The sequence below is a fragment of the Chiloscyllium plagiosum genome, unplaced genomic scaffold (assembly GCF_037043375.1).
Source record: "Chiloscyllium plagiosum isolate Xiang-an unplaced genomic scaffold, Cpla_swu_hap1 HiC_scaffold_10, whole genome shotgun sequence".
NCBI classification, from domain to species: Eukaryota; Metazoa; Chordata; class Chondrichthyes; order Orectolobiformes; family Hemiscylliidae; genus Chiloscyllium; species Chiloscyllium plagiosum.
The window spans coordinates 5329226-5587934 of record NW_028270148.1 but is presented as its reverse complement, the minus strand read 5'-3'; the positions used below and the strand labels follow the sequence as shown (position 1 = coordinate 5587934).

The following is a 258709-nucleotide window of genomic DNA, read 5'->3' as shown; positions in this document are numbered from 1 at the left end:
AAAACATTTATGGAAATGCACATATTCAGCCTTTTTAGTGCAATATACTTTGAATGGTGCAGCAAAACTAAAGACATATGCACAGGCAGGGAATAGTGGGTTATGGAGCACGTGCAGGCAGATGAGAATGGTTCAGAATAGCATCATGGTCAGCACAGACATGATGGGCCAAAGGGCCTGTTCCTGTGCTATACTGTCCTTTATGTTCAACATGAAATTACTTCTCAGCAACCTGTGGGGGTGTGCTGTACCACAGGGTGAGATTTGATCTCTGACCTTGTGTTCTACAGTTAAGGACATTGCCAGCGTGCCACAGCCCCCTGACCCTGACATTGATTACACGTCTCAAGGACAGCAGCTTCCCTCAAACAAATGGCTTGGACCATTTGTTATTTCTGTTTCTGTTCATTCCAAGGCATTTTTTGATAACACATCAATACACAGTGGGTTAGGGTGATGTGGGAGGTGTAAACTTTGTCACAAATCCAATTGGGAATTGTGAAGAAACCTCTTTCCCAAGAGAGACTGTTGAGAAAGTGGAATTAATTATCCCAGGGAGTGATTGAAGTGAATAAGACAGGTTCAATTTAGGGGAAATTGGGAAATTAAATAAAAGGGAAGAGTGATACTTATCTGCAGAAGGATGGTCACATGGTCAAGTACAGCACAAACACCAACATCAACTGATTGGGCTGAATGGCCTGTGTCTGGATCTCACCTTTTATTTAATTCAATGACCTCGTGCACACACAGTGCTCAGTTAGAAAGGGTTTCTTTATTGTTGTATTCCAAACCCCCTTGTAATGAAAACCTCTCTCAGAAGGATATCATTTCAGTTGATAACCTTCTGTTGTGTGACTTAGCAGGCCAGGGCAGGGCAGAGGAAGTGGGTTTATTGACTGCATCAAAAGTACTTGTGTCTGAGAAGACAATCTTTTGATCGGTCTGATTACATTGTGGAACAATTTGGTAGAACGCTTGAATCATAAGGAAACCATTGATGGGACAGTCTGCACCTGAACCAGAATGGGACCAACACCATTGTGTGGGTGGGTTTGCTCCTGCTCTTGGTAGGAATTTAAAATAGTTCCCCAGAGGGAGGGGATGTAGTGTGTTAGTGTGTAGGGATACAGCCTACTTTAGTGAAGGAACAAAGCCAGGTCAAGTTCAGCCATGTTGAGTTTCAAGGGAGGAAGACAGGCTGAATGGCCTGTAAATTTATGCTGGGTGTATAATGGGTTATCAGAAAGATGGGTTAAGGGCATGGATTGACACCTGGAATTGGATGTTGTTGCAATCACAGGGACATGGTTCAGGGAGGGACAGGGCTGACAACTCAACATTTTGGGGCAGGACAGGGGAAGGTGCCAAAGAAAAGCTGGCATGTTATTTATCAAGGAGTCCGTTACTGCAGTAGGGAGGGACAATATCTTTGAAGGGGTTTTAAATGAGGCTTTGTGGGTAGAGTTTAGGAACAGTCACACAATGGGAGAGTATTGTCAATGCCCAACAGTCAGCAAACAATAGAACAGCTGATATTTACACAATTCACTGAGGTGTGTAACAAATGGATAATTATATCAGGGAATTTCAACTTCCTCAGCATTGATTAGGATAACAATAGTGTAAAAGTTTCAGAGGAGCAGATTTCTTAAACTGTTTACAGGAGAGCTTTTTATATTGAAGTGTAAAAGGTCCAACATGGGAAGGTGCAGTGTTGGACCTAATCTGGTGAAACGAAGATGGACAGATGTTTGAGATGACAGTGGGGGAGCATTTTCATGAAATGAACTACAATACCAAATGTTTTCAGTTTGTTCTGGGAACAGAAGAGATGGTCTGCAAAAACAGGTTCTGGATTGAGGTGTTGTCCGTGCTTTGACTCATTTCTGTTCAAAAAACATTTTGCCCAAATGCTCTTGTTGGTGAAGCGGACAAACGGGATACAGAAACCAGTTTGTGGTTCAACTCAATTTCAATCACAAACTGCTCCTTATTAAAACACTTTGCCCCTGACATTCCAAACTTTTCTGTAGCCTTTCACCATTGGGGTCATACACTGGGTTTAAATCATCCAATGAGATTGTGTCAACACCTTCACTGTTGCTGCGCTGTGCACACACTTAGGCACTCCTCACTTTCTCTACACACTCAGGCAGTCAAGTTGCCAGAGTCTGATCGATACTCCTCCAATACACACCTCTTGGTCTGGTTGTAACTGGTTCCTCTTGAGCCTTTGTGACTGGTTAGACTTTGGCTTCCGCTATTCTCCAAAGCCATCAACTACTGGATGCTCTTTAAGTTAATTTGGCCACTTTTCTGTCAGGCCTGATTTCTTGGACTGTGGGTCAATTGAGAATGTCCAAGTTTGGGCTCATGTTTGCTTGACCACAGGGTTATGGTAGGTTTTTTTTTCAAGAAATATATCAGAATCTGGCCAAAGTAAACTGGGAGCAGCTTGCTGAGGGTGAGTCTACAGCAGGACAGTAGGCGATGTTCAAAGAAAGGTGAGTCAAGGTCCAACATGTTCCCTTTTGGATGAAATGTTGGAGCAACAAGCAATCTGGACTTTAATTTCAGTAAATGACTAACATGCTAAATAAAACACACCAAAACAAAAACAATCATGACAGACTTCATTATGTATCGGACTTGAGCAGGAAAAACATCAGCTGGGATCAGAACACTCAACAGGAGCTGAAATTATAATAAAAAAAAGTGGACCACAGCTTTTCTATATCTCAAAGTCATTAAATTAAAGTTTAACTTGGGCTCCAGTGTAACTCAATAAGATGTGAGCAACATATTCAGGAAATTTCAAACTCTCAGCTCTTGAGTCTTTGTTCATCATTTTCCAGAACCCTGTGCAGCTCCTGTTCTGCTCAATGACACTCCCACCTCCACCTCAAACAGAATATTGAACATTGAACATCGAATATAGAATAATTGCGCGCAGTACAGGTCCTTCAGCCCTCGATATTGCGCCGACCTGAGAAACCGATCTGAAGCCCATCTATCCTGTACTATTCTATTATCATCCATTTATTTATTCAATGACCATTTAGATGCCCTTAAAGTTAATGAGTCTACTACTGTTGCAAGCAGGACATTCCACGCCTTTACTGCTCTCTGAGTAAAGAACCTACCTCTGACATCCGTCCTATATCTATCATCCCTCAATTTAAAGCGATGTCCCCTTGTCCTAGCCATCACCATCCAAGGAAAAAACCTTTCACTGTCCACCCCATCTAATCTAATCATCTTGTAGGCTTCTGTTAAGTCACCTCTTAACCTTCTTCTCTCGAATGAAAACAGCCTCAAGTGCCTCAGACTTTCCTCATATGACCTTCCCTCCAAGTCAGGTAACATCTGATAACTGTCCTCTTCACCATTTCCAATACTTCCACATCATTCCTGTAATGCAGCAACCAGAACTGTACGTAACACTCCAAGTGTGGCTGCATCAGAGTTTTGAACAGCTGCAACATGACCTCATGGTTCCGAAACTCAATCGCTCTCCCAATAAAACTAACACACCGTATGCCTTCTCAGCTTGTGTGGCAACTTTCAGAATCTATGTAGAAGGACACCGAGATCTCTCTGCTCATCCACGCTACCAAGAATCTTGCCATTAGCCTGGTACTCTTTATTCCATTGGTCTTTCCAAAATTAATCACCTCACATTTCTGCATAAAACTCCATTTGCCACCTCTCAGCCCAGCTCTGCAGCTTATTTAAGTCCCTCTGCAACCTGAAACATCCTTCTGCACTGTCCACAACTCCACAGACTTTCTTGTCATTTGCAAATTTACTACCCATCCTTCTACATCCTCGTCCGCGTCATTTATAAAAATGACAAATGGCAGTGGCCACAAAACAGATCCTTGTGGTACACCATGAGTAATTGAACTCCAGTTTGAACATTTCCCACCAACCACCACCCTCTGTCTTCTTTCAGCTAGCCAACTTCTGATCCAAACTGCCAAATCACCTTCAAATCCATGCCTCCGTATGTTTTGCAATAGCCTACTGTTGGGAACATTATCAAATGCTTTACTGAAATCCGTATACAGCACTTTACCCTCATCCACCTGTTTAGTCACCTTCTCAAAGAGGTCAATAAGGTTTGTGAGGCATGACCTACCCTTCACAAAACCATGTTGACTATCTCTAATCCAATTATTCCTCTCCAGATGATGATAAATCCTATATTTTATAATCCTTTCCAACACTTAACTGACAAATGAAGTAAGGCTCATTGGTCTATAATTGCCAGGGTTGTCTCTACTCCCCTGCTTGAACAAGGTGACAACATTTGTTATCCTTCAGACTTCTGGCACTTTTCCTGTAGACAATGACAATGTAAAGATAAAAGCCAAAGGCTCTGCAACCTCGTCCCTAGCTTCCCAGCGAATCCTAGGGTAAATCCCATCCAGCCCCGGGGATTTATCTATTTTCACACTTTCTGGAATTTCTAACACCACCTCCTGGCAAACCTCAATCCTATGTAGACTAATACCCTGTAACTCAGTATTCTCCTCGACAACATTGTCTTTTTCCTGATTTGGAGATGCAACTGTTGGTCTGGGGTGTACAAAGTTAATAATCACACAACACCAGGTTATAGTCCAACAGGTTTATTTGAAGGCACTAGCTTTCAGAACGCTGCCTAACCATCTGATGAAGGAGCAGTGCTCCGAAAACTAATGCTGTCAAATGAACCTGTTGGATTATAACCTAATCTTTTTCCTGTGTGGTTACTGATGAAAAATATTGATTTAGCACCTCTCCTGTCTCTTCAGACTCCAGGCACAAATTCTGTCGTTGACAGGTGCTAATTTTACTCTAATCATTCTTTTATTCCTGACATAGCTTTAGAAAGCTTCAGGGTTTTCCTTGATCCTACCTGCCAAAGAATTCTCATGTCCTCTCATGACTCTTCTTAGCTCTCTGTTTCAGTCCTTCCTGGCTAACCTGTAACACTCAAGTGCCCTAACTGAGGCTTTACATCTCATCTTTATGTAAGCCACCTTCTTCCTGTTGACAAGAAATTAAACTTCTTTAGTAAACTACAGTTTCCTCGCTCAACTACTTCCTGCCTGCCTGACAGGTATATACTTACCAAAGACTTGCAGTGGGTGTACCTTGAATCAGCTCCACATTTCAATTGTGCCCATCCCCTGCAGTTACCTTCCCCATTCTCTGCATCCTAAATTTTGCTTAATTACATTGTAATCCCAGGGATTACTCTGCTGACCCTCCATACAACTCCCTCGATGGTAAGTCTGTGCTTCCTTACACTCAGGGACAAACTGTCCACAATCCAGGTGTGGTCTCCCCAATACTTTGCCCAACTGCAGCAAGACATCCTCACCCCTGGACTCAACTACCTTGTGGTGAAGACCAACATTTGCCTTCCTTAGTGACTGGTGCAGCCTCATGCTGACTTTTACTGAGTCATGAACACAGAAACCCAGGTCCCTTTGGACACCAACAATTTCCAAACTCTTACTATTTAAAAATCTTCTGCCTTTCTGTTCCCTTTTGTAAAGAAGCTATCTTCACATTTATTCATATTATATTTCACCTGTCTTATCTTTCCCATTCACTGAGCCTGGCCACCTGATGCATCCTTGCATCTTTCTCACAGCATCCAATCTTACCTACAGTTATGCCTTCAGAAAATTTGGAACCATTCCAACTGGGCCCCACATTCAAACCATTTCTCCAGCTGTTGAACACTGTGAGCCTTGCACTGAGCCATGCAGTAGGCCACTTGGAACAGTCTGTCTTCATGTGAGACACCCTTTTAGTCCTCCTCTTTGCTTTTGCTCACCTTCCTTCTTTTTTTTAATTCATTTGTAGGATGTGGGCATCGCTGGCTGGGCCAGTGTTGATAGCCAATCCCTATTTTCACTTGAGAAGGTGGTGATAAGCTGCCTTCTTGAATCGCTGCAGTACACTTGCTGTGGGTTGATCCACAATCCTGGTAGGGAGGGAATTCCAGGGTTTTGACCCAACAACTGTGAAGGAATGGCAATATATTTCCAAGTCAAGGTGGTGAGTGGCTTGGAGGGGAACTTGCAGGTGGTGGTCTTCCCAAGTACCTGCTGCCCTTTTCCTTCTGGGTGGAAGTAGTTGTGGGTTTGGAAGATGCTGTTCAAGGATCTTTGGTGATTTTTTGCTGTGCATCTTGTAGATAGTACACATTGCTGCTACTGAGTGGGCGGCACGGTGGCACAGTGGTTAGCACTGCTGCCTCACAGCGCCAGAGACCCGGGTTCAAGTCCCGCCTCAGGTGACTGACTGTGTGGAGTTTGCACGTTCTCCCCGTGTCTGCGTGGGTTTCCTCCAGGTGCTCCAGTTTCCTCCCACAGTCCAAAGATGTGCAGGTCAGGTGAATTGGCCATGCTAAATTGCCCGTAGTGTTAGGTAAGGGGTAAATGTAGGGGTATGGGTGGGTTGCGCTTTGGCGGGTCAGTGTGGACATGTTGGGCCGAAGGGCCTGTTTCCACACTGTAATGTAATCTAATCTAATCTGAGTGGTGGGTGGTGGAGGAATTGAATATTTGTAGATATAATGCCAGTCAAGCTGGTTGCTTTGTCCTGGATGGTGCGAAACTTCTTGAGTATTGTTGGAGCTGCATCCATCCAGGCAAGTGGGGAGTGTTCCATCACACTCCTGACTTGTGCCTTGTAGATGGTGGATAGGCTTTGGAGTGTCAGGAGGTGAGCTACTCGTCGCAGTATCCCCAGTCTCTGACCTGCTCTTGTAGCCACTGTATTTATGTAGTGAGTCCAGTTGAGTTTCTGGTCAATGGTATCCCCAAGGATGTTCCCATTATTCTTTATCCGTCATGCAGTTGCCCACTCAAACAGCCTGTCCAAATCACACTGTAGCATCTCTACGTTTTCCTCATACTCACCCTCCCACTCAGCTTTCTGTCACCTGCAAACTTGGGGACGTTCAATTCAGTTCACTTTTGTGAATAGCTAGAGTGCAAGCACTAATCCCTGTGGTACCCCACTAATTGCGATCAGTCACTCAGAAAATGACCCGTTTATTTTGATTCTTTGTTACCTGTTTGCCAATCGGTTCTTAATCCCTTTCATTGCAATATCCCAATCTCAATGGCTTTAATTTTTCATGTTAATCTCTTCTTTGGCTCCTTCTCAAAAGTCTTCTCAATGTAACTTAAGGTTCACAGTAAAAACACCAAATCTGAATTGAAATGATGAGAAGTCAAGCAACTCATTGAATTCCTGGTCCATATTGATGCGATTGCACAGCGTTTCTCTGATGTTTTTAACCTTTTTCTTCCGTTAGCAGCCATGTCTCATCTGTCTTCTGTGATTGCCTTCAATGGACAGACAATATGTGAACAAACTGGGGATTTCACCATCTATGTAATTAAGACAGAGGACAACTGCAGGAAATGTGGTTTTGACAATTTGCCTGAGATAAGGTTATCATTTCTGAACAACAGCAGCAAGCTTTAGATTAAATTACTTACATTGTGGAAACAGGCCCTTCGACCCAACAAGTCCACACCGACCTACCGAAGCACAATTTACCCAGACCTATTCCCCTACATTTATCCCTGCCCCTAACACTACGGGCAATTTAACATGGGCAATTCACCTAACCTGCACATTTTTGGACTGCGGGACAAAACTGGGTCTCTGGCGCTGTGAGGCAGCAGTGCTAATCATTGTGCCACCGTGCCGCCCACAAGCTGAGTGGAAAGAGAAAAGGGGAAGCAACATTTACTGCACAGAGTTGAATCTCACTGTCCCCAAAACCCCAGGAATATTCTGAGCACTTGAACTTAGTGTCAATGTTTGCCTTTTCCCCTTCACCCTACACAGTGTATATGTTTAAACAACCATCCAATAGCCTGTTAAATGCCACAGCTGGACCTTAAGACCAGAGGATATAGCAGCAGAATTAGGCCATTCAGCTCATCGGGTTGGTTCTCCCATTCAGTGAGATCATGGCTGCCCTGATAGTCCCCATCTCTACTTTCCTGCCTTTTCCCCAAAACCCTGGACTCCATTCCTGATTAAAAATCTTTCAGTATCAAACTCATAGTTCCTTCAAGACTGAGTCTCAACAGCCCTCTATGGTAAAGAATTCCTCAGATTCACTTCCTCTGAGAGATGAAATTCCTCCTCATCTCCATCTTAAATCACAGACCCATTCCTATGAGCTTTTGCCCTCTGGTCCCAGACTCTTCCACAAAGGGAAACAACCTCCTCTCCATATTCACCCTGTCAAGGCCTAAAGAAACTGAGATGCTTCAAACCTTCTTTTCATTCCAACCTCCAATCAGGACAAGCCCCTCCTCTCGGAGGGAGAAAAAAATCATGTTAATATGTCAAGGAAAAATTAGCAGAACATTTGGAAAATCATAATCTAATCACGCAGAGTCAGTGTGGCTTCATGAAAAGGAAATCATGGCTGACTAATTTATTTAAGTATTTTGAGAAAGTCTCAGCCAGAGTGGAGAGAGGGGCATCAGTAAATATGTGTTGTTTGGACTTCCAGGAGGAATTTGTTGAGGTATCTCACAAAAGATTAATTCATTTGACAAGCGCCCACAATATTGGAGGGAGCACGTTATTGTGGCCAGAGAAATGGCTCATGGACAAGAAACAATGAAAAGGGATAAGGGGTTTATTTTCAGGTTGTGAATTGTGACCAGTGGGGTTCCAGAGGGATTAGTGCTGGGACTACAACTGCTTACAATTTATATTAATGACTGGGAGAAAGGAAATTTATATTAGTAACTGTGAGAAAATATTTGCAGTTGACAGAAAAATATGTGAAAAGGCAGTTTGTGAGAGAGACGCAAACAATTTACAGAGATATTGAACATTTAAGATAGTGTGCAAAAAGCTGGCAAATGGACTATAATGAGCAAAAATTTGAAGTTTTTCATTTTGGGAGGGAGAAGAAAAGAACAAAATATTATTTAAATAGAGAGAAATTGCAGAAAACTGCAACACAAAGGAACTTGTGCAAACCTGTGCACAAAACTCAGAAAGTTAGCACACAGGGTTCACAGGTAATCAGGAAGGTTCAAGGAATGTTGGCCCTTATTTAGAGTATAAGTGTTTGCAAGTCTTACTGCAACTGTACAAGGTGCTGGTGAGACGATACTTGGTGTATGATCAGCAGTTTTGGTTTACCTTATTTAAAGAAAGATTTATTTCATTGGAGGCAGTTCAGAGAAGGTTCACAAGGATGATCCCAGGTATGGAGGGTTTGTCTTCTAGCAAAGGCTGAACAGGTTGGGACTCCACTCACGTGAGTTTAGAAGAATGAGTGGTGATCCCTTTGAAGCGTACAGGATTGTTAAGGGGCTTGACAGAGTAAATGCTGAGATGATGTTTCCTCTCATGGGAGAGTCTCAGACCAGAGGCCATAGTCTCAGAACTAAGGGACACCAGTTTAAGACTGAGATGAGGAAGAATGTCTTCTCTAACAGAATTGTGAGCCTTTGAGCTGCTTGCTCCAGAGAGCTGTGGGAGCAGAGTCCTTGTGTATCTTTTTGACAGCTTTATGAACAGCTTCCAAGAAAGAGGAGGAAAGTGGATGTGAGGAATGTTTGTTCAGCTGAGGAGCTCGGGGTACTGGTGCATAATTCTTTGAAGTTTGCGTCACATGGTGATGGCAGGGTGGAAAAAGAAGACATTTCACAATTGCCTTTATTGCTTAGTCCTTTGATTAAAGGAGTTGGGACAACAGTGATGTTGAGGTTGTATAGGATATTGGTGAGGCCTCTTCTGGAATACAGTGTCCAGTTCTGGTCACCCAGTTATAGGAAGGATATTGTTAAACAGGAGGTGGTTCTGAAGTGATTTACCAGGATGTTGATGCCTATGGAAGAGTTGTGTTATAAAGAAAATCTGAATAAGCTGCGACTTTTCTCACTGGAACAAGAGAGGTTGAGAGGCTACGTGATAGAAGTTTATTAAGTAAAGAGAGATATAGAAAATCTGAATAAGCTGGGACTTTTCTCACTGGAGCATAAGAAGTTGAGAGGCAAACTGATAGAAGTTTATTAAATAAAGAGAAATAGAAATAGGGTTAACGGGAGTTGTCTTTTCCCAAGGATGAGGGATCTCTAGACGAAGGAGCCCACCTTTAAGGTGAGTAGACAGATTTAAAAATATGAAAGGCAATGTTTTTTACACAGCAGTTAGTTCAAGGATGGATTGAATTACCTGAGGAAGTGGTGGATGTGGGAACAATTGCAGTGTTTAAAAGAGATTTGGATAAGTATCTGAATAGGAAAGGTTTGGAGGAATATTAGCAGGAGCAAGCAGTTGTGACTAGTTTAATTTGGGATTATGTTCACCACAGGCTGTTTGGACTGAAGGGTCTGATTCTGTACTGTATGACGTTGTGACTCGATGAGTCCACTGAATGGTGGAAGAGGCTCTTGGGACTGAATGGCCTATTCCTGTTCTAATTCTTCTGATCAAACTACTCAAAATTTTCGACACTTCACAAAGCAATGAACAATATTGCATTTTACAATATTATATAGAACATAGAACATTACAGCGCAGTACAGGCCCTTCGGCCCACAATGTTGCGCTGAGCTGTCATACCAATCTGAAGATCATCTAACCTACCCTATTCCATGTACATCCATATGCTTGTCCAATGATGACTTAAATGTACTTAAGGTTGGTGACTCTACTACCGTAGCAGACAAAGCATTTCATACTCTTACTAATCTCTGAGTAAAAAAACTACCTCTGACATCTATCCGATATCTATCACCCTCAATTGAAAGCTATGCCCCATTTTGCTCGCCATCACCATACTTGGAAAAAGGCTCTCCCTGTCCACCCTATCTAACCCTCTGCTTATCTTGTATGTCTCTATTAAGTCATCTCTCAACCTTCTTCTCTCCAACTAAAACAGCCTCAAGTTCCTCAGCTTTTCCTCGTAAGACCTTCTCTCCATACCAGGCAACATTCTAGTAAATCCCCTCTGCACACCATCCAAAGCTTCCACATCCTTCTTATAATGCGGTGACCAGAACTGTACACAATACTCCAAGTGCAGCTGCACCATAGTTTTGTACAGCTGTGGCATAACCTCATGGTTCCGGAACTCGATCCCTCTATTAATAAAAGATAAAACACTGTATGCCTTCTTAACAACCCAGTCCACCTGGGTGACAACTTTCAAGGATCTGTGTACCTGGACACTGAGCTCTTTCAGCTCATCTACACTACCAAGAATCTTATCGTTGGCCCAGTACTTTGCATTACAGTTACTCCAACCAAAGTGAATCATCTCACACTTGTCCGCATTAAACTCCATTTGCCACCTCTCAGCCCAGCTCTGCAGCTTATCTATGTCTCTCTGTAACCTACAACATCCTTCGTCACTATCCACAACTCCACCGACCTTAGTGTCGTCTGCAAATTTACTAACCCATCCTTCTATGCCCTCATCTAGGTGATTTATATAAATGACAAACAACAGTGGACCAAAACCAGAACCTTGCAGTTTACCACCAGTAACTGGACTCCAGGATGAACATTTCCCATCAACCACCACCCTCTGACTTCTTTCAGCAAATCAATTACTGATCCAAACTGCTATATCTCCCACAATCCCATTCCTCTGCATTTTGTACAATAGCCTACTGTGAGGAACCTTATCAAATGCTTTGCTGAAATCCATGTACACCACAGCAACCAGTTTACTCTCATCTACCTGTTTGGTCACCTTCTCAAAGAACTCAATAAGGTTTGTGAGGCACAACCTACGTTTCACAAAACCGTGCTGACTATCCCTGATCAAATTATTCTTTTCTAGATGATTATAAATCCCATCTCTTATAACCTTTTCCAACACTTTACGAACAACTGAAGTAAGGTTCACTGGTCTGTAATTACCAGGATTGTCTCTACTCCACTTCTTGAACAGGGGAACCACATTTGCTATCCTCCAGTCTTCGGGCACTATTCCTGTAGACAATGAAGATTTAAAGATCAATGCCAAAGGCTCGGCAATCTCCTCCATGGCTTCCCAGAGGATCCTAGGATAAATCCCATCCAGCCCAGGGGACTTATTTATATTCATACTTCTTCCTTGTGAACTTCAATCCCACCTCATCTAGTAGCCTGTATCTCAGTATTTGACTCGACAACATTGTCGTTTTCTAGAGTGAGTACTGTTGAAAAATATTCATTTAGTGCTTCCCCTATCTCCTCTGACTCCACACACAACTTCCCACTACCATCCTTGATTGGCCCTAATCTTACTCTCATCATTCTTTTATTCCTTAAATACCTATAGAAAGCCTTAGGGTTTACCCTGATCCTATCCACCAACAACTTCTCATGTCTCCTCCTGGCTCTTCTGAGCTCTCTCTTTCAGTCATTCCTGGCTACCTTGTAACCCTCAAGCGCCCTAACTGAGCCTTCACATCTCATCCTAACATAAGCCGCCTTCTTCCTCTTGACCAGAGATTCCACTTCCTTCATAAACCACGGCTCCTGCGCTCTACAGATTCCTCCCTGCCTGACAGGTACATACTTATCTAGGACACACAGGAGCTTTCCTTGAATAAGCTCCACATTTCTAATGTACCCATCCCTGCAGTTTCCTTCCCCATCCTATGCTTCCTAAATCTTGCCTAATCGCATCGTAATTGCCTTTCCCCCAGATGTAACTCTGGACCAGTGGTATACACCTATCCCTTTCTATCACTAAAGTAAACATGACAGAATTATGATCACTATCACCAAAGTGCTCACCTACTTCCAAGTTTAACATCTGGCCGGGCTCATTACCCAGTACCAAATCTAATGTGGCTTCGCCCCTTGTTGGCCTGTCTACATACTGTGTCAGGAAGCCCTCCTGCACACACTGGACAAAAACTGACCCATCTATAGTACTCATACTATAGTGTTCCCAGTCAATATTTGGAAAGTTGAAGTCCCCTGTCAACTACCCTGTCTGTCTCACTCCTATCAAGAATCATCTTTGCTATTCTTTCCTCTACATCTCTGGAACTATTCGGAGGCCTATAGAAAACAACCAACAGAGTGACCTCTCCTTTCCTGTTTCTAACCTCAGCCCATACTACCTCAGCTGATGAGTCCCCAAACATCCTTTCTGCAATGCTAATACTGTCCTTGGCCAACAATGCCACACCTCCCCCCTCTTTTACCATCTTCTCTGTTCTTACTGAAACATCTAAATCCTGGAACCTGCAACAACCATTCCTGTCCCTGCTCTATCCATGTCTCTGAAATGGCCACAACATTGAAGTCCCAGGTACCAACCCATGCTGCAAGTTCACCCACCTTATTCCGGATGCTCCTGGCGTTGAAGTAGATACACTTCAAACCAACTTCTTGCTTGCCGGTGCCATCTTGCATCCCTGAAACTTGATTTTGGACCACCCCACTCTCAACCTTTTCTATACGCAAACTACAATTTTGTTTCCCATCCCCCTGCTGGGTTAGTTTAAACCCACTTCACTAGCTTTAGTGAACATCCCCCCCAGGATATTGGTACCCCTCTGGTTCAGATGAAGACCATCCTGCTTGTAGAGATCTCACCTAGCCTAGAAAGAGCCCCAATAATCCAAGAATCCAAAACCCACCCTCCTGCACCATCCCTGTCGCCACGTGTTCAACTCCTCTCTCACCCTATTCCTTGCCTCACTAGCACGTGGCACAGGCAACAAACCAGAGATAACAACTCTGTTTGTCCTAGCTCTAAGCTTCCATCCTAGCTCCCTGAATTTCTGCCTTAAATCCCCATCTTTCTTCCTATCTATGTCGTTGATGCCTATGTGGACCATGACTTGGGGCTGCTCCCCTTCCACCTTAAGGATCCCAAAAACATGATCAGAGACATCACGAACACTGGTAACTGGAAGGCAACAAACCAACCGTGAGTCTCTCTCGTCCCCATAGAACCTCCTATCTGTCACCCTAACTATGGAGTCCCCAATGACTACTGCTCTGCTCCTCTTCCCTCTTCCCTTCTGAGCAGCAGGGACAGATTCTGTGTCAGAGCCCTGTGCCCCACTGCTTTCCCTTGGTAAGTCGTTCACCCCCAACAGTATCCAAAGCGGTATACTTACTGTTGAGGTGAATGGCCACAGGGGATTCCTGCGCTGCCTGCCGGTTCCCTTTCTGTCCCCTGACTGTAACCCATCTGCCTTTTTCTTGTACCTGAGGAGTGACTACCTCCCTGTAACTCCTCTCAATAACCCTCTCTACCTCCTGAATGATCCGAAGTTCATCCAGCTCCAGCTCCAGTTCCCTAACACGGTTTTCGAGGAGCTGGAGTTGGGTGTACTTCCCTCAGATGTAGTCAGCAGGGACACTAGTGGTGACCTTTACCTCCCACATTCTGCAGGAGGAACATTCAAATGCCCTCACCTCCATTCCCACAATTTTAAATTCCCAAAGAGACTGTTGAAAAATAAGGAATATAAAATAAACTCGTTACCTTCCAAACCGGCGCACAGAACTTTTTTTTTGGTTAGAGGAGGAGGATTGGTGGGAGACATTACCCGAGTAGTGATTTGGGTAACGCAACCACACAAATATATGACTTCCCAGAAGTCCTTTGCTCCTCCCTCCCACCTCTCAGCAAATGGAGGCCCGACTCCCGAGTTAAGTCCCTTTGAATTCAGGAAAACTCACCCTCTCGGCAGCCCTCACTTCACCATTCCTTCTCTCCTCGCCATTCTGGCGAAATATTCAATTTGCCACATTTTGCCCAATCATTTCACTCTCTCTCTCTCTCTCTCTCTCTCTCTCTGTGCAAGCCCTCCATCTCCTCTTAACACCTCACTTTCCTCCTTATCTTGGTCTCATCACCAAGTTGATCTTACATCCAGAATCAGAGATTGCTGTTGCTCGAGTCTCTCATTTTTCACCCATAATGGTGTTCCTTCAAAACCCCTGCATCTCCTCCTCCATCTCCCATGAAGTGGGATGGAATATTGCTGGACAAGGGGAAACAACCTTCCAGTGGGACCCACCCTGACTCACTAACTGAGCTGAAGTTCCCTCGGCCTGATCGTGGGACCATCACTGGCTCAATGCCCTCTACCCGGAGCTGGAGGGGCACACCTTGTGACCCTCACATTTGTCTCCAATCTGCCCCTGTTTATCCCATTTCTCTCAGCCACCCTGTAGTTGTGGGAAAGACCAAACAATCAGACTCTGGTTCATTTATTGGCATTAGTTTTATTTTTAGGGTGCAAATGTCCCAGTCATTCTCCAGTCTCCGATCCTGGAATGGGTCACCATGGGTCACATTGCCCGACTACAGTGCATTATGAGGAACGCTGCAGTGACACACATCGATGTTTACTGATATTGGTTGGAAAGACGGATTAAGGTGATCCAGATTTTAACACATGGTGTGAGAAACATCACAGAATGGTACCCAGGATTCACTGAGCAATTCCAGTCTTCCAAATAGCCCTTCAATAACAACTTCATTCTGATCATCACAAATGTGCAGCCCAATGACACTGCAGACTATTACTGCTCAGTCTGGGGTATCTTCTATGGGAGAGGAAGGCAGATCATTGTAAACAATAAGTAGCATTTACATGACAACCTCCTGCTGCAATGATTCGGAGATGCCGATGTTGGACTGGGGTGTACAAAGTTAAAAATTACACAACACCAGGTTGTAGTCCAACACGTTTAATTGGAAGCTAGTGTGCTTCCAATTAAACCTGTTGGACTATAACCTGGTGTTGTGTGATTTTTAACTTTGTCCTCCTGCAATAGCCTCCTGCTCAATGAATGAATTGCGGATTGATTTGTGATCAAGAAGAATAAGGAGGTGATGGAGACTGATCGTGGGGATAGACTCACTGTTGGGAAGAAGCTGAGCTCAGATGTAACAATTAAGTTAATTGTTTTGTGAGATGTAGTTGTCACTGGCTGGGCCAACATTTATTGCTCATCCTTAATTGTCCTTGAAAAGGTGGTGCTGAGCTGCCTTCTTGAACCACTGCATCGACCCATTGGTTGACATTCCTGGGTTTAGGTCGGGCTCCTACACAATCTATTAAGACCCTGGTAAACGGTTCTTCAAAAGTTGTGATCAGGATTAAAGGTGAAGCCTTAATTGAGGGTTGGGGATTCACCCAGTCCTGATATGAATCAACAAGTCTGTTAAAATATAACATCTTGATATAATCCTGACCAATATAAATGTTTTACTATATTAGACTGTGTTATCCTCATCCATGAATGACCTGCCATTGGAATTTCATGAGCCAATGCGTGAGGTTTCATTTGGGTTCTCAGATGGAGTGACTACCTGATGCACCACGGTCCATTCCTCAGCGCCTGGTATTTGGGGCAGAATCTATTTCCTCATTAATACTTTGTCTTTCAAGTAAGAACACTCAAGGATTGTTTCTGATTCCATTTCTGATTAGGCTGCTGGATAAAACTCTCTCTCTGTTCAGGTCCATTTGTTGTATTTCTGCTAAGAAATATGTTCTGAAAACTATCAGCTGAATTCTCTTTAATTTCATCTTTTCAGTTACAGTTTTGAAAATCGAATCTGATAACTGAAAATCCAAATCAACTCTTTGTTTCATAGATTGCTTTTTCCATGGATCTAACTCTGTAAACCTGAGATCTAGTCACAACACAGGATGTTCCTCTTTTAACATTTCAGCGTATTTCATCTTTACTGATTTTTTCCAGTACTCTTAGTGAGATTAGTTTTCTATAAACTGCCTGATCGTTCCCCAAAGGAATGTATTACACTCCTCCCACTACTACATTTCCATTGACCAAGTCACTTGATAATTCACTTCTGTGTGATTAAGCTGGTTCGTATTCTCTATGAATGCCTCCATTTACAATTTTCTCCTTCATTAACTTCTCTGGAAGTCAACCATAACTGTCAGACAGATTCAGTGACTGACATATCCAATCGCCTCTCAAGATATTTGTTTGTTTATCTCCTTGCTTTGAAGCAGAAATACGCCCCTTTGAGATACAATACTCAGACCCTCCAATGGTCTCACTCTTCTTGATAATATTCAAAGACAATTTCTCAGAACTGTCCTGAGCTCCTTGTCCCTCATTCATACATTCAAAGAATCATGTTTTCTCTGTCCTGCCCTATCATAACAGTGATTCATTTTGTAATGCCTCCTTCTCTGAAGATTTATTCAATATTGCTCTGATTGCAAACAGTTTTCCATTTACCTTCTAGCAATTGATACAATAGCAGCATTCAAGAAACACCCGGGTGAATACATGAATAGGAAGGGAATAGAGGGATACAGATCCTGAAAGTGAAGACAGTTTTAGTATGGAAGGGTGAATGTGTTGGTGCAGGTTGGAGGGCCAAAGGGCCTGTTCCTGTGCTGTGTTGTTCTCTGTTCTTGATATGTCTCTTATCATTACAGTTGAAACATGCTCCTTTCTGTGGTTGCAGTCTTGTTCCGTTATGGTGATAATATCTTTCTGGCTTTCCAGATGACTATTTCCCCATCCTCACTGCCTGTGTGAGACATGTAAGGGATCTGCCTGAACTCCTGCCTTGCTCATCCTGAATGCTTCATCATCATCGAAACAAGCCTTTCAGTTCTCTGAATTCTCCCATGATTTCATTCTCACTAATCCCACTGTAGCAGCATGATCTGAATCCCTGATCCTACCTCCTTGCTTTCTCCTACACTAATATCCAGGTCAGTTTCTTTCTTGTAGTACCAATTTTCAACTGTTAGATGTGACTTGATGGATCCATTTATCATTATTTTTATTTGATGAGGTGGTCTTTCACTGTAACAAACACACAAGGCTGCAGATTTGGTATTAACAGTGAAACAAATGTTTTTTACATCTCAGAGATTCAGATAAAATAGAATAAACCAAACAATTTGCATATGAACTAATTCAATGAAATTTGAAAGCACGTGGACACAATAAAATCCCATTTATTCTAACACCATCACTTTGCATTACTCACTTCCCAGGGAATATCCTTTTCCATCACGTTGATCTAGTTGACTTAACTCTTTCTGTATTCAGAGGCTTGAGCCTCTTCAAGGGTATCCCTTGATTATTCACATAAATGAGCTGAAGGAGAAAGTCAGGACTGCAGATGCTGGGGATCAGAGTCAAGAGTCTGAGAGAGAGTTGTCGAACAAAGGGACCTTGGCATACAGGTTCATAGCTCCTTGAAAGTGGAGTCACAGGTAGATGGGATAGTGAAGAAGGCGTTTACTATGCTCGCCTTTATTTGTCAGAGTATTGAGTACAGGAGTTGAGAGGTCGTGTCATGGCTGTACAGGACATTGGTTACGCCACTGTTGGAATATTGCGTGCAGTTCTGGTTTCCTTCCTATTGGAAAGATGTTGTGAAACTTGAAAGTCTTCAGAAAAGATTTACAAGGGTGTTACCAGGATTGGTGGATTTGACCTAGAGGCGGAGGTTGGGTAGCATGGAGTGTCAGTGGTTAGCACTGCTGCCTCACAGCACTAGGGTCCCAGTGCTACCCAGCCTTGGGTGACTGTCTGTGTGGAGTTTATACATTCTCCCTGTTGGTGTGGGTTTCCTCAAGGTGTTCCGGTTTCCTCCCACATTCCAAAGATGTGCAGGTTAGGTGAATTGGCCGTGCTAAATTGCCCATAACGTTAGGTGCATTAGTCAGAGGGAAGTGGGTCTGGATGGGTTAATCTTTGGAGGTTTGGGTTGGGCTGAAGGGCTTATTCCACGCTGCAAGGAATTTAATCAGAGTAGGCTACGGCTGTTTTCCCTGGAGTGTCAGAGGTTAACGGGTGATCTTGTAGAGGTTTATAAAATCATGAGGAGCATGGATAGGATAAATAGACAAAGTATTTTCCATGGGCTGGGGGATTCCAGAACTAGAGGGCATAGATTTAGGGTGAGAGGGGAAAGTTATAAAAGAGACCTAAGGGGCAACTTTTTCACTCAGAGAGTGGTACGTGTATGGAATGAGCTGCCAGAGGAGGCTAGTACAATTGCAACATTTAAGAGACATTTGGATGGGTATATGAATAGGAAGGTTTTGGAGGGATATGGTCCAGGTGCTGGCAGGTGGGACTAGATTGGGTTGGGATGTCTGGTCACCATGGACGAGTTGCATCGAAGGGTTTGTTTCCGTGCAGTACATCTCTATGACTTGATGACTCTACAAGAGTGTGATGCTAGAAAAGCGTCGCCGATTAGACAGCATCCAAGGAACAGAAGAATCGATGTTTCAGAGAAATGAGCTGAAACTTTATTAGTTATAAGCAAATCCTTTGGACAAAAACATTACTTTAGACATTGTGACATTACTCCGAACCCACCCAATTGCTTATGACTTTGTACTTTCAAGCTGTCTGTGTCTGTGAACCTTGAGACTCCTCTCTGACATTTCCTTCTGGTGCCCAGAGCCCTGCCAAGTTAATTTATTCCCAGCCCCCACCAATACCACTCAGGCATCAGCTCACAAAATCTGGCTCTTGTTAGCTGCGATCTTTCTGTCCTCTCCATTGATCATTTTCTCATGATTCCCCAGGATCATTGTTGCGGAAATTTCACATCCTCCTCCCTCTTGCACCATCTCTCCAGCCACCCATCCATCTGCCCCATCCTTCTGTTGATCTACTCACTTATCCGTGGTACTGTGAGGAATTGCTGATTCCTTTCCTAACTTCCTAAACTCTGACTGCTTGAGCACAGTCCTCTTTCTGCTTGTGTCATTGGGATATATGTGGAGTGTGACTGCTGACTGTTCAAACTCTCACCCCCTCCAGTCACTCGATAACTTGATTGACAGTGGGATCAGACAGACAGCACCATAAATGGATTCCTTCCTGTGGGTGCAGCAACACCTATCTATTCCTCTGAATATTGAATCCATTGTCATGTTTTTTTCCAATGAACATCATAAGCCCCTGATGTAGCTGGGGTTCCCATGGTAATATTGACGCATCTTTCTAGGTGGAATCATCATTCACACAGTCCCCAAAGCAAAATACTGACTGGAGAGTGAGTTACACTCAGTGTGGCATTGTATACGTGGCACTGGGAGGATTGTGAAGAGTCTGGTTCAGGGAAAGGCGATCATTCTGAGGAAAACAGTGAACAGAATGGGAGGAAAGAGGGAGCTTCCCAGAAGAGGCTGCAGATCCTGAGCAATAGGTACCAGACGGGGCTGGGATCAAGGAGAAGGGAACAGGATGTATGAGGAGTTCAGAGAATCTGGTGGAGAGAGGGAGTAAGGAGAATCTGAAGCTGGGAGCTGTAATAAGGAACGACCCTTTATTCAGCAAAAGTCACTCTACACTCTGACCCAGCTGTTCCTCTTTAAATATTTACAGTAATAGTCATTAAAGATATTTAATTACTCAAATATGGTTTGTTTGATCTGCTTCAACTCCACTGGTTGAACCTTAAACTACTTCCCTATTTAACACAGAATGTGTTCCACCTGAACTGTTTCTTTGAACAACTGGCAACACACTCTAACCCAGAGAATTGATTCGGAAATTTTCAATATTTTCTTCCCTAAAGGTACAAATCTTCCAGTCCTTCCAGTCCAGTCGTGGGCGGCACAGTGGCACAGTGGTTAGCACTGCTGCCTCACAGCGCCAGAGACCCGGGTTCAATTCCCGACTCAGGCGACTGACTGTGTGGAGTTTGCACGTTCTCCCCGTGTCTGCGTGGGTTTCCTCCGGGTGCTCCGGTTTCCTCCCACAATCCAAAAATGTGCGGGTCAGGTGAATTGGCCATGCTAAATTGCCCGTAGTGTTAGGTTAAAGGGGTAAATGTAGGAGTATGGGTGGGTTGCGCTTCGGCGGGTCGGTGTGGACTTGTTGGGCCGAAGGGCCTGTTTCCACACTGTAAGTAATCTAATCTAATCTTCTCCAGTCTCCGAGCATGGAACGGGTCACTGAGGGTCACACTGCCTGGTTAAAGTGCACCATGAGGAACGCCACAGTGACAGACGCCATTGTTAAATGGTACCATCAAAAACCAGGGTGTCATAAGATGCGAATTTTAACACATGGGAAATATGTCTCTCACACAATGGAGCCCAGGATTCACTGAGCGATTCCAGTCTTCCAGAGACCTCCCCAATAACAGTTTCATTCTGATCATCACAAATGTGCAGCCCAGAGATACTGGGGTCTATTACTGTAAAGTGTGGGGAGAAAGATCTATGGGAGAGGAAGCCAGCTCAATGTCACCAGTAAGTACAGTTCTTCCTGAACTGTAACCTTTTGCTCAGTGAATGAATTGAAACTCAGTTTGTGATTTTCTTGAATTCCCTGCATTTTTGTAATCTCTAGAAATCCTGCAGTTGGGATTTTATTGAAACGATTTGTGAAATTTCATTCTGGAAGTTAGGTGGAGTGACCACCGAATGGACCTCTGTCCATTCCCCATCGTCTGGTACTTGGGCTAAACACTATTTCCTCATTAATACTTTGTTGCTCAAGTCATAACACTAATGATTTTGTGATTCCATTTCTGAGGAGGCTGTTTGATAAAACTCTCTGAATTCAGGATCCATTTGTTAAATTTCTGCTGAAGAAGATATTCTGAACCAATCAGCCTCATTCTGTTCACCTTCATTGTATTCAATTAATCTTTTGAAAATTGATACTGAGAACTGAAATTCCAAATCAACATGCTCATAGACTATAATTCTATTGTTCTAAATCTATAAACCTGAGATTTAGTCACAATACAGTGATGATAAAATCCAGGATGTTCCTCATGTTACATTTCAGTTTATTTCATCTCCACTGGTTGTTCCATGACCCATGGTGAGGCTAATATTCTTGAACCTGTGAGGTCATTCACTAAAACAGAATAAAATCCTTCTGTCAGAGTGTGTTTTACTCCTCTCACTGCAACCTCACCTCTGCAATTAACAAGTCACTTTGTAATCCAACTCTGCATACAGTTCCTGAACACACCCAATTAATATCTATTCGAACATTAATATCGCTGGAAGACAATAAGACCATAAGACATAGGAGTGGAAGTAAGGCCATTCGGCCCATCGAGTCAACTCCGCCATTTAATCATGGCTAACGGGCATTTCAACTCCACTTACCAGAATTCTCTCCGTAGCCCTTAATTCCTTGTGACATCAAGAATTTATCAATCTCTGCCTTGAAGCCATTTAGCGTCCCGGCCTCCACAGCACTCCGCGGCAATGAATTCCACAGGCCCACCACTCTCTGGCTGAAGAAATGTCCCCGCATTTCTGTTCTGAATTTACCCCCTCTAATTCTAAGGCTGTGCCCACAGGTCCTAGTCTCCTCTCCTAACGGAAACAATTTCTTAGCGTCTACCCTTTCTAAGACATGTATTATCTTGTGGGTTTCTATTAGATCTCCCCTTAACCTTCTGAACTCCAATGAATACAATCCCAGGATCCTCAGCCGTTCCTCGTATGTTAAACCTGCCATTCCAAAGATCATCCGTGTGAATCTCCACTGGACACGCTCCAGTGCCAGTATGTCCCTCTTGAGGTGTGGGGCCCAAACCTGGACACAATACTCCAAATGGGGCCTAACTAGAGCTGTTTAAAGGCTCAGTAGCACATCGCTGCTTTTATATTCCAAACCTCTTGAGATAAATGACAACATTGCATTCGCTTTCTTAAATCACGGATTCAACCTGCATGTTTACATTTAGAGAATCCTCGACTAGCACTCCCAGATCCCTTTGTACTTTGGCTTTATGAATTTTCTCACCGTTTAGAAAGTAATCCATGCTTGTATTCTTTTTTCCAAAGTGCAAGACCTCACATTTGCCCACGTTAGTGCAAGATAGGATTATTAGGCAGAGTCAGGGATTGACTTGACTCAGTGTCTCTCAAGATCTTTCTTGGTTTACCTCATTGCTTTGAAGCTGAAGGAAATACTCCCCTCAAAACTGAGACCCTCCAGTGGTCTCACTCTCCTTGTTCATATTTAAAGACAAATTCTCTGGACTGTTCTGGTTTCCCTCTCCCTCATTAGTGCATTCAAAGCATTCATATTTTATCTGTCCTACATTATAGTTAAAATAATTATTTACATTTGTGATGTATCTTTTCCTGAAAATTCTATTGATGTTCCTCTGATTCTCATCAGTCTCCCATTGAATTGGCTTTGGTATGTTCTGTCTTACGAAAATGGGAAAATGTCAACTTCTGTCAATTGCTTTTTTGGTTCCAGTCTTTCTCCTTTGTTACTTGAAACTCTTTCTGTCCATTCTAGAATATAAGACTATATGACTATATGATTAGGCAAAATGGGAGGATATTTAATTGGGGAAGAGGAAACTATTATGCGAGTAGACATGAGTTAGGAAGCATGGACTGGGAGCAATTGTTCCATGGTAAAGGCACTATAGACATGTGGACACTGTTTCAGGAACAGTTGTTGCGAGTGATGAATAAATATGTCCCTCTGAGACAGGCAAGAAGGGGTAAGATAAAGGAACCTTGGATGATGAGAGGGGTGGAGCTTCTCGTCAAAAGGAAGAAGGTAGCTTACATAAGGTGGAGGAAGGTAGGGTCAAGCTCAGCTCTGGAGAATTACAGGCAGGCAAGGAAGGACCTCAAAAATGGTCTGAGGAGAGCCAGGAAGGGGGCACGAGAAAGACTTGGCAGAACGGAGTAGGGAGAAAACAAAGGCATTTTACACTTATGTGAGGAATAAGAGAATGGTCAAAGAAAGAGTAGGGCCGATCAGGGATAGCATAGGGAACTTGTGTGTGGAGTCTGAGGAGGTAGGGGAAGCCCGAAATGAGCTTTTTGCTTCTGTCTTTATGAAAGAAACAAACTTTGTAGTGAATTAAATCTTTGAAGAGCAGGTGTGCATGCTGGAATGGATAGAGGCAGAGGAAGCTGATGTGCTGAAAATTTTGTCAAACATTAAGATTGACAAGTCGCCACGCCCAGACCAGATTTGTCCTCGGCTGCTTTGGGAAGTGAGAAATGTAATTGCTTCGCCACTTGCGAAGATCTTTGCATCCTTGCTCTCCACTGGAGTCGTACCTGAGGACTGGAGAGAGGCAAATGTAATTCCTCTCTTTAAGAAAGGAAATAGGGAAATCCCTGGCAATTACAGACCAGTCAGTCTCACGTCTGTCATCCGCAGGATGTTAGAAAGGATTCTGAGGGATAGGATTTATGACCATCTGGAAGAGCATGGTTTGATTAAATGCAGTCAGCACGGCTTTGTGATGGGCAGGTCATGCCTCACAAACCTTATGGAGTTCTTTGAGGATGTGACTAGAAAAGTTGATGAGGGTCGAGCTGTGGATGTGGTGTATATGGACTTCAGCAAGGCATTTGATAAGGTTCCCCATAGTAGGCTCATTCAGAAGGTCAGGACGAATGGGATACAGGGGACGTAGCTGTCTGGATACAGAATTGGCTGGCCAACAGAAGACAGCGAGTGGTAGTAGAAGGAAAATATTCTGCCTGGAAGTCTGTGGTGAGTGGTGTTCCACAGGGCTCTGTCCTTGGGTCTCTACTGTTTGTAATTTTTATTAATGACTTGGATGAGGGGATTGAAGGATGGGTCAGCAAGTTTGCAGACGACACAAAGGTTGGAGGTGTCATTGACAGTATAGAGGGCTGTTGTAGGCTGCAGCGGGACATTGACAGGATGCAGAGATGGGCTGAGAGGTGGCAGATGGAGTTCAACCTAGATAAATGCGAGGTGATGCATTTTGGAATGTCGAATTTGAAAGCTGAGTACAGGATTAAGGATAGGATTCTTGGCAGTGTGGAGGAACAGAGGGATCTTGGTGTGCAGGTACATAGATCCTTTAAAATGGCCACCCAAGTGGACAGGGTTGTTAAAAAGCATATGATGTTTTGGCTTTCATTAACAGGGGGATTGAGTTTAAGAGTCGTGAGATCTTGTTGCAGCTCTATAAACATTTTGGTTAGACTGCACTTGGAATACTGCGTCCAGTTCTGGTCGCCCTATTATAGGAAAGATGTTGATGCTTTAGAGAGGGTTCCGAGGAGGTTTATCAGGATGTTGCCTGGACTGGAGAGTTTATCTTATGAAGAGATGTTGACTGAGCTCGGACTTTTTTCATTGGAGAAAAGGAGGAGGAAAGGGAACCTAATTGAGGTATACAAGATAATGAGAGGCATAGATAGAGTCGACAGTCAGACACTATTTCCCAGGGCAGAAATGGCTAACACGAGGGTTCATAGTTTAAACTGGTTGGAGGAAAGTATAGAGGGGATGTCAGAGGTGGATTCTTTACACAGGGGGTTGTGAGAGCATGGAATGCGTTGCCAGCAGCAGTTGTGGAAGCAAGGTCATTGGGGACATTTAAGAGACTGCTGGACATGCATATGGTCACAGAAATTTGAGGGTGCATACATGAGGATCAATGGTTGGCACAACGTCGTGGGCTGAAGGGCCTGTTCTGTGCTGAACTGTTCTATGTTCTATGACGATATGAAATAGGAACAGGAGTAGGCCATTCTGCTCCTCGAGCCTCCTCCACCCTTCAATCAGGTCATGGCTGCTCCAATATTTCCACATCCACTTTCCTGCATTTCCCACATAATCCTAGAATCCCTGACTGATCAAAAACCTGTCTGTCCATGGTCCTGCCTGTTCCTGATAGCTCATTAAGAATCTATCGATCTCAGCCTTAAATGGACAAGGATTCTGCCCCCACAGGTCTTTGTGGTAAGGAGTTCCAAAGTCTCACAATCCTCTGAGAGAAGAATTTCCTCCTCATCTCAATCTTAAACTGGTACTCCTTTATTCTGAGTTAAGAGTGTGGTGCTGGAAAAGCACAGCAGGTCAGGCAGCATCCGAGGAGCAGGATAATCGATGTTTCAGGCATAAGCCCTTCATCCTCAGTGTGAAACTTCTTCCCAGGATGCCTACCTTGAAGAAGCTCTCCCCCGCTAAATAAACTCATTCCTGATGAAGGGCTTATTCCCGAAACATTGATTCTCCTGCTCCTCAGATGATGCCTGACCTGCTGTGTTTTTCCAGCACCACACTCTTGACTCTGATCTCCAGCATCTGCAGTCCTCGCTTTCTCCTAGCTTCTTTATTCTGAGACAAAGCCCTCTGACACTAGACCGTCCATGAGGGGAAACATCCTCTCACCATTCACCTGTCAAGCCCCTTCATAATCTGATAGGGTTCAATGCGATCACCTCTAATTCCTAATCCCCAGTGAATAGAGTCCCAACCTGTTTAGCCTTTGTTCAAAAGACAATTCCTTCAGCCCAAGGATTATCACAGTGAGCCTTCTCTGAACTTTCTGCAATGAAATGATAACTTTGTTTAATAACAGTCCAAAACTGCTGACAGTGCTCCAAATGTGGTTTCCCCAACCCCTTGTACAGTTGCAGTAAAAGTTCCCTCCTCTTACACTCCAACATTCCTTCTGTTTTCCTGACTACCTGCTGTCCCTGTTTGCTAGCTTCCAGAGTTTCATGGACAGATAACCCCAAGCCCCATTGTGTTTCAGCTTACTGCAGATTTTCTCCATTAAAATAATTCCCTGTTCCATGATTCGCCCTTCCAAACTGGACAGCTACAGGTTTTCCCCATGTTATACTCCCAATACAATCCCCACATCCTAAGTTATCGATATTTCTCTGTAAAGTCTTTGTATCCCTCTTGTTTGGAAAACTGCAAACAATGCAATTGCTATTTCTATAGCCCCCTCTTTTAGGATCCAATGATTCAAGCCCTCAGGGCCATGGTACACATTTTGCTTTTTACCCCTTTATTTCGTCAAACACTTCTTCTTTATTGATGATGATGGTATTTAATTGATCACCCTATATTCTTTAGTATTACTGGGACATTTAATACACTGTAAAGAATGATGCAAAATATCTGTTTAACTCCTCAACCATTCCCAGATCCATCTTTGCAGTTTCATTTTCTAAGTGGCCACGATACAATTTGACTGGTCTCAACATTTTTATATATTTAATGAAGCTCCTATTGTCAGTTTTTATGTTAATCATTGGTTAACCCTCCATTCATTTTATTTTATTTGCTCTGCCATTTTTTTTTTTTGTTCAAAAAAGGGCATCAGTTTAGTTCAGTTGGCTGGATTGTTGGTTTAGAGAGCAGTGTGATACCAACAGCATGGGTTCAATACCCATCACTGGTTTGAGTTTACCAGGAAAGACTCTCCTTCTCAACCTCTTCCCTCACCTGAGATCTAGTGGCCCCCAGGTTAAATCACCAGCAGTCACTTTTATGAGAGAAGCCCCAGTGGTCTCATAAGACTGTGGCGACAAAACAACAAGTTTGGAAAAATACAGAACATGAGATTCCTCTTTGATACCTCTTCCCAACAATTACCTTCCCCTTTCTTTAACCCAACTCCCACAAACTAGGCCATGTCATCACATGGGCCGCTACCAAACACAACCCATTATCACCCACTAACTGTCCCCATTAGCAATGATTCATTCTCCCAGGCTGCCCTTCCTGTACTGGGGTCAGTTTGCTCATCTTCCAGATAGCCCCCAGTCTCATCTACACAGGGAACAAGAATCTCAAATGTGTTAGACAGCTCAAGGGCCAAGGCTTCTTCAGCATGACCTCCTTGATCCCGCTACCTCCCTCACTCAGAATCACACCATCTTTTCCCTGACAATTGATTGATTCCAAGGTATGACTGCCTCCTGAATCAGTGTCCAGGTAACTTGCGCCCCCTCCCTGATGAGTTAGTGTTTGAAGCTCTGACCCTACCTCAGCAACTCTGAGCCAGAGTTCATCAAGAACCAACACTTGCTCCAGCTGTGCTACACTATGAACCACAATGGGGTCCATCATCTTCCACATCATGTAATTATAGCACATCACCTGGTCCTTCACCTGTTAGTACATAGTTTTTCTTAAATTTTCTATATGTCGTTTGGTTTGTAATCTGTCAAATATTTCTCATATTGACCTTTAATCTAAAATCAACTTCTAATAGATAGACAAATAGATAGTACCAACCGATGACCTGCATGTTTTCCTGTGACATCACTCTTTGTTTTGTGCTGGGTCTCTGACGCTGAGCTTCAATTTATCCTGTTAAACAAAACTTGACAAACTATCACTCAAACAGCAAGTGAAAGCACCTCTTCCCCTTGGCACTGAATTCTCACACTGCTCCAAAACCCCAGACCTGTGTATTCACTCTGTTGTGCCTCACTCTGGATGTGATCTCTTCTTCCTGATCATGTGAAATATTCATCTTCCATGATGCTAATTTCTCTTACATTCACATTTATTTTCTGTATCTAAGTGATGGAAATCCCCGATCCTTGCTTTCTCCCTTGCCAATTCTACAAATGTCCCATTTGGTTTCTTCCTTGTCGTGTTAATTTTCAAATGAAAGATCCAGCTTGATGGATCCAAGTTTCATTATTTTATTTAATGAGGTGGTCTTTCACTGCAACATAAGCAGGTAAGGCTGCAGCTTGGCTTATAACAAGAAAAAGAAGTTTATTACATGACAGATATTAAGGAAAAAATAGAATAAAACAAATTATTTATTTGTGATACAATTCAATAAAATTTAAAAAGCACATGGAAACAATAAAATTACCAGCACCATCCCTTCACAGTGTTCATCTGGAACTCAATGTATTGGTCACACTGGAGTTTCAATTTCAGATGGACAAAGGGAAGTCAGAACAGTTTGTACCATTTCCAAGTTTCACTAGTTTTACTTTTGAACTCACGTTTAAACATTTATTAATGATTAATGCTTTATTTTTGAGAACTCACTTTAAAATGTCTTGTTTTATTGAAATAATTAATCCCACTGTTACACTCCTACAATCTGTCCTTTCTACTTAAGTATGATTCGGAGGACATCAGAAATTTCAAACAAGTTTTAATTTATTCAGACCTTTTCTTCAAAAGATGCAAATCCCCCAGCCCATCTCCAGTCTCCAATCCTGGAACATGTCACCGAGGGTCACACTGCCCGGTTACAGTGCACCATGAGGAACGCTGCAGTGACACACACCGATGGTCCCTAGGACCAGGAGAAACCAGGGAATAACACAGAGTCGATTTTAACACATGACTTGGGACATCACAGAATGGAGCCCAGGATTCCCTGAGCGATTCCAGTCTTCCAGATACACGTCCAATAACAATTTCATTCTGACCATTACTAATGTGCAGCCCAGTGATAAGGGTGTCTATTACTGTAAAGTGTGGGGAGATATCAGTGGGACAGGAACCCAGCTGACTGTAATGGGTAAGTCCTGTTTATCTGACAATAGTCTGACACAGCAAACATTTCCACATGGATTTATTGGAGAGGGGAATGTGTTCCATTCCTCTGGTAGGGAGAAAGCAGCGAGTTTGATCTGGAAATGGAATTCAAACTCTGTGTGTCTGTTTTACTTTCCTGTAAATAACCTCAGTCACTGCTGACTGTGTCCTGGGGTTTTACAGTCATCAGTGAGATTAATATGATTTTGATCAAGTCCAAGGTAACAGTCAAGATGTTTGTAAGAAAGGTATTCCTGCTGTTTTATGATCACAATTGGCCTTGATGTGTTTCTTGGTCTTAAACTGATTTCATACATCATCAAATCTTGTTTTACTCACAGACAGAATAAACTGTTTCTCCTCTTGGACCAGTTCTTCAATCTCACATTCTTTATCTTCTCTCTGCCTTTCTGCTTCTCCATCTTGTTTGTTCTCAGCATTATATTTAGCATTTGCCTGTCTCCACCTTATTTTGTTTCATTCAGTCTTGGGATGTGACCATCACTGGCTGGGCCAGCACTTGTTGTCCATCTTGAATGGCCCTTTGAGAAGGAATGGCTTCACCCAGAGAGTGGTGACAATGAAGACTGTGACAATAAAGCTAATTCAATTCAATACTGGCTCCTCATGCGCCACTGCTGTCCACTTCCCTTTATCCTCACTGCCATCTCAATCATGCAAAGATAAACTAGTAAGTTATGAGCTACCTTTCCTGCATTATGCCTCTGGAGTACATTAATTTCAATTGATCAAATTTGTGACATCAATCTTTGTGAAATATCACACTTACTGGGTTCCTTCATTAGCTTTGTGCTTTGTTGTCTATTGTATTCACAGTCTACACAGACTAACAAAACCCACAAAAGGGTTGTATTTAGTGAACCCTTCAGCAAAAACCTCCGAAAGAGCAACTTCAGTGCAATTCTGCTCTAACCTGCTCTTAGATTTGACTGTACTGTGTCTCCCATGTTGATTGTAAAACTACCTTTATAGCAAAGCTTAAATAATCATAAAAATGTTTTTTTTATTGTAAGCTCATTATTACATGGGAAATATTGAAAACTATGCTGAAGGATGACAATTTCTACAACAGCCATCAGGACTGTCAGAAGGTTTCCCCAGTATCCCTGAGTGTGTTACAGTCTCTCAGACTCTCCTGGATTCTAATCTGGGATTTATGCATTTGCTTTAAGGAGTGCAGAATCTATCAGTCTGGGCTGTTAGACAAGGGGGAGACAAAACATGATTCCTGACAACTTTCCCTCACTTTGTTCTTGTACCTCAATCAGATCTCAGAACTTTTTAAATTCAAACTCTGTGTGTCTGTTTTACTTTCCTGTAAATAACCTCAGTCACTGCTGACTGTGTCCTGGGGTTTTACAGTCATCAGTGAGATTAATATGATTTTGATCAAGTCCAAGGTAACAGTCAAGATGTTTGTAAGAAAGGTATTCCTGCTGTTTTATGATCACAATTGGCCTTGATGTGTTTCTTGGTCTTAAACTGATTTCATACATCATCAAATCGAACTGTAAAGAGGTGAATGATGAACACATTCTCTTTGACTGAAGGGCTCAAGGTATAAATATTTGGGTTTTTAATTGTCCAGTTAACATTACACATTATTTGACCAATATTTATCAATTAGCAGAAACTTTATGCCTCCCCTTTTTTCATAATTTGAGCTCTTACCAGGGTCAACAATGCGTTTGGTGCCTCTGCAAAGTATCATTTTTTCATAGCCTCCAGAAAACACACAGTAACATAGCCCTTGAGGAGAATTGATGGGTGTTCTGATTTCCAATGCCCTCCTGCTAGCAGACTATTTTCATTGTCATCGCAGTGATGGGAAATCATCGAGCAATTTAATTCTCATATTTTCTGCACTGTTCTTGAAAAGATTTGAATTTTCTCCAATCAGATTTGTGACTCTATTCTCTCAACAAAGTACAACATTTATTGGGTTTCATTATTAGTTTTGTGCTAAAAACCAGGCTGTATTTCCTGCTCCACACACAGCCAGATATTGCCTGACAAACAACCAGTCACAGTGAAGAAAGAATCTTTACCTTCAAAGTTTGGGAGAAGATTTGTAGCTCGGGTGCTCGTTGTTGTGGTTCTGTTCGCCGAGCTGGGAATTTGTCTTGCAAACATTTCGTCCCCTGTCTAGGTGACATTCTCAGTGCTTGGGAGCCTCCTGTGAAGCGCTTCTGTGATGTTTCCTCTGGCATTTATAGTGGCCTGTCTCTGCCGCTTCCAGTTGTCAGTTCCAGCTGTCCGTTGTAGTGGCCGGTATATTGGGTCCAGGTCGATGTGTTTGTTGATAGAGTCTGTGGATGAGTGCCATGCCTCTAGGAATTCCCTGGTTGTTCTCTGTTTGGCTTGCCCTATAATGGTAGTGTTGTCCCGGTCGAATTCATGTTGCTTGTCATCTGCGTGTGTGGCTACTAAGGATAGCTGGTCGTGTCGTTTCGTGGCTAGTTGGTGTTCATGGATACGGATCGTTAGCTGTCTTCCTGTTTGTCCTATGTAGTGATTTGTGCAGTCCTTGCATGGGATTTTGTACACTACATTGGTTTTGTTCATGTTGGGTATCGGGTCCTTCGTTCTGGTGAGTTGTTGTCTGAGAGTGGCTGTTGGTTTGTGTGCTGTTATGAGTCCTAGTGGTCGCAGTAGTCTGGCTGTCAGTTCGGAAATGCTCCTGATGTATGGTAGTGTGGCTAGTCCTTTGGGTTGCGGCATGTCCTCGTTCCGTTGTCTTTCCCTTAGGCATCTGTTGATGAAATTGCGAGGGTATCCGTTTTTGGCGAATACCTTGTATAGGTGTTCCTCTTCTTCTTTTTGCAGTTCTGGTGTGCTGCAGTGTGTTGTGGCCCTTTTGAATAGTGTCTTGATGCAACTTCGTTTGTGTGTGTTGGGGTGGTTGCTTTCATAGTTTAGGGCTTGGTCTGTGTGTGTGGCTTTCCTGTAAACCTTTGTGGTGAATTCTCCGTTCGGTGTTCTCTGTACCATCACATCGAGGAATGGGAGTTGGTTGTCCTTTTCTTCCTCTCTAGTGAATCGGATTCCTGTGAGTGTGGCGTTGATGATCTGGTATGTGTTCTCTATTTCTGCGTTTTTAATTATTTCAAAGGTGTCGTCAACATATCTGAACCAGAGTTTGGATTGAATTTGCGGTAAGACTGTTCGTTCTAACCTTTGCATTACTGCTTCTGCTATGAGTCCAGAGATCGGTGAGCCCATGGGTGTTCCTTTGATTTGTTCGTATATCTGGTTGTTGAATGTGAAGTGTGTTGTGAGGCACAAGTCCAGTAGTTTAAGAACGAAGGACCCAATACCCAACATGAGCAAAACCAATGTAGTGTACAAAATCCCATGCAAGGACTGCACAAAACACTACATAGGACAAACAGGAAGACAGCTAACGATCCGTATCCATGAACACCAACTAGCCACGAAACGACACGACCAGCTATCCTTAGTAGCCACACACGCAGATGACAAGCAACATGAATTCGACTGGGACAACACTACCATTATAGGGCAAGCCAAACAGAGAACAGCCAGGGAGTTCCTAGAGGCATGGCACTCATCCACAGACTCTATCAACAAACACATCGACCTGAACCCAATATACCGGTCACTACAACGGACAGTTGGAACTGACAACCGGAAGCGGCAGAGACAGGCCACTATAAATGCCGGAGGAATCATCACAGAAGCGCTTCACAGGAGGCTCCCAAGCACTGAGGATGTCACCTAGACAGGGGACGAAACGTTTGCAAGACAAATTCCCAGCTCGGCGAATAGAACCACAACAGAATCTTTACCTGTCGTAACAATGTAATTTTAAGTGAATGGGTGCACATTCTACCTGAGGAAGAAAGGGAATGTATTATCTGCTGGCCTCTCAATTCACTCATCTTGACCCTGTGTCTTCATTGCATTTTGTACATCTCTCTGACTGCCAGGAGATGAGGCAAGAATAACCAGGTGCAGTACAGACTGAAACATTTACACCTACACACACACACATTAACAACACATACCTATCCAAATACACAATGCACATAGCATCTCACATACAACCCACAAATATCCATGCACACAAATAGCCTCATTCATGTACACACATGCTAGTTGACACACTAAACATACACATTCATGCACATAAACTCACTCTCTCACAGACACTCATGTACTAAAATACATATAGAACATACACATACTCTGTCTCACATATACATACATAGACAAAAATACAGACACTGAATGGTCATCCGTTTGTCTCATGAAACCATGGATCTGTACCTAGGAAGCCTTGTTTCAATCTTTGTTGGGAGGGCAGTGTCTATTGGAGCTGTAGAAGCCCACATGAGAGTGACAGCCTCGGCTGGAGTGATTGCACATGAAGGTGCTGTCCCACCCCGGGTTGTCTTGTTGCTGTTTTCTCGGTGGGTGCGCTTTTCTTCAGCAGCAAGCCTCAGATTCTCTTCTCCTGTTTTTATATCTGTGCGTAATTCCAGCCTCCACTAACAGTGATCGCTTGCAATGTCCTCCCACCTCTTGACATCAATGTTCAGTGACTTCATGTCTCTCTTGCAGACATCTTTGTAAGGAAGGTTAGACATACGTACACTCAAAACACACAAATACACTTGTGTAAACACATATATACATGCATTGAGAAAGAGACACACAAACCCTCAGACTTACAAATACACACACATACACTCTCACACATCTACATGCACACACTAAATGGTAAGAATTGAGGATGCTCAGAGTAACTGAGGGGTGTAGTGATTGGATATATAGATTTGTTGTCAGGTGCTGATTACTGCCTGACCTTAGTGTTTTTAAAGTGATCTTTATTTTCCATTTCTAGGTACTGTTATGAATCCAGTAATAGTACAGTTTTCAACAGTTCAGAGTGTCAGAAAAGGTCAGACAGTGAGAATGACAGGACACCATGAAGAACACCAAGCTGCAAGAAGTGATCATTCATTAGTAACAACAACTCTCCAGGAAAAGAAAGGACAAGATAATAGCTCATTCCAGACATAATTCACCAGGAAATTCCCCCAGTTTTCCTGCTTCATTTCAACCTTCCAGAGAACCCTCCAAGAACATATTTATTCTGGCCATTACAAACGTACAGCCCAGTTACACTGCCGAGTCTACCTGCAATGTGTGGGGCTTTACCTATTCAATTACCCTCCCTCAGTCTCGTATATAAGACTATAAGATATAGGAACAGAATGACACTATTTGGCCCATTGAGTCTGCTCTGCCATTCAATCATTACTGATATGTTTTTGAAACTCATTTTTCTGGCCATTCCCAATAACCTTTGACCCCCTTACTGATCCAGCATCTATCTATCTTGGTCTTAAATACACTCAATGACTTGGCCTCTACAGCCCTCTATGTATTGAGTTCCACAGATTCATCACCCTCTAGCTGATGAAATTCCTCCTCATCTCAGCTGCCGTTGTGGAATGTCACCCAGACTAATATCACCCCATGTGACTCCATGTGAGAAAGCCTGGAAAGTTTTCCTGTGTTAAAGGCACTGTAAAACTACAAGCTGTTGTTTTTAATCAGGTTTAATCACATCAGCTTCTACATTTTGACATAGGTTTCAAATATACGCTTCAAATATTGCAGTTAGAGACTGACAAATGACATCGTGAACAACAGTTGCTGCCTGTGGTTTGGGTGCGTTTTCTTCTTGTTTATATCTTTGTCAATCATCACTGACAGAGTGAGTTCAGCAGATATTTTAAATTATGCTCAATTTCACAGATATAACCTATTTATCTGACCATTAAACTGTATGTCTGTGTTCTTGAGCTAATTAATTGAAAAGTCTAACCAGGAGCTGCTGACAACTTGTGCACATTTGAGGTGACAAAGTTTTCACCCCCCACATCACCCAAACCCACTGTGTGTTCACGTATTATCAACAACTGCCTTGGAATGAACAGCAACAGAAATGACAAATGGTTCGAGCCATTTGTTTGAGAGAAGCTGCTGCCCTTGAGACGTGTAACCAATGTCAGGGTCAGGGGGCTGTGACATGCTGGCAGTGTCCCTAACAGTAGACCACAAGGTCAGGGATCAAATTCCATTCTGTGGTACAGCACACCCCCACAGGTTGCTGAGAAATAATTTCAATGGATCAGGGTTGGTTCCGCATTTAACTTATGCTGCGATCTGCTGAGTGATCTCCGCTGAGACTACAATGATTCGCCATGGGTTAATCACACACTGTGATCCCTGGATCTATTTTTGGGGATTCACCAGTTTAAGCTATCTCATTTCTCCACTGTCCTTTTCCCTTTCAGACTCTGCTTCAGACCGAACCATTTGATCAAATTTCTGAAACAATGTCACACTGGACTGGAAACATTAACTCTGTTTCCCCACAGATGCTGCCAGACCTGCTGAGGTTCTCCAGCAATTTCAGTTTTTTGATCAAATGCTTTGGTTTAGTGTCTTGCAATCACGTCTTCAATTGATAATAAAGTTTGTTAATTTCCTCACTTTTGAAAAGTTTTGCCATCATTTTACTGAGTACACACTGCTACATAAATGGCAGTTATTATAAAGAGGAGGGGTTTGGACCCAGTGGGATTTTTTAATAAGTGCTTTGACCATTCACAGGGTTGCAGCAAATGCGTGAATTCTCGATGTTTAGATGACTGATTGTGAGGAACTTGTATTGAATAAGAAATTATCGTCATTCCTGAAATAAACTTCATGAAGCCACATTTAGAAAATCCAGCCAGCAATATGCTCTCTCAGAAGACAGCAGCCATTCATTTATTGTCTATGCTTCTCCTTTACTGACACTTTAACTTCTTTACTCCTGAGAAACGAGACATTAAGGAAGTTGCAATTGGCTGGGAGATTTTGTGTTTCAATTTATTAACTGGACATACAATAAACTGTGTGGAGAAACAGGGTTGTCACTCTGTTAAGATGATCAGTGGGACTCCAGTTGCTGTGATGCTGTCGTTCTGTGTTGCTTTGGCTAAGTGTTTGCTTTGGAGAACATGATGTGGTGGAGCCAGTGTTGGACCGGAATGGACAGGCAGTCAATCCATGTAATAGTTTATAAACTCTACTTTGGAAATAGAACCAGTTTGACTCAGGATTGGGATACAGACAGACTTTAACCTCACACCTATGATGCATTGTCTGAGCTGAGATGTCACCTTTTTTTAATAAAACCTTAAGTTATCTCAAGAAAGTGACTTAAAAGAAGTTCTGGGATTTACATATTCATGAACTGAAACCTGCAATCCATTCTGAGAGATGAAGGACTTAATGGCTATCCCATATTCCCAATTCCTTCGTCTCCGCCGCATCTGCTCCCAGGAGGACCAGTTCCAATACCGTACAACCCAGATGACCTCCTTCTTCAAAGACCACAATTTCTCCCCAGACATGATCGACAATGCACTCCACCGCATCTCCTCCACTTCCAGCTCCTCCGCTCTTGAGCTCCGCCCCTCCAATTGCCACCAGGGACAGAACCCCACTGGTCCTCACCTACCACCCCACCAATCTCCATATACATCGTATCATCCATCGTCATTTCCGCCACCTCCAAACGGACCCCACCACCAGGGATATATTTCCCTGCCCTCCCCTATCAGCATTCTGAAAAGACCACTCCCTCTGTGACTCCTTGTCAGGTCCACACCCCCCACCAACCCAATCTCCACTCCTGGCACCGTCCCCTGCAACCGCAAGAAATGCAAAACGTGTGCCCACACCTCCCCCCTTACTTCCCTCCAAGGCCCCAAGGGATCCTTCCATATCCACCACAAATTCACCTGCACCTCCACACACATCATTTACTGCATCCGCTGCACCCGGTGTGGCCTCCTCTATATTGGGGAGACAGGCCACCTACTTGCGGAACATTTCAGAGAACACTTCTGGGACACGCAGACCAACCAACCCAACCACCCCATGGCTCAACACTTCAACTCCCCCTCCCAGTCCACCAAGGCAATGCAGGTCCTTGGACTCCTCCATTGCCAGACCATAGCAACACGACGGCTGGAGGAAAAGCGCCTCATCTTCTGCCTAGGAACCCTCCAACCACAAGGGATGAACTAAGATTTCTCCAGTTTCCTCATTTCCCCTCCCCCCACCTTGTCTCAGTCAAATCCCTCGAACTCAGCACCGCCTTCCTAAGCTACAATCTTCTTCCTGACCTCTCCGCCCCCACCCCCACTCCGGCCTATCATCCTCACCTTGACCCCGTTCCACCTATCGTATTTCCAACACCCCTCCCCCAAGTCCCTCCTCCCTACCTTTTATCTTAGCCTGCTGGACACACTTTCCTCATTCCTGAAGAAGAGCTCATGCCCGAAACATCGATTCTCCTGCTCCTTGGATGCTGCCTGACCTGCTGCGCTTTTCCAGCAACATATTATCAGCTCTGATCGACAGCATTTGCAGTCCTCACTTTCTCCTTAACAGCTATCTAGGCTTGTTCAATATATCATTTCAGTTGCATGACACTGTAATCTTTTAGGGGTAAAAACAATGACTGCGGATGTTGGAAACCAGATTCTGGATTAGTGGTGCTGGAAGAGCACAGCAGTTCAGGCAGCATCCAAGGAGCAGCGAAATCGACATTTCGGGCAAAAGCCCTTCATCAGGAATGTAATCTTGTGCTATACATTCTGCGTCTTATGGTCCTGCTCCACAGCTACCTGATGAAGGAGCAGCACTCTGAAAGCTAGTGCTTCCAAATAAACCTGTTGTACTACAATCTGGTGTTGTGTGATTTTTTAACTTTTCTTTGGAGGAGCTTAACTTGTTATAAATGACTTTTCTATGGTTTGTGCTGCTGTGGAGTTAGTGTGAATTCTGTAAATTTGAACATTGAGAACTGGAGAGAAGTGTCACAAGGAGAATTTATCACTGTCTGGGGATTGTTTGGTTCAGCTGACACAGAACTCCACAGGCTGGGAACACAGACCAGAAAACTGAGCGTAAATAATTATTTCCTGAAGAAGGGCTAATGCCCGAAACGTCGATTCTCCTGTTCCCTAGATGCTGCCTGACCTGCTGCGCTTTTCCAGCAACACATTTCCATCTCTGATCTCCAGCATCTGCAGACCTCACTTTCTCCGTAAATAATTATGGCCCAGCACTGACCCTGTGACACTCCAATGACAGGTTGCCATCCTGAAAATGCCCCCTTATCCTCACTCTGTCTTTTATTAGTTATGATCTAGAGGTGCTAGTGTTGAACTGGGATGGACAAAGTTCAAAATCACACAACACCAAGTTGCAGTCCCAACAGGTTTATTTGGAAGTGCACATTTTCAAAGCATTTCTCCTTCATCAGGTAGCTAGTGGTGCAGGATCATAGGACACAGAATTTATTGTAAATTTACTTTCAATTCCGTCCAACAAGTCTATACTGACCCTCCAAAGAGTAACCCACCCAGACCTGTCCCCCTACCTTGTTATATTACATTTACCAATGCACATAATCTACACACCCCTGAACACTATGGGCAGTTTAGCATGGCCAATTCATCTAACCTGCACATCTTTGGATTGTGGGAAGAAACCAGAACACATCCACTCAGACACAGTGGACTTCAGCAAGGAATTTGATAAGGTTCCCCATGGTAGGCTCATTCAGAATGTCAGGAGGAATGGGATACAGGGGAACTTAGCTGTCTGGATACAGAATTGGCTGGTCAACAGAAGATAGTGAGTGGTAGTAGAAGGAAAATATTCTGCCTGGAAGTCTGTGGTGAGTGGTGTTCCACAGGGCTCTGTCCTTGGGTTTGTAATTTTTATTAATGACTTTGATAAGGGGATTGAAGGATGGGTCAGCAAGTTTGCAGACGCCACAAAGGGGGTTGGAGGTGTCGTTGACAGTATAGAGGGCTGTTGTAGGCTGCAGCGGGACATTGACAGGATGCAGAGATGGGCTGAGAGGTGGCAGATGAAGTTCAACCTGGATAAATGCGAGATGATGCATTTTGGAAGGTCGAATTTGAAAGCTGAGTACAGGATTATGGATAGGATTCTTGTGGAGGAACAGAGGGATCTTGGTACATAGATCCCTTAAAATTGCCATCCAAGTGGACAGGGTTGTTAAGAAAACATATGGTGTTTTGGCTTTCATTGACAGGGGGATTGAGTTTAAGAGTCGTGAGACCTTGTTGCAGCTCTATAAAACTTTGGTTAGACTGCACTTGGAATACGGCGTCCAGTTCTGGTCGCCCTATTATAGGAAAGATGTTGATGCTTTGGAGAGGTTTCAGAGGAGGTTTACCAGGATGCTGCCTGGACTGGAGGGCTTATCTTATGAAGAGAGGTTGACTGAGCTCAGACTTTTTTCATTGGAGAAGAGGAGGAGGAGAGGGGACGTAATTGAGGTATACAAGATAATGAGAGGCATAGATAGTGTCGATAGCCGGAGACTATTTCCCAGGGCAGAAATGACTAACACGAGGGGTCATAGTTTTAAGCTGGTTGGAGGAAAGTACAGAGGGGATGTCAGAGGTGGGTTCTTTACACAGAGAGTTGTGAGAGCATGGAATGCGTTGCCAGCAGCAGTTGTGGAAGCTAGGACATTGGGGACACTTAAGAGACTGCTGGACATGCATATGGTCACAGATATTTGAGGGTGCATACATGAGGAACAGTGGTCGGCACAACATCGTGGGCTGAAGGGCCTGTTCTGTGCTGTACTGTTCTATGTTGTATGTTCTAGACACAGAGAGAACATGCAAACTCCAGAAATTGCGTTGGACAAGGCTGGAATCAAACCTGGTTCGCCGGTTCTGTGAGGCAGCAGCGCTAACCACTGTGCCACTCTGTCATCGGGAGAGTGTCTGCTTGCTTGTGTGCAAGCTGGGAAAAGTGTGTTTATGTGTGTGTTTGGGTATAAGCCTGTGAGAGAGTGCGTATGTGGGTGTGAGTGTGGGGGGTGTATGTGTGTGCATGAGAGAGAGAGCTTGCGTATGAGAAAGAGTCTGCATGAGTGTGAGGGTATGTAAGAGAGTGTGTGTGCGCGTGTGTAAGACACAGAGAGAGAGAGAGAGAGAGAGATCGTAGAGTGCAATGGGGTCATCTGTCATGTGACATGAACCTAAGGTCCCAGTTGAGGCCATCCTCACAGGTACAGAACTTGGCTATCAGCATCTGCTCAGCCACCTTGTGTTGTCTGTCCCGAAGTCCACCTTGGAAAATGGTCACTCGAAGGTCCAAGGCCAAATGTCTCTAATGTTGAAGTGATACCCGAATGGGAGGGAACACTCCTGCCGGGTGATTGTTGTGCAGTGTCCATTCATCTGTTGCCATAGCGTCTGCTCAGTCTCACCAATGTAGCATGCTTCAGGGCATTGTTGCCTGCAGCATATGAGATCGACAATGTAGGCTAATTCACATGAATACCTGCCGCGTACATGGTGGGTGGTGCCCCTACATGTAATAGTGGTGTCCGTGTCAATACTCTGACATGTCTTGTAGTGACCTTCCCTATTTCTTGAGCGTTTCCAGACTTCCAGAGAGCCCTCCAGCAACAGCTTCATTCTGACCATCACAAACATGCAGTCCAATGACACTGAGGTCTATTACTGCTCAGTCTGAGAAGTGTCCTTGGTGAAGGAAGCCAGCTCACTGTAAACAGTAAGTGGAGATAATATGACAATCACCTCTAGTAAAAGCCTCGTGTCCAATGAATGAATTGGAGGTCATCTTGTGATCAAGATGATTGAGGAGGTGATGGAGAGTGATCTTGGGGATGGATTCACTATGGGGAGGAAGCTGAGCTCAGGTTCAATGTTGGTGGTATGTTTGGGAAAAAGGGTATTTTTTTGTGACAATGGGAGGAGAATGAGTGATACTAATTCCATTCGACTCACAAGAGTGTCAGTGCCATCGGGCTGGATGTGCAGAGTCAGGGAGATTGCTCTGTGAGGTGCCACATCTGCAGGGGAACCTCCCAGGGATTGGGAATGAACCACAGAGCAAATAGGGACACACACATCTCTCTCCATTCCAGAGAGACAATTGTTTTGATCCAGGTTAAAGGGAACCACTCCACATTGAGAACAGGGCAAGGGGAGGGGCTCGGTCTCCATGAGCTCTCATAGCTGAGACTGGGATTAAAGCTGAGATGTTGTCATTATTCTACATTATGCTCCAGCCATCCGAGCCACCTGACTAGGGAAGAGTGATCATAATATTCTGCGAGTTCCCAACATATTTACCTGGAGATTTGAGTTGAATGTTGCTGAAAGCCTGGCTTCAGACCCCATCCTGGCTCAGGTGGGTCCTGGGGCTTTCTTTTCCACTTGTCCTATTGTGAGGGTGTGGGCAACCAATAGCAGATCAGATGTAACACAGAGAGATGTGAGGATACTCAGATTGGATGGAGAAATAAGAGAAGTGGAGACAATTTTATTTAAAACAGCAATTCTAACAGATGTGCAGGAGCAGTCAGAGCTGAGAGTATACTCTTTTGTTGAAAAAAAAGTCATGAAATATATAAGGGAACATCAGAACCACCCTTTCAAGCTCTGTTGCAAAAAGAAAACACTGATCAGAAACCCCTATTAGGATGACATGAGGTCTATGAGAAGCTGGAATGTGGAACTGTTTGGGTATTTAAGGAGAACAGCAGAAGCAAAATTGTCAAGCTGATGAAAAGCAGCGAAAAAAGACCCCTCTCTATTGGTAAAAAGAGAAGAAATCTTCGAGCAGGACCAGCTGCACAATTTCTCCCTCTCAGTCAGTAAAAGACAAGGGAAATGCTGATAAAATCACTTCATGAAGTATTTGCAAAGATAAAGTTTCCAATATCAGGGTTTCAAACAATTACCCACTGGAGTCTGAATTATGGTCAGAAGATCTTCCATCAATGTTTCATTTTCAGGAATCAGTCTCATTGACAAAAAAATTGAAGGAACTCTGAGAATTTAACGCATTCGATCTTCTGGGAGGATTTCCTTGCCCCACTAGGATGGTCTTTCTTTCAGTCATTTTTTTTAACAACATCCCAAACTATTTCTGCAGAGCCGTGTTGCCTTGGCTGTGAATGAATGTACGTTTTGTACATCAGGATTTGATGTTTGTTGATATCTGTCTCCCTCTCTTTCTTTAGGTGTTTTCCACTTCCTTGTAGGAAACACAAAATGACTAGTTTACAAATTTTGGTTAAAAGCAACAGCATACAGCATCTTGTAAGGGAAAATAAACTGGCTTTCTTTGGGCAGTAGTTAGCTTTTATTGCAGAAAAATGCCTCCACCTTAATTTCCAGAGATCCGATAGCTTCTGGCTATAACCATTCACATTCACAAGCAGTTCAGCCAGCAATAATGTGGAGGTGCTAGTGTTGGACTGGGGTGGACATAGTCAGAAGTCAGGTAGGAGAATGTGAGGACTGCAGATGCTGGAGATCAAAGTCGAGAGTGTGTGATACTGGAAAAGTGCAGCAGGTCATGCAGCATCTGAGGAGTAGGAGAATTGACGTTGTGGGCAGGAGCCCTTCAGCAGGATTTCTGGTGAAGGGCTCCTGCCCGAAACATCAATTCTCCTGTCCTCGGATGCTGCATGACCTGCTGTGCTTTTCCAGCATCACACACTCTCGACATAGTCAGCAGTCAGATGACATCAAACTATAGTCCAACAGGTTTATTTGAAACACAAGTTTTTGAAGCTCTGCTCCTTCATCAGGTGTAGTGCGAGCAATCACATAGTTATTGTCAGGCATAAGTGGGGAGATGCTGGCCTAATGGTATTATTGCGGGACTGTTAATCCAGAGACCCAGGTCATGTTCTGGGAACCTGGGTTTGAATCCCATCACAGCAGATGGTGGAATTTGATTTCAACAAGAGTTTAATGATGTCCATGAATTCACTGCCAATTGTAGGAAATACCCATCTGGGTCACTCATGTCCTTCAGGGAAAGAAGCTGCCATCTTTACCTAGTCATGTGACTCCAGACGCACAGCAATGTGGTTGACTCTTAACTGCCCTCTGGGGAATGAGGGATGAGCAATAAATGCTGGCTTAGCCAGTGACATCCTCATCCCATGAATGAATAAAGAAAAAGAAAAGAAGGCTTTTGTCACTGGTCACCACTCCTCAGATCAGTTATAGAGTCATAGAGTCATAGAGATGTACAGCATGGAAACAGACCCTTCGGTCCAACCCGCCCATGCCGACCAGATATCCCAACCCAATCTAGTCTCACCTGCCAGCACCCGGCCCATATCCCTCCAAACCCTTCCTATTCATATACCCATCCAAATGCCTCTTAAATGTTGCAATTGTACCAGCCTCCACCACATCCTCTGGCAGCTCATTCCATACACGTACCACCCTCTGCATGAAAACGTTGCCCCTGAGGTCTCTTTTATATCTTTCCCCTCTCACCCTAAACCTATGCCCTCTAGTTCTGGACTCCCCAACCCCAGGGAAAATACTTTGCCTATTTATCCTATCCATGCCCCTCATAATTTTGTAAACCTCTATAATTTTGTAAACCCCTCAGCCTCCGACGCTCCAGGGAAAATAGCCCCAGCCTGTTCAGCCTCTCCCTGTAGCTCAGATCCTCCAATCCTGGCAACATCCTTATAAATCTTTTCTGAACCCTTTCAAGTTTCACAACATCTTTCCGATAGGAAGGAGATCAGAATTGCACGCAATATTCCAACAGTGGCCTAACCAATGTCCTGTACAGCCGCAATATGACCTCCCAACTCCTGTACTCAATACTCTGACCAATAAAGGAAAGCATACCAAACGCCTTCTTCACTATCCTATCTACCTGCGACTCCACTTTCAAGGTGCTATGAACCTGCACTCCAAGGTCTCTTTGTTCAGCAACACTCCCTGGGACCTTACCATTAAGTGTATAAGTCCTGCTAAGGTTTGCTTTCCCAAAATGCAGCACCTCGCATTTATCTGAATTAAATTCCATCTGCCACTTGTCAGCCCATTGACCCATCTGGTCAAGATCCTGTTGCAATCTGAGGTAACCCTCTTCGCTGTCCACTACACCTCCAATTTTGGTGTCATCTGCAAACTTACTCACTGTACCTCTTATGCGCGCATTCAAATCATTTATGTAAATGACAAAAAGTAGAGGGCCCAGCACCGGTCCTTGTGGCACTCCACTGGTCACAGGCCTCCAGTCTGAAAAACAACCCTCCACCACCACCCTCTGTCTTTTACCTTTGAGCCAGTTCTGTATCCAAATGGCTAGCTCTCCCTGTATTCCATGAGATCTAACCTTGCTAATCAGTCTCCCATGGGGAACCTTGTCGAATGCCTTACTGAAGTCCGTATAGATCACATCTACTGCTCTGCCCTCATCAATCTTCTTTGATACTTCATCAAAAAATCAATCAAGTTTGTGAGATATGATTTCCCACGCTCAAAACCATGTTGGCTATCCCGAATCAGTCCTTGCCTTTCCAAATACATGTACATCCTGTCCCTCAGGATTTCCTCCAACAACTTGCCCACCACCGAGGTCAGGCTCACTGGTCTATAGTTCCCTGGCTTGTTGTTACCACCCTTCTTAAACAGTGGCACCACGTTTGCCAACCTCCAGTCTTCCAGCACATCACCTGTGACTATTGATGATACAAATATCTCAGCAAGAGGCCCAGCAATCACTTCTCTAGCTTCCCACAGAGTTCTCGGGTACACCTGATCAGGTCCTGGGGATTTATCCACTTTTATCCGTTTCAAAACATCCAGCACTTCCTCCTCTGTAATCTGGACATTTTGCAAGATGTCACCATCTATTTCCCGACAGTCTATATCTTCCATATCCTTTTCCACAGTAAATACTGATGCAAAATATTCATTTAGTATCTCCCCCATTTTCTGTGGCTCCACACAAAGGCCACCTTGCTGATCTTTGAGGGGCCCTATTCTGTCCCTAGTTACCCTTTTGTCCTTAATATATTTGTAAAAACACTTTGGATTTCCTTAATTCTATTTGCCAAAGCTATCTCATGTCCCCGTTTTGCCCTCCTGATTTCCCTCTTAAGTATATTCCTACTTTCTTTATACTCTTCTAATGATTCACTCGATCTATCCTATCTATACCTGACATAGGAGAAAGTGAGGACTGCCAATGCTGGAGATCAGAGCTGAAGATTCTTGAAAAAGGGCTTATGCCCGAAACATCGATTCTCCTGCTCCTTTGATGCTGCCTGACCTGCTGGGCCTTTCCAGCAACAGATTTTATACCTGACATATGCTTCCTTCTTTTTCTTAACCAAACCCTCAATTTCTTTAGTCATCCAGCATTCCCTATACCTACCAGCCTTCCCTTTCACCCTGACAGGAATATACTTTCTCTGGATTCTTGTTATCTCATTTCTGAAGGCTTCCAATTTTCCAGCCGTCCCTTTACCTGCGAACATCTGCCTCCAATCAGCTTTTGAGAAGTTCTTGCCTAATACCATCAAAATTGGCCTTTCTCCAACTTAGAACTTCAACTTTTAGATCTGGTCAATCCTTTTCCATCACTATTTTAAAACAAATAGAATTATGGTCGCTGGCCCCAAAGTGGTCCCCCACTGACACCTCAGTCACCTGCCCTGCCTTATTTCCCAAGAGCAGGTCAAGTTTTGCACCTTCTCTAGTAGGTACATCCACATACTGAATCAGAAAATTGTCTTGTACACACTTAAGCAGTCCCAATTGATGTTTGGAAAGTTAAAATCCCCTACCATAACCACCATATTATTCTTACAGATAGCTGAGATCTCCTTACAAGTTTGTTTCTCAATTTCCCTCTGACTATTGGGGGGTCTATAATACAATCCCAATAAGGTGATCATCCCTTTCTTATTTCTCAGTTCCACCCAAATAACTTCCCTCAATGTATCTCCGGGAATATCCTCCCTTAACACAGCTGTAATGCTATCCCTTATCAAAAATGCCACTCCCCCTCCTCTTTTGCCTCCCTTTCTATCCTTCCTGTAGCATTTGTATCCTAGAACATTCAGCTGCCAGTTCTACCCATCCCTGAGCCATGTTTCTGTAATTGCTATGATATCCCAGTCCCATGTTCCTAACCATGCCGTGAGTTCATCTGCCTTTTCTGTTAAGCCCCTTGCATTGAAATAAATGCCATTTATTAGTCCTACCTTGTCCCTGCCTGCCCTGACTGTTTGACTCACTTCTGTTCTCAGCTGTACCCATCTCAAATCGATCTCTTTCCTCACTATCTCCCTGGGTCCCACCCCCCCACCTTACTCGTTTAAATCCTCCCAAGCAGTTCTAGCAAATTTTCCTGCCAGTATATTAGTCCCCTTCCAATTTAGGTGCAGTCCACCCTTCTTGTACAGGTCACTTCTATCCCAAAAGAGATTCCAATGATCCAAAAATGTGAATCCTTCTCCCATACACCAGCTCTCCAGCCATGCATTCATCTGCTCTATCCTCCTATTCCTGCCCTCACTAGCTCATAGCACTGGGAGTAATCCAGATATTACTACCCTTGAGAACCTCCTTTTTAAATTTCTACCTAACTCTCTGTAATCTCCCTTCAGAGTCTCAACCTTTTCCCTTCCAATGTCATTGGTTCCAATGTGGACAATGACCTCTTGCTGGCCCCTCCCTCCTGTGAGAACATTCTGCACCCTCTCTGAGACATCCTTGATCCTGGCGCTAGGGAAACAACACACCATTCTGCTTTTTCTCTGCTGGCCACAGAAACGTCTGTTTGTACCTCTGACTACAGAATCCCCTAACACAATTGATCTTTTGGAAGCCAATGTACCCCTCGTTGCATTAGAGCCAGTCTCAATACCAGAAACTTGGCTGTTTGTGCTACGTTCCCCTGAGAATCCATCACCCCCTACATTTTCCAAAACAGCATACCTGTTTGAAATGAGTATATCCACAAAAGACTCCTGCTCTAGTTGCCTACCTTTCTTACCCTTCCTGGTGTTAACCCATCTATGTGAGTGTATCTGAGACTTTCCCCCCTTTCTATAACTGCCATCCATCACATACTGTTGCTGTTGCAAATTCCTCATTGCTTCTATTTGTTTCTCCAACTGATCCACTTGATCTGATAAGATTCGCATCCAACAGCATTAATGGCAGATATAATCCACAGTAAACCTTAAACTCTCTTTAAACTCCCACATCTGACAAGAAGTACATATCACTGTAAAGGCCATTTTTCCTCCTTCACAATCTACAAACCCAGAAAATAACACTGTCTTATTTCTCTACAAACACTGCCACAGGTTAAATTAATAGCTATGGCTTATTTTTTAAGTTTAATCAAGAGACTTATCTCCAAAAACATATAATCAAGAAAGAATCCACTGTACCCACTACTGCAGCCTTTCTCTAGGACAGACTTAAAACAACAATTAACTTATCTGATTCTGTGCTGTGAACTTCGCCCAACAGTTCCTCCAAGATTAGTTGTGAATTTCACTGTTTGTTAATTTTCCCAAATGCACTCCAATGTCCAGCAATACACGAAATCAAACAGCAAAGGCAGTAACTGTGCAAGTTTTCTCTCTCTCCTGCACTGTCCTCACCATGTGCTTCCTTTGTCTGCTCTTGTCCCTTTTAAACTGCTGTTGTTTTGACTTTTTTTTCCCAAAGTTCCAAAACAATGCAACAGCATATAAAACAGTAATTGCTGCTCCTGGAATTCGAGGAAATCACCTCCCACACCTAAAATACCTCAAAAAAAGGAGCAGCTCTTACAGCCAGAAATTTTTTCCGTCCTCCATCTTGGATTACCCAGTCTACTTGTTGCATCCCCTACCCTCCCCACACTGCCACTTTGTCTACAATAAACAGCACCAACCCTCAGACTGGGCCTCTTCTGGAGTAGTGTGTGGTCCTGGTCACCCTGCTATAGGAAGGACACTATTAAATTTGCGAGGGGTCAGAAACCATTTCCAGGATCTTTTCAAGATTAGAGGATTTGAGTTATAAAAATAGGCTGGAATTTTTTCCACTAGTGTACTGGAAGTTGAGGTATGACTGTATAGAGGTTTTTAAAATCATGAGGGTCATAGATAAGGAGAATAGCACATCCCTTGAACGGGGTGTTCAAAACTAGAAGGACTGTTTTTCAGATGAGACGAGAAAGATTTAAAAAGGATATGAGAGAAAATGTTTTTTTGCACAGAGAGTGGTTTGAGCTATGAATGACCTGCCAAAGTAAGTACTTTATTACTTTAGAATACACTTCATTGTCACATTTACAGTGAAAAGATTTTATCATGGCTGCCTTTTACTGTACAAGCACCTCGACACAGATCTTACTGAGTAAAAAAATCGCACATACAGAATTTGAAGGGGAGCAGAAGCATTACCTACAATGAATAAAAATGAGGTAAGTACAAAATTATGAAGAGGACTGATATTGCAGTCCAGGAAAGAAACAGCAGAGGCTCCACACGTAGCACTAGGTCCAAGTAAACTAATTGTCCTGACTCCAGCATTCAGCAGCATCAAGACAAGTCCGTGTCGCGTGTGCGCATTACAAAATCCTCGGCTAGCAGGAAACGGATTTCATTAACCGCGGGGACTACTGGCGCCATTGACATACATATGGTCTGGTTGTAATTGTCTTCCTGTTATGGTACTGCATAGTGAAATAATTACCCAGCGAAATAACTTACTGTGAAGATCATCTCAAACTGATGTGACAATTCAGCATACAGCTTCCTCCAGTTGAAAATTTCCAGCAGTTTCACAACACAATTGTAGCTGAAGACACGGTGACAAAGCAGATAATAAGTTGTTCAGAATTGATGAGAAGTTATTGGACAAGTTATCATTTCTCCAAGTTGAGAAGATACCAGGACCAGATGAGTTGTCACCAATGATTCTCAATGAAGCAAAAGAGGGTGTGTATGTGTGTGTGTGTAATGGCACAGTGGCTCAGTGGTTAGCACTGCTGTGTCACACTGTCAGGGACCTAGGTTCAATTCCACTCTCAGTAAACTGTGTGCAGTTTGTACATTCTCCCCATATCTGCATCGGTTTCCTTTGGGTGCTTCAGTTTCCTCCCACAGTCCAAAGACACGCAGGTCAAGTTGGTAAACTAAATTGCCCATGGTGTCCTGGCATAATCCTGTATTTCCCATGTTCAGGCTATGTGAATGAGACATGGAAAATGTAGGATTACAGGAATAGGTAGGGGATGCATCTGAGTGGAATGCTTTTCAGAGGGTCAGTGTGGACTCAATGGGACAAATGGCCTGCTTCCACACTGCAGGAATTCTGAATGTGTGCGAGATTGTGTGCACACGATTTGTGTATTTATGTGTGTGTAGATATTGGACAGTCTGTGTGTGTGTGTATTTGTGTATCTGAGAGTTTGTGTGTGTGTTTCTCAGAGTATATATGTATGTATATTTATATGAACACATTTGTGTGTTTTGAGCATCTGTATGCATCTGTCTGTCTTTCTGTGTGAATACATATGAAAGAAAGTAAGCGTACATGTGAGTGTGTGCTGGGCTGTGCAAAAGTTGTGTATGTGTGTGTGTGAGAAAGTTTGTATGTACACAAGTGTGTATGCTGTGTGTGTGTGAGTAGATGAGTATATGCGTGCATATATGTGAGTGAAGATATGTGTGTGTGTGTGTATATATACATTAATGTTTGTGTATTTTATTTGTGAGATTGTGTGTATTGTGCATGTGGATGAGTGTATTTTGTTGCATGTATTGTTTGCATGTGTGCGTGTTTTTGTAAATGAGTGTGTGTATTCCTTGTGCAGGGATGAGTGTGTGCATTGTGTGGGTTGGCTGGGTGGTTGGTGTGGGTATATATGGGTCTCTCTGGACTACACCTAACTATCCTTGCTTCTTCTGATTGCATGCAGGGAGATGGACAAAATAAAATAAAATAAAATGAAAGCTGAGTACACGATTAAGGATAGGATTCTTGGCAGTGTGGAGGAACAGAGGGATCTTGGTGTGCAGGTACATAGATCCCTTAAAATTGCCACCCAAATGGACAGGGTTGTTAAGAAAGCATAAGGTGTTTTGGCTTTCATTAACAGGGGGATTGAGTTTAAGAGTCGTGAGATCTTGTTGCAGCTCTATAAAAATTTTGGTTAGAACGCACTTGGAATACTGCATCCAGTTCTGGTCACCCTATTATAGGAAAGATGTGGATGCTTTGGAGAGGGTTCAGAGGAGGTTTACCAGGATGCTGCCTGGACTGGAGGGCTTATCTTATGAAGAGAGGTTGACTGAGCTCGGACCTTTTTCATTGGAGAAGAGGAGGAGGAGAGGGGACCTAATTGAGGTATACAAGATAATGAGAGGCATAGATATTGTCAATAGCCAGAGACTATTTCCCAGGGCAGAAATGGCTAACACAAGGGGTCATAGTTTTAAGCTGGTTGGAGGAAAGTATAGAGGGAATGTCAGAGGCGGGTTCTTTACACAGAGAGTTGTGAGAGCATGGAATGCGTTGCCAGCAGCAGTTGTGGAAGCAAGGTCATTGGGGACACTTAAGAGACTGCTGGACATGCATATGGTCAATGAAATTTGAGGGTGCATACATGAGGATCAATGGTTGGCACAACATTGTGGGCTGAAGGGCCTGTTCTGTGCTGTACTGTTCTATGTTCTATGTTCTATGACACAGGACTAAGGTAACTCAACTGAGAGACCACCAGGCAATGTACTTCATTTTCCTTCTCACGTAGAATGTGCTCTCATTCACTTAAAATGCATCTTTCTGAGAGGCAGATTGCTTATTCACTGTGACAGGTTTTTGAAAGGCAGTAACAGACTGTGTGTTGCATGGGAAATACAGGCTCATTTTCGACAGGAAACTAATTGTGGTATCCAACAAATGTTATAATTTAAGAGAATAGTGGCATAAATTTAATTAAAGCAAATTCAAATCTTTCTAGGAACAGGGCAGTAAGTATGAGAATTAAATTGCCCGCTAATTTTCCATCGGTGAAATGACAATGAGAATAGACTGCTGGCAGGAGTGCATTGGAAATCAGGACACCCCTCAGTTCTCATTTAGGGCTATGTTACTGTGTGCATTCTGGAGGCTATGGAAAAAGTGATGTTTGGAAGAAGATTGTTGACCCTGTTAAGAGCTCAAACTATTAAGAAGGACGAGGTATAAAATTGCTGACAATTGATAAATATCACTCAAATAATGTGCCACGTTAACTGGCCATTTAAAAACTCAAAGGTTTCAACTTTATTTCTTTTAGTCAGAGAGAGTGTGTTCAAGATTTACCTCTTTATGGCTATGTTTGATGTTGTATGAAATCAGTTAAACCCCAAAAAACATATCAAGGCACTTTGTGATCATAGCATAGCAGGATCCATGATTGATCCATTCAAAGCTTCCTGACTCTCACCCGAAGATACCAGTGGCCTGGCAGTGGAGGATGTGTGATACCAGAGATGGAAGAAGCTAGCAGTGATTGAGCATCTGGATGTGTGGGATGGTCTCAACAGTCACTGACCCACCATTTACAATGGATCTGTACGCTCCAATGGGAATATCAGCACTCACTGAAAACAATCACCCCCAATGTCGAAAATAATAACAGTGCAGTGACAGAATCAAACCCAAGATGAAATGGGATTTACCCTTGTGTGGAGTCCTTTACTGATGAACACAGCCTTTGTTTATGAAGGAAAAATGTGAGCAGGACAATGCAGATCAAGACAGCGAAGCCCAGAATGGTGCCAATGATTAAAATGGGATCTGAAGTCTGGGGAATACCATGGGAAGATCTTTTGTAAAATATCAAAATGTTACTTCTGTTATCAGTTGCTTCAGTCTGAACAATGTTCAAAATTGTCAACAACTTTAATTTTGAACTCCTCAGGATAGTAACTCCCCTTCTGACTCCCCAAAACCTGCCTATTATCTACAATGGTCAAGAGTGTGGTGCTGGAAAAGCACAACAGGTCAGGCAGCATCTGAGGACAAGGAGAATTGACGTTTCATGCAAGAGTCCTTCATCAGGAATGAGGCTGGCAGTAACCTGAGTGGATAGATAAATGGGAGGAGGGTGGGTCTGGGGGGAAGGTAGCTGAGAGTACAGTAGGTAGATGAAGGTGGAGCTAATGATGATAGTTCAGAGAGGAGAGTGGAGCAGATAGGTGGGAAAGAAGATGGATAGGTAGGACAGGTCATGAGGGCAGTTCCAAGTTGGAAGGTGGTAACTGGCTTGAGGTGGGGAGAAGGGAAATGAGGAAACTAGTGAAACTGACATCGATCCCATGTGGTTGGAGTGATATGGAGTGAGGTGGAAGATGAGGCATTCTTCCTCCAGGCTTTGGGTGGTGAGGGAGTGGTGATAGAGGCGGCCCAGGAACTGATGTCTTTGGTGGCATGGGAGGAAGAATTGAAGTGTTCGACCACAGGGTGGTGGGGTTGGTTGGTGTGGGTGTCCTGGAGATATTGTCTGAAGTACTCTTCAAGTAAGCATCCTGTCTCCCCAATGTAGAGGACACCACATTGGGAACAACAGATACAGTAAAAGACATGTGTGGAAGTGAAGGTAAAACTCTGATGGATATGGAAGGCTCCTTTGGGGCTTTGGATGGATATGGGGAGGATGGTGTGGGTGCAGGTTTTGCAATTCCTGTCGTGTCAGGAGAAGGTGACAGGAGGGGAAAGTGGGTTCGTGGGGGAGCATGGACCTGACAAGAGAGTCACAGAAGGAATGGTCTTTACGGAAAGCGGATTGGAGAGTGGAGGGAAATATACTTCTGGTGGTGGGGTCCATTTGTAGGTGGTGGAAATGGCTGAGGATGATGCGGTGTACACAGAGGTTGGTGGGGTGAAAGGTTAGAACTGGGGGGTCTGTCCTTGTTGCAGTTGGAGTGGTGGGGTTCGAGGGTGAAGGTGCGGGAAATAGATGAGATACACTGGAGGACATCATCGACCATGTGGGATGGGAAATTGGGGTCTTTTAAGAAGGAGGCCATCTGGTATGTTCTGTGGTGAAACTGGTCCTCCTGCGAGCAGATGAGGCAGAGGAATTGGGAATAAGAGATAGCGTTTTTACAGGAGGCAGGGTGGGCAGAGGTATAGTCCAGATAGCTGTGGGAGTCAGTGGGTTTTGTAAAAGATGCTTGTGTTGAGTCGATCACCGGAAATGGATTTGGAGAGGTCCAGGAAGAGGAGGGAGGTGGTTAAGATGGTCCAGGTGAACTTAAGTTCGGGCTGGAATATGCTAATGATGAACTGTTAACTCATACTAATGGGAGCACAAGGTGGCGCTGATACAGTCATCAGTATAGTGGAGGAAAAGTTGGGGAATGTGCTGGTGTAGCTATGGAAGATGGACTGTTCCACATACCCTACAAGGAGACAGGCATAGCCGAGGCCCATGTGGGTGCCCAGGCTACCCATTTTGTCTGGAGGAAGTGGAAGGATTCAGGAGAAATTATTGAGGGAAAGGACCAGTTCAACCAAACAAATGAGTGTCAGTGCAAGGGTACTAGTGTAGATGCCAGGAGAGGAAGAAATAGAGGGCTTGGAGGTCTTCTTCATGGAGCATAGAGGTGTGTAGGGACTCATTTCCTCCTCATTTCCCCTCCCCCAACTTTATCCCAGTTACAACCTTCTAACTCCGTACTGCTCTCATGACCTGTCCAACCTGTCCATCTTCCTTCCCATCTATCCGCTCCACCCTCCTCTCTGAACATTACCCCCATCTCCATTCACCTATCGCACTCTCAGCTACCTTGCTTCCAGTCCCAACCCCCTCCCTTTAATCTCTCCACTCCCTTGGCTCACAAAGCTCAATCCTGATGAAGGGCTCTTGTCTGAAAGATCGATTCTCCTGCTTCTCGGATATTTCCTGACCTGCTGTACTTTTCCAGCACGATACTTTCGACTCTGATCTCTAGCAACTGCAGTCTTCACTTTCTCCCACTATCTACAAGGCACAAGTCAGGAGTGTGCTGGAATATTCCCCACTTGCCTGGATGGGTGCAGCTCCAACAACACTCAAGAAGCTTAACACCATCCAAGACAAAGCAGCCCACTTGACTGGCAACACATCGACAACCATCCACTCCCTCCACCACTGCCTCCCTACCGTGCACTACCTACAAGATACACTGCAAAAATTCGCCAAAGATCCTTGGATAGCACAATCCAAATCCACAACCTTCTATATCTAGAAGGACAAGTGCAGCAGATACATGGGAACACCACCCCCTGCAAGTTCCCCTCCAAGTGACTCCCCATCCAGCCTTGGGAATACCTGGCCTTGATGACTGTTCTGCTCTTCCACTGATGAAGCACAGCAGCCGGGTGCTCCCTTTCTGTTCACACCAATGTTCCCTCCCATTGACTTACCAGTTACATTGAGCTGGCTCCCTGCTCCATAGATTTAGCTCCACACACCGCAGCTGTACACAGTAGTATCATTGAGAGTCACATTGACAAGGCTCAGAATGTAACTGTTCCTGCTGACATTCCTGGAAAGCTGAACACGATCATGGAAACCCTGGGTCTTGGTGAGGGTGCCATTCACAAAGTGGCTTACCACCCACTCCCTGTTGCTGCCAGGTCGCTGGTAGTGCCAGTGGACATCAGTGTCAATCACACTGGCATTGCACATGGCACACTGGAACTCAGCAATTTCACTCTCTGCTACCTTGCTGACCACTGGATCGTGAATGAGGACTGGATCAGCCAATGGGTGTGTTCATTCGAAGAGAAAAAAATAAAGTAACTGGAATTGAAACATTTTATAACATCTCCTTCTGGTTAAATGATGATTTGCAGAAGATGAACTGAAGCTTCCAGTCTGGATATTGCTGTTTGTAATTTGAGGGGGAATGATTTGAAGCATATCCATCAGTTGAATGCTTTCCAATTTGTTGCTGTGATTCATTTTGTGAATAAACTATCAAGAGGAGAATTTCACAATGCTCACAGCTGATGGATTGGAACAGACTGAGCTGCCATTTAAAAAGGTTCATTTTCACCAAAAAGCAATCGATGGTCCCTGAGCACACGCTCTCTGATTCATTATTGCTCCATCTGATTCTGTATCCTAACAGTGTACAGGGCTGTGGGGAGAGAGCAGGACATTGGCAGTCGAGTATGATGCTCATTTGAAGGGCCAGTACAAAATAACTGTCTCCATTCTGCCTGCCACAGTAGAATGGTACTGTCGTACCGTATCCCAGTTCCCAATACCGTAAAGTGCATGTAGGTCTACACATACCAGATATACTCAAGTCATAGTTGAATTTTTTTGACTACTTTTTAAGGTTACATTTATGGGGGTGACTATTACAGGGATACCACATTTGAGGGGATGAAATTCATGCCGGTCAATATTCATACTGTGTCGTTGCAGAAGCAAAATTAAAGGCAAAATAAATAAAGAAAAACAAAGATTACAGTAATTCTGAAAATCTGGATCAGAGCATGACGGCTGGTGGACTGGAAGACCCAGAATGGAATGGTACGGCCAGCAGACTGGAAAGCCAGAGTGGAGTGCAGTGGAATGGGCAGGCACACTGACTCATCAATGTTGATCTGTTAACAGTGAAGAACCAGTGTTGAGTTTTACATGAGATATATGGAAAATTCCAAATTTTTAGACAAAAAGTAGGTGTTACTTTTTCATGAGATTGACTTTTACTCAGATATATACAGTGTATCATCACCATCTTTCCTTCAGTGTCACTGAGTCCAGTGTCCCAACACCAAGGGGACCACAACAGCTCAGGAAGGCAGCTCACCATCGCCTTCTCAAAACATACAAAATCGGACCTGGAGTAGGCCATTCAGTACTGCATTTCAACATAATCATGGATGATCATCCAACTCAGTCCCTTGTTCCCACGTTCTCCCCTTACCCTTTGAACCCTTTAGTCCTCAGAACCATATCTAACTCTTCCTTGAAGACATTCAATGTTTTGGCCTCAGCTGCTTCCTGTCGCAGAGAAGACATTTCTTCTCAAGGGTTGTTCACGATGGACAACAAGTACCAGCCCAGTCAGTGATGGCCCCATCCCAAGAGTGAATGAAACAAAACCAGACAGAGACAGGAGAATGTTAAATCCAACACTGAGGACAAACGAGATGGAGAAGCAGAAAGACAGAGAGGAGAGAAAGTGTTTGAGATTGAGGAACTGGTCCAAGAGGAGAAACAGTTTATTCTATCTGTGAGTAAAAGCCGAGAATTGTTCTATGTTTATATCGAGCTCTCTGCTTTCTCTTTACCAGACGAATTTAACAAATTCTCCTCTCCAATAAATCCATGTGAAAATGGTTACTGTGTTAGATTATTCTAAGAATTCCAGCCTTGGGCAACTGTTTGTGTGGAGTTTGCACATTTTCCCATTGTCTGTGTGGGTTCCCTCTGGCTGCTCCGGTTTCCTCACACAGTCCAAAGATGGGCAGGTCAGTTGAATTGGCCATGCTAAATTGCCATAGTGTTAGGTGCATTAGTCAGACGGAAATGGGACTGGATGGATTACTTTTCGGAGGGTTGGTGTGGGCTTGTTGGACCAAAGGGCCTGTTTCCACACTGTAGGGAATCTAATCTAAAAAAAAGTTAAACAGGACTTACCTATTAGTCAGCCGGGTTCCATGCCCACTGATATCTCCCCACACTTTACAGTAATAGATCCCAGCGTCACTGGGCTGCACGTTTGTGATGGTCAGAATGAAGCTGTTATTGGAGGGATCTCTGGAAGGCTAGAATCGCTGAGTGAATCCTGGACTCCATTGTGTGGCATTCTTCATGCCATGTGTAAAACCCACTCCAAGCTATTCCCTAGTTTATTTCCCGGTCCCAGTGAACATCAGTGTGTGTCACTGCAGAATTCCTCATGGTGTACTGTAACTGGGCAGTGTGACCCTTGGTGACATGTCCCAAGCTCGGAGACTGGAGAAGGACTGGGACATTTGCACCTTTAAGAGAAAACGTATGAATAAATTAAAACTTGTCTGAACAACTCCAATTTAGAGTTAACGAGAAAGGACAGATGGTCAGAGTATCAGAGTGAACCAGTGGAGTTAATTATTCAAACTAACCATGACATTATAGACCATAAGGCCATAGGATATAGGAGCAGAATTAGGCCATTCAGTCCATCAGGTCTGCTCTACCATTCGATCATGTTTCAAACCCATTCTCCTGATATGTTTTAATCTCATTCTCTTGCTCTCTCCCCATAGCCCTTGATCTATTTGCTCATAGGAACTTATCTATCTCTTTCTTAAATATACTCAATGACTTGGCCTCTACAGCTCTCTGCAGCAATGAGTTCCACAGATTTACCACCTTGTGTCTGAATAAATCCCTCTTCATCTCAGCTGTAATTGATTGTCATTCATTTTAAGGCTATGCCCTGGATCCTACTCTCTCCAACAAACATCTTGTCCACGTTCACTCTATCCAGGCCTCTGAGTATTCTGTGATGAGACAAACTGTATTCACTGCTCATAATGTGGTCTCCTTTCATTTGGGAAATGAAGCACAGACTGGGTGACCCCTTCTCAGAACACCTGCATTCTGTCTGCAAAAATGGCACTAATCTCCCAGTTGCTTGCGAGTCCAACACATCATTGTGTTCCCTGGCCAACATCTGTCTCAGTCTTGCTACAGTGCTCTCGTGAAGCTCAGAGCAAGCTGGAACAACAGCACCTCATTTTCCACTTGGTTACCCTGCAGCTTTCTGGAATTAATATCGAGTTCAACAATTTTAGAGACTGAGCACTTTCCCCATGCTTTTCCCCTCCCCCACACACCAGGCCTTGTCATTACACAGTCAGCTACAGCACACTACCCATTTTCAGCCACTAACTAGCCCCGTCAGCAGCTGCTCATTCCCCCAGATCAACCATAACCCACTCCTTTGCCTGTCAACAGTTTTTTCCCTCACACTGGGCTCTATGTCCATCTATCATTTACCATCCTACTCCTCCCCACTCCATCTTCTGTATAAAAAAACATCATTTTCCTCATTGCCATTAGTTCTGTACAAGGGTCAATGGACCCGCCAAATTGATTCTGATTTCTCTCCACAGATGCTGAGATTTTCCAGCAATTTCTGTTTTTATCCTCAGAAATAGAATCATAACGTCTCTGAGTGTTATTGTTTGAAAGACAAAGTATTAATAAGGAAATAGAGACCATGCCAAATACCAGGTGCTAAGGAATGGACAGTGGTCCATCAGGTAGGCACTCCATCTGAGGACTAGAATGAAACTTTACAAACTAGCTTGTGAAATTCTAATGGCAGGTCATTTATGGATGAGGAACATACAGTCCAATATATTAAACATTTTTATTGGTCAGGGTTACACAAAGAAGTTAAATTTTGTTGTGGTTCTGTTTGCCGAGCTGGAAGTTTTTGTTGCAATCGTTTCGTCCCCTAGCTAGGCGACATCATCAGTGCTTGGGAGCCTCTTGCGAAGTGCTTCTTTGATGTTTTCTCCGGTGTTTATAGTGGTCTGTCCCTGCCGCTTTCGGTTGTCAGTTTCAGCTGTCCGCTGTAGTGGTTGGTATATTGGGTCCAGGTCGATGTGTTTGTTGATGGAGTTTGTGGATGAATGCCATGCCTCAACAGAACCACAACAACGAGCACCCGAGCTACAAATCTTCGCACAAACTTTGAATGTTAAATTTTACCAAACAATCTGGTCCACATCATGACTTGGGGAATCTCCAACCCTCAATTAAAGCTTCACCTTTAATTCCGATCGTAGTTTATGAAGAACCGTTTAGCAGGGTCTTAATAGATTGTGTAGGAGCCCGACCACAACCCAGAAATGGATCTCTGCAGTGGTTCAAGGTGGCAGCTCAGCACCACCTTCTTCAGGGCAATTAAGGATGGGCAATAAATGCTGGCCCCGCCAGTGACACCCACATCTCACAAAACAATTAAATAAATTGCTGCACCTGAGCTCAGCTTCCTTCCAACAGAGAATCCATCCCCGAGATCACTGTCCATCACCTCCCCAATCTTCTTGATAACATACTGATCTCCAATTCATTCATTTGATCAGAGGTTATTGCTGGAGGAGATTGTCATGTCAACTCTACGTACTGGTGATATTGAGCTGGCTTCCTCTCCCATAGATCCTTCCCCAGATTGAGCAGTAATAGACCCCAGTGTCATTGGGCTGCACGTTTGTGATGGTCAGAATGAAACTGTTACTGGAGGTATCTATGGAAGGCTGGAAATGCTCAGTGAATCCTGGGTTCCATTCTGTGGAGCCACTTTCTGAATGTATTAAAACCCACTCCATAATTTCTTCTGTGGAGAGTCGGTACCAGTGAACATCGGTATGTGTCACTGTGGTGTTCCTCATGGTGCAGTGGAACCGGGCAGTGTGATCCTGGGTGACATGTTCCAGGCTTGGAGACTGGAGAATGACTGGACTACTGATGCCTTTAAAGAAACAGATAACAATCAGTTTATTCCCACAAGAGCAGATTCTCTGTACTGCCGTATTGAAAGGATCTGACAGGATGGTAGGAGTTTTGAGTTAAACAGAGAGAGCACATTATTACACTAAATGATTGAGATGCATCTGTGACTGATTCAGATAAAAAAAATCCATCAACACGAATAGAAATAATTGAATAAGCAGTCTGTTAAATAATATTTCCCAACTCTCGTCAGAATCTGATCAACAGTTTGGATGCACCAATTGTTTTTCTGCAACAGATTCAAAACTCACATTCACTTCCATCGAGAAGGACAAGGGCAGCAGATAAAGAGGAACACCACCCCCTGCAAGTCTCCCTCCAAACCACTCATCATCCTCTCTTGGAATATATCATTGTTTCTTTGTAGTGACTGTAATGTGGTCAGTTAGGTGGACCTCATAGAACATGAGTTCCCTGTTTGGGGCTGTTAACATGGTCTAGTCAGGGAGACTTGGCTGACAAATATAAAAAAGAAGTGTCAGAGGTTCTGCTTGTTATGTACCAGGCTAGACTACCCACTGGCAGTATGACTTGATGAACTTCTTCCCATTTCTCATCTGCCTGAATATGTGATGGTCTCCATATCCCTATTAAGACATCATTTTAAAGATAATAACATTCAGGGATACTTTCAGATTCTTTTTCTGCGTATGCCTTTCGATACGATTACTTTCAATTTTCATCTTTCTGCAGTAATTCTGTTAATTTATCTGAGCTAAAGATGTTTGCTTTGTCATCTATTTGTTCCTAGTTTATGCTAACCATCTGATCAAACAGGGTATCTGCTAATTCCACTTCAATTTTCTTATTCGTACTCTTTGATCTCTCTATTTCAACTGGTGACTTTGTAGCCTCATTGCCACACAGTCAGGAAAAATCCCAGAATATGTGTCCTGCAATGACTCAGTTGCCTGAGTTTCCACTGGCTGTCCAATCACCACTGATCACACTCCCACCTGTGACCCAGCTATATCATTACCAAGGACAAATTGTATTCTTAGTGCTGAGAGTTTGTCCAGTCCTCCTACCATGACTTTTCTATTCTTCACTAGACACTCTGAGCTCACTTTATATAACTGGCCATTTCCTGCCTCACCTTGAATTCCTAGTACTAGCACCTTTTCTGGCAATAGTCCGTCAGAAGTACATCTCTCTTCATTTTTCAGCATCACAGATTGAGAGGATACCGTATCTCTTAATATCCTAACTTCTTTACCTGCTATCCAGGTAAACTTTACCATTGCAGGTATATGGTTTAAGATCTGGCACTTGCTCCAAAACCAACCTCTGACTAACTTGTACATTCTGGTGCAGCTTTCTAGACTCCACTGTGTTTTCCATTACCACTCCAACAAAAGTCACTGGCTTAGCCTGTTTCCTATATCTGGCTTCCCAGTGTTTTTACTAACCCACCAACACTGTGATTTCATGTGGCCTACTTTATTGCAGTAAAAACACGAAAGCTTTTTAACTTCCTTTCCTCTTCAAGAATTCTTTTTTAACATGTGGCATGTTGTCCTTAGATTAGATTACATTACAGTGTGGAAACAGGCCATTCGGCCCAACAAGTCCACACTGACCCGCCGAAGCGCAACCCACCCATACCCCTACATTTACCCCTTACCTAACACTACGGGCAATTTAGCATGGCCAATTCACCTTACCTGCACATCTTTGGACTATGGGAGGAAACCGGAGCACCTGGAGGAAACCCACGCAGACACGGGGAGAACGTGTAAACTCCACACAGTCGCCTGAGGCGGGAATTGAACCCGGGTCTCTGGCACTGTGAGGCAACAGTGCTAACCACTGTACCACCGTGCCGTCCTTATGATCATCACTGAGATCTACCCTTCCCTTTCCATGCAAGAATTTCTATTTTCCCCAATTTCCATCTCCCATGGATTGAAATTGATTTTGGAAGCTAAACTTTGATTTATGGGCTAACTCATAACCATCAGCCATTTCAGCAGCTAATCTTGCTGTTTTAACTTTCTGCTCTTCCACATGAGTTCTTACTACTTCAGGAAGTGAATTTTTAAACTCCCCCAAAATAATAATCTCTCATAAGGAGTCAAGTTTTGCTCTGTTTTTAATGCCCGTATCCACCTATCCAAATTCCTTTATTTGTAGATTTGATCAGGGTCCCTCCTTACATTCCTGAAACATTGCCTATAGGCTTCTGGCACAATCACATCTGCACAGAAGATGGTTTTCTTCAGTTCCTCTTATGCCCCAGACAGCTCCTCTGATAGTGATGCGAATACCTGACTAGCTCTACCTACAAGTTTTATTTGGATCGACAAAACCCACATGGTCACTGGCCATTACATTTGTTTAGCCACCTTTTCAAATGAGATGAAAAAGGCTTCCACATCCTCCTCATCAAATTTGGGCAATGCTTGAATATATTTAAACAGTTTCTCATCAGGCCTTTAGCTACCATGGGTTTGCTCATCCTCACTCTGTTCCTCACTCAGCTTACCTTCAGCTCCATCCTTTTCAGCTGACTTTCCAGGCTAAGTGCCAATTTCTGAAGTTCAAGCTCTCTCTCTTTCTTCCTTTCCTCTTTCTCCTTTCCTCTCTCTTCTCTCTCTCTCTTTCTTTCACTTTTTCTTGCTGTTCTCTCTCTCTTTCTTGATTCTTTTCTCTCTTTTTTTCTTTTTGTTCTGCTAAAGCCATTCATTTTATTTTCCTTTCTTCTGCTTTTAATCGTAATACAAACTGTTTCATTTTCAATGATGTTTTAGCCATCTCTAAGGATTCTGATGGCATTTCCAGCAAATGTAAATGCTGAGCTATCACTGTAATTATCTCTCCTTTCCTCACGGAAGGAGGCAGCTCCAACCTCAGCTTGTCTGCTAATTCCAGCCGCTTGGCCTTAACCACCTCTTGTAAAACCCCCAAGGTCACTTCTTCCACCCCCAGAAAATTCTTAGTGACTGAAAGAGCCATTGCTATCCCAAGTAACACCTGTAACAAAAGACACTAACACCTACCACTCGCTGCCTTCGAGTCCAACAACACTAATACCAAATCAGAAGGAAAGAACAAATCCCACACATAGCCCCAATCTGCTATGGACCAGGCCAGACCCCCTCAAAACATTTCAGAAAGTGGACCAGACTCTAGCTTTGATAGCTGTTTTAGTATATGTAATGTGGATATTCCAGGACATATGCAGTTTGTCAACCCACGTAGTTTTAAACAAAACAGAATTTATTTTCAAGATTAAGCACAAACAAAAGAGAACAGAATATGGATGTAGGTTTGCTCGCTGAGATGGAAGGTTCATTTTCAGATAATAATGATGATAATAGTGATGATGATGATGATGATGGTGGTATAGGCAGAACATGTAGAAATATCTGGTATGACTCAGCAGAGCCAATATAGTGCCATGAAGGATAAATAATGCCAGACAAATTTATTGGAACACTTTGATGAGGTAAGAAGCAGGATAGATAAAGGGGATCCAGTTGATAATGTATTTAAATTTAAATAAGGTACCACACGTTAAGCTACTTAATGCAATGAGAGTCCTTAACGTTGTAGGTAATAAGGACAGAGGATTTACTGACTAACCAATGGCAAGGAGTTGGGGATAAATGTGGCATTTTCAGGGTGGCAATTCTCAAAATAAACTGCTTACCCTGAGGTCCCCTATTTCTATTCAAAAATGTTACCATTCATCAAGAGGAAATGCTTTAAATATTTAAGCAAATTTTGGGTGGCATGGTGGCTTAGTGGTTAGCACTGCTGCCTCACAGTGCCAGGAACCTGGGTTCGATTCCAGCCTCGGATGACTGTCTGTATGGAGGTTGTACATTCTCCCTGTGTCTGCGGGGGATTCCTCCGGGTGCTCCAGTTTCCTCCCACAATCCAAAGATGTGCAGGTTAGGTGAATTGACCATGCTAAATTGCCCATAGTGTTAGGTGCATTAGTCAGAGGGAAATGGGTCTGGGGTAAATATAGGGGAGGGGAATGGGTCTCAGTGGGTTACTGTTTGGAGGATCAGTGTGGACTTGTTGGACCAAATGACCTGTTTTCATACTGTAGGGAATCTAATCTAATCTAATTACCCACCAGGATTCTGTGAATTAGAAAAAACAGACTTTCCAAGTAATAGGTGCCTCTTTGAACTGAAAAACAATCCAATTCCATCAACCTGCAAGCAACCTAATGATTTCACAGTTTACTTTGTCTGCTCATAAAATCTCTCCCAAAGCAAAAAAATTCCCATTCACACTCCAAGAACTGTTTCTGTCAGATTGATTTCTTTTTTAAAAAATGAATCATCGCTGCAGAAATATTGTCATTTTAATCTTTAAATCCTCTCATACACACAAAGACCAAAACCATAAGTCACTCATTCAGAATTCAAACTCCATGCAAAATGACATTAAAATTATACAGAAACCATCCACCTCACATCAGTATTTAAACTCTAATGAGGGGAGTGCATGGGTAATCAAGCCCCAGTTAACCACAAGCCATACTAAATGTGCCACTGAATCAACAGCCATTTTATCTATTTTCTGTCCTCCAAGTTAAAAAAGCAGGTTGATTAATGACCTCAAACATGACATTTATGATCAGCAAGACTGATTCTTGAAACAAGCAGAAAATGTGATCTACAACTGTATTTCTATTTGAGATTAAACCATATCTCATTAATTTCAAACTTATATTCATTCACAGACAGGCTAACACGGCTCTGCAGAAGTAGTTCCTACTATATGTTGAAAAAATGCCTGAATGAAAGACCATTCCAGTACAGCAAGGACATCACATTAGATGATATCTCAGAATTTTTTCAATTTCATGTGAATTGGGTGAAACCAGTGCTTTCATTTTGCTACAGAACTTTAAACAGTGGTTCTTATACATTTCATGAATTATTTCAATGAAAGAATATACTCCCAGCTCTGTCTGCTCCTGCACACCCATTAGAATTGCACTTTTAAATAAAATTGTCTCCACTGCTCTTACTTTTCCATCGAATCTGAGTATCCTTACTTCTCTCTGCATTACATCTGATCTGCTATTGGCTGCCCAGTCCCCCAAAATGGGAGAAGTAGAAGAGAAAGCCCCAGGAACTACTTGAGCCAGGATGGGGACTGGAGCCAGAATCTCAGCAACATTCAACATGAAGCTGCAGCTAAATATGTTGGAAATTCCCAGAATACTATACTCCCAGAATCTTCCCTAATCAGATGACTCAGTTGGCTGTAGTATAATGTAGAATAATGACAACATCTCAGCTTCAATCCCAGTCTCAGCTGTGGGACTTCATGGAGAACAAGCCCCTCCTCTTGCCCTATGCTCAATGTAGAGTGGTTCCCTTTATCCTGATTGAAATGTCTCTGGAATGGAGAGACACGGTGTGCCCCTTTGCACTCAGTGTTTCATTCCCAATCCCTGAGAGATTCCCCTGCAGATGTGACACCTCATAGAGCAATCTTCCTGACTCTGCTCACCCAGTCCAATGGTACTGACACTCTTGTGAGTCGCATGGATTTAATATCATTCATTCTCGAGGATAAAGCTTCACATTTCCCACAGGTTATTGTTGGAGGTGATTGTCATGCAAACTCTACTTACTGTTGACAATAAGTTGGCTTCCTCTCCCATAGATCATTCTCCAGACTGAGCAGTAATATACCCCAGTGTCACTGGGCTGCACGTTTGTGATGGTCAGAATGAAGCTGTTACAGGAAGGGTCTCTGAAATGCTGGAATCGCTCAGTGAAACCTGGGCTCCATTGCGTGGAGGATGTGTTAAAACCTGCTCCATAATTTGTTCTGTGGACAGTCTGTACCAGTAAACATCAGTGTGTGTCACTGCGGTGTTCCTCATGGTGTAACCAGTCAGTGTGACCCTCGGTGACACGTTCCAGGCTCGGAGACTGGAGAAGTACTGGACCAGTGATAACTTTAAAGAAAAAGATAACAGTACTTTTATTCTCACAAGAGCAGATTCTCTGTACTGCCGTATTGAAAGGATCTGACAGGATGGAAGGAGTCTTGAATTAAACAGAGAGAACAGGAGAGAACACGGAATCATTGAGCTGCAGTTGTAACCGATTCAGATCAAACAAAATCCATCAACAGAAACAGGAATAATTAAATATATAGAGTGTTAAATAATATTTGTCAACTCTGTTGAAAATCTCATTGACATTTTGGCCATGACAATTTCTTCTGCAGCATGATCAAACCTACATTCACTTCCATCTGGAATTACAAACGCAGCAAGATCCCCTCCAAGCCACTCACCATTCTGATTTGAAAATATATCGCTGTTCATTGAGTATTGGTGGATCAAAATTCTGGAATTCTCTTCCTGAGAGCATTGTGAGTCTACTTGCAGGACATGGACTGCAATGGTTCAAGAAGGCAGCTCACCCCCAGCAATAGCAATAATGATAGTGATGATGGTGATGCTAATGGTATCGGCAGAACATTTAGAAATGTATAACATCAATCAGCAGAGTCAGCATGGCATCACAAAGGATAAATAATGCCAGGCAACTTTACTGGAACTCTTTGATGAGGTATGAACCAGGATAAATAAAAGGAATCCAGTCGTTGTCATGTATTTGGATTTTCAAAACACTTTTGATAAGGTACCCCACATGAGGCTACTTAAAAAGCTGAGAGTCCTTGGTGTTGTAAGTAGTATGGACAGAGGATTGGTTAACTAAACAATGGCAGTAGTTGGAATAAAGGCAACATTTTCAGAGTAACAACCTGTAATTTGTGAAATGTCACAGGGCTCAGTGTGAGGGCCACAATTAATGACAATCGATATTAATGACTAGATGAGGAAAGTGAATCGACTGCAGCAAAATTTGTGGATGGCACAAAAATAAATGGGAAGCTAAGTGGTAAGAATGATATAAAAAGTCTGCACAGGGATATAGACAGGTTCAGTAAGTGGGCACAATGTTGGCACATGAAATGTATTGTGGGGAATACAAGGTCATGTACTTCAACATGAAGAATATGATTTTATTTCTTCATTCAAGATGTGAACATTGCTGGCTAAGCCAGCATTTATTACCCATCCGTAATTGCTCAGGGTGCAGTTAAGAATCTGTGGGTTCTTTGCTGTGGGTCTGGAGTCACATGTAGGCTAACCCAGTAAGGATGGCAGTAAACCAGATGGGTGTTTCCCTCACACTCATTTCATGGTCATCATCAGAGGTTTGATTCCAGGTTTTTTAAGGAGTTCAAATTCCAACATTTTCCATGGAGGGATTTGAATATGGAGTCTCAGAACATGCCCTATGTGTGTGTTAATAATCTAGTGATGATGCCACTTGGTCATTGCCTCCCATGAAGGGAAAGATTGCTGGATAGCCCAGCACAGAGGGACTGGGAGGGTTGGAGAGTATGTGTGAATCACTGAGAGCTAGCATCCAAGATCATCAGGGAGTAAGGAGGGAAGATGAATGTTGGCCTATATCTTTAAAAATAGGGAGACTTTGCTACAACTATACAAGGCACTAGTTAGACCAGAGCTGGAATAATGTGGGCTGTTGTGGGTCCCTTATCTGTGGGAAAATACACTGACATTGGAGGCAGTCCAGAGAAGGTTCACTCGGTTGATACTGAGTGTGGAGGTATATTCTTATGAAGAGATAGTGAGTTGGTTGAGTCTGTACTCATCTGGATTTAGCAGAATGTGAGAAGAACTTAGTGAGACATATAAGATATTGAAGAAGTGATACAGGGTCGAAGGTCTACTTTTGGAAACAGTAGAGACTGATGACACTGCCAGTTCGCAAGGCGGTCAGATCTGTCAATCAAAAGTTGGCGCAGAGGCAGAGCGGAAGAGTCGGACATCGCATAGAGCCGTGGTAATAGGGGCCTCCATCGTGAGAGGAACTGACCGGGGTTTTTGTGGCAGCAGACGGGATTTAAGGATAGTGTGTTGCCTTCCTGGTGCCAGGGTGAAAGACATCGCGGACAGAGTGCAGGAAATCCTCAAGGACGAGGGTGAAGAGCCAGAGGTGGTGGTACATGTCAGCACAAATGATGTCGGGAAGAAGAGGAGGAACATACTACAGCGGGACTTCGGACAACTAGGAAGAAGGCTGAAAAGCAGGACGTCCAAGGTGGTTATCTCCGGTTTGTTTCCAGTTCCTCGGGCTGGTGTGGCCAGAAACAGGGAGATAAAGAACTTGAACGTGTGGTTGGGGAACTGGTGCAGGAATCAAGGATTTAAGTTCTTGGATCACTGGGGTATATTTTGTGGTAAGCATAAATTCTACAAGAGAGACGGTTTGCACCTTAATAGGTTAGGGACCAGCATTCTGGCAGGCAGTTTTTCTACTGCAACACAGCTAAGTTTAAACTAAGTGGCGGGGGGGGGGAGGGGACAAACTGGATGTTTAAAAAGGAAATTGAAGGGAAAGTTAGAACAAGAGAAGTCAAGAAAGACAACTATATCAATGAGGCAGAAAACTCGGAAAGGGATCATGCTGTAAAGTTGAGTGAAATAGGGGTTGATGGGAAGGGTGAGAGGGACTATACATGAATGCACGAAGCATTAGACATAAGATGGATGAGCTTGAGGCTCTTTTGGAAATTGGCAGATACCATATTGTGGGGATAACTGAGACATGGCTTCAAGTGGACAGGGCCTGGGAAATGAATATTCAAGGCTACACGTGCTATCGTAAGGACAGACTGACGGGCAGAGGGGGTGGGGTGGCCTTGTTGGTAAGGGAGGATATCAGTCCCTTGCACGGGGGGACCTAGAGTCAGGGGACGTAGAGTCAGTGTGGATAGAGCTGCGAAATACTAAGGGTTAAAAGACCCTCTTGGGAGTCATCTACAGGCCCCCAAACAATAGTCTGGATGTCGGATGTAAGTTGAATCAGGAGCTAAAATTGGCCTGTCGCAAAGATGTTACTACAGTTGTTATGGGGGATTTTAACATGCAGGTAGACTGGGAGAATCAGGATGGTATTGGACCTCAAGAAAGAGACTTTGTGGAGTGCCTCAGAGATGGATTCTTAGAGCAGCTGGTGCAGGAGCCGACCAGGGAGAAGGCAATTCTGGATCTGGTATTGTGTAACGAACCAGAATTGGTCAGAGACCTCGAAGTGAAGGAGCCATTGGGAAGTAGTGACCAAAATACATTAAGCTTCAATCTGCAATTTTAGAGGGAGAGGGTACAGTCGGAAGTGACAGTACTTCTGTTGAATAAAGGGAACTATGGAGCTATGAGGGAGGAGCTGGCCAAAGTTCAACCGTGCAATACCTTAGCAGGGATGACAGTGGAGGAACAATGGCGGATATTTCTGTGTATAATGCAGAAGTTGCAGGATCAGTTCATTCCTAAAAGGAAGAAAGATCCGAGGAGGAGGCATGGGCGGCCGTGGCTGATGAGGGAAGTTAAGAAACATATAAAGTTAAAAGAGAAAAAGTATAACATATCAAAGATAAGTGGGAAAACTGAGGACTGGGAAGCTTTTAAAGAGCAACAGAGGATTACTAAGAAGGAAATAAGCAGAGGAAAAATGAGGCACGAAGGTAAACTGGCCAATAATATAAAGGAGGATAATAAAAGCTTTTTTAAGTATGTGCAAGGCAAAAAAATGGTTAGGACTAAAATTGGGCCCTTGAAGACAGAAACAGGGGAATATATTATGGGAAACAAAGAAATGGCAGAAGAATTAAATGGGTACTTCAGATCTGTGTTCACTGGGGAAGACACAAGCAATCTCCCTGAGGTAATAGTGGCTGAAGGACCTGAACTTAAGGGAATTTATATTTGCCAGGATTTGGTGTTGGAGAGACTGTTAGGCCTGAAGGTTAATAAGTCTCCAGGGCCTGATGGTCTACATCCCAGGGTACTGAAGGAGGTGGCTCGGGAAATCATAGATGCGTTGGTGATTATTTTCCAGAGTTCGATAGATTCGGGGTCGCTTCCTGAGGATTGGAGGGTGGCTAATGTTATACCACTTTTTAAGAAAGGTGGGAGAGAGAAAGCAGGAAATTATAAACCAGTTAGTCTAACCTCAGTTGTGGGAAAGATGCTGGAGTCTAGTATAAAGGATGAAATTACGGCACATCTGGATAGTAGTAACAGGATAGATCAGAGTCAGCATGGATTTATGAAGGGGAAATCATGCTTGACTAATCTTTTTGAATTTTTTGAGGATGTAACTCTGAAGATAGACGAGGGAGATCCAGTAGATGTAGTGTACCTGGACTTTCAGAAAGCTTTTGATAAAGTCCCACACAGGAGGTTAGTGAGTAAAATTAGTGTGCATGGTATTGGGGGCAAAGTACTAGATTGGATTGAAAATTGGTTGGCTGATAGGAAACAAAGGGTAGTGATAAACGGCTCCATTTCGGAATGGCAGGCAGTGACCAGTGGGGTACCGCAGGGATCAGTGCTGGGACCACAGCTTTTGACAATATATGTTAATGATATAGAAGATGGTATCAGCAATAACATTAGCAAATTTGCTGAAGATACAAAGCTGGGTGGCAGGGTGAAATGTGATGCGGATGTTAGGAGATTACAGGGTGACCTGGACAAGTTAGGTGAGTGAGCAGATGCATGGCAGATGCAGTTTAATGTGGATAAATGTATGGTTATCCACTTTGGTGGCAAGAACAGGAAGGCAGATTACTACCTCAATGGAATCAATTTAGGTAAAGGGGCAGTACAGAGAGATCTGGGTGTTCTTGTACACCAGTCAATGAAGGCCAGCATGCAGGTACAGCAGGTAGTGAAGAAGGCTAATAGCATGCTGGCCTTCATAACAAGAGGGATTGAGTATAGAAGCAAAGAGGTGCTTCTGCAGCTGTACAGGGCCCTGGTGAGAAGAAAGTGAGGTCTGCAGATGCTGGAGATCAGAGCTGAAAATGTGTTGCTGGAAAAGCGCAGCAGGTCAGGCAGCATCCAGGGAACAGGAGAATCGACATTTCAGGCATAAGCCCTTCTTCAAGAATGGTGAGACCACACCTGGAGTACTGTGTGCAGTTCTGGTCTCCAAATTTGAGGAAAGACGTTCTGGCTATTGAGGGAGTGCAGCGTAGGTTCACAAGGTCAATTCCTGGAATGGCGGGATTACCTTACATTGAAAGACTGAAGCGACTGGGCTTGTATACCCTTGAGTTTAGAAGACTGAGAGGGGATCTGATTGAGACATATAAGATTATGAAAGGATTGGACACTCTGGAGGCAGGAAACATGTTTCCGCTGATGGGTGAGTGCCGAACCAGAGGACACAGCTTAAAAATACGGGGTAGACCATTTAGGACAGAGATGAGAAGAAACTTCTTCACCCAGAGAGTGGTGGCTGTGTGGAATGCTCTGCTCCAGAGGGCAGTGGAGGCCCAGTCTCTGGATTCATTTAAGAAAGAGTTGGATAGAGCTCTCAAAGATAGTGGAATCAAGGGTTATGGAGATAAGGCAGGAAGAGGATACTGATTAGGAATGATCAGCCATGATCATATTGAATGGCGGTGCAGGCTCGAAGGGCTGAATGGCCTACTCCTGCACCTATTGTCTATTGTCTATTGTCAGAGAGGTAGTTTCCACTTATGGAAGAGACTCAGACTCGAGGATGTAATCTCAGAATACTGAGTCACACACTTCAAACAGAGACAAGGAGGAATTTCTTTCTATCAGAAGCTTGTCAATCTGTGGAATTCTTTACTACAGAGGGCTTTCAGAGGGCTGGGTCATTCAGGATATTCAAGGCCAAGAGAGGCAAATGTTTAATTAATGAGGGAGTCAAAGGTCATGGGGAAAGGCAGGAAAATGGGCTTGAGGGTTACCATATCAGCCATGATCCTATTGAATGTGGAACAGGCTAGATGGGCCAAATGGCCTACATCTATTCTTGTATTTTACTGTCTTATCCATTCTCATGATATTATCCATTCTCATGATCAAACAGACACTGTTCTCCTCAGATCTTGACCCTGAATCATCATAATTGTTTCACTGCCATGTACACAGCATTCACTAGCACTGCTTATTGCCTGATTACTAACTGACCCGAGTCCTGCTCAGAGACCTCGATCCAGCTTCTCACACACACACTACATACACCAGCTCCCAACCACTTTGCCCAAACCAATTCTCGAGTCATTGAGTCATAAAGTCCCATAGCAGGGAGACAATTCCTTCAGACCAAACTGGTCCATGCCAACAAAATATCCATAAATCCCTCCTCAGTCTCCTACACTCTAAAGAAAAATCTCCGAGCTTGTCCAACCTCACCCTATAACTCAGTCCCTTGATTCATGGCAACATTCCTGTAAAATTGTTCTACACTCTTTCCAATTTAATAATATCATTCCTATAGCAAGGTGACCAAAACTGAACATAATACTCCAACTGCGGCCTCACCAACATCCTGTACAACTGCAACGGATCTTCCCACCATCTGTACTCAATGCTCTGACTGATGAAGGCCTGTGTGCCAAAAGTCTTCTTCACTGCCCTGTCAATTGTGACTCTCTTTTCGGAGAACCGTACACCTGAATTGTCATCTGCAAACTTACTAAACACGCCTTGTACATTCTCATCTAAATCATTGATATAGATTACAAACAGCAATGGGCCTAACACTGACCCCTGAGGCACACCACTAGTCACAGGCCTCCAGGCTGACAAACATCTGTTCTTTATTACGCTCTGTTTCCTAACATTAAGCCAACTGTGGATCCAGTTTGCCCTTTCTCCTTGGATTCCATGCCATTTAACCTTCCTGACAAGCCTATCATGAGGAACCTTATTGAAGGCCTGACTGAAATCATATAGACTACGTCGACCACCCTGCCCTCACCAACCTTTCTGATCACTTTGTTAAAGAATTCTAATAAATTTGTAAGGCATGATCTCCCATGCACAAACTTATGCTGATCATTCCTAATCAAACCCTGTCTTATATCTTCCTAGGTAACTGGCCTAACACAGATGTTAGGCTTAAATGGTGTACAGTTCCCAGGTTGCTCTTTGAAGCCCTTCTTGAATAAGAGCACAATATTTGCTACCGTCTAGTCTTCCAGAACCTCACCCGTGGTGAGCAATGATGCAAATACATCAGCCTGGGACCCAATCCTGCCACCCATCTTATACCCTGGAATATTAGCATATTCCTTTTCACCAAATCTGGAAAGGGTTGGCAGAATATTTATCATAAATAATCATCTTCATTAGCCTGTCCCTCAACATTTCTGTTCCTAACATTTATCCCTGGAACATGGTCCTTTTCATTGGTGTCACCTCACGCTCCATTCTCCCCCTCACTGCCCAACTCTCCATGATGTTATTTATGTCTCTGTAAATCCCCTGGATCAATCCCACATTTCCCTTCAATATCATCTAACAATTCCCACAAACAATTTCCCATCACCCCTTTCACCCACCCCTTCCCAACTCCTGCGCGCGCACGCACGCACACACAGAAATGGCTTGGCTAGACGAAAGCTCGCAGCTTCATCCACAAATGTAAAATGTCCAAAGGAGGGTTAAAGGATGTACTGGGACAAGAGGAGGGTCACTAGATTGATTCTGAAATTGAGGGGATTAGAGTATGAGGAGAGACTGAGTAGACTGAGATTATATTCATTGCAATTTAGAAGAATGAGGGGGGAATCTTACAGAAACATAAAATTATGAAGAAAATGGAATAGAAGTAGAGAGGATGTTTCCATCAGTGGTTGAAACTAGGACAAGGGGGCATAGCCTCAACATAAGGGGGAGCAGAGTTTGGACTGAATTGACAAGGGACTTCTTCACTCAGAGGGTTGGCAATCTATGGAATTCCCTGCCCAGTGTAGGAGTTGAGACTTCCTCATTGAATGTTTTTAAAGCTAAGATGGATAACGTTTTGGTCAGTAAAGGAAATATGGGTTATGGTGAGAGGACGGGTAAGTGGAGCTGAGGAAATGAAAAGACAGCCATGATCTTATTGAATGGCGGAGCAGGCTCTCAGGGCCAGATGGCCTATTCCTGCTCCTGGTTCTCATGTTCAAGAAACAGAACACTTCCAGGAACAGGTTTCTGGGAGTATCCATCATGTATGGGAACCAGAACAATGAGTAGATAAAATCTGTCAGGAAGGGCCAATGTGATAGTACAAGCAAATGAAAGGGTAGCTGGGACTCTCCTGGAAGGTGAAGATAATTCAGAGGGAGGATTAGTGATGATGTCCCTCATTAAGGATCAGAAAGCAGACCTTGAATGGAATAAATTCACAGCCAGCTCATACTGAAGGAAGAATCCACTTGGTAGATTGGTTAGTAAAGTTAGATCACATGGGATCTGGTGGAGCTTGAAAATTGGATACAAACTTGGTTGGAAGGGAGGGGACAGAGGGAGGTGGTGGAGGGGTGCTTTACAGACTGGAGGCCTGTAACCAGCAATGTACCACAAGGATTGATGCTGGATCCACTGCTTTTCATCATTTATATAAATGATTCGGATGTGAGTGTTGGAGGTATGGTTAGTAAGTTTGCAGATAACACCAAAATAGATGTTACATTGGACAGTGAAGATGGTTATCTTTGAGTCCAATGGGACCTTGATTGGATGGGCCAATGGGCCAAGGATTTGCAGATGGAGTTCAATTTTTTTTTCAAACATTCCTCTTTTTTTTCTTTTTTTCTTTTTTCTTTTTTTCCCCTTTTTTTAACCCCCACACTACCACCTAAGTGCGGTAGTGCTTATTTTTCCCCCAGCACCCATGGTGTGTGTGTGCAGGGGTGAGACACAGTGAAAGACACAAAGTGCACGAATCTTTATTCAATTTCCACCACCAGGAAGATAGGAAAACACCCGGGTGGCCAGTGGAGTTCAATTTAGACAAACACAAGGTGTTGTATATTGGTCAGGCAAATCAGGGCAGGACCTATACACTTAATGGTGGGGCTGTGTGTGGGGATTGTAACGAGGTCAGCCAGGTAGACCTCATGAAATATGAGTTCTCTGATTGGGGCTGCTAATCTGGTCCAACCAGGAAACCCTGGCTGACAGATATAAACAGGAGATTTCAATTGAATAAAGATTAGTGCACTTTGTGTCTTTCACTGTGTCTCACACCTGCACACACACACACCATGGGTGTTGGGGGAAAAAAAATAAACAGGAGATTTGAAACTGGGATTTGAGGTTTGTCCTCATCTCCCTGTAAACTGGTTGAACAGTAGGGTTTGGGGCCGAGCTTTGCTGCTCCTCTCCCTTGTAAAATTGCTGTTGTATACAGCTGTAAATGTTAACAGTTTTTTGTAAACTGTTTGTTTTGTAATTTGTTCAATAAAATTAAAATAAACAGGAGATTAGCATTGTCCTTTGATGTGAAGGGCACTGCTGGTCACTGGCCACCCGGGAGTTTTCCTATCTTCCTGGTGGTGGAAATTGAATAAAGATTTGTACACCTTGTGTCTCTCACTGTGTCTCACACCTGCACACACACACCATGGGTGCTGGGGAAAAAATAAGCACTACCGCAGTTAGGCGGAAGTGTGGGGAACAAAAAAAAATGAAGAGAAAACCAAAAAAAAATAAAAATAAACAGGAGATTAGCATTGTCCTCTAATGTGAAGGGCACTGCTGGTCACTGGCCATTCGGGTGTTTTCCTTTCGAGAGCTAGATCAGTGTGAGTGTATGCACGTGCAAGGACTCTCCTCCTTGACTGTGTCTGAGAGGAAGGGAACTGTCCCTGGACCAGCTGCCCCACATCCAGAGAGCTGAAGGAAGGAGGAAGGAGGAAGAAGAAGAAGGAAGAAGAGGAGAAGAAGGAGGAGGAAGAAGGAGGAGGCAGAGGCAGAAGGAGGTGAGAGTTCTGAGTCCTGGGCCTACTTTTGGAGTTGCAGCCTGGGCCTCACCCAGGTCAAGGGAGTGTTGCTGCTGACCTGGGGCCCATTCCCACTGCTGGTCTCTGGGACCCCGACCGGACCTGCCTCAGCTGTTACTGCTTGGGGCCTGCCTCACTGCTGCTGCCTGGGACTCGCCTTGGGCCCTTCCCGGGACCTCCACCACTGCCGCTGCTGTTAGAGGTCCACCTCCACTGCTGCTGCCTGGGATTAAATTTTGGGGCTGCCCAGATGGGTACACAATCAGGTCTGCCCCCACCGCTGCAACCAAGGGCCTGCCTAGGACTTGCCTGAGGCCTGCCTGCCGCCACCACCGCTACCTGGGACTCACCTTGGGCCCCTCCCCACAATCTCCACCACTGCTGCAACCTGAGGCCCACCTCCACCGTTAATGCCTGGGACTAAATTTTGGGGCTGCCTGGGACTTGCCTTGGGGACCCCACCCCAACAGGCTTGCCCCACCAAATGGTGGGCCAGGTGTGTGGTGGAATGCTCCCCACTTGCCCAGATGGGTACACAATCCTGGAATTCCCGTCCTAAGGGAATTATGGGTCTCCCTACAGCACATGGACTGCAGCGGTTCAAGGCGGCACCTCACCACCACCTTCTAAAGGGCAACTCATGATCGGCAATAAATGTCCTTCCAGTGACACCCACATTCCACAAGTGAATAAAAATATAAGTTGGGTCGCTCCTCACTGGGGTTTAGAAGAATGAGAGGTGATCTCATTGAAAGATATAAGATTCTTAAGGGGCTTGACAGGATGATTTCCCTCATGGGACAGTCTAAGTCCAAAGGACACAGTCTCAGAATTACAAAGCACCAATTTAAAACTGAGGTGTTGAGGAATTTCTTCTGTCAGTGCCTTGTGAATATTTGGAACTTACGGAGAGCTGTGGATGGGCTGTATCCTTGTGTATATTGAAGTCTGAGACAGAGAGATTCTTGGGAAATCAAGCATTACAGGGAAATCACGGGGAAGTGGTCGTTAGGAATGTCGATCTATCAGGATCCTATTGGATGGCATAGCAGGCTTGTGGGTCCGAGCAGTCTCCTCCTGTTCCTATTTCCTACTGTCTCAGGATCTTTAATTATTTACACAAATAGTTGTTAAATTTATTTCATCAATTAAATATCTTTTGTTTTATCTGCTACAATTCTAATGATTCAATCTCTGTAACCCAGAGAATTGAGTCTAAAATTTTTGATCTTTTCCCCTCAAGGTGCCAATTCAGTCGTCCTTCTCCAGTCTCCAAGCCTCAAACATGTCACCGAGGGTCACACTGCTCGTTTACAATGCACCATGAGGAACGTCGCAGTGACACACACCACCGTTAAATGGCACCGACAAAAGCCAGGGTGTCACACTGTGCGAATTTTAACACTTGGTAAAAACAGCTCTACACAATGGAATGCAGGATTCACTGAACGATTCCAGCATTCCAGAGATTCCTCCAGTATCAACTTCATTCTAACCGTCACAAACGTTCAGCCCAGTGACACTGCGGTCTATTACTCCACAGAGCGGGGTAACATCTCAGGGATAGGAAACCAGTGCATTGTAAACAGTGAGTAGCATTTACATGGCAATATCTTCCTGCAATAACCTCCTGCCCAATGAATGAATTGGAGATCAGTTTGTGATCAAGAAGATTGAGGAGGTGTTGGAGAGTGATCTTGGGGATGGATTCACTGTGAGGAGGAAGCTGAGCTCAGATGCAGTAATTTATTTAATTGTTTTGTGAGATGTGGGTGTCACTGGCTGGGCCAGCATTTATTGCCCATCCTTTGGATGTGGATAAATGTATGGTTATCCACTTTGAATGTGGATAAATGTATGGTTATCCACTTTGGTGGCAAGAACAGGAAGGCAGATTACTACCTAAATGGAATCAATTTAGGTAAAGGGGAAGTACAGAGAGATCTGGGTGTTCTCATACACCAGTCAATGAAGGTAAGCATGCAGGTACAGCAGGTAGTGATGAAGGCTAATAGCATGCTGGCCTTCATAACAAAAGGGATTGAGTATAGAAGCAAAGAGGTTCTTCTGCAGCTGTACAGAGCCCTGGTGAGACCACACCTGGAGTACTGTGTGCAGTTCTGGTCTCTAAATTTGAGGAAAGACATTCTGGCTATTGAGGGAGTGCAGCTTGGTTCACAAGGTCAATTCTTGGAATGGCGGGATTACCTTACACTGAAAGACTGGAGCGACTGGGCTTGTATACCCTTGAATGTAGAAGACTGAGAGGGGATCTGATTGAGATATATAAGATTATTAAAGGATTGGACACTCTGGAGGCAATGAACATGTTTCCGCTGATGGGTGAGTGCCAAACAAGAGGACACAGCTTAAAAATATGGGGTAGACCATTTAGGACAGAGATGAGGAGAAACTTCTTCACCCAGAGAGTGGTGGTTGTGTGGAATGCTCTTCCCCAGAGGGCAGTGGAGGCCCAGTCTCTGGATTCATTTAAGAAAGAGTTGGATAGAGCTCTCAAGGATTGTGGAATCAAGGGTTATGGAGATAAGGCAGGAACAGGATACTGATTAAGGATGATCAGCCATGATCATATTGAATGGTGGTGCAGGCTCGAAGGGCAGAATGGCCTACTCCTGCACCTATTGTCTATTGCCTATTAATTGCCCTTGAGAAGCTGGTGCTGAGCTGCCTTCTTGAACCGTTGCAGTGACCCACTGGTTGACATTCCTGGGTTGTAGTCGGGCTCCTGCACAATCTATCAAGACTCTGCTAAACGGTTCTTCAAAAGCTGCAATCAGGATTATAGGTGAAGCTTTAATTGAGGGTTGGGGATTTCCCAAGTCCTGGCATGGACCAGCTTGTCTGGTAAAAGTTAACATCTTTATATAATCCTGACCAATATAAATGCTTGAAATAATGGACTGTGTGTTCCTCATCCATTAATGCTCTGCCATTGGAATTTCATAAGCTAATGTGTGAGATCTCATTCAGGTTCTCAGATGGAGTGACTACCTGATGCACCATGGTCCATTCCTCAGCACCTGGTATTTGGGACAGAATCTAATTCCTCATTAATACTTTGTCTTTCAGGTAAGAACATTCAAGGATTGTTTCTGATTCCCTTTCTGCTGAGGCTGTTGGATAAAGCTCTCTCAGTTCAGATCCAATTAGAACATAGAACATAGAAGAATACAGCGCAGTACAGGCCCTTCGGCCCACGATGTTGCACCGATCCAAGCCCACCTAACCTACACTAGCCCACTATCCTCCATGTGCCTATCCAATGCCCACTTAAATGCCCATAATGAGGGAGAGTCCACCACTGCTACTGGCAGGGCATTCCATGAACTCACGACTCGCTGAGTAAAGAGCCTACCCCTAACATCTGTCCTATACCTACCCCCCCTTAATTTAAAGCTATGCCCCCTTGTAATAGCTGACTCCATACGTGGAAAAAGATTCTCACTGTCGACCCTATCTAAACCCCTTATCATCTTATACACCTCTACCAAGTCACCCCTAAACCTTCTTTTCTCCAATAAAAACAACACCAAGTGCCTCAGCCTTTCCTCATACGATCTTTCTACCATACCAGGCAACATCCTGGTAAACCTCCTCTGCACCCGTTCCAGTGCCTCCACATCCTTCCTATAGTATGGCGACCAAACTATAGGATGCGGCCGCACCAGAGTCTTATACAACTGCAACATGACCTCAGTACTCCGGAACTCAATTCCTCTACCAATAAAAGCCAGTACGCTATATGCCTTCTTCACCGCACTATTTACCTGGGTGGCAACTTTCAAAGGTTTGTGTACATGGACACCAAGATCCCTCTGCTCATCCACACTACCAAGTATCCGACTGTTAGCCCAGTACCCCATCTTTTTATTACTCTTACCAAAGTGAATCACATCACACTTAGCTACATTGAACTCCATTTGCCACCTTTCTGTTGTATTTGTGCAAAAGAATATTTTCTAAAAACTATCAGCTGAATTCTCTTTAACTTCCTACTTTCAGTTGCAGTTTTCAAAAACACAGTATGTGTTGTGACTTGTAGCATTTCAGCGTTTTTCATTTTTACTGTTTTTTTCCAGTATCCTTTGTGAGGTTAATATTCTATAACCTGTCTAATTATTCCCCAAAGTATTATCAATTCTCCCAATAGGAATGTATTACATCCCTCTTACGACAACATCTCCATTGACCAAGTCACTTGAGAATCCATTTCTGTGTGATTATACTGGGTTGTAATCTCTATGAATGCCTCCATTTACAACTTTCTCCTTCATTAACTCCTCTGGAAGTCAAACAGGACCATTAGGTAGCATCAGTGACTGACATACCCAACAGCCTCTCAAGATATTGTTTGTTTATCTCCTTGCTTTGAAACAGAAAAAAAACCCTTTGAGATACAACACTCAGACCCTCCATTGTTCTCAATCTCCTTGATAATATCCAAAGACAAATTCTTACGAATGTCCTGAGATCCCTCTCCCTCAATTGTATTGTCAAACGATCATGCTCTCTCTTACTGCCCTATCATTAACAGTGATTAATTTTGCAATGCTCCCTTCTCTGAAGATTCCTTTGATATTGCTACGACTGCAATCAGCATCCGGTTTACCTTCTAGCAATTGACACAATAGCAGCATTCAAGAAGCACCCGGGTGAATACATGAATAGGAAGGGAATAGAGGGATACAGATCCTGAAAATGAAGACAGTTTTAGTATGGAAGGTTGAATGTACTATTGAATGTACAATTATACTAAATGTGTTGGTGCAGGTTGGAGGGTCAAAGGGCCTGTTCCTGTGCTGTGTTGTTCTCTGTTCTTTGGTATGTCTCTTGTCATTACAGTGGAAACATGCTCCTTTCTGTGGTTGCAGCCTTGTTCCGTTATGGTGATAATATCTTTCTGGCTGTTCTCTAGAACTTGCTGCTCTTTCAGCCACAGACGTTTTATTCCTCCAGTTTCTCTGAAGATTTCTAAAGGACTATTTCTCCACCTTAACTGTCTTTGTGAGATATGTTAGGGATCTGCCTTGCTCATCCTGAATGCTTCATCATCTTCAAAACAAGCCTTTCACGTTCACTGAATTCTCCCATGGTTCCATTCTCATTAATCTCACTGTCGCAGCATGATCTGAATCCCTGACCCTACTACCTTTCTTTCTCCTACACCAATACCCAGGTCAGTTTCTTTCTTGTAGTACCAATTTTCAATTGTTAGATCAGACTTGATGGATCCAGCTATCATTATTTTTATTTGATGAGGGTCTCGGGAGTTTCAGCTCACCGCTGAGGAAAATACTGTTTGATGTACAGCTGGCTGTTCCTGCTTGCCGTGCCCGGAGCCTGGGTGAAGACTGTAGACTGCAAAGGCCTCTCAGTTTGAGTTGAATCTGCTGATGCGGTACAGTGGGTAATGGATCTATTGGGGTTTGGATTTCTTTCCTTTCTGCTGGTTTTCCAGGCCTGGGTTTTACCTCAGGATGTATCTGAGGCCTTGTGGTGTCAGTCAGGTCACTGGTTTTTTGGGTTTGTCAGTTTTTGCGTTTGCTGTTTGTGATTGGTCACTGTTGGTTCCCCTGGTTTGGAATAGGCCTGTGTCAGTGGCTCTTGGAATGAGCTGTTGGAATTCTTCTTCTAGAGATAGCTCTTTGGAACATTTCCAGGGATATCTCCTGTGATCTGTCCTGGGGATCACTCTCAGGGATGGCTGTATTAGGTGAGGTCCAGACTTGCAATTATACTAATTGTGAGTCTCTTATCTTCACGCCAAATCTGTGTTTTCTGGTGTTCCTTTTCAAGCCAGTTGTTTTCCCAATTGTTCAGAGTGTGTGTGAATGGATTCTGACTGGAGTTGAATATCTCGTATCTCTGCAGACTCCATGCTGTCTGTTCTGGGCAGCCCAAGTCTAAAAACAGCCCCAGACCAGAGTCTGTTTCAGTTGATTGCTCTCTCAGAGATGATGTGCAAAATTGGAAATCCAGGCTGAAAAAAGGTTCCAGACAGCCATCTCAGATCTGTGGGTTGGGTTTGTGTATTCGTCACAGGGCTCATTCCACCTTCCAATTACTTATTAAAAGTTTTGAAAAGTCCAGAGTTTTGTCCAGTCTTTTAGATGACGGGATCTTTTGCTCAATCCTACATGTTAAAGATACTGTCTCCAGGGAATGGAGGGAGAGACTCACCATTTCCCCCCAGTCTGACCCACGGGACCATTACCTGTGGAGAGGCCTTGGTTTGCTGAGGCTGGAGAGGCTGTATCTCTGTTGGTCTTTGGGGAAATCCTGCCCCTTTAAATGCTACCTGGCTGCTTTTTCTAAAGCAGCAGACCCTTCCCAGTTCCATTCCTCACATCTGCTATGAATTGTCAGGAATAGTCCAAGGAAGAGGATTGCAGTGTGTGGCAAGTTAGTTTATGTCAGACAGCAGTTTGACAGTGTGAGCTCAACATGCCACTGTATGGCAACATCTGTATTGCTGTTCTCAGCACCCAGTGACTGATAGTCAGGATATCAATCAGGAACAAACCATCACAACTGGTTCAGTCTGACAACCTGTTCCCTCTCTTTAATATAGGACTCAGACTGCTGGTACAGTTACTTGAAATCCTGTTGGGAGTTGAGAACAATCAGACTGCTGTTTGTTTATTGGTATTTTTAATTTTGAAGGTACATCTGCCCCAATCTTTTTCCAGTCTCCTATCCTGCAATGTGTCACTGAGGGTCACACTGCCCAGTTACAGTGCACTGTGATGAATGCCACTGTGACACACACCGATATTTACTGATACCGCAAGCAACGAGGGTGTCAGAGGGAATGGATTTTGGAGCATTTTGTTTTTAATCAAACATAATGGGGCCAAGGATTCACTCAGTGATTCCACCCTTCCAGGGACCCCTTCAGTAACAGCTTCATTCAGACCATCACAATCGTACAGCCCAGTGACACTGGGGTGTATTACTGCTCAGTCTGGGGAAGTGTCCTTGGTGAAGGAAGCCTGCTCACTGTAAACAGTAAGTGGAGTTTACACGACAGTGATCTCCAGTAATAACCTCATGCCCAGTGAATGACCTGGAGATCAGTTTGTGTTCAAGAAGATTGAGATGGTGATGGAGAGTGATCTTGGGGATGGATTCACTGTGGGGAGGAAGTTGTGCTCAGGTTCAATTTTGGTGGGCAGTAGGGCGAAAGGGATTTACTTTTACGACAGTAGGAGAAGGATTTTGCGGGAAAAATTGAGCTTTATCCTGGAGATTGAGTGATATTAATTTCATTCAAATCACAAGAGTGTCAGTGCCATTGGGCTGGATGTGCAGAGTCAGGGTGATTGCTCTGTGAGGTGTCACATCTGCAGGGGAATCTCCCAGGGATTGGGAATGAACCATGGATCACAAAGGGGCACACACATCTCTCTCCATTCCAGAAACAATTGGCTTGGTCCAGATTAAAGGGAACCACTCCACATTGAGGATGGGGCAAGGGGTGGGGTTTGCTCTTCATGAGCTCCCACAGCTGAGACTGGGATTGCAGCTGAGATGTTGTTATTATTCTACATCACACTCCATTGATCCATGGCACCTGACTAGGGAAGTGTAATCAAAATATTCTGGGCGTTCCCAACACAATTAGCTGTAGCTTTGTGTTGAATGATGCTGATGATGCTGAGAGCCTGGCTTCAGACCCCATCCTGGCTCAGGTAGGTCCTGGGGCTTTGTCTTCCACTTGTCCCATTGTGGGGGAGTGAGCAGCCAATAGCAGATCAGATGTAATGCAGAGAGATGTGAGGATACTCAGATTGGATGGAAAAATAAGAGCAGTGGAGACATTTTTATTTAAAAGTGCAATTCTAACGGGTGTGCAGGAGGTCTTTTTTTTTGAAAAAAAAGTCATGAAATATGAAAGTTAACATCAGAACCACTCTTTCAAGTTCTGTTGCAAAAAGAAAACACTGAACAGAAACCCATATTAAGATGACAGTTAAGTTCTTGAGCTATGAGAAGCTGGAATATGGAGCTGTTTGGATATTGAAGGAAAAGCAAAATTGTCAAGGTGATGAAAAGCAGCGAGAAAAGATCCCTCTCTTTTGATAAAAAGAGAATTCTTCCAGCAGGAACAGCTGCACAATTTCTCCCTCTCAATCAGTAAAAGACAAGGAACAAGCTGATAAAATCTCTTATTTGCAAAGATAATGTTTCCAATGTCAGGTTTCGTAACAATTACCCATTGGAATCTGAATTATGGTCAGAAGATCTCCCATCAATGTTTCACTTTCTGGAATCAGCCTCATTGACAAGAAATTGCAAGAACTCTGAGAATTTAACACATTCCACCTTCTGATGGGATTTCCTTGCCCCACTGGGATGGTCTTTCTTTCAGGCATTTTTTTAACAACATCCTCAACCATTTCTGCTGACTGTGTTGCCTTGTCTGTGAATGAATGTATGGTTGAGATTAAAGGCTTAATCTCAAGTAGAAATGTAGTTGCTAACCACAATTTCTACCTTTTTAAAGAATCAGTCTTGCTGATAATAAATAAGTTATTTGTCAGGTCTTTAATGAAGCTGCAGTTTTTTTTTAAACTTTAAATCAAACAACAGAACAGCGACAAGTTGGCTGTATTGTTGATTCAGTAACGCATTTAGTATGACTTGTCGTTAATTGGGGCTTGATTACTATAGCACTTCCCCCATTAGAGTCTAAACACGGTGGTCTGAGTCTATGGTTTCTGTATGATTTTAATATGATTTATTTTGGAATTTAGATTTTGAATGAGTGGTATGTCAGTTTTGGTCTGTGTGTGTGTGAGGGGATTTAAAGTTTAAAATGGGAATACTTCTGGAATTCGAGAGTCCTAGAGTCATTGAGTCATTCACCGTGGAAACAGACCCTTTGGTCCATCCAGACTAGATATCTTAATTTAACCGTTCTTGGAGTGCGAATGTGAATGTATTTCCATTCAAAGAGATTTTATGAGCTGACAACGTAAATGTTGAAATCATTCCAGTCAATGGAATTAGATTGTTTTTCTTGTTTGGAAGAAAGATATATTGGTTGAAAAGCCTTATTGTTTCAATACACAAGGTCCTGGTGGGAGATAGATGTATAAACCAGTTTCCCCTGTGAAAGGTGATCATTTCAGACAATTAATGTATAGGGGATCTCAGTATAAGCAGTTTAATTTTAATAATTCCAAACCCGAACTGATTCTTTCAACTCTTAGATGGTTTATTTGAAACTGAGAATGTCCATTTGATTGTTGAAACCAGATGTGCAGCATTGAGTGTTTGTTTCTCAGTGATAGACCAGCACATTTTATGCAAAATAAAACCCAAAGCAGGTTTCAGTCTGGGATTGGACTTGTCCAATACCAACATCAACTGAGAACATAATGATACTTCTTGGAGTGACAGTCAGATCTCATTGCTGGAGCTGATGACATTGTCCAACCTCTATAGTACTCTCCGGATATAGCAACTCACAAGCAGAGCAATGGACATGCATTCTACATGTCATAGAACATAGAACATAGAACATAGAACAATACAGCACAGAACAGGCCCTTCGGCCCACGATGTTGTGCCGAACTTCTAACCTAGATTAAGTACCCATCCATGTACCTATCCAAATGCCGCTTAAAGGTCGCCAATGATTCCGACTCTACCACTCCCACGGGCAGCGCATTCCATGCCCCCACCACTCTCTGGGTAAAGAACCCACCCCTGACATCTCCCCTATACCTTCCACCCTTCACCTTAAATTTATGTCCCCTTGTAACACTCTGTTGTACCCGGGGAAAAAGTTTCTGACTGTCTACTCTATCTATTCCTCTGATCATCTTATAAACCTCTATCAAGTCACCCCTCATCCTTCGCCGTTCCAACGAGAAAAGGCCGAGAACTCTCAACCTATCCTCGTACGACTTCCTCTCCATTCCAGGCAACATCCTGGTAAATCTTCTCTGCACCCTCTCCAAAGCTTCCACATCTTTCCTAAAGTGAGACGACCAGAACTGCACACAGTACTCCAACTGTGGCCTAACCAAAGTCCTGTACAGCTGCAACATCACTTCACGACTCTTGAATTCAATCCCTCTGCTAATGAACGATAATACTCCATAGGCCTTCTTACAAACTCTATCCACCTGAGTGGCAACCTTCAAAGATCTATGTACATAGACCCCAAGATCCCTCTGTTCCTCCACCTGACTAAGAACCCTACCATTAACCCTGTATTCCGCATTCTTATTTGTTCTTCCAAAATGGACAACCTCACACTTGGCAGGGTTGAACTCCATCTGCCACTCCTCAGCCCAGCTCTGCATCATATCTAAGTCCCTCTGCAGCCGACAACAGCCCTCCTCACTGTCCACAACTCCACCGATCTTCGTATCATCTGCAAATTTACTGACCCACCCTTCGACTCCCTCATCTAAGTCATTAATAAAAATTACAAACAGCAGAGGACCCAGAACTGATCCCTGCGGAACTCCACTTGTAACTGGGCTCCAGGCTGAATATTTACCATCTACCACCACTCTCTGCCTTCGACCGGTTAGCCAGTTTTCTATCCAATTGGCCAAATTTCCCTCTATCCCATGCCTCCTGACTTTCCGCATAAGCCTACCATGGGGAACCTTATCAAATGCCTTACTAAAATCCATGTACACTACATCCACTGCTCTTCCCTCATCCACATGCTTGGTCACCTCCTCGAAGAATTCAATAAGACATGTAAGGCAAGACCTACCCTTCACAAATCCGTGCTGGCTGTCCCTAATCAAGCAGTGTCTTTCCAGATACTCATAAATCCTATCCCTCAGTACCCTTTCCATTACTTTGCCTACCACAGAAGTAAGACTAACAGGCCTGTAATTCCCGGGGTTATCCCTATTCCCTTTTTTGAACAGGGGCACAACATTCGCTACTCTCCAGTCCCCTGGTACCACCCCCGTTGCCAGTGAAGACGAGAAGATCATTGCCAACGGTACTGCAATTTCCTCTCTTGCTTCCCACATAATTCTAGGATATATCCCGTCAGGCCCGGGGGACTTGTCTATCCTCAAGTTGTTCAAAATGTCCAACACATCTTCCTTCCTAACAGGTATCTCTTCTAGCTTACCAGTCCATTTCACACTCTCCTCTTCTACAATACGGTCCCTCTCGGGCCATCCCTTGGAACAACAAGGGATGGCCACAACCACACAGTAGGCACAGCTTGGATAACCTCTACTGGCCACTTCCTGCACCTTATCCAGGCCCAAGAGCAGGTGAACTGGGAGATCCTCTGTTCTGTCCATCATTCTGAGATGAGAGCCAATATATCCTGGGTGAGTGGGGATGGTAGGATTGGGTGAGACAGGAGCTTTGGGAGCTGGTACAAGACATGTGGGTGTAAGAAGCTGAGTTCTAGTTCTCTGAGCAGCACCTGGGCACAGGGTGACACAGAGTCAGTGAGTAATTAGGAGATCCCCAGTCCCAGTGAATACGCAGGGGCAATGTGTACATGGCAGTGGGAGGATTGTGAGGAATCAGGCACAGGGAAAGGCGATCATTCTGAGGAAAGCAGTGAGGCAGAGAATGAGAGACCTTCCCAGAAGATGCTACCATATTTGAAAAATAAATGGGTCATCAGAGATCATCGAACATAGAAAATTGAAGAATACAGCACAGGAACGGACTCTTCAGCTCACGATGTTGTGCTGAATGTAACGCCAAATGAAACTACTCCCTTCCGCCTGCCCTGGGTTCACATCCATCCATACCTTGCTTATCTAAGTTCCCTAAGTGCCCTGATTGCGTCTGCTTCAACCACCATCTCTGGCAGTGGGTTCCAGATTCCTACAACCATCTGTGCAAAAAAAAAACTTTACTCTCACATCTCCATTGAACTTTCTCCCTCTCACTTTATCTGCATGCCCCCTGGTATTACACATTTCAACTCTGGGAAAAGTATTCTGTCCGACATCCTGACTCTTGTACTCACATCCCTGACCAATAAAGGAAGCAATGCCATATGCCTTCTTTGCCATCCTATTTACTTATGTGGCCATTTTCAGGGAGCTTTGGATTTGAACCCCAAGATCCATCTGTACATTAATCCCGTTCTGTCCTCCCATTTATTGTGTTCTTTTCCTTAATGTTTGATCTCCCAAAGTGCAGCACGTCACACTTAGCCAGATTAAACTCCATCTGCCATTTCTCCATCCATTTCTGCAACTGATCTCTATCCCACTCTATCCTTTGACAACCTTCTACATAGCTATTTTAACATTTAAAGTGTTGTGATCACTGTTTCCAAAATGCTGTCACACTGAAGGGTCAGCCACCTGGCCAGGCTCATTCGCTAGTACAACGTCCAGTATGGCCACTCCTCTAGTTAGACTATCCACTTACTGTTTCAAGAAACCATCTTGGATGCACTTAGCACACTTTGCCCTATCTATGTCTCTTGCTCTGAGGGGGTTCCAGTCAATCTTGTGAAATTAAAGTCACCCACCATGACAATTCTGTTTTTTATGCATCTTTCCAAAATTGGCCTGCATATTTACTCCTTAATATCTCTGTGACAGTAGGGAGGGGGGTGGGGAGGTGGGGGTGGTAGCTATAGTATAATCTTATCAGAGTAATTGCATCCATCTTACTTTTGCGGTCAAACCATATTGCCTCAATATCTCACCAAATGGGCTGGGATCAAGGAGAAGGGAATGGTACACATGAGGATCATGGAATGCCTGGTGGAGACAGGGAATGGGGAGAGCCTGAGGCTAGGAACTGTAATCAGGAACTGTCATTATTCAGGAAACGTCACTCTACACTCTGACACTGTTGTTCCTCTTCAAGTTATATTATAGTTTTAATACTCATAGTAATGAGAACAAAAAGTTACTAATATGAAAATGTGTCAATTAATTAATTATTCAAACAAATTTTGTTGATCTGTAACAACTTGGAGAATTGATTCTGAAATTCTTGATATTTATCCCCTCAATGTGTAAATTCTCCAGCCTCTGATCCGGGAACATATCACCGAGGGTCAGACTGCCTGGTTACAGTGCACCATGAGGAATGCCACAGTGACACACACTGATATTCACTGGCATTGGGGCAGACCAGGGAATAACACTGTGTGGATTTTCATGTATAACGTGAAGAACATCACACAATGGAGCCCAGGATTCTTTGAGCAATTCCAGCCTTCCAGAGACCTCTCCAGTAACAGGTTCATTCTGACCATCACAAACGTGCAGCCCAGTGACGCTGGGGTCTATTACTGTAAAGTGTGAGGTTGGATCATTGGGAGAGGCTGTGTGGCTGTTTGCTGAGCTGAAGAGGATGTTTCATCTTTGCTGTGTCCTCATGTTGGACGGGCATTTGGAGAGAGTGGACACAGCCTTGGGATGATTGGAGGAGGTGGATGGATAGTGCAGTGATGGGGGAGATGGAAATGTTGAGCAGGTTTCTGAGGGTGAAATGATGATGGTGGGGTGTTCAGCAATGGTGCCCTGGGGACAGCACAGAGATGATCAGAGTCTGGAGGAGAAACCACTGGTGCTGGGAGGAAGCTGATGAAAGCAACAATTAGAAGATGACCCTGAGAGATAGTGCCAGGAGCTGCAATGTGTGTCTGAGACTTTCCAACAGAAAGTGGACCCAAAGTTTCTCAAAGCAGTGAAGAGTGGAGAGAGTACGTGGATGGAGAGACAGTGAGACCACAGTCACACCGAGATCAGTTGTGATCCTGATCAGTGGTGGCTCAGTGTTGGGAATGAGAGTGAATCTGGATTCCAGGATCTAGAGCAGGGAGTGGGCAGGAGCTGGCTCCCCATTGCAAGAGGCAAGAGGCAGTCGGATGGTTGGTCTGGATTGTGGGGACAGAGGGACTCTGTGTAGTGCTGCTGATTGGTCTGTGAAGGAGCATTGTTGATGTGAGGGGCTCTGTGCTCACATTTCCCTCATACAGGCAGTTTGCTATTTGGATCGATTTTCAGATAGTTCTTTGAATTTGTTAAGGAGCAGCTCCTTTGATACAATTGATTAGCAAATTTGATAATGTAAGTTTCCATCTGTGACAATGGCGGTAGGAGGTGGGGGCTGTGGGTGGATGGGAGGGGGGTGGGTTAGAGGGATGAGGGTAGGTGGTTCACTGGGACCAGAGGGCAAGCAGAGTGCACAGTGTTTCAGTCTGATTACAGTGGGGGGTGGGGGGCGACAACTCCACTGATGCCGGAATACCATCACCAAGTCATCCTTTATTTACACGTGGGAAGTCCTTGACACTGATTGAGCTCCCTCAGAACCATCTCTTACAGTGATATTTCTATTTCTATCTGTCAGCCAGTGCTCGCTGATTGAACCAGAAAAACAGCCCCAATCAGGGAATTCGTATTCTCTGAGATCCACCTGGCTGACGTCATTCCAAACACAACAGTGGAGGCATAGAACACAGGCCAGTACACAAAACATAGAACAGTACAGCACAGGTCTATCTCTGACTTCGCCTTTCCATTCTCAACATCTGTTTCCATTTTTGGGGACAGTCTGGCCACAAATCTCCACGATAAACCCACCGACTCCCCCAGCTACCTGGACTATACATCCTCTCACCCAGTTTCGTGTAAAGATTCCATTCCACTCTCCCAGTTTCTCCCTCTCTTTTACATATGTTCCAATGAGGCTAACTTTGACAAGGAAGCCATTGAAATGTACACCTTCTTCCTCGTCCAAGGATGCCCCAGCACCATTGTTGACAGGGCCCTCAACTACGTCTGGCCAATCTCCTACACTTACGCCCTTACTTCCTCTCTTCCCTCATATAACAGAGATATGGTTCCCTGTGTTCTTGCCTGCCATCACATCAACATCCACATCCAGAAGGTCATCAGTTACCATTTCCACAACTTCCAGTGAGATGCCACCACCAGACACACATTCCCCTCCCCTCCCTTGTCCACCTTCCACAGGGACTGTTTCCTAAGGACACACAGGCCCATTCTTCTTTCACTCCCAACACCCCCACATCCTCAGGTATCTTCCCCTGCAACTACCAAAGGTGTAACACCTGCTATTTTACCTCCTCCCTCCTCAGTATCCAAGGGCCCAACATACCTTCCAGATGAAGCAGCACTTTGTCGGCGTGTCCCACAATCTAATTCGCTGCTTACAATGTGGTCTCTTCTATATTGGGGAAATAAAGTGTGGACTGTGTGACCCCTTCGCAGAACATCTACATTTTGCCCATAAAAAAGTCCCTGAGCTTCCAGTTGCCCGCCACGTTAATACCCCACCGTGTTCCCTGGCCAACATCTGTCTCAGGCCTTGTTGCAGTGCTCCTATGAAGCTTAACACAAGCTGGAAGAACAACATCTCATTTTCCACTTGGGGACCCTGCAGCCCTCTGGACTTTATATTGAGTACAATAATTTTCTGGCCTGAACACCCCCAGGTCCTATTCTTCTACCACACACACCAGGCCTTGTTATCAGATAGTCTGCCATTACACACTACCTATTGTTAGTCACTAAAAGTCTCCATTAACAGCTATTCATCCTCCCACCCAGATCATTACCCACTCATTGTCTGTTGAACTGTTTTTCTCCCTGTTTGGGCTCTATCCCCAACTATCATTTACTCCTTACCTCATCCCCCCACCCTATTTAGTGCATAAAACCCACATTTTCTGAGCTACTATCAGGTCTGAGGAAGGGTGACCAGACCCAAAATGTTTTTCTTCACAGATGCTGCCGGACCAACTGAGCTTTCCCAGCAACTTCTAATTTTGTTTCTGACATTTTCCAACCTCTCCTTGTAGCTGATACACTTCAATCCAGGCAACACCCTGGTAAACGTCTCTCCAAAGCCTCCAATCCTTCCTACGGTGTGAAAACCAGAACTGCATCCAATATTCCAAATGTGGTGAAACTAAATTTTTTTACAGCAGCAACATGACTTGTGAACATTTCTTCTCAATTCCCCAATCAATGAAACAAACATGCCATACAACTTCTTTACTCCCTGATCCACTGATGTTGCCACTTTCAGCAAGCTATGGACTTGTACCACAAAATTGCTCTGTATAACAATGCTCCAACAATTTACTTTATCCTTTCCAATTGTATTTGACCTCACAAAATGCATCACCTCACACTTTCCAGATTAAACTCTATCTGCCATTTCTCTGCTGAAATTTCCAACTGATCCATATTCTGCTGCATGCTTTGACAATCTTCCTCACTATCTATAACTACACCCATTGTCGTGTCATCTGCAAATTTAAGTCCACTTATATTTTCATATCTATATATATATATATATATTAAAATGAAGGAAGTCCCAGCCCTGACCCTTGCAGTATGCTACTGATCACAGACCTTCAGTCCGGAAAACACCCCTCCATAGCTCCCCTGTATCTTCTATGACCAAGCCAATTTGTATTCAACTGCCCAACTGACCATGGATCCAATGTGACTTTATCATCTGGACCAGCTTACCATAAGGGGCCTTGTCAAATGATTTAGTTATGTCTATGTCGACACCATCCTACCCTCAAGAACATCCACTGTCCTGGCCCTGTGCAGACTCTTTGCGTGATTCTCACCACTTGCCTTCCCATTTATTTTTGTGCCATCCACAAACTTTGCTGCAGTCGATTCACTTTCCTCACCTCATCATTATTACCGATTGTCAATAATTGTGGCCCAGCACTGAGCCCGGGGCACTTCACAAATCACATGTTGTTACCTTGAAAATGCCCCCTTTATCCCAACTCTCTGTCATTGTTTAGTTTGCCAATCCTCAATCTATACTACTTCCCATGCCAAGGACTCTCATTTTATTAAATAGCGTAATAGCCATTTGTCCAAGATGGCAGCAGTGTAAGACAGGGGCCGCTGCTGGACTAGCAGCAGAGTGAGTCCTGGATGGAGGCCAGCGTGTGGAGCCAGCATGGCCTTGTGTTCTGAAGCTGGTGGGCATGCACTCGTGTTGGAAAAGGAGCAGAACTTAAGTAATTCATAGTCACATTTTCTGATCATTTTGTACTTTTTAAACTCTCTTTCCATGCTAACCTACATTGATGTTATCCTGTGATGGCACTTAAAGAATCCGTACCTGGGTACTGAGTACCTAAGATGGCGCTAAGAAGTGATATTACAAACTTTTCGCTGCACTCATTTGAGTGTATGTGACAATAAAAGCTAATCTATTCTATTCTATTAATGTGTGGTACCTTATCCTCAGTGAAGCTAATATTCTTGAACCTGCCTTGTCATTCCTCAAAATATTCTTCAATTCCTTCCATTGAAATTTTTTACACTCCTCCCACTGCAACCTCTCAATTGACCAAGTCACTGTTTAACCCAACTCTGTGTAATGAGATCAAGAAGATTGGGGAGAAGATGGAGAGTGATCTTGGGGATGGATTCACTGTGGGAAGAAGTTCCACTCAGTTTTTGCAATTTTTTCCAAGTGTTTTGTGAGATGTGGGTTTCACTGGCTGGGCCAGCATTTATTGCCCATCCTTAATTGCCTTGAGAAGGTGGGGCTGAGCTGCCTTTTGAACCACTGCAGTGACCCATTGGTTTCTATTCCTGGATATCTTCTTGAACTATCAGCCTGTCTGGTTAAAATTTGACATCTTGGCTTCTTGATTTGAAGTTCAAAGAAAAGCCTTCTCTTTTGAGATTAAATTCTCAGAACCTCAAGTGTTCCAAATATGGACAATGTATTTTCCAATTATCTTTGGGGTTCTTTATTTCTGTGAGGTGACTCTAAGGAAAGATGTGCTGGCCTTGGAGGTGGATCCAGAGGTTTACAAGAATAATCCCAAGGATGAAGGGCTTGTCATATGAGGAATGGTTGAGGACCCCCGGTCTGTATTCTATCGACTTTGGAAGAATGTGGAAGGATGTGGAAGGGTACGCAGAATCTGATTGAAATTTACAGGATGCTTAGTAGCCTGGATAAAATGGACACGGAGAAGATGAATACCCTGGTAGGAGAGACTTGGACCTGAGGGCACAGCCTCAGAATGGACAGGCAGCCCTTCAGAACTGAGATGTGGAGGAACTTGTCTTTATCTAAGTCAACATTTTGTCTATCCAAACATTCTTCTCTCTCTTAGGGCTCCATCTCCAACTATCACTTTCTCCTTACCTCTTTTCCCCATCCTATCATCTGCACAAAAATGGGCACTTTTCCAGCTACTATTAGTTCTGAAAAAGGGTCAGCCGACCTGAAACGTTAACTTTGATTTCTCTCCACATACGCTGCCAGATCTACTGAGCTTTTCCAACAATTCCTATTTTTGTTAGGAATTTGTTTAATGTATTCAAGAAAAGTTTCTTTATCAATATGTAGATGAACCCACTGGAAAATACTCAAAACATGACTTTATCTTGGGAAATATGACAGGACAAGTATCTGAAGTGCTGGTGGGGGACCATTTTGGACCAGTGATCATAACTCTATTAATTCAAGAATAGTTAAGAAAGAGGATAGGCCTTTTCTAAAAGATCAATGGTGACAGTCTGAGAAAAGTTATTGGGGTAGATTGGCAACAGGCAAAGGGATCACTGACAAGTGGGAAACTGTCAAAAATGTGATAATGAGAGTTCAGAGACAATATATTCCTGTTAGAGTGAAAGGTAAGGCTGGGAAGTGTAGGGAACACTGGATGACTTGAAATGTTGAGGCTCTGGTCAAGAAAATGAAGGAAGCATATATGAAGGAAGCATATGTCAGGTATAGATAACTGGGACCATGTGAGTCTCTTGAAGAGTACAAAGGGAATAGGGGGATTCTTAAGAGGGAAATCAGGAATGCAACAAGGGGATATGAGACAGCTTTAGCTAATGTGTGTCAGAATAATCCAAAGAGACTCCACAAGTGCATTCAGAGCAAAAGGACAACGAAAAGAGAATAGGACCCCTGAAAGAACAACAGGGTTTGTCTATATTACCCACGGTTGTGGGTAAAGTTTTGGAAAAGATTATAAGAGATATTATGTATCATCATCTGGAGAGGAATAAATTGAACAGGGATAGTCAACATGGTTTTGTGAAGGTTAGGTCATGCCTCACAAACCTTACTAAGTCCTTTGAGATGGTGACCAAACAGATGGGTGAGGGTAAAGCGGTAGATGTGGTGTATATGGATTTCAGTAAAGCCTTTGATAAGGATCCCCTCGATAGTCTATTGCACAAAATACGGAGGCATGGGATTGAGGGTGATTTAGTAGTTTGGATCAGTTTGGTGGTTGATGGGAAATGTTCATCCTGGAGTTCAGTTACGAGTGGTGTATTGCAAGGGTCTGTTTTGATGTCACTGTTGTTTGTCATTTTTATAAATGACCTGGAAGAGGATGCAGAAGGATGGGTTAGTAAATTTGCAGATGACACCAAGGTTGGTGCATAGTGCTGAAGGATGTTATAGGTTGCAGAAGGACATAGATGAGCTGCGGAGCTGGGCTTAGAGGTGGCAAATGGAGTTTAATGTCAAAAAGGGTTAGGTAATTTACTTTGGAAGGAGCAACAGGAATAAAGAGTAATGGGCTAATGGTAAGATTCCTGGTCATGTAGATGAGAGATCGCAATGTCCATGTCCATAGATCCCTGAAAGTTGCCGCCCAGGTTGATACAGTTGTTAAGAATGCATATGGTGTGTTAGTTTTTATTCATAGAGGAATTGAGTTTCGGAGCCATGAGGTCATGCTGTAGCTGTACAAAACTCTGGTGCGGTTGCACTTGGAGTATTGAGTACAGTTCTGGTCACTGCATGATGTGGAAGGGTTCAGAGGAGATTTACTAGGATGTTGCCTGTTATTGTTTACAAGGAAAGACTGAGGGACTTGAGGTTGTATTCGTTAGAGAGAAGAAGGTTGAGAGTTGACTTAATGGAGACATGTAAGATAATCAGAGGGTTGAATAAGGTAAGAGCCTTTTTCATCAGATGGTGATGCCTAGCATATGGGCACATAGCTTTAAATTTACAGGTGATAGATATCGTACGGATGTTAGAGGTAGTTTCTTTACTCAGAGACTAATATGGGCATGGAATGCCCTGCCTGACACAATAGTAGACTTGCCAACTTTAAGGGCATTTAAATGGTCGCTGGATAAACATACAGATGAAAATGGAATAGTGTGGGTTAGTTGGGCTTTGGGTTGATTTCACAGGTTGATGCAACATCGTGGGCTGAAGGGCCTGTACAGTGCTGTAATGTTTTGTATTCTATGTTCTAATGAGTGAATTGCTTTTGAAGTGTGGCCACTCTCATCAGAAAGACAGGAACTGATTTAAACACAACAAGGTCACTGGGAGAACAATGCTGCTTTCGAATATAGGAACATAAGAAATAGAAGCATGTGGAAAGCTAACAGTTTCTTCAAGCTACTTCACCATTTGCTACAATCCTGATGGATAACCTGTCCCAATTCCACTTTCCCAGCAGTTCATCATATCCCAGAAATTCTCGGAGAGACCAGGGGTCTGTCCATTTCAAGTTGAAATGTTCTCAATGATGGACATGGTCAATTCTTTTGTTTAAAGAACTGTTGTGTTGTAGATCACATGGTCCACACTGCAATGGGTGACAGTTCCTCACAATCTCTGCAAATAGACAGTGTTATTGTCTCTGTGCATTGTTCTGTGTCTGTAACTATATAACACTGAGCCCCTTGTTATATTTTTCATTGAATTGTGTTTTTTTCTTAATTATCAATGTTCAGATAGGATATGAATCTCTCTCTTTTCCACATATCAAATATTTTGGATTAATTTTATTTTGAACTGTCTCCAAATGCTGTAAGCAATTTCTTTAACTGCAATAAGGCAGGTATGATCAGACCAACATCAATACTGTCAAGGACAGATTGAAAAACCCAGGTCAAAGGAATGGTCATTCAATGACCCTGAACCAGTCCCTCCTCTGCCTGAACACAGAGCTAGAGGAGTTCTTGTCAAGCTTTGGGGGAACAATGTTAGTAACCCCTCAAATTAGCATCTTCACCACTTGTTATCTGAGTGCATCTGGAACTTTCTGTGCTTATGTTATCCCTTTAAACCATTTGTTATGAGGGTGTAGAGGTACTGTACCTTTAAGAGAGTTGAAAAGCTAGCAAGACCTGACTGACACATCACAAAATGTTCTGAAATATGTGGCAATGTAAGATTTGTTCGACACAAATAGCAGCAGATGGGTTGCCATGAGACAAAAGCAAATTCAAATTCGGCCACTCAGTTTAAATCATGTGTCAAGATACCAACATTCAATCAATGAAATGGTCTGATGTTTTGGGGTATAAAACCCGACATTTTTGAACAGCTGAGAGAGAACTGCCAAAAGACCAACAGATGTAGGCTGCTAGTTTAAGAGCTCTCTGAGAGACATCTGTCTGTGGCAGAAGTCTGCACAGCAGAACATCACAACTGACCTGGAGAGAATCTACAAAGGAGATTCAGCAAAGCTGACTGGCTTTGAAATGTGATTACTTTTTTGTAAATCGTAATTGGGATTTTTTATCGAACTCGTATTGGAGAGTGGAATGTAAAAGATAGGTTTAAGAGACAGGAGTTGTCAATAGATGTTGGTTTTAATATTCTCTGTTGGTCTTAAAGAATAAAGTTGTTAACTTTTAACTTTAATTAGTGACTTTTGAGTTTTAGCAGATTGCAACATGGGGTGAATCTTTGCTGGTTTAAATCAACAGAGGGGTTTACCACATGTCGTAACACATCTAATTATTTCAAATGTGCCTCTTTTCTGAGGAGTGGGTTGGACAACACACTGCCATTCTGTTGTATTTAAAGTTGGGTGGGTCTCAGTATCTACATTGGATGCTCTGTCCATTGCCCTCTCTCCTAGACTGGAATGGAGGATGAGTTGTCGAGTATTTGTTTTTGGAGACTCTGTGCCCATTGACCTTTCCCTCTTGTCCCTCCTCCTCCAGGATCTCCCTGCCCCCACCACATGCCCCACCTCAGGCCAGCTGGGGCTCCAATCCTTGTTTGTCTAAAATGCTCGGGTTCAGAGTCAAGCCGTGACCTGTTGTCTCCCTCCCTGGGACTGAGAAGTCAAATGATTAAATTAAGAGAAGTGAGAATGAGGCAGGAACTTGTCTTAGACAGAAATAAACAACAAGGGTAGGAATAGGTACACAGATCTCTGAAAGTTGCCACCCAGGTAAATAGTGCGGTGAGGAAGGCATATGGCGTACTGGCTTTTATTGGTAGAGGAATTGAGTTCCGGAGTCCTGAGGTCATGATGCAGTTGTATAAGACTCTGGTGCGGCCGCATCTGGAATATTGTGTGCAGTTTTGGTCGCCATACTATAGGAAGGATGTGGAGGCACTGGAACGGGTGCAGAGGAGGTTTACCAGGATGTTGCCTGGTATGGAAGGAAGATCGTATGAGGAAAGACTGAGACACTTGGGGCTGTTTTCATTAGAGAAAAGAAGGTTTAGGGGTGACTTGATTGAGGTGTACAAGATGATTAGGGGGTTAGATAGGGTTGACAATGTGAACCTTTTTCCGCGTATGGAGTCGGGTATTACAAGGGGGCATAGCTTTAAATTAAGGGGGGGTAGATATAGGACTGAAGTTAGGGGTAGGTTCTTCACTCAGCGAGTCGTAAGTTCATGGAATGCCCTGCCAGTAGCAGTGGTGGACTCTCCCTCATTATGGGCATTTAAGCGGGCATTGGATAGGTATATGGAGGATAGTGGGTTAGTATAGGTTAGGTGGGCTTGGATCGGCGCAACATCGAGGGCCAAAGGGCCTGTAATGCGCTGTATTCTTCTATGTTCTAAGTTCTATGTTCTAAGTTTAATCATCAAATAATACAGCAGCAGAAGGACGCCATTTAGCCCATTGTGATGATGCTAGTTCATTGATTGAGATATCCAATTAGCCACACTTGTCCATTTCAGAAACCCCCCACCCCCGTTAGTAAACCTTTACATGCAGTGAACTTTTACTCAATGTTACATTTATTTACAGACTGACATAATAAACACACATACTTCTGTGCCCAATCCAATCAATTTCAATACTCTCTGTGTTTCTGAACCTGAAATTGGGGCCCTGCATCCCTCTCCAAAGCCTCCAAATCGTTCTGGGAGTGTGGTGACCAGAACTGTACACAATATTCCAAATGTGACCAAACTAACATTCTATCCAGCTGCAAAATGAGCTGCAGCTTCATCCAACAGGCAGCTCTCCCCCATTCCCATCTCTTTTTATCTTGGAGAGGGAAACACCAGCACAAACCTGGTTCGATGAATTGAAACCCACCATGACACTCACACAGACATTTCAGAATGTGTTTATTTTTAAAGGTGCACTGGGTGTTGATGTGGGTTTTGAGTGAAACCAACAAAGACACTCAGTTTCATTCTCTATGCAATGTTGTTCAAAGTGACCCCAACCGCAATATTGATAGTTTCTGTCTTCATTCCCCTGAGCGATCTTTCATCATCCTGAACTCTCTTTAACTCCCTTGTTTAATCCATTGTCACATCCTGGGAGGTGCATGTTTGGGGAGGACAGAAGCAGACTCACTGGTGATGGGACTCAGTTTGAACTGTTTTCCAGATCTGACTGTGTGGGGTCACAGCCTGACTCAGCGTTTACCGAATGAATGTTGTTGCATGGACCAATCCAAGAGACAGTCATGAGGGATTTGGAGCAGATTCCAAGAAGCTTGTTTAACCGGCACCAATCCTTGGGAGGATTGACCTGAGAGATCCTGATGCTAAAACAGAACCATTAGCAACTCAGAATTGACTGACGTTCTTGGTCAAAGACACGTTTGCAGCGTGTAAAGGATATAAAGGATTGTCATGCAGTTCTCTGGTTAGAGGCAGCTGTATCCTCAGGAGCAGGCATGCAGCTGATGGTTTACTGACCTGCATCGAGTGTTCACCATCAGCTCAGTGTCAGAGAGTTATTCCATGTTTACGTCGTTCTGGAGTGGAATGGCTGCTGGGATCAGGTTCAATGTGAATGTGCAGGAGCAGAGAGCTCCATGTTCCAGCCCCAGTCCCTGAGTCAGCAGCGTCGAGACCCACTCCAGGCCTCTGGTACACAAGAGCACATCCCATCCATTTATACTCCCAGAGGCCTGGAAAGTTCTGGGCTGTTGGCAACAGGATCAGAAGTGGGAAGGTTGGTAAAACAGGGTCAAAGGCACTGTCCCTTGAACTCCCCAATCCCCCAGCCAGCAGAAACATTCTTGAGGCTCACAGTGAGCTGCTTCACCAACATGTGTACTGACCCAATCCAGTGTTTGTCTTTCTCCCGCATTGACTGGATCCCAATCAGATCCCAAGGACTGATCCCAGATGATCAGGATGCCTCATTAATCAGGCTCATTGTGTGTGTCTGGGTTTTTGGGCATGTTGAAAGCTCTAGAGAAGCAATGTCGAAGAGGGAACTGGTTGGAGAAGGAAGGGGGAGGGGGGCCAGGTCGAGGGGAATATATTGTGAGAGTCTGAAATGAGATTGTCCTCCATCCACTTAGACCAATGGAATGGTCAGCCATTAAAGCCCCAGCAAGACAGAGCTTCTGAGGAAAAATTTGAGGGCGATGGTGGGAGGTAGGGAATGGCCACCATTGAGAAGGCAGGAAATAATGGAAGTGAGGGGCACAGAGAGAAAATGAAGTTTGTGGAAAAGGTGGGAGAGGGAGGAACTCAAAGGGAGGATGTGGGACATTGGGGATAAGGAATTGAATGACTAAATATAGGATAGCAGATAAGAGTGTGGGAGGAAAGAATTGTCACTGGCTACCCCATTCCCCCATCACCATAAAAATGCTGGAAGTAAAGGAAGGGAAACATATCTCCCGAATCCAGCAGAATCTGTCCGAGAGGGAGCTATGATTCTGTCAGTGATATGAAGCGAACCGGCTGATCCAGGACAGAGCCAGCATTTCCTCAGGAACATCTGGAGAGAGATTCCAGTCAGATGGCTGTCTAACTCCAATATCCTGCTGACACATTGACCCTCACCGTCACACTCGATTGTCCATTGGCTGTTGGAGGTTTCATGAAACAAGGGAGTCAAGGGTTCAAGGGTCAGACAGGAAAGTGGATGGAGAACACAATCCAATCAGCTGCCATCTTATTGCATGGGATAGCAGGCTAGAGAGGCTGAATGGTACACTCTTGCTCCCATATTCCTGTTTCGGAGGAATGAGGCAACAATTCAGAAATGACTGGCAAAATGAAACCAACCCAAACTGCAAACTTGGCGAGATTAAAGTATAAATCACACTGAGGGCAGTCAATGTCTGAGTGGGATTATCATGAGAAGATTAAACCAGAGACCCAAGCAACATTCTCGGGATGTTCCAACTTTAATGATCAAACTGGCAATCGTTATTTTTCCCAACAACGTGACGAATGTCTCCAATTTAAGGCATGGCTTGCCTCATCCTGGTCAAGCTCAGGCCTGCCTCCATTGACCCAGTGCTGGCTGTTAACTGGGGAATTCCAATAACCAGAGCCAGTGCTGAGGAAGGAAAGGCTGAGATTACAAATCAGGATGGGCTGGGGCCTGGAGGGAACACGCAATTCAAGCTGTTCCCATAATGTCCCTGCTGTTGTTCTGCACAATGTTAGAGGAAGCAGCAGAGGGAAAATAATCTCAGAGACTACACTGCCTCCTGCACCTTCCACCCCAATGCTGAACTACTGCACTATCTGAGCGCCCAGTAATCTCAGAGATTGGATGAGTCTGAGTGCCCAGTAATCTCAGAGCCAGGGAGGGTCTGAGTGCCCAGTAATCTCAGGATCTGGGAGGGTCTGAGTGCCTGGTAATCTCAGGGTCTGGGAGGATATGAGTGCCCGGTATTCTCAGGGTCAGGGAGGGTCTGAGTGCCCAGTAACCTCAGGGTCTGGAAGGATCAGCGTGCCTAGTAGTCTCAGGGTCTAAGAGGGTCTGAGTGCCCAGTAATCTCAGGGTCTGAGAGGGTCTGGGTGTCCAGTCATATCAAAATGATGATCCTCTGTTCAAGAAGGGAAATAGGGATAATGTAGGAAACTATAGACCAGTGAGTCTCACATTGGTAGTTGGTAAACTATTGGAGAGAATTCTTCGGGATAGGACTTAAGTATATTCACAATAACATGGCCTAATTAGGGACAGTCAGCATGGCTTTGTGCAGGGAAGGTCATGCCTTACTAACTTAATTGAATTTTTCGAGTATCGCTGAGGATAGACAATAAATGTTGTTTCCATGGATGACAATGTCCCTCATGGTCGGCTCATCCAGAAGATTAGGTGCGTGGGATCCTCAGTGACAGTGCTATATGAATTCAGAATTGGTTTGTCCATCAAAGGCAGAAGGTAGTGGTGGACGAGTGTTTTTCTATGAAGGATATTCATGACTAGTGTTGTTCCACAAGGATCCGTGGAATACTCTGCTATTTTTGAAATATATTTTTGCAAATTTGGGTAGATTACTTAACAATTATGAGGCAGGAAGTTTGAATTCGGTGTTTGTAAAGTGCTGGGAGAGGGGTGGGAAGCATTGCATGGTTCTTTTGAAAGATCTTATGTTTTTTCTCTGCTTAAAGATTTAGAATGGATGTCTATGAGCAGCAGCTTGAAAGTTTTTAAGTGCCCAGAAAGCACCCGAATTGAAACATTTGTATCAGAAGGCCATACAGTTAGCAGTCCAAGCAGCGGTTTTTGCCAAAACAACAGGCTTTGAGAGTCATAGAGTCATAGACTTGTACAGCACAGAAACAGACCTTTGGTCCAACTCATTCATGCCGACCAGATAGCCTAACCTAATCCTGTCCCAATTGCCATCACTTGGCACATATCCCTCTAAACCCTTCCTATTCATATACCCATCCAGATGCCTTGAAAATGTTGTCATTGTTCCAGCATACACCAATTCCTCTCACAGCTCATTCCAAACCTGCACCACCCTTTTTGTTTAAAAGTTGCCCATTAGGTCCCATTTACATCTCTCTCCTCTGACCTTAAACCTATGCCCTCTAGTTCTGGACTCCCTCACCCCAGGGAAAAGATCTTGTCTGCTTATCCTATCCATGCTCTTCATGATTTTATAAACCTCTATAAGGTCACCCCTCAGCCTCCGACATTCCAGTGAAAACAGCCCCAGCCTATTCACCCTCTCCCTATAGCTCAAACCCTCCCACCTTGTAAACTCTTGTAAATCTTCTCTGAACTTTTTCATATTTCATAACAACCTTCCGATTGAAAGGTGACGAGAATTGCATACAACATTCCAAAAGCGACCTCACCAACATCCTGTACAGCTGCAACTGGACCTCCCAACTCAATCCTATGATGTTTCCTTATTTCTTGACTTGTCCTTATCACCTTTCTTAAATAATGGCACCATGTTAGACAACCCCCAGTCTTCTGGCATCTCACCTGCGACTATCAATGATACAAATATCTCATCACGGGACCCAGCAATCACTTTCCTAGCTTCCCACCGAGTTCTAGGGTACATCTGATCAGGTCCTGGGGATTGATCCACTTTTGTTCTTAATGTATTAATTTAGCCAATCAATTTGAACCAGTCACATAGATACAAAAAAAAACTTACTAAATTTAAATCTGATGGGTTTGACAGCGTAGGACCAGTCCTATTGTGCGAAATATTGATATGCCATCATGGTTGTAAAAGTAGGGGGCAGTTGGACAAAGACCCCAGAGCTACCTGCCATCTGCCAGAGCTAACAGCTCTCAGCTCTCGAGACAGAATCGCTGGCTCTCACAGCGTCCTCTATGTCTGAGAGAAAGCACCATCTAAATAACAATGGGACTAACTCACTAGTATTCCTGACAGAAGAAACACACAGAACATTCCGGAAGACATATAACCTGGCTGTAATATCAAGAGACTAAATTTGATTTTTTGTTGTATGATTGAGATTTGTATTTATTGGAACAAAATTCATTAGAATTTTGTTTTATTCATGAATAGTTTGAAGTTAGAAACGATTTATTTGGCTTGTTAATAGTTTAGTTAATTTCTTCACTGTAAGTGTTTGATAGATATATTGTTATTTGTTTATTTTAAAGTGAGTGTCAGGGATTTATTTTATTTAACCACGAGAAGTTGCTGAAAGGCAGATTACATCACGATCCACCCTCCTTTTTACAGATTATAGGGTGAGGTGCTCCTCTTGGGGTGTTTCAGTGTTAGTTCTCAGAGCGGGGTCAACCTCTGCTTTATGACAGTTTGGGGGCTCATTTGTCCAAGATCTGAACAGATTTAGGGTACGAAAGATCCCAGCAGATTTCATCAGACTTGGGGCCTTGTCTCCTAGATTGTTAAGTAAAACTGAAGTGAGAAGTGGAAAATCTGTTTAAATTCAGTTATCTGTTATTGGTTAAATCAAAAATGGGGAAATGGCTATTAGCATCGAAAAAGAGGTTCTGGAGGTTGAACATGCTTCCCAAATTTGCCAAAGCAGCTTAGAAAAACAGAAAAATGTGACACTTGTGGAACAGGCTAAAATTTGATTTAACTAGAGATAATACGAAAGCTGAAATTGTAACAGAGTTAGCCAAGCATTTAGGTGTATCAGAGAAACAGTCAAGTGCAGTTGAGTTAGAAAAAAATAACATTGCAAATGAGACAATAGGAGTTAGAAAGTGAACTAAAAGATAAAGAAATGGAAAGAATGTTTGAGTTGTAAAAGATGAAGCTGGACCTTGAAGCAAAATGACGTCAAATGATAGAAATAAAAGTATAGGATAGAAGTGATGATGTGCAAACTCATCGTAGCCAACATCCTGGTCGGGATTGATACAATTATGTCCAAACATAACCAAAGTTTGATGAAAAAGATGTCAAAGAGTTTTGTATTTCCTTTGAGAAATTGGCTATACAGATGAACTAGCGAGAGAGTGTGTGGGTAATGTTAATTTAGTCCAAGTTGGTAGGCAGGGCTGGTGAGATGCTTGCAGCACTGTCAGAAGAACATGAAGAAGTAAAAAAGGTGATGTTGAGGACTATGAACTGGTTACAGAAGCACATAGACAATGGTTCAGAGATGTAAGAAAAGATATTTCACAGGGATGTTGTGAAACTTGAAAGGGTTCAGAAAAAAATTCCAAGGTTGTTGCTAAGTTTGGAAGATTTGAGCTCCTGAGAGAGGCTGAATAATCTGGGGCTGTTATCCCTGGAACATCAGAGGCTGAGGGGTGACCTTAAAGAGGTTTTTAAAATCATGAGGGGCATGGATAGGAAAACAGACAAGTTTTTTCCCTGGCATGGAGGAGTCCAGACAGAGGGGGCATTGGTTTAGTATGAGAGGAGAAAGGTATAAAAGGGACTTAAAGGGCAACTTTTTCACACAAAGATGGTGCTTGTATGGAATGAGCTGCCAGAGAAAGTCATGGAGGCTGGGACAATTACAGTATTTAAAAGGCATCTAGATGGGTACATGAATAGGAAGGGTTTAGAGGAATATGGGACAAGTGCTATCAAATGGGATGAGATGAGGTTAGGATACCTCGTTGGCATGGATGAGTTGGCCCAAAGGGTATATTTTCATACTGTACATCTCTATGACTCGATATTGAGTTTGAAAGCATTAAACAGAATAACTTTGATTGATGAATGAGAGCATTAAAGATAGGAAAGACATATGAGACTCTTAGAGAGGTTATTTTGTGGGAGGAGCATAAAAACTCACCTCAGAAGTGATAAGAACTCATGTTGAGGAACAGAAAGTTCAAACAGGGAGAAGAGCTGCAGGGATGGCCGATGAATATGCATTAGTGTATAAATCGAAATCTAGCTACCTACAGCAGTTTCATTCCATGAGGGATAAAAATTGGGAAAGAGGGTGATCCTTCAATAAAAACCAAAAAGGAGATCACACGGGAAACAATTCACCATGTGTAAACAAAGAAAATCAAGAGGCTGAAATAGAGGTGAAAGACAGACCTCAGGCATTTTCACTGCAATAATATGGGACACACAAAGTCACAGTGCTGACGGTTTTAGAAAGGCACTGGGAAAAAAGGCTGTGGTAAAAGGGGCTAATCCAGTGCCGTTGGTTAAGGCAGTGAAAGAAATCCCATGAGTAGTCGAGGAAGTGCAGGAAAGTGCACAGCTTAGTCACTGGCTGAATAGTGAGATAGCATCTGATCTTTTCAAAGACTTCACCTGTGTGGGTATGATTTACACATTAGAGTAGGGGGAGAAGGTAAAAAATTTAAAATATTGAGAGATACAGGAGCCAGTCTGTTTCAAATAGCAAGAGATAAACATATTTGCACTCCTTCTGAAATATTGCTGGACAGCATGGTAATCTGTGGAATAAAAGGAGAAAGGAATAAGTGGATTGGCAGAGTGAGGGTGGGGCCGATCTGGGATAATGGAGGGAACTGTGCCTGGAGTCAGAGGAGGTAGGGGAGTTCCTTAGTAAACATTTTGCATCTGAGAGGGACCTTGTCATTTGTGAGGACAGCATGAAACAGACTGATGTGCTCAAACAGGTTGATGTTAAGAAGGAGGATATTCTGAAAATGTTGAAAAACGCAAGGACTGATAAGTCCCCTGGGCCTGATGAGATATTCCCAAGGTTACTACAGGAAGCGAGGGAAGAGATTGCTGCACCTTTGGTGATGATCTTTGCATCCTCACTCTCCACTGGAGTAGTATCAGATGACTGGGGTGTGGTAAATGTTATTCACCTGTTCAAGAAAGGGAATATGGATAATTCTGGGAATTACAGACCAGTCATTCTTACATCTGGAGAGGACAAATTATTGGAGACATATCTGAGATACAGGATTTATGATTACTTGGAAAACCATAGTTTGATGAGAGTATGTCAGCATGGCTTTGTGAGGAGCAGGTCATGCCTCACAAGCCTTATTGAATTCTTTGAGAATGTGATGAAACATATTGATGAAGGTAGAACAGTGGATGTGGTGTACATAGATTTTAGCAAGATGTTTGTTAAGGTTCCCCACAGAAGTCTCATTCAGAACCTAAGGAGGCATGAGATATAGGAAAATCAGGCTGTCTGGATGCAGTATTACCTGGCCCATTGAAGACAGAGGGTGGTAGTAAATGGACAGTATTTAGCCTGGAGCTCAGTGACCAGTGGTGTTCTGCAGGGAACTGTTCAGGGACCTCTGCTCTTTGTGATTTTTATAAATGAATTGGATGAGAAAGAGGAAGGATGGCCTAGTAAGTTTGCTGATGACACGAAGGTGGGTGGAGTGATGGATAGTGTGGAAGGCTGTTGTAGCTTGCAACAGGAGATTAACAGGATGCAGAACTGGGCTGATAAGTGGCAGATGGAGTTCAAACTAGAAAAAATGTGAAGTGGTTCATTTGGGAAGGTCAAATTTGATTGCAGAATACAAGGCTAAAAGCAAGATTATTGGCAGTGTAGAGGAACAGAGGGATCTCGGTGTCCGTGTCCATAGATCCCACAAAATTGCCACCCAAGTTGATAGGGTTGTTAAAAGGTAGTGTACAGTGTGTTGGCTTTCATTAGCTGGGGAATTGAGTTTGAGAGCCATGAGGTTATGCTGCAGGTCTATAGAGCCCTGGTCAGACCACACTTGGTCTGTTCTGTTCTAGTTGCCATATTACAGGAAGAATGTGAAAATTTTAGAGAAAGTGCAGCAGAGATTTACCAGGATGTTGCCTGGAGTGGAGGGCAAGTCTTATAAAGAAAGGTTGAGGGAACTAAGGTTTTTCTTAGTGGAGCAAAGAAGGATGAGAGGTGACTTGATAGCTGTACACAAGATGATAAGAGGCATAGATGCAGTGAACAGTCAGAGACTTTTTCCCAGGGCAGACATCATGAGGGGGCAGAATTTTAAGGTGATTGGAGGAAGGTTTAGGGAAGATGTCAGAGGTAGGTTCTTTACACAGAGTGGTGGCTGCGTGGAATGCACTGCCAGAGGTGGTGGTTGAGTCAGATATATTAGGGACATTTAGGTGACTTTTGGATAGGCACAAAGATGATAGTAAATTGAAGTATATGTGGATTAGTTTGATCTGAGAGTAGGATAAAAGGTTGGCAAAACATCGAGAGCTGAAGGGCCTGTACTGTTCTATGTCTATGTTCGATGGTCCTCCATGTAAGATAAGGCTGGGAAGTCCAATTCAGATTGGGGAAGTGGTTGTGGGAGAGATGGAAAAATTGGCTATATCAGGAGTCCTGTTTATTCTTGGCAACGTTAGAGCTGGATCACAGATGGGAGTCAGGCCCATTGTAATGGAAAAGCCAAAGGAAAAACAAGACTGAGGAGTAAGAAAGAAAAAATACCCTGGGATTTTCTGGACTGTGTAGTGTCAAGATCCCAAGCCATAAGTTAAAACATTGAAGGAGAACAAAAGAGAAAGATGAAGAGATTGAGGTCCAGTTAGCTGGCGCTCTGTTTGATGAGATAGTGAAGGAAAAGCTGAAGCAGCTAGAGGATCAGGCAGAGGTGTTTCATTCTGAAAGATTAATGGGATCATGACAAAAAAAAAAATGAGATGATAAAGGATTTATATCAACACCACTCGGAAAAGGAATCAGAGGGTATTCCAGAATGCTATTACATTCAGGATAAAATCTTAAGGTGCAAATGGAGACCTTGGCAGATTCATGCAGGTGAGAAATGGGCAGGGATTCACCAGATTGTGCTGCCGGTAGAATACAGACAGGAAGTATTGCGCGTATGATTGCCAGCATGACTGAATGATGGTACAGACTCGATGGATTAAATGGCCTAATTTCTGCTCCTATGTCTTATTATCTATGGATAGCACATAAATTACCTGTAGGAGGTCACGCAGGAGTGAGGAAGACTCAGGCTAAGATACAGAAACATTTTATTGGCCCAGATTGCATAAATATCTGGTCGAATTTTATTGTAACTGTCATACATGTCAGATGCTAGGAAAGCCACAGGCAGTGATAAAACCCGTGCCTTTGATGCCAAGTCCTACATTTGAAGAACCTTTTGCATGGGTTATGATTGATTGTGTAAGTCCTCTCCCTAAAGCTAAAATTGGAACCAGTATTTGCTAACCAGAATGTCAAGGCAAAAAAGGTTGTGGAGGAGTTGCTTGCTTTCCTTACCCATTATGGACTATCCAGGGAAATTCAGTTAGACCAAGTGTCCAATTTTACTACCGAATTATTTATGAGGTTATGGATAGTTTAGGTAATAACCACTTTATATCAAGCGTGTAGCATCCTGAATCCCAGGGAGCATTGGAAAGGTGGCATCAGACCTAAAGCCAATGTTGAGGGTTTATTTCCAGGATTACCCAAATGATCAGGATAAAGGTATCCCATTTATATTATTTGCTGTTAGAGATGCTCCAAATGAATTGAATAAGTTTGCCCCATTTGAATGGATATTCAGACACTAAGTAAGAGGGCTTTTAAAATTAATTATGGAAAAGTTGATCGGTCTGGAGTCAGAGACCTCACTCTTGGATTATATATCTGAGGTGAGAGAAAGATTAAACCGAGCAGGTAAATTTAACTGGACAACATTTGAAGGTGCCACATCAATGAATGAACCAAGAAGCAGATAATGTATCCAAAAGTTGTACATTTTCCTTTGGGGAAAAAGTATTTATGCTGTAACCAGTAGTAGGAGACCCATTCAAAACAAGGTTTAGTGGTCTCATCAGATTGAGAAGGTAAGTTTAGTGAATTACCTGGTAAGATATTTAATTGGTCTGTCATGTGATCTTGCTGAAGCATTACTATGAGAGGGAAAGGGAGCTGTTGAAGCACTCAGAGTGAGGAATCAAATCCAGATAATTTGGATCATGATATCCTTCAGCACAAGTTGAATAATAAGGAACTCCTCAAGGATTGGGATAGGGTAGTCATCTATCTGCCCCAGGAACAGAGGACTGCATTGAAAGACTTGTTACAGTGCTCTGAGAATCAATGTAGAAATAGAATGGGGAGAATTAATATGAGATTATATGAGATTGATGTAGGGAATGCTGTTCCATTCAAATAACACCCCGACAGGCGTAATCCTCTTAAAATAGTGCAGGTTCAGAAGGAAGTGGAAATGATGCTCCAAGAACATATCATAGCTATGCATCAAAATGAGTCGAGTTCACCAATTGTGTTAGTTCCCAAACCTGATGGTAGTCAACAATTCTGTGTACATTAGTGGAGAGTCAACACTGCAACCAAATTTGACTCATACCCAATTTCAAGGTTGGAGGATTGTATGGATAAATTAGGACAAGCCACTTGCATTACAAAGTTGGACTTACTTTGTGGTTGGTGGCAAGTACCTTTGTTGGAGTGAGCAAAAGAAGTCTCTGCTTTTATAACCATAAATGGATTATTTCAATTTAAAGTGACACCATTTGGAATGAAACATGCACCAGCCACTTTTCAAAGGTTTATGAACAGAGTTATTGCAGGATTGACTAATTGTGGCGTCTACATAGATTGCGGTGGGATCTTTAGCCATTCATGGAAAGATCACATGGAGTATTTGGCAGAGCTCTTTCAGAGGCTACACAACACAAAATTGGTCAGAAACTTGGTAAAAACAGACTTTGCAAAGGCAGAAGTGACATTCATAGGGCATAACATTGGACAAGGACAGATAACACCGAGGAACGTGAAGTTGAGGACCATCGAAGAATTTCCAATGCTGTCCTTGAACAAGGAAGTGCTCCAATTTTGGGGATTGAAATTTGTACCAAACTTTAAAGAGTAGTGGCACCATTGGCAGATTTGTTAAAAAATAACCTGAAATTTCAGTGATCAGAATAATGCCTGGAGGTGTTTGAGAATTTAAAAGCATTGTTAACCATAGCACCAGTTTTAGCCACAGCAAATTTTTCTGAAACCCTTCAAAATCACTATTGACCCAAACGATGTAAGTGTGGGAGTTGTGTTGTTACAGGAGGATTGTGAAATAGAAAGATCAATTGGTTATTTTTCAAACAAAGCTCAATTTGCACCAGAAAAAAATATCCACATTGAAAAGAGTTATTGAATTTGAGAATGGCCTTAAGCATTTTAATGTTTACTTTGTAAATAACATATCAAAGATAATTGTGTATACTGATCACAATCTTTTGACATTTCCAGACAGATTTAAGGATAAGAACACCAAAATATTTTGTTGAAGTATCACGTTACAAGCATTTAATTTACAGATTGTACATGTTGTGAAAATATTAGCAAAGACACTATCGTGAGTTTAAAAAAAAGGCTCATGTAAGATAGAAATGGTCATGTTCAATGCCAGAGATGAATATAATTTGTATAAAATGTGCAACTCTGGATTTATAAGCTCTGGATCCAGTAATGTAATGGAGTTACAGCTTTAACAGAAGACAAAAATGAAGCCATCCTTCTATAATGATGTCCATTGTTTTCTGAAGGGGCGAGATGTTGCAAAGTTGGGCAGAATACTTGTGGATTAGGAGGCAGGGAGTTAGAATTTGGAGTTTCTAAAGTGTTTGGTGGGAAAACAGTATCCGACCCCTTAAAAAGATGGTGTTTTTCTGTGCTGAGAGGTTTACAATGGATGTCTGTGAGCAGCAGCTTAAAAATTTGCAAGTACCCAGAGAACCAAGATTGGAACATTTCTATTGAAAGGCTATACAGTTAGCAGACCAAGCAGCAGTTTTTATTAAGACAACATTACTTTGAGTTTAGCCAATCAATTTGAACCAGGTACTTAGATATCAAAAGTCAAAAAGATCAGTGCTGCAAAAGCACAGCAGGTCAGGCAGCATCCAAGGAGCAAAAGTGTCGAAGTTTCTGGCATAAGCCCTTTATCAGGAATGCCTGAAGTGTTGACTCTCCTGCTCCTCGGATGCTGCCTGACCTGAGTGTTTTTCCAGTGCCACACTTTTTAACTCTGTCATCCTCAGTTTCACTTAGATAGCAAAAACCTATTAAATTTAAATCTGATAGTTTTGACAACATAGGACCAATCCTATTGTGAGAAATATTGAGATGTCATCATGGGTGTAAAAGAAGGGGGCAGTTGAACAACGACCCGGGAGCTAGCTGCCATCCACCAGAGCTAACAGCCCTCAGCCCTTGAGAGAGAATCGCTGGCATTCACAACTTTATCTATTTCTGACAGAAAGCACCATATAAATAACAACGGTACTAGCGGCACATCTCGTTAATATTCCTGACAGAAGGATTGATGGTGTCGGCACAGAAGGTTCCAGAAGACGTGTAACCAGGCTGTAATCTTGAGAAACTAAATGCTATTTTTTTGTTTTATGAGTGAGCTTTGTATTTATTGGGATAGCATGCCACTAGAATCTTGTTTTATTTGGAATAGTCACTACTTAGAAGGGATTTATTTGGCTTTTTAAAAATTCTTTCATGGGACGTGGGTTTCTCTGACTAGGCCAGCATTTATTGCCTCATTCTTAATTGCCCAGAGGGCAGTTCAGAGTCAACCACATTGCTGTGGGTCCTGGAGTCACATGTAGGCCAGACCAGGTAAGGATGGTAGTTTCCTTCACTGAAGGACATTAGTGAACCAGGTGGGTTTTTTCAACAATTGACATTGTTACACTCTTAATTCCAGAATTTTTTTGTTGCATTCAACTTCTACCATGTGCCATGGTGGGATTTGAACCCAGGTCCCCAGAACACGACCTGTGTTTCTGGATTAAGAGTCCAGTGGTAATACCAGTTGGCCTTCACCTCCCTATTGTGAATAGTTGAGTTAATTTGTTCACTGTTAGAGTTACATATATAAATTATTACTTATTAATTGTAAAGTGAGTGTCAGGGATTTGTTTCATTACTAGAAGTTGCTGAAAAGCAGGTTACCCCATGCTTCAAACTCTTTTTATAGACTATAAAGTGAGGTGCTCCTCTTTGAGTGTTTCAGTTTCAGTTCTCAGAGGGGCATCGATGTCCACTTTATAACAATATAAATGACTGAGATGAAAATGTAAACAGGTGGATTAGTAAGTTTCCGGGTGATACAAAGATCAGTGGAGTTGCTGATGGTGTTGGGGTTGTCAAAGGATACAGTGGGATATCGATCAGTTGCAAACACAGCTGGAAAAATGGCAGATGGATTTTAATCCGAGTAAGTGTGGGTTGCTGCACTTCGGGAGATCAAATGTTAAGGAAAAGTACACAGTTAGTGGCAGGACCATGAGCAGCATTGATGTACAAACGGATCTTGGGGTTCAGGTCCACAACTCCCTGAAAGTGGTCATGCAAGGTTGTTTTCTCTGGAGCAGCAGAGACAGAGGAGAGGTTTGATAGAAGTCCATAAGATAATGAGATGTATAGATAGGATTGATGGCCAGAATCCTTTTCCCAGAGTTGAAATATCAAATACTATGGGGCATGCATTTAAGTGAGAGAGGGGAAGTTCACAGGAGATGTGAGGGGCAGTTCTTTCACACAGAGAGTGGGAGGAATCTGGAATGCACTGCCAGGGGTGTTGAAGGGGCTTTTAAATAAGCCACATGGATATTCAAAGAATAGAGAGGTATGGACCAAAGGCAGGCAGAAGGGATTAGTTTAATTTGGCATCATGTTCAGCACAACGTCATGAGCCAAAGGGTCCATTCATGTGCTGTACTGTTCCAGGTTCTATCAGGATCTGAGGGGGTCTGAGTGCCCAGTAATCTCAGGATCTGAGGGGGTCTGAGTGCCCAGTAAAGTCAGGCTCTGGGAATATATGGACATAGCAGAAGTGGGTACTGCAGAAGCTGGAGATTAGAGTCGAGATTCAAGTGGTGCTGGTAAAATACAGCAAGTCGGGCAGCATCCGCGGAGCAAGAAAATCAACATTTTGGGCAAAAGCCCTTAATCAGGAATGAGGTTTGGAGCCTCCGGGTGGAGAGATCAATGGGAGGGGGTGGGGCTGGGGAGAAGGTAGCTGAGGGTGCAATAGGTGGATAGAGGTGGGGTAAAGGTGATAGATCGGAGAGGAGGGTGGAGTGGATAGGTGGGAAGGAAGATTGACAAGTGGGACAGATCATGAGGGCGACGCTGAGCTGGAAGATTGGAACTGGGGTAAGGTGGGGGGAGGGGAAATGAGGAAACTGGTGAAGTCTACATTGATGCCCTGAGGTTGAAGGTGGAAGCTGAGGCGTTCTTCCTCCAGGTAAGGGAGTGGCAGTGAAGGAGGCCTAGGATCTGCATGTCCTCAGCAGAGTGGGAGGGGGCATTGAAATGTTCGGCCATGGGGCAGTGGGATTTATTGGTGCGGGTGTCCCGGAGATGTTCCCTAAAGCCCTCTGCGAGGCGTCCAGTCTCCCCAATGTAGAGGAGACCGCATCGGGAGCAACGGATACAATAAACGACATATGTGGAAGTGCAGTTGAAATCTTGATGGATGTGGAAGGCTCCTTTGGGGAGGTGCGTGTGCAGAGTTTGCAATTCCTGCAGTGGCAGGAGAAGGTGCCAGGAGGGGACGGTGTGTTCTTGGGGGGCCTGGACCTGACCAGGTAGTAGCGGAGGGAATGGTGTTTGCGGAAAGTGGATAAGGATAGGGAGGGAAATATACTCCGAGTGGTGGGATCTGTTTGGAGGTGGTGGAAATGTTGTGGTTTTTCAAAAGGGAGGTCAGCAGGTGTGTTCTGTGGTGGAACTGGTCCTCCTGGGAGCAGATAAGGCGGAAGCGGAGAAATTGGAAATACAGGATAGCATTTTTGCAGGAGGTAGTGTTGAATGGGTCATCGTTGATGGAGATGTAGAGGTCCAGGAATGGGAGGGAGGTGTCAGAGATGGTCCATGTAAATTTAAGGTCAGGATGGAATGTGTTGGTGAAGTTGATGACCTGTTCAACCTCCTCGTGGGAGCATGAAGTGGCGCTGATGCGATCATCGATGTAGCGTAGGAAGAGGTGGGTAGTGGTCTCAGTTTAACTGTAGAAGATAGAATGTTCCACTTAGTCAACAAAGTGGCAGGCATAGCTGTGGCCCATGTGGGTGCCCATGGCTACCCCTTTCATATGGAGGAAGTGGGAGGATTCGAAGGAGAAATTGTTAAGGGTTAGGACTAGTTCAGCCAAACTGTGTCAGCGGAATGGTACTGGTGGGGATGTCGGGAGAGAAAGAAACGGAGAGCTTGGTTGCCTTGGTCATGGCCGATGAGGTGTAGAGGGATTGGATGTCCATGGTGAAGATGAGGCATTGGGGCCGGCGAAACAGAAGTCTTGGAGGAGGTGGATGGTGTGGGTGGTGTCCCGAATGTATATGGTGAGTTCCTGGACCGGGGAGAATAGTACAGTATCGAGGCAGGTGGAGATGAATTCGGTGAAGCAGGAGCAGGCTGAGACAATGGGTCAGCTGGGGTAGTCAGGCTTGTGAATCTTGGGAAGGATGTAGAATCAGGCAGTGCATGATTCCCGAACTATGAGGTTGGAAAGCTGTGAGTGGGAGATCCTTTGAGGTGATGAGGTAGTGTATGGTCCGTGAGATGATGGTTTGGTGATGGGTGGTGAGGTCATGGTTGAGGGGGCGTTAGGAGGAGGTGTCTTCAAGTTGATGCCTGGATTCAGTGGTGCAGAGGTCAGTGCACCAAACGACCACTGCACCTTCTTTGTCTGCGGGTTTGATGGTGAGTTTGGGGTTGGAGCAGAGGGAGTGAAGGACTGCGTGTTGTGAGGGTGAGAGGTTGGAGTGGGGTAGACAGGTTGAGACGGTCAATGTCTTGGCGGCAGTTGGAAATAAAGAGGTCAAGTGCGGATAATAGACTGGCACTGGGTGTTCAAGTTGATGAGGTGTGTTGGAGGTGGGCGAGGGGAGGTCCTTGGAGGCTGGACAGGAGTCTTGATGAGAAAAGTACGCTCAGAAGCTGAGGTGGGGGACGCGGGTGGACATGGGACAGTTGTTGGATGAATCTGGATGAATGTGAAAAAGAAGCCAAAATGATTCTGTTTGAGTGAGTTGCTCTTAACTGTTCCTTGCTGCAGAGTGAAAGGGTCCTGTTGAACTTCAGCTTCTGTCCTGTTTTATAACTGCATACTCCGAGCTCCTTTCAGCAGCTGTCACTGTCGGCTGGCTGCTTCCTTGTCGGTGAAAGTGAACCTCAGCATAATGACATTCCCCTTCAGCCAGCTGGAATCGAACACAAACATCACTCAGTAATTTCCTCACAGGCACCGGGAGGTGCTCATTTGTACAAAGCAAGATCCCAGCAGCAACGCTGAGCAGATGGTCTGTTTTGGGGAATGTTGGGGAAAGGAGACAGATCACCCAGGGAGTTTAGCAGGACCTCTTTGCGCTCTGACAAACTAATGCCCAGGATGTTTTACATCCATCCAAGGTGCAGAGAGGATCCAGATTTCACTCCATGCTCAAAGGAGGGGCAGCTTTTACTGAGCAGCACTCCCTCAGTACTGCCCTGGAGGGTCAGCCCAAAATCTGTGCTCAAATCTGTGACTGAGGCTTGAATCGACATCCATCTGAATGGCCAGCAAGAGAGTCCCCAATAACCTCTGGCTGGTATCCAAGGATGTCAGGATCATGATCCGGGAGGGAAAAGCTGGAATGCTGGCTCATCCCCACTTCTTAATCTCGGGTGCTGAGGTCAATGAAACCAAGCTCCTCTCTCCCCCCGACTGCAGTCAGCTCAGTTGGAGCAGAGCAGGGATTGAATCTCCCTTATTCAGGGCTTGTTGTGGGTTTCAGCTCCTCACAGACACCAGACAGCAATCGGTTGGATACTGAGGGAAGGAAGAACATTGGGGATGGTGAAGGAAGGTGGAACTGAGATTGAATTAAAGCCACAAGGTACTGGCCAATTCCCCCTTCTTAATCTCAGCCCTCAGAGGGTCCCCCAGCACCTGAACAATCCATTAGGATGAACATAGACCCCAGGGCATTCTGTCTGTGATGGTAATCCCACAAAATGTGAGAGCATTTCCCAGGCACTGGAACATTGTGGATATTTCTGTCCAGGCAACTTGTCCCAAGATTAAAAAGAAGGAAATGATTGATTGCTCTTTGATTATTTTCAGTCAAGCCTGTTGTGGAACAGAGACTTTCTGTGTGTTACAAGTTATGGTTTGTTATCGTTCTGGTGATACCGAAGTTCCTCCCAGATGTGGCTCTTGCTTATCAAAATGCAGCAAAAACCAACAGCGGTGTCCCATTTCCTTACCACAACAGGAGGAACTGCTGCTCGCTCACTGCTCCGTGTTTGAACTGAAAGAAAACAGAATGAAACCTCTTCAGAATGGAGCCAAGTCACAATGGAGCTCTTTAAACTGGGGAAAATGGTGAGGGGAAATGCCAGAGTGACTTTGGGCAGTTTTAGAGGAAGGTAGCTGGTGGGAATCCTGGACACTGCTCTCCATTATAACATTCATCATGTCCTTCAGACAAACTCATCACAGAGAGAGCACCATCAGCCAATCACACTCACATTAGATCTTTAATGAGTTATTGTGTTCAACCCCACAGCCCTGCTCTTTGTCAGTGACCCTCTACATCCTGCATCCTCAAGTACCTATCCAAACCCTTCTTCACATTTGTTATGGAACTAGTTTCTAACACCTTTTCAGGGAGTGAGTTCCAGACCCTATCAACTCTGTCCAGTAAAATCTTTTCTCCTTATCTCTGCTCTGTTGTGGTGATGAACATTATGTAAAATATTTCATCTTTGTAATTTGGAATGATTAAAAAAGAGATACAGATTTTTGCTGTTGAGATTCTTTTAAAAGGTCAGAAAGTCATTCTGGAACAGGAATTCAATGCAGCCATTCCAAGAAGACACATGAATGCCATCTGGGAGTTGGGAGAGCCTCTGGAGTGTTAAATAAATAATAGCTATACTTCTGGGCTTATAACAGACAGTGTAAATGTTTTGTTTTGACTTCAGTTCGATAAACACAAAAATTAAGCTGAAAATGACCAAGAGTTGAATTCAGGATGAAGTTTGAGTTTCTCTTCTAGCTCGAGTTTTCAATGGAGAAGAAACCAGTCACCACAGTAGCAATGTTTTTCCCTTTTGTGAACTTCTCCAAACAGGGAGAATTTGGGACAGAAACCTTCAGCTTGTTCAAACTGAAAATGTTGAGACATTAGAACATCTACTGATTCATTCATTTGGATTCAGAGAAAAACCATAGAATTGTTATGGCAGTTCAAGACAGAGAAATGAACAGGAATCAGTACATTGGGAAAGTAAAGCGTTGAGATTGAAATATAATTTCTTCAGACATGTGCCTCTGTAATGGATAGTGATGGGAATTTGGGTGAAACATTGTTTTAATGAGTGTGTTAATGTTCTTCTCATTGTAATAAATATATACACACAATGTGGTATGATTTCTTTCTCTCTTTGGTGTAATAAACATAAGTTCCATTGTTAAAGAACATCTGCAGCCTCATGTGAATACGCCCCATTGTGTTAACATTATAGTAAGTTGTGAGCTGAAAATGTGTTGCTGGAAAGGCACAGCAGGTCAGGCAGCATCCAAGGAACAGGACTATCGACGTTTCGGGCATGAGCCCTTCTTCAGGAATGAGGAAAGTGTGTCCAGCAGGCTAAGATAAAAGGTAGGGATGAGGGACTTGGGGGAGGGGCGTTGGAAATATTTTAGGTGAAAGGAGGTCAAGATGAGGGTGATAGGCCGGAGTGGGGGTGGGGGCGGAGAGGTCAGGAAGAAGATTGCAACCAACCAACCAACCCAACCACCCCGTGGCTCAACACTTCAACTCCCCCTCCCACTCCACCAAAGACATGCAGGTCCTTGGACTCCTCCATTGCCAGACCATAGTAACACGACGGCTGGAGGAAGAGCGCCTCATCTTCCGCCTAGGAACCCTCCAACCACAAGGGATGAACTCAGATTTCTCCAGTTTCCTCATTTCCCCTCCCCCCACCTTGTCTCAGTCAAATCCCTCGAACTCAGCACCACCTTCCTAACCTGCAATCTTCTTCCTGACCTCTCCGCCCCCACCCCACTCCGGCCTATCACCCTCACCTTGACCTCCTTCCACCTAAAACATTTCCAACGCCCCTCCCCCAAGTCCCTCCTCCCTACCTTTTATCTTAGCCTGTTGGACACACTTTCCTCATTCCTGAAGAAGGGCTCATGCCCGAAAAGTCGATTCTCCTGTTCCTTGGATGCTACCTGACCTGCTGTGCCTTTCCAACAACACATTTTCAGCTCTGATCTCCAGCATCTGCAGTCCTCACTTTCTCCCCATTATAGTACGTTGTGTCAATCAGACAAATGAGCTGCTCTAACCGTGAGCTTATCAATGACATCAAGAATCTAACTGTGTAAAATGGATGTTTGGAACAGAGTAATTCCTGCCCAATGTTGTGATAATGGTAGAATTAGTTTGCTTACCATTTACTGTTGTATACACAACGTTCTGGTCTTCAACAGGACTCCTAAATAAATGCAACACATTCGATTTATTGCACATTTACCACTGAACAACACTATCTACTTCACAGTCTCGGGGATGATGGATTTTATACTTTTCACCATGGACTTTCGAGACCAGTTTAAAGATGAAAAGGATGAACTGAAAACTTGGATATTTTTCTAAAAAGAGCAGAATTTATGTGAACAACAAAGGAAAGAATTTGACTGAACTAGAGGGCATGCTGGGAAACTTGGCCAAGTTGTTGTTGTTCCCGACTGTGGAAGGGAGAGATTTCTTCAAGACATTGCAGCACTGTCAGCTGGCACAGACCAAGAAAGAAACTAATGTTCGAATGGAGCTGGAGCAAATCATCAGCAAGTAGATTTGTGACTTTCCTCTGACTTGTGATGTGATCAAAAATTTCTGGTTCAAGTCCAGCTTTGATTGTTAAGGGGTCTCTGTGAAGGGGCAGTATCTCTGTCTCTGAGACAGATCATCTGGGTTTAAGTCTCAACTGGCCAAGAGAGGAGTCAGAACAGATTGAAAAATAACAATAACCCCAATCATTTACCAGCGACTTTGTTGTAATGGAACAAGAACCAGCGAAAAGTGAGAGTGAGCAAGGATTAACCCTCAGGCTTATGAGCAAAGCCTGAACAGATTGGGATTCTACTCACTGGAGGTGTGAAGAATGAGAGGTGATCGCATTAACACATGCAGGATTCTTAAGGGGCTTGACAGAGTTAATGTTGAGAGAGTGTTTCCCCCCATGGGAGAGTCTAGTGCCAGAGGGCATAGTCTCAGAATAATTCTTTTCTCAGAGGGTGGTGAGTCTTTGGAACTCCTTGCCATGGAGAGCTGTGGAGGCAGAGTTTTTGAAGTTTTGAGATGGAGATCTTGATCAGCTGGGGAAAAGGGGTAATAAAGAAAGGCAGGAGAATGGATGAGAGGAATGTTGGATCAGCCATGATCCTATTGGATGGATAGCAGGTTTTAGGGGTTGAATGGCCTACTCCTGTTCCTATTTCTTATGGGCAACAACTCACTGGGATGCTGCCCAGTACATCAAATGGAATTACAAAGAAAGACTTCAGAACGTCTTTATATCATTGGATGAACCACACTTTATGACTATGATCATATTTTTGAAATCCTTTGAAGGAACAATGAATGAGGTGGAAACAGACGATTGAGGGGGTGAAGAATGAGGGATCATGGATACAAACAGATCGAGTCCATGGGTTCTGGAAATGTCTTCACCCAGAAGGTGGGGAGGGTGTGGGAGTCACTCCAAACTAATGGCAGGTGGAGGATTGATGTCAATGTTGAGGATTCATTTGGAGAGGGGTGTGAGGATTAAGTGGATTGAATGGATGGGGGAACAGCATAGGGAAATGTGATTTGGGCTTTCTGCTGATGTGGAAGCAAAAGGACAGCAGGGGCTGTTGGACCGAGTGGTCTGGCACTCACTTGTTCATCCCAGCTGGAGGTACTGTACTGCAAGTGAGCCTCCAAGACAGACCCTGACACTGGGCTCGGTGGGTAAGTGATCCAGTACCTAATGGGGATCCTGCAGGGGATGTCTAATGCTTGACCCATTCAAAGCTTTCTGACTGTCACCAGCAGGTACCTGTGGCCTGGCACTGGAGGATGTGTGATACCAGAGATAGAGCAAACTGGCAGTGATTGGGCATCTGGATGTAAGGCATGGTCTCGACAGTCACTGACCCACCATTTGCAATGGATCTGTGTGCTACAGTGGGAATATCAGCACTCACTAAAAACAATCACCCTCAATGTCAAAAAATAATGACTGTGAAGTGACAGAATCAAACCAAGATGAAATGTGATTTACCCTTGTGAGGAGTCCTTTACTGATGAACACAGCTTTTGTTTCCAAAGGAAAAATGTGAGCAGGACAATGCAGATCAAGACAGTGATGCCCAGAATGGTGCCAATGATTAAAATGGGTTCTGAAGTCCAGAGAATACCATGGGAAGATTCTTCTGTAAAATTTCAGAATGTCACACACACAGTCACTTCAGTCTGAGCAATGTTCAAGATTGCCAACAACATTAATCTTATGTTCCTCAGGGCAGTAACTGCCCTCCTGACTCCCCAAAGCCTGCCCACTATCAACAAGTCAAGAGTGTGATGGAATACTCCCCACTTGCCTGGATGGGGGCAGTTCCAACAATGCTCAAGAATCTTGTCATTTTCCAGGACAAAGCAACTGGACCATTGGCCACCACAGCTACAAGCACCCATTCCCACCACCACTGATTCCCTGCTGTGCACTATCTGCAAGATATACCTCAGAAATCCACAAAACATCCTTCGGCACACGTTCCAAACCCGCAACCTCCTCCATCTAGTAGAACAAGGGCAGCAGATACATGGGAACACCACCCCTGCAAGTTCTTCTCCAAGCCACTCCCCATCCAGCCTTGGGAATACCTGGCCTTGATGACCATTCTGCCCTTCCACTGATGAAGCACAGCAGCTGGGTGCTCCCTTCCCTGTTCACACCAGTGTTCCCTCCCATTTACTTGCCAGTTACAATGAACTGGCTCCCTGCTCCATAGATGTAGCTCCACACACTGCAGCTGTACACAGCAGTATCATTGAGAGTCACATTCACAAGGCTCAGAATGTAACTGTTCCTGCTGATATTCCTGGAAAGCTGAACACGATCAGGGAAACCCTGAGTCTTGGTGTGGGTGCCATTCACAAAGTGGCTTATCACCCACTCCCAGTTGCTGCCAGGTCGCTGGTGGTACCAGTGGACATCAGTGTCAATCACACTGACATTGTACACGGCACACTGAAACTTGACAGCTTCACCCTCTGCTACCTTGCTAACTACATGATCCTCAATAAGGACTGGATCAGCGAATGGATCTGTTCATATTGAAGAGAAAAAAATAAGGTAACTGGATTTGTAACATTTTCTAAAGTCTCCTCCTGGTTAAATGATGATTTGCAGAGAAGGAACTGAAGCTTCCAGTCTGGATATTGCTATTTGTAATTTGAGAGAGAATGATTTGAAACATATCCATCAGTTGAATGCTTTACAATTTGCTGCTGTGATTCATTTTGTGAATAAACTATCGAGAGGAGAAGTTCACAATGCTCACAGCTGACTGATTGGAATAGACTGAGCAGCCATTTAAAAAGTTTCATTCTCACCAAAAACCAAAAGGAAAATGCTGAAAGTTTCAAACAGCCTGTAATCGATGCTCCCTGAGGACACCCTCTCTGATTCACTGTTGCACATCCAATTCTGTATCCTAACAGTGTGCAAGGCTGTGGGGAGAGAGCAGGACATTGGCAGTTGAGAATGATGCTCATTTGAAGAGTCAGTGCAGACAGGATGGGCTGAATGGTTTCCTTCTACACTGGAATGTTTCTATGATTCTCTGATTCTGTCTCTGAGCCAGATAATCCCTGACTGCACTTGCCTGAAATTGAGTCAGTAATGGGCAAAATGAGGCCCTTCTGATTGGAACCTCAGACTTTCCCTTCCATTCCTGACCCGGGTTATTATCCCAGGGTCGGGGAATCCTTGGGGTCAGGTCCCAAACACAAACCTGTGACATTGGTCTCACTGTTAGAAAGACCTGGGACCCATACTGTCCTCACCTGCAGTCACAGCTTCCTGTCCCTGATCCACGACTAATCTCCAATTCACGAATCCAAGATGTAGGAGAACCCTTAGGAAAAATGTTTCCAGGGAACTTTCCCCTTCCCTGATGTGACATAATGTTTGCAGCTCAGACTCCAGCTCCTCCACTTGGATCCAAACTTCCTCGGGCTGCAAACCCTTCTTCCAGATGTGTTCACTCTGGATCCCATTGGGCTCAGAGGGGCCTTCATTGAAACCTGTAAGATCTGAGGGGCCTTGAACCGGGTGGACGTGGAAAGGAGAATCTAGAACTAGGGGGCAGAGTTTAAAAATAAGGGAGTGCACGTTGAAGACAGAGATGAGGAAATGTTTTTTTTCACAGAGGGTTGTGAGTCTTTGGAATTCCCTTCATCAAAAAGCAGTGGATGCAGAATCTTGAAATCTTTCTAAGGCAGAGGAAGGGAGATTCTTGATGACCCAGGGAGTGAAAGGTGAACAGGGATATGTAGGAATGTAGAGTTGAGATTAATATCAGATCATCCATCATTTAATTAAATGGTGGAGGAAGTATGTTGGGCTGAATGGCCTCCTCCTGTTCCAACGTCGCTCTGTCTGTGTCTCTTGGTCTAAGGGAATGAATGAGGGCCATAAGAAAGGGAGTAACCAGGGTGGGGGGGAGGAAGGGTTTAGCTCAGGACAAGGACATCGGAGGAGGAGATGGGAGTGTCATTGAACAGAACAGGAGCTGCAGAGGGTTGTGGGAAATGATGGCCTAAAGTCTTGAGAGCTGAGAGTTTGAAATTTCCCGGATAAATTACTCACATCTTAATGAGTTACACTGGAACCCAGTTTAACCTTCAGCTTAAATGACATTGAGAAACAGATCCAGTTTTAATGTGGAACTGACTCATGGAAGTGAATGTCTAAGGAATACCAGCTCATATAAAACCAATCTGTTTGTATTCTGTTAAACTCTCAAATTAACGATAAATACCGGCTGATGGAGTAATGTTGAGCTCCTGTGTGCAGCCTTGGCACCGAAAGTTTCACTACGTGAACACAGCATTAGATAATTACAGAGTCATTCCTTATACTACCCAGACCTCTCATGGACAACAGCTTCTCCAAACAAGGCACTAACCATTTGCTTCTTTATTGAATTTACTTACAAATGAGTCATAACACAATCATACATAACAATTCCAGGCTAATTGAGAGCTGGAAACATATCACCTTAATTCCTGATGTTCCCATCAATTGTTGTAAAAACCTATCTGGTTCACTAATCTCCTTCAGGGAAGGAAATCTGCCATCCTTACCTGGTCTGGCCTACATGTGACTCCAGACCCACAGCAATTTGGTTTTATCTAACTGCCCTCTGAAATGAACAGGCAAGTGACTCAGTTTAAGGGCAATCCGGGAATGAGGAACAAATTCTATGTTTTACAGTCTTATACTCCACAACAACCAGATGAAGGAGCAGCAGTCTGAAAGCCAGTGCTTCCGAGTGAACCTGTTGGACTTTCACCTGGTGGTATGTGATTTTTAACTAGCTATCATCAAAACAGAAATCAGGAGGATGATGGTACAACTTGCCTGGATGGGTGCAGCTCCAACAACACTCAAGAAGCTTCATGGCATGCAGAAGAATGTAGCTCACCTGACTGGCGCCATAACTAACACCTTCAATATTCACTCCCTTTTACACTGATAGACAATGGGTACCAGTTGGGGTGGAGCAGGCCGGGGTGGGGCGGGGGGGGGCGTGTTGAATGGGATTTGGGGGCCAGAAGTTGGACAGGGTTGGGGTGGGTGTCGGGGTAGGATGGGGTTGGTGGACAGGAGGCAGGGTTGGACAGAGTTGGGGGCGCGGTGTTGGGGGAGGGGTCTCACACGCTGAGTGCTGCTGCAGTCTCCTGAATGAGGAGCAGAATTTAAAAACTACGAGCCCTAGAGGAAAGGCATTTAATTGATTAACCGAATAATTGATAATCTGAACGAAATAGTGCCCGCCCATCTCATTCGGATAATTGAGGTTCCCCCTGTATACTCAAGTAACAGTTGAATTTTTTTGACTATTTTTTACGGTTAAATTTATGGGTTTGACTATTACAGGGATATCACATTTGAGGGGCTGAAATTCATGCCGGTCAAAATTCATAATATATCATTGGCAGAAGCAAAATTAAAGTCAAAACAAATAAAACAAAATAAGAATTACAGTAATTCTGAATATCTGGATCGGAGTGTAATGGCTGGTGGACTGGAAGACCCAGAATGGAAAGCCGGAGTGGAGTGCAATGGACAGGCACACTGACTCATCAATGTTGAACTGTTAATTGTGAAGAACTAGGGTTGACTTTTACATGGAAAATTCCGGATATGTCGACAAAAAGTAAGGGTGACCTTTTCATGAGATCGACTTATGCTCAGATATATACAGTGTATCATCATCATCGTTCCTTCAATGCACCAGGTCCAGTGTACCAACACCAAAAGGACCACAACAGCGCAGGAAGGCAGCTCACCATGACCTTCTCAAAACATCCAAAATATGACCTGGAGTAGGCCATTCAACTCATGCACCACCTTTCAACATAATCATGGGTGATCATCTAACTCAGTCCCTTGTTCCCACATTCTCCCCTTACCCTTTGAACCCTTTAGCCCTCAGAACCATATCTAACTCTTCCTTGAAGACATTCAATGTTTTGGCCTCAGCTGCTTCCTGTGGCAGAGAAGACATTTCTTCTCAAGGGTTGTTCACGATGAACAACGAGTACCAGCCCGGTCAGTGAAGGCCCCATCCCAAGAATGAATGAAACAAAACCAGACAGAGACAGGAGAATGTTAAATCCAACACTGAGAACAAATGAGATGGTGAAGCAGAAAGACAGACAGAAGAGAAAGAGTTTGAGATTGAGGAACTGGTCCAAGAGAAGAAACAGTTTATTCTATCTGTGAGTAAAAGCTGAGAATTGTTCTATGTTCATATTGAGATCTCTGCTTACTTTTTACCAGAGGAATTTAACACATTTCCCTCTCCAATATATCCATGTGGAAATGGTTACTGTATCAGATTATTCTCAGGTATACAAGACTTACCTGTTACAGTCAGCTGGGTTCCATTCCCACTGATGTCTCCCCACACTTTACAGAAATAGACCCCAGTGTCACTGGGCTGCACGTTTGTGATGGTCAGAATGAAGCTGTTATTGGAGGATTCTCTGGAAGACTGGAAACGCTCAGTAAATCCTGGGCTCCATTGTGTAATGTTCCTCATGTCATATGTTAAAACCCACTCCTTCTTATTCCCTGATTGCTGCCGGTCCCAGTGAACATTGGTGTGTGTCACTGTGGCCTTCTTCATGGTGCACTGTAACCGGACAGTATGACCCTTGGTGACACGTTCCAGGACGGAAGACTGGTGAAGGACTGGGACACTTGCATCTTAAGAGTTAAAGAGAAAGGACAGATGGTAAGAGTATCAGAGTGAACCAGTGGGGTTAATTATTCAAACTAACCATGAGATTATAGACCATAAGGACATAGGATATAGGAACAGAATTAGGCCATTCAGCCCATCAGGTCTGCTCTGCTTTTCGATCATGGCTAATATGTTTCAATCCCATTGTCTTGCTGTCTCCCCATAACTATTGAGCCATTTGCTCTTAAGAGCCTGTCTATCTCTGTCTTAAATATACGCAATGACTTGGCCTCTACTACAGCTCTCTGCAGCAATGAGTTCCACAGATTTACCACTTTTTGTCTGAAGAAATTCCTCTTCATCTCAGCTGTAACTGATTGTCCCTTCAGTGTAAGGCTGTGTCACAGATCCTACTCTCTCCGATAAACATCTTCTCCCTGTCCACTCTATCCAGGCCTCTGAGTATTCTGTGATGAGACAAACTGTATTCACTGCTTACAATGTGGGCTCCTCTTCATTTAGGAAATGAAACGCAGACTGGATGACCACTTCTCAGAAGACCTCCATTCTGTCTGCAAAAAAGGCCCTAATCTCCCAGTTGCTTGCGAGTCCAACACACCATCGTGTTCCCTGGCCAACATCTCTGTCTCAGTCTCACTGCAGTGCTCTCGTGAATCTCAGAGCAAGCTGGAACAACAGTACCTCATTTTCCACTTGGTTACCCTGCACCCTTCTGGAATTAATATTGAGTTCAACAATTTTAGAGTGTGAGCATCTTTTCCCATGCTTTCCCCCTCCCCCATAAACCAGGCTTTATGATTACCATACACTACCCATTGTCAGCCATTAACTGTCCCAATCAGCAGCTGCTGATTCCCCCAGACTGGCCATAACCCCCTTCTTTGTCTGTCCAACTGGCTCTATCTCCATCTATCATTTACCTTCACCCTCCTCCCCACCCCATTTTCTGGATAAAAACCATCATTTTTCCTCATTGCCATTAGTTCTGTACAAGGGTCACTGGACCCAGCATATTAATTCTGATTTCTCTCCACAGATGCTGAGATTTTCCAGAAATTTCTGTTTTTATCCTCAGAAATGAAATCAGCAAGTCTCTGAGTGTTACTGTTTGAAAGACAATGTAGTAATGAGGAAATAAAGATGATTCCAAATGCCAGGTGATGAGGAATAGACAGTGATCCATTGGGTGGTCATTCCATCTGAGACCAGAATGAAATTGTATAAACTAACTCATGAAATTCCAATGGCAGCTCATTTAAGGATGAGGAACACACAGTCAAAAATCTTAAAACATTTTTAGTAGTCAGGATTATAGAAAGATGTTACATTTTACCAGACAGGCTGGTCAATGTCAGGACTTGGGGAATCTCCAACCCTCAATTAAAGCTTCACCTTTAATACTGATTGCAGTTTTTGAAGAACCGTTTAGCAGGGTCTTAATAGATTGTGTCGGAGCCCGACCTAAATCCAGGAATGGCAACCAATGGGTCACTGCAGTGATTCAAGAAGGCAGCTCAGCACCACCTTCTCAATGGCAATTAAGGAGAGGCAATAAATGCTGGCCCAGCCAGTGACACCCACATCTCACAAAACAATTAAATAAATTGCTGAACCTGAGCTCAGCTTCCTCACCACAGAGAATCCACCTCTGTGATCACTCTTCAAGAGCTCCTCAATCTTCTTGATCACAAACTGATGTCCCATTCATTCATTGGGTAAGAGGTTATTACTGGAGGAGATTGTCATGTAAACTCTACTTACTGGTGATATTGAGCTGGCTTCCTGTCCCATAGATCCTTCCCCAGACTGAGCAGTAATAGACCCCAGCGTCACTAGGCTGCACGCTTTTGATGGTCAGAATGAAGCTGTTACTAGAGGAGTCTCTGGAAGATTGGAATCGCTCTGTGAATCCTGGGTACTGTTGTGTGGAGCCACTTCTTGGATGTGTTAAAACCGGCTCCAGAATTTGCTTTTGGGACAGTCTGTACCAGTGAACATTGGTGTGTGTCACTGTGGCATTCCTCATGGTGCACTGTAACCGGGCAGTGTGATCCTTGATGATACTTTCCAGGCTCGGAGACTGGAGAAGGACTGGACCATTGTTACCTTTGAAGAAAAAAGTAACAGTATGTTTATTCCCACAAGATTCCCGGCTAGATCTAATGGAATACAGGGAGAGCTAGCCATTTGGATACAGATGGGCTCAAAGGTAGAAGACAGAGGGTAGTGGTGGAGGGTTGTTTTTCAGACTGGAGGCCTGTGACCAGTGGAGTGCCACAAGGATCGGTGCGGGGCCCTCTACATTTTGACATTTACATAAATGATTTGGATGCGAGCATAAGAAGTACAGTTCGTAAGTTTGCAGATGACACCAAAATTGGAGGTGTATTGGACAGCGAAGAGGGTTACCTCAGATTACAACAGGATCTGGACCAAACGGGCCAATGGGCTGAGAAGTGGCAGATGGAGTTTAATTCAGATAAATGCGAGGTGCTGCATTTTGGGGACGTAAATCTTAGCAGGACTTATATACTTAATGGTAAGGTCCTCGGGAGTGTTGCTGAACAAATAGACCTTGAAGTACAGGTTCATAGCTCCTTGAAAGTGGAGTCGCAGGTAGATAGGATAGTGAAGAAGGCGTTTGGTATGCTTTCCTTTATTGGTCAGAGTATTGAGTACAGGAGTTGAGAGGTCAGGTTGCGGCTGTACAGGACATTGGTTAGGCTACTGTTGGAATATTGCTTGCAATTCTGAACTTCCTATCGGAAAGATGTTGTGAAACTTGAAAGGGTTCAGAAAAGATTTACAAGGATTTGAGCTATAGGGAGAGGCTGAACAGGCTGGAGCTGTTTTCCCTGGAGCGTCGGAGGCTGAGAGGTGACCTTATAGAGGTTTACAAAATTATGAGGGGCATGGATAGGATAAATAGACAAAGTCTTTTCCCTGGGATCGGGGAATCCAGAACTAGTGGGCATAGGTTTAGGGTGAGAGGGGAAAGATATAAAAGAGACCTGAGGGGCAACATTTTCATGCAGAGGGTGGTACGTGTATGGAATGAGCCGCCAGAGGAAGTGGTGGAGGCTGGTACAATTGCAACATTTAAGAGACATTTGGATGGGTGTATGAATAGGAAGGGTTTGGAGGCATATGGGCTAGATGCTAGTAGGTGGGACTAGATTGGGTTGGGATATCTGGTCGGCGTGGACAGGTTGGACCGAAGGGTCTGTTTCCATGCTGTACATCTCTATGACTCTATGACTCTAAGAGCAGACTCTCTGTACTGCCATATTAAAAGGATCTGACAAGGTGATAGGAGTTTTCAGTTAAACAGAGAGAACACGTTGTTGCACTGAATGTTTGAGATGCATCTGTGATTGATTCAGATAAAATAATCAATCAATATAAAGAGAAATAAATAAATAAACAGTGTGTTAAATGAATTTTTCTGAACTCTCGTCAGAATTTGATCAACATTTTGGACATGCCAAGCTTGCTGCAGCAGGATCAAAACTCAGATTCATTTCCATCCAGAAAGATAAGGGCAGCAGACAGATGAGAACACAAAACTGGCAAGTTGCCCTCCAAACCACTCATCATCTTGTTTTGGGAATATATCATTATTTCTTTGCAGTGACTGTAATGAGGTCAGCCAAGTGGACCTCATAGAACACGAGTTCCCTGACTGGGACTATTAACTTAACATATCTGAAAAACCCAGCAGCTCATCCCAACTTCATGATGCTATTCCAAATATTTGCAACAATCCTCATAGACTTCTCTTGGAACAAAAGGTAAAATTAAACACAGGGTCATACTGGAGAGAAGTCAGAGAGAGGATCAGCATGGAGCTGCTTCATTGGGTCCAGCAGTTTACAACTGTCTGACTGCTTTCAGTGAATAGACAAACTGCCAAAACCAAACCAAACCAGAGAGAAGCTGCGTATCACACCTCCCCCCTGAAAAAGGAGAAGAATCAATATCCAAAGAGGACTTCATTTAAAAACCATTAGTCCTAAATTTAGTACTTTATAACACACATATACGTTACATTAACAATAATCACGCAAACGTGATCTACTACATTCTGTTTGTCTGTTTACTCCTGCCATTGAACGTGTTCGTTTTTCATTCGGGTCTCGACAATGCATCGACAGTCATGTTTTCGCTATCTGCCACATGTACGATTTTCAAACTGAATGGCTGTAACAACAAGCTCCATCTAAACAAGCTGGAATTTTTGTCCTTAAATTTCTCCACAAATCTCAATGGGTGATGTTCAGTGTAAATGATTGTTTCTGATATGCTCCTGGTAACATGAACAATGAAATGTTGTAAAGCCAACACTAAGCTCAAAGTCTCCTTCTCAACTGTCAAATATTTCTGCTGATGAATGTTTAATTTCCTGGAGAAATACCCAATAGGTCTTTCTATCTTCTCGTCATCTTCCTGCAAAAGCACAACACTGAGACCCACATCACTTGTGTCAATAGCCACCTTGAATGGCTTTGTGTAATTAAGTGTAGCTAATACTGGGACAATGGTTAACACAGCTTTCAGGCTGTCAAATGCCTTCTGACAGTCGGCTGTCCACTGAAACGTCTTGTCTTTCTTTAGCAATTCAGTGGGTTAAGCAGCCACACTGCGAAATTTGGTACAAATTTTCAATAAAATTCACTCAATCCTAGGAATCATAGTACTGCTCTTTTTGTCGATAGTGTGGGAAACTCTCCAATTACATTTGTTTTTGCATCGCGTGGGGCTATTTGTCTTTGTCCAATAACATGGACCAGAAGGTGACTTGGACTTTGACAAATTCACTTTTCGCCATGCATCTCACCAAGCCTGCCATCTCAAGTCGATCGAACAATTCTAAAAAAATTTCCCAATGTTCCTTCCAGGTGTGACTAAAAATCACCAGGTCATCTTTTTATCGGCGGCAGTTGGAATGGGAGAAGGGACAGTGAGGACCAGAGGCCCGATGGGTAGGTACGTTTTAAAAGGTATAAAGGTTTACCTCGTGTTTAGGCGGATCACACACTGAGCAGGAGCAGACATGGGACTGCTGGATAAGTGAGGCTTTATAGTTGGGTGGTTGATTTACCCAAAACATTACTCGGGTAGTGTCTCCCACCCAACTTCCTCCTCTAATCAAAAAAAAAGTTTGTGTGCGCCAATTGATTAGGTGACTTTTTAAAAGTTTTTTCAGTAGTCTTGTTGGGAATTTAGAACAGTGGGAATTGAGGTTAGGGCAGTTAAATGCTCCTCCTGCAGAATGTGGGAAGTAAAGGTCACCAAGAGTGTCCATGCTGACTGCATCTGTGAGAAGTACACCCAACTCCAGCTCGGCAGAAAATACATTAAGGAAATAGAGCTGGAGCTGGATGAACTTTGAATCATTTGGGATGGGGAGGGGATTATTGAGAAGAGTTAGAGGGAGGTCGTCACACCTCACATAAAAGAAGAAGGTAGATGGGTTACCATCAGGGGACAGAATGGGCCACAGCAGGCAGTTCAGAGATCCTTTGTAGCCATTCCCCGAAACAACAAGTACACCTTTTTAGATACTGTTGAGGACTGATGACTTAAGAGGGGTAAGCATTAGGGCACAGGTCTCTGGCACAGAGTCTGTCCCTGCTGCTCAGAAGAGAAGGGGAAAGAGGTGCAGAGCATTAATCATTGGGGACTCCACAGTGAGGGGGATAGGTAGGAGGTTCTGTGGGAATGAGAGAGACTAATGTTTGGTGTGTTGCCTCCTTGGTGCCGGGGTTTATGATGTCCCTGATCCTTATGGGGGAGCGGGAGTTATCCCAAGTCATGGTCCACATAGGCACCAATGACACAGGTATGACGAAAGATATGGATTCAAAGCAGAAATTCAGGGAGCTAAGGTGGAAGCTTAGAGCTAGAACAAATAGAGTTGTTGTCTCCTTTTTTTTGTGCCTGTGCCACATGCTAGCGAGGTGAGGAATAGGAAGAGAGAGGAGTTGAACACGTGGCTATAGGAAAGGTGCAGGTGGGAGAGTTTTGGTTTTTTGGATAACTGGGGCTCTTTCTGGGTGAGTTGGAACCTCCTCAAACAGGATGGTCTTCATCTGAACCAGAGGGGTACCAATATCCTGGGGGGAAAATTTGCTAATGCACTCAGGGTGGGTTTAAACACATTTTAGCAGGATGATGAGAACCTAAATTGTAGTTCAAGCATAGTGGAGGATGAGAGATGAAGTGAGAACTAAGATTTCAAGATCGCAATAAGGCACTGGCAGGCAAAAAGTTGGTTTGAAGTGTGTCTACTTCAACGCTAGGAGCATCTGGAATAAGGTGGTGAGCATGCAGCATGGGTTGGTACCTGGGATTTTGATGTTATGGCCATTTCACAGACACGGATAGAACAGGGACAGGAATGGTTATTGCAGGTTCCAGGATTTAGATGTTTCATTAAGAACAGAGAAAATGGTAAAAGATGGTGTGGCACTGTTCATCAAGGACAGTATTACAGTTGCAGAAAGGATGCTTGAGGACTTCTCTACTGAAGTAGTATGGGCTGAGAGACAGGAACGGAGAGGCTAACCTGTTGGGAGTTTTCTCTAGGTCTCCAAATAGTTCCAGAGACGTAGAGGAGGGGAAAGCAAAGATGATCCTCGATAGGAGCAAGAGTGACAGGATAGTTGTTATCGGGGACCCTAACTTTCCAAATACTGACTGAGATTACTATAGTTCAAGTACTTTAGATGGGTCAGTTTTTGTCCAATGTATGCAGGAAAGTGTCCTGACACAATAGATCAACAGGCCAACAAGGGACGTGGTTGTATTAGATTAGGAACTGGGTAATGAAACTGGCCAGGTGTTGGATTTGGAGGTAGGTGATCAATTTGGTGATAGTGACCACAATTCGGTTGTGTTTACCTGAGTGATGGAAAGGGGGGTATATACCGCAGGGCAAGAGTTATAGCTGGGAGAAAGGCAATTACGATGCAATTAGACAAGATTTCGGATGCAAAGCATGGGGAAGAAAAATACAGGGGTTGGGCACAATTGAAATGTGGAGCTTATTCAAGGACCAGTGACTGCAGGTCCTTGAGAAGTATGTACCTGTCAGGCAGGGAAGAAGTTGTCGAGTGCGGGAGCCATGATTTACTGAGGAAGTTGAATCTCTTGTCAAGCCAAAGAAGAAGACTTATGTTAGAATGAGATATGATGGCTCAGTTCGGGCACTTGAGAATTATACATTAGCCAGAAAAGACTTAAGAAAGAGCTAAGAAGAGCCAGGAGGGGACATGAGAAGTCATTGGCGGATAGAATCAAGGAAAACCTGAAGTTCTTCTATGGGTATATCAGGAATAAAAGAATGATAAGAGTAAGATTCAGGCCAATCAAGCGTAGTAGTGGGAAGTTGTGCAGAGAGTCAGATGAGATGAGGGAAGCACTAACTTAGCACATTTCATCTGTATTCACATTAGGAAAAGACAATATGGTCGAGGAAAGTACTGAGATACAGGCTACAAGATGAGATGGGAGTGAGGTGCACAAGGAGGATATGTTAGCAATTCTGGAAATTGTAAAAATACATAAATTCTCTGAGCCAGAGGGGATTTACCCTAGATTCTCTGGGAAGCCAGGGAGGAGATTGCCGAACTTTTGGCTTTGATCTTTATAGCATCATTGTCTACAGGAATCGTGGTAGAAGATTGGAGGATGGAAAATGTTGTTCCCTTGATCAAGAAGAGGTGTAGAGACAACCCTGTAAATGATAGACCAGTGAGCCTTACTTCAGTTGGGGGAAAATGTTGGAAAGAGTTATAAGTGATAAGATTTATAATCAACTAGAGATGAATAAGGTGATTAGGGATAGTCAATATGGTTTTGTGAAGGGTAGGTCACGCCTCACAAACCTTATTGAGTTCTTTGAGAAGCTGACCAAACAGATTGATGTGGGTAAAGTAGTTGATGTGGTGTATATGGATTTTAGTAAGGTATTTGGTAAGGTTCCCACGGTTTGCTATTGCGAAGGTATGGGACTGAGGGTGATTTAGCGATTTAGATCAGAAATTGGCTAGCTGAAAGAAGACAGAGGATGGTGGGTGATGGGAAATGTTCATCCTGGAATTCAGTAACTAGTGGGGTACAACAAGGACCTGTTTTAGATCTGTGGTTTGTCATTTATATAAATAATCTTAATGAGGGCATAAAAGGATGGGTTAGTAAAATTTGCAGATGACACAAAGGCGAGTAGAGTTGTGAATAGTGATGAAGGATGTTATGGGTTACAGAGAGACACAGATAAGCTTACAAAGATGATCTGTAAAGCTGGACTGTGAAGTAGTAAATGGAGTTTAATGTGGCAATGTGTGAGGTGATTCACTTTGGAAGGAGTAACAAGAATACACAGTACAGGGTGAATGGTAAGATGCTCAGTCATGTAGGTGAGCAGAAAGTCCTCAGTCTAAAGGTACATATATTGTTGAAAGTTGCCAACCAGATTGATAGGGTTTTTAAGAAGGCATATTAGCTTTTATTGGTAGAAGAATTGAGTTTCAGAACAATGAAATCATCTTGCAGCTGAACAAAACACTGGTGCAGCCACATTTGGAATGTTGTCTACAGTTCTGGTCACTGCATTATAGAAAGGACGTGGAAGCTTTGGAAAGGGTTAAGAGGAGATTGACTAGGATGTTGCCTGGTATGGAGGGAATCTCTTACAAGGAAAGGCTGACAGACTTGAAGCTGCTTTTGTTAGAGAGAAAAAGGTTGACAGGTGACTTAATTGAGACATGTAAAATAATCAGAGGGTTAGTTAGGTTGGACAGTGAGAGCCTTTTTCCTCAGATGGTAATGGCTATCACAAATTGAGGGGTGACAGACATAGGACAGATGTCAGAGGTAGGTTCATAACTCAGAGAGTGAGAGGGGCATGGAACACACTGCCAGCAACAGTAGTAGCCTCATCAAGTTTAAGGGCATTTAAATGGTCGTTGGGTAGGCAAATGGACGAGAATGGAATTGTGTAGTTTAGATAGACTTCAGATTGGTTCCACAGGTCGATGCAACATCAAGGGTTGAAGGCCCTGTATTGTGCTGTAATGTTCAATGTTCTATGTTCTATCTGCATATATATGACACAATTAGGTAATCTGGCAATGGTTAATCTCTGAAATGTGGCTGACACATTTTCATACCAAGTGGCATGACTACAAACAGATACAGTCCATTTGGTGCTATGAAAGCCAAAATTGCCTTTGCCCTTTCTGACAAAAGTACTTGCCAGTAACCTCTGAGTAAGACCAACTGAGAAATATAAGTTGCTTGTTACACCTTCTCAACAGTCTTCCAAAGGTGGAATCAGATAGACATCAGTCTTTGTAACTGCATTGACCTTGCAATAGTCCGCTCATATCTATTGGGTACCATCTGGGTTTGCCACCATTACTGTGGGTGAGCTCAAGTCACTGTAACCCAATATGATTATGTCATCTTGGAGCAAGCATTCAATCTCCTTTTCAACCTGTGCCAACTTTAGAGGGTTAGGTCAACAAGGATGTTGCTTAATTGGAAAAGCATCTCCTATGTCTACATCATGCATAATTGGAGAAACTGAGGACCGCAGATGCTGGAGATCAGAGTCAAGAGTGTGGTGCTGGAAAAACACAGCAGGTCAGGCAGCATCTGAGGAGCAGGAGAATCGATGTTTCAGGCATAAGCCTTTCATCAGGAATGAGGCTTGTGGGCTGGGAATGCTGAGAGAGAAATGGGAGAGGGGTGGGGCTCTGGGGGCAAGTTAGCTGAGAATGTGATAGGGAGATCATCATAATTAGGTTCGTACTTCCCAGCTTATTTTCACATATCTCCCCATTTGATAATCTTTCTCTTTCAGGTCATTTCGATTTTTCTTTGTAAAGTAATTCAATTTTATCCCAATTTTTGACAACTTTCTCATTGTCTAATTTATTTTGAGGAATGTCCACTTAAGAAGCCACTGAACTTGGTTATTCGCACTGTGTTGTATCCAATAGCACATTCTCCCCTTGCTTTTTATCCCTGTCAAAGTACCTTTTGAGCATATTTGCATGACACACTCTGTGAGATTTCTTTCAGTTTGGAGTCCTCATCAAATAGTTCAGTCATTCAATTTCCTTTTCACTTGATAAGATCGACTAAACCTTGCTTTTAAAGGTTCAGCTAAGATGAAAGGTCACACTAAAACCTTATTTCCATCAGCAAAATTGCACGTTTTTGAACTTTTTTTGTCAGCTTTTTGTTTCATTGTATGTTGTGATACTTTTAAATACTATCTCACCAACCTTCCCACTCTCTTTCATCATTGTCAAAAAATCGTCACATTGTCCAAATATGTGGTCTCTGAATTATAAATTAACAATTTCTCCTTAATCAATTTTAGTGGACCACTCACTTCATGCCCAAAAACTAATTCAAATCATCTGAACTTGGTTGATTTGTTAAAAGCATCTCTTATTGCAAAATGTACAAATGGAATTCCCTTATCCCAATCATCTGGATAGTCTTGACTATAAGTCCTCAACATGGTCTTTATTGTCTGATGTCACCTTTCCAGCACTCCCTATGACTCTGGATGGTACACAGTAGATTTGAATTGTTTTAGTCTTAAGCTGTCCATAACTTCCTTGAATAAGTTAAATACGAAGTTTGATCCTTGATCTGATTGCACCTCTGTGGGAAGTCCGTAACTATTGAAAAATGTGAATAATTCCTCTGCAATGCTTTTAGCTGTGATACTGTGAAATAGAACGGCCTCTGGAAATTGAGAGGATGCACCCATTATTGTTAACAAATACTGATTCCCACTTTTTGTTTTAAGTAGTGGTCCTATGCAATCAATTAAGACTCTTTAAAAAGTTTCCTCAAATGCAGGAATCGGTAATAAAGGTGAGGGTTTTATTATTGTATGTGGTTTTCCAAATACCAGACATATATGACATGTTTGGCAAAATTCAACTGCAAACTTATGCAGTCCAGGCCAGGAAAAAATGTTTTCTATTTTAACTTGAATTTTTCTCACACCTAAATGACCCCTAGTGGTAACTCATGTGCCTTTTACAACACCTCCATTCTATAACTCATTGGCAAAACGACTTGATGAACTTCTGCCCATTTCTCCTCTGTCCGAATATGGTTTCTACTGGAATTTAATTCAGATAAATGTGAGGTGTTGCATTTTGGGAAAGCAAATCTTAGCAGGACTTATACACTTAATGGTAAGGTCCTAGGGAGTGTTGATGAACAAAGAGACCTTGGAGTGCAGGTTCACAGCTTCTTGAAAGTGGAGTCGCAGGTAGATAGGATAGTGAAGAAGATTTTTGGTATGCTTTCCTTTGTTGGTCAGAGTATTGAGTATAGGATTTGGGAGGTCAAGTTGCGGCTGTACAGGACATTGGTTAGGCCACTGTTGGAATATTGCGTGCAATTCTGACCTCCTTCCTATCGGAAATATGTTGTGAAACTTGAAAAGGTTCAGAAAAGATTTACAAAGATGCTGTCAGGTTTGGAGGATCTGAGCTATAGGTAGAGGATGAACAGGCTGGGGCTGCTTTCCCTGGAGCATCGGAGACTGAGAGGTGACCTTATAGAGTTTTACAAAATTATGAGGGGCATGGATAGGGTAAATAGGCAAAGTCTTTTCCCTGGGGTCGCGGAGTCCAGAACACGTGGGCATAGGTTTAGGGTGAGAGGGGATAGATAAAAAAGAGACCTAAGGGGCAACTTTTTCACACTGAGGGTGATATGGGTATGGAATGAGCTGCCAGAGGAAGTGGTGGAGGCTGGTACAATTGCAACATTTAAGAGGCATTTGGATGGGCATAGGAATAGGAAGGGTTTGGAGGGATATGGGCCTTGTGCTGGCAGGTGGGACTAGATTGGGTTGGGCTATCTGGTCGGCATGGACGGGTTGGACCGAAGGGTCTGTTTCCATGCTGTACATCTCTATGACTCTATTAAGACTTCATTTTTAAGGTCATAACATTCAAGGATACATTCAAATTCTTTTTCTGTTTATGCCTTTTGATGCTGTAAATTTTCATTTTTCTGCTGTAACTCAGTTAATTTTCCTGATCTAAAGATGTCTGCATTATCATCTGTCTGCCTCTCAATTTGTGTAAACCAGCTGAACAAACAGGGTCTCTACTAATTCCACTTGGACTTTCTTCTCTGAAATCTTTGCTCTCAACTGGTGACTTTGTGGCCTCATTTCCTACATTAGGAAAAATCCCAGGATATGTGACCTGCAATAATTCTACTGCCTGTTTTTCCAGTGTCTGTCCAATCACTGGAGGTAGCACTCTGATCTGTGAGCCAGCTATATTGTGAGCAAGGACAAATTGTATTCCTAGAGCTAAGAGTTTGTCCAGTCTTCCGACCATGACTTTTCTATTCTTCACTGGACATTCTGAGCTCACTTTACATAATTGAGCACTTCTTGTCTCACCTTGAATTCCTGGTACTAGCACCTTTTCTGGCAATAGTCTTTCAGAAGGCATGGATAGGTTGGACCGAAGGGTCTGTTTCCATGCTGTACATCTCTATGACTCTATGACTCTATCCCCTCATCTTTCAGCATCACAGATTGAGAGGATCCTCTATCTATTAATATTGTAACTTCTTTACCTGCTATTCCTGGCCTATGCTGGTAAAGTTTACCTTCGCAGTTATATGGTTCAAGAAGATCTGGTACTTCCTCCTTAACCAACCTCCGATCAGATTGTACATTCTTATGCAGCTATCTAGCCTCCATTGTGCTTTCTGTTACCACTCCAAAAAAAAGTCACTGGCTTATCCTGTTTTTCAATATCTGGCTTCCTCACCCTTTTCCTCACCCACCAACACTGTGATTTCATGTGGCCTTCTTTATTGCGGTGAAAATCCTGAAGCTTTTTAATTTCTCTTTCCCCTTCAAGGATTTCCTTTTTAACCTGTGGCAAGTTATCCTTATGATCATCACTGAGATCTACCTTTCCCTTCCCACGCAAGGATTTCTCTTTTCCCCAATTTCTATCCTCCATGGATTGAAATTGATTTTGGAAGCCAAACTTTGATTTATGAACCAACTTATAATCATCAGCCATTTCAGCTGTTATTTTGCCATTTTAACTCTCCGTTCTTCCACATTAGTTCTCATAACTTCAGAAAGTGAATTTAAAAATTTTTTAAACTCCTCCAAAATAATTGTCTCTCGAAGAGAGTCACAGACTTGCTCAGTTTTTAATGCCCTTATCCACCTCTCAAAATTACTTTGTTGGTATGTTACCTCCTTACATTCCTGAAACATTGCCTGTCGGCCTCTGGCACAATCACATCTGCACCGAAGATGGCTTTCTTCACCTCCTCTTATGCCCCAGATAGCTCCTCTGATAGTGATGCGAATACCTGACTAGCTCTACCTGCAAGTTTTGTTTGGATCAACAAAACCCACATGGTCACTGGCCATCACATTTGTTTAGCTACCTTTCCAAATGAGTTGAAAAAGGCTTCCACATCTTTCTCATCAAATTTGGGCAATGCTTGAATATATTTAAATATTTCTCACCAGGCCTTTGGCTACCATGGTTTTGCTCATCCTAACTCTCGTCCTCACTCAGCTCACCTATCCTTTCAAGTTGACTTCCCTGTCGAAGTGCCAATTTTTGAAGTTCAAGCTCCCTCTCATTCTTCTTTATCTCTCTCCTTTTCTTTCTCTTCTCTTTCTCTTGCTCTTCCCTTGCTCTTTCTCTCTCTTTTTCTCTCTCTTCTCTTTTTCCTTTTGTTCAATAACATGATCCATTCTTTTTCTTATTGTTCTGCTGAAGTGATTTCTTCTTTTTACCTTTCCTCTGCTTTTAATCAGAATTCAAACTGTTTCATTTTCAATTACATTTTAACCATCCCGAAAGATTTATATGGCATTTCCAGTAAATGTAAATGCTGCATTATTGCTGTAATTATCTCTCCTTTCCTCAGGAAGGGAGGCAGCTCCAACCCCATTTTACTGAGGCAAAAGTGAGGACTGCAGATTCTAGAAATCAGAGTTTAGATCAGAGTGGTGCTGGAAAAGCACAGCAGGTCAGGCAGCATCTGAGGTGCAGAAAAATCAACATTTCGGGCAAAAGCCCTTCATCAGGAAAGGACTGATGAATGGCTTTTGCCTGAAACATCGATTTTCCTGCTCCTGGGATGCTGCCTAACCTGCTGCGCTTTTTCAGCACCACTCTGATCTAAACTACATCCGTTAAAGCTGAATTTCCAGGCTAAGTGCCAATTTCTAATGATCAAGCTCCCTCTCTTTCTTCTTTTCCTCTCTCTCCATTTCTACCTGTTCTCTTTCTTTCTCTTGCTCTTTCTTGCTCTTCCCTCGCTCTTTCTCTCTTTTTCTCTCTCATTTCTCTCTCCTCTTTTTCCTTTTGTTCAATAATGTGATCCATCCTTTTTCTTATTGTTCTGCTAAAGTGATTTGTTCTTTTTACCTTTCCTCTACTTTTTTTCAGAATTCAAACTGTTTCATTTTCAATTAAATTTTAACCATCCCTAAAGATTCTGATAGCATTTCCAGCAAATGTAAATGCTGAGCTATCGGTGTTATTATCTCTCCTTTCCTCATGAAGGTAGACAGCTCCAACCCTAGCTTATCTGCTAATTCCAGCAGCTTGGCCTTACCCACATTTTGTAAAACTCCCAACCACACTTCTTCCACCCCCAAGGAACCTCTTGGTGACCGAAAGAGCCATTGCTATTCCAAGCACTGTTTAAATCAACTGAATTCAATACCTGGAACAAAAGACACTAACACCTACCACTCACTGCCTTCTAATCCCAAATCAGAACAAAAGAATAAATCCTGCCAAGATCCCCTGATCTGCTATGGACCAGGCCAGACCCCCTCAAAACATTTGAAGGAAGTGGGCCAGACCCTAACGTTGCTCGTTTTTTTAAGCAGGTGTGACATGGATATTCCAGGACGGATGCAGTTGGTCAAGCCCAATTAGTTATAAACAAATCAGAATTTATTTACAAGTTTACCAAATAGAAACGCAAAAGAGAGCAGCATATAGAATAACTTAACTGATCCGACAATGCAATAAATTATCCAAATATTCGCAACAATCCCCATAAGGACCTCTTGGCATAAAAGATAAAATCAAACACAGGGTCTTACTGGAGAGAAGTCAGAGACAGTATCAGCATGGACCTGCTTCTTTAGGTCCAGCTGGTTTTACAACTGCCTGTCTGCTTTCAATGAATAGCCGGACTGCCAAAACCAAATCAAACCAGAGCGAGTTGAGCTGGGAGAACTGGCCACTCCCTTTTCATTGTACCAGAGTTTGTGTTTTAAATCATAAAGGCCTTTTGCCTGAGGCAGTATCTGTTAGCTGTAATCAAACTGGGCCTAAAACCCATCTAACGCAGACCTTTCGGAGTCTGTGTCCTTACGCTATCTGTGAGAAAAAGATCCAAAGACATCAAAACCTTGTTGAAGAAGCAGCATCGTCACATGATCATTCTGAGAGCTGGCTCTGAGGGAGATGGAACAGTGTCAAGGATTCTGCAGATGTAAATAAAGGGTAGCTTGGTGATGCAAAACAACTTCTGTGGAGTTACTTCATCCATTATGGTCACTGGGTCAAAATCCTGGAATTCCCTCCCGACAGCACATGAACTGCAGCAATTCAAGAAGGCAGCTCACCACCAGTAATAGCAACAATAATATTCACATTAATAATGGTGATAATAGTGATAATATTGGTGGGTGGTGATGATGATGATGGTATTAACAGAACATTTAGAAATGTCTCTTATGATCCAACAGAGTCAGCATGGTGTCACGAAGGATAAATAATGCTGGACAAATTGATTGGGATGCTTTGATGAGATGAGAAACAGGATAGATAATGGGGATCCAGTCGATAATGCACTTGAACTTACAAAATGCTTTATAGAATCCCTTCAGTGTGGAAACAGACCCTTCAATGCAACATGTCCATGATGAAACTCCCAAGAGTAACCCACCCAGACCCATTCCCTTATCCGAAATTCATCACTGACTAATATATCTAACCTACACAACCCTGAACACTCTAGACAATTTAATGTAGCCAATTCACCGAACATGCACATCTTTGGATTGTTGGAGGAAGCCAGAGCACCTGGAGGAAACCAACACAAACACGAGGAAAGTGTGTAAACTCCATGCAGACAGTGGCTCAAGGTTGGAATCGAATCTGGGTCCTTGGTGCTGTGAGGCAGCAGTGCAAACCACTGATCCACCGTGCTACCCCTCACCACTTTGATAAAGTACCACACATAAAGCTACTTAATACGAAGAGTTTAATGTTACAGGGAGTAAAGTCAGTGGATTTGCTGACTAAACAATAGCATAGAGTTGGGATAAATGTGGTATTTCCAGGTTGGCAATTCTCAAATTAACTGATTTATACTGAGGTTCCCTATTTCATAACAATTCAAAACCATCAACTTTCAACAGAAGAAAATGTTTTATCTAATTCGCACCCACCAGGACTCTGAATTCGAAAAACCAGACTTTCCGAGCAATATGTGCCTCTTTGAACTGAAAAACAATCCAATTCGTTCAACCTGTAAACACCATAATGGTTTCAATGTTTACTTTATCTGCTCATAAAATCTCTCCCAAAGCAAACAAATTCCCATTCACACTCCGAGAACTGTTTCTGTCAGATTGATTTCTTCTTAAAACAAAACATCCCTCCCGCCAAATTGTCATTGTAATCTTTCAATCCTCTTATACACACAAAGACCACAATCTAAATATCACTAGCTCAGAATCCAAACTCCATGCAAAATTATCTTAAAATTATACAGAAACCATACAGCTCACATCAGTGTTTTGACCCAACAGGGAGAGTGCAGTAGTATTCAAGCCCCAGTTAACCACAAGCCATACGAAGTCTGTCACGAATCAACACTGCAGCCAATTTGTCTATTTTCTGTCCTCCAATCCAAAGTAAACAAAAAGCAGGTTAATTAATGACCTCAAACACGACATTCAATATCAGCAAGACAGATTTTTGAAACAAGCAGAAAACGTGATCAACAACTGCATTTCTATTTGAGATTAAACTATATCCCATTAATCACAAATATACATTTATTCGCAGACAGCGTAACCTGGTTCTGCATAAATAGTTCATGCTGTTTGTTGAAAGAAAAGCTTGAAAGAAAGACCATCCCAGTGCAACAAGAAGTCAGAATGTGCTGACATCTCATAATTTCTTCAGTTTCATGTGAATTGTGCGAAATCAGTACTTTATTTTTACTACAGAACTTTACAAAATGTTTCCTGAACATTTCATGACTTTTTTTTCAATGAAATAGTATACTCCCAGCTTTGTCTGCTCCTGCAAACCTGTTAGAATTGATCTTTTAAATAAAATTGACTCTACTGCTCTCATTTCTCCACCCAATCTGAATATCCTCACATCTCTCTGCATTACATCTGATCTGTTATTGGCTGCCCCCTCTCCCCTAATAGGAGAAGTAAAAGAAAAAGCCCATCCTGAGCCAGGATGGGGACTGAAAGCAGACGCTCAGCAACATTCAACACAAAGCTCCATCTAATTTTGTTGCGAACTCCCAGAATATTATGGTACTCTTTCCCAGTCAGGTGGCTCAGATGGCTGGAGTATAATGTAAGTAGAATAATATCAACATCTCAGCTTCAATCCTAGTGTCAGCTGTGGGAGCTCATGGAGAGTGAGTGTCTCCGCTTTCCCTGTGCTCGATGTAAAATGGTTCCCTTTAACCTGGATCAAACCAGTTGTCACTCCAACGGAGAGAGATGTCACTTTGTGCTTTATGGTTCATTCCCAATCCCTGGGAGATTCCCCTGCAGATGTGGCACCTCACAGAGCAATCTCCCTGATTCTGCACATCCAGATCAATGACACTGACACTCTTGTAAGTTGAATGGAATTAATATCAATCAATCTCCAGGTTAAAGTTTCACATCTCCCACAAACTCCTCCATATTGTTACAAAAATATCCCCTTTCTCCCCACCCCCAACAACATTGAACCTGAGCTCAGCTTCCTCCCCACAGTGAATCCGTCGCGGAGATCACTCTCCATCACCTCCTCAATCTTCTTGATCACAAACTGATCTCCAATTCATGCATTGGCAAGAGGTTATAGATGGAGGTGATTGTCATGTAAAGACTACTTACTGTCTACAATGAGTTGGCTTCCACTTCCATAGATCCATTCCCAGACTGAGCAGTAATAGACCCCAGTGTCATTGGGCTGCACGTCTGTGATGTTCAGAATGAAGCTGTTATTGGAGGAGTCTCTGAAAGGCTGGAATCGCTTATTGAATTCTGGGCTCCATTGTGTGGATACATTTCCTGGATGTGTTAAAACCCACTCCATAATATGCTCTGGGGACAGCCGGTACCAGTGAACATCAGTGTGTGTCACAGTGGTGTTCCTCATGGTGCACTGCAACTGGGCAGTCTGACCCTCGGTGACACGACCCAGGCTTGGAGACTGGAGAAGGACTGGACCATTGGTACCTTAAAGATAAAGATAACAAAGCGTTTATTCCCACAAGACCAGATTCTCTGTACTGTCATATTGACAGGATCTGAAAGGGTGTTAAGAGTTTTCGGTGAAATATAGAGAACATGTTGTTATATTAATCCATGGAGCTGCATTTGTGACTGATTCATATCAAATAAAATCTGCCAACATAAGCAAAAATAATTAAATAAACAGAGTATGAAATAATATTTCTTAATTCTGTTGAAAATCTCATTGACATTTTGGACACGTCAATGTCTTCTGCAGCACAGTCAAAACCCACATTCACTTCCATCTGGAAGGGCAAGGGCAGCAGATACATGGGAACTCCACCCCCTGCAAGATCCCCTCCAAGTCACTCACCATTCTGACTTGAAAATATATCACTATTCATTCAGTGCCACTGGGTCAAAATGCTGGAATTCTCAACCTCAGAGCATTGTGGCTGTATGTGCAGGACATGGACTGCAGTGGGTCAGGAATGCAGCTCACCCCCAGCAATAGCAACAAAACTAATGATAGTGATAATGGTGATGGTGATGGTGATGATATCGGCAGAACATTTACAAATGTATAACATCAATCAGCAGAGTCAGCATGGCATCACAAAGGATAAGTAATGACAGACCATTTTACTGGAACTCTTTGATGGGTTAAGAAGCAGGTTAAACAAAGGGGATCCAGTTGATGTAATGTGTTTGGATTTCCAAATCGCTTTTGATAAGCACCACACATGAGGCTACTTCACAAGATGAGAGTCCTTGGTTTTGGAGGTAGTATGGACAGAAGATTGGTGAAATAAACAATGACAGAGAGTTGGGATAAAGTAGTTCATTTCACAGTGCCCACATATAATTTGTAGAGTGCCACAGGGCTCAGTGGGCCACAATTATTGACAATTGATATTAATGACTAGATGAGGAAAGTAAATTGACTGCAGCAAAGTTTGTGGATGGCACAAAAATAAATGGGAAGGCAAGTGGTGAGAATCACTCAAAGAGTCTACGCAGAGCTATAGACAGGTTCAGTGAGTGGGTACAATGTTGGCAGATGAAATGTATTGTGGGTAATACATTGTCTTGTACTTCAATAGGAAGAATATGATTTCTTTTCTTCATTCAAGATGTGAACATTGCGACAAAGCCAGCATTTATTACCCATCCATAATTGCTCAGATTGCAGTTAAGAATCGGCTCCTTTACTGTGAGTCTGGAGTCACATGTAGGTCAAACCAGTAAGGATGGCAGTAAATAATGTGGGTGTTCCCCATCAATCATTTCATGGTCATTATCAGATGTTTAATTCCACGTTTTTAAGGAATTAAAATTCCAACATTTTCCATGAAGGGATTTGAATATGGAGTCCCAGAACATGCTCTAGGTCTCTAGATTAATAATCTAATGATGATCCAACTTGGCTATTGCCTCCCATGAGGGGAAAGACTGCTTGGCAGCCCAGCACAGAGGGATTGGTAGGGTTGGAGAGTGTGTATGAATTACCGAGAGCTAGCGTCCAAGATCAGCAGGGAGTAAGGAGGGAAGATGGAATGTTGGCCTTGATTTTAAAGGGAATGGAGGATAAAACTAGGGAGACTTTGTTATAATGATACAAGGCACTAGTTAGACCAGAGCTGGAATAACGTGGGCTGTTGTGGACTCCTTATCTGAGGAAAAATACACCTACATTAGAGGCAGTCCAGAGAAGGTTCACACGATTGATCTTGGATGTGGAGGGATATTCTTATGAAGAGATGGTGAGATCGTCAGGCCTGTGCTCATCTGGGTTTAGGAGAATGTGAGAAGAACTTCGTGAGACAGATAAGATATTGAAGAGAAGATACAGAGAGTAGTTTCCCCTTGTGGGAGAGTCTCAGAATCAACGATATGTTCTCAGAATATCGGGTCGCACATTTTGAACAGAGATTAAAGGAATTTCTTCTCTCAGAAGTTTGTGAATCTGTGGAATTCTTTCCCACAGAGGGTTGTCATGGCTGAGTCATTAAGGATATTTAAGGCTGAGATGAACAAAGATTTAATTAGTAATAGAGTCAAGGGTCATGGGGAAAAGGCAGGAAAATGGGTTTGAGGATTATCAGATCAGCCATGATCCTATGGAATAATGGAGCAGGCTAGATGGGCCATATGACCTACTTCCATTCCTGTATTTTACTGTCTTATCTTATTACAATATCCATTCTCATGATCAGACAGACACTGCCCTCCTCAGAACCTGACCCTGAATCCTCACAATTGTTTCACTGCCATGTACACATCATCTCTCAGTTTTATTGACACTAGTAATCACCTGACTACTAACAACCCTGTGTACCCCTTTGTCCATTGGCTTCTCAGAGACCCAGGGTCCAGCTTCTCACACACACACACACACATACACACACATACTTCATATACCAGCTCCGAGACACCTTGTCTAAACCAATCATAAACATAGTATCATAGAATCAGTAAGTCCTACAGCACAGAGACAGATCCTTCAGTCCAAATGGTTCCATGCCAACCAAAATGTCCTTGCACACTGATACATTTCGATACCACTCACCCTCAATCTCCTACGTTCGAAAGGAAAAACTCCAAGCTTGTCGAACTTCTCCCGATCACTCTGTCCCTTGAGTCCTGACAATATCCTTGTAAATTTCTTCTGCACTCTTTCTAGTTTAATAACATCCTTCCTGAAGAAAGGTGACCAAAACTGAACACAATACACCAAGTGCGGCCTCACCAACATCCTGTACAACTGCAACAGAACTTCCCAACTTTGACATTCACTGCCTTGACTGATGAAGGCAAGTGGGCCAAAAGCCTTCTTCATTGCCCTGTCCGACTGTGAGTCAGCTTTCAGAGAACTGTGGACCTGAACTCCAAGGTCCCTCTATTCCACTACACTTCGTAAGGTCCTACCATTCATCATGAATCTCCAAACATGATTTGACTTCCACAAATGCAAGACCTCACACTTACCAATATTAAACTCAATTTACCATTTCTCAGCCCACTTGCCATCCGTCTCACAACGTGGAATATTGGCACATCCTTTTTCCCCAAATCAAGAAAGTGCTGGCAGCATGTTTCTCCCAAACAATCAACTTCATTAGCTTGATCCTCAACATTTCTCTTCCTCTCATTTATCCCTGGAACAAGACGCTTTCCATTGGTACCACCTCACACTGTATTCTCCCCTTCACTGCCCAACTTTCCATGATGTTATTCATATCTCAGTAAATCCCCTGGATCAATTGCATATTTCTCATCAATATCCTCTGACCATCCCCACAAATAATTCCCCATCACACACGTACGCCAACACCCACACTCTTTCATCCATGGTGGAATAAACGTAGACTCACTTCTGTGAAATGGCTTGGCTGGACGAAGGTCGCTGCTATACCCACAAATATAAAATGTCCAAAGGAGGTTTAAAGGATGTACTGGGATGAAAGAAGATGCAAAACACTGAGCTGATTCAGGAATTGAGGGGGATGGCTTATGAGGAGAGACTGAGTAGACTGGGATTATATTCATTGAATTTAGAAGAAGGAGGGGGAATCTTATAGAAACATAAAATTATGAAGAAAATAGATAGGATAGAAGTAGAGAGGATATTTCCATTGGCGGGTGAAACTAGGACAAGAGGGCATAACCTCAAAATAAGGGGGAGAAAATTTAGGATTAAATCAAGGAAGAACCTCTTCATGCAGAGGGTTGGGAATCTGTGGAATTCCCTGCCTAGTGGGAAGTTCCTTATTGAATGTTTTGAAAGCTAGATAGATAGATCTTTGAACCGAAAAGGAATTAATGGTTATGAATTGGGACTTATGGTAAGTGGTAGGCCTACTCATGCTCCTGGTTCTTATGTTCAAGAAACAGAACACTTCCAGGAACAGATTTCTGAAATCTATCCATCGTGTGTGGGAATGATGTGACTGAGCGATGGGTAAAGAAAATCCATCAGTAAGGGTTGATGTGACATCACAAACAAATTAAAGGCTTGCTGAAATTCTCCTGGAAGGCGAAGATAATTCAGAGGGAGGATTTGTGATGATGTCCCTCATTGTGGATCAGAAAGCAGACCTTGAATGGAATAAATTCAGTCAGCTCGTACTAAGGCAGGATTTGTATGGTAGATTAGTTAGTAAAGTGACATCACATGGGATCTGGGGGAGCTTGCAAATTAGACACAAACTTGGCTGGAAGGGAGGAGACAGAGAGTGGTGGTGGAGGGGTGCTTTTCAAACTGGAGGCCTATGTCCAGCATTGGTCCACATGGATCAGTGCCAGACCCATTGCATTTCATCATTTATATAAATGATTTGGTTGTGAATGTAGGAGGTATGGTTAGGAAGTTTGCAGATGACACCAAAATAAATGTTAGAGTGTACAGTTAAGAAGGTTATCTTAGAATCCAATGGGGCCTTGATCAGATGAGCAAATGGGCCAAGAATTAGCAGATGGGGTTCAATTTAGACAAATGTGAGGTGTTACATATTGGTAAGGCAAACCAGAGCAGGACCTATACACTTAATGGTGGTGATTGTAATGAGATCAGCCAGGTAGACCTCAAGAAATATGTGTTCCTTGATTGGAGCTGTTAATCTGGTCCAATCAGGAAGCCCTGGCTGACAGGTATAAACAGGAGTGTCAGGGGTTCTGTTCACTCTGAGACCTGGCTCTGAGGGAGCTGGATCTGTGTCATGTACTAAACATGTGTAGATAAAGGGGAACTTGGTGAGAGAAAACTATCCAGAAGGCCAAGTAGTAAATGTGATGCCTTGAGCCCCCTCCTGCAATCAGATTAATCCATCGGTGATGCTGCTGCTGGAACATCCACTCTAATTGTAAACTTTCTGGACACCCTTCTGGTCACTGCTGACAAGACCTGGCTGTGGGCACAGAGGGATATGACCCTGGCTAAACTAAAACAGCTGGTGTTGTTGGGGAGGTCAAAGGGGAATCACAATCTGAACCGAACCAGTTTCTGGACCAGTTGAGCCGTGATTATCTTAGAGGATGGCAGATTACTGTAGGGAGCAGGAGTGATTTGACTAAGCAAAGGTTTCCGCCAGATACTGGCTGATCTCCACCAGGGTCACTCAGGGGTGTCCAAAATGAAAATGTGGTGGAATGTAATGTCTGGTGGCCAGGATTGGATGCAGACACAGCCACATTGTTGAGCAGTGCCCAGAGTGCCAACAAGGACAATAATTACCGCTAGCAACTCCCTTGTATTCTTGGGAATGGTAAGGTGAATCCTGGACCTGGTTACACATTGACGATGTCAATCCTTTCATGGGCTCTGCATTTTCAATCAGTGTGAATACCCACTCAAAGTGATTGAACATTCACCGTGTTCATGTGTCAAGCATGGGGACAACGTGAGAAAAGTTTCACATGTCTTTTGCAATACAAGAACCCTCTGAGATGCTAGTCACTTATAACAAACCATGGGAGGGTGGGATGGGGTGTATGCATGTGTGTGAGCTCTGAAGATGGAAGGGGGGGTGCTGTTTCTCATCGTTCAATAGCCTTGGGGACATGTTTCAGGAAAAATGAAATATTTGGAAATTAAAGTGATGGACTCTGACCCAAAATGGTATTCATAATGCATCCACAAATGGTCCAGCAAACTCAAATTATATGTGCTTGGTTCGAAAGCAGTTATTCAAACACCTGTACCTGAGGTATACCGAAAGTGGGCATAAGAAAACCACTTTTCATTCCCGTTGTCTGAAATCAAGAGGAAAGGCAAAATTCCTGACATTGAATTATTTGAAATTAAATGCCAAGTGAACTAATGCTACTCTTGCAAGCGTGTGTGGTTTGATCAACCTAATCTGGTGTAGGGGGACATAGTCTAAAGAATTTCTAACATGGGAACATTTGGATAATTCAAAACCACAGTGATAATTTGTGCTCAAGTTAAAGAGAATGTTTCCAAAAGAGCTTGAAAGCTTTGAGGGTGGCATGGTGGTTCAGTGGTTAGCACTACTACCCCAGAACACCAGGGACCCAGATTCTGTTCCAGCTTTGGGTGACTGTCTGTGTGGAGTTTGCACGTTCTCCCCTTGTCTGCGTGGGATTCCTCTAGACACTCCAGTTTTCTCCCACAATCCAAAGATGTGCAGGTCATGTAAATTGGCCCATAGTGTTAGGTATATTAGTCATGGGTAAATGTTGGGTAGGGGAATGGGTCTGGGTGCGTTAGTCTTCAGAGGGTCGGTGTGGACTTGTTGGACCAAAAGGCCTGTTTATGTACTGTAGGAAATCTAATCTCATCATAAATGCTTTGAAGCTTTCATAGAATACTGATGCAACTCACTTAGAATCTCAGGACCATTGCATGGGTGAGAGGCATGGTTGACACTAGGTCAAATTTTTTTTGTTCATTTGTGGGAGGTGACCATCACTGGCTGGCCAGCATTTATTGCCCATCCTTAGTTGCCCTTGAGAAGGTGGGGGTGAGCTGCCTTCTTGAACTGCTGCAGTCAACTGCTGTCGGTTGACCCACAATGCCATTATGGAGGGAATTCCAACATTTTGGCCCAAGCGACACTAAGGGAACAGTGATATATTTCGAAGTCAGAATGGTGAGTGTCTTGGAGGGAAAATTGTAGATGGTGATATTCCCATACTCTGCTGCCCTTGTCCTTCTGGATGGAAATGGTCCTGGATTAGGAAGATGCTGTCTGAGGATCTTTAATGAATTTCCGCAGTGCATCTTGTAGATAGTACACACTGCTGTTACTGAGTGTCGATATTGGAGGGAATAGATGGTTGTGGATGTAGTGCCAATCAAGTGGGTGCTGTATCCTGGATGGTGACAAGTTTCTTGAGTTTTGTTGGTATTGCATTCATTCAGGCAAGTGGGGAGTATTCCATCACACTCCTGACTTACATCTTGCAGTGATATACAGGCTTTGAGGAGTCAGGAGATGAGTTACTCGCCGCAGCACCCTAGCTTCTGACCTGCTCTTGTAGCCACTGTGTTTATATGGTGAGTCCAGTTGAGTTTCTGGTCAATGATCATTCCCAGGATGTTGAGAGTGGGGGATTCAATGATGGTAACACCATTGAATGTCAAGGAGGTGGTGGTTATATTGTCTCTTATTCACGATGGTCATAGTCTGGCAATTGTGTGGCACATAGGTTATTTGCCACTTGTTAGCCCAAGTCTGGATCTTGAGGCATTTGAACATGGACAGTATCTGAGGAGTTGTGAATGGTGCTGAACATTGTGCAATCATCAGTGAACATACCCACTTCTGAACTTACGATAGAGGGAGAGTCATTGATGAAGCAAACTGGTAGCAATACAAGAACCCTCTGAGATGCTAGTCACTTATAACAAACCATGGGAGGGTGGGGTGGGGAGCAATGTGATGGAGGAGGATTTCCTGAAATGTATGAGGAATAGTTTCCTCAAACAAAATGTCGAGGAACTAACTAGAGAGCAAGCCATTGTAGACTGGATGTTGTGTAATGCGATAAAATTGATTAGCAACATTGTGGTGTGAGATCCTTGAGGGAAGAGTGACCATAACATGACATAATTCTTTATTAAGGTAGAGAGTGACATAATTAAATCTGAAACTAGAGCCCTGAACTTAAAGAAAGTTAACTTTGATGACATGAGACATACATTACCAAGGATAAGCTGGCCAAGGATACTTATTGGGCTGATGGTGGATAGGTAATGGCAGACAATAAAGATTACGTGGATGAATTTCAACAATTGTATACCCCTGCCAGGTATAAGAGTAAAACAGAGAAGGTGATTCCAGGGCTAACACGGGAAATCACGAACTGTGTTAAGTCCAAAGGTGAGATATATAACTTCACCAGATAAAGCAGTAAACCTGAAGACTGGCAGAAATTTAAAATTCGGCAGAGGAGGACAAAGGTTTTAATTTGGAAAGGGAAAATAGAATATGAAGGTAAGCCTGCGGCAGACATAATTTCTGACTGTAAAAGCTTCTATAGATATGTGAACAGCAAAAGACTGGTGAGAGAAATGTAGATCCCTTATTGTGAGAATCAGGTGAATTCAAAATGAGCAACAAAAAGATGGTGGACAAGTTAAACAAATATAAAAACAGAGGTTATTGGAAAAACTCAGCAGGTCTGGCAACATCTGAGCAGAGAATTGGGTCTGGTGATCCTTTCTCAGAACAGTTCTCACTGGACCTGAGCCTAAACTTTGATTTCTCTGCACAGATGCTGCCGGACCTGCTGAGCTTTTCCAGCAACTTCTGTTTTTGTTTCTGATTTGCAGCAGCTGGAGTTCTTTTTGTTTTTCTTTCTCAGTTGATCAAATACTTTGAACCTTCCTTCAGGAAATGCTAAGAGACAGAGGGTCAAGAATGAAGGAGGAACTGAAGGAAATCCTTATTAGTCAGGAAATGGTGTTGGGAAATTGATGGAATTAAAACTTGATAGGTCCCTAGGGCCTGATGCTTTGGATCCCAGAGTACTTAAGCAAGTGACCCTAAAAATAACAGATGCATTGTTGAAGAGTTCCAATAGAATGGACAGTAGCTAGTGTAATGTAATTTTACCTGGACCATCTCTGACTTCTCCCTCCCCTTCCTGGACCTCTCCTTTTCCATTAATGACGACTGATTTGACACCGACATTTTTTACAAACCCAACAACTCCCACAGCTACCTGGATTACATCTCTTCCCACCCTACCTCTTGCAAAAATGCCATCCCGTATTCCCAATTCCTCCGCCTCTGCCAGATCTGCTCCCAGAAGGGCCAGTTCCACCACAGAACACACCAGATGACCTCCTTCTTTAGAGACCTCAATTTCCCTTCCTATGTGGTTAAAGATGCCCTCCAATGCATCTCGTCCACATCCCGCACCTCCACCCTCAGACCTCACCCCTCCAACCGTAACAAGGACAGAACGCTTCTGGTGCACACCTTCCACCCTACCAACCTTCGCATAAACCAAATCATCCGCCAACATTTCCGCCACCTCCAAACAGACCCCTCCACCATCAAAGTTTTACCTGCACATCCACCAATATCATTTATTGTATCAGTTGCTCCCGATGCGGTCTCCTCTACATTGGGGAGACTGTGCACCTCCTAGCAGAGCGCTTTAGGGAACATCTCCAGGACACCCGCACCAATCAACCACACCGCCCTGTGGTCCAACATTTCAGCTCCCCCTCCCACTCTACTGAGGACATGGAGATCCTGGGTCTCCTTCACCGCCGCTCCCTCACCACCAGACTCCTGGAGGAAGAATGCCTCATCTTCCGCCTCGGAACACTTCAACCCCAGGACATTAATGTGGACTTCAACAGCTTCCTCATTTCCCCTTCCCCCACCTCACCCCAGTTCCAAACTTTCAGCTCAGCACTGCCCCCATGACTTGTCCTGACTTGTCCTACTTGCCTATCTTCTTTTCCACCTATCCAGTCCACCCTGCCCCCACAACCTATCACCTTCATCCCCTCCCCCACTCACCTATTGTACTCTATGCTACTTTCTCCACCCCCCACCCCCCTCCCTCTCACTTATCTCTCCACCCTTGAGGCTCTCTGTCTGTATTTCTGATGAAGAGCTTTTGCCCGAAACGCCGATTTCACTGATCCTTGGATGCTGCCTGAACTGCTGTGCTCTTCCAGCACGACTAATCCAGAATCTGGTTTCCAGCATCTGCAGTCATTGTTTTTACCTAGTAGCTAATGTAACCCCATTCTTTAAAAAAGGAGGGAGAGAGAAAATGGGGAATTGTAGGCAGATTAGCCTGACATTAGTGGTGGGGAAAATGCTGGTGTTAGTCATTAATCATATAATAACTAGGCATTTGGGAAGTGGTTACAAAATCGGTCTGAGTCAGCATGGACTCATTAAAGGGAAATCATGCTTGACAAATCTTCTGCACTTTTTATTGAGGATGTGACCAATGGAGTGGATAAGGGTGAAGCAGTAAATGTTGTGTGTCTGGACTGTCAAACGATTCCGAAAAGATTCCAGACATGAGATTAGTCAGGAAAATTAAAGCCCATAGTATCGGAGGTAATGTATTTATATGGATAGTGAACTGATTGGCAGACAAGAAGCAGCGAATTGGAAGAAGCAGGTCCTTTTCTGAGTGGCATGCAGTGATGAGTGGGCTATGGCAAGGTTCAGTGTTGGGATGCCAACTGTTCTCGATATACATTAACGATTTGAACAAAGGAACTGAATGCAATATCTCCGATTTTGCAGACGACGCTAAGCTGGGTGGCAGGGTGTGCTGTGAGGAGAATGCTAAGAGTTGACAGGGTAATTTGGACAGACTGACTGAGTGGGCAAATACTTGGCAAATGTAATATAATGTGGGTACATGTGAGGCTATCCACACTGGTCCCAAAAACAGGAAGGCTGATTATTAACTGAATGATGGCAGTTTAGGAAAAGGTGAGGCGCAATGAGACCTGGGTGTCATGGTGGAACAATCGCTGAAGGTTGTCATGCAGATGCAGCAGGCAGTGAGGAAAGCTAATGGCGTGCTGGCCTTCATAGTGAGAGGACTGGAGTATCGGAGTAAGGATGTCTTGCTGCAGTTATACAGGGTTTTGCTGAGGCCATGCCCTGAGTATTGTGTGCAGTTTTGTTCTCCTAGTCTGAGGAAGGACATTGTTGCTATTGAGGGAGTCCAGTGAAGGTTCATTGGATGGATTCCTGGGATGGCAGGACTGACATATGAGGAAAGACTGGATCGATTAGGATGTACTCGCTGGAATTTAGATTAATGAGGGGGATCTCATCGAAACATACAAATTCCTGATGGGGCTGGACAGACTAGATGCAGGAAGAATATTCCCAATATTGGGGAATTTCAGAGCTAGGGGTCACAGTCTTAGAATAAGGGGTAAACCATTCAGAACAAAGATGAGGAAGCATTTCTTCACTAAGACTTGTGAACCCGTGGAATTCACTTCCACAGGAAGCTCTTGGGGACAGGTATATTCAAGAGGGAGCTGGATGTGGCCCCTTCAGCTAAAGGGAACAAAAGGTCTGGAGATAAAGCCTGAATGGGATACTGAGATTGTATGATCAGCTACAATCGTTTTGAATAGTAGTGCAGGCTCAAGGGGCTGAATGGCCTACTCCTCCTCCGATTTTAAATGTTTCAGTAAGTTTGCAGCGGACACAAAATTGATGGAGTTGTGGATAGTGAGGAATGTTGTCAAAGGTTACAGTGGGATTTTGATTGGTTGGGATGTTGGGTGGAGAAATGGCAAGTGTGAGGTGATACATTTTGGGAGGTCAAATGCAAGAAGAAAGAATAAATAAATGGCAAGACTCGTAGGAGTATTGATATCCAAAATAATCTTGGGATGCAAGTTCATAGCTCCCTGAAAGTGGCAACACAAGTGGATAAGATGGTAAAGAAGGCAGATGGCATGCTTGGCTGCATTGGATGGTGCATTGAGGATGAAATTTGGCATGTCAATTTCCAGCTGTATAGCACTTTAGTTCAGCCATATTTGGGGTATTGTGTGACGTTCTAGTCACCACACTATTGGAAAGATGAGGAGACATTGGAGAGTGTGCAAAAGAGGAGTCTATAAGGAGAGGGTGGTCAAACTTGGATTGTTTTCATGAGAGAATCAGTGGCTGAGGGACAACCTTGTTGAAGTTTATAAAACTATGAGAGGCATGGTTACGATGGATAGTGAGAGTGTTTTTCTCAGGGTGTAAATGTCAAATACAAGGGGACGTAGGTTTAAGGTGAAAGGGGTAAAATCTTTCAAGAAGATGTTGGAGTGAAGTTGATGACGCAGAAGGTGGTAGGTGCCTGGACTGCACTGCCAGGGGAGGTGATAGAAATAGATTCAACAGCAGCACTTAAGAGGCATTGAGACAGACACATTTACAGGGAGGGAATAGAGAGATATGCACCATGGGTGGGCAGATGGGATTCATTTAGAATGGAATCATGATTGGCAGAGACTTGATGGGCTGAAGGGCCTGTTGCTGTGCTGGACTGTCCCATGTCCTATGTTGTTGAGAGCAGGATGCTGCACCAACTCCTCCATCATTTCCCCTCCCCCTACCACCCCCCCCCCCACCCAATGCCCACCAGCACTCCGATGCCCCACCCTCCCCTACCCCTACCACCACTAATGAGACTGAAACACTGGACACTAATACCCTGTTTGTCAGCTGATCCTAGTGAACCATCCCCCATTATCAGGGATGGACACTTTATTTATCTCAGTCAGTAATATTTCATATCGAGAAAACTATTTCTCAACAAACTCAGCAAAATATCAGAAATTTGATCCAAATCACTGACTGCCTGTAAAAGGGAAAATGTGAGCATGGAGCCCCTCACATCATCAATGCTCCTTTCCAGGCCAACCAGCAGCACCACACAGAGTCCCTCTGTCCCCACAATCCAGACCAACCATCCAACTGCCTCTTGCCTCTTGCAAAGGGGAGCCAACTCCTGTCCACTCCCTGTTCCAGATCCTGGAATCCAGATTCACTCTCTGCCCCAACACTGAGACTCCACTGATCAGCATCACAACTGGGTGTGACTGTGCATCTCACTGTCTCTACATGCACCTACTATCTCAGCTCAGTAAAAACAATGACTGCAGGTATTGGAAACCAGATACTGGATTAGTGGTGCTGGAAAAGCACAGCAGCCCAGGCAGCATCCGAGGAGCAGTAAAATCGACGTTTCGGGCAAACGCCCTTCATTAGGAAAGGCTTTTGTCCAAAACATCGATTTTACTGTTCCTTGGATGCTGCCTGAACTGCTGTGCTATTCCAGCACCACTAATCCAGAATACTATCTTGGCTCTCCAATCCTTTGAGAAACATTGAGTCCACTTTCTGTTGGAAGGTCTCAGACACACATTGCAGCTCCTGGCGCTGCTCTCTCTGTGTCCCCCTCTGACTGTTCTGTTCATCAGCTTCCTCCCAGCACCAGTGGTTTCTCCTCCAGACTCTGATTATCTCTGTACTGTCCCCAGGGCCCCATTCCTGAGCACCTCATTATCATCATTTCACCCTCAGAAACCTGCTCAACATTTCCATCTCCCCCATCACTGCACAGTCCCTCCACCTCCTCCAAATTTCCCAAGACTGTTTCCACTCTCTCCAAATGTCTGTCTAACATGAGGACACCATGAAGTTGAAACATCATCTTCAGCTCAGCAAACAGCCACACTCTACTAACCCACACAGATATCTCCTGAGGCTAAAACCAGAGAGGGGCAATTTTGGGAAATTACTGAATCTGAGCTCAGCTTCCTCTCCATAGTGAATCCATTCCTGGGTTCACTCTAAAACAGTTCCTTAAACATCTTGATTAGAAACTTATCTTCAATTCATCCATTGGGCAAGAGGTTATTGCTGGAGAAATTGTCATGTAAATGTTACTTACTGTTTAGAAAGAGCAGGCTTCCACTCCCATAGATCCCTCCCTGCACTGAGCAGTAATAGACCCCAGTGTCATTGGGCTGTACGTTTGTGATGGTCAGAAGGGCGCTGTTCCTTGAGGGGTCTCTGGAAAACCAGATTCGATTAGTGAGCTCTGGGCACCATTGTGTAGGATTCTTTTTTTCACATATGGATAACAGCTTCACGTGACTCCCTGGTTCTTGTCTGTACCAGTGAATATCAGTATGTGTCACTGTGGCGTTCCTCATGATGCACTCTAACTGGGCAGTGTGACCCTCAGTGACACGTTCCACTATCAGAGACTGGAGAGGGACTGGACCAGATGCACCTTTAGGGGAAAAACATCAAGAATGTAAGAATCATTTCTCCAGGTTACAATGTCCTGCCAGTTGTTCAAAGGGAACAAGCTCTGTATTAAATACGGATCTGGTTAAAGATTAAATCAGTGAAGCTGGAGCAGATCAAACCAACCATGTTTATTTAATTAAATAACTTTCATAATTTTGGTGTAAATATTTAAAGAAGAGCGACAGGGTCAGTGTGTACAGCGATGTTGCCTGAAAAAAGGGCAGCTCCTGATAACAGCTCCCAGCCTCAGGCTCTCCCCATCCCCTGTCCTGATCCCCTGTACCACCCCCTCCCACACCACCTGCCCCCACCAGAGGCTCCAAGTTCCTCACATTTCCCAGTCTCTTCTCCCTGACCCCAGTCCTATCTGGTGACCCACTTATTGGTCAGAAACTGCAGCATCTTCTGGAAATATCCCTCATTCCCTCCCCATCCTTCTCACTGCTTTCCTTGGAATGATCACCTTTCCCTGAGTCTGACTCCTTACAATCCTCCCACTGCCATGTACACTGTTCCCTGAGTATTCACTGGGACTGGGTATGCCTGTTACTGAGGATTCCTAATTACTAACCGATCCTGTGTCGCCATGTGCCCAAGAACTGCTCCCAGAACTAGAACCCAGTTTCTCAGATACATGTATCTTGCAACAGCTTCCAAAATGCCTGCCCCACACAATTCCACCATCCCTCTCTGGCCCAGGATGAATTTGTTATCATTTAAGAATAGAATGGCCCCCTGGTTGGATGAGCCATTTCAATCAAATCTCTTTTCAGCTTTTCCTTCTCCAAGGGGAACAGTCCCAATCACTTTGATTGGTGTTATTATGGTTCCAGTTGATGTTAGTATTGGACAAGTTTGATTCCAGACTGAAATCTGGTTTGGATTCTTTTTTGTATAAAACTAGTGGGTGTTTCACTGAAAAAGAAACACACAATGCAGCAGACTTGGTTTCAACAGGAGGAAACGTTTTTTTGTGATTTTCATGAAGTGTTTTTTTTGTGTAAGTAGAACTGAAAAAGTATATAATGAACCACGCTATATACATAAAACACTATTTTAAAGACTGAGAAACACACAATAAAATACAATACTTTACAGATCCCAATAGGACCTCTTTGCATAACACAGACATTAGAGAGAGTACCCTTCTCTATCAAACCTATACGGGTTGACAAAACTCCAAGAACTGTCTCTGTCAGATATTTTTGTTAAAAGAAATCATAACTTCAGAAATATTGATAGTTTGATCTTTAAATCCCACCATTGATGTAAATCTACTTTACACCATTTCAAAATCCAAATTCAAAACTAAATAATATCAAAATCACAGAGAAACCACACATCTCACATGACAGCATTTGGAATCTAATGTGGGGAATGCACTCGTAATTGAGTCCCAATTAACCAAGAGCCGTACTAAATGCGTTACTGAATCAACAATACAGCCAATTTGTCTCTCTTCTGTATTCTGATCCAAAGTTTAAAAGCAAAGCAGTTTAATTAATGATCTCAAAAATTATTTATTTGTTATGATCAAGACTGATGATTTAACAAGCAGAAAGTATGAAGAGTTTTACGACACAGTGATGAACCCCTCTGTTAATTAAACTAAATTCCCAGAAAAGTTCATCTTAATCTGTTAAAATATGAGTGACAGAAAACTCCCAAATTCCAGTATTCAAAGAAAATAAAATCAATATATTCTTTAATCTAAAAGTGAACATTAAATCGTAACTATTCACAACTCTCTGCTCCCCTTTCTCTTAACTGCTTATTTTCTGCCTCCAACTCTGTATCAATATTCTGTTCCAATAAGACACTTATTAAAATTACATCAACTTAATTTCAAAATCATACAGCCACTGTCATTGTTGGTATCTGTCTTCTTTTTTTTTAGATTAGATTACTTACAGTGTGGAAACAGGCCCTTCGGCCCAACAAGTCCACACCGACCCGCCGAAGCGCAACCCACCCATACCCCTACATTTACCCCTTACCTAACACTACGGGCAATTTAGCATGGCAAATTCACCTGACCTGCACATCTTTGGACTGTGGGAGGAAACCGGAGCACCCGGAGGAAACCCACGCAGACACGGGGAGAACGTGCAAACTCCACACAGTCAGTCGCCTGAGGCGGGAATTGAACCCGGGTCTCTGACGCTGCGAGGCAGCAGTGCTAACCACTGTACCACGGTGCCGCCCACACGGCTAAAGATCTACCTGAGTCACCTTCTTTCTTTTTACTACAAATATGTTTCATATGAAAAGGTAACTTTGATAGAGAGTGTTTCCAAACTTCTTTGCTCTCTCTCAATGGCAGTTGCTCTGTCTCTAATTTTCAAAATGTCTGCATTTTTATATCCCTAATATCAGATCATTTCATTGGTTCGATGTTGGCAAAACAATAAATTCAAACTCGATTTGGTTTTAGAATTCTGCGGCATAGTTTAAACTGATAGATTAAATTTGAATTGTTGTCAAAACAGCAACCAACTCAGGTATCCATTTCACAGCTAAATGTTACATATTTACAATGCTCCAGTAGACTGTGAGATTGCCATCTAGTCACATCACACAGGTGCTCGTGAGGTGTCAGTTCAGAACATCATTCACTCTCTCTTAAGGTTACAGTGTATGCCTTCAACTTCATAACATTAGCAACTACATTTCTAGCTGGGATAAAACCATATCCCATTAATCTCAAACATACACTCATTTACAGACAATCAACACAGCTCTGCAGAATTGGTTCATTCTGTTTTTAAATAAAGCTAAAAGAGCAACCATGCTGGAGGTCTAGGAACTCACATCAGGTGGTAGAATGTGCTGGCTTCTCAGAGTTCCTTCAATTTATTGTCAATGAGGATGATTCCTGGAAGTTATATATTGATGGGAGATCTTCTGACCATATTTCAAATTCTGATGGGAAATAGTTTGAAATCCTGACATTGAAAACATTGTATTTTTCCTTGTCTTTTACTGACTGAGAGGAAGAAATCGTGTAGCTGATCCTGCTTAAAGATTTCTTTTCTTTTTATCAGAACTAATGGATTTTTATTTTCACTGTTTTCAGTCAGTTTGACAATTTTGCTTCGCTGCTCTCCTTTTGATCTGTGAAGACACATAGTTACCTGAACCCAGAAACTGTTACTGAGCTGTATTTAAATACAGTCAGTCCAGCAACTTAATGATAAAACCCACTTCTTACCAGTTCTTAATATCATTGATTCATTCAAAATTAATTTGAATTTTGCAAACCACAGCAGATTTTGATTTTTCTTATCCAAGTGATCATGTGGTAAATTATCTTTATGTGTCCGGCAGTCGTTCAGTTGCCTTTGTATCCACTGGCTGTCCATTCCCTGCAGGTAGCTCTCTGACCTGTGAACCAGCTGTGTCATTAGATAAAAGAGGTGGAGGGGTGGCATTGCTAATCAGGGAGAGTATCACCGCTGCACTCTCCCTGGGTAGCTGGGTAACAGTTAGAGGTGGGAAGGGGAGGAAGCAAGCAGTGCAGGGATTCCCTGTGGTCGTTCCCCTAAACAATAAGTATACCGCTTTGGATACTGTTGGGGGGGACGGCCTAGCAGGGGTAAGCTGCAGTGACCGGGTCTGTGGCACAGGGTCTGGCTCTGAGACTCAGAATGTAAAGGGGGAGAGGTGGAGAGCGCTAGTTATAGGAGACTCTCTAGTTAGAGGGATGGACAGGCGGTTCTGTGGACATGGGCGAGACTCTCGGATGGTTTGTTGCCTCCCGGGTGCCAGGGTCCGAGACGTCTCGGACCGTGTCTTCAGAATCCTTAAGGGGGAGGGTGTGCAGCCAGAAGTCGTGGTGCACGTTGGCACCAACGACATAGATAGGAAGAGGGGTGGGGAGGTCATTCAAGAGCTCAGGGAGTTAGGCTGGAAGCTAAAAGCTAGGACAGACAGAGTCGTCATCTCTGGGTTGTTGCCAGTGCCACGTGACAGTGAGGCAAGGAATAGGGAGAGAGTGCAGTTGAACACATGGCTGCAAGGATGGTGTAGGAGGGAGGGCTTCAGGTATTTGGACAATTGGACTGCATTCTGGGGAAGGTGGGACCTGTACAAGCAGGACGGGTTGCACCTGAACCAGAAGGGCACCAATATCCTGGCGGGGTAGGTTTACTAGCACTCTTCGGGGGGGTTTAAACTAATTTGGCAGGGGATGGGATCCGGACTTATAGTCCAGCAAGTAGGCTAGCTGTTTGTCTAGATGTCCAAGAATGTAGGGAGGCTGTGAAGAAGGTAGCACTGACAGGGAATACTTGCGGATACAGAGATGGGTTCAAGTGCGTATACTTCAACGCAAGGAGTATCAGAAATAAGGTGGGTGAACTTAAGACATGGATCGATACCTGGGACTACAATGTTGCAGCCATTCTTCTATCCAAACGTGAATAGAAGAGGGACAGGAATGGTTGTTAGAGGTTCCTGGTTACAGATTTTCAGTAAGATTAGGGAGGGTGGTAAAAAAATGAGAGGGGTTGGCGTTGCTAATTAGAAATGGTAAAACGGCTGCAGAAAGGCAGTTCAAGGGGGATTTGCCTTTGAACGTAGTATGGGCTGAAGTCAGAAATAGGAAAGGTGCAGTCACCTTGTTGGGTGTTTACTATAGGCCCCCCAATAGCAGCAGAGATGTGGAGAAACAGATTGGGAAACAGATTTTGGAAAGGTGTAGAAACCACAGGGTAGTAGTCATGGGCGATTTCAACTTCCCAAATATTGATTGGAAGCTCTTTAGATCAAGTAGATTGGATGGGGCAGTGTTTGCGCAGTGTGTCCAGGAAGCTTTTCTAACTCACTATGTAGATTGTCCGACCAGAGGGGAGGCCATATTGGATTTGGTACTCGGTAATGAACCGAGACAAGTGATGGGCTTGTTAGTGGGTGAACATTTTGGTGATGGTGACCACAATTCTGTGACTTTCACCTTGGTTATGGAAAGAGATAGATGCGTGCAACAGGGTAGGTTTTACAATTGGGGGAAGGGTAATTACGATGCTGTAAGACAGGATCTGAGGAGCATAAGTTGGGAGCATAGGCTGTCGGGGAAGGATGTCGTGGAAATGTGGAACTTTTTCAAGGAACAGATACGACGTGTCCTTGATATGTATGTACCTGTCAAGCAGGAAAGAAATGGTCATGTCAGGGAACCTTGGTTGACGAGGGAGGTTGACTGTCTTGTAAAGAGGAAGAAGGAGGTTTACATAAGGTTGAGGAAACAGGGTTCAGACAGAGCAGTGGAGGGATACAGGATAGCCAGAAGGGACCTGAAGAAAGGGATTAGGAGAGCTAAGAGAGGGCATGAAAAATCTTTGGCGGATAGGATCAAGGATAACCCAAAGGCATTTTATGCGTATGTGAGAAACATGAGAATGACGAGAATGAGGGTAGGTCCGATCAAGGACAGTAGTGGGATACTGTGTATTGAGTCGGAAGAGATAGGAGAGGTCTTGAATGAGTACTTTTCTTCAGTATTTACGAACGAGAGGGACCATATTGTTGAAGAGGAGAGTGTGAAACGGACTGGTAAGCTAGAGGAGATACTTGTTAGGAAGGAAGATGTGTTGGACATTTTGAACAACTTGAGGATAGACAAGTCCCCCGAGCCTGACGGGATATATCCTAGGATTATGTGGGAAGCAAGAGAGGAAATTGCAGGACTGTTGGCAATGATCTTTTCATCTTCACTGTCAACGGGGGTGGTACCAGGGAACTGGAGAGTGGCGAATGTTGTGCCCCTGTTCAAAAAAGGGAATAGGGATAACCCCAGGAACTACAGGCCAGTTAGTCTTACTTCGGTGGTAGGTAAAGTAATGGAAAGGGTACTGAGGGATAGGATTTATGAGTATCTGGAAAGACACTGCTTGATTAGGGACAGCCAGCACGGATTTGTGAAGGGTAGGTCTTGCCTTACAAGTCTTATTGAATTCTTTGAGGAGGTGACCAAGCATGTGGATGAAGGTAGAGCAGTGGATGTAGTATACATGGATTTTAGTAAGGCATTTGATAAGGTTCCCTATGGTAGGCTTATGCGGAAAGTCAGGAGGCATGGGATAGAGGGAAATTTGGCCAATTGGATAGAAAACTGGCTAACCGGTCGAAGTCAGAGAGTGGTGGTTATTGGTAAATATTCAGCCTGGAGCCCAGTTACAATGGAGTTCCACAGGGATCAGTTCTGGGTCCTCTGCTGTTTATAATTTTTATTAATGACTTGGATGAGGGAGTCGAAGGGTGGGTCAGTAAATTTGCAGATGATACGAAGATTGGTGGAGTTGTGGATAGTGAGGATGGCTGTTGTCGGTTGCAAAGGGACTTAGATATGATGCAGAGCTGGGCTGAGGAGTGGCAGATGGAGTTCAACCCTGCCAAGTGTGAGGTTGTCCATTTTTGAAAGACAAATAAGAATGCGGAATACAGGGTTAACGGTAGGGTTCTTAGTGAGGTGGAGGAACAGGGGGATCTTGGGGTCTATGTTCATAGATCTTTGAAAGTTGCCACTCAGGTGGATAGAGCTTGTAAGAAGGCCTATGGTGTATTAGCGTTCATTAGCAGAGGGATTGAATTCAAGAGTCGTGAAGTGATGTTGCAACTGTACAGGACTTTGGTTAGGCCACATTTGGTGTACTGTGTGCCGTTCTGGTTGCCTCACTTTAGGAAAGATGTGGAACCTTTGGAGAGGGTGCAGAGAAGATTTACCAGGATGTTGCCTGGAATGGAGAATAGGTCGTACGAGGATAGGTTGGGAATGCTAGGTCTTTTCTCATTGGAACGGCGAAGGATGAGGGGTGTCTTGATAGAGGTTTATAAGATGATCAGGGGAATAGATAGAGTAGACAGTCAGAAACTTTTTCCCCGGGTACAACAGAGTGTTACAAGGGGACATAAATTTAAGGTGAAGGGTGGAAGGTATAGGGGAGATGTCAGGGGTGGGTTCTTTACCCAGAGAGTGGTGGGGGCATGGAATGCGCTACCTGTGGGAGTGGTAGAGTCAGAATCTTTGGTGACCTTTAAGCGGCAATTGGATAGGTACATGGATGGGTGCTTAAGCTAGGACAAATGTTCGGCACAACATCGTGGCCGAAGGGCCTGTTCTGTGCTGGATTGTTCTATATTCTATGCACAAAGGTGAGTTGTCGAGGAGGGTTTGTCTAATGCGTTACTATGGTTGGGAGTCAGAAACAAGAAAGGAGCAGTCACTTTATTAGGAATTTTCTACAGCAACTGAGACATGGAGGAGCAGGTTGAGAAGTAGGTACAGAAGTAACAGGGATATTGTCATTGGTAACTTTAAATTCTCTAATATTGATTGGAACCTTGTTAGTTCAAATAGATTGGATGGAACAGTTTTTGCCAGGTGTGTCCAGGAAGGGTTCCCTGACACAATATGCAGATAGGCTGACGAGAAGAGGGGCCATATTCGATTTGGTGCGTGGTAACGAACCATGCCAAGTTTCAGATCTCTCAGTGGGAGAGCGTTTCAGTGATAGTGAACACAACTCCATGACCTTTACTATGGTCATGGAGAGAGATAAATGCACATGGTATGGGAAAGCACTGAACTAGGGGAAGGAGGAAATTACAATGCTATCAGACAGGATCTGGTGCACCTAAATTGGGAACAGATATTCTCATGGAAATGCATGGCAGCAGTGTGGATGTTGTCCAAAAGTAATTGCTGTGAGTTCTGGTCAGGTTTGTCCCACTGAGGCAAGGAAGGGATATGAGGGTGAAACAACCTTGGGTGACGTTGGATGTAAAACATCTAGTCAAGACGAAGAAGGAAACTTACTTAAAGTTGAGGAGGCAAGGATCAGGTTGGTCTTTACAGGGTTACAAGGTAACCAAAAAGGAACTGAAGAATGGCCTTAGGAGAGCTAGAAGTGGACATGCAAATCTCCAATGGATCGGATTAAGGAAAACCCTAAGGTGTTCCAGACTTTTGTGAGGCACAAAAGGATGGCCAGAGTGAGGGTAGGGCCAATTAGGGATAGTGGAGGGAACTCGCACCTGGAGTCAGAGGAGGTAGCATAGGTCCTCAATGAAAACTTTACTTCAGCACCCTTACCCCCAACCGTATCCCCCCTCACATTTATCTCTCAGCCCACTTAGTCCACTGCCTGACCAGATGTGCTTTTCCAGCACCACACTCTTCCACTCCGATCTTCAGCATCTGCAGTCCTCACTTTCTCCCTGTATCTGTTGTTGCCCTGTTGTAACCATTCAATGAATGTGAAGAAACAAAGGACAGAATAAAAGACAGCTTCAGGATTCAAACAGTGAGAGTGAGAACAGGAACCGATTCAAAAGCAGCAGACAAACTGTTTCTTGTCATGGAAGATGAAATTGTGAAATTAGAAGCTGAACTGAAATGTAAAGGAGCAGACAGACCCAAACTAACAGGAAATAGATGATGCAGCATTTCCAATAGATTCAGAAATCTGGAGCTCAGAAACAGTTAAAACAACAGCAAGGGCAGCACTTCACAGAAAGGTGAATGTACAATGGGAACATCTATTGTCTCATCCATGTCCCTAAATTCCAAGAGAAGAATTCATCATTTGGACTCTAACCCACCTCAGTGATTCTTTGATAAAACAACTAACTGCAGATACTGGAGATCTGAAATGCAAACAGAAATTGCTGGAGAAACTCTGTAGGTCTGGCAACATCTGTGGGAAGAAAGCAGAGTTGACATTTTGAGTCTGACGACTCTTCATCAGAACCCCAGTGTTTTCTGATTTTGCTCCAGTGATTCTTGGACTGTCCTTCAAACACTGTCACTCAAATCAATGACTTGGTCATTTATTTGCTTTTAAGGAGTTCGAGAGATGCAAAGTTCGAAAGACTGAGTTCCAGAGAGATGTGTTCAGAACAATGAAGATACAAAAATATATTTTTCTAATCTGCGAACTCAGAAGCACAAGAGACAATCTTTATTCCACTTTACATTTATTTGCAGGTTGAGACATTAGAAGCATACACCTCCTACCTCCACTACACTACTGTTTTGTCCCAGAAGTGGTGGGAAACTTGCTGATGGGAAACATTAGTTCATGTCCATGAGCCACAACCAATCCATCATAAAGAATAATGATGGAGTGACAGTAAATCAGGAATGATCAAGAAAGATCCATTCAATCAGCAGAGAGATCAATCAGGGTAGTGCTGCAGGATGAATGATGATGGGGGTGGGGATGGTGGGTGAGCAATGATGTGGTGGAGTGGGGATGATAGGTGAGTGATGGTGGGAGTGGGGTTGATGGGTAGTTGATGATGGTGTGGGAGTAGGGTTGATGGGTGAACAGGATTGACACACAGTACAACTTGGCCGTTCCATAACACCACAGTAAGCCTGAGCTGCTGCAATTATCCTGCAATTATCAGGTTCCTGCAAGCTGTGTGGGCAAGAGTGCAGTCTGCAGGGAGAATGAGCAAACTGACCATGATACCTTGGGACAGGGAGTGATTCAAGTGTGAATAGGAAATAGCAATGTCATTGTGGGAGGGGGGGACAGTATAATGTGGGAGCATAAATTCTGCTCACTACAGACATGGGCATTGTTCCCAAACACTGTGCTGTTTTCCCAGTGCCAGGGGAAAGGATATCTCCTCAGGGCTGGAGAAGAACCTGAAGAGGGAGGAGAAAGAATCAATCATGATTGTCCATGTTAGGACCAATGACACTTGGAGCACAAGAAAGAAAGCTTCACTGAAAGACTTTCAACATTTCAGAGCTTAGTGATAAAAGTGAATCTCCAAGGGAAGAATTTCAAAGTCATGGGCAAACTGGCACAGGGTAAATACAGTCAAGCATCTCAATACGTGGTTTAGAGTCTGGTCTGGATGGAATGGGTTTTGGGTTGTGGGGCACTAGCACCAGTCCTGGGGTAAAAAGGAACTGTTCTTCAGGGACAGGCTTCACTTGAAGTATGCTGAGACCAGTATTCTGGTGAATCAAATAACTCGGACTCTCGAAAAGGCTTTAAACTAATTAGAAGGTGGCTGGGTTCAGGAGAAAGGGGCTGGAGTCTGACAAAGCAAAAAGAGCCAGCAGCTATTTGGCTCACAATCCCCAAAGTGGAACAGGAACAAACAGAGGATACAAACACAGAAAAACAGCAGTGAATAGGGTTACCAGGGGAAATATTGTTAATAACTCTTTACTTGAATGCACAAATTATTCAGAATAAAATAACTGAAATAATGGCCCAATTATAGATTAGTGTTGAGTTTTTAAGAAGACTCACATTAGGTATAAAAAGTTCACTCTGTTTCTCCCTCTACAGATATTGCCAAACCTGCTGAGTTCTTCCAGTATTCTCCATGTTTGCTTCAGGTTTCCATCATTTGCAGTATTTGGCCTTTAGTCAAACAGCAAGCAGTGAATGTAACATCAAGGGATTTTTCAATCAGTACTTGATAAAGTCTCACACATTAGGCTATTAAGAAGAGTGCATGGTATTGACAGGAGTCTATGAGTATGGATAGAAGATTGGCTAACTAATAGAAGACAGCAGTGAGGATAAGGGGGCATTTTGAGGATGACAACCTGCAGCTGTTGGAGTGTCACAGCGATCAGTGCTGGGGCCAGAATTATTTACCATATTTATTGATGTCTTGGACAAGGAATGTGAATGTACTGTCACCAAATTTGTGGATAACACAACAATAGGTGGGATGGTAAGTAATGACAAAGAGGCTGCACTGGGATATTGAAACAGAGTATAATGTGAAGAAATGTGAGTCCATACACTTGTCTGGAAGAACAGAGGTGTTGAATATTATTGAAATATGAAAAACTGCAGAGAACTATAGATTAGAGGGATTTAGGAGGCCTCATCCATGAATCACAAAAAACTAACATCCCAGTTCTGTTGGTCAGAGGGAAGACAAATGGAGAGTGTCATTTATTTCAAAGGAAATGGAGAATAAACTTCGGAATGTTTTACCAACACTGTACAAACCCCTCGTCAGACCACAACTGAAATACTGTGAAACAGTTCTTGTTCCTTATCTGAGGAAAGGTGTCTTGGTATTGGAGGATGTCTGGAGAAGGATCACTAGGCTGGTAGTCGGCATGGAGGGACTATCGCTCCAATCCCTCTGCTCCAATCCCGACCTCACCATCAGGCCAGCAGATAAAGGGGCGCAGTGGTGGTCTGGCGCACTAACCTCTACATGGCTGAGGTCAGATGCCAACTCGAGGACATCTCTTCCTACCGCCCCCCTCGACCATGACCCCACCCCCCATCACCAAACCAACATCTCCCAGACTATACAGAACCTCACCACCTCAGATCTCACACCCACAGCTTCTAACCTCATAGTCTGGGAACCCCGCACTGCCCGAATCTAACTCCTTCCCAAGATCCACAAGCCTGACCACTCTGGCCAACCCATTGTCTCAGCATGCTCCTGCCCCACTGAACTCATTTCTACCTACCTCAACACTGTCCTATCCCCCCTAGTCCAGGAACTCCCCACATACGTTCGAGACACCACCCACGCCCTCCAACTCCTCCAAGACCTCTGTTTCCCCGGACCCCAACGCCTCATCTTCACCATGGATATCCAATCCCTCTACACCTTCATCCGCCATGACCAGGGTCTCCAAGCCCTCCATTTCTTCCTCTCCCGATGTCCCCAACAGTGCCCTTTCACCGACACTCTCATTCATTTGGCTGAACTGATCCTCACCCTTAACAATTTCTCCTTCGAATTCTCCCACTTCCTCCAGACCAAAGGGGTAGCCATGGGCACCCATATGGGCCCCAGCTATGCCTGTCTCTTTGTTGGCTACGTAGAACAGTCCATCTTCCGTACTTACACCGGCACCAATCCCCACCTCTTCCTTCGCTATATTGATGACTGCATTGGCGCCACCTCTTGCTCCCGCGAGAAGGTTGAGCAATTCATCAACTTCACCAACACATTCCACCCTGACCTTAAATTTACCTGGACCATCTCTGACACCTCCCTCCCCTTCCTGGATCTCTCCATCTCCATTAATGATGACCGACTTGACACCGACATTTTTTACAAACCCACTGACTCCCATAGCTACCTGGATTACACCTCTTCCCACAGTACCTCTTGCAAAAATGCCGTCACGTATTCCCAATTCCTCCGCCTCTGCCGTATCTGTTCTCAGGAGGACCAGTTCCACCACAGAACACACGAGATGACCTCTTTCTTTAGAAACCGCAATTTCCCCTCCCATGTGGTTAAAGATGGCCTCAAATGCATCTCGTCCATGTCCAGCACCTCCACCCTGAGACCCCACCCCTCCAACCGTAACAAGGAGAGAACGCCCCTGGTGCTCACCTTCCACCATACCAACCTTCGCATGAGCCAAATCATCCACCAACCTTTCTGCCACCAAATGGACCCCACCACCAGGAATATATTTCCCACCCACCCCTTTCCACCTTCCGCAAAAACCGTTCCCTCCGTGACTACCTGGTCAGGTCCACGACCCCGTAAAACCCACCCTCCTGTCCTGGCACCTTCCCCTGCCACCGCAGGAATTGCAAAACCTGCGCCCACAACTCCTTCCTCACCTCCATCCAAGGCCCTAAAGGAGCCTTCCACATTCATCAAAGTTTTACCTGCACATCCACCAATATCATTTATTGTATCAGTTGCTCCCGATGTGGTTTCCTCTACATTGGGGAGGCTGGACACCTCCTAGCAGAGCGCTTTAGGGAACATCTCTGGGATGCCCACACCAATCAGCCACATCGCCCTATGGCCCAACATTTCAACTCCCCCTCCCACTCTGCTGAGGGCATGGAGGTCCTGGGCCTCCCTCACCGCCGCTCCCTCACCACCCGATGCCTAGAGGAAGAACGCCTCATCTTCCGCCTTGGAACACTTCAACCCCAGGGCATCAATGTGGACATCAACAGTTTCCTCATTTCACCTTCCCCCTCCTCACCCCAATTCCAAACTTCCAGCTCAGCACTGTCCCCATGACTTGTCCTACCTTCCTAACTTCTTTTCCACCTATCCACTCCACCCTCCTCCCTGACCTATTACCTTCATCCCCTCCCCCACTCACCTATTGTACTCTATGCTACTTTCTCCCCACCACCACCCTGCTCCATTTATCTCTCCACCCTTCAGGCTCTCTGCCTGTATTCCTGATGAAGGGCTTTTGCCCGAAACGTCGATTTTACCGCTCCTCGGATGCTGCCTGAACTGCTGTGCTTTTCCAACACCACTAATCTAGAATCTGGTTTCCAGCATTTCCAGTCATTGTTTTTCCCCTTTTCTGTTTCCTGGGCTCAGTTTGCAGCTGGTGTTCAGAAAAGGCAACCCTGATCTCAGCCAAACTGTCAAAACCACATTTTGTGTTGGTGTTCCATCTCTTTGCTCTGTAGATGGTGTAATCCCCAGCTTGTTCCAAATTATTGTCTGTCAGCTGAACAGCTGGGAGATGGTGTGACCACAGAGGGATACTCTACACTCTCAGTGAGCGTGAGAGTGTAGCTTGGCTCAGCTGGTCTCTCTCTCACACGTAGGGCAGGAAGCTGTGACTGTCAAAACTATTTCTGGAGCTTGGCTCAAAGCTGACATTCTGGTGGACGTGGCGGATGTCACAGAGCAGCTTCTGATGAGCTACAGTGGGTGGCTGAGGCTGGTATAAAACAGATGAGTGTGGCACCATGGCAGCAGATCACCTGGCAGGAGGGGCTACACACAGCAGCAACGGAGAGAAGATTGCACTCTGTCCTTGTTTCCATCAGATGTTGTGCAGAGTGTTCAGGTGTCCAACTCATAGATTTAAAGATCTCAGAGTGACAATGTGCTCACAATGAGCACAAAGAACAGGGGATACTCTCCGTCTCCTGATCATCAACATCCTTCATTCAACTAACATCATCACACAGAACATGAGCTGGCATTCAGCACATTCATCTTTGGAAATGCTCCCAGTTTGGAACAGACCCAGGATTCATGCGGTCACAAACACTGAACTTCAAACTGGTTCATAGTTTGTCATGTCCTGGAGGTGTTTTAATGGTACAAATCCAATGTTATTGATTTCAGAGAATTATTGTGAGTGTCAGCATGGGCCCAATGGTGAAACTCATCCTGAGTCACAAATCTGTACATTCAACAACTTTATAAAAACAAGAGTTTGTCTTTCAAATCCACCCCAACAAGACCCAGTGAACACACAGACTAATCCGATCCACTCGAAGCACGCATAATGTGCAGCCTGTTCCTCAATCCCATTCCCACAGTTACTGAATGACAGAAAAGGATGGGAGGAACACTTTGTTTCCTAGTCTGTGTTCCCAACCTGTGGAGCTCTGTTCAGCTGCACCAAACAATCCCCAGACAGTGATAAATTTTCCTTGTGACACTTCCCTCCAGTTCTCAATGTTCAAACTTACACAATTCACACAAACTCCATAGCAGCACCACAGAAAGGTTTTTACAACACTAAACTTCTCCAAAGTAAGCACTTACCCAAAATAATGCAGACAGACAGGATCACAGCAAATAGAGTTCCACTGATCATCTCAACTCTGTTTCTCCACACTGTTTATTGGATGTCCAGGTGATACATCGAAACACAAAGTGTCTGAGCCAAGTACAGCTTCTTTAATCTCTCGTTTCTCAGGAGGTAAAGAATTTAAAGTGTCAGTAAAGGAGAAGCATTGACAATAAACCAATGGCTGCTCTCTTCTGCGGGAGGATAAGACTGGCTGGATTTTCTTGTGACTCAGTGAGTTTTATTTCAGCAGTGATACTAATTACTTATTCAGTGCAAGTTCCTCATACTTAGTCACTGAAACATTGAGAATTTACACATTTGCTGCAACTTGTGAGTGGTCAAAACCTTTATGGGAAAAACATTGGATTGGTCTTTATTGTGGAAGATGCTTCAAACATTCCAATAAAAGTAAAGGATATTGGGCAGGGAGTAAGTTCCATCACCGTCACTGAAGCAGTTGTGTCAGACAAACTAATGGGGCTAAAGGCAGGTCAGTCCCTGGCCCTGATGGGCTTCCATCCTCGGATTCTAAAAGAGGGAGCTACAGAGATTGTGGATGCATTGGTTCTAATTTCCCAAAAAGCATTGGATTCTGGATTTGGAGAGGCCGGTGTTGGACTGGGGTGTACAAAGTTCAAAATCACACAACACCAGGTTATAGTCCAACAGGTTTAATTGGAAGCACACTAGCTTTCATCAGGTGATTGTGGAGGACACAATTTGAAGGCACAGAATTTATAGCAAAAATTTACAGTGTGATGTAACTGAAATTATACATTGAAAAATACCTTGATTATCTGTTGAGTCTTTCATCTATTAGAATACCGTGATAGTTTCACTTCTTTCATGTGTAAATCACAAACCTATTTGTAAAAGTTGCATTCTCGGGTTAGCTGTAACAATTGGTGTTAGCTAGACAATATGTTGAAGGTATTAGCTCCCTGTGTTCTCTGTCTATGCCATGATGTTTAGATTGATTCTAATCTAAAAAGTGAGATAACAGAGTTTTACATGAATTCATGCAGTTTTTGAGCTCAGAGTTTTACATGAATTCATGCAGTTTTTGAGCTCAGAGTTTTACATGAATTCATGCTGTTTTTGAGCAAAGTACATTGTAACTCTGCAAGTACAAATTCACCCCACAAAATATATGTGTGCATGTGGGTCTTTGTGTCTGTCTGTGTGTGTATGTCTGCCTGGGTTGGGGGTTGTGATTGTGAGAGAGAGTGTATATGTGTGTGCAGTGAGTGTGGAGCGTCTTAAGTCTGTGAGGGGGTGCATGTGTGAGTGTGGCAGTGTGTGTGCATGTCTGGGGTGTGGGGTTGTGAGTGTCTGTGAGAGAGAGTGTATATGTATGTGCATGAGTGTAGAGTGGTCTAAGTCTCTGAGAGGATGCCTTTGTGAGTGTGGGAGTGTGTGTGTCTGTAAGGGTGTGTGTGAATGTCTGTGTGCGTGTCTGTGTATATGTGTGTCCGTGTGTATGTGCGTGCATAGGAATGCCTGTGTGCATGTGTGTGTGTGTAGGAGTATCTATGTGTGTGTATAGTGCAATGGTGGTCACCTGTAATGTGACATGAACCCAAGGTCCCGGTAGAGGCCCTCCCTATGGGTACCGAATTTAGCTATCAGCCTCTGCTCGGCCTGTCCCGAAGTCTTCCTTGGAGGATGGTTACCCGAAGGTCCGAGGTCGAATTTCCTGGATAACTGAAGTATTCCCCAACTGGGAGGGAACACTCCTGTCTGTTGATTGTTGGGCAGTGCCCATTCATCCGTTGTTGTAGCCTTTGCTCGGTTTCCCCAATGTACCATGCCACAGGGCATCCTTGCCTGCAACGTATAAGATAGACAACGTTGGCTGAGTCACATGAGTACCTGCCATGTACATGGTGGGAGGTGTCCTCACATGTAATGGTGGTGTCCATGTCCACACTCTGACATGTCTTGCAGGGCCTACCATGACACGGGTTGTACGGAGTTGTCCTGAAAGCTGGGCAGCTTGCTACGAACAATGATTTGTTTGAGGTTTGGCAGTTGTTTAAAGGCAAGTAGTGCAGGTGTTGGAAGGTCTTGGCGAGGTGCTCAGCCTCATTGATAATGTGTTGCAGGTCACGGAAAAGTACTCAGGGATGCCCTCACAAGAATGGGGTACATGCTCAACTCATCGACTGCCAGTTCCGACGTGCCACAACAAGGAACCATAGTGACCTCCTCAGGAGACAGACACGTGCTGCAACCAACAGGGTACCCTTCGTTGTTCGGAATTCCCAGGAGCTGAAAAACTACGCTAGGTGCATACTTATCAAGGACATGCAGTAGCTATTCCTTGAACAAGTTCCACATTTCAATTGTGCCCATCCCCTGCAGTGTCCTTCCCCATCCTATGCCTAAATCTTGCCTAATTACATCATAATTGCAATTCATCCAGCTATGACTCTTGCAGTAAATACCTGTCCCTTTCCATCGCTAATGTAAGCCTAACTGAATTGTGGTCACTATCACCAAAGAAACAAAGATAAAGGATCATTCCGAAAGGAGTAGAACATTCAGTCCATCAATTCAGTCATGACTGATCATTTTCCTCCGTGCCACTTTCCTTTATTGTCTCCATATATCCTAATAACTTGGTCTCTAGAAATCTTTCAGTTCCTGTCTTAAACATAATGTCTGAGGTCACACATTAGGGAATAGGGAATTCTTCGAGATAGGGAATTCTTCAGATTCCCCACTTTCTAGGTGAAGAAATTCCTCCTCATATCAGTCTCAATTGGATGACTCCTTTTGCTGTGATAATGTCCCATGGATCTTGACTCACCAGTCAAGGGAATCATTGCCACCAACATCCACATTGTCATGCCCTTGAAGCACATTGAAAGTTTCAATCTAATCACTTCTGATTTTTCAAACTGAGAGGATACAGGCCAGTTTCCTCACTCTCTCCCATCCAACAAACCCACCATCCCAGCGATTACTCTGCTGACCCTCCATACAACTCCCTCGATTGTAAGTTTGTGCTTCCTTACATTCAGGGACAAATGGACCATAATCCAGGCGTGATCTCCGCAATACTTTGTCCAGCTGCAGCAAGACTTCCTCAACTCCCTTGAGCTGAAGACTAACATTTGCCTTTCTTCGTGACTGCTGCTGGCTCATGCCGACTTTCCATCCGACATGAACAGAGAAACCCAAGTTTGTTTGGACACCAATAATTCCCAAACTTTTACTTTTCTAAAAAAAAATTCTGCCTTTCTATTTCCTTTGGTAAAGTAGCTATCTTCACATGTTTTCACATTATATTTCATCTGCCTTGACCTTTCCCATTCACTGAGTCTGGCCACTTGATGCCCCCTTCCATCTTCCTCACAGCTTCCAATCTTACCTACTTTTTATACCATCAGAAGGTTTGCAGCCAATCCAATTGTGCCCCACTTCCAAACCATTTCTCGAGCTGTTGAACACTATTGGGCCTTCCACTGAGGCAGGGCGCCACACGGAACAGTCTGTCTTCATGTAAGACATGCTTTTACTCCTACTCTTTGCTTTCGGTCACTTTTCTTTTTTTTAATTCATTTGTAGGACTTGGGCATTGCTGGCTGGGCCAGCATTGATAGCCCATCCCTATTTGCCCTTGAGAAAGTGGTAGTGAGCTACCTTCTTGAATATCTGCAGTCCACTTGCTGTGAGTTGACCCACAATCCCGGTAGGGACGGAATTCCTGGATTTTGCCCCAACGACTGTGAAGGAATGGTGATATATTTCCACGTCAGGGTGGTGAGTGGCATGGAGTGGAAGTTGCAGGTGGTGGCATTCCCAAGTACCTGCTACCCTTGTCCTTCTGGGTGGAAGTGGTTGTGGGTTTGGAAGATGCTGTTGAAGGATTTTTGGAGAATTTCTGCTGTGCATCTTGTAGATGATATACAATCCCCAACTGATCGTTGGTGGTGGAGTAATTGAATTTTTGTAGATGTGGTGCCACTCAAGCTGCTTGAGTGTTGGAGCTGCATCCATCCAGGCAAGTGGGGAGTATTCCATCACACTCTTGACTTGTGCCTTGTAGATGGTGGACAGACATTGGGGTGTCAGGAGGCAAGTTATTCACCACCGTATCTCCAGTCTGTGGTCTGCTCTTGTAAGCACTGTATTTATGTTGTGAGTCCAAGTGAGTTTCTGTGCAATGGTAATCCCAAGAATGTTCCCATTATACTTTATCTGCCATGCATTTGCCCACTCACTCAGCCTGTTCAAATCACACTGCAGCATCTCTACATTTCCTCACAGCTCACCCTCCCACTCAGCTTTCTGTCACCTGCAAACTTGGAGATATTAAATTGAGTTCACTTTTCTAAATCATAAATCGATATTGTGAAAAGCTAGAGTCCAAGTACTGAGCTCTGTGTTATCCCACTAATCATGGGCTGTCCCTCAGGAAGCAACTCCTATTGTGGCTCTTTATTCTCTGTTTGCCAATCAGTGCTCAATCCATTTCATTGCAATATCCCAATCTCATGGGTTGTAATTTTTCATGTTAATCTCTTCTGTGGCTTCTTATTAAAAGCCTTCTGAATGTAAAATCATGTTAACAGCAAAAACCCCAAATGTGAATGGAAATGATGAGAAGGCAAGTGACTCATTGAATTTCTGGTCCACATCAATGTGACTGAACTGTGTTTTCCTGATGTTTACATTCTTTTTCTTCCCTTAACAGCCATGTCAGGTCTGTCTTGTATGACTGCCTTCATATGGGAGAGGAGAAATTCAGAAATGGTGAAACTAGTTATAAATTGTGTTCTCATTCTGCATTGGATGAAACAAACATTTTGCAATCAGTTTAAGTTTATCTTGTTCAGTTCTGTAACCTGGTCTGTATTTGCATTTACGGTCAGGCAAACTGGGGACTTTGGAATGTTTGGAACCTTTCTACATTGCGACAACTCCTGGAATAATGGGCTTAATTTCCAGGGAGTCATGACAATGTGGAATTTTAAACTACACATGTTGTCATTACACCTTTAATGTGTTTGGAAATAATCTGAGTTGATGATCCATTGTCATTATAATTGGGTACAGCGCTATAGAATTCACAGGGTAAATTCACTGCGAACAATTCATAAACAACAAATATTATTAGATTCACTTCATGGAAAGCCCACTCAGTAATGTCTGTTCACCAAAGGGTTAAGAAGAAGTTAAAGAAAAACATTGAAAAACAAGAAATAGAATAAGGGTTGTGACCAAATTGCAGTCCCGCATCGGAAACTAGAGAACTGCGCAGAACTTCCTCTTTCGTGACAAGTAAATTTCTTTATCGTCTGAGAAACAAGAGATTAAAGAAGCTGCAGTTGGCTGGGACACTTTGTGTTTTGATGTAGAAACTGGTCGTACACTAAACTGAGTGGATAAACATGGTTGCCGGTGTGTTGAGATGATCAGTGGAACTTTATTTGCTGTGACCCTGTTACAGGCAGGACCAGCAGTTTTTCCCTATCCTTAATTGCCCTTAAGAAGGTGGTGCTGAGCTGCCTTCCTGAACCACTGCAGTGATCCATTGGTCACTATTCCTGGGTTTAGGTAGGGCTCTTATACATTCTATAAAGACCCTGCTAAATGGTTCTTCAAAAGCTGTGATCGGAATTAAAAGTGAAGCTTTAATTGAGGGTTGGAGATTTCCCAAGTCTTGACATGGACTAGCTTGTCTGGTAAAATTTGACATCTTTATATAATCCTGACCAATATAAATGTTTTAATAAACTATACTGTGTGTTCCTCGTTCCATTAATGACCTGCCATTGGAATTTCTTGAGGCAATTTGTGAAATTTCATTCTGGTTCTCAGATGGAGTCACTGCCTGATGCACCACGGTCCATTCCTCAGCACCTGGTATTTGGGGCAGAATCTATTTCCTCATTAATATTTTGTCTTTCAAGTAAGAACACTCAACATTTGTTTCTGATTCTATTTCTGATAAGGCTGTTAGATAAAACTCTCTCAGTTCAGATCCATTTGTTGTATTTCTCCTAAAGAATATGTTCTGAAAACTACCAGCCAAATTCTCATTAACTTCATCCTTTCAGTTACAGTTTTGGAAATCAAATCTGGTAACTGAAATTACAAATCAACTCTTTGTTTCATAGATTGCTTTTTCCATGGAGTTAACTCTCGACCTGAGATTGAGTCACAACACAGGATGTTCCTCTTGTAATGTTTCAGTGTATTTCATCTTTACTGATTTTTTTCCAGTACTCTTAGAAATATTAATATTCTATAATCTGCCTAATCCTTCCCTAAAGTTCTCCCAACAGGAATTTATTAACTCCTCTCATGACAACATCTTCATTGACCAAGTCACTTGATAATCCACTTCTGTGTAATTAGACTGGTTTGAAATCTCTATGAATGCCTCCATTTCAAATTTTCTCCTTCATTAACTTCTCTAGAAGACAAAAAAAGGACCATCAGGCAGCATCAGTGACTGACGTACCCAAACACCCCTCAAGATATTTGTTTGCTTATCTCCTTGCTTTGAAACAGAAATATACCTCTTTGAGATACAATACTCAGACCCTCCAGTGGTCCCACTCTCCTTGATAATATTCAAAGACAAATTCTCAGGAATGTCCTGAGGTCCCTCTTCCTCATTTGTACTTTCAAAGATCATGTTCTTTCTGTCCCGTCCAATCATAACATTGATTAATTTTGAAATTCCCCCCTCTCTGAAGATTCCTTCAATATTCCTGCAACTGCAATCAGTCTCCTGTTTATCTTCTAGCAACTGACCCAATAGCAACATACAAGAAGAACCAAGAGCGTACGGATCCTGAAAGTGAAGACAGTTTTAGTACGGAAGGGTGAACGTGTTGGTGCAGGTTGGAGGGTCAAAGGGCTTGATCCTGTGCTGTGTTGTTCTCTGTTCTTTGGTATGTCTCTTGTCATTACAGTGGAAACATGCTCCTTTCTGTGGTTGCAGCCTTGTTCCGTTATGGTGATAATATCTTTCTGGCTGTTCTCCAGAACTTACTGCTTTTTCAGCCACAGACATTTTATTCCTCCAGTTTCTCTGAAGCTTTCCAGAGGACTATTTCCCCACCCTTACTGTCTGTGTGAGATATGTTAGGGATCTGCCTGAACTCCTGCCTTGCTCATCCTGAATGGCTCATCATCATCGAAACAAGCCTTTCAGTTCTCTGAATTTTCCCACGATTCCATTCTCATTAATCTCACTGCAGCAGCATGATCTGAATCCCTGAACCTTGCTTTCTCCTACACCTATACCCAGATCAGTTTCTTTCTTGTGGTATCAATTTTCAATTGTTAGATGCGACTTGATAGATTCAGTTATCATTATTTTTATTGAATCAGGTGGTCTTTCACTGTAGCTACACACAAGCCTGCAGATTTGGTGTTCACAATGAAACAGAAGTTTATTACACATAGACATTAATATAAAATATAGTAAACCAAACTATTTGCATATAAACTAATTCAATGAAAATTGAATGCACGTGGAAATAATAAAATCCCAATTATGCAAACACCATCACTTTGCAATAGTCACCTCCCAGGGAATATCCTTTTCCATCACGTTGATACGTTTTATTTAACTCTTTGTTCTGAAGGCTGTCCCTTGATTATTCACACAAATGAGCTGAAGGTGCAAGTGAGGACTGCAGATGTTGGAGACCCAGAGTCAAGAGTATAGTGCTGGAAAAGCGCAGCAGGTCAGGCAGCATCTGAGGAGCAGGTGAATCAATGTTTCAGAAAAATGAGCTGAAACTTTCTTAGTTTTAAGTAATCCCTTTGGACATCAACATTAATTTAGACATTGTGACATTACTCCAAACCCACTCAATAACTTATGACTTTGTATTTTCGAGCTGTCAGTGTCCGTGAACCTTGAGACTCCTCTCTGACATTTCCTTCTGATAGCAGACCCCTGTCAAGTTAATTTATCCCTAGCCCCCAACAATATCACTCAGGCATCAGCTCACAAAGACTGGCTTTAGTTAGCTGCAATATTTCTGTCCTCTCCAGGTGTCAACTTCTCATCAATTCCACAGGATCACCTTTGCAGGAATTACACATCCTCCTCCCTCCTGCACCATCTCTCCAGCCACCCATCCATCTGCTTGATCCTTCCGTTGATCTACTTATCTGTCCATGGTACTAGGAGGAAATGCTGATTCCTTTCCTAGCTTCCTAAACTCTGACTGCTTAAGCACAGTCCTCTTTCTGCTTCTGTCATTGGGCTTTATGTGGAGTGGGACTGCTGACGGTTCAACCTCAACCCTTTCAGAGCGCTCTCCAGTCACTTGATAACTCCATTGATAGTGGGACCAGACAGACAGCACCATAAATGAGTTCCTTCCTGTGGGTGCAGCAACACCTATCTATTCCTCTGACCATTGAATCCATTTTCATGTACTTTTTCAATAAACATCAAAAGCCCCTGATGTAGCTGGGGTTCCCATGGTAATATTGACTCGTCTTCTCAGAGGGATCATCATTCACACCAGTCCCCAGAGCAGAATATTGGCTAGAGAGTGAGTTACACTCAGCAGGGCATTGGGAGGATTGTGAAGAATGTGTTTCAGGGAAAGGTGATCATTCTGAGGAAAGTAGTGAGTTGAATGGGAACTTCCCAGAAGAGGCTGCAGTACCTGAGCAATGAGTGGATCAGAGACCAAGGAATAGGCTACATGAGGCATTTGGAGAATCTGTTGGAGACAGGGAGTGGGGAGAATCTGAGGCTGGAAGCTATAATTAGAGACTGCCCATTATTCAGGCAATGTCACTCTGCACTCTGACCCAGCTGTTCCTCTTTAAATATTTACATGAATATTTACATTAAACATCAAGCCTGAAACATTTACATTAAATATATTTAATTACTCAAACATGCTTTGTTGGATCTGCTTCAACTCCACGGGTTCAACCTTAAACCAGTTCCCTATTTAATAAAGAATGTGTTCCCCCTGAACTGTCTCTTTGAACAACTGGCAGCACACTGTAACCTTGAGAATTGATTCTGAAATACTCAATATTTTCTTCCCTCAAGGTGCAAATCCTCCAGTCCTTATTCAATTTCCAAACCTGGAATGGGTCACTGAGAGTCACACTGCCCGATTACAGTGCACCATGAGGAACGCCACAGTGACAGACAACAGCATTAAACCATACCAGGGTGCCATAAGATGCGAATTTTAACACATGGTAAATATGGCTCCACATGCTGGAGCGCCAGATTCACTGAATGATACCAGTCTTCCATGGACCCCTCCAATAACAGCTTCATTCTGACAATCACAAACGTGCAGCCCACTGACATTGGGGTGGACGCTTTGGTGAGGGTGCAAAGAAGGTTTACGAGGATGTTGCCTGGTATGGAAGTTGCTAGCTATGGACAGAGGTGGAGTAGGTTAGGTTTGTTTTCATGAGAAAAAAGGAGATTGAGGGGGGACCTGACTGAGATTTACAAAATCATGAAGGGTATAGACAGGGTAGAGAGAGATAAGGTTTTTTTTCCCAGGGTGAAGGATTCAATAATGAGAGGTCATGCTTTCAAGGTGAGAGGTGAAAAGTTTAAGAGGTATACACACGGCAAGTACTTTACACAGAGGGTGGTGGGTGTCTGGAATGCGTTGCCAGCAGAGGTGGTAGAGGCAGACACAGTAGATTTATTTAAGATGCGTCTGGACACATGCATGAGTAGGTGGGGAGCAGAGGGATACAGATGCTTAGGAATTGGGCGGTAGGTTTAGACACTGGATTTGGATCGGCTCAGGCTTGGAGGGCTGAAAGGCCTGTTGGTGGGCTGTAAATTTTCTTTGTTCTTTGTTCTTCTGAACCAAGGTAAGGCTCACTGGTCTATAATTATCAGGGTTGCCTCTACTCGCCTTCTTGAACAAGGGAACCACATTTGCTATCCTCCAGTCTTCTGGAACTATTCTTGGAGACAATGAAAACATAAAGATCAAAGCCAAAGGTGTGACAATCTCTTCCCTGGCTTTCCAGAGAATCTTACGATAAATCCCATTCATTCCAGGGGTCTTATTGATTTTCAAACATTCCAGAATTGCTCACACCTCCTCCTTGTCAACCTCAACCCCACCTGTGGATGAAGAACGGCTTATGCCCGAAACGTCGATTCTCCTGTTCCTTGGATGCTGCCAGACCTGCTGTGCTTTTCCAGCAACACATTTTCAGCTCAATCCCATCTATTGTAGTAGACTTTATCTCAGCATTCTCCTCAACAACATTGTCTTTTTCTAGTCTGAATACTGATGAAAAATATTCATTTAGAGCTTCCCCTATCTCCTCTGACTCCACGCACAACTTCTCACTCCTATCGTTGAATGGCTGTAATCTTACTCTGGTCATTCTTTTATTCCTGATATGCTGATAAAAAGCCTTAGGGTTTTCCTTGATCCTATCTGCCAATGACTTCTCAATTCCCCTCCTGGCTTTTCTTTGCTCTCTCTTTAACTCTTTCCTAGCTAACTTGTAACTCTCAAGTGCCCTAACTGTGCCTTCACATCTCATGCTAACATGAGCCTACTTCTTCCTCTTGACACAAAATTCAATTTCCTTAGTAAACCGTAACTCCGTCTCTCAACCACTTCCTCCCTTTCTGATAGATACATACTTATCAAGGGCACGCAGAAGCTGTTCCTTGCATAAGTTCCACATTTTAGCTATGCTGAAGTCACTTTTTAATCCAACTCTGCATAAACTATATGAATGCCTCCAATTAATATTTACTCTTTCAATAATCCATCTGGAAGACATTTAGGAGCATTAGGCAACATTAAGACTTGCTCCAGTGTCTCTCAAGATTTGTCTCCTTGCTTTGAAGCTGAAGGAAATACTCCCCCCCAAAACTCAGACCCTCCAGTGGTCTCACTCTCCTTGTTCATATTTAAAGACATTCTCTGGACAGTTCTGGTTTCCCTCTCCCTCATTAGTGCATCCAAAGCGTTCATGTTTTCTCTGCCCTACATTAGGGTTAGAATAGTTATTGATTTTTGTGATGTATCTTTTTCTGAAAATTCTTTTGATAGTCCTCTGATTCTAATCAGTCTCCCATTGAACTTCCAGCAATTGGCTTTGACATGTCCAGTCTTACCAAGATGGGAGCATGTTAATGGCTGTCAATCAGGAGCAGCATGATGACTCAGTGGTTAGCACAGCTGCTTCATAGTGCCAGGCATCCAGATTCAATTCTGTGGAGTTGCACATTCAGCCTGTGTCTGTGTGGGTTTCCTGCAGATGGTCCAGTTTACTCCCACAATGCAAAGATATGCAGGTTAGGTGAATTGGCCATGCTGAATTGCCCATAGTGTTCAGGGATGTGTAGGTAGGTGCATTACTCAGAGGTGGGTGTGTTACCCTTAAGAGTGTTAATGTGGAGTTGTCAGGCTGAAGGGATTCTATGATTCACTTTTTGGTTCCTGTCTTTCTCCTTTATTCCTTGAAAATCTTTCTAGTGTGTTCTAGAACATAAGACTATAAAATGATATGAAATAGGAACAGGAGTAGGCCATTCTGCCCCTCGAGCCTTCACCACCATTTCATAAGGTCACGGCTGCTCCGACATTTCCTCATCCACTTTCCGGCATTTCCCAAATAACCCTTGATCCCTGACTGGTCAAAAACCTATCTATCCACATTCCTGCCCTTCCTCGGTAACTCAGCAAGAATCTGTCAATCTCAGCCTTAAATGTACAGAAGGATTCTGCCCCCACAGGTCTTTGTGGTAAGGAGCTCCAAAGTCTCACAATCCTCTGAGAGAAGAATTTTCTCCTCATCTCAATCTTAAATTGGTGCTGCTTTATTCTGAGATGAAGCCCTCTGACACTCGACTGCCCATGAGGGGAAACATCCTCTCAGCATTCACCTATCAAGCTCCTTAGTAATCTGGTAAGGTTTAATGAGAACACCTCTCATTCTTCCAATCCCCAGCCTGTTTAGCCTTTGTTCAAAAGACAATCCTTCCCATCCCAAGGTGTATCCCAGTGAGCCTTCTCTGAACTGCCTGCAATGAAATGATAATTTTGTTTAATAACGGACCAAAACTACTGACAGTGCTCCAGAAGTAATCTCCCCAGCCCCTAGTCCAGTTGCAGTAAAAGTTCCCTACTCTTACACTCCAACCCCCTTTGAAATAAGGGCCAACATTCCTTCAATTTTCCTGATTACCCGCTGCCCTTGTTTGCTAGCTTTCAGAGTTTCATGGTCAGCTAACCCCAAGTCCCATTGTGTCACAGCTTTCTGCAGATTTTCTCCATTAAAATAATTCCTTGTCCCATGGTTGTCCCTTCCAAAATGGACAGTTGCAGATTTTCGCCATGTTATATTCCCAACACAATGCCAACTCTCTTATTTTATCGATATTTCTCTTTCAACTGTTTGCATCCCTCTTGGTGGAAAACTGCAAACAATGCAATTGTTATCTCTGTCGCCCCCTCTTTTAGGATTCAAGGATTCAAGCCCTCAGGTCATGGGAAGTATCTGCCTTTTACCCCTTTATTTCATCAAACACTTCTTCTCTATTAATGATGATGGTATTTACTTGCTCCTCCTATATTCTTTCATATTAATGTGATATTTGACATATCTTCCAAAGTAAAGACTGATGCAAAATATCTGTTTAATTCCTCACCAATACACTTGCTTCCCAGATACATCTCTGCAGTTTCATTTTCTAAGTGACCCATGCACAATTTGACTGGCCTCAACATTTTTATATATTTGATGAAGCTTGTATTGTCAGATTTTATGTTCATCACTGGTTTTCTCTCAATTCATTTAATCTTATTTTCTTTATCTTTATTGTCTTTTTAGTTCTCAAAAACACAGAACATGAGACTCCTCTTTGATATCTCTCCCCAACACGCACCTTCTGTGTTCCCTTCCCCAACCCCCACACACTAGGCCTTCTCATCACAAGGACTGCTACCGCACACAACCCATTATCACCCACTAACTGTTCCCATCAGCAATGATTCATTCTCCCAGGTTGCCCTCCCTGTATCATGGTGCTGGGATCAGTTTGCTCATCCTCCCGATAGCCTCCAGTCTTATCTATACAGGGAACAAGAAGCTAAAACCTGTTAGACAGCTCAAGGTCCAAAGCTTCTTCTGCAATGCCTCCTCAATTCCTCTACATCCCTCACTCAGAATCACACCAGCCTGTCCCTGACAATTGACTGAATTTGATGTGTGACTGTATCCTGAAACAGTGTCTGAGTAAGTTGCGCCTCCTCCCTGATGAGTCAATGTTTGAAGCTATGAATCCAGCTCAGCAACTCTGAGTCAGAGTTCACCAAGGAGCCAACACTTGCTGCAGCTGAGCGACACTATGAACCACAATGGGGTCCACCAGCTTCCACATCATAGACTTATAGCACATCACCTAGTCCCTCATCTGTATATTATTCACTGAGTACATAGCTTTTTTTTCAATTTTATATTTGTCTTTTAGTTTGTAATCTGTCAAGTATTTCTCATATTGATCGTTAACCTAAAATTAACTTCTAATAAATAGACAAATGGACAGATATTACCAACCGGTGGCCTTCTGGTTTTCCTGTGACATCACTCTTTGTTTTGTGCTGGGTCTCTGATCCTGAGCTTCAATTTATCCTGTTAATCAAAACCTGACAAATTATCACCCAAACAGCAAGTAAAAGCACCTCTTCCCCTTGGCACTGAATTCCCACGCTGCTCCAAAACCTCAGAGATGTGTATTCACTCGGGCTGTGCCTCACTCCGGGTGTGATCTCTCCTTCCCGATCATTTGAAAATTATTGATATTCCGTGATGACAATTTCCTTTACATTCACATTTATTTTCTGTACCGGAGTGACCGAAATTCCTGATCCTTGCTTTCTCCCTTGCCAATTCTACAAATGTCCTGTTTGATTTCTTTCTTGTCATGCTAATTTTCAATCGATAGATCCAGATTGATGGATCCAAGTTTCATTATTTTTATTTAATGAGGGGGTCTTTCACTGCGACATAAGCAGGCAAGGCTACAGCTTGGCTTTTAACAAGAAACAGAAATTTATTACACGACAGATATTAAGATAAAATAGAATAAAGCAAGTTATTTATGTGTAATACAATTCAATAAAAGTTCAAGGCACATGGAAACAATAAAATTACCAGCACCATCCCTTCACAGTGTTCATCTGGAACTCAATGTATTGGTCACACTGGAGTTTCAATTTCAGTTGGACAAAGGAAGTCAGAACAGTTTGCACCATTGCCAAGTTTCACTGGGTTTATTTTTGAATTCATATTGAAACATTTATTAATGATTCATGCTTTATTTTTGTGAACTATTTTTAAATGTCTTGTTTTATTGAAATAATTAATCTCACAGTTGCACACCTCTAATCTGTCCTTTCTACTTAAATTTGATTTGGAGGATATCAGAAATTTCAAACAAGTTTTAATTTATTGAGACTTTTTCTTTGAAAGGTGCAAATTCACCAGTCCTTCTCCAGTCTTCGATCCTGGAACGTGTCACCGAGGGTTACAGTGCAGCATGAGGATTTTTTTTTAGCTTAGAATATATTAGATTACTTACAGTGTGGAGATAGGCCCTTCGGCCCAACAAGTCCCCACCGAAGCGCAACCCACACATCCACCTACATTTATCCCTTATAACCTAATACTTCGGGCAATTTAGCATGGCCAATTCACCTGACCTGCACATCTTTGGACTGTGGGAGGAAACTGGAGCACCCGGAGGAAACCCATGTAGACACGGGGAGAATGTGCAAACTCCACACAGTCAGTCGCCTGAGTCGGGAATTGAACCCGGGTCTCTGGCGCTGTGAGGCACCCACAATGCCGCAGTAACATACACCAATGTTCTCTGGGATTGGGAACAACCAGGGAATAAAAAGGAATGGGTTTAATCACATGACATGAGGATCATCACACAATGCATTCCAGGATTCACTAAGTGATTCCACTCTTCCAGAGATTCCTCCAATAACAGCTTCATTCTGACCATCATACACATACAGCCCAGTGACGCTGGGCTTTATTACTGGAAAATTTGGGGAGATATCAGTAAGAATTGAACCCAGCCGATTGTAATGGGTAAGTCCTGTTTATCTTAAAATAATCTGACACAGCAAACACTTCCACATGGATTTATTGGATAGGACAACGTGTTAAGTTCCTCTGGTCGAGAGAGAGCAGAGAATTCAGTCTGAAAATAGAACAGCTACCTTTTCTTGTTTTACTCAGAGATAGAAAAAACTGTTTCTCCTCTTGGACCAGTTCCTCAATCTCAAACTCTTTATCTTTTCTCTGTCTTTCTGCTTCCCCATCTTGTTTGTTCTCAGTGTTGTATTTGACATTCTCCTGTCTCTATCTGGTTTTGTTTTGTTCATTCTTGGGACGTGGCCATCACTGGCCTGGCTGATACTTGTTGTCCATCGTGAACAGCTCTTGAGAAGGAATGTCTTCACCGAGAGAGTGGTGACAATGAAGTCTGTGACAATAAAGCTAATGCAATTCAACACAGGCTCCTCATGCACCACTGCTGTCCACTTCCCTTTACCCTCACTGCCAATTCAGTCATGATTTGGAGATGCCGGTGTTGGACTGGGGTGTTGTGCGATTTTTATCTCAAGCATGCAAAGATAAACTAGTAAGTTATTCACTAACATTCCTGTGTGATGTCACTGGAGTACATTAATTTCTATGATCAGGTTTGTGACATTAATCTTTGTGAAGTATCACATTTACTGAGTTCCTTCATTAGCTTTGGGCTTTGTTGTCTACGTTCCTCACAGTCGACACAGATAACAAAATCCCCATGGCAGGTGAATATGTCGAATAAATAGACAGTCTGTGGTTAGTAGAGAATGCCTATTTGGTTTCACAGTCACCTTCATTCCTTTTCCATATAGAAGCCTGTAGCTGCTCCCAGTATTCACACTGTGCTTAGTGAGCCCTTCAGCAAAATTTCCAAAGGAACAACTTCAATGTAATTCTGCTCTGACCTGTGATTTGATTTGACTGCACTGTATCTCCCGTGTTGATTGTAAAACTATTTTTATAATGTAGCTTAAAGAATCAGTGATATTTTTGGTAATATTTTGCTGTGACTTGTTTATTACATGAGAAATATTGAAAAATATGCTGAAGGATGACAATTTCTACAACAGCCCATCAGGACTCTCAGCAAGCGTCCCTAGTATCTCTGAATGTGTTGCAGTCTGTCAGACTCTCCTGATCTGGGATTTATGTATTTGGTTTAGGGAGTGCAGAACCTATCATTCTGGGCTGTTAGACAAAGGGGAGACAAAACATGATTCCTTGCAATTCTCCCTCACTTGGCTTCTGTTCCCTAATCAGGCCTCAGAACTTTTTTCCATCAAACTCTGAGTGTCTGTTTTACTTTCTTGTAAATAACCTCAGTCACTGCTGACTGTGTCCTTGGTTTTTACAACCATCAGTGAGATTCATATGATTTTGATCTATCCCGAGGTAACATTTGGGATGTTTGTAAAAAAGGTGTTCATTCTGTGTTATGATCACAATTGGTCTTGATGTGTTTTTTGGTCTTTTAACTGATTTCATATATCATCAAACTGAACTGTAAGGAGGTGAATGTTGAACACACTCTCTCTGACTAAAGGAATTAATGTTAAAAGCTTTAAATTTTTAATTGTCCAGTTAACACTACACATGATGGGCAGCACGGTGGCTCAGTGGTTAGCACTGTAGCCTCACAATGTCAGCAACCTGGGTTCGATTTCTGCCTCAGGCAACTGTCTCTATGTGAAGTTTGCATATTTTCCCCTCTGTCTGCATGGGTATCCTCCCACAATCCAAAGATGTGCAGGTCAGGTGAATTGGCAATGCTCAATTGCCCATGGTGGGAGGTGCATTAATCAGAGGTAACTGTGGGGTGGGGGAATCTGTCTGGGTGGGTTACTCTTCAGAGGGTTGGTGTGGGCTTGTTGAGTCAAGGGTCTGTATCCACACTTTATGGAATCTAATGAGTGTTTGACCAATATTTATCAATTGCCAGCAACTTCATACCTGGTCATTTTTAATAGCTTGAGCTCTTACCAGGGTCAACAATGATTTTGGTGACTCTGCCAAATATCATTTTTTCAATGCCTCCAGAATACACACAGTAACATACCCCTTGTGGAGAACTGAGGGATGACCTCATTTCCAATGCACTCCTGCTTTCAGTCTATTCTCATTGTCCTTTCAGTGTTGGGAAATCAGTGAACAATTTAATTCTCAGATTTCCTGCACTGTTATTGAAAAATTTGAATTTTTTCCAATAAGATTTCTGACATTATTCTCTCAAATTACAACATTTACTCGGTTCCACCATTAGTTTTGTGCAAAAAACCAGCCTGTATATCTCAGCCCATGCACAGCATGATACTGCCTGACAAAAACCTGTCACGTGAGGAAGGAATCTTTGCCTGTTATAACAATGTAATTTAAGTGAATGGGTGTGCATTGTACCCGAGAAGGAAGGTGAAATGTACTGCCTGCTGGCCTCACAGGTCACTATTCTTGACCCTGTGTCTTCATTTTATTTTGCCCATCTCTCTGACTGCAGGGAGATGAAGCAAGCGTAACCAGGTGTAGTACAGATGGATCCATTTGCACCCACAACAGCCACATGCATGCATTTGGACATGCGTAACACACACACACACACACACACACACACACACACACTCATCTACACACACACACCAAAAACACACACATGCACACTCATCTGCACACATATGAACACAATACACGCAGAAAGAATACACTCATTTCCATAAATATCAACAACACACATCTATCCAAATACATAATGCGTACAATTTAAACTCACGCGCAGAAATGGCCTCACTCATATACAAACACACTAATCCACATAGACAACATATACATTTGTGTACATAAACTCTCTCTCACATCTAAACTTATGTACGTGTACATTCGACACTGCGTTCACTTCAACACATAGACGTACACATACTCTCTCCGACATACGTGCACACACAGAAAGACAGACAAATACAGATGTAGGTACACTCAAAACACACAAATGCGGTTGTGTAAACACATATATACACATTCCTGAAGAAGAGCTTATGCCCAAAACGTCAATTCTCCTGCTCCTCGGATGCTGCCTGGCCTGCTGCGTTTTTCCAGCACCACATTTTTCATCTCTGGTCTCCAGCATCTGCAGTCCTCACTTTCTCCACATATATACACACACTTAGAAACACATACACAAACTCTCAGGCTTACAAATACACACGCATTCATCGAATCATACAATTACTACTGTGTGGAAGCAGGTCATTTGGCCCAACAAGTCCACACTGACCCTCTGAAGAGTATCCCACCGAGCCTGTTTTCCTACCCTATTCCTGTAAGCCTGTATTTCAGTAGCTTCTCCCCCGAGCCAGAGCATCCCTGGATACTGTGGGCAATTTAGCTTGGCCAATCCATCTAACCTACATATCTTCGGACTGTGGGAGGAAACTGGAATACCGAGGGGAAACCCACACAGAAATGGGGAAAATGAGCAAATTCTTAACAAACAGTGAATCAAGGATGGAATGGAAACCTGGATCCCTGGCAATGTGAGGTAGCAATGCCAACCACTGAGCCACCATGCTGCCCAACACACATGCAGACACACTCACCACAGCATGTAGACACCAACACACACCACAACCTGCATATGTAACACACACCAGAAACACCAACACACACAAACTCACGTGCACAAACGGTCAGATACACAAACACACAACCACAGACACATACACAAAGGGAACTTTAATTGCAATTGCTCTATGTCCAGGCTAATTGTCATAGTCACAAAATTGTGAATCTTACCCGCAACCCGGCAGTCATAGAGTTATGCAGCAAGGAAACGGACCCTTTGGTCCAACACGTCGGCACTGGCCAAATATTTTAAACTGATTGAGTCCCATTTGGTAGAATTTGGCCCATATTATTTGAAACACTTCCTATTCATGTACATATCCAGGTGCCGTTTAAATGTTCTATTTGTATCTAACGCAACAACCTTTCCGGGCAGGTCTTCCCAGACGCACACCATCCTTTGCATGAAAAGGTTGCCCCTCAGGTTCCTTTTAAACCTTTCCCTTCTCATGTTAAACTTATGCCCTCTATTTTTGGACTCCTTTATGCTGAGAAAAATACCTTGGCTATTCAATGAACATCCCCATTTCTGACCTTCTGATGGAGGAAGGTCATTGATGAAGCAGCTGAAGATGGTTGGGGCAAGGACATTACCCTGAGGAACTCCTGCAGAGATGTCCTGGAACTGAGATGACTGATTTCCAATGATGATGACCATCTTCCTATGTCCCAGGTGTGCCTCAATGGAGAGATTGCCCCCAATACCAATTAATTTCAGCTTTGCTCAGGCTCCTGGATGTCACACTCAATCAAATGCAGCCTTGATGTCAAGGGCTGTCGCTCTCACCTCATCTCTGGAATTCAGCTGTTTTGACCATGTTTGAACCAAGGCTGGAATGAGGTCAGGAGCTGAGCATGCTTGAAGGAACCCAAACTCAGCATCACTGAGCAGGTTATTGCTGAGCTGCTGAAGACACCTTCCATCACAACACTGAAGATCAAGAGTAGGTTGATGGGGCAGCATTGGATGGGTTCGATTTGTTCTGTTTTTTATTCAAGGAACACGTGCTGTGTTCTTCCATTATTGAGGATGTGCATTTTTATGTAGCCTCATCCTCCAATGAGTTGTTTAATTGCCCACCTGTATTCATGACTGGATGTTGCAGGACTGCAGAGCTCAGATCTGATCCACTGTTTAGTAGCTTCACCAGGTTGATATCTCATTTTCAGTGGTTCCTGATGCATATCCTGGCATGTCCTCATGCACGCTCCATTGAACCAGGGACAATGCCATGGCAAAATAAAAACGAGAAAAAAAAACTATTGATGCCGTAAATCAGAAACAAAAATAGAAATTACTAAAAACGTTCAGCAGGTCTGGCAGCACTGTGAAGATAAATTTGAGTTAATGTTTTGGGTCTGGTGACCCATCCTCAAAACAGATGGTAACTCAGAAAATTTTAGTTTCAAATTATTGGGCCTGAATTTTCCCATATCCTCGCCCTCAATCCTACACAACATGCCTTATTATCACAATGTCTTCCCCCACTAAGTCTCCATTAACAGCTAGTCACTCTCCTAGCTGAAGCCTAACCAAAGTGCTGTACAGCTGTAACATAACCAACTAGCACTTATAAACCGTACCTCATCTGAAAATTGCAAGCATCCCAAATACCTCCTTTTCTTTTTTTTTGTAAATATGTTTATTAGCAAATTTTTAACTTTACAGACATATAAAATTATTGGAAAATACAATCAATAACAAATATCAGTGTAATAAAAAAAACCACAAATTACAATACAAGCATTGTCTACTAACTACTAATCTACCCTATGATACAAAATATAACAAGCCTGTTAAAATGCCCAGCCACCTTCAGGGATCTGTTACACCCAGTGGTGGGTGTAGTTGAGGCAATCCCTATCTTGCCAGCCAGGATAGTGCAATGCGCAGCCCTTCATCAGGGCTTTTGCCTGAAACGTTGATTCTTCTGCTTCTTGGATATCATGTGACCTAGTGTGTTTCTCCAGCACCACACTCTCAGCTCTGATCTCCAGCATCTGCAGTCCTCACTTTCTCTGAGCTCGAGGTAAGGAGGGGTTTCCTTAACATGTGTTTTCTGCAGAGCTTTGCAGGGCTGATGTTTGCAACAGAAAATGGGAGAAGGTGGAGGAGTCATCCTGTTTATGGAGTTGATATTTGCTTTAGCTCTGAAACTGCATTGTTCTATACATCCACAAAGTCTGAACCCACACAACATCAGATTATAGTCCAACAGGTTTCCTTGAAATCACAAGCTTTTGGAGTGTAGTCCCTTCTTCAGGTGAAGTGCCCCTCATGTTCTTTTGAAATTTTTCTCCGCTCACCTTAAAAATGTGCCCCCCATCTTTGAATTCCCCAATCCGAGGGACAATGCCCATGATATTCACCTGATCTTTGCCCATCATGATTTTATAAACCTCTGTAAGGTCACCCCTCCACCACCTATGCTCCAGTGGAAAAACTCCCAGGCTATTTTTGTAACTCAAACCCTCCATTCCTGGCAACATCCTGGAAATCTTTTCGGAACCTTCTCCAATTTAATAATTTTTTTCCAATAGCAGGGTGACCAGAACTGCACACAGTACTCCAGAAGAGGCCCAGTTTGAGGGTCGGTGGGGGTGGTAGTATTTATTGCAGATAAAGTGGCAGCATAGGGATGAAGGAGATGCAACAAGTAACTGACTGATCTGTGGAGTGCGGACTAGTTTTCCGTGTCAAGGCCGTTTGCCTGCTAACAACAATGTGATTGTTAACACTTCAACAGACGTAGGAGCAGTGCTCTGAAAGCCTGTGATTTAAAATTAATTTATTGAACTATAACCAGATGTCATGTGACTTCCGTTTATGTCCACCCCAGTCCAACAGCGGCATCACCATATAATTGAATGTTGAACAGCTTGTGAGTGTGAATGATTATCGCCAGAAGCCATCGGACCTCTGGAAATTGAGGTGGCGTCCTTTTCTCTGCAGTAAAAGCTAACTAATGCCTGAAGAAAGCCGATTTATTCTCCCTTCCCAGCTGCTGCAAGCTGTTGCTTTTAACAAGAATTTGTAAACCAGTCATTCAGTGTTTTCTAAAAGGAAGTGTAAAACAATTGAAGTGAGAGAGAGAGAGAGAGAGAGAGAGAGAGAGAGAGAGAGAGATAGAGAGAGAGATCGACAAACAGCAAATCCCAATGAACAAAATAACAATTGCAATGAATCCTGTAGACAGGGACCATTGAATTGATTTGTACTAATTACTTAATTATTAAGTTATGATATAGAAAGCTACAGGTCACTTTAAATTTCATTTATTTTTCAATTGTGAATATGTCATTTTTGAAACTACTGTTACATCCTTGACTCCATTACATCAGTTCCGCACTGTGGCCTCCCAGTCCCTGCTCTCCTTTAAGTCTGCTGTTTTCTCTCAGATATTTCTGTTTTCTCAAAACAATAATCATCAACATCACAGGCTTACATGTAACTTACAACACAGACTGAGACCATTCAGTTCATCAAGTTTGCACTGTTGCACAATAATTAGCTTCGAGTAAAATTTCTCAAGGAGTTTTAGAAGGTCCAGTTGAGCAAGGGATATATTCAGCCAGTTACCTCAAACTGTAATGATCTGGGAAACCATTATCAATGACAGGAAATCATTCTAGACCAGGATACCATATAATGAAGCTCACAGATACAGGAAACATGTTGCTTTCATGATAACATATTGCTTCTTCATAATCCATTCCAGAAATTCTCAGCCACAGGAAGCAGTTGGCACCAAAACATTGAATGTTTTCAAGAAAGCATTTAATATAGTTCTGAGGGCTGAAGGGATCAAAGGGTATGGAGAGAAAGCAGAAACAGGGAACTGTATTGGATGATCAGCCATGATTATGTTGAAAGACAGTAAAGGCACAATGGGTTGAATGGCCTACTCCAGTTCCTATATTCTATGCCTTGAGAAGGTGATGGTGAGCTGCCTTCCTGAACTGCTGTGGTCCATTTGGTGTTGGGACATTTGATCCAATGACATTGAAGGAATGAGGATGATATACTTCCAAGTCTGGATAGTGTGTACCTTGGAGAGGAACCTGAAGGAGGTGGTGTCCCATGTATCTGCTATCCTTGTCCTTTCAGATGGGAGAGGCTGTGAGTGAAGGGACATTCTTTTAGAATTCAGGTGAGGAAGAATTTCTTCACCCAGAGGGTGGGGAATCTGTGGAACCCATTGCTACAGAAGTCTGTGGAGGCCACGTCACTGAGTGTATTTAAAACAGAGATAGATAGGTGCTTTTATCGTAAAGAATTGAAATGTTCCAGTGAGAGGGAAGGAGAATGGGGTTGAGAAGCATTTCTTATCTTAGAATCTTAGAATTTCAGTCGTGATCAAATTGTGGAGCAGAGTCAATGAGCTGAATGTTCTGATTCTGCTCCTGTATCTTATAGTGAGATGGTCTTGAGGTTTAAATGGGAAATTTCAACTTCTCAGCTCTCGAGTCCCTGGGCCATCATTTCCCAGAACCCTCTGCAGTCTGCTCCCGGTCTGCTCAATGCCACTTCCCTTTCTATCTCTGATGTCCTTGTCCTGGGCTAAACCCTTCCTCATACCTGCCCTGGTTACTCCTATTATGAGCAGCATTAGGTGCAGTGACAGTGAGGACCAGGGGCCTGCTGGGAAGGTAAATTTAAATTATAAAAACTTACTTCATGTGTCAGTGGAGCGCACACTGACTAGGAGTGGACACGGGATTGCTGAATAATTTAGGTGATATATTTGGGCAGTTGCTTTAACTGAAATACTGCTGAGGTAATGTCTCCCACCCATCCTCCCTCTCGAACCAGAAAGAAAAGGGTTCTGTGCACCGAATTGGCAAGGTTAATAGTTTTATTTTTTAATAGTCTCTTTGGGAATTTAGAATAGTGGGAATGGAGGTTAGTGCAATTGAATGTTCCTCCTGCAGAATGTTGGAGGTAAGGAACACCACCAGTGTTCCCATTGACTTTATCTGTGTAAGTGTTCTCAACTCCAGCTCCTCAGAAAATACATTAGGGAACTGGAACTAGAGCTGGATGCACTTCAGATCATTCAGGACGTGGAGGGGGTTATTGAGAGGAGTTACCGGGAGGTAGTCACACCTCAGGTGATAGTAAAAGGCTGATGGGTTACCATCAGTGGATGGAAAGGGTACTGATAGGTAGTGCAGGGATCCACCACGGCCGATTCCCCTCAATAACAAGTATATAGTTTTGGATATTAATGGGGGTGACAACTTATCAGGTGTACACCATGGGGTACAGTTCTCTGGCACAGAGTCTGTCCCTGTTGCTCAGAAGGGAAGGGTGAATGGAACAGAACATTAGTCATTGGGGACTCTATTGTTAGGGGGACAGATGTGGAATGAGAGGGACTCACGGCTGGTATGTTGCCTCCCAGGTGCCAGGGTTTATGATGCCTCTGATTGTGTTTCTGGGATCTTTGAGGGAGATGAGGAGCAGCCCCAAGCCATGGTCCACATTGGCAGCAACAACAACGACAGGAAAAAGTATGGAAATTTCAGGCAGAAATTCAAGGAGTGAGGATGGAAGCTTCATGCTGGAACAACAGAGTTGTTATCTCTGGTTTGTTACCCATGCGATGTGTTAGTGAGGCAAGGAATAGGGAGAGAGAGGAGTTGAACACATGGCTACAGGGATTGTGCAGAAGGGAGGGTTTTGGATACCTGGATAATTGGGGCTCTTTCTGGGTAGGTGGGACCTCTACAGACAGGATGATCTACACCTGAACCTGAGGGATACTAATATCCTGATGGGGGGGGGAAGATTTCCTAATGGTCTTCAGAAGGACTTAAACTGATTCAGTAGGGGGGAATGGGAACCTGAATTGCAGATCCAGTGTTAGGAGGTTGAGAATAGTGAGGTCAGAAATAAGGTCGCAAGAGTGCATTGGCAGGCAGGAAGGTGTTTTGAAGTGTGTTTACATCAACATTTGGAGCATTCAGAAGAAGGTGGGTGAATTTGTAGCATGGATTGATACCTGGGACTTCAATGTTGTCGTAATTTCAGAGATACGGATACAGCAGAGACAGGAACGGTTGTGGTAGGTTCTGGGGTTTAGATGTTTCAATAAGAACAAGGAAGATGGTAAAAGTGAGGGAAGTGTGGCATTGTTAGTCAAGGACAGTGTTAAGGTGGCAGCAAGGACATTTGTGGACTCATCTAATGAAGTAGTATGGGCTGAGGTTAGAAACAGGAGAGGAGAGGTCATACATTTGTGAGTTTTCTATAGGCCTCTGAAAAGTTCCAGAGATGTAGAGGAAAAATAGCAAAGCTGATTCTGGATAGGAGCAAGAGTCACAGGGTAGTTGTTTCGGGGGCTTTAACTTTCCAAATATTGACTGGAAATGCTATGGGTCAGTTTTTGTCCAATGTGTGGTAGAGGGTTTCTTGACACAGCATGTAGCTGGGCCAACAAGAGGAGAGCCGCATTGGATTTGGTGCTGGGTAATGAACCAGGCCAGGTGTTAAATTTGGAGATCAGTTAGCACTTTGGTGGTAGTGATCACAATTCGCTTATGTTTATTTTAGCGATGGAAAGGGATTGGTATATACCGCAGGGCAAGAGCTTTGGCTGGGGGAAAGGCAATTATGACACAACTAGGCAAGACTTATGATGCATAGGATAAGGAAGGAAACTGCAGGGGATGGGCACAATTGAAATGTGAAGCTTATTCAAGGAATAGCTACTGTGTGTCTTTGATAAGTATGTACCTGTCAGGCAGGAAGGAAGTCATCAGGAGAGGGAGCCATTAATTACCAAAAAAAATTGAATCTCTTGTCAAGAGGAAGAAGAAGGCTAATCTAATGATGGGAGGTGATGGCTCAGTTAGGGGGCTTGAGAGTTACAAGTTAGCCAGGGATGACTAAAGAGAGAGCTAGGAAGAGCAGGAAGGGATAGGAGAAGTCTTTGGCAGGTAGGATCAAGGAAAACCCTAAAGCTTTCTATGTGTATATCAGGAATAAAAAAAAATGGGTGTAAGATTAGCGTCAATCAAAGATAATAATGGAAAGTTGTGTGTGGAGTGTGTGGAGATAGAGAGGTGCTGTCTAAATATTTTTCATCAGTATTCACTCTGGAAAAGTACCATTTTATTGAGGAGAATACTGAGATATAGGCTACTGAACTAGACATGATTGATGTTCACAAGGAGGAGGTGTTAACAATTCTGGAAAATATAAAAATAGATAAGTCCCCTGGGCTGGATGGAATTTATCCTAAGCTTCTCTGGAAAGGCAGGAAGGAGATTGAAGAGCCTTTGGATTTGATTATTATGTCATAATTGTATCCAGGAATAGTTCCAAAAGACTGGAGGATAGCAAATGTTTTCCCCTTGCTCAAGATGGGGAGTAGAGACAACCCTGGTAATTATAGACCAGTGAGGCTTACTTTGGTTGCAGGTAAAGTTTTGGAAAAGATTATAAGAGACAGGATTTATAATCATTGAGAGAATAATAATTTGATTAGGTTTACTCAAAATGGTTTTGTGAAGGGTACCTCACAAACCTTACTGAGTTCTTTGAGAAGGTGACCAAATAGTTGGATGAAGGTAAAGTGGTTGATGTGGTGTATGTGGATTTCAGTAAAGAATTTGATAAGGTTTCCCACAGTAGACTATTGCAGAAAATACGGAGGCATGGGATTGAGGGTGATTTCATGGTTTGGATCAAAAAATTAACTAGCTGAAAGAAGACAGAAGATGGTTGATAGGAAATGGTCATCCTGGGGTTCATTTACTAGCGTCTACCGCAAAGATCTGTTTTGGGGCCATTGTTGTTTGTCATTCTTATAAATGACCTGGATGAGGAGGTAGAAGGATGGGTTAGTAAATTTGCAGGTAACACTAAGGTTGGTGGATTTGAGGATACTGCCGAAGAATATTGCACGTTACAGAGGGACATAGACAAGCTGTAGAGCTGTACTGAGGCAATGGAGTTTAATGTGGAAAAATGTGAGGTGATTCACTTTGGAAGGAGCAACAGGAATAAAGAGTATTGGGCTAATGGTAAGATTCTTGGCAGTGTGGATGAGCAGAGAAATCTCAGTGTCCATGTACATTGATTCCTGAATGTTGTCACCCAGATTGCTGGGTTGTTAAGGCATACGGTGTGTTAACCTTTATTGGTAGAGTCGATAGTGGTGCTGGAAAAGCACAGTAGGTCAGGCAGCATCCGAGGAACAGGAGAATAGACATTTTGGGCATAAGCTCTTCATCAGGAATGAGGCTTGTGGGTCAGGACTGAGAGATAAATGGGAGGGGGTGAGGTTTGTGGAAGGTAGCTGGGAAAACGATAGGTGGAGGAAGATGAGGAAGAAGGTGATAGGTCAGAGGGGTGAGTGATGGATGGATCCAGAGGACAGTACCAAGTTGAAGGTTTGGGACTGGGGTAATGTGTGGGTAGGGGAAATGAGGATGCTGTTGAAATCCACATTTATCCTTTGTGGTTTCAGTGTCCCAAGGGGGAATATGAGGAATATCCTTTATTGGTAGAGGGATTAAGTTTCAGAACCATGAGGTCATCTTGCAGCACTGCAAAACTCTTTTGCGGTGGCACCATACAGTTCTGGTTGCTGCATTATAGGAAGAATGTGGAAGCTTTGAAAAGGGTGCAGAGGAGACTTACTCAGACGTTGCCTGGTATGGAGGGAAGGTCTCATGAGGAAAGGGATTTGAGGCTGTTTTTGTCAGAGAGAAGAATGTTGAGAGGTGACATAATAGAGACATATAAGATGATCAGAAGATGAGATTGGGTGGACAATGAATGCCTTTTCCCTTGGATGGTAATGGCTATACGAGGGGACATAGCTTAAATTGAGAGGTGATAGATACAAGACAGATGTCAGAGGTAGTTTCTATATTCAGAGTGCAGTAGGGGAATGCACTGCTGCAACAATAATAGACTCATCAACTTTAAGGGCATTTAAGTGTAAATTGGAGAAATATATAAATGAAAATGGAATATTGGAGGTAAGATGATTTCAGATGGGTTCCAAAGATTGGCAGTACATCAAGGGCCAAAGGGCCTGTACTGCGCAGTTATGTTCTATGATCCTCATTCATTCCCTTAGTTTAAGAGGCACAGACAGAGGGACATAGGAACAGAGTAGGCCACTCAGTCCATCAAGTATGCTCCACCACTCAATTAAAGGATAGTTGATCAATTACTACAAGGGCACTTTGACACACTGTCTCCAAATCCCTTCATGTCAATCATCAAAAGAAAGCTTTAACCCAGTTTCCAATAACTGAGTCTCCACAGTTCACTGGGGAATGGATATTAATAGGATTTCAGTAAATCCTTTGACAAGGCCCACTCTGGGAGACTGATAATAAAAGTAAAAGCTGCTGGGATCCAGTGCCACTTGGCAAGTTGAATCCAAAACTGGTTCTAACTGAGCAACAGAGAGTGGTGGTTGAGGGCTGTTTGTGTGACTGAAGGCCCGTGTTCAGTGGTGTACCACAGGGATCAGTGCTGGGTCCCTTATTGTCCATGCTGGATAGAAACAATGCAGGTCCGAGAGTGGGTGATGGTAAGAAAGTTTGCAGATGGCAGAAAAGTTGGCCTGATGGTTGACAGTGCGGAGGTTTGTATTAGATTGCAGGGGGATATAAATGGATTGATCAGATGGCCAGATCAGTGGCAGCTAGAATTAAACCCTGATATCTGTAAGATGATGTGTTTGGAAGAAGTAACAAGACTAGGGAGTACACACTGAATGGTAAGAAATGAGGCAGCTCAGAGTAACAGACAGGGGAATTGTTTGGAAATACAGGTTTTGTTGTCAGATACAGTTTACTGCCTGACCTTAGTGTTTTTAAAGTGAGCTTTATTTTCCATTTCCAGGTGCCATGTTGAATGCAGTGCGAGTTCAGTTTTCAACAGTTTAGAGTGTCAGAGAGGGTCAGACAGTGAGAATGACACGACACCATGAAGAACACCAAGCTGCAAGAAATGATCATTCATTGGTAACAACAGCTCCCCAGGAAAAGAAAGGGCAAGATGATAGCTCATTTCAGAAGTAATTCATCAGGAAATTCCTCCAGCTTTCCTGCTTTATTTCAACTTTCCAGAGAGCCATAGAGTCATAGAGTCATAGAGATGTACAGCATGGAAACAGACCCTTCGGTCCAACCCGTCCATGCCAACCAGATATCCCAACCCAATCTAGTCCCACCTGCCAGCACCCGGCCCATATCCCTCCAAACCCTTCCTAATCATATACCCATCCAAATGTCTCTTAAATGTTGCAATTGTACCAGTCTCCACCACTTCCTCTGGCAGCTCATTCCATACACGTATCGCCCTCTGTGTGAAAAAATTGCCCCTTAGGTCTCTTTTATACCTTTCCCCTCTCACCCTAAACCTATGTCCACTAGTTCTGGACTCCCCGACCCCAGGGAAAAGACTTTGCCTATTTACCTTATCCATGCCCCTCATAATTTTGTAAACCTCTATAAGGTCACCCCTCAGCCTCTGACGCTCCAGGGAAAACAGCCCCAGCCTGTTCAGCCTCTTCCTATAGCTCAAATCCTCCAACCCTGGCAACCTCCTTATAAATCTTTTCTGAACCCTTTCAAGTTTCACAACATCTTTCTGATAGGAAGGAGATCAGAGTTGCATGCAATATTCCAATAGTGGCCTAACCAATGTCCTGTACAGCTGCAACATGACCTCCCAACTGCTGTACTCAATACTCTGACCAATAAAGGAAAGCATACCGAATGTCTTCTTCACTATCCGACCTACCTGCGACTCCACTTTCAAGGAGCTATGAACCTGCACTCCAAGGTCTCTTTGTTCAGCAACACTCCCTAGGACCTTACCATTAAGTGCATAAGTCCTGCTAAGATTTGCTTTCCCAAAATGCAGCACTTCGCATTTATCTGAATTAAACTCCATCTGCCACTTCTCAGCCCATTGGCCCATCTGGTCCAGATCCTATTGTAATCTGAGGTAACCCTCTTCGCTGTCCACTGCACCTCCAATTTAAGTGTCATCTCCAAACTTACGAACTGTACCTCTTATGCATGCATCCAAATCAATTATGTAAATGACAAAAAGTAGAGGACCCAGCATCGATTCTTGTGGAACTCCACTGGTCACAGGCCTCCAGTCTGAAAAACAACCCTCCACCACCTTCCTCTGTCTTCTACCTTTGAGCCACTTCTGTATCCAAATGGCTAGTTCGCCCTGTATTCCATGAAATCTAACCTTGCTAATCAGTCTCCCGTGGGGAACCTTGTCAAACACCTTCCAGCTTCATTCTGCCCATTGCAAATGTACAGCCCAGTGACACTGCAGTCTTTACTTGCAATGTGTGGGGATATACCCAAACAATTACTGTTTCTCAGTCTAATCTATAAGACCATCAGATATAGGAGCAGAATGAGGCCATTTGGTTCAAGGAGCCTGATTCGCCATCATGGCTCACATGGTGGTTAGCACTGCTGCCTCACAGCGCCAGAAACCGGGTTCAATTCCCGCCTCAGACGACTGACTGTGTGGAGTTTGCACATTCTCCCCGTGTCTGCGTGGGTTTCCTCCGGGTGCCCTGGTTTCCTCCCACTGTCCAAAAATGTGCAGGTTATGTGAATTGGCCATGCTAAATTGCCCGTAGTGTTAGGTGACAGGGTAAATATAGGGGAATGGGTCTGGGTGGGTTGCGCTTCGTGGGTCGATGTGGACTTGTTGGGCTGAAGGGCCTGCTTCCACCCTGTATGTCATCTCATGTTTCTCAACCTTATTCTCCTGGCCACTCCAAATAAACTTTGATCCCCTTACTGATCCAGAATCTGTCTGTCTCGGTCTTAAATACATTCAATATGTTGGTCTCTACAGCCCTCTGTGTATTGAGTTCCACAGATTCATTACCCTCTGGCTGATGAAATTCCTCTTCATCACACCTGCCATTGTGGAATCTCACCCAGACTAATATCCCCCCATGTGACTCCATGTGAGATTTGCTCTTATTCAATCATGTTTGAGCGAATCCACTCATCAGCTTCCACATTTTGACCTAATATGGCTTTCAAATGTTGCAGTCAGAGACTGGCAAATTACATCATGAACAATAGGGAACATCAGTTATTGCCTGTGGTCTGGTTGTGTTTATTTCTCATTTATTTCTTTGTCAATCATCACTGACAGAGTCTGTTCAGCCGATATTTTAAATTGTGCTTGATTTCACTGATATAACCAGTTTCTCAATAAAAAATCTAATTACCTGACCATTAAACTGTGTGTCTGTGTTCTTGAGCTAATTAATTGAAAAGTCTGACCAGGAGCTGCTGGCAGCTTGTGCACATTTGAGGTGACAAAGTTTTCCCCCCCCCGACATCACCCAAACCCACTGTGTATTCATGTGTTATCAACAACTGCCTTGGAATGAACAGCAACAGAAATGACAAATGGTTCAAGCCATTTGTTTGAGAGAAGCTACTGCCCGTGGGACGTGTAACCAATGTCAGGGTCAGGGTGCTATGGCACACTGGCAGTGCCCCTAACTGCAGACCTCAAGGTCAGGGATCAAACCCCACCCTGTGGTACAGCACACTCTCACAGGCTGCTGAGAAGTAATTTCTAGCTCTATATTTAACTAATCCTGTGTTCTGTTTGGTGATCTCCAGCTGAGACCACAATGACTGGCCGTGAATTAATCACACAATGTGATCCCAGCATCTATTTTTGTTTATTCTCTAGTTTCACCCATCCCATTTCTCCACCATTCGCTTTCCGACTCTGCTTCAGACCAAACCATTTGATCAAGTTTCTGAAATAGAGTCACACTGAACTGAAAACATTAACTCTATTTCTCTCCCCACAGACACTGCCAGACCTGCTGAGTTTCTCCAGCAATTTCAGTTTTTTGGTCAAATGTTTTGATTTATTGTCTTGAGGTCACATTTCTTGTTTGGTGTTAACATTTGTTCATTTCCTCACTTTTGAAAGGTTTTGCCTTAAGTTTAGTGAGTACACACTGCTACATAAATGGCAGTTGTTATAAGGTTGAGGGCTTTGGCTCAGTGTGTTTTTTAAAAAGTGTTTTGACCATTCACAGGGTTGCAGCAAATGTGTGAATTCTCGAAGTTTCAGTGACTGATTGTGAGGAACTTGCAGTAAATAAGTAATTATGATCACTCCTGAAATAAACCTCTCTGAGCCACATTTAGAAAATCCAGCCACTCATATCCTCCCTGAGAAGGGAACAGCCATTGGTTTATTTTCACTGCTTCCCCTTTACTGACACTTTAACTTCTTTACCTCCTGAGAAATGAGACATTAAAGAAGCTGCAGTTGGCTGGGGCAGTTTGGGTTTAGTTGTTTTAACTAAACGTACAATAAACTGTGTGGAGAAACAGGGCTGTCCCTCAGTTGAGATGATCAAAATACTGCAGATGATGGAAACCTGAAACAAATACAGAGAATGCTGGAGAGACTCAGGATGTCTGGCAGTATCTGCAGAGAGAGAAACAGAGTGAATGTTACATGTTTGATCTGACTCTTCTTCACAATTCTACGTCCGCCTGAAACTGGGCCATTATTTGTGGGTGGCACGGTGGCACAGTGGTTAGCACTGCTGCCTCACAGCGCCAGAGACCCGGGTTCAATTCCCGACTCAGGCGACTGACTGTGTGGAGTTTGCACGTTTTCCCCGTGTCTGCGTGGGTTTCCTTCGGGTGCTCCAGTTTCCTCCCACCATCCAAAGATGTGCAGGATCAGGTGAATTGGCCATACTAAATTTCCTGTAATGTTAGGTAAGGGGTAAATGTAGGGGTATGGGTGGGTTTCGGGTCGGTGTGAACTTGTTGGGCCGAAGGGCCTGTTTCCACACTGTAATCTAATCTAAATCATTTCAGTTATATTGTTCAGAATACTATATGCATTAACTTTGCCTTTTTAACATTATTTCCCCTGGTGACCCTATTCACTGCTGTTTTTCTGTGTTAGTATCCTCTGTCTGTTCCTGTCCTACTCTGGGTAATGTAGCTGCTGTCTCCTCTTGCTTTGTCAGCCCCCAGCCCCTTTCTCCTGAATCCTTCCTCCTTCTAATTAGTTGAAAATCCTCTCTGTAGCCCTAGTTATTCAATTCACCAGGACACTGGTTCCAGCAGGGTTGAAGTGAATCCTCCCACAGAAGAACAGCCCCCTTTTACCCCAGTACTGGTGACAGTGCCACACAAACTGAAACCCATTCCACTCAGACTGAACTCTGAGCCATGTATTGAACTTTTTGACTGTATTTACCCCGTGCCAGTTTGCTGTGGCTCAGGCAGTAATCCAGAGATTCTCACCTTGGAGACTCTGCTTTATCATTTAGCTCCCAATTGGTCAACGCTTTTCAGTGAGACCTCCTTTCTTGTGCTCCCAGTGTCGTTGGTCCCAACATAGACATTGACAAGTGGATCCTTCTCCTCCCTCTCCAAATTCTTCTCCAGTCCTGTGTAAACCACACACAATCTCCCTGATGTGACAAGGGGAAGAATCCAAATCATTAACCTGGGTAAAGCAGTTACTGTTGGAGATTCAAAGGAAGATAAATCAACTTTGAGAATGGAAACAATTATTATATTAAATAAATAACGATGAGCTAAAAGAAGCCTGAAATCATTATATTTACTCAACAGCCTTTGTAAAGGCAAATGATTTTTGTTTTAGAAATGTTAGTGAGTTTTGAGAAGATTTGTAGCTCAGGTTGGAGTTTTGGATGTATATTTGCTCGCTGAGCTGGAAGGTTCATTTCCAGACATTTTGTTACCCTATGAGATAACATCTTCAGTGGGCCTCAAGCGAAGCAATGCTGAAAGTTCCTGCTTTCTATTTATATGTCTGGGTTTCTGTGGGTTGGTGACGTCATTTCCTGTGGCGATGTTATTTCCTGTGGTGAAGTCACTTCCTTTTCCTTTTCTCAGGGGGTGGTAGATGGGGTCTAACTTGATGTGTTTGTTGATAGAGTTCTGGTTGGAATGCCATGCTTCTAGGAATTCTCATGCATGTCTTTGTTTGGCTTGTCCGAGGATGGATGTGTTGTCCCAGTCAAAGTGGTGTCCTTCCTTACCTGTATGTAAGGATACTGGTGAGAGAAGGTCATGTCTTTTTGTGGCTAGTTTTCTGCCTGTTTGTCCAACATTTTAGAAATGTGACATACTGTTCTTCACTCTTTGAGGCCAACATCCTATTTGTCTTCTTCACTGCCTTTTGCACCCACAAACTTCCTTTCAGTGACTGACGTGCAAGGACACTCCGGTCTCATTGCACCTCACCATTTCCTAATCTGTCATCATTCAGATGATAACCTGCCTTCCTGTTTTTTTGTATGTCAGAGTATAACCTCACATTTATTCATATTATCCTGTAGCTGCCAGGCATATGCCCACTCACTCAACATGTCCAACTCACACTGCAGCATCTCTGCATCCTTCTTGCAGCTAGGACTATTGCCGGCAGTATCCCACTGGCTGCCAAATTATTCCCCCTTTTTGTTTCATGTCCATTCATAAGAACAAAAAAGAACAAAGAAAATTTACAGGCAGGAACAGGCTCTTTGGCCCTCCAAGTCTGTGCTGATCCATATCCACTGTCTAAGTCTATCGCTCATTTCCTGAGCGTCTGTATCCCTCTGCTCCAATCCTACTCATACATCTGTCCAGATGCATCTTAAATGAATCTACCATGCCTACCTTTACTACCTCTGCTGGCAATGCGTTCCAGACACCTACCACACTATGCTGAGGTTCACAAGGAAGAAGTATTAGAAATCCTGCAGAGTGTGAAAATAGATACGTCCCCTGGGCTGGATGGGATTTATCCTAGGATCCTCTGGGAAGCCAGGGAGGAGATTGCCGAGCCTTTGACATTGATCTTTAAATCGTCATTGTCTACAGGAATAGTGCCAGAAGAGTGGAGGATCGCAAATGTGGTTCCCCTGTTCAAGAAGGGGAGTAGAGACAACCCTGGTAACTTCAGCTGTTGGTAACGTTTTGGAAGAGATTATAAGAGATAGGATTTATAATTATCTGGAATGGAATAAGTTAATTAGGGATAGTCAACATGGTTTTGTGATGGGTTGATCATGCCTCACAAATCTCATGGAGTTCTTTGAGAAGGTGACCAAACAGTGGATGAGGGTAAAGTGGTTGATGTGGTGTATATGGATTTCAGTAAGGCATTTGATCAGGTTGCCTGTAGTAGGCTATTGTACGGAATTGGATTGTGGGAGATATGGCAGTTTGGATCAGTTATTGGCTTGCTGAAAGAAGACATAGGGTGGTGGTCGATGGGAAATGTTCATTCTGGAGTCCAGTTACTAGTGGTAAACTGCAAGGTTCTTGGTTTGGGTCCACTGTTGTTAGTCATTTATATAAATGACCTGGATGAGGGCATAAAAGGATGGGTTAGTAAATTTGTGGACAATACTAAGGTCGGTGGAATTGTGAATAGTGATGAAGGATGTTGTAGATTGCAGAGAGACATAGATAAGCTGCAGAGCTGGTCTGAGAGGTGGCAAATGGAGTTTAGTGCGGACAAGTGTGAGGTGATTCACTTTGGTCGGAGTAACCGGAATGTAAAGTATTGGTCTAATGATAAGATTCTTGGTAGTGTAGATGAGCAGAGAGATCTTGGTGTCCAGGTAAACAGATCTTTGAAAGTTTCCACCCAGGTTGACAGGGTTGTTAAGAAGGCATACAGTGTTTTAGCTTTTATTAATAGAAGGATCGAGTTCCAGAACCATGAGGTAATGCTACAGCTGTACAAAGCTCTGGTGCGGCCGCACTTGGAGTATTGTGTACAGTTCCGGTCAACGCATTATACGAAGGATGTGGAAGCTTCGGAAAGGGTGCAGAGGAGATTTACTAGAATGTTGCCTGGTATGGAGGGATGTTCTTACGAGGAAAGGCTGAGGGACTTGAGGCTGTTTTCATTGGAGAGAAGAAGATTGAGAGCTGACTTAACAGAGACATATAAGATAATCAGAGGGTTAGATAGGGTGGACAGGGAGAGCCTTTTTCCAAGTATGGTGATGGTGAGCATGAGGGGGCATAGCTTTAAATTGAGGGGTGATAGATATAGGACACTTGTCAGAGGTAGTTTCTTTACTCAGAGAGTAGTAAGGGTATGGAATGCTTTGCCTGCAACAGTAGTAGATTCGCCAACTTTAAGCGCATTTAAGTTGTCATTGGACAAGCATATGGACGTACATAGAATAGTGTAGGTTAGATGGGCTTCAGATTGGTAACAGGTTGGCGCAACATCAAGGGCCAAAGGGCCTGTACTGTGCTGTAATGTTCTATGTTCTATGTAAAGTACTTGGTGTGTTCCCCGCCTTAAATGTTTCTCCTCTCATTTTGGAAGCGTGACTTTGTGATATTGAATTCCTCACACTAGGAAAAAGCTTATCTCTATCCACCTTGTCTATACTCTTCATGATGTTGTAGACCTCAATCAGGTTCCCCCTCAATCTCCTTTTTTTTTATGAAAACATTCCTAACCTACTCAATCTCTCTTCATAGCTTGCACCTTTCATTCCAGGCAACATCCTCGTAAAACTTCTCTGCACCTTCTCCAAAGTGTCCACATCCTTTTGGGAATATGGCGACCAGAATTGTACACAGTCTTATAAATGTGGCTGTTACAATGTCTTATACAATTTTCACATGTCCTGCCAGCTCTTATACTCAATACCCAGTCTGATGAAGGCAAGCATACCATATGCCTTCTTGACCACTCTATTCACCTGTGCAGTAACTTTCAGGGTACAATGGACCTAAACTCCCAGATCTCTCTGTTCATCAACTTTTCCCAAGGCTCTTCCATTTACAGTATAGTTCGCTCTAGAATTGGACTTCCCAAAATGCATCACCTCAAATTTGTCTCGATTGAACTCCATCTGCCACTTCTCTGCCCAACTCTCCAGTCTATATTCTCCTGTATTCTTTGACAGTCCCCTATGCTTTCTGCTACTCCACCAATCTTCATGTCATCTGCAAACTTACTGATCAGACCAACAATGCCCTCTTCCAGATCATTTATGTATATCACAAATAACAGTGGCCCTAATACTGACCCCTGTGGAACACCACTGGTCATCTTTCTCCATTTTGAGAAATTCTCTTCGACTACTACTCTCTGTCTCCTGTTGCTCAACCAGTTCTTTATCCAGCTAGCTTGAACACCCTGCACACCATGTGACTTCACTTTCCCCATTGGTTTACCATGGGGAACCTTATCAACCACCTTACTAAAGACCATGTTTATGACATCTACAGCCCTTCCCTCAGCTTTCAACTTGGTCACTTCCTCAAAGAACTCTATTAAGTTGATAAGGCACAATCTCCCATGCACAAAAACATGTTGCCTATCACTGGTAGGCCCATTCTCTTCCATATAAGTGAATCCTATCCCTCAGTACATTCTCCAGCAACTTTCCCACCACTGTTGTCAGGGTCACTGGTCCATAGTTACCTGCAATATCCCTACTTGAACAGGGGGACAGCATTATCAACTATCCAGTCCGTCTGCACTTCACCTGTGTTTAAGGATGTTACAAAGATTTCTGTCAGGGCCCCAGCTATTTGCTCTCTCATCTCCCTCAGCTATCTGAGATAGATCGTATCAACTCCTGGAGATTTGCCCACCTTAATATCCTTTAGCCTCCCCAACACCTCCTCCCTCCTTATGTCAATGTGATCCAGAATAAACAAACTTCTATCTCTAATCTCAAAATTCATCACGTCCCTCTCCTCAGTGAACACTGATGCAAAGTAATCATTGAGAATCTCACCTATGTTCTCTGGTTCGACAGGCAACCTTCCTTCATTGTCCTTTAGTGGACCAACCATTTCTCTAGTTACCCTCTTGCTTCATTATATGATTAAAAAGCCTTAGGATTCTCCTTATTCTCCTTGCTAAAATTATTTCATGACCCTTTTTAGCCCACTTGATTCCTCCTTTGAGACTGGTCCTATCCTCTTGATGTTCCTCCAAGGCCCATTCTGTTCTTAGCTGCCTGGACCTTATGTACACTTCCCTTTTCCTCTTGGCTAGTTGCATGATCTCTCCTGTCATCCACGGTTCACTAATCTTGCCTTTTCTATCCCTTGTTTTCAAAGGGACATGCCTATCCTGCACTATCCTCAACCTATCTTTGAAAGCCTCCCACATATCAAATGTAGACTTCCCTTCAAATAGCTACCCCCCAATCCACATTTCTCAGCTCCTGCCAAATTTTGATATCATTGCTCTTGGCCCGGTTTATTATTCTTCCCTTCCGACCACTGTCATCTTTGTCTATGAGTATTCTAAAAGTTACAGAATTGTGGTCAATATTCACAAAGAAGTCCCCACTGCAACTTCTACCATCTGGCCTGGCTCATTACCCAACACCAGATCCAATGTGGCCCCTTCCCTCATCGGACTATTGACATAATGCTTTCCTGGATGATCCTTACAAATTCTGCCCCATCCAGACCTCTGACACCAAGTGCATCCCAGTCAATGTTGGGAAAATTAAAACCTCCCATCACGACCATCCTTTGCCTCTACATCTTTCCATAATATGTTTACCTATTTGTCCTTCTACCTCATGCGCACTGTTGGGAGGCCTGTAATACAGCCCCCTCAATATCACTGCACCCTTCTTATTTCACAGCACTACCCATAATGCCTCACTGCTCATGCCCTCCATAGTGTCCTCCTTTAGCACAGCGATGATATCATCCCTGGCCAGCAATGCAACTCCTCCCCACTGCTTTACTTCCTCCCTGTCCTGTCTGAAGCATTTGTATCCTGGAACATTTAGTTGCCAATCATGCTCTTCCTTCAATCAAGTCTCTGTGATTGCAATGACATCATCCAACTAGGCACCAATCCAAGCCCAACATTTGTTTGCCTTACTCAATATACCCCTTGCATTAAAGCATATGAACTTCAGACCACCAGTTCCTTTGCGTACATTTCCTATCTGCTTTCTCTTCTTCTTGGCAATTTTAACTTCATGATCCTGTTCCTTACAGTCTCCAGTTTCCACCTCACTGTCCACTAGTCTTCTCTTCTTGATCCAAACCCCTTGCCACATTAATTTAAACCCACCCCAACAGCAGGAGCAACACCTCTTGCAAGGACATTCATCCCAGTCTGGTTCAGGTGTAGACCATCCAATTTATAATAGTCCCACTTCCCCAGAACCGGTCTCATAGTCTCTCAAATCTGAACCCCTCTGTCCTACACCATCCCTCAAGCCACGGTTCATCCTGTCTATTCTTTCATTTCTACCCTGGCTAGCATGTGGTACAAGTAGCAATCCTGAGATCACTACCTTTGAGGACCTCCTCTTTAATTGCACTCCGAGCTCCCTGAAATTCTGCTTTCAGGACCTCATCTCATTTTTTACTAATATCATTGGTGCCTATATGCACACAACAACTGGCTGTTCACCCTCCCGTTTCAGAATGCTCTGCAGCCGATCGGTGACATCCCTGACCTGAGCACGTGAGAGGCATAATACCATCAGGGAATCTCATTTTCTGTCACAGAACCACCCATCTACTCCTCTTACAATAGAATCCTTAGTGACTATGGCCCTATGAGTCTTTTTCCCGCCCTTCTGAAAAGCAGAGCTCACCACGCTGCCATGAACCTCGCTACTGCTGCCCTCCCCTGGTGAGGCATCACCCCCAACAGTATCCAAAATGGTATACCTGGTTTGGAGGGAGATGATCGCAGGAGACACTTGCACTGCCTTCCTACTCTTTCTCTGTCTTTTGGTCACCCATTCATTGTCTCCCTCAGTAATTCTAATCTGCGGTATGACCAATTCACTAAACGTGCTATCCACGACCTCCTCAGCATCGCAGATGCTCCACAGTGAGTCCATCTGCAGCTCCAGTGCCATCATTCCATCAAACAAGAGCTGCACCTGGACACACTTCTTGCATGTTTAAGAGTCAGGGTCATCAGCCACGTCTCTGAGCTCCCACTTCAAGCAAGAGACACGTGCCATGAATCTGAGGTCCCCTACCATTATAAGACTTAGTTTTAACCCAATGAACTAATACAAAACAATGTATTAAAATATTTAAAAGAAAAAAAAAACTTATCTGACAAAGTCCTTTTCTTTTGGTTACAGGAGTGGGGGTGGGGGGGGGGGGGGGGGGGGAGCAGGAGGGAGATCTTCACCCATGTCCTGAAACAAACTCGCTACCACAGCCACATTTGCTTCCTCAGCGCCTGCCTCCGTAACCAACTCATCCCAGACGGACTCCGGACCACTTTTAAACCAGCAGAGTTCGGACCCGAACAGGACAAACAGTACAGACTACAGATTCAAAAACACCAGCAACAGTTCTCCTTCAAGATCCACCGCTCCACGCTTATAGCAATGCGCCGGCACCTAACCTCTCTACAGTCAGCCCTGCCTCAGCTGAGGGCCACACTCTCTCAGAATTGCAAAGGACCCACTCTGTACTATATCCTCAGGAGAATCCATACTCTCAACAAACAGTATTTCAATTCCATCTCAAACATCAAAAACTGTAAGTACAACAAACTTTTATCCACCCACCTCCATAACCAGCGCTCCTCTAACATTCCAGAAGATTCCTCTGGCCACGGAATCTATTTTTTTTTTCGCGGAAGAGGGGCAGGCAGTCGGCCCTAACAACCCCCTCCAACCCCTGATTATTACTTTTTTTTCCTTTTAACCCCCACACTACCACCTAAGTGTGGCAGTGCTTATTTTATCCCCAGCACCCATGGTGTGTGTGTGTGCAGGTGTGAGACACAGTGAAAGGCACAAAGTGCATGAAATTTTTATTCAATTTCCACCACCAGGAAGATAGGAAAACACCCGGGTGGCCAGTGACAAACACTGCCTTTCACATCAAGGGGCAGTGCTGTGTGATCAAAACTGTGAGGGGGAGGGTAGGGGGCCAAGGAATCTATTCTGCCATTAGCCATGATGCAGCTGCCACACTCACGCTGATTAATGATGTCACTTCCTCCCCCATCATGGCCACTCCCACAACCACTCCCACCCTTCACAATTCCTCATGCATCACACGTGACATCACTTCCGCCCTTCACATCATCGCTGATGCCACATGCTCAGTGACGTCCACCACCCCTACTGCCGTGGTCACCACCACATCCGTCCCCACCAGCGCCACTCACCTGCATTCTGCTGACATGCACCCCCACAGACCCCACTGTCACTATCCCCACCCCCCAGAACCCCGAGGGGAACACTACCCCTGCTCATGACTCCACCCTCATTCCCCCCACCATCACACCCACTCCAGTTACAGGTTCCACCCCCACTCCCAGCTCTACACCCACACTGGACCCCAGCTCCCAGCCCTGCCGAGTTTTCACCATCCCCACAGACCTCCCCCTCACTGAGGACGAACGATCGGTCCTCAGCAAAGGACTTGCCTTCATCCCCCTCCGTCCACGCATCAATTAATTTAATACACACCGTGACGTTGAACAATTCTTCCGTCGCCTCCGCCTCCGAGCTTACTTTCACATCAGGACTCCCGCCCACTTTCCGAGGACCCCTTCGCCCACCTCCAACACACTGCATCCATCTGGACACCCTGCGCTAGCCTATGACCTACCCTTGACCTCTTCATTTCCAACCGCCGGGACATTAACCGCCTCAACCTGTCTACTTCCCTCAGCCACTCCAAACTCTCACCCTCACAACGCGCAGCCCTACAATCCCTCTGCTCCAATCCCAACCTCACCATCAAGCCAGCGGACAAAGGGGGCGCAGTGGTAGTCTGGCGCACTGACCTCTACACCACTGAAGCCAAACACCAACTCGAGGACACCCCTTCCTACTGCCCCCTCGACCATGACCCCACCCCCCCATCACCAAACCATCATCTCCCAGACCATACAGAACCTCACCACCTCAGGAGATCTCCCACCCACAGCTTCCAACCTCATAGTCCGGGAACCCCGCACTGCCCGGTTCTATCTCCTTCCTAAGATCCACAAGCCTGACCACCCTGGCCGACCCATTGTCTCAGCATGCTCTTGCCCCACTGAACTCATCTCTACCTACCTCGACACTGTCCTATCCCCCCAGTGCAAGAACTCCCCACATACATTCGAGACACCACCCACACCCTCCACCTCCTCCAAGACTTCCGTTTTCCCGGCCCCCAACGCCTCATCTTCACCATGGATATCCAATCCCTCTACACCTCCATCCACCATGACCAGGGCCTCCAAGCCCTCCGTTTTTTCCTCTCCAGACATCCCCAACAGTACCCTTCCACCGCCACTCTCATTCGTTTGGCCGAACTGGTCCTCACCCTTAACAATTTCTCCTTTGAATCCTCCCACTTCCTCCAGACCAAAGGGGTAGCCATTGGCACACGTATGGGCCCCAGCTATGCCTGTCTCTTTGTTGGCTACTTAGAGCAGTTGATCTTCCGTAATTACATCGGCACCACTCCCCACCTCTTCCTCCGCTACATTGATGACTGCATTGGCGCCACCTCGTGCTCCCGCGAGGAGGTTGAGCAATTCATCAACTTCACCAACACATTCCACCCTGACCTTAAATTTACCTGGACCATCTCTGACACACCTCCCTCCCCTTCCTGGACCTCTCCATCTCCATTAATGACGACCGACTTGACACTGACATTTTTTACAAACCCACCGACTCCCACAGCTACCTGGATTACACCTCTTCCCACCCTACCTCTTGCAAAAATGCCATCCCGTATTCCCAATTCCTCCGCCTCCGCTGGATCTGCTTCCATGAGGACCAGTTCCACCACAGAACACACCAGATGGCCTCCTTCTTTAGAGACCGCAATTTCTCTTCCCACGTGGTTAAAGATGCCCTCCAACGCATCTCATCTACATCCCACACCTCTGCCCTCAGACCCCACCCCTCCAACCATAACAAGGACAGAACGCCCCTGGTGCTCACCTTCCACCCTACCAACCTTCGCACAAACCAAATCATCCGCCGACATTTCCGCCAACTCCAAACAGACCCCACCACCAGGGATATATTTCCCTCCCCACCCCTTTCCGCCTTCCGCAAAGACCGTTCCCTCCGTGACTACCTGGTCAGGTCCACGCACCGCTACAACCCACCCTCCCATCCTGGCACTTTTCCCTGCCACTGCAGGAACTGTAAAACCTATGCCCACACCTCCTCCCTCACCTCTATCCAAGGCCCTAAAGGAGCCTTCTACATCCATCAAATCTTTACTTGCACATCCACTAATATCATTTATTGTATCCCTTGCTCCCGATGCGGTCTCCTCTACATTGGGGAGACTGGGCACCTCCTAGCAGAGCGCTTTAGGGAACATCTCCGGGATACCCGCACCAATCAAGAACATGCACCCATGGCCCAACATTTCAACTCCCCCTCCCACTCTGCTGAGGACATGGAGGTCCTGGGCCTCCTTCACCGCCGCTCCCTCACCACCAGACGCCTGGAGAAAGAATGCCTCATCTTCCGCCTTGGAACACTTCAACCCCAGGGCATCAATGTGGACTTCAACAGTTTCCTCATTTCCCCTTCCCCCACCTCACCCTAGTTCGAAACTTCCAGCTCAGCACTGTCCCCATGACTTGTCCGGACTTGTCCTACCTGCCTATCTCCTTTTCCACCTATCCACTTCACCCTCTCCTCCCTGACCTATCACCTTCATCCCCTCTCCCACTCACCCATTGTTCTCTATGCTACTTTCTCTCCACACCCACCCTCCTCTAGCTTACTAAACCACACTTCAGGCTCACTGCCTTTATTCCTGATGAAGGGCTTTTGCCCGAAACTTCGATTTCGAAGCTCCTTGGATGCTGCCTGAACTGCTGTGCTCTTCCAGCACCACTAATCCAGAAACTATATGTGTAGTACCTTGCGTTTAGCCACTGCCCAAATATATACAATGTCCTTACCTTCCCAGCAACTCCTGGTCCCAACGTCACCTCCGCTCTGCTTCCTGCTGCTCCTGGACAGGAAGAAGGCGGTGCGCTTCAAAGGTAAATATTTTTACTGTTCACGTAACGTCTTGGCAACTCCTGGTCCCAACATTACCTCCGCTCTGCTTCCCACTGCTCCTGGACAGGAAAAAAGATCAGTTCTTTATTCACATCACTAAACCATCCCTAATCCTATGTGCTTTTATTTTATGTTAATCTTTTTTTTGAGACTTTCTCAAATGCTTTCTGAAAGATCAAATATACAACATCCCCATCATCAACTGTGAGTCACATTAACAAAGAATTCCAGTGGATTTGTCAAGCCCTGCTGACTCAATTTTCCAAATGTTCTGTTAATCATTTTACAATAGATTCAAACATTTTCCCCATGATCAATGTCAGATCGACTGCTCCATAATTCTTTCTTTTCTCTGTCTCCCTTTATTAAACAATGGGGTTACATTAGTGAGCCAGTCTCATCTTTTGGGACTGTTCTGGAGTTTATAGAATCTTGCAAGATGAACAAGGATATGGGACAAGAGCAGGAAATTGGGATTATAGCGCCTTTAGTGGCAGTTATTGTCAGTGCAGCATTGATGGACTGAAGAGCCTTTTCTGCAAAGTATGACTCTATGATTCGATCAGTAATTAATCTACTACTGTTACAGAAACTTCCTTCAAGGCTCTGCAATGTAGATCTCTCCACTGCCTGAGGTTCCCAGCTTCATTCCTGAAGGGCTTTTGCCTGAGACATCAATTTTCCTGCTCATTGGATGCTGCCTGACCTGCTGTGATTTTCCAGCACCACACTCTCGACGCTAATCTCGAGCACCTGCAGTTCTCACTTTTGCCAATGTAGATTATCGGCCTGGGGATGTACCAGCCTTTAATCCCAACAATTTCTCCAACACCATTTCTCTACTCATCCTGATTCCCTTCAGTTTCTCCCTGTCACTAAACTTCCTTAAATGCTTTGTGATGTAGATTGTCAGCCTCGAGATTTAGCAGCCTTCAATCCAGCAATTTCCCCAACATAATTTCTCTACTCATCCTGATTCCTCTCTATCACTGAACCCTGAGTTCCTGAATATTTCTACCCTTTTGCTTGTGAATAAAAGTTTGTATATTGTTGGTCAGCCACGTTATGTTCCCCATTATAAATTCCTTCATGGAGATCCCTTGCAGTCTTCAAAAATCTTTTTCTCTTCCCATTCCTGCAGAAACCTATATGGTCAGTTTTTATGTTCCCTTCAAGCTAAATCTCGGGGCATTATTTTCTCTTCCTTAATCAATCATTAATCAATCACTTATCGGTGCTGTTATTTCCCAGGCTAATTTGTTTGCCTCTTCCTTGGATCTCATATTGTGTCTAATTTCCCGTGTAAGCCATGGTTCAGCCACTTTTCCTGTTTTCTTTTTGTGTCAGGCAGCAGTATCTGTGTGTCGGTTTCTGATTTTCAGTCAGGAACTTTCTGATTTTTAAGTTGTTCCAATCATCTCCAGATCCCTGGTTGTGGACCCTGGACTTATTGAGGAAATCTGAAATGAAGAAGGCAGCAGACAGGTGTGTCAGGGCAAAATCTCTGTGTTTATTTACAATACAAAACGTAAGTAGAATAACAGAAAAGTGGGTTAATGCAATAAACAAGAAAATTGACACAATCAATTCTGCAGATGGCAAAAATACTGTAAATTACACTATTAGCTGGATTAAACACTATTACAACCTAAAACCAACAGGTTTATTCATAGAAACTTTAATCAGGCTTCCTACCCTTGGGGTCCCAATGCACTGTCATCTCCCAGTTACCACTCGCTGCTGGCTCAGTCAGAAACCTGAGGGTTTCGGGAGTTTCAGCTCACCGCTGAGGAAAGTACTGTTTTGAAGTACAGCTGGCTGTTCCTGCTTACCCTGCCCGGAGCCTGGGTGAAGACTGTAGACTGCGAGGGCCTCTCAGTTTGAGCTGAATCTGCTGATGCGGTACGGTGGGTAGTGGATCTATCGGGGCTTGGTTTTCTTTCCTTTCTGCTGGTTTTCTGGGCCTGGGTTTCACCTTAGGATGTATCTGAGAGCTTGTGGTGTCAGTCAGGTCACTGTTTTTTGGGGTTTGTCAGTTTTTGTCAGTGTTGGCTGTGGTTGGTTGCTGTTGGTTCCCCAGGTTCACAACAGGCCTGTGTCAGTGGCTCTTGGAATGAGCTGTTGGAATTCTTCTTCTGGAGATAGTTCTTTGTAACATTTCCAGGGATAGCTCATGGGATCTGTCTTGGGGATCGCTCTCTGGATGGCTGTCTTTGATGAGATAGGGACCTGCAATTATACTAATTGTGAGCTCTTTATTTTACATTATTGATGTTATCCCAATTGTTCAGAGTGTGTGTGAATGGACTTTGATTGTAATTGAATGTCTGGTATCTCTCTTGGCCCCATGCTGTCTGTTCTGGGAAGCCTGGGGTGTAAAAGCAGCCTAAGACCAGAGTCTGTTTTGTTGATTGTTCTTTCAGAGATCATGTGTAATTTGGAGATCCAGGATGAGCAAACATTCCAGACAACCATCTCAGGTCTGTGGGTTGGGTTTGTGTATTCTCCACAGAGCTCATTCCAGCTTCCATTTATTTGTTAAAAGTTTTGAAAACACCAGTTTCTTCCAGTATTTTAGTGGATGGGGATTTTTGCTCAATCCTACATGGTAAAGATCCTGTACCAGGGAATGGGGAGAGGGAGAGACTCCCCATTTCCCCCAGTCTGACCCCCAGGATCCTTACCTGTAGAGAGGCCTCAGTTTGCTGAGGTTGGAGAGGCTGTATCTCTGTTGATCTTTGGGAAAATCCTGCACCTTTAAATGCTGCCTGGCTGCCTTTTCTAATGCAGCAGACCCTTCCCAGTTCCAGTGCTGACATCTGCTGTGGATTACCAGGAAGCCTCTCCCACTATGAATCGCCCAGGGAAGAGTATTGCAGTGTGTGGCAAGTTAGCTTGTGTCAGAAATTAGTTTGACAGTATGAGCTCAACATGTCACTGTTATAGCAATATCTGTTTTGCTGTTCCCAGCACACAGTGACTGATAGCCAGGATATCAATCAGGAACAAACCATCATAACTGGTTCAGTCTGATACCCTGTTCTGTCTCTTTCATTTGGAACTCAGACTGCTTGGAAGTTCCCTTTAAATCCTAGTGGGAGTTTGAAACAATCAGACTGCTGTTTGTTTATTGATTTTTTTAATTTTGTAAGTGCAAATGTCCCAGTCCTTCTCCAGTCTCTGATCATATGTGTCACGGAGAGTCACACTGCCTGGTTACAGTGCACAATGAGGAATGCCATAGTGACACAGCTTCATTCTGACAATCACAAATGTGCAGCCCAGTGACACTGGGTTTTATTACTGCTCAGTCTGGGGAAGGATCTATGGGAGAGGAAGTCAGCTCACTGTAAACAGTAATTACGTTTACATGGCAATCACCTCCAGTAGTAATCTCATTCCCAGTGAATGATATGGTGATTGGTTTGTGCTCAAGAAGATTGAGTAAGTGATGGAGAGTGATCTTGGGGATGGTTTCACTGTGGGGAGGAAGCTGAGCTCAGGTTCAATGTTAGTTGAGGGAGTGGAAAGGGGATTTAATTTGTGACAAAAGGAGGAGGACTTTGTGGGAAATGTGGAGTTTTATCCTGTAGAATGAATGATATTAATTCAATTCAACTCTCAAGAGTGTCAGTACCATCAGGCTGGATGAGTAGAGTCAGGAAGATTGCTTTGTGAGGTGTCACATCTGCAGGGGAATCTCCCAGGGATTGGGAATGAACCATAGAGCACAAAGTGGCATATACATCTCTCTCTTTTCTGGAGGCAATTGGTTTGATCCAGGTTAAAGGGAAACACTCCTCATCGAGCACAGGGCAAAGGCTTGCTCTCCATGACTCCCACAGCTGAGACTGGAATTGAAGCTGAGATATTGTCATTATTCTACATTGTACTCCAGCCATCTGGGCAACCTGAGTAGGGAAGAGTGATCATAATATTCTGGGAGTTTCCAACATATTTACCTGGACCTTCGTGTTGAATGTTGCTGAGAGCCTGGCTTCAGTCCCCATTCTGACTCAGGTAGTTCTGGGGCTTTCTCTTCTACTTGCCCCATTAGGGGAGAGTGGGCAGCCAATAGCAGACCAGATGTAATGCAAAGAGATGAGAAGATACTCAGATTGGATGGAGAAATAAGAGCAGTGGAGACAATTCTATTTAAAAGTTCAATTCTAGTGAGTGTGCAGGAGCAGTCAGAGCTGACAGCATACTCTTTAGACAATAGACAACAGGTGCAGGAGTAGGCCATTCTGCCCTTCGAGCCAGCACCACCATTCATTATGACCATGGCTGATCATCCTCAATCAGTATCCTGTTCCTGCCTTATCCCCATAACCCTTGATTCCACTATCCTTAAGAGCTCTATCCGACTCTTTCTTGAAAGTATCCAGAGACTTGCCCTCCACAGCCTTCTGGGCATAGCATTCCATACACCCACCACTCTCTGGGTGAAGAAGTTTCTCCTCAACTCTGTTCTAAGTGGCCTACTCCTTATTTTTAAACTGTGTCCTCTGGTTCTGGACTCACCCATCAGCGGAAACATGCTTCCTGCCTCCAGAGTGTCCAATCCTTTAATAATCTTATAAGTCTCAATCAGATCCCCTCTCAGTCTTCTAAACTCATGCATATGCAAGCCCAGTCACTCCAAGCTTTCAGCATAAGATAGTCCCGCCATTCTAGGAATTGACCTTTAGTTGAGAAAAAGTCATGAAATGTGTAAGGTAACATCAGAACCACCCTTTAAAGTTTAGATTAGATTAGATTAGATTACTTACAGTGTGGAAACAGGCCCTTCGGCCCAACAAGTCCACACCGACCCGCCGAAGCGCAACCCACCCATACCCCTACATTTACCCCTTTAACCTAACACTACGGGCAATTTAGCATGGCCAATTCACCTGACCCGCACATCTTTGGACTGTGGGAGGAAACCGGAGCACCCGGAGGAAACCCACGCAGACACGGGGAGAATGTGCAAACTCCACACAGTCAGTCGCCTGAGTCGGGAATTAAACCCGGGTCTACAGGCGCTGTGAGGCAGCAGTGCTAACCACTGGGCCACCGTGCCGCCCAAAAGTTCTGTCTCAAAAAGTAAACACTGAACAGAAACCATATTAGGATGATATAAAAATGCATGAACTATAAGAATCTGGAATGTGGAATTGTTTGGATATTTAAGGAGAGCGGCTGAAGCAAAATGGTGAGGCTGATGAAAATTAGTGAAAAAAGATTACTCTTGTTTGATAAAAGAAAAGATCTTCCAGCAGGACCAGATGCACAGTTTCTCCCTCTCAGTCAGTAAAAGACAATGGAAATGCTGATAAAATCTCTTCATGAGGAATTTGCAAAGATAAAGTTTTGTAACTATTGCCCATTGGAATCTGAATTATGGTCAGAAGATCTCCCATCATTGTCTAACTTCCTGGAATCAGCCTCATCAGCAAGACATTGAAGGAACTCTGAGAATTTAACACATTCAACCTTCTGATGGGATTTCCTTGTCCCACTGGAATTGTCTTTCTTTCAGGCATGTTTTAAACAACAGCCCAATCTATTTCTGTAGACAGTTTCCATATCTGTGAATGGATGTACATTTTGTTAATTTGCTGTTTGTTGATCTCTCTCTCTCTCTCTCTCTCTCTTCAGGTGTTTTCCACTTCCTTGTAGGAAACACAGAATGACTAGTTTACAAATTCGAGTTGAAAGCAACAGCTTGCAGCAGCTGGCAAGGGAAAATAAACTGACTTTCTTCGGGCATTAGTTAGCTTTTATGGCAGAGAAAAAGCCTTAACATCAATTTCCAGAAATCCGATGGCTTTTGACTATAGCCATTCATGTTCACAAGCTGTTCAGCCAGCAATGATGTGGATGTGCCGGTATTGGACTGGGTTGGACATAGTCAGAAGTTACATGACATCAGACTATAGTCCAACAGGTTTATTTGAAATCACAAGTTTTCATCGTGCTGCTCCTTCATCAGGTGTAAAGCGAGCAATCACATAGTTGTTGTTGGGCAGAAGGCCTTTGTCACTGGTTCCCACTCCACAGATCAGTCATCGACACGTCGCATCTCCTACCCTCTCCATGAGGCCATTTGTTGACAATAAACAGCACCATCCTGCTCCAACCCTCAAACTGGGCCTCTTCTGGAGTAGTGTGTTGTTCTGGTCACCCTGCTATAGGAAGGACACTATTAAATTTGATGGTTCAGAAACCATTTCCAGGATCTTGCCAGGAATGGAGGATTTGAGATATAAAAATACGCTGGAACTTTTTTCACTGGAGCACTGGAGGTTGAGGGGTGACCGTATAGAGGTTTGTAAAATCATGAGTGTCGTAGATAAGGTGAATAGCATAGGTATTTTCCTGAGGACAGGGAAGGTCAAAATGAGGAGAACTGTTTTTAAGGTGAGAGGAGAAAGATTTAAAAAGGACACAAGAGGCAACTTTTTTTTTACACAGAGTGGTTTGTGTGTCAAATGACCTGCCAGAGGAAGAATAAAATGTACTTTATTGTCACATGCACTCCAGTACAGAAGTATAGGGGACAGTGAAAAGATTTTACAATTGCTGCCTTTTGTTGGCACCATCTTAGGTACAAGTATCTCGACACAGATCTTACAGAGTAAAACTAAAATTGTCCTTATACAGAAAGAATTTGAAGAGAAGCAGGAGCATTACTTAGAATGAATAAATATGAGGGAGTACAATATTATGGAAGAGAATTAATATTGCAGTCTGGTAAAGAAACCGCAGCAGCTCCGCCCGGGCCACCAGGTCCACGTTCATCAATTGTTCTGACTCCAACACTCAGCAGCATCAAGGAAAGTTGTCTGTTCATCGATTGGAGACATGCATTCAATGAGGTCTCGGTCTAGCTGTTGCTCTGTGACACGGCTTGGCTGTCCCTCTAGCTCTCGGTCCGACTGTCCCTCTGGGTCTCAGCCTGGCTGTCTCTCTAGGACTCTGTCCGGCCAAGCTCTGGGTCTCTGCCTGGCTGTCCCTCTGGGTCTCAGCCTGACTGTTGCTGTGGGTCTTGGCCTGGCCTTGCTGTCCCTCTGGGTCTCAGTCTGACTGTCCCTCTGGGACCTGGCCTGGCTGTTGCTCCGTGTCACGGTCTGGCCATCCCTCTGGATCTCACCTTGGCCTATGCATTTCCTGCTGCCATCGTTCTGTGCTGTGGGAAATGTTCGACATGTTCAGCTCCCACCTCATCTTCTGGTGTGACTCCTTTTCTCCCAGTGGGTTGATTGAAGTTGTGTGTGGGGTATGGGGGTGAGGGTGGGGGAGAGGTAGGAAGAAGACAATATGTACTGTAAGAGGTGGGGGGGGGGGGGGGGGGGAGGAAAGAGAGGAAACAAAAAAAAAGCAGGGAAAAGAAACTGGTGAGCAGAGGACCTCCGACTGGAGACTCCTACCCCGCTTCCATCTTGCACAGGACAAAAAGTGATGGACACAGGTACATTTATAATATTTATAAGACATTTGGATCAGTACATGCACAGGACAGGTTTGAAGGGACATGGGCTAAATGTAGGCAAGTGGAACAAGTTGAGTTTGGGATCATGGTCAGCATGGAATAGTTGGACCAAAGAGTCTGTTACCAAGCTGTATGACTTTGTGTTGGATCCAGCCCATGGATGATGAGCCCTGACCACAATGAATGAAGGAGCGGGTTGGAAAAGCCTCCTCCTGCTCCTAATCTCTGTTTCTGTTGCAAACATCGGCCCTGCAAAGATTTGCGGAAGATGACAGAAGAAAAGGAAGTTTCCTTTCGCCTGACGTCTGGCTGATACCGCTTCCCGCAGAAAAGAAACAAAACTCTGGCATGGCCAGAATCGGCAATGCGCATGTGCAGCGCATGCTGTACCGTCCGTGCCACGTGAGCATTTTACAAAATACTGGGCCAGCAGGTCCTCAACCGCAGGGTCTGCTGGGTATCTATACCGCCATTGATATACGTACAGTCTAGTTGTAATTGTCTTCATGTTATGAAGCTACATGTTTAGATAATTGCTGATGGAAATAACCTACCGTGCCACCCATCTCAAACGGATGTGAGAATTCAGCACACAGCATCCTTCTGTTGAAATTTTCCAGCATTTTAACAACACAGTCGCAGCTGAAGACACGGTGACAAAGTAGGTGGTAAAGTGTTGAGAATTGATCAGGAGAAGTTATTGGATAAGCTAAATTTCTCCAAGTTGACAGGATACTAGGACCGGATGAGTTATAACCACTGAATTTCAATGCATTGAAAGAGGAAACTGTGGAGACATTGTCCGTAATCACTCAGCCCTCCCTTAACTCAGGAGAAGTACCAAAAGAATGGAGACTTGCAAACATTGTGTGTCTTTCTTTGTCATAAGATCATAAATGGGAATGTTCACTGATGTTTATGTAATGTTCAGTATCGGAGGCTGAGGGGTGACCTTACAGAGGTTCATAATGTCACAAGTGGCATGGAAAATCTTTTTCCTGGCGTAGAGAGTCCAAAAGTAGAGAGCATAGGTTTAGGCTGAGAGGGGAAAGATTTAAAAGGGATCTAAGGGGCAACTGTTCCAGTGCATGAAACAAGCTGCCAGAGGAGGTTGTGGAGGTGGACACAATCACAACATTTAAAAGGCATCTGGATGTGTACATGAATGTGAAGTGTTCAGAGGGATATGGGTTAAATGCTGCCAAATGGGATTTGGTCAGTTTAAGATATCTGGTCAGCATGGGCAAATTGGACTGAAGTGTCTGTTTCCTAATGTATAACTCTTATGACTAATGGGTAGTGGGTAAGGTTCACAATTTTGTAAAAATCAGAAAAGACCTTCTGCCTGTGCGAATTAGCCTTAATATAGACCAGTTGCAAAAAATGATTTATTTGTGTCTGCGTATGTGTGTGTTTGTGGGGATGTGTTTATGTGTCTGAGAGTTGGTGTGTGTGTGTGTTGTATGTGTTGGTATGTGCATATTATAACATGTGTATCTGCATGTGGCATGGTGGTTCAGTGCTTAGCACTGCTGGGTTCGATTCCACTCCTGGAGAGCTGTTTGTGTGCAGTTTTCACATTCTCCCCATGTCTGCATGGGTTTTCTCTCACAGTCATTGTTTTGTGTGTGTGTATATATATATCTATCTATCACTGATCCCTGTGGAACCCCACTGGGTCACCAGCCTGAGAAAGAATCCTTATTCCGTCTTACTGTTTCCTGTCCATAAGGAGGAATTTCTTCTCCCTGATGAAGTGAATCTGTGGCATTCTTTACTGCAGAGGGCTGTTGATGCTGGGTCATGAAGCATCTTCAAGTTTGAGAGACATATTTTTAATCATTAACAGAATCAATGGTTATGGGGAAAGGGCAGGAAAGTGGAAAATGGGATTATCAGATCAACGTGATCTCTTTCAATGATGGAGCACATTTAAGGGGCTGAATGGTTTAATCCTCTTCCTTTGTCTTCTGGTCTTAAGGTCAATTTGAGGCATTTAACAGGAGACTGGATAATTATTTGAACAGAAAGAATGTGCTGAATTGCTGATGCTACTGTTTGAACATCAGAATCTCTCAGGTCAATCCTCCCAGGGATTGGTGCAGGTCAAACTAGCTCCCTGGAGTCTGTCCCAAATCCCTCATGACTGCCCCTTGGATTGGTCCATGCAACAACATTCATTTGGCAAACTTAGTCAGGCTGTGACCCCACACAATCAGATCTGGTAAACAGTTCAACCTGAGTCCCATCACTGATGAGTCTGCTTTTATCCACCCCAGGCATGCACCTCCCAGGATGTGAAAGTGGATAAAATAAGGAAATTAAAAACGAGTTCAGGAAGATTGTTCAGGATACTTTGAGTAACATTGCACAGAGATTAAAAATGAGAGCTTTGTTAGATTCATTCAACGCCACATCAATGCCCAGTGCACCTTAAACAAGAAACACATTCTGAAATGTCTGTGTGAGTGTCATGGTGGGTTTCAAATCATCGAACCAGGTTTATGTTGGTGTTTCCATCTGCAGGATAACGGGAGATGGAAATGGGGGAGATCTGCCTATTGGATGAAGCTGCAACTCAGTGTGGGACAGTGCACACTGACTCTTTCATTGTCCGGTTGCAGAGGTTGCGAGGAACTATCTCTTAGTGCAGTGTGGGCCATGTGATCCACATCATAAAACTTTTCTTTAAACATCCAGAAAGAGGGGACTCCAAATGCTGGAGGTCAGAGTTGAAAAGAGTGGTGCTGGAAAAGCACAGATAGTCAGGCACTGTCTGAGGAGCAGGAGAATCAACGTTTTGCGCATGAGCTTTTCATCAGGAATGAGGCTTGTAGCCCAAGGGGGCTGAGAGATAAATGGGAGGGAGTGGGGCAGGGAGGGATGGTAGCTGGGAATGTGATAGGTAGATGAAGGTGGGGATGAAGGTGATTGGTCAGAGAAGAGGATGAAGTGGATAGGTGGGGAATGTAATAAACAAGTAGGACTGTTCAAGAGGGTGGTGCTGAATTGGAAGGTTTGGACTGGGATAAGGTGGGGAGAGGGGAAATGAGAAAATTGATGAAACCTGCATTGATCCCATGTGGTTGGAGTGTCCCAAGGTGGAAAATGAGGTGTTCTTCCTCCAGGTATCGGGTGGTTACGGTTTGGCGGTGGAGGAGGCCCATGACTTGCATGTCCTTGGCGGATTGAGAGGGAGAGTTAAAGTATTTGGCCAAATGGCGGTGGGGTTGTTTAGTGCATGTGTACCAGAGATGTTCTCTGAAATGTTCTGCAAGTAGGTGTCCTGTCTCCCCAATGTCGAGGAGATCACATTGGGAGCAATAGATGTAGTTGATGACATGTGTGGAAGTACAGGTAAATCTCTGACAGATGTGGAAGGATCCTGGATTCTTTGGGGCCTTGGACGGAGGTGTGTGGGGAGGTGGAGATTTTGCACTTCTTGTGGTGGCAGGGCAAGACAGCGGGAGCGTATGGTGGTTTGGAAGGCACGTGGATCTGACAAGGGAGTCACGAATGGAATGGTCTCTCCGGAATGCAGATGGGGTGGGGAGGGAAATATATCCCTGGTGGTGGGGTCTGTTTGTAGGTGGCGGAAATGGCAGAAGATAATGTGATGTATCCGGAGTTTAGAAGAATGGCAGGTGAGGATTAGGGGTGGGGGTTTCTGTTCTTGTTGCATTGGGGAGGGGTGGGGTTCAAGGGCGGGGGTGTGGGGAGTGAAGGAGATATGCGTTAGAGGGCATAATCCACCATGTGGAAGGGAAATTGTGGTTGTTGATGAAGGAAACCATCTCGGATATTCTATGGTGGAATTGGTCATCCTGGGAGCATATGCAGTGGAAGCGGAGGATTTGGGAATAAGGAATAGTATTTTTTCAGGAGACAAATTCTCAAGAGGTGTAGTCTAGGTAGCTGTGGGAGTCGGTGGGTTTGTAGTGGATGTTCGTGTGGAGTTGGTCACTGGAAATGGAGATGGAGAGGTCCAGGAAAGGGAGGGAGGTGTCCAAGATGGTCCAGGTGAACTTGAGGTCGGGATGGAAGATGTCAGGGAAGTTGATGAATGTTCAGCCTCCTCATGGGAGCACAAGATGGTGCCGATACAGTCATCGATGTAGCGGAGGAAAATGTGGGGAATGGTGCCGGTGTAGCTGCAGAAGATGGACTGTTCCACGTAGCCAACGAAGAGGCAGGCATAGCTGGGTCCCGTGCGGGTGCTGATGGCTTCTCCCTTTGTCTGGAGGATGTGGAAAGATTCAAAGGAGAAATTATTGAGGGTGAGGATCAGTTCAATCAATCGGATGAGTGTCAGTGGAAGGGTTGGGTTGGTGTGGGAGGAAGTAACAGAGGGCTTGGAGGCCTTTGTCATGGCGGATGGATGTGTACAGGGACTGGATGTCCATGGTGAAGATGAGGCTTTGAGGGCCTGGGAAATGAAAGCCATGGAGGAGGTGGAGGGTGTTGGTGGTGTCCCAAATGTAGGTGGAGGATTCCTGGACCAAGGGGGACAGAACGGTGTCAAAGTATGCAGAGATCTGTTCAGTGGGGCAAGACCAGGCTGAGGCAATGGGTCAACTGGGGCAGTGGTGTAGAGGTGAGTGCACCAACCTACCACAACGCCTCCTTCTCTGCTGGTTTGATGGTGACATTGAGGTTGGAGCAGAGGGAGTGAAGGGCTGCACATTGCGAGGGCGAGAGGTTGGAGTGAGTGAGGCGAGCAGACAGGTCGAGGAGGTGAATGTCATGGCGCAGTTGGAAATGAAGAGATCTAGGGCAGGTAAGAGACCAGCATGGAGTGTCCAGGTGAGTGGGGTGTGTTGGAGTTGGATGAGGGTGTCCTTGGAGGGTGGGTGGGTGTCTTAGTGGAAAAAGTAAGCCTGGAGGCAGAAGCAGTGGAAGAAGTGTTTGATGTTGCAACGCATGTCGTATTCATTGATCTGGGAGTGTAGAGAATGAAAGTAAGGACTTTACTGAGGACTGATCGTTCATCCTCAGTGAGGGGGCCATCTGGGAGGATGGAAAAACATGGCAATGATGAGAGCTCAGAACTTGTGTAGGGCTGGAGCTGTGAGTGTGGGCTGAGACTGTCTTTTGAATGCGAGTGTTTAAGGCATCATGGGTGATGTTACCAACAGAAGTGATGCTAACCCTGGGGAGTCAGGGGGGTGAAAGTGGTGCCTTCATCAGCATCTGCAGGGGTGGAAGTGATGTATGCGATGATGTATGCAATGTCGTTTTCAATATTCAAGTGAGTAATGTCGATGGGCGTGGAAGTGGCTGTGGTGGCAGCAACTCAGGGGCAGAAGTTAAGGAACGCGTGACATAGGCGATATAATCTTTAAACATCCCAACAAAAGGAAATGAGCTTAATACCATTCAGGACAAAGCAACCACTTGGATGGCATCACATCTACGAACATCTCCGCTCTTTACCACCGAGGCTCAGTAACAGCAGTGTGCACCATCTACAGCAGTGTGCACTGCAGAAATTTACCACATGTCCTCAGACAGCATTGTCTGAACTCAAGACCACTTCCATTTGGAAACACAAGGGAAGCAGATACATGTGAACACCAGTTCACTTCCAAGCCAGTAAAAAACAATAAAGAATTAGCCAAACATTTGTAGGGGAGAAAATGTTCAAATCCATGACCAAGGCTGTTATAACAAGAGACTGAAATCCCTGTGGAGAAAGTGAGGTCTGCAGATGCTGGAGATCAAAGTTGAAACTTTATTGCTGGAACAGCACAGCAGGTCAGGCAGCATCCAGGGAACAGGAGATTCGACGTTTCGGGCACAGGCCCTTCTTCAGGAATGAGGAAGGGCCTGTGCCCGAAACGTCGAATCTCCTGTTCCGTGGATGCTGCCTGACCTGCTGTGCTGTTCCAGCAATAAAGTTTCAACTGAAATCCCTGTGCAGACAGGCAGGGTCACCAAGGTTTTGTGAAAGTGAAAATATTATTGACTTAATGATTATCTTGTTGACAAAATAACAAGCAATGAAGAAAAGGGTGATCTGTTGATGTGGTATATTTTTATTTCTAAAGCACACCAGAGTTTATGCTGTGCAATAACAGCTCACGTTGAAGTGAGGATCATATTATCACAAATAGAGGATGGATTTGCAACAACAAATTATTAATGACTTGGAAGAGGGAGTCGAAGAGTGGGTCAGTAAATTTGCAGATGATATGAAGATTGGTGGAGTTGTGGATAGTGAGGAGGGCTGTTGTTGGCAGTAAAAGGGACTTAGGTATGATGCAGAGCTGGGCTGAGGAGTAGCAGATGGAGTTCAACCCTATCAAGCGTGAGGTTGTCCATTTTGGAAGGACAAATAAGAATGCGGAATACAGGGTTAACGGTAGGGTTCTTAGTAAGGTGGAGGAGCAGAGGGATCTTGGGATCTATGTTCATAGATCTTTGAAAATTGCCACTCAGGTGGATAGAGCTTGTAAGAAGGCCGATGGTGTATTAGCGTTCATTAGCAGAGGGATTGAATTCAATAGTCGTGAAGTGATGCTGCAGCTGTACAGGACCTGGGTTAGGCCACATTTGGAGTACTGTGTGCAGTTCTGTTCGCCTCACTTTAGGAAAGATGTGGAAACTTTGGAGAGGGTGCAGAGAAGATTTACCAGGATGTTGCCTGGAATGGAGAATAGGTCGTACGAGGATAGGTTGAGAGTACTAGGCCTTTTCTCATTCGAACGGCGAAGGATGAGGGGTGACTTGATAGAGGTTTATAAGATGATCAGAGGAATAGATAGAGTAGACAGTCAGAAAATTTTTCCCCGGGTACAACAGAGTGTTACAAGGGGACGTAAATTTAAGGTGAAGGGTGGAAGGTATAGGGGGGATGTCAGGGGTAGGTTCTTTACCCAGAGAGTTGTGGGGACATGGAATGCGCTGCCTGTGGGAGTGGCAGAGACAGAATCATTGGTGACCTTTAAGAGGCAATTGGATAGATACAGGAATGGGTGATTAACCTAGGACAAATGTTTGGCACAACATCGTGGGCCGAAGGGCCTGTTCTGTGCTGTATTGTTCTATGTTCTAACAAACAGCAATGATAAATGAGTGATTTTCAGGTTGTAAATGGTAAAGCCTACCTTTCACTTGTTCATGGATATTGGGCATTAATGGCTAGCCAGCATTTATTGGCCATTCCAAAGTGCCCAGAGAGGAGACATACATTAATCAAATTAAACTGTGCTTCTGGAGTCACATTAGGCCAGATAGGGTAAGAATCAGAAATTGTCACAGGGTCAGTGCTGAGGTCTCAAGTATTTACAATTTCTATCAATGAGTGTGCAAAATCTGGGAATAGTGCCCCGCAGTCAGCATCTGATAATCCTTATGTTCCAGGGCCCAGGTATTGCACAGAAGGATTGATTCTGTCATTTAGGTTTCAGGAGTTTTTTTAGGGCCTACAAAATAAAAATGAAAACACTATTAGTTTCAAAAAATTAATTTTTCAATAAATGCAGCAACAAAAGATTACCACAGGTTTATCTCTTACCAGCCGGTGGGGAATATGTGTACCCCAGAGACAATGTCAGTCCAGGCTGCAGTTGGTCTTAACACCTTGGGGCTATGAAGGGAAATTTGGGAAAGTGTGTGTGTCTCAAACATGACCGATAATGGCCTGTGACCACACTGCACTCACTGCCCACTGTCAGTTCATGCCACCACCAGGGCAACTAGAGATGGTCAATAAAAGCTGGTGTAGATAATCATACACACATCACCAGAATTATTACAATAAACTCAGGAGCTTTTATTCATTCATGGATGTGGATGTCACTGGTTGGACTAGCATTCACTACCCATTCCCGAATTGCCCCTTGAACTGACTGTCTTGTTAATGCCATTTCAGAGGGTTGTTTCAAGTCAATCACATTGATGTGGGTCTGGAGTCACATATGGAGCAGCCCAGTTATAACTGACAGGTTTTCCTCCCTAAGACATATGTTCATTAACTGGGAAGTTATTGATGACCATCGACCGAGTGTCAATGGTCACCATGAGGCTGAATTTTTAATTCAACTTCATTGGTTGTTACGTTAAGTCTCACAGTCAGTGGATCAGGGGAGCTGTATGAAGCATGGAGGACTCAATAGACAATAGGTGCAGGAGTAGGCCATTCTGCCCTTCGAGCCTACACCACCATTCATCATGATCATGGCTGATCATCCTCAATCAGTATCCTGTTCCTGCCTTATTTCCATAACCCTTGATTCCACTATCCTTGAGAGCTCTATCCAACTCTTTCTTAAATGAATCCAGAGATTCGGCCTCCACTGCCTTCTGGGGCAGAGCATTCCACACACCCACCACTCTCTGGGTGAAGAAGTTTCTCATCATCTCTGTCCTAAATGGCCTACCCCTTATTTTTAAGCTGTGTCCTCTGGTTCGGGACTAACCCATCAGCGGAAACATGTTTCCTGCCTCCAGAGTGTCCAATCCTTTAATGATCTTATACGTCTCAATCAGACCCCCTTTCAGTCTTCTAAACTCAAGGGTATACAAGTCCAGTCGCTTCAATCTTTCAACATAAGATAGTCCCGCCATTCCAGGAATTGACCTCATGAACCTACGCTGCACTACCTCAATAGCCAGAATGTCTTTCCTCAACTTTGGAGACCAGAACTGCACACCATATTCCAGGTGCAGTCTTACCAGGGCCCTGTCCAGCTGCAGAAGAACCTCTTTGCTTCTATACTCAATCCCTCTTGTTATGAAGGCCAGTATGCTATTAGCTTTCTTCACCACCTGCTGTACCCGCATGCTTGCCTTCATTGACTGGTGTACAAGAACACCCAGATCTCTTTGTACTGCCCCTTTACCTAACTTGACTCCATTTAGGTAGTAATCTGCCTTCCTGTTCTTGCCACCAAAGCGGATAACCATACATTTATCCACATTAAACTGCATCTGCCATGCATCTGACCACTCACCTAATCTGTCCAGGTCACCCAGTAATCTCCTAACAACCTCGTCACATTTCACCCTGCCACCCAGCTTAGTATTATCAGCAAATTTGCTAATGTTACTATTAATACCATCTTCTATATCATTAATCATACATCAATGAATGACAGGACACAAGGAAGCTCAGGCGGACAGAGGGAGCTTGGGGAGCTTGTCCACAGTTAAAAGGAGAGGCTGGACAGGCTGGGACTTTTTTCATTAGAGTGTAAGAAGTTGAGGGGGTGACATTAAAAATGAGGAGGAAGATAGTTAGGGTGAAGAGCAAAGATCTTTTCCTATGTGTAAGAGATGCAAAACTAAGGTGCATATTTGTAAGATGAGAGGAACATGATTTTAAAAGGACCTGAGGTGCAACAGAATCACACAGAGGGTGGTTCATGAGTGGAATGAATGGCCAGAGGAAATGGGAGATGCAGGTACAACTACCACATTTAAATGGCATTTGTATGGATACATGAACAGGAAAGGTTTCATTGGAGTTGGGCCAAACACACACAAATTGGATTAGATTAGTCTGGGAAAGTGATCAGCACGGACAAGTTAGATCGAAGGGTCTATTTCTGTGCTGTATGTTTCCATGAATCTGTGAAAGGCTGGAAGATTAGAGGGGATTTGAGGAAAGGTCTTTTCACCCAGAGAGTGGCAGGAATATGGAATTCCCTGCCTGGGAGTGTAATCGAGAAGGGAAACCACAGCCTTCAGAAATAAGTTGGATAAGCAACTGCAATGTCATAATATTCAAGGCTGTGAACGTAGTGGTTGAAGTTTGGACTCGTGGAGGTTTAGTGAAATGATTGATGGAACAGACTCGATGGGCTGAAGAGTCTATTTTGTACAGAATGGTTCTATGATTCTACATGGTGATGATGTCATCACTGAATCTCAACATGTGACCTGAGAGTACAAAGATCTCCAACTCCATCTTGTATCAGATCACATGAAGCATGTGACTCTACTGGAAATAATCCTGCTCTGGAAAATCCAATTGCTAATGTTAGCCCAGACATTGACAAGACTGAGGAGTGTCATTTTTGCATATAACTGGAGTCTCCTCCATTTATTCAGTACTGTACATAATAGTAGCTCTTAGACTCATGAATAACACAATCCCCACACCCAGATTCTCATGTTCTTGGAGACAGTATAAACCTTGCTGCATCAGGTAAACAACCCTGTCAGAGGCAAAACTAGAAACATACCTTTAAGCTCACTGTAAATAGAGCGATCCCATTGCTGCAATGGCTAACAGGAAAAAGAGAAATATTAAAAACTATGATCCATAACATAGACACAATGATGGCTTGTCCAGAATTATTTCACATTTTATCAATATTTGCTGCTTATGGGCAACAGGGATTTCTCTTCCTGGAACCAGATCCATGTTAGCAGTCTCCTTCATTCATTCGTGTCAGCTCGGTGGAAAATCATTTGCTTTTGAGACTCGAGAGTTTGGATTGAAAGTGGAGTCCTGAGATGTGATTGTGCCACCCAGGCTGCTCCCTCAATGCAGGGCAGCACTGTCAGCAGGACAGGCTTCTCAATGAGATGTCAACATGAAACCCTATCTTCTTGAGCAGGAAAGCAATAATCTTTTTGATAGAAACTACTTTCCTCAAAGGGTTGTTAATCTTTGGAATTCTCTCTCTGCAAAAGAATTGACAACGTTCCAATACTGACAGCATTTTACATTGAACTGGACAGAACTTTGTTTCTCTGAGAATTTCCAGGATATGAGGAGCAGCTGGGAAAGTGGTAATAGGGCAGATTATTCACCAGGATTGTATTGAATGGTGGAGCAGCTTGAAGAAGCTGTCAGCTGTACATTTGCTCCTATTTCTTATGTTCTTTTTTTCGAAAGCAGCATTGTTCTCCCAGTGACCTTGTTGTATTTAAATCAGTTCCTCTTTTTCTGGATATCAGTGGCCACACTTCAAAGGCACTTCACTCATTGTAAAGGCTGCCCAGACATGCTGAGGTTGTGAGTGGAGTGATATAAATGGAAAAACATTTTCTTACTAAGAATTGTCGAATACAGTGATGAGCTCAGCTGACTCCTGAGGTTGGCAGTGACTGAGGAGACCAGGGATTGGGTATGAGGGAAGAAGGGACAGCAGAGAATCAGTGGGACTGAGTGGCAGAAGATCAGACTTGAACTTGGAGGGTCCAGGAGGGGGTTCAGTGTCTGGTGGTCTGACCCTGGGATTGGAAATCAATGAGTCAGAGAGTGGAGACAGGAGGATCTCAGTAATTGAGTTGGGAACGTGGCATGGTGGACACTCTGGTTTGCTTGGCACTGAGCCCATTCCCAATCATGGTGATTGGTGTATAGAAATGTCAGTCAGATGATGGGACCAATGGAAACTCAGAAAGGTGGCTCTTTGGGAATAGGGTGAATGTTGTAAAGCCAGCTGTTAATTGCAGTACTAGATATTTACCATGTAGGTTGAGTCAGAATCTGCTGGAGAATCCTTTACATTCTGTAATAAGAAGGGAACAACAAATATTCTGTTCAGTAATCATTATAAAATGAGAGACAACGGAATGCTAATCAGACTGAGTCAGGAATTGTTGACGTGAAACATTTCTATTTCCATGAAGGTGACTGATTTGTCAAACAGTTTCTGAATCAGAGCTGTGCGCAGCTGACAGTACAGTTGAGTGGAAGAGGAATATAGCTCCCAGAGAAAAGTAGATCCCAGATGGAAAATCAGGAACAAAATCAGGAATATTTGGACCTGAAAATCCCGGTCAGACTCCAACCCTGATTCTGAATTGAACAAAGCAAGTTGGACCAGTATGTTTAATTTGGTAATTTGAGTGATTTGGTTTTCCTGCTGATGGACCAATAGTTGGTCATCATGAGGACTAATTGGAGATGAGCCATGCTAAGCCGTTCTCCAATAGGCCCTCATGAATGTCTGAGAGATCATGTATAGGTCTGGGATCAGTCCACCTGGTCTTTCTCTGGTGAGATGAGCTGTCAAGGCATGGAAATATTGTTAAGTTTTGTATTTTTGAGTGTGGACTGAAATGGAAAATTAACTGGTTTAGAATGCAAGGATTAACATAGAACATAGAACATTACAGTGCAGTACAGGCCCTGAAGCCCTCGATGTTGCGCCGACCTGTCATACTAATCTGAAGCCCATCTAACCTACACTATTCCATGTACACCCATATGTTTGTCCAACCAATTCCTGCACTTTCTGAAATCAAGTAACCTGAAACTCATTGTCAGTGTTATTTACACAGCTTCCTATTGGGACAGTAGTGGGAAAAGGTTTACAGACCAGGTGGAGCAAGAGGGTGGCAAGAGAGAGTGGGAGTTAGGGTGGGAGGGAAGGCTGGGGCAGAAGGACAAGCAATAGTGGAATTCTGACCAATAGCATTTACCTAATTGGTCTGTCAACCCATGACCAGTTATTTATAACAATGGACTTCTGTCTTCCAATAACAATGTGGATAGCTCACATAGAGACAACAACATTGAGTCTGTGAACAAGATATAGAGAAGCCATCAGACATCCACCAGGTCAGGAGCTGTCTCTCTGTCCTCTGCAGGAAACAGCACTTTAACCCTGAAGAAAGTCAGCTGATTTCTCCTTCAGTAATTCCTGTCGGCTGCAAATTTTAATGAATCAGTCAGGGAAATTCTATAAGTTGATAAATTGATAAATTTATTGTCACGTGTATTTCAACATAAAATACACTGAAAGGTACCATTACTTTGTATAAGTACAATTCCATGAATTACGAAGTAAAATAAAGAAAAGAGAATTTAAGAAAAAGACGACAAACTTTCCTTCGCCAATGCAACAGATGCTGTTGAGAGTGTCCCGCACTCAACCTTCCCAACCCACACTGCACTCCCTAGAGTGCCCCACTCTGGGCTTCCCAACCCACACCATGTTGCTGAGAGGACTCCAGTACTTGCACGCTTTTCATGTGAACTGAAGGACTTGCATCAACTGCAAAAAATTCCACTTTCTCATTATGCAGCAGGTGTGAGACCACAGATAGCAGCACATCTTGTAGGTTTATGCATATCATCCTCAGAAGGTAATATCTGCAAAGTTAGGCAGGAGGAAGATGGAGGATTGCCACCAGAGCATGCGCTGTGTGAATCAGTGTGAATCAGTCAGGTAGCTGTTGTAAATGTGATTCATTCAGGGATCTGCTGTCAGTGTGAATCAGTCAGGGAGCTGCTGTCAGGGTGAATCAGTCAGGGAGCTGCTGTCAGGGTGAATCAGTCAGGGAGCTGCTGTCAGGGTGAATCAGTCAGGGAACTGTTGTAAATGTGATTCAGTCAGGGAGCTGCTGTCAGGGTGAATCAGTCAGCGAGCTGCTGTCAGTGTGAATCAGTCAAATAGCTGTTATAAATGTGATTCAGTTAGGGAGCTGCTGTCAGTGTGAATCAATCAGGGAGCTGCTGTCAGTGTGAATCAGTCAGGGATCTGCTGTCAGTGTGAATCAATCAGGGAACTGGTGTCAGTGTGAATCTGTCAGGGAACTGGTGTCAGTGTGAATCAGTCAGGGATCTGCTGTCAGTGTGAATCAGTCAGGGAACTGCTGTCAGTGTGAATCAGTCAGGGAGCTGCTGTCAGTGTGAATCAGTTTCCCCTGTGCCTCCTGTAAATAAGTGAAAGCATCTGGAGAAGGAAGATTGAGAAACAGTGTCTGAGCTGCACAAGAATCAAGTTAGAAATCCCTGTGGACAGGGAACTCTGAGCTGTCTTCCCAGTCTTACCTTCCGTCCGTAACACCCATGTTTTATCTGTTTCTGTCAGTCTGTATGTGTGAAAGGGGGATGTTTAGTCGAGGGCATGGAAGGGTTATATGTCATTGTTTCCCTGTAACTAGATTCTACTTCGTTGTAAGAAACAGGAACTCGTGTTAAGGAGAGAAACCTGGTCTGTGCTTTCTGTCACCCCGGGTCTAAAAGACTGGGAAATGGGGGATGTGCATGTAGTTTGTAAAAATCTTAAAATATTGTGATCATTCCAGAAATAGCTGGCCTCCATTTCCAGTATGTTACCCTAGTAAGATGTAGTAAGGGGTTTAAGACAACATGTTGGCTGTGCAGGAGAAATTGATTTGAAATCATAAATTGACAATGACACCAGCTCCTCCCTGTTCCAGGAACATGTACAGTGAAGAACAGTGAAGCTCACCTGCCTGTGTCGTGTCAAAGGAGGGATTCTGTCAGTTCCAGGGAGACACTGGTAACCAGCTGCTGTCACTGAGTCTGTGAGACAAATAATCACATGTTACAGGTAGGCAGCTGGGATGTTGTTGAGAGCATTTCCCCATAAAGACCACATCTTTATAATTGTCTTTATTGTGAATTGGGGAACAAAATCAGAAAAGGATATTGCTTTAAATGAAGGAAACTGTAGAAGGAGATGGAAAAGACTGGTACCTGGCTTTCTTGAAGAGTGTAGAGTTATAAAAGCACAGCTGGTCAGACAGCAGCCGAGGAGCAGGAGAATCGACATTTCTGGCATAAGCCTTTAATCAGGAATGAGGCTTGTGGGCCAAGGGGGTTGAGAGATAAATAGGAGGGGAGTGGGCTTGGGGAGAAGGTAGCTGGGAATGCAACAGGTAGGTGAAGGTGGTAGTGCAAGTGATAGTTTGGAGAGGAGGGTGCATTAAATAGGTGGGATGGAAGACAGACAGGTAGGACCATTCAAGACAGTGATGTCAAGTTGGAAGGATTGGACTAGGATAAGGTTGGAGGAGGGGAAATGGTGAAATCCACATTGATCCTCTGTGGTTGTGGGATCCCAAGGTGGAAGATGAGGCATTCTTCCTCCAGGCGCTGGGTATTTCGAGTTTGATGATGGAGGAGGCCAAGAACTGCATGTAGTTCACAGAGTGGAACGGGGTGTTGAAGTGTTTAGCCACAGGGCAGTACGGTTGGTTGGTGTGGGTATCCCAGAAATGTTCTGCAAATTGGTGTCCTGTTTCCCCAATGTAGAAGAGACTATATCCACTGCAACGGATGCATTAGCTGACATTTGTGGAAATACGAGTAAATTTCTGTCCTGTGTGGAAGGATCCTTTAGGGTCTTGGGTGGAGGTGAGGGGTTTTTGTGGGAATCATGGACTTGACAAGGGAGTCACGGAAGGAATGTCTCTCCAAAATGCAGATAATGGTGGGGAAAAAGATATATCCCTGGTCGTGGGGTCTGTTTGTCGGTGGTGAAAATGGTGGGGAATAATGTGGGGTATCCGGAGATTGGTCGGGTGGAAGGTGAGGATTGTGGCGGGGGTGCGAGGGTTTGTCCTTGTTGCAATTGGAGGGGTGGGGGTTCAAGGACAGAGGTGAGGGAGGTGGAAGAAATGTCCTAGAGGGCATCATCAATGATGTGAGAGGGGAAGCTTTGGTGTTTGTCGAGGGAGGCATCTGGTTGGCTACTGGTTGGGTCGGTGTGAGAGGAAGAAACAGAGGGCTTGGAGGCCTTCATCATGACAGATTGATGTGTACAGGAACTGGATGTCATGGTGAAGATAAGGGATTGGGGGCGGGGAAATGAAAATCATGGAGGAAGTGGAGGGCGTGGGTGCTGTCCCGAACGGAGGTGGGAATTTCCTGGCCGAAGGGGGACAGGACAGTTTCAAGGTATGCAGAGATAAGTTCAGTGGGACAGGAGCAGGCTGAGACAATAAGTTGACTGGGGCAGTCATGTTTGTGAATTTTGGGTATGAGGTAAAATTAGGCAGTGCGGGTTTAACAGGCAATGAGATTAGAGGCTGTGGATGGAAAATCCCCAGAGGTGATGAGGTTGTGCATGTTCGGGGAAATGATGGTTTGGTGATGGGAGGTGAGGTCATCAAGTGGGCAGTAGGAACAGGTGCCCGTGAGTTGGCGCTTGGCTTCAGCCATGTAGAGGTTGGTGCATCAAACTACCCCATGTCAGCAAGTTTGATGGTGAGCTTGAGGTTGGAGTGGTGGCAGTGGAGGGCTGCATGTTGCAAGGGTGAGTGGTTGGAGTGGGTGATGGGAGAGCTGTCAATGTCCAAGGTGGGGTGGGAGCTAGGACCTGGTGTACAGCTGGAGCTGGGAGTGGGAGGTAGAGACTGTACTAGAATGGGGCATGGTCATGTGATCGAAGATGATGTCACCCACAGAAGTAACGCTAACCTTGGGGGTGAAGTGTGTGGAAGTGCTGCCTGTGGGAACCGTGGGGACAGAAGTGGCGTAACACATGATGTAGGCAATGTTGTCAGCGGTGTTCAGGTGGGAGCAGATGTGGCTAGGGTGGCAGCAGTAACGGGTGCGGAGTGACGTGTTGGTTGGAGCTCGCGTTGGTTTCATCTGTGGTGGATCTTGTTGCAGTCACGGAGGAGGTTCTGGCAATCTCAGAAACAGCATAGTCGGCAGTGGATACTCTCTGTGGGGCAGTGTAGGCGGAAGTGAAGTCATCGTTTGCTGTGGTGGTGGTGGCTGCTGCTGCCCGACGGAGCATATCTGCATACCGTCCTGTCCCACTTAGTCCAGGAAAATGCCATGTATGTTGGGAACACCACCCATGCACTCCACCTCCTTCGTTTCCCCAGCTCCAATGCCTTATCTGCACCATGCTATCCAGTCCTTGTGCACACCTATCTGCCATGAAGAAGGCCTCAAGCCCTCTGTTTCTTCTTCTCACGTTGACCAACCAATACCCTTACACCGGTACCTTCATTGCCTAGCTGAATTGGTCCTGGTCCTCAACAACTTCTCCTTCCAATCCTCTCACTTTCTCCAGACCAAAGGGATAGCCATGGGCACCCACATGAAACCCAGATAAATGCCTGCTTTTTCATTGGCTACGTGGAACAGTCCATCTTCAAGAGCTAAACCGGCATCATCACCCACCTTTTCTTCCACTACATTCATGACTGTATCGGGGCCACATCATGGTCCCATCAGGAGGTTGAAAAGTTCATCGATTTCACTAACTCCTTCCACCCTGAACTCAAGGTCACTGGGACCATCTCAGACATCTCTCTCCCTTTCCTGGACCTCTCCATCTCTATTTCTGGTGACTGACACAACACATATATTCACTACAAACCCACCAACTCCCACAGCTACCTGAATGACTCATCACCTTCCTCAGAGACCAGAATTTCCTCTCCCACATGGTCATTGATGCCCTGCAATGCATCTCCTCCACTTTCTCCTTTCTATCCTTGAACTCCCCCCCTTCAATCACAACAATAACAGAACCCCCCTGGTCCTCACCTTCCACACCACCAACCTCTGGATACACCACATCATCCTCCGCCACTTCCACCACTTACAAACAGACTCACCAGAGATATATTTCCCTCCCCATCACTATCTGCGTTTCGAAGAGATCATTCTCTCCACAACTCCCTTGTTAGGTCCACGGCCTACACCAATCGACCCTCCCCTCCCTGCAACTTCCCCTACCATCTCAAGAATGCAAAACCTGTGCCCACTCCTTGCCCCTCACCTCTTTCCAAGGCCCAGAAGGATCCTTCCATAGCTGACAGAGATTTGCCTGTACTTGCAAGCACATCATCTATTTCATCCGTTGCACTCAATGTGGTATTCTCTACTTCATGATGACAGGAGGCCAACTTGCAGATCATTCAGAGAACAGCTCTGGGACACCCGCACTGACCAATCCCACCAAAGGACATGCAGGTCCTGGGCCTCCTCCCTTGCCAAAACTTAATTACCTGACACCTGGAGGAAGAACGCATTGGGATCCTCCAACCACACAGAATCAGTGTGGATTTCACCAGTATCTCCATTTCCCCTCCCCCACCTTATCCCAGTCTCAATGTTCCAATTCAGCACCACTATTTTGAATGGTCCTACCTGTCTATCTTCCTTCCCATCTATCTGCTCCATTCTCCTCTCCAGCCTGTTACCTTCATGCCCCCATTTTCATCTATCTATTGCATTCCCAGCTACCTTCCCCCCAACCTCACCCTGCTCCCATTTATCTCTCAGCCCTCCTGACCATAAGCCTCATTCCTGATGAAGGGCTTATGTATGAAATGTCGACTCTCCTACTCCTCGGATGCTGCCTGACCTGCTGTGCTTTTCCAGCACCACACTCTTTGACTCTGATCTCAAGCATCTGTAGTCCTCAATTTCTCCCATCTCACTTTCTGTCCCACCATCTGGCTTCAGAATGCATGAACATTCTGTGATTTAATTTGATCAAGCAGAGCCTAATCAAGTCGAGTCCATATGGCTTCATGAAAGGAAAATCGTGTCTGACTAAATCATTCCAGATTTTTACATGAAGTCCCACCAGAATGGATTGACAGAACTAACAATGTGTTGAAGTTGGATTTTCAAAAGATATTCAATAAAGAATGGTTCTGAATGGGGTATGACAGATGTAAAAACATCAGTCTCTGTTGGCTGGTGGGCTACAGGAGTCTGTTTCTGTGTCTGAAACTCCAAGCATTTTCATGGCCATTCTTTACAGCATTGTTATCCTGAGGGGAAGGTTCAAGCTGCAGCTAAAAGCCCAGGGGGATACTACCACCTTCATTCTGTTGGCTGTGGGTTCACCACCTTTCATGGTCAATTGTGTTCATCATCCAACTGACCTGCTCTAACCATTAGCTTATTAATTATGTCAGAAATCTGACTGTAAAAGGGAAATTTGGAACAGAGAGATCCTGGCCAAATATTGCAGAAATGATGGAATTAGTTTGCTTACCATTTACATTTTCATACACAGCATTCTGATCTTCAACAGGGCTCCTAAATAAATTCCATATATGAGATTTATTGCATATTTACCACAGAGCAACATTACAATCTTCACACTCTCGAGGCTAATGCATTTTACACTTTTAATTGTGAATATTTGAGACTAGCTTCGAGGTGAAAGGATGATCTAGCAACTTTGAACATTTGTTAAAAAAAGCAGAATTTGTGTGAACAACAAGTGAAAGAATTTGAACAAAATCTCAGGGCATTCTGGGAAAGTTGACCAAGTTGTTGTTGTTTCCGACTGTGGAAGGGAGAGATTTCTTCAAGAAACTTTCATCTGATGCAGTCTGTGAAAACACTGAGAGAGCAAGCTGCACCAGCTCACTGGGATGCTGCCCAGCATAAGCACATGCAAATCCCAATAAAAACTTCAGAATGAAGTAATATCAATGGAAGGACCCAGATTGCAATCAAAGTCTTAAAAACGCTTTCAATGGGTAATGAATGAGATTGAAAAAAAATATTGAGGGTGTGAAGAACAAGGCATCATGATGCAAAATGCAACAGAAATTCTCGAGCCCAGGCACTCAGGAAATCGTATCACCGTGACTGTGGGGAGGCTTTGGGGGTCAATCCAGATTTATGGCAGGTGTAGGATCAATTTGGTGGTTTCGTGGTTTTATTGTTGGACTGTTCATCCCGAAAACCCGATTACATTCTGGGGACCAGGATTCTAATCATGCTATGGCAGATGGTGGAATTTGAATGCAACAAAATCTGGTATTAAGTGAACAATGAAAACCATGGATCCATTGTTGATTGTTAGAAAAACCCATCTGGTTCACTAATATCTTTCAGGGAAGGAATTCTGCCATCCTTACCTGGTCTGGCCTACATGAGACTCCAGACCCACAGCAATGTGTTGACTCTTAACTGCCCACTAGCAATTAGAGAGGGGCAATAACTGCTGGCCTAGACAATGTTGTCCTCATCCCATGAATGAATCAAAAAAACATGTCAACATTCAAGATTTGATTGGAGAGGGGTGTGAGATAAAGGGGATTGAATGGATAGGGGAGCAGGAATTGGGCTGTGTGGAAGCAAATGTGATGTGGAAGTCAAAGGCCAGCACAGGCTGTTTGGCAGAGTCGTCTGACACTACCTTGGTCTTCACAGCAGGAGACGCTGTTCTGCCAGTGACCCCCCCACTCCAAGATCCTGACTCTGGGCATAGTGGGTAATGATCCTGTACCTACTAGAGATCTTGCGTGTGATCTCCAATTAATTCGAGCATCTCAGAATCCCTACAGTGTGGAAACAGGCCATTAGGTCCAACAAGTCCATGCCAACTCTCTAAAGAGTAACCCACCCAGACCAATTCCCCAACCATATTACTCTACATTTACCCCTCACTAATGTACCTAATGTACTGAACGCTATGGCAAGTTGGTATCAGGAGAATATGGAAACTCCATACAGGCAATCGCCCAAGGTGGGAATCAAACATGTGTCTTTGGCACTGTGAGGTAGCAGCTCTAACCACTGAACCACAGTGCCTCCCACGCTTGAGCCATTAAAAGCTTTCTGACTGTCACCAGCAGGTACCTGTGGCCTGGCACTGGAAAATATGTGATACCAGAGGTGGAGCAAACTGGCAGTGATTGGGCATCTGGACACATGGGATGGTCACAACAGTCACTGACCCACCATTTACAATGGATCTGTGTGCTTCAGTGGGAATATCAGCACTCACTAAAAACAATCACCCCCAATGTCGAAAACAATAATTGTGCAGTGACAGAATCAAACCCAAGATGAAATGGAATTTACCCTTGTGTGGAGTCCCTTACTGATGAGCACGGCTTTTGTTTCCAAAGGAAATATGTGAGCAGGACAATGCAGATCAAGACAGCGAAGCCCAGAATGGTGCCAATGATTAAAATGGGATCTGAGGTCCAGGGAATACCATTGGAAGATTCTGCTGTAAAATATCAGAATGTTACAGACACAGTCACTTCCGTTTGAGCAATGTTCAAGATTGTCAATAACATTAATTTTGAGCTCTTCAGGACAGTAACTCCCCAAAGCCTGTCCATAATCTACAAACACAAGTCAGGAGTGTGATGGAATATTCCCCATTTGCCTGGATGGGTTTGGCTCCAACAACACTCCAGAAGCTTAACATCATTGACAAAGCAGCCCAATTGATTGGCACCACATCCACAACCATCCACTCCCTCCACCACTGCCTCCCTACTATACACTATCAACAAGATACATTGCAGAAATTCACCAAAGATCCTCAGATAGCACCTTTCAAATCCACAACCTCCTCCATCTAAAAGGACAAGGGCAGCAGATTCATGGAAATACCACCCCCTGCAAGTTCCCCTCCAAGCCACTCCTCATCCTGCCTTGGGAATACTTGGCCTTGATGAACATTCTGCCCTTCCACTGATGAAGCACAGCAGCCGGGTGCTCTCTTCCCTGGTCACACCAGTGTTCCCTCCCATTGACTTACCAGTTACTTTGACTGGCTCCCTGCTCCATAGATGTAGCTCCACACACTGCAGCTGTACACAGCAGTATCATTGAGAGTCACATTCACAAGGTTCAGAATGTAATTGTTCCTGCTGACATTCCTGGAAAGCTCAACATAATTGGGAAAACCCTGGGCCTTGGTGATGGTGCCATTCACAAAGTGGCTTATCATCCACTCCCTGTTGCTGCCAAGTCATTGGCAGTGCCAGTGGACATCAGTGTCAATCACACTGGCATTGTACATTGCACACTGGAACTCGACAGTTTCACCCTCTTCTACCGAGCGACCATTGAATCCTGAATGAGGACTGGATCAGTCAATGGGTCTGTTCATATTGAAGAGCAAAAAGTAATATAACTGGAATTGTAACATTTTATAAAATCTTCTCCTGGTTAAATGATGATTTGCAGAGGATGAACTGAAGCTTCCTGTGGGAAATTGCTGTTTGTAATTTGAGCGGGAATGATTTGAAACATGTCCATCACTGAATGCTTTCCAATTTGCTGCTGTGATTCATTTTGTGAGTAAACTATCGAGAGGAGAATTTCACAATGCTCACAGCTGACTGATTGGAAGAGATTGAGCAGCCACTTAAAAAGTTTCATTCTCACTGAAAATCAAAAGGAAAAAGCTGAAAGTTTCAAACAGCCTGCAGTCGATGGTCCCTGAGTGCACCCTCTCTGATCCACTGTTCTTCCATCTGATTCTGTATCCTAACAGTGTGCATGGCTGTAGGGAGAGAGCAGGACATTGGCAATCTGGAATGATGCTCATTTGAAGAGTCAGTGCAGACAGGATGGGCTAAATGGTCTCATGTTACATTAGTATGTTTCTGTGATTTTCTGATTCTGTCTCTAAGCCAGATAGATTCTGACTGCACTTGCCTGGAATTGAGTCAGTAATGGGCAAAGTGAGGCCCTTCTGAACCTCAGACTTTTCCTTCCATTCCTGATCCGGGTTATTATCCCAGGTCAGGGTCGGGTCCCAAACACAAACCTGTGACATTGGGCTCACTGTTAGAAAGGCCTGGGACCCATTACATCCTCACCTGCAGTGACAGCCTCCTGTCCCTGATTCATGACTCATCTCCAATTCCCGAATCCAAGGTGTGGGAGCACCCTCTGGAGAAAGGTTTCCAGGGAGCTTTCCCCTTCCCTGATGTGACACAATGTCTGCAGCTCAGACTCCAGCTCCTCAACTCAGATCCAAACTTCCTCGAGCTGCAAACCCTTCCTCCAGATGTGTTCACTCTGGATCCCATTGGGCTCAGAGGGGCCTTCATTGAAATCTGTAATATCCTTAGGGGACTTGACTGAGTGAACTCAGAAAGGATGGTTCCTTTTCAGGAAGAATCTAGAACTAGGGGGCAGAGTTTTAAAACTAAAGGAATGCACATTCACAACAGAGACAAGGAAATGTTTTTATTCTCAGAGAGTTGTGAGTCTTTGGAATTCCCTTCATCAAAAGGCAGTGGATGCAAAATCTTTAAGTTTTTTTTAAGGCAGAGGGAGGGAGATTCTTGATGAGCCAGGGAGTGAAAGGTGAACAGGGATATGTAGGAATGTGGGGTTGAGATCAATATTAGACCATCCATTATTTAATTGAGTGCTGGAGCAGGCATGATGGGCTGAATGGCCTCCTCCTATTCCTATCTCCTTCTGTCTGTGTCCCTTGGACTAAGGAAATGAATGAGGTTCAGAAGAAGGTTAGTAACCAGGGTGGGGGCGAGGAAGGGTTTAGCTCAGGACAAGGACATCAGAGACTGAGGTGGAAGTGTCATTGAGCAGAATAGGGGCTGAAGAGGGTTGTGGGAAATGTCAGCCCAAAAACTTGAGAGCTGAGAGTTGGACATTTCCCAGATAAATTACTCACATCTTAATGAGTTACACTGGACCCCAGTTTAACCTTCAGTTTAAATGACATTGAGAAACAGATCCAGTTTTAATGGGGAACTTACTCATGGGAGTGAATGTCAATGGAATATAAGCTCATACAAGACAAATCACTTTGTATTCTGTTAACCTCTCAAATTAAAGATAAATACAGGCTGATGCAGTCATGTTGAGGTCCAGTGTGCAGCCTTGGCACCGAACCCTTCACTTTGTGAACAGAGAGTTAGATAATTACAGAGTCACCCCTTATACCACCCAGACCTCTCATGGGCAACAGCTTCTCCAAACAAGCCACCAACTGTTTGCTTCTTTATTGAATTTGCTCACAAACAAGTTATAACACAACAATACACAACAATTCCAGGCCAACAGAGAGCTGGAAACATATCACCTTAATTCCTGATGTTCCCATCGATTGTTATAAAAACCCATCTGGTTCACTAATGTCCTTCAGGGAAGGAAATCTGCCATCCTTATCTGGTCTGGCCTACATTTGACTCCAGACCCACAGCAATGTGGTCTGTTCTAACTGCCCTCTGAAATGACCAGGCAAGTGACTCAGTTTGAGGGCAATCCAGAAATGAGGATCAACTTCTGTGTCTTACAATCTTATACACAACAACAACCAGATGAAGGAGCAGCGCTCTAAAAGCCAGTGCTTCCAAGTGAACCTGTTGGACTATAACCTGATGTGTGATTTTTAACTATCTATCAACAAATCAGAAATCAGGAGGATGATGGTCCAACTTGCCTGGATGTGTGCAGCTCCAACAACACTCAAGAAGCTTCATGCCATCCACAACAAAGCAGCCCACCTGATTGGCATCACAACTAACACCTTTAACATTCACTCCCTTTTACACTGATGTACAGTGGGTACCATCAGCAAGATTCCATTCTGTAACTCACAAAGCTCCTCCAACAGCAGCTTCTGAAATCACAGTCTCTCCCATCTGAAAGGACAAAGGCAGCAGGTACATGGGACAGCATCTCATTCAGCTTCCCCTCCAGGGCACTCACTATATTGACTTGGAACTGCTGTGTATAACTTGTATATTGTATTCCACTTCCCAGTGCCATAAAGACTTTTCTCCTGTATGCTATCTTCAATTGCGAGTATCACATTTTCCAGTTGTTGCATTGTAACACTGTGTATATTTGTATCTGTTCAGGGGGTGCATTTCACTGGTTGAATTATCTTCAACCCTAAGTGTTTCATCACTCACCTATGGTTAATGGGGGTAATCGACAAAGGCTCAATCCAATATTGTAGGACCAAAGCAAGGCGTTCGACAAGGTTCCCCATGGGAGACTGATTAGCAAGGTTAGATCTCATGGAATACAGGGAGAACTAGCCATTTGGACACAGAACTCACTCAAAGGTAGAAGACAGAGGGTGGTGGTGGAGGGTTGTTTTTCAGACTGGATGCCAGTGACCAGTGAAGTGCCACAAGCATCGGTGCTGTGTCCTCTACTTTTTGTCATTTACATAAATGATTTAGATGCGAACATAAGAGGTACAGTTCGTAAGTTTGCAAATGACACCAAAATTGGAGGTGTAGGGTTACCTCAGATTACAACAGGATCTTGACCTGATGGGCCAATGGTCTGAGAAGTGGTTGCATTTTGGGAAAGCAAACCTTAGATGGACTTATACACTTAATGGTAAAGTCCTAGGGAGTGTTGCTAAACAAAGAGACCTTGGAGTGCAGGTTCATAGCTCCTTGAAAGTGGAGTTGCAGGTAGATGGGATAGTGAAGAAGGCATTTGGTATGCTTTCCTTTATTGGTCACAGTATTGAGTACAGTTGGGAGGTCATGTTTCGGCTATACAGGACATTGGTTAGGCCACTGTTGGAATATTGTGTGCATTTCTGGTCTCCTTTCTATTGGAAGGATGTTGAAAGGGTTGGAAGATTTGAGCTATAGGGAGAGGCTGATCAGGCTGGGGCTGTTTTCCCTGGATCTTCGGAGGCTGATAGGTGACCTTATAGAGGTTTATAAAATTATGAAGGGCATGGATAGGGTAAATAGGAAAGTCTTTTCCCTTTGGTCAGGGAGTCTAGAACTAGAGGGCATAAGTTTAGGGTGAGAAGGGAAAGATATAAAATGGATCTAAGGGGCAACCTTTTCACACAGAGAGTGGTATGTGTATGGAATGAACTGCCAGAGGAAGTGGTGGAGGCTGGTACAATTGCAATATTTAAAAGGCATCTGGATGGGTATATGAATAGGAAGGGTTTTGGAGGGATATGGGCAAGGTGCTGCAGGTGGGACTAGATTGGGTTGGGATATCTGGTCAGCATGGACGGATTGGACCGAAGGGTCTGTTTCCATGCTGTACATCTCTATGACACTAAGGGCACGTAGGTCGACACATACCTGTGTTAGATGGGGTTGGGGGTGGGGGCCGGTCTGGATGGGGTTGGGGGGTGGGGTGAGTTTTGGACAGGGTTTGGGGGGATTGGATGGGGTTGGGAGTAGTGTGGGGGCAGGGCTCGATGGGGTTGGGGTGAGGGCAGGCCGAGGGGGCATCGTGAATGGGGTTTGGGAGCCGGTACGCTGGACGGTGTTGGGGATGGGGGTGGGGCGGGGCAGGATGGGATTATGGGCAGGGGACAGGGTTGGACAGGATTGGGGGTGGTTTTGGGGAGGGGTCTCATGCACTTTGTGCTGCTGCAGTATCCTGAATGGGGAGCAGACTTTAAAAACTCCGAGCCCCAGTGGAAAGGCATTTAATTGATGAACTGAATAATTGATGATCCGAACGAAATAGTGCCCACCCTTCTCATTCGGATAATCGAGGTTCCCCTGTATACTCGAGTAATAATTGAATTGTTTTGACTATTTTTATGGTTAAATTTATGGGGTTGATAATTACAGGGATATCACATTTGAGGGGTTGAAATTCACGCTGGTCAAAATTCAAACCGTATCATTGGCAGAAGCAAAATTAAAGTCAAAACAAATTTTAAAAAACACAAGAATTACTGTAATTCTGAAAATCTGGATTGGAGTGTAACAGCTGGTGGAAGACCCAAAATGGAGTGGAAAGCCAGAGTGGTGCGCAACGAGTCGGTACACTGACTCATAAATGTTGATCTGTTAACTGTGAAGAAATAGGGTCGATCTTGACATGAGATACATGGAAAATTTCGGATTTTTGGATCAAAAATAGGGTGTTGACTTTTACATGAGTTCAACTTATACTCAAGTATATATGGTGTATCACGATCATCGTTCCTTCAAGGCACTGGGTCCAGTGTCCCAACACCAAGTTGACCACAACAGCTTAGGAAGGCAGGGCGCCATGACCTTCTCAAAACATACAAAATAGGATCTGGAGTAGGCCATTTAGCCCATTGTGCCTGCACCATCTTTCAACATAATCATGGGTGATAATCCAACTCGGTCCCTTTTTCTCACATTCTCCCCTTACCCTTTGAATTCTTGAGCCTTCAGAACTATATATAACTCTTCCTTGAAGACATTCAATGGCCTCAGCTGTTTCCTGTGGCAGAGATGACATTTTTTCTCAAGGGCCATTCACGATGGACAACAAGTACCAGCCAAGCCAGTGATGGCCACGTCCCAAGAATGAATGAAACAAAACCAGACAGAGACAGGAGAATGTTTAATCCAACACTGAGGACAAATGAGATGGTGAAGCAGAAAGACAGAGAGGAGAGAAAAGTTTGAGATTGAGGAACTGGTCCAAAAGGAGAAACAGTTTATTCTATCTGTGAGTAAAAACCGAGAATTGTTCTATGTTCATATCGAGCTCTCTGCTTTCTCTTTACCAGAGGAATTTAACACATTCCCCTCTCCAATAAATCCATGTGGAAATGGTTACTGTATCAGATTATTCTCAGGTAAACAAGACTTACCTGTTACTATCAGCTGGGTTCCATTCCCACTGATGTCTCCCCACACTTTACAGAAATAGACCCCGGTGTCACTGGGCTGCACGTTTGTGATGGTCAGAATGAAGCTGTTATTGGAGTATTCTCTGGAACACTGGAATCGCTCAGTAAAGCCTGGACTCCATTGTGTAATGTTCCTCATGTCATATGTTAAAACCCACTCCTTCTTATTCCCTGGTTGCTGCCGGTCCCAATGAACATTGGTGTGTGTCACTGTGGCGTTCCTCATGGTGCACAGTAACCGGACAGTGTGACCCTTGGTGACACGTTCCAGGATGGAAGACTGGTAAAGGACTGGGACACTTGCATCTTAAGGGTTAAAGAGAAAGGACAGATGGTAAGAGTATCAGAGTGAACCAGTGGGGTTAATTATTCAAACTAACCATGAGTTTATCGACCATAAGGCCATAGGATATAGGAGCAGAATTAGGCCATTCAGCCCATCAGGTCTGCTCTGCCATTCGATCATGGCTAATATGTTTCAATCCCGTTCTCCTGCTCTCTCTCCATTACTATTGAGCCACTTGCTCTTAAGAACCACTCTATCCCTGTCTTAAATGTAATCAATTACTTGGCCTCTACTACAGCTCTCTGCAGCAATGAGTTCCACAGATTTACCATCTTTTGTCTGAAGAAATTCCTCTTCATCTCAGCTGTAACTGATTGTCCCTTCACTGTAAGGCTGTGCCCCAGATCCTATCTCTCTGAAAATCATCTTCTCCCTGTCCACTCTATCCAGGCCTCTGAGTATTCTGTGATGAGACAAACTGTATTCACTGCCCACAATGTGGGCTCCTCTTCATTTAGGGAATGAAGCACAGACTGGGTGACCACTTTTCAGAAGACCTCCATTCTGTTGGCAAAAAAAGCCCTAATCTCCCAGTTGCTTGTGAGTCCAACACACTATTGTGTTCCCTGGCCAACATCTCTGTCTCAGTCTCACTGCAGTGCTCTCGTGAAGCTCAGAGCAAGCTGGAACAATAGCACCTCATTTTCCACTTGGTTACCCTGCATCCTTCTGGAATTAATATTAAGTTCAACAATTTTAGAGTGTGAGCACCTTTCCCCATGCTTTTCCCCTCCCCCATACACCAGGTCTTATGATTACATGGCAGCTACCACACACTACCCATTGTCAGCCACCAACTGTCCCAATCAGCAGCTGCTCATTCCCCCAGACTGGCCATAACCCCCTTCTTTGTCTGTCCAACTGGCTGTATCTCCATCTATCATTTACCTTCACCCTCCTCCCCACCCCATTTTCTGGATAAAAACCATCATTTTTCCTCATTGCCATTAGTTCTGTACAAGGGTCACTGGACCCAGCTTATGAATTCTGATTTCTCTCCACAGATGCTGAGATTTTCCAGCGATTTCTGTTTTTTATCCTCAGAAATGGAATCAGAAAGTCTCGGTATGTTATTGTTTGAAAGACAATGTATTAATGAGGAAATAAAGACTATCCCAAATGCCAGGTGATGAGGAATGGACAGTGGTCCATCAGGTGGTCACTCCACCTGAGACCAGGATGAAATTTTATAAACTAGCTCATGAGATTCCAATGGCAGCTCATTTAAGGATGAGGAACACGCAGTCTAAAATCTTAAAACATTTTTATTAGTCAGGATTATAGAAAGATATTACACTTTACCACACAGGCTAGTCCATGTCAAGACTAGGGGGAATCTCCAACCCTCAATTAAAGCTTCATCTTTAATCCCGATTGTAGCTTTTGAAGAACCGTTTAGCATGGTCTTAATAGATTGTGTCGGAGCCTGACCTAAACCCAGGAATGGCAACCAATGGGTCACTGCAGTGGTTCAAGAAGATAGCTCAGCACCACCTTCTCAATGGCAATTAAGGAGAGGTAATAAATGCTGGCCCAGCCAGTAACACCCACATCTCACAAAACAATTAAATACATTGCTGAAACTGAGCTCAGCTTCCTCCCCACAATGAATCCAACCCCAAGATCACTCTCCATTACCTCCTCAATCTTCTTGATCACAAACTGATCTCCAATTCATTTATTGAGTCAGAGGTTATTTCAGGAGGACATTGTCATGTAAACTCTACTTACTGGTGATATTGAGCTGGCTTCCTGTCCCATAGATCCTTCCCCAGACTGAGCAGTAATAGACCCCAGCGTCACTAGACTGCACGCTTTTGATGGTCAGAATGAAGCTGTTACTAGAGGAGTCTCTGGAAGATTGGAATCGCTCTGCGAATCCTGGGTACTGTTGTGTGGAGCCACTTCTTGGATGTGTTAAAACCGGCTCCAGAATTTGCTTTTGGGACAGTCTGTACCAGTGAACATTGGTGTGTGTCACTGTGGCATTCCTCATGGTGCACCGTAACCAGGCAGTGCGATCCTTGATGATACTTTCCAGGCTCGGAGACTGGAGAAGGACTGGACCATTGTTACCTTTGAAGAAAAAAGTAACAGTATGTTTATTCCCACAAGAGCAGACTCTCTGTACTGCTGTATTCAAAGGATCTGACGGGGTGCTGGAGTTTTCAATTAAATAAAGAGAACACTTTTTTGCACTGAATGTTTGAGATGCATCTGTGATTGATTCAGATAAAATAATCAATCAATATAAAGAGAAATAATTAAATAAACAGTGTGTTAAATGAATTTTTCTGAAGTCTCTTTAGAATCTGATCCACATTTTGGACATGCCAATTTTGCTGCAGCAGGATCAAAACTCAAGTTCATTTCCATCAGAATGATAACGGCAGCAGATAGATGAGAACACAAAACCAGCAAGTTCTTCTCCAAACCATTCATCATCTTGTTTTGGGAATATATCATGATTTCTTTGTAGTGATTGTAATGAGGTCAGCCAGGTGGACCTCATAGAACACGAGTTCCCTGATTGTGATTGTTAACTTAGCATATCTGAAAACCCAGCAGCTCATTCCAACTTCATAATGCTGTTCCAAATATTTGCAACAATCCTCATAGACTCCTCTTGGCACAAAAGGTAAAATCAAACACAGGGTCATACTGGAGAGAAGTCAGAGAGAGGATCAGCATGGAGCTGCTTCATTGGGTTCAGCTGGTTTTACAACTGCCTGACTGCTTTCAGTGAATAGACAAACTGCAAAAACCAAACCAAACCAGAGAGAAGCTGCATATCACACCTCCCCCCTTAAAAAGGAGAAGAATCAATATCCATAGAGGACTTCATTTAAAAACCATTAGTCCTAAATTTAGTACTCTATAACACACATATACATTACATTAACAATCATCACGTCATCTACTACATTCTGTTTGTCTGTTTACTCCTGCCATTGAACGTGTCTGTTTTTCATTCGGGTCTCAACAATGCATCGACAGTCATGTTTTCGCTATCTGCCACATGTACAATTTTCAAACTGAATGGCTGTAACAACAAGCTCCATCTAAACAATCTGGTATTTTTGTCCTTAAATTTCTCCACAAACCTCATTGGGTTATGTTCAGTGTATATGATTGTTTCTGATATGCTCCTGGTAACATGAGCAATGAAATGTTGTAAAGCCAACACCAAGCTCAAAGTCTTCTTCTCAACTGTCAAATATTTCTGCTGATACTGTTGAGGAGTGATGACCTTAGAGGGGTAAGCATTGGGGCACAGGTCTCTGGCACAGAGTCTGTCCCTGTTGCTCAGAAGGGAAGGGGAAAGAGGTGCAGAGCATTAATTATTGGGGACTCCATAGTGAGGTGGATAGTTAGGAGGTTCTGTGGGAATGAGAGATACTAATGGTTGGTGTGTTGCCTCATTGGTGCCAGGGTTTATGATTTCCCTGATCGTGCTTTCAGGATCCTTATGGGGAGGGGGAGCAGCCCCAGGTCGTGGTCCACATAGGCACCAATGACATAGGTAGGACGAAAGATAGGGATTTAAAGCAGAAATTCAGGGAGCTCAGGTGGAAGCTTAGAGTTGGAACAAACAGAGTTGTTGTCTCTTTTTTTTTGCCAATGCCACATGCTAGCGAGGTGAGGAATAGGAAGAGAGAGGAGTTGAACACGTAGCTATAGGGAAAGTGCAGGTGGGAGAGTTTTGTTTTTTTAGATAACTGGGGCTCTTTCTGGGTGAGTTGGGACCTCCTCAAACAGGATGGTCTTCACCTGAACCAGAGGGGTACCAATATCCTTGTGGGAAAATTTGATAATGCACTCAGGGTGGGTTTAAACACATTTTAGCAGAATGATGAGAACCTAAATTGTAGTTCAAGCATAGTGGAGGATGAGATGAAGTGAGAATTAAGATTTCAAGATCCCATTAAGGCACTGGCAGGCAAAAAGTTGATTTGAAGTGTGTCTACTTCAACGCCAGGAGCATCTGGTGAACATGCAGCATGGGTTGGTACTTGGGATTTTGATGTTATGGCCATTTCACAGACACGGATAGAACAGGGACAGGAATGGTTATTGCAGGTTCCAGGATTTAGATGTTTCATTAGGAACAGAGAAAATGGTAAAAGAGGTGATGGTGTGGCACTGTTCATCAAGGTTGTAGAAAAGATGCTTGAGGACTTCTGTACTGAAGTATTATGGGCTGAGAAATAGGAACGGAGAGACTACCCTGTTGGGAGTTTTTGCTAGGTCTTCAAATAGTTCCAGAGATGTAAAGGAGAGGAAAGCAAAGATGATCCTCGATAGGAGCGAGAGTGACAGGATAGTTGTGATCTGGGACCATAACTTTCCAAATGCTGACTGAGATTACTATAGTTCAAGTACTTTAGATGGGTCAGTTTTTGTCCAATGTATGCAGGAGGGTTTCCTGACACATTAGATCAACAGGCCAACAAGGGATGTGGTTGTATTAGATTAGGTAGTGGGTAATGAAACTGGCCAGATGTTGGATTTGGAGGTAGGTGATCAATTTGGTGATAGTGACCACAATTCGGTTCTGTTTATCTGAGTGATGGAAAAGGAGGTATATACCGCAGGGCAAGAGTTATAGTTGGGGGAAAGACAATTATGACGCCCTTCGACAAGATTTTGGATGCATAGCATGGGGAAGAAAAATACAGGGGTTGAGCACAATTGAAATGTGGAGCTTATTCAAGGACCAGTGACTGCAGGTCCTTGAGAAGTATATACCTGTCAGACAGGGAAGAAGTTGCTGAGTGCGAGAACCATGATTTACTGAGGAAATTGAATCTCTTGTCAAGCCAAAGAAGAAGGCTTATGTTAGAATGAGATATGGTGGCTCAGTTCGGGCACTTGAGAGTTACACATTAGCCAGAAAAGACCTAAGAAAGAGCATAAGAAGAGCCAGGAGGGTACATGAAAAGTCATTGGCGGATAGAATCAAGGAAAACCTGAAGTTCTTCTATGTGTATATCAGGAATAAAAGAATGATAAGAGTAAGATTCAGGCCAATCAAGTGTAGTAGTGGGAAGTTGTGCATAGAGTCAGATGAGATGAGGGAAGCACTAACTTAGCACATTTCATCTGTATTCACATTAGAAAAAGACAATATGGTCGAGGAAAGTACTGAGATACAGGCTACAAGATGAGATGGGAGTGAGATGCATAAGGAGGATATGTTAGCAATTCTGGAAATTGTAAAAATAGATAAATTTCCTGGGATTTATCCTAGATTCTCTGAGAAGCCAGGGAGAAGACTGCCGAGCTTTTGGCTTTGATTTTTATAGCGTCATTGTCTACAGGAATCGTGGTAGAAGATTGGAGAATGGCAAATGTTTTTCCCTTGATCAAGAAGGGGAGTAGAGACAACCCTGTAAATGATAGACTAGTGAGCCTTACTTCAGTTGGGGGAAAATGTTGGAAAGAGTTAGAAGTGATAAGATTTATAATCAACTAGAGATGAATAAGGTGATTTGGGATAGTCAATATGGTTTTGTGAAGGGTAGGTCATGTCTCACAAACCTTATTGAGTTCTTTGAGAAGCTGACCAAACAGATGGATGTGGGTAAAGTAGTTGATGTGGTGTATATGGATTTTAGTAAGGTATTTAGTAAGGTTCGCAGGGTTTGCTGGTGCACAAAATGCGAAGGTATGGGACTGAAGGTCATTTAGTGATTTAGATCAGAAATTGGTTCGCTGAAAGAAGACAGAGGATGGTGGGTGATGGGAAATATTCATCCTGGAATTCAGTAACTCGTGTGGTACAGCAAAGTCCTGTTTTGGATCAACTATGGTTTGTTACTCTCGTGATGGAGAGGCAATAGTTATAGCTGGGGGCAGGGAAATTATGATGCAGTGAGGCACGACTTAGGATGCGTGGCTTGGGAAAGTAGGCTTCAAGGCATGGGCACAATTGATATGTGGAGCTTGTTCAAGGAGCAACTATTGAGTGTCCTTGATAAGTATGCACCTGTCAGGCAGGGAGGAAAGAGTCGTGTGAGGGAGCCATGGTTTAATAAGGAATTGGAATCCCTTGTTAAATGGAAGAGGGTGGCCTATGTAAAGATGAGGCGTGACGGTTCAATTGGGGCGATTGAGAGTTATAAGGTAGCCAGGAAGGATCTGAAGAGAGAGCTAAGAGCAGCAAGGAGGGGACATGAAAAGTCCTTAGTTGGTCGGATTAGGGAAAACCCGAAGGCTTTCTATAGGTATGTCAGGAATAAAAGAATGACTAGGGTAGGAATAGGTCCAGTCAAGTATAGTAGTGGGAAGTTGCGTGTGGAGGCTGAAGAGATTGGGGAGACACTGAATGAATACCTTTCGTCAGTATTCACTCAGGAACAGGACATTGCTGCCGATGTGAATATTGAGTCACAATTAATTAGAATGGATGGCTTTGAGGTATGTAGGGAAGAGGTATTGGAAATTCTGGAAAGGGTGAAAATAGATAAGTCCCCTGGGCCTGATGGCATTTATCCTAGGATTCTCTGGTAAACAAGGGAGGAGATTGCAGAACCATTGGCCTTGATTTTTATGTCCTCGTTGTCTGGAATAGTGCCAGAAGACTGGAGGATAGCAAATGTGGTTCCCTTGTTCAAGAAGGGGAGTAGGGATAACCCGAGTAACTATAGGCTGGTGAGTCTCACTTCTGTTGTGGGCAAAGTCTTCGAGAGAATTGTAAGGGATAGGATTTATGAACATCTGGATAGGAATAATGTGAACAAGGATAGTCAGCATGGTTTTATGAAGGGCAGGTCGTGCCTCACAAACCTTATTGAATTCTTTGAGAAGGTGACTAAGGAGGTAGACGAGGGTAAAGCGGTAGATGTGGTGTATATGGATTTTAGTAAGGCGTTTGATAAGGTTCCCCATGTGAGGCTACTGCAAAAAATACGGAGGTATGGCATTGAGGGTGAGTTGGAGGTTTGGATTAGGAATTGGCTGGCTGGAAGAAGACAGAGGGTAGTAGTTGATGGTAAAGGTTCATCTTGGAGTGCAGTTACTAGCGGTGGTCCGCAAGGATCTGTTTTGGGACCATTGCTGTTTGTCCTTTTTATAAATGACCTAGAGGAGGGGCTAGAAGGTTGGGTGAGCAAGTTTGCGGATGATACGAAAGTTGGTGGAGTTGTTGACAGCGAGGAAGGATGTGTCAGGTTACAGCGGGATATAGATAAGTT

The 258709-nt window shown here is 43.9% G+C and overlaps 1 protein-coding gene and 2 pseudogenes across 1 annotated transcript; 1 reads left to right on the top strand and 2 right to left on the bottom strand.

Annotated features, from left to right (window-relative positions):
• Positions 1 to 20917: 20917 nt before the first annotated feature.
• LOC148148895 (immunoglobulin kappa light chain-like) lies at positions 20918 to 30367 on the top strand (annotated as a pseudogene).
• A 1088-nt stretch (positions 30368 to 31455) lies between these two features.
• LOC148148894 (uncharacterized) lies at positions 31456 to 32532 on the bottom strand. Its single transcript, XM_087991039.1, has one exon. It carries the CDS (start codon positions 32530 to 32532, stop codon positions 31456 to 31458), a length of 1077 nt encoding a protein of 358 aa, XP_087847165.1.
• Positions 32533 to 51924: 19392 nt separating this feature from the next.
• On the bottom strand, positions 51925 to 253570 carry LOC122552560 (immunoglobulin superfamily member 3-like; annotated as a pseudogene).
• Positions 253571 to 258709: the final 5139 nt, after the last annotated feature.

What these genes read in the sequence shown, in the direction of transcription:
- LOC148148894 (XM_087991039.1), bottom strand. Translation starts at nt 32,532, where the DNA reads ATGGGCTCACCGATCTCTGGACTCATAGCAGAAGCAGTAATGCAAAGG.